The sequence below is a fragment of the Colossoma macropomum genome, unplaced genomic scaffold (genome assembly GCF_904425465.1).
Source record: "Colossoma macropomum unplaced genomic scaffold, Colossoma_macropomum, whole genome shotgun sequence".
Lineage (NCBI taxonomy): Eukaryota > Metazoa > Chordata > Actinopteri > Characiformes > Serrasalmidae > Colossoma > Colossoma macropomum.
The window spans coordinates 20,900,239-21,146,750 of record NW_023494807.1 but is presented as its reverse complement, the minus strand read 5'-3'; the positions used below and the strand labels follow the sequence as shown (position 1 = coordinate 21,146,750).

The 246,512-nt window shown below is 39.0% G+C and overlaps 8 protein-coding genes across 20 annotated transcripts in view; 6 read left to right on the top strand and 2 right to left on the bottom strand.

Moving 5' to 3' along the window:
- The window catches only part of onecut3b (one cut homeobox 3b), a 33,385-nt gene extending 11,909 nt beyond the window's left edge, over positions 1-21,476 (bottom strand). The window contains exons 1-2 of one of the 4 annotated variants that reach the window (XM_036556410.1): positions 20,976-21,476; positions 20,266-20,897 (exon numbers count right to left, since the gene is read on the bottom strand). In XM_036556410.1, the coding sequence (XP_036412303.1) occupies positions 20,266-20,897; positions 20,976-21,439 (1,096 nt within the window). In that variant the 5' untranslated portion in view covers positions 21,440-21,476. Of the gene's footprint in view, positions 1-20,265; positions 20,914-20,975 lie in introns of all 4 variants that reach the window. The other 3 variants (XM_036556408.1, XM_036556409.1, XM_036556411.1) reach the window with 3 other exon arrangements.
- Positions 21,477-50,506: 29,030 nt separating this feature from the next.
- On the top strand, positions 50,507-64,349 carry pias4b (protein inhibitor of activated STAT, 4b). Of its 2 annotated transcripts, none has more exons than XM_036556665.1 (11): positions 50,507-50,623; positions 51,582-51,942; positions 52,913-52,997; positions 53,285-53,326; positions 55,647-55,737; positions 55,878-56,009; positions 57,084-57,189; positions 57,518-57,591; positions 58,776-58,936; positions 60,570-60,703; positions 63,700-64,349. In XM_036556665.1, exons 1-11 carry the CDS (start codon positions 50,591-50,593, stop codon positions 63,777-63,779), a joined length of 1,299 nt encoding a protein of 432 aa, XP_036412558.1. In that variant the 5' UTR covers positions 50,507-50,590; the 3' UTR covers positions 63,780-64,349. The 2 variants fall into 2 exon arrangements, with proteins under 2 accessions (XP_036412558.1, XP_036412559.1); XM_036556666.1 differs by having other exon boundaries at positions 55,878-55,995; positions 57,130-57,189; positions 63,700-64,348.
- Positions 64,350-64,936: 587 nt separating this feature from the next.
- On the top strand, positions 64,937-71,013 carry map2k2b (mitogen-activated protein kinase kinase 2b). The gene is made up of 11 exons (XM_036556441.1): positions 64,937-66,077; positions 66,214-66,424; positions 67,076-67,222; positions 67,707-67,784; positions 67,896-67,947; positions 68,116-68,240; positions 68,566-68,779; positions 69,191-69,243; positions 69,369-69,430; positions 69,701-69,746; positions 70,758-71,013. Exons 1-11 carry the CDS (start codon positions 65,989-65,991, stop codon positions 70,866-70,868), a joined length of 1,188 nt encoding a protein of 395 aa, XP_036412334.1. The 5' UTR covers positions 64,937-65,988; the 3' UTR covers positions 70,869-71,013.
- Positions 71,014-90,298: 19,285 nt separating this feature from the next.
- Positions 90,299-129,340, top strand: tcf3a (transcription factor 3a). 5 transcript variants are annotated; one of them, XM_036555968.1, is made up of 19 exons: positions 90,299-90,607; positions 96,309-96,425; positions 97,298-97,370; positions 106,483-106,553; positions 108,015-108,090; positions 111,228-111,265; positions 111,577-111,694; positions 112,163-112,212; positions 115,029-115,128; positions 115,588-115,682; positions 116,520-116,673; positions 116,826-116,884; positions 117,460-117,538; positions 117,825-117,901; positions 118,385-118,679; positions 119,215-119,347; positions 120,160-120,395; positions 124,179-124,322; positions 125,381-129,340. In XM_036555968.1, exons 2-18 carry the CDS (start codon positions 96,351-96,353, stop codon positions 124,313-124,315), a joined length of 1,866 nt encoding a protein of 621 aa, XP_036411861.1. In that variant the 5' UTR covers positions 90,299-90,607; positions 96,309-96,350; the 3' UTR covers positions 124,316-124,322; positions 125,381-129,340. The 5 variants fall into 5 exon arrangements, with proteins under 5 accessions (XP_036411861.1, XP_036411860.1, XP_036411862.1 ...); XM_036555967.1 differs by having other exon boundaries at positions 90,299-90,827; positions 96,307-96,425; XM_036555969.1 differs by having other exon boundaries at positions 90,299-90,830; positions 118,388-118,679.
- Positions 129,341-131,918: 2,578 nt separating this feature from the next.
- Positions 131,919-136,324, top strand: LOC118797557 (cytochrome b-c1 complex subunit 10). The gene is made up of 3 exons (XM_036556923.1): positions 131,919-132,050; positions 133,937-134,073; positions 135,764-136,324. The coding sequence occupies exons 1-2, from the start codon at positions 132,001-132,003 to the stop codon at positions 134,055-134,057; spliced, it is 171 nt and encodes a 56-aa protein (XP_036412816.1). The 5' UTR covers positions 131,919-132,000; the 3' UTR covers positions 134,058-134,073; positions 135,764-136,324.
- A 1,397-nt stretch (positions 136,325-137,721) lies between these two features.
- Positions 137,722-150,601, top strand: mbd3a (methyl-CpG binding domain protein 3a). 4 transcript variants are annotated; one of them, XM_036556920.1, is made up of 7 exons: positions 137,722-137,862; positions 139,910-140,069; positions 141,524-141,661; positions 142,537-142,627; positions 143,299-143,491; positions 147,720-147,872; positions 149,483-150,601. In XM_036556920.1, the coding sequence occupies exons 1-6, from the start codon at positions 137,849-137,851 to the stop codon at positions 147,865-147,867; spliced, it is 744 nt and encodes a 247-aa protein (XP_036412813.1). In that variant the 5' UTR covers positions 137,722-137,848; the 3' UTR covers positions 147,868-147,872; positions 149,483-150,601. The 4 variants fall into 4 exon arrangements, with proteins under 4 accessions (XP_036412813.1, XP_036412812.1, XP_036412811.1 ...); XM_036556919.1 differs by having other exon boundaries at positions 137,722-137,958; positions 143,314-143,491; XM_036556918.1 differs by having other exon boundaries at positions 137,722-137,958.
- A 278-nt stretch (positions 150,602-150,879) lies between these two features.
- On the top strand, positions 150,880-159,933 carry LOC118797554 (RNA-binding protein MEX3B). 2 transcript variants are annotated; one of them, XM_036556916.1, is made up of 3 exons: positions 150,880-154,259; positions 154,842-155,416; positions 157,108-159,933. In XM_036556916.1, exons 2-3 carry the CDS (start codon positions 154,906-154,908, stop codon positions 158,487-158,489), a joined length of 1,893 nt encoding a protein of 630 aa, XP_036412809.1. In that variant the 5' UTR covers positions 150,880-154,259; positions 154,842-154,905; the 3' UTR covers positions 158,490-159,933. The 2 variants fall into 2 exon arrangements, with proteins under 2 accessions (XP_036412809.1, XP_036412810.1); XM_036556917.1 differs by having other exon boundaries at positions 153,920-153,974.
- Positions 159,934-167,556: 7,623 nt separating this feature from the next.
- Positions 167,557-242,620, bottom strand: LOC118796753 (protein unc-13 homolog A). Its single transcript, XM_036555854.1, has 42 exons — positions 242,307-242,620; positions 227,970-227,999; positions 227,775-227,874; positions 224,081-224,198; positions 220,566-220,689; positions 218,631-218,701; positions 217,759-217,813; positions 214,962-214,991; positions 213,195-213,402; positions 207,579-208,685; positions 206,051-206,153; positions 204,573-204,619; positions 200,378-200,456; positions 199,716-199,721; positions 199,519-199,593; positions 198,556-198,775; positions 197,245-197,472; positions 196,633-196,774; positions 194,880-195,049; positions 194,612-194,727; positions 193,074-193,237; positions 190,949-191,102; positions 190,567-190,635; positions 190,126-190,215; positions 189,845-189,979; positions 187,956-188,083; positions 187,687-187,772; positions 186,842-186,968; positions 185,932-186,028; positions 185,551-185,694; positions 183,921-183,998; positions 183,171-183,248; positions 180,912-181,000; positions 178,910-179,059; positions 177,738-177,861; positions 176,960-177,016; positions 176,195-176,275; positions 175,034-175,181; positions 173,904-173,960; positions 170,487-170,579; positions 170,210-170,369; positions 167,557-168,210 (listed from the first exon to the last, which is right to left on the bottom strand). The coding sequence occupies exons 1-42, from the start codon at positions 242,326-242,328 to the stop codon at positions 167,919-167,921; spliced, it is 5,652 nt and encodes a 1,883-aa protein (XP_036411747.1). The 5' UTR covers positions 242,329-242,620; the 3' UTR covers positions 167,557-167,918.
- Between the last annotated feature and the right edge of the window lie 3,892 nt (positions 242,621-246,512).

Sequence of the window (246,512 nt, the reverse complement as noted above, 5' to 3'; positions counted from 1 at the left end):
TGTGTATATATCCTTAAAAAACGGTTCTTTAAATGATCTTTAGGAAAGACTGTGGTTCTATATGGAACTGTGAACCCTTAATTAATCATTTGAATGAATAAATGGTTCTATGCTTGATTCAATGGGTCTTTTCTGTGATGGAACACCTGATTCATGGCTCTCTTAGCTAAGAGAGCTGAATATATTCTAACTATTAGCTTACATTAGAGCACCAGCTTGGCTGGACATATAGTAAGTGAACAAACCAACTGCACTGTCTTTTATATGTAAAGGGGGGGTTGTTATTAGTTAATTAATTAATTAATTTATAACTATGATTAATGATTAATAATATTAATAATAATAAGTCTTGTGCATTCAACACAAGTGTGTTAATTCAACATCAGTGCATGGTAAAAAGGTAACATAATTGTGTGTGTGTGTGCATAAATATATGTCATAAATATACATATACACACACACACTATGGTAGTATATATCTGTACTACTATTCACCATTGGTAGTATATACTATTTACACTATAATATTTACATATATGTACTTCTATATTCCCTGTCTGTGTCTTGGTCTACATGGATGTACTGTTCTTTGCTCTAAAACCAAATGATCTCCACTATTTTCACATTTTCACATTCATTTCACTGATCTGTCTATTCAGGGCAGTCTGTTCAATAATACTTCAGTACATTCAGCACTATGAACACCTTCCTTACTTCAGTCTGATGAAGCTGAGGTGACGAATGTATAGTGATGAATGCAGCACCTGTTAACATGAGTAGTTGCTATGGAATGTGGCCTCAACCACAGTGTAATTGGATATGAGCAAGTGTGGGAACATGCGGAGTGAGCCTGGCCTTTGGAGAATGGTGTAATAGAAGCTGAGCATTCCTATAGTTCAGGTCAGGGCCAGTTCCTCTGTGTCCACTACGTTTCCTAACTGGTCTCCAAAATCAATCGCTCAGTGGACAAACATCTGACAAGCCAGATCTATCCCTACCAGCTCAATTAAATGCCATTCATAGACAGATTGATTGATCTCAAAGCCGAGGAGTGAAGGATCTATAACAGATCTTATATTAATCCCACATTACAGTATTAGAGGCCTTTACGAGATCTTCTTTACGAGATCTTCCACAAGCAGTGTCTAGACTTTACAAAATTTCATGCGATTTCAAGGACTCCACTTACAGGAATTCCAATAACTGGTTTCTTAATGTTTAGGAACATCAGTATTTGTTGAATTAACCCATTAAATGCTATGGATTTGTACACAGGCCCACAAAACTACAACATATATTAGTTTCAAAGTAGTTACTTAATAATTCATAGCAGTCACTGAATAATAAGAATTAAGATTAAAAAGTGAACAATAAGCTTGCAGTTTGGGGGTGTTTTTAGGCATTCATAAACTTATGGTGCATGGTTTAAGACCCCAAGCACACATAGATAACTTTTCTCTTTTATTGTTTTTATACTGTATACAGCATTTGTTTTTACATTTTGTCTATTTAATAGAGCCAACCCATCACATTATCTCTAAATCTATGCCCTATCCTTAAAACTCTTATTCCTACATTCTTATATCTAACCATTACACTATGTGGCGTTCAGTGTGAATCTTTAAACTCAGAGATTTGACCAGCTGTTTTTGTTCACACTGTATTTATGTTTTTTCTGATCATTCTTGAAAATGACATCTTTAACTGCGTCATTTTCTAAATCTAAGCATTCTAACCTATTGTGAGCCAGAAGAATACAAGGTCTGATCCCATTGTCTACCAACAATTCAAGTATATATTTAGTTGTAGAAATATTTTTTAGCCTCTTCTTGTGCTATTGGCTTTGGTTCTTGCATTCAGAATCACATTTTTGTGAGGCAACATGCCCTGAGCCATTTTCACCTGTTTTTAGCTATTCATCATTGTTTCGAAATTGCTTGGCGTGGGTTTAATGTGCTCATTATTCTTTAGTTGTACATTAACACAAAGAGAGACTACACAAAGCACTCAGAGCTCTCAGACAATGAAGGCCAATCCAGGTAATAAAGCATCTCTGTCTGGCTCCATAAGTGAATTCAATATTCTGCTTATTGCAATACCATGATATATATATAATGGAACAAACATATAGTTGCTGTCATAAAAAAAAAATTACACTCCTGACAAAATAGGGGTGCCAAAAAGAGTTTTCTTAGCAAGGCTACAGAAGAATCGCATTCGGTTCCCTTTCAATACACATTCTTTACAGAACTATAGAGTGTGAAGAATCTTTTTAAATTTAATTAAATTTAATCTCAGAAGCAAAAGTGGTTCTCTATGGTATTGCACAAAGAACCTTTGTAGTTTAAGAATGTATGCCTCCAAAACAGTGACTTTACAGGAGAAATTAATTTTTTAGAAAATATTTCAGAGCAGATTACATGTAAGATAATCCACTTGCATAATGAAGGGGAAAACACTGGGGAAAAAACAGGATTTTCCAAATTGGAGTTCGAAAATGATTAAAAACTATAGAGAAAATGGGACTCCTAACAACCGTTCAAGACCTGATAGACCACCGTCAGATAAACAGAACTTTCATCTTTGAGCTCTCGCAGTCAGATCTGAAAAAATCCACAGGTATCTCTGTCCATCCATCCACTGTGAGACGACAACTCAACACTATGAGTCTGAAAGGATGTGTAACTGTCAAGAAGACCTCACTGAGAAAAGGAGACCACCCCAGAGTCCAGACTTCAACATCACTGAAGGTGTTAAAACATTCTCAAATCATGAGATGCAACTTCTTAGACTGAACTTTGGAGGTGTGAAAAATATTCCTACAGACATCTTTGGACAACTCATAACAATAAAAGAACCCATTTGGTGCTGCATAGAACCCTTTCCTTTTAATAAAGAACCCTTGATGAACTGTCTTTTTAAAGAATATAGTCCATTATAACTACACTTCACCTTGAGATCTAATTATTAAAAGCCTCAAAAAATCTTATTGTATTAAGGTATGAATCCATTTAACATATGGCTGAAATATCTTTTTTCATGAGTCATCCATTAAAGGTTATGAAAAATGTACATTATAATTGTGTCCAGCAATTTTCATTCAACCCTGTTACCTACACTGTAAAAAAGCAGAAAAAATGGGTGCCAGACAAAACCCATTAATTAACAGTAAAAATCTGTTTTCTCTGGTAAACTGAAAGCAGGTCCAAAGAAATGAACAGAAGCTGTAATAAAGAGGTTAAGGGTAGAGACCAAATATTGACAAAGCTGATTTTATATGTAGTTATTAAGGTTTCTATTTTTCCTGATGCTAAAAAAATGAATAACTTAATGGCTGTTTTGACTGAAAATTAAACAAATGAGGGATGGTCTCTGACTTTCACACAGTACTGGAGGATAATATAACAATAATAACAATTCATCAAGAATTGTTCACACAATGTAAAAGGAAGCTGGTGTTATAAATATAATATATATTTAAAATAAATGCAGCTGAACAATAATAAAGCTGAACAATAATGAAGTTACACGGTTTTGATATGACAGTGATTTATTCTTGTGTATTCATTAAGCCAGACTGTTTAATTTGGGCCTACAAGCTATTATATTTACCAGTATGTATTTGTCTGTGAACCTTTTGCCATCTTTCAAATGGAATCTGTTCTTTTGTCCGTGTCTGCGGGTGTGTGTGTGTGTGTGTTGTGGGGTGTGTGTATGTGTTGCAGAAACAGCTCTGTTGGTGGGAAAGTATTGTGAGAGGTGGGCCCTGCTTGGCTGACTGCTGCTGTTGGCTGTTCTGTGTGTGTGTTTGTGTGTGTGTGTGTGTGTGTGTGTGTCTGCTTGGCTAGCTGCTGCTGGTGGGAGCCCCAGAGATGGAGGGAGAGAGCAGGGGAAAGGAAATCAATACAGATTCAGCGCAAGTCAGATAAGCCTTAACAATGTATAGCACAGGCACACTCTATAACCCGATCACATACACACTCACACACTCGCACACATGCACACACGCCCACACACGTGCACTTTCACACTCGCACCGTAACACACATTCAGACACACGCTCTCTGTCTCACTTGCTTTCACACGTACATGGAAGCACATAAAGTGGGCCCCGTCTGACATACCTTCACACACTTAAGGCACTCACAACACGCTCACGTTCATTTGGCATGCGCAGTCACACGCACGTATACAAACGCATGTAACCCCCCCCTGACCCTACGCATTTTGCCTGAACACAAAGCGCACTCACATATGCACGCGCCTCTCTTCAACCTTCAAATATCAAATGATCACAACCTTGGATTGCATTGGAGTGTATTTTGCTGACAAGAACAAAATGATAATCAGTGGAGCATGTAAATGAGAAAGAGCAATGGCTGTGGCTGAGAAGTTGCCTCTGAAGGAAGGAGTCTAGAGGCTATTGTGGGTGATCTTGTGATTGGGGTGCCATTTGTGTCCCACTGATATTACATTTACAAATATGTATGTAAAGTAAAATTAAAATTGAGTTTTCTAAGATTATAGTCCATTATAACACTTTACCTTGAAATCTAATTATTAAAAGCCTCTAAAAATCTTATTGTACAAGGTGTGAATCAATTTAACATACGGCTGAAATAGCTTTTTTCATGAGTCATCCATTAAAGGTTCTGAAAAATGTACATTGTAATTGTGACCCACAACATGCATTCAACCCTGTTACCTAGAATGTAATAAAAAAAGGGTGCCAGACAAAGCCCGTTCATTAACAGTAAAAGTCAGCATTTTCTCAGAAGTGGTAAAAATCTGTATTCAATTTCTTTGAAATACAGCATTTTCATGTAATTCGACAGTTTTACTAGTTCAAGTAGTTATTTTGACATTTTCTGAGAATTATAATAATAATAATAATAATAATAATAATAATAATAGTAACAACTATTAAATGCAAAAGTCTGTGAAATAAAGGTGATTGTCTGTTTTTTGTGAATTTACACTCTATTTCTGTAAATTAACTGCAAAGTTAAAATACAGTGTATGTATGGTTTATTCACATGCATTTAACCTGTTTTGTGTTTAATGGGATTTTTTTTTCTTCAAAAAACAGGTTCTGACTACTATGTTTTACAGTACTTTGACTGTGAAAACACAGTGTATAAAATTTCTGGATAATTCCACAAGGCACATGTTCAACAGGAAATGAAAATCATCTAAAGATCATGAGGAGAAGAAAAATAAGATCATTCTTTATCTTCAAATGAAAGTGTGATATTGACTGGTAAGATCTTGAAAGTATAACTCTGTTACCCAAATTAAAGACTTAAAGTAAATTATTTATTTTAAAATTCATTAAATTGTCTTTAATGCCCTCAAATCAATAGCATGGACACTAATTAACCACATTTTGTGTATTTACTAACTCTATGCTAAAAACTGTTACTTTCAACTCCATTGTCCATTTAATTATTGTCAGCAAAGACACCTTGTAAAAATGAGATACTGTTTCTGAAATGGGTTAAACACATTTTGGAATGAAAAATTACAGAAAAAAGTTACATTTCCAAGACTTACAAGGGCTAAATGTAAAATGCACAACATGTGCAAAAAATTTTCTTCAGCTCTTATTGTCATTTTTTGACCCCTTTTCCCATTTTTCTCTGCAATCTTTGAGTTAAAGGCTATTTCAGTCAAAAATGCTAATGTTGCTGTACTCTGAATGGCCACCTATTAGGTTAGCATTATGCCAGTGACATCATGCTCATTGCTAACTGCAGTATATGTCCAAAAGTTAGCTGATACCTGCTCATCCAGAGTTTAAGAGTATTATCAGGGAGTTTGTCCTCCATTTACTGCAGTAACAATCCTGGCCTGAACATCCCTCTATGCTGAATGTTGTTTATGCCTCTTTATATCCTCACAAACTGTCAGTTGCTGCTGCTGGGTTGTTTTTTACTATCCAAATGCTATGTTGACCCCGTTGAGTCGTTGTGTTGGGTTATTTCCACAGAGCCAGTTAAACAGCTTCACATCAGGTAGCAGCTCAAAGTCACAGCTTTTTACCACTTACTCTTCAGTGGAACCAACAAAAATAGGTGTTTTATTTTGAGAAAACTATATTATAATCTGTTTTCTATTTATGATATGAGACTAATAGGATTATGTTAGCTAATGCTAGCACGCTATAATGATTGTTTCTACTGTCTTTCTAGATGTAGCCTAGCTGTAGCACTAGTCCATAACACCAGCATGTGTTATGGATTTGACCCAAATTGGGTTGTTTTTAAGCCCACCTTTATTTTCAGTGTAAGTTTCGTTTTATATCTACAGGGCATTTTCTTCTCTTTTTGAGCGTAGTATGTGAAAGCTATGTTTGGTAAATGTATATGGTACAAATGTGTCGCTGCTCATTTGCTCTGCCCATCCAATGTTTCTTCTGTATTAATAGTACGTTTGTTCTCCTTTGCTGCAGTAACAGCCTCTACTCCTCTGGGAAGCCTATACACTAGTTGTTGGACCATTGCTGTGAAGATTTGACTGAATTCAGACACAAAAGCATTAGTGAGGCCAGATACTGATGTTGGATGATTAGTTTAGGATCACAAACGTCACTCTAAATCATCACAACTGTACTGGACGTTACTCCATTTCAGCAAAGAACGCAGTTCCACTGCTCCACAGTCCAATACTGGGGGGCTTTATTCTCCTCTAGCTGACACTTGTCATTAGGCCTAGAGACCTTAGGCTTACTCAGAGTCAGATATGAAATGGTGCATTGTAGAGAGACTTCCCAACTTCCCAAACGAAGCTTTCTTTGGGCACTGTTCTTACTTTACAATGCCCTGCATGCACCTATCTAACCACTAACATACTAAAAAAAAAAGTTTCAGACCAAAACCTTATCACAAGACCACTGTAAAGCAATGTCTTCAGGCAGCATATTCATAAACATTTCATGCAGTAACTTTGTGTCTCTATCACTACCACTGTGAGCCATTCTGACTCTGTTTCTCTAGAACATAGCATTTCACATCAAACCACTCTGAATCACTTTGTATACACACTTAAAAAAGATAGTTCTTCAAGGGTTCTACATAGAACCATGAACACTCAAAGAACCCTTTGCATGATTGAAGGTGTTTTTTGCATCATGAAAAGGTTCTCCAGATTGATGAAGAATGTGTTTTGTATGGTTCTATATAGAACCTTTTTGAAAAGGGTTCTATATAGCACCAAAAAGGGTTCGGCTATTGCTACAGGTCTGACATTGTAACAATAGAACCTTTTTGGTGCTATATAGAACCATCTACAGCACATTCTCCACAGGTCTGAAGAACCATTTAACCATGCAAAGAACCCTTTAATCATGCAAAAGGTTCTTTGAGTCTTCGTGGTTCTATATAGAACCATTTTCTTAACTAAAGAACTCTTGAACAACCAACTTTTTTAATAGTGTACATCTTAACCATTCTATTAAGCTGAAATTTTAAGAATTGGGTGGAATTTCCCTTTGAAGTAACTGAATTCAGTCATTAGAAGGAGTATCTGGATATTTTTGGACATATAATGTAACAGTGAAGGAAATCATACAGTCACCAAGTAGCCTTACGCCAATGACATCATGCCAGTTGCTCGCAATTAGTTTCCATTCATCATACGCCACGTTAGCCTGTTTGGCTGAGCTATTCCTTTTAATGTGGTCTCTAAACATTCGCCGCACGTTTTTGCTTTGCTTACCGAGAAGCTGACTCGGTTACAACAGCCACAAACCCAAGCCCCCCTTCCCTACCCTCCCCTCTCCGCCTTCCCCCCTCGCGCTTATCAATTATTAACGGCAGAATCGATCATTTCAGCAGCTCGCCTCAATCCGCTGCTTTTCACAAAGTCAAATCTCTCCCACCCTCAATCAATCGCAGCTCGCCGCCGTCTGCTTTTATCTCGCATAACACACATTTTCTTCGTGTACGATTTGGCGGCTTTTTTCAGACTTTTTTCTTTGCTTTAAAGCGTATTTACATTCGTTTCCACAGTTTGGGGGAGATGAGAGCAGAAACCAAACCGTCTTTGGTATTCTTTTGAATTTTTGAAAAGCCCCTGTACGTGTGTGGTGGTCTGAATGTACAGTAGTCCTACGTCTTACTCTGGTTCTTCACTTGAAGCTATTTTAAAAGTGGGTCATCAGAGACTTTTTTTCTACTTTTGATGAATTTTCAACAAATGCAGCAATTCGCCTATGAGTTAGGCTGTTTAAAGCCGTCTGTTTCTATTTGCACCTGCGAGGTGATGAGGGTTTAAACCTTCACCAGTACATAGCCCAGCCTGCACTTACCCTAAAGCCCAAGACTGGAATCTGGATCTCAACTGGCCCAGCACTGATCCTGAGCTTATTAACAGAGACCACAGAATATGGGTTCTATGTTTACAGGGGGAATTCCATTATTTTTCAATTTTTTGCATACATTAATCACTGAGATCTAAACAAAGACATTCAGTATGGCTTGAAATGGTTCACACTGTTAGAAATAAAGGTTCTGCAGGTACATTTTTCATTCATCAAGGTACAAACAATGTAAATGTTCCCTCAAAGGTACAACAGTGGTTTTAAGGTCCAATTGTGAACCTTAAATATGTTTTTCCTAGTGGAAAAGTACATATATGTGCCTTTTCATAACCTAATCTTTTAAAACAGAATGATAAAATAAAAAGCCTGGAGATGAGACGGGGTGTGTGGAGTCAATACAACTTAGAAAATATAATTTCAATGGATTATGTTCCCTGACTAAAGGTACTAAGAAACTCGACTCAATCTTCTTTACAGTGGTGGTGAAAAGAACCAGGAACCACTGTTTACATGCAAAGATTTTCACCAATCTGATTGAATTCATTCTGATTATAGATTAAGATTGAGGTGTTTATACTGTGGCATTTGGCACTGGTTGAGCTCCCAATAGAGCTCGCAAGCGGGCATGCAATAAGAGAGGCCCACCTCCCTTATTAACTGACAGTAATTGTTGTTTATATTGTGTTTGTTTGGGATGCGTTTGTATGTATTCTATGCGTGGTGTTCTGTTGGAGCATATGGGTTTAGTTAAATTGGGTTGGGACTTGCGCACCTAAAAATGATGGTTCTTCAAGGGTTCTTTAGTAAAAAAGTAGCAAGAGGTTCTATAGTAGAAAATGGTTCTATATAGAACACAAAGAATCTTTTGCATGATTAAAGGGTTTTTTTCATCGTGAAAGGTTCTTCAGATTGTTTGAGAATGTGCTGTAGATAGTTTTATATAGAACCTTTTTGAAAAGGGTTCTATATTGCACCAAAAAGGATTCTTCTATTGTAACAAGCCTGACATTGTAACAACAGCAGAGCCCTTTTTGGTGCTATATAGAACCACCTACAGCACAATCTCCATCAATCTGAAGAACATTTCATGATGCAAAGAACCCTTTAATCATGGAAAGGGTTCTTTGAATGTTCGTGGTTCTATATAGGAACCTTGAAGAACTACTATTTTTAAGTGTGCACTACTGGAAGAAAGTACAGGGCTAGGAGTGACCTGCCCTCATTTTCAGTTATTCTGGGTATGCCTTATTCTGCTTGTTCTGAATAAAAAGCCTTTTTCTGAGCAGAACATGGCTTCCCTGACTCTTCCTCCCAGCAACGCCACAATCTGTTTACTCAGCAATCTGAAGAAAATCTCTCTTTACACACAAACTACAAGTATTCAGATCCAGAGTGCTGCCTAGTGTAGACCTTACCATGACAATAAGCATCATGTCTCCAGTCAGACTGAGACGAGCAGCAGTGTGTTACCAGAGTTTTCAGCTCGTTTTTAATTAATTGATTTGAATTAAATACCGTCATTCATTTGCTCAGATACTCATATTGCTTTACGGTCATCCATACTGCTATTTTTAAGTCTTTTAAAGTTTGAAGAACAAAAAACTCTCCTTTGCAGGACAGTTTCTAGCTCCCGCCATGTTGAACATTAAAACCTTCCATTTTGACACAAACACACATCCACAGAGTGTACTTATACTTTCTGATTGAGAATGTGATCAGATATAGGCGTTTACATGGCTATTCTTCAAATATTTCATGGATTATTTACAGGACCACCCTCCTTGTTCAGTCAGACTTACATATTTCTATACCTGTCTTCTGAGTTTTTTCATGATGTTTAAAGTGGTAGAAATGCAATAAACCCAATAAAACTTCTCTGTGGGTACTACATTGCCCTATAAGCCCTGCATGTACCTCTCCATCATGAATGTATTTTTAAAAATACATTTTAGGCCAAAATCTTTTCTCCAAACAATTGTAAAATAATGGCTTAATCTCAAATGGCTCCCTACTCCCTATGTAGTGCACTATGTAGGTCATGAAATAATGGCTTAATAGTGTATTATATGTCTAACAAAGCCATTTATATTCAGCCAATAAGCTGTACGACTTTTCGTGCACTACTGAGACGTAGAAGCTATATTTTCATGACTATTGCAGTGCATTGTATTGGGAGTAGGGAGCCATTTAAGACTCAGCATCAGTCTCAGACATCAGGCAACATATTTGAAACAATTTTGTGTAAAAACTTTCTGTGAAGTAGCTTTCAGAGGCTTTCAGATGTCTGGTTCCTATCAGACCGTCTGGTGTGAAAATTTCCAATTCTGTATGATTCTCTAGAATGGAGCATTACATATTAAACCAGTCAGAAATTTTAAAAATTGGGTGGAATTTCCAGTATAGTCTTATAGCACCAATATCATCGGGGGGCCTCTGTTGCAGGGCTGCCAGTTTTGGATATTTGTGATTGGGCTTCTAACTTAGAGCAAAGAACACTTAAAAATAAAAGTGCTTAAAAGCGACACCACACAAGAACCACTTTTAACTACTTAAGAAATGTTTTACTGGATAAAAAGAACTGTAAATAAGATGTGCAATTCTGAGGAACCTTTCAAGATCTTAAAGAGCCTATGTACAGATTCTCAATCAAAGTTTTTTTTTTTCTAGATCCATACATCTAAGCCAGGAACCATTTAGGAAGTGTTATTGTTAAGAATGTTCTTTTCAATTGTACTGCCTCTGCTGTGGCATTATGTCCATTTATATGTGCTTTGTTTATGTTATATATATTATATAAGTGTTTTCACATATTAGTGGACGTTAAACTTTCAGTGTTCTGAGTCAAATGTGGGTGAAACTGGAAACTGACAACACTGGTCACTCAGTATAATAGCTCTACAAATGCTAGACACTGGTCTCTCTACTGCTGTGGTCGAAGGCTGTATTGAGTCTCGCACATTTGCACTACTGTACATCCTCATGTCTGGCACACCTCACACCCTTCCACTCAAACACCAACGCATTTGCACACACGCATTAATGCCTCTCACACACACTGCAGCCTAGACGTCCAGGCTGAGCACACGATCAGCAAACTTCATCTCAGAACTGCCAACTACTATTGTTCACTGGACCTTTCATTCAGTCATTAGCTAGATATCTCTCTCTTTGACGATGTCAGCCATTTTGCACCAGCATCTGTGCTTCCAGTGACCACTGCAATACCAGAGGGATTGCGATTTTATTCTTCTTTTTGGGTGAATCTACCACGCCAACAAATCTTATTCAGTACAACTGTGGCAGTCGTAATGGATGGTGGGTCATCTTTTTGTGATGTGCTGTGGAGAGAGAAAAAGAGAGAGGGTGGGAGCGAGAAAGAGAGAGAAGAGAACAGAAGGGGGGGATGGGAGGCTATGTTATTGATCTCTCATACGTGCAAAGCCAGGCAAACATATGAGAATGACAAAGCCGCAGAAGCAGCAGAAGCAGTAGTAATGGTGCTGTGTGGCAATGCAGAAGCAGCCAGCGATTCTCACTCACTGCTGACTCTCACTTTCGCGTTCAACTTACATTTAATTATGAGATTTTCCCTGAGATGAGCAATTTGATGTGCTTGCTTCACTAGAGCCATTATCTTACCACTTGTTATTTGCAGAGAAATGGCAAATCCGCAAATATGGTCCAGAAATGTTTCACATTAAATTACAGTGTGGAAATTTATGCACATGCCGCATAAAGTCATATGTCTGCATGCCGTGTCTACTCCACATGCACATGGCCAACTGAGATAAAGGTCACTGCTTTCCTTCATTATGTGCAAGATTCTCCATGCTCTTTATGTAATTCATAAGACTTTCAATTCCTATGCATTTGTTTAACTGATTGAACTGAAGACTTATTATTCAGCCATTAATCGTAAGCCTTATTATCCAGCATGAATTATTCAGGAACCGTGAAACTAATATGTAAAATATACAGTTATGAGAGTGAGGAATGGAAGTCTGAACCCGCTGACAAGTCCTTAGAGTTTAAAGGAATACGCCACCATTTTTCAACCTAATATGCCACATCTGTATCATATAGTTGGACAATATTTTTGATGTGTTTCCATATACTTAGGAAAAAGAACAGAACCTTTCTTGTAGTAGAAGCCAATAGGCAGGTACTCCAGTACTCACTGAAGGGCATCTGTGACAATTGATCGTATGCTACAGATGAAGCAGGTGAAGATTAAGTTGAGTATTCCTTTAAGGGGTTAAATTGTCACGTATAATATTGATTATGATTATGACTGTCTATTTTAAGAATACTTATGTTTTGGCCTTTCTTGGTATAAGTGTTGAACTCTTGGTCTGACTGTTTCAAATCACAGGCTTCCTACACCATCCATTAAGCTAGAAGGATTACAAGCAGCTCTGATCAACAGCGAAACAGCTGTAAGACATAAAGAGCTCGTGTTGAGGCTTTTTAAATTAAATGCTACAAGCCACTTGACTTTGGTCTACGTTTGGTTCGCTCTTACAACCCTACTTGTTTTGCCCGTCTTGCTGTTATCTGGAGAGCACTTGCAATATCTCAGTTAAGCCTCTCTGAGCTGTGGCCTCTTCTGCAGAAGCTCTGGGCTTCACAAAAGAATTCTTTTGTCAGCCCACATTTCCTATCATTTCCTACTGCTCACATGGGCCCCCTTTAAATGAACACATCTTTAAAAAAAAATAAACATTGCTAATAATGAAGAACGCTTGAAGCTATTTGTTAGCCTAATGCAAAGACATTATGCTAACTGGTACCAAGCATTCATAGTCATATTTGTAAGCTTGTCATATGCAATTTACAGCCATTTGGATAGTATTACATTAATGCTTTGGATCCAATTTTGTTAAAAGAGTCAGTGACAAACTGTGACTATTAGTGCTAAGCCTTCAGTTCACGCCATAAATGCCAAAACCTGGTCAAAAATTAGGATTTCTGCTACAGCATCTGCGGGATTTCTAGTAGTATGTTAGCACAAGGCTAACAGCAATATACATTAACATTTGTTGGCCATTTTAGATATTTCTAGATAAGACATTTCATGTTTTATTTGAAGCTTATAACGGACATATTAACCTATATTTTACCTTGTATGTAGCAGTTTTACAATGACAATAAAGAGCCCTAGCATAGAACTGCTGCTGTTTTCCATTTCTAACATCTGATTGAAATGTATTGGTATAACTATTCACATTGAGTCATGTATCTAGGACTTCTAGAAGGCCTAGAGTGACGGTTTTGCCCACAAACTTGCAAATCACAACATATGTTAAATATGTTAGTGATTAATCTGACGATTTAGGCCTTCATTCCAGCTCCTGAAGTCCTACACAATAATAGAGCTTGCTTGGCTATACCTATCAATATACTACAGAGAAAAAAATCCTGATTGAACAGTGTTCTGTTAGGCATTTTAAGAACTTAACTCATTGCTTCTATCCAAAAACAAATAAGAATATTACTACAATACAACACTTGCAGAGCTGAAGTACAAAAAGTATGACAAATACATTAAATAAAAAGCACTACAAATTACAGATGTGTCTTTTTTTATTTCACAGGGATCATTATGCCCTCTGTAAAAGCCTAGAAGGCCTTGAGACTTCCCTCTGAAAAAAACACTTGATAATGTTGATATCTTTATATTATATTATATTCTTAATTATAGAATATAATTATTTAAAATAAGGTTTTCGCTCTTTTTTCACACTTATGTGATTGTAATTATATGCAGTTATACAGATTAAATCTTATTCATGAACATAGTTGCTATCAAACACTCTTTACCTCCTCTGCAGGTCACCTGAACACAGTACAATAAGAAGCAAATATACTCCACAACACTCACTAGAGCAATCATTACAATTTCTCTTCCAAATCGACTTAGATGATTATAAATCACTACTTGAGATCTGACCTCATAATATTTAAAACCAGTCCAAAGCAATGTACTAAGCCCTGTGCAAAACAAAGGTCGCCTAGCGACAGGACTGTCAGTTGATCAGCCAAGGTATTCGCTTCTGTTCTAGTCTAAATGGCTGATCGCTGTCATCCCCTTCATCTTGAGGGGATAGAGTGAAAACAACACTATAAGAAACCCACAGAGATTCTGTATGGGGTCTTAGCAAACAGGCTTTTACTATTTCACACTGTCACACTTCAGCCCATCGGACATGTGGCCTGGGGAGCACGGAGTCAAGCAAAAGGAGCCGTTCAAAGCATAAGCTTAGAACCAGCGTCTCAAGCACTGAAGGAAACAAGATGCATGGCATGGATGTGGTTCAATCTCATCAAACATATATGTATGTATAGGTGTATATTTATTATCTAGAGTGTCTTATTACAAGCAATGTGCTGAGATTTACTCATGTAAGTTAAGCCTTAAAATGGAATTCCACCAATTCTGCAACATTTCTCCATATCTCAAACAAAATCATTCAGAGAAGTTCATGTTGAATGCGCCTTTCTCAAGAAAGAAGAATTGTTCAGACGTCTGAAGTGTTTAGTGCCTCTAAATCCTGCCTCACATACAGTTATTATAGAAAATGGTTATGAGTGTGCTGCCTGATGTCTGAAACACTAGTTAAGGACTAAAACATATTTTTAAAAACAGTTCAAGGCAGCGAGGTACATGCAGGGCATTGTAAGACAAAATAGTCCCTAAAGAACTAAACCCAGCAAACCTCCTACTGTATTACAGTAACTCCTCTGTAAAATAATGCTTATTTGCACAACTGTACAGATGTTAATTTTTAAAAATGTTCACAGCATTCTGTAATATTCTGCATATAACAGCTGTTACAGTTTATGTCTACTCAGAGAAGAGATATTCATATCTGCATATGTACATTCACACATCACTTTGCATTATGATAAGCCCAAACACATTTACTTCTTTTACATTGGCTTTTTATTATTCTTTATTCTATTTATTGTATTTTTATTTGTTCCTTAGAGCAATATTTGTTAACAGTCTATATGCTTGCCTGGTCTGTTCAGTATGTGTCCAGTGACCAAAACAAATTCCTTGTATGTGTAACATACTTGGCAAAATAAAGTGATTCTGATTCTGAAGAAAAGTTTTTTGTTTTTTTTTAGATTCCCTATTTTATCATTATCACCATTACATATCGCTGTTGTCGGAAGGAAACCTCAAATCTCCAAAATGATGATAACTTTACAGGAGACGGAAAAGGCCTACTTTACTTTCAATGTAAGTCAATGAAACCAGACTGGATCGCATTGGTCATTTTGGATAGCAAATAACTTGACTATATTTGCATTGTAGACACTGCAACCCATGGTATCAACATTTTAAACAAAGTCTGAGTAATTGTTTCAGTAATTTTCTCTACAATGCACCGTTTCACATCAAACCATGCTTAATGACTACATCTACATCTCAACAAACTTGGTGGAATTTACCTTTAAGATCTGCTTTATTTAGTTACATAGGAAAACTGCAACAGACCAGGTCTCATTCTATAAATCCAGACAGTTCAAACCAAGACTACACTCATAAAAATAATTACAGTGTATCCTCTCTGGTTGTGTCACCTGTTGGTAGCCAATCAGTATGTGTTATGACAAACCCAAACACAGCATTTTTTCACATGAACAACTTTTTAAGATGCAGTGCAAAGACATAGTAGCGTTAGTACACAACTGTCTTTCACAATGTTTCTATGTTTTAATTGCCCAGAATTCATCGTTTCACTCATTAAGAGAGATCAAAAAACCCATTATAGTGAAAAATAAATATAACTATTTGTCATAGTGCACGATTGTTGCTCGGTGCTTAACCAGTACAATTCTTAACTAGTACGATTCTATGAAAAACCTTCAATGGTTTTCCCAATATGGGAAACCAATTAAAGGTTTTTCAAAGAATCATACATCCAAACCAAGAACTATTGAGAAAATGCTATTTTCAAGAGTATAATATTAACTTTTGCTATTTCTTATATCTTTTAATACTGAGAGAGAGGAGGGGAGAAAGAGAGAGAGAGAGAGAGACAGAAAGAGAGAGAGTGTCTTGACTGTGCTGAGAAGCAATTAATCACGGCTGCCGAGCTATCCATTAGGCATTCAAATGTGCACAGATTGGACGTGTGTCCACTTGCAGGTCACTAATGCAGCCCTCCCTAACCACGAGGCCTCTGCCTCCCTGTCTCAGGGGTCCAGGCAATGAGGAATCCATACTGTCTCCCAAAAGCAAAGAGAAAGAAACGTCAACGTGGCATTGATTGGGATCATAATAAATTTGATATGATAACCTGAACTGTATTAAAGGAAGTATTTTATGTAAACTCACCTCAGCGTCGACTACAATGGAGATCATGACAAAGTTTTTTTTAATTTCATACTGAAGCCCCAGATGAATGTAAGTGAATGTTATGAATAGGCCTGTGCCTGTGTGGATGGTTTGGTGGGTAGATACATAGGCTTAACATTCAACCTCCTATTAAGCTCACTGTACATATGGATTTTCAGTGGGGTTTCTTGGACTGTGACAGGACATCACCAGTGTATCCCCCTTAAGTCAGTGTCTTCTGTTGATAGCCAATCAGGACATATTTTGCTGAACCCAAACACATGATTTTTAAACATGACCAACAGTTTAAGATTCAGTGAAGCTTCTGGTTGAACACTGAGCAGCACTATGGCTTAAATAGTTATATTTGTCTTTCACTATTTCTATGCTTTTAATTGCTCAGAATTCATGATGAGATACTCGTATGCATAAATACTTCCCATATTGGGAAAACAATAAATATGCCCTCTTTAAATGAAATGTGCAAAAAGGGGTTCTTTGCAGAGATGCTATAGAGGAACCACTTTGTCCTAATGTAAACACTCTATTAAAGGTACAACTGAAAGTTTTTTACACTACATCAGAGCCAAGAATCAATTGGAAACCCTTACTTTAATGAGCACACATGGTTAGATTTACTTCTAACAAAAGAAGTAAGGGAAAAATAAAGCTTTGCAGTGACATTATATTGACCTCTGCTGACCAATGCCCTTTTTTTAGCTTATTTAAAAAAACAAACAAAAGCATAATTCACACTACAGTATTTACAGTGACACAGCACTGGACGTGGCACTAATGCTAGAAGAAATTGGCACTCAAATAATTACATTTTAAGATACAGATTTCTGTGTTTTTCATTCCAAACCAACCGATAGTCAATGAAAAGACGAATCCGAGGGCGCCATGCGGCCCCATGCAAATATCCCATTCGTCATACCTGAACGGAAGTGAGACAGTCGTGGTCTAATCAGAGCGCGTTAAAAAACAAAGCGAGCTCAATTAAAAGCAGGCGCAGCCGCGCGCTTATCTGCCTCCGCGCTTCCCAATCGAGTATTGATCCGCGCGCTCCATTTAAAAGGGACGCGGGGAACTGCGCTATCGATCAGCTGCAGGTCGCTGGAGAGAGAGGCTCGGGTGGGGGGCGCGGGGGGCGCGCATGGGCCCAAAACACACGAATCTGACCTTTTTTTTGCAGGGAAAAGCCCGACGGAGATCCCCCCATCTGCTGTGGGAGAGTGCGAGCCGGACACTCATCAAAGCGCTGACAGGAAATCGTTCTTTAAGTGTTTGATGACTGTCCGGTTTAGCTCTCATTCAGACCCTGTTTTTCTGGGTAAAAATCTAAAGGGCCCAGACCTTAACCGTGCGGAACTCCTTCATTAACATAGAGGGAACACATTATGGAGGCGCGTGTGAGGCATTTTTGAAACTGTAGTTACTATATGATTGTGTGCTTGGCATTATAGGACAGTGTGTTTGATATTTTTATCATTTCACTTAAACTGATTCACGAGATCTGATAATAAAATCGTATTTAAAATGGCCGGAGGACTCATAGTATTCCCAGTGTTCGTAGTGTTCACACTATTATTTTCATGAGAATTCAAATAGAATTGAAAAGTAATATATGGGATACTGTGTTAGGCATTATGGGATATGCACCTAATAGAACCTGAATGATATAATTAGGCTATTCTTTAATTCAATTTCCTTACATAAGTGACTTCTTTAATTAAACAAGCTTATATACAGTATTGCTCTTTTAGTAAGTACCAGCTCAAACTGAAATGCACAAAAATTTCACAGAAAGCACCCCCACCCCTCCCGCCACCCCTGCTGACCAATGCCTTTTTTACCTTATTTGAAAAAAACGACCATAATTTACACCAAAGTATTTAGAGTGACACAGCACTAAACACAACACTAATGCTTTAAGAAATTAGCAAAATAATTATATTTTGGGGATATTTAAAACCTTTGGAGCATTCACAGTGTTCATAGTGTTCACAGCATTATTTCAAAGGCTCGGAATTTCAAACAGAATTGATAGGTAATATATAGGACAATGTGTTAGGTATTATGGGATACTGTGTTAGGCATTATGGGACATGCAGCTCATATACAATGAATGGTATAATCAAGCTATTCTTTAATTCAGTTTCCGTAAAAAAGTGACTTTTGTAACTAAACAAGCCTATTTACAGTATTCCCTTTCGCTCCTTTAGTAAACACCAGCTCAAACTGATGCACAAGAATTTCATATAAACCCCCCAGCTGTCAAAAATGGTTCATTGGAGCGATGCAACAGCAGAACCAATTTGAATTCCCTAAAGAACCTTACAGTGAACCATTTCTGTAAATTAAAAAGAACCTTTCACATGTTTAAAAATCCTCCCGTAATGCCCACAAATGTTTTTCCCAGAACCGTACATCTAAGCCATAAACCAACAGTGTATTCTTTAGCATACAGATAAATTATTTTAAAAGATTTTAATGAGCAAGTCACTGAATCAGTGAGTCACATTATTTAAGCTCTATTTTTACACTTTAACACTACTCTTTGAGAAACAGTCCCTGTTTGGTTTTCAGTTTCTCTGTACTTTTGAGCCTTTCTCGAGAATGCCAATGTGAATGTAAAGCCCTGCTGTCCTCCACAAGCCTGCTCTGGATGGAGGGTGACAATAAGATTACTGTGATGTGGTGAACAGATATGCAGTAATGGCTGTGTGATAGGAGCCCATGATTTCAGTTAACACCTACTCAGTACAGTCAGCGGTCATGAAATAATTGTAGGGAGGATTCAGGTATTTTGGGACATCAGATCATGAGACAGTGCATTAGGTTTTACAGGACACACGTTACAGGCCTATATGCATAGTTCTATAATATGGATCTCCATGTTGTTGAACTATGTGGCCCATACTGATCCACAATCAGTAATCATTCATTTAGACTGGTACATAAGATGTGATACAACGTTTTGTATGAATGGCTTAATCAGAAAGGTAATGTGGGTATCAATTAATATAGGACAGTGTTTTAGGTGTGTTGGATGAGTCGACACAGTGAGGTGTGTTAAGTATTAGAGGAAAGTGTATTAGGTATTACGGGTTACATATAGGCCCTGAATGACAAAGCCATTTCCATTATTACATCTCCCCAATAAAATACTTTTGGAATGTAATGTGCCTATTTACAGTGTTCCCTTTTGTTTGTTCATTAGCCATCATTAACTGAAACTGGAATGAATAACAGTTAAGATGCATGCATGACTGTGTGTTATGGGGTATACTTAATATTTAATTTTACATTTACAGTATTAGCAAATACTTTGTGAAAATATATAATTCAGCTAGTACAAACAGTCAAGAGCTAAAAAGATACTCTTGAGCAAATACACTGCCAGAAACACAAGTTAGTGCTGATATTCAAAGATTTACAACACATTAAGATTTGTGTCTCCTTTGTATAAGCACGTTTATTTTATGTTTTCTATATGTGGTCAGCCAGATTACTTTTACTACCTGATGGCCCCAGATACCCGAATCTAGCACCCCTTAACAGATGTTAGGCTACTTTAGCTCTGGCAAAAACTCACCGGCCAGCCTGAGCGCGGACATCCTCTGGAACTCGGGCTCCTGCAGCCACTTCCACATCCTCCGGAAGGTCTCTCTGCCGGACTTGAGCTTACTCCAGGGCTTTGGGTTGCGCAGCAGGTCGGACAGGGTCCCCTGCGAGCGGCACAGGATCCGCTGCGCGAAGATGGCCTGCGGGATGCTGTAGCGCTTCAGCTCGGCCGTGATCCGCTGCGCCACCTCTTTCGTGTTGATCTCCTCCACTTGATTCCCTCCTCCTCCGCTTCCGCCGCCTCCGCTTTGGCTCACGCCGCCGACCGCGTGCCGCTCGCGCTCGGCCAACATGGCGGCGCTGGCGGCCTGTGCGTGCAGGTGCCCGTGCGGGTGCATGCCGTTGAGGTTGGAGAGGACGGCGTGCGCGTGCGCCACGCTGGCGCCGCCGCCGCCGCCTCCGCCGCCCAGGCTGCGCGCGAGGTGCTCCTCGCTGCGCGACAGCATGGCCGCGTGAGGCTCGAAACCGGTGGCGCTCGTGGGGCCGTAGGCGGCGGACAGCGCATTCTGCGAGCCGTGCAGCGCCCCCAGCCCGTTGGACAGCGGCGAAAGCGGCGCGCCCATGGCCGACACGTCCTTGGCGTAGTGGTGGCCGTACAGGTTGCTGACCAGGCCGCCCGCTGACGCTCCGCCGCCGCCAGTACCACCGGGACCGCCGCCTCCGCCAGGGCCGCCGCCGGGCCCGCCGGGGACGCCGCGCTCGTCGCGCATGAGCGTGAAGCTGCCGCTGACGTTGCCCGCGGCGAGGCGCTGGTGCGCGTGGTGTGGGTGCGCGTGGTGCGCGTGCGGGTGGTGCGGATGGTGCGGGTGAAACTTGTCCGACACGGTGGAGATGGGCGGCAGGTGCTGCAAGGGCGCGAGCGTCGTGTACGTGCTGGACAAGCCCATGCCCGGCTCGCACATGCTCATGGCAGCCGCGTGCAAGTGGCCGGTGAGCGCGGCGGCGTCGTTCCGGTACTCGCCGGCGCCCTCCAGGATGGACGCCATGCTCGAGACCATGGCCGAGCGCCCGTGCGACACGAGGCTGCGGTGGTGCGGCGGCGGCCCGGGCGAGGGGCGCGCGTGCGCCGCGTTCATCAGCTCGCCCGCTGCCTGCGCGTGCGAGACGCCGTGCATGTTGCTGAGGTTCTCCATGGTGAGCTCCATGGCGAGGAGAGAGATGCTGCCTTTCCGCCTCCCTCCCTGTCTCCCTCTTGCCTTCTGTCTCCCCCGCTCTCTCACTCTCCTACTCACTCTCCCCTCTCTCTCTTTCTCTCTCTCACTACAGCGCGAGCTCTCAAACCAAAGCAGCTGCCTTTGTTTTCTTTTTTCTCCTTCTTCTTCTGCTCAGCGGCAATCCATCGATCAGTCCAACATGATGCGTAAAAAACAACAACAAAAACAGAAAAAAGAAAAGGGAAAAAAGAAAAAGAAAACGCTCGCGCTCGCCACTCACTCGCCGGTGCCGGACAGTGAGCGCGTGCTTCTCGTTCGCTGCGCAGCAGCAGCAGCAACAACAACAACAACAGCACTAGCGCTTCTGCCGAGAGGCGCGAGCGCCGCCGCTTCCATGTCCGAGCGAGAGGGAGCGCGCGTGCGCGTCCGCTGTAGCGTTGGAAATAAGAAAAAAAAAGCGCGCGCTGTCCGCGGTGCTGAAGCGTGAAGCTTCTTTTCGCGCCCGTAAGTGAAATATCAAGGCGCGCGACCGCACCCCACCCCTCTCAACCTGGCCACACACAATGGGAGCATATCATATTAACATGAGTATCATATATATATATATATATATATATATATATATATATATATATATATACATATATACATGTATACATACACATATATGGCTGATTTGTATTTTTACATTACTTTCAGAAAGTTGCACTTATTATAGCAAAAAATGACCAGATTAGAATACAGTCAGCTTTGGGTGAACATCATGGGTTTGCATAAAATATTAAATATTAACACTGGTTCTGCAACTTGTCTTTTTAACATACTTATATCTATCTATCTATCTATCTATCTATATATATATATATAAACACATAAAACTGAAAACATGTATATGTGTATACACACACACACACACACACACACACATACAGATATCTGCTTATATAACATTCCATGTAAAATTAAAAACTCCATATATCATCTTTTTAAAACATACCCGTATAATTTCTATGTCATATTCATCCTTGGTCAGGCCTGTATCAAACTCATGTATGCCTATTCATTATATTTCATAATAGAATATCTGAGCACACCTGCTGTACGAAGGCCTGCTACGTTACTGGCAGCTCTAAGAGCTTACTTATCTCTATATGAATATCACAGCATTTGTGTATTAAGAAATATGCAGTGACTTGTGCTGTTCCAATCAGACTAGGAATTTTACTATTCCTTCTACAGCGCCGGTTACTTCCCATAGACCTGTTCAATAGGCTCTCACTGCTTTGCAACTCGTGGAGACACGTTTAGAATATTCAGACTTATTCTTATATGAATATAATAAAAATTATGCATAAAATATGACATTCTTTCATTGATTTGTGTTTTGCACTGTAATAAAACATTTGCATTTGTTCCCATAAACATGCTCCCTATAGCAGCATTAAAGGACACTAAGACTAGTTTGGATCACTCAGTTATCAGGTTATATGACAGCAATAATAGTTATGCATTAAAACAACATGAAACTTCTGATTAATCTGAAATGCATTAATTGAAATTTGTATTTCAGAAATTTAAGAAATGTATATTTACTTCTATATTGTATCTGAACACATACAATTCTTTATAAGAGTATTAAAACACAAAGATGTTTGTAGAGCACTCTCAGTTATGTTATGAAATGTACATTAAAACATTACACCGCTCCTGTGATTTGTGCTTTCCCTCTAATGTTTATAAATGTATAATTACTTCTACATCGCATCTGTAATTTCCACAGACCTGCTATTCAAAACAGACCCATATAACGGTCAGTCGAACAGCAGAGTTTCCCGTTGTTTACACTGTACTGATCTTTATTGGTGTATAATGTTTCATACCGGAATATCTATGCACGCGCTCGTGCGGAGTGCAGGCTCGCGCTCAGCTCTGAGAGTAAACTGCTGAAGGAGTCTAAGTGGTGTGAAAGCTTCGTGGCCTGTTGGCGCTGCTTTCGCTGCTCATTGATAAATCGGATCGATGTATTGACTGACACTGATTAATTATGTTTTTTGACCCCGGGGTGAGCCGGGATCGCGCAGGTCAGAAAGTTTGGAGCAGAAAGCGAGTAAGAACGCACAGCAGCACGGACAAGATTTGGGCAGCACGAGCCCGGCTCCGCAGCGCACGTGCAAGAGAGGTAAAACAGCAGTCTTCTAATATCCTTTACTGCATTACTGTACTAGAGTTCATTCGCATTTATAAATATGCGGTCAACTGTATTTATGTAAAATCACTGTAACTGAGCAGGAAGACAGCAGCGGCTCGCTGGAGGCCTCTGATTTATTCAGTCCATCATCTGAGGCCTGTTCATGCTTCTGTTTACAGGCTGGAAAACAGAGCGGATAATATCAATATATTTCATACTTAAAGCAACAAAAGAGAAGCATTTATGATTATTGTATGGTTTTATGATTAGTAGAATTATCGTTGTTGGCCGTGGTGCTCAAATACGACTGTAAGAGTGTTTATGCAATCTTGTAGAAAGCATTATTATTATTATTATTATTATTATTATTAGTAGTAGTAGTAGTAGTAGTAGTAATAATAATAATAATAATAATAATAATAATTGTGCCGTTGTTTTTGTTGCTGATGGTGGTGTTATTGATGGAGGTGCTTCCCAGCTTGCACTGTCAGATGATGGTGATTTTATTATTATTATTATTATTATTATTAGTAGTAGTAGTAGTAGTAGTAGTAGTATTAATAATAAAAAAAATTAAAATAATAATAATAATAATGTTGGAGGTATTACAATGTGGTGGTGTTATTGATTGGGATGGTGCCCAGCGTGCACTGACAGATTAAAGTAACATTATTTTTATTTTTATTTTTATTATTATTATTATTATTATTATTATTATTAGTGGTCTTACAGTGTTGTTGTTGTCGTTGTCGGTGGTGGTGGTGATATTATTGATGGTGCCCAGCTTGCACTGTCAGATGAAGGTATTATTATTATTATTATTATTATTATTATTATTATGAATGGTGTTCCAGTGGTGGTGTTGGTGTTGGTGAAGGTGCTCTAAGTGTCTGCAGAGGGCTGTGGGAGTGATGACTGTTCTCCTGTTCTGCTCTAATGTCTCTCTATCGATGAGCCTGTTTGGAGAATAAATCAGGGTGGATCTGCTCAGTCCGCGCGCAGCGGCTCCGGTACCGGCCACCGACCGCAACGGCTGATGGATGTTAGTGAGCGCGCCTCTTTAAGCCTCTAATTCTCTCTCACACACACACACAGTGTTCTGAGTGTGTCTGTGCTGTTATTTACATTTTATTCGGGTTTTATTCAGTTCAAGTTTAATTAAAAGTTTCCAAGTCCTAAATTAACTATTTAAAAACTGATGTACGGCTATAAAAATATTTCAGCGAATTTGTGAAACTCTTCCGCGCTCCTGCAGACTGCGGCTCCACACCGGACTGACTGTAAAAGCAGAGCTTAATGATTTTAACACTTGTATGAATTCAGATTTTAAATCATGTTTTTGTGTTTGCGCTGAGCTGATTCCCAATCAATAACTGGAAATGTCCTGCTAACCAGAAAAACTCGTGTTTTATTTTATGTACATTTTTATTTTATTTTAAAATTTGGTATTTCATTTTATTTTATTTACATTTCTATTTTATTTTATTTTTTATGTTATTTTATTTAAGTCCCTCTTCACCTTGGATGTCTAGCTGCCATTAACAGTTATAACTAAACCTTCACCAGCTGACAGAAGTTTTAGCCTTTAGCATTTCTCTCAGACTTAGCTTTTCTTTTTTTTATGACGTTGATTTTTGTGGATATTGTTTCGTGGATATTTTTCGCTCCGTTACAGCCGGACAGAAAGAATACATTTCTCAAAAAATATGTTTAATCACTATATCAGACATTAATGAGTGAGGCTGAGTTTAAATGTGCTTGTAAAGTGCATTTATCCTGCTGCACTGTAGCTTTTGCAGCTTGTATGTCGGTGAAAATGTAGTAAGGTTTTAATCATGGAAAATAACGGTGGTAATAATAAACATATACACATAATAATAGTAATAATATAATGACTTAATGCAGCACCACAATAATAATAATAATAATAATAATAATAATAATAATAATAATAATAATGATACGTTGCAGCATTACAGGTCTTTACAAAGAACTGCTTTATTATTTTATTATTAAATTTAATTATATATTTAAAAATTATTCCCGTTTTGTTGGAGCTGCTGACTGCAGAGTGCAGCTTCACCTGATGCGTAGCTCTTTTAAAGTGAAATGATGCTAATACTGCTCTGTCATTTCGCTCCTTTTTGTAATAAGACTGTTATAAGATTTTGTAAGATTTTGTTAATTATACGTTTGTAATATACGTGTTATAATTAAGGAATCCTGGTGGCTCTGAATGCGTCCGTACCGACTGAATCTCACGGCGATTTGTGATGAGGAGCAGCAGAGGATCCTCCTAAACTCCAAATCTAACACAACACTTTATTCCGGTCAAACTTCCTCTTTGGCCTTTCTGTTTGACGGAATTGGAATCAGGCCGCTGCATTGATGAATTATTGATTTATTGATTGGGCCTGAGAAGCAGAGCTGGAGCCTGGAGAAGAAACAGGCCGAGACTGAGCTTCAGAGTTCACCATCATCACTTCTAAACATTACATTGCAATCAGTTCAAACATTACATTCAATCTGTTATACTGTGTTCTTTACATTGTTAGCCTGATGTAATAAAACACAATGTAAAATAGTGTGGTATACTATGCTCTGTTACATTAGCCATTTTTTTTTTATTATTTTAGCCTATTTAGCCTATTATCTTATTAGAGATACCGTAATTATTATTACAGCATGTCTTAAGTTTTAATGTTTTTTAAATTCATTTATTTCTTCTTAAATTCTTGAATACTGTTGCCCTTCTTGTACCTCTTCTGTTACTGTCTATTATTATTACTGTTATTATTATAAGTAGTTTTGTTTATTATTACAAACCTATCAGCTTCACTTTTGCAAGTATATTAAAATTTGGTTAAAAAATTATGATTTGTTCTAACATAATTTTCTTCACGGCTCTGTAGGCTATGCAGAATTAAAGGCATAAAATGTGCGTAATAGTAAAATAAAATAAAGCTATTCTGTGTTACTGAGGAGCCTCACCGACACAAATCTCTCTTTTCACAATCTGTTTCCTTTTCCAGATTTTTTTTTCTCAAAACAACAAAGTTAAATGTTTCTATAATTTATTTTATACACGTTCAATCAATTCACTTGTTAAATGTTTTCATTAAAAAAGTTGTAACAATAAATTGTAAAAAGTGTGTTTGGGGGTCTTTGGCTGGGCTGCGCGTGACTATGAGATGGAGGAGAGCTGAGCTGGGTGATGAAGAGGAGCTCGTGCTGCTTCCATTCGATCGGAAATCAATCTCCGATGGAAACGGGCCGATCCATTAGAATAAGAAACAAAGGAGGGATCCATGAGCTCGAGCTCGAGCACATTAAACACGCCTCAGCCTCCTTAACTCATATTTAAAGGTCTTGTGGATGCAGGCCTCCTTTTAGACTCCAGCTCTCTTTTTCTGGCCTTGTGAGCTTATTTGGTTTATTTTATTTCATCACTCACAGTAACGTTACTTTAAAATGACAAACAGTACCTTTATTTTGAAATGACACACAGTAAGGTTACTTTTAAATGACAGTAACGCTACTTTTAAGATGGCACAGCAAAGTTACCTTTAAAATGACCCAGTAATGTATACCTTTAAAATGACACATAGTAACGTTACATTTAAATGATAGTAACCTTACCTTTAAATGACAGACAGTAACATTACCTTTAAAATGATACTCAGTAGCGTTATTTTTAAATGACAGGTAGTAATGTTACCTTGAAATAACAGACAGTAACGTTACCTTTAAAATGACAGACAGTAACGTTACCTTTAAATGACAGAGAGTAATTTTACATTTAAATGATAGACAGTAACATTACCTCTAAAATGACACACAGTAATTTTACCTTTAAACGACAGTAATGTTACCTTTAAAATGACACAGTAAGGTTACTTTTAAATGGTGCAGATCATCAAGGGACTAGCACAGTTTAGGCTTAAAGGTGACTTTAAATGCTTTTCAATAGGAACAAAATGCACAGATTTTTTAGAATTTGAAAAACAGTTCAGATCACAAACCATTTTATTTCTTGCATGTTTAGCTCTGTATGAATGAAAATTTAATATCTCAAAGTTTGTTGTAATCATGTTTCTCATGTTACTGTTAAGCATTTTGTTAATCTTGAATTGTACTTCTATCATAATACACTGAGATCAGAACTGCGTTGAATAACTTTGACATGCCATCTAAATGAATGGTAAACAACTTCACTCTAAAAAAATAGTAATAAACTATAAATTAATATACACTATTGGCGTCTTTCAGTTTGCTTTTGTCCAGAAGTGCTGATGTAACACATTTTATTCATGTGCAACTAACAGGCACATTGGGATGTAAATTCAGAGCATCATTTTTTTCACTGTTGTTATTAAATCATGAATAGAAGTATGGCACCTTTTCAAATACTATTGCATGACATAAGCCTAAAGGACTGTTAGTCTGTTTAACTCTTTCTGTGCTCATTTTGTGAAAAGATGATCAGGTGCTAAACTCCCAAAGGCTACATGTTAAACATATTTCTGTTCTGGCCCACTGTTAGTCTGACTTTTCAATGCTGTTCTATGATGACATGATTTTGCAGCTCATCATTACTTGTGAATGAATGTAACACTGTTATGGGATGTACTACAGTTAGCCTGTAGACTGTATGCTGAGGTGATGCTGTCCTTTATAGATTTGTAAATGTAGTTCCAAAATTAAATGAAATAAAATAAAAAAATGTTTTGGTTAAGATATTACATTTATTAGGAATTTTAGCACATACTTGTTGCAGTCAGCAATCTTGGGGGCCAAGCACTTTAAACTGAAATATGGATAACACCCCTGTGTGGTGATTAAGCAATGGCAACCTAAACTTTTTTGACTCTCTAATGAGCTTAATGTCCCCAGTATTACAACAGTTTTGGTTTCATTTGATCCACTTACCTTTTTTTTTTTTTCACTTTTTCCTTTAAATGGAGATTAAAGCCTCTGTAAATGTTTTCAGTTGAGTGTCACAATGAAGTGAAATAAAAAAATCTATAAATTAACAGGGTTTAATAGATTTGAAGTGAAACATGATTAAAACAAAATTATATTTTGTCATATACTACTTGCAATCAGCAACTACGGGGGCCAAGCACCTTAACCTGCAATATGGATCACTTCTAACACTGCGTGGTGATCAAGGAATGAACTTATAGAATGATTTAAACATGCCTCAAGTGTTAGAAAAACACATATCCTTATTTTTCACAGATTTGTTTATTATTCCCACTTTCCTTTATTATTTTTTTTCTTTTTCCTTTCAGTGGATGTTAAAACATCTAAGCTTGTACCTTTGAGTGCTGTAATGTAATGAAATAAACATGAAAACAAAAACTCTGTGATAGATATGAATTAAATTATGATTTTATTTTGCCATGTGTTTTGTCATATACCTCTTGCAATCAGCAATCATGGGGGCCAAGCACCATATCCTGGAATACAGATCACTTCTAACATCCTCATACTGTGAAAAAGAAATGAAAACATAAACTTTTCTAACATTTGGAATGATTCAATTGATTCAAGTGATTCAATGATTCATTGATATGCCTCCAATGTTAAAACACACATCCTTATTTCTATTAGATTTGGTTGATAATATCCAGTTTGACCAGTTTGACCCCTTTTTTCTTATTCCTTTTAATAGATGTGAAAGCCTCTTTATGTTGTCACATTTCAATGCTGCAAAATAACATAACATCAAAACAAATATTTTATATTTTAGTTTTTAAGGATCAGAATTAAAATATGAATTTTGCTTGTAGTTTATTATATACCTCTTGTGATCAGTAATGACAAGGTGCAGCACCTTATAGTGGAATATGGATCACTTCCAATATCACTATGTGTCAATAAAGGAGTGAAAATCTCAACTCTTGATTCAACTTGATTCAAACATGCCCCCAGTATTGACACACATTATTAAACCTTATGTTTCTCAGATTTGACTCTTAACATCCAGTTTGGTCCTTTTATTCCTTTATTGGAGGTTAAAGCCTCTGTTATTTTCTCCCTTGGAATGATGAAATAAAATACAAAAAAAAAAAACAGTGTTTTGATAGATCCAGTTTAAAATATAGGTTTTATTTTGACTCTCTTTTTTAATTATTATTTGGAAGTGTATCATACCTCTTGCAATCAGCAATCTGGAGGGCCAAGCACCCTAACCTGGAATATATTGATTAAGGAATGAAAACCTAAACTTCTTTTTTTAACTTTCAGAATGATCCTAAATACTCATCTGTGATAAATGCAAACTACATTGATCTTAGAATTTGTTCATAATATCTTGTATGATCGATTTATCGTTTTACGGATGTTCACATTCATGTAAACAGTCACTTTCCAGACTGGATTTATTTGCTTTTTTAGGCATGTGGCTGGACAAAGTGATGCTCTTAATATCATCTAGGGGTTCTAGTGTACTGTGCCTTCTTATGGTCCATGTCTATTCATTACTGCTATTGCATTAAATCCCACCATTGACTTCCATTAGACTGTACAGTAAGTAAGTCCTCTCTTGGGCTTAAACCCAGTGGCATTTGGAATTCAGCACAAGGTCTCACTTGGAATTTACATTAATGTGCAAATACCACAGGGCAGGAAACATGCTGGCAGGAGCATCTTATTGTTAAGAAAAAAAATAATAAAATAATAATACAACCAACTCTTTAAATCCACTGGAGCGCTGGTTGCTAAGAAACAGAGGGAGAGATGGATTGAGAAGGAATAGTCGATCAATTCTGGAGGGACATGTGCATGCGTGTGTGTGCGTGCGCCAGTGTGTGTTGCTGTTGTTGAGACTATGTTTGCTAAAAATGGTCCAGTCTGCATATTTGCGATAAGAAAAAAATGAATGTATTATAACATTATTGTAAGACTGTATGTGCTTCTGAATGTACATAATGAATGAAGCTCCACCTGCTCTATATTTATACATGATTACATTCTGCCTATTGTATAATTCATGCACAAATGCATTGTTATAATAAACCTACACATGCTGGATTATGCATTTTTGGCATAATACAGATACAAACACACACACAGACACAGACACACATCCAGTCACTCAAACACATGCTGCTTTATGCTTGTGCATATTGAGAATGAGTATTGATCCCCTCTGGCAGTCTGCTCCAGTCTTTCATAGCATGCTGCATCTGATCTCTATTCTTCACACACAACAGTAAGTGTTCTGGGCTACAGTAGCATTGAATGGCAAGCCTCACATGCTCTCTTTCTCTCTCTCTCTCTCTCTCTCTCTCTCTCTCTCTCACTTGCTCATTTTCTTTCTGTATGTCCCTTTTTGTCTGTTTCTGTTTTTGTCTGGATGTCTCTTTCTGGCTTTTGCTTTACTCTCTAGTCTGTACGAATGTCTCTCTCTCCCTCTCTCTCTTCCTGTCTCTGCATCTTTCTTTCTTTCTCAGCCTACCTTACATGCTTTCACACATTCAGTCACTGTTTCAGAGAGCACTGCTTTCCTTTCTTTGACCGGTGAGCAAGACAGAGAGTACATACAGTCATAAGCTGACACATCTTCTATAGAGAACAATAAATTTGACATATTGGAGAAAAACATAACATAAACTGTGACCTGTGCAAAGGTTATGGCATATTATATATCAAGATGCTAAACTTAGCAAATAAATAGTAATCATGAATTATGATTTGCAGAAGAATCCCATATTTAAGGTTGTTAACTGAAGAGGATGTTTTTTGACCTATTTTCACTTTAAAAGTCAACAATCTTTTACATACAACTGTATTTGTATTAAAACATACATCTCTGTGGAAACAAAGAACGAAATAAGCTCCACTTTTTGTTTGTCCCACTTTCCTCTCTTGTAAATATTTAGACAGCAAATGTATGATGTGGCTGTTCCACAGGTTCATGTAAGCAGTCACTGCCCCAAACAGCCCCAAAAGCTGCGCCATGTAAGCCAGATTTGCATTAGCTTGGCATATTAAAAAATCAACTACTAACAGCTGTAGATATGATCCTGTTAAAGACCAAAAATTTATTTTTTAAACTTCTCTTGAAGGTGTATTGATTGATTTTTGCACCAAATGTGTACCCAAAGTGCAATGTTTATATTTTTCCTTTAAAAAAAAAGTACTTCTTTAAAAAAGTGATTTGTGGGGCACTTTGTAGCAGCTTATTTTGATACTTCACAATAACTTCAACCTATCACCGTCCTGTATACTAAAATATGCTAACAAGAGGATTATGATGTGGTCACATGAAACTTAGAGCTAAACATGCCTGCACTAGCATAACATGATGAGTGAGATGTTTGGACTGTGTACTGGTTATTAAAGTCTATTTTTGTTTCTACTATGCTCCATCCCAGCTGCTCAAAGAGTTTAGTTAGTTAGGTATTTATTGTAATGTATTTTATTGCACTTATTGAAATGTATTGCACTGTGCTGTGTTTAATTCTGTTCCTTTTTCTCTAGGTATCAACATGGGCTTTTGTTTCTAGCAATAATTGAGCTCAGGACTGGCTTTCTCTCTAACCTATTTGTAACTAGCAAAGATACTTTCTCTAGGTAGACAAACACTTTTTGTAAGTTGCTCTGGATAAGAGTATCTGCCAAATGCTGTAAATGTAAATGTAAATGTTTAAATATAGAGGGCTGTATTCCTCATTCACCAAAGGTAAAATCACAGCCTGCAGAGTAATGGGAGAAGGGGTGGAGTGTTGAAACTGAGACGCATGGGAAGTTAATGAGTGTTAAATGTTAAGGTTAGTTTCTTGGGCATAATAATAATACAGAAAGATATTTAACTATAACCCAACATAGATTATTTTCTTATGGTTTCAATTATGACTTTAGGGGTACTTCAAAATCCAGAGGTGGGAGAGTTGAAACACTTTTTGTCTAAGACTCTAACTCAGTGGTTGTTTCAGACTTTTATTTACCAAATTTGGCTGCAACAAATAACAATAGCATAAAAATCTACTGCTACTACTCCCACAAAACAAGCAAGTTTGTGCCAAGCACAAAGAGTTCTATTGTTACAACATGCTCCACTATAGTTCTTTGGCCATTCTCCCTACATTAAGTGTGTCACAACTTGCCCCATACCAGTCAGACATGATATTGCTAGTTTTTTTGCATGTGTGTTTGAAACTACGAAATGTTTTATACATCAGATTAAACTAGAGAATCTGCTGATTTAGACCGCATCGGTTACAATATTAAACTTGCATTAATATGAGCACTAACCAAGCTATAATCCAGGTGAGAATTTAACTTTCTTACCTCAAAATTGGATTTAAAAAAGTCACTGTTTGACGCAAAGTCTTAGCTTTGTGTATCTCCGCTCAGGAGGGTGTTGGGTGTCCAAAGTAGTGATATCACCCCTATAGCTTTTTTCTGTTTGGTGAAAATGGGACTTTCAAGTCAAGTCAAAATTTATTTATGTAGTGCTTTTTACAACAGGCGTCATCATACAGCATCTTTATAGAAAAATCCGGGTCCAAGCCCCCATGAGTGTCGTCAATGGCGACAGTAGCAAGGAAAAACTTCCTAAGAGCAGGAGGAAGAAACCTTGAGGAACCAAGACTTAAAAAGGGGAACCCATCCTCCTCTGGTCGACACCAGACAGCAAACAATAACAGCAGAGAATGAGATTTGATAATTAGTATAACGTACGGAAAAAGGGGAAAAGAAGGAGTAGCGATGTCTATGTTTACAAAAATTGCAGCAGTATCATCAGGAGGGTCAGTAGTGTGCAGGCTGTTACAACTTTCCCCATTGTACAACACTCCCTGGTCTCCTGTATTCAAGTAAAAGTGAAATAATGCCCAAGTAACGTAACAGTAGCCTGGCAAAAAACAGCTTGAGTAACAAAGTATCAGATCAAAAACCAAAACAGCCAAAAAGGGCAGAGTTCCCAAAGACTGAAGTGGAACTTCTTATTATATCCAGTCTAGTCAGGTTCTTGGGCTTTATTCTTCTCCTTCATTAATTAAATGTAGCTAGTTACACTCTTAAAAATAAAGGTGCTAAAAAGGCTTCTTTAGATTTATACCATCAAGGACCAACCATTGGTTTTCAGTAGACCCTTTTAATTTGATGACTGACATAAACTTAAACATCTGATCTTTTTCCTTGTTAGTTCAAGTCTCTCATTATATTAAGGCCGATTCATCATACCATACTATTTAGAAGATGAAATTCTTGTTTTTCTAACTTTTGCCTGACTATAAAAATGCCCCCTAAGTTTTGATTACATCACTGTGCACCATTGGGCAGGGAAAAATATTAACCAAAAATATCATGTTTCACCTCCATTCCCACCACCCCTACCCATCATTGAGAGAAAATAGCTCAGAGATCCTCCCTGATAGTGCATTTTACTTATAAATACATCACTGCACGAAAGGAAAATGCGCTGATTTCTGATTTACGCTGCCTTTAAAAACTCATTTGGACACTTCTTCAGGGAACGAAAAGTTGTTCTTTAACGGCATTCCTCCAAAGAACCCTCTTTTGACTACTTTATTTTTGGGAGTGTATCAATCTCTGCTCAAAGTATGCAATCATAACCCCTCATTAACCCTTCTATGAAAAATTTCATTCAAATCCATCCTGTCCACCCCCAGCAAAGCCATCAGTGTCCACCACTTGTGGGCAAACACATCAGAGGGTTAGCTCAGATTAGTGTTTGTTCAAATGACCTCTGCAAGCCCTCACAACTCACTCTGTCCCCTCACTCTGGGCACCTGCCGGGGTCACCCAATGTCCAGCAAGGGCTTGGGGTTGATTTGATTTTGCCCGGTCGGTCAGTGCGTTTGCTCTTATCACGACCCTACAGAAACAAGCCGTACGCAATCAGGCACACAGTGCGATCACTGCTGGCATTCACAATGGGGATTAATTGATCCACTAATACCAGCAGATAAAACATTACTGACCTGCCTGTTGAGTAGGTTGGACCAATGGAGGGCCGCCTTCAAATAGAATCAGCCAATTGGAACAAAGGCAGAGCAAGATGGACAATGCAGCGGAGGCGGTCACTGTTTGTTGTTGGTGAGTTAATTAGAAATACATTGGTGAGGGTGCAGTGAAAGAGAATGGGGATTGTATTGAGCGTGCTCAATGGCCAGGTAAACAAAATGCTGTATGCATTCTTAAGGCATTCCGCAAACATTGGCCTATGCATCATCACGCAGTACCTGCGTTACACTTACATGCAGCACAAGACAATGTACTGCTAAACAAATATACTTGCAATGCACTAAAAAAGTGATGCAGTGAACTGACTTGATACAAACACGTACATCATTTCCATATTAATATACTGTAATGCAATACATGCACTATTGTAGTTGACCCTTGTTGGTTTCCACAGCTTCTGCTTGCTCTCAGGTTTAATGGAAGTAATTAACACAAGACTCCTTACAAGTTTTATCTTTTTCCTGATATTACAAACAAAACACAGGTGAGTAAAATAAGACTCAGTCAAACACTGTGTTGCTTCATTTCAAACAACTTCTCCGATTCTCAATAACACTGGCAGCAATGGAACAAATCAAAGCACATAGCACAATTGTGGGGAGGGGGTTCATAATGGGTCTTTACCATTGCTAAAATAAACAAATGCATATGCACAACACAGAACAATTGCATGAATTACATGGATCTTACATGCATACTAAATCAAAACAATTACTGCCAAAAGTAAACAAACCAAAATGCAAAACTGTGTCGATGTATTTTATTCAGGTGGAAATCATTTACATTCAGTAAATTCAGGGTATTTTGTTTTTCAGGACATTACAACATTCACCGTCCAGCCCCTTCATTAAGAACACCTCCTTGTTCCTACACTTGCTGTCCATTTTATTAGCTTTACTTAACATAGAGGTGCACTTTGTAGTCCTATAATTACAGAGTGTAGTCCATCTGTTTCTCTGCATACTTTGTTATCCCAAGATTAACCCATTTCATCAAAGGTCAGGACCCTTACAGGACCAGCACAGAGCAGGTGTTATTTGGGTGGTGGATCTTTCTCAGCACTGCAGTGACACTGATGTGGCGGTGGTGTTTTAGTGTGTGTTGTGCTGGTAAGAGGGGATCAGACACAGCATGTGAGTAAAATATATTACATCAATACAAAAACTATCAAAAGTAAACTAGCCTAAATAAAGCCTAAGTAAACTGAAAGACTATAATTATGTTAATGTAATATTGTATCAATGTGGAAATTATGCACACACTAGGCCTATGTTATGGAAAAAAATCCTCCCTTTTTTTTTCCAAAGCATATAATTCACTACTCAGTCCATACAGTCCATATATGGAAACTAATTTGCAAAAACAGGCTGTTTTTAATTCACTGTTTTTATGTCATGAGAACAAACACAATTACATATATCCAACTCTTTAGCTTACAGCAGTTTAATCCCACCCATTCATGCTGAAGTTATACGGAGTGTCTCAGCCTTGCTTTTTAAACTAGGCACTATACAGGCCAGCCAATCAGAACAGAGGTCGTATACATATATCTTAAATATTTCACAGTAACAAAATTCTCGGGAATAAATAAGGTTGGAAATCGATTGTGCATAGAATGAATTATAGTCCGTAAAACCATACAAATGTCAGAAACTGACTTCGGGGGGGTGAAAAATAAAAGAAAAATGTAGGACATGGGCCCCTTAACTATGCATTACTAGTACATTCAATGCATTGTTTTTTTAATGTAGCCCACAATATGTGCAGTGTAACAAAATGTACTTATAAACAAACACACTTGCAACAATTCTAGCTCACTGCATTATATCAACACGCAGGGTAATGCAATGCACTGCTAAACAAAGATGCTTGCAATGAATCTAGCACACGCACACTATATGCATAAGAAAATAAGAAAAGAGGCCATTCGTGTCAAGAAGAAGTGAAGTATCCTCTCCTTTTGGATTTAATGATGGCCTAGTTCTATCCCTCCTGCACCCGTATCTCCTCAAATCTCCACTCATAACCGGAAGAGAAATATGGCTGCCTCTTTTTTTTCCACAGGCATATTGATTTTGTGAGGGGGAACAAAGGAAGATGGAGAGGGCTAGAGATGCAGGGTGAGGAAAGCATGCCATTTAGTCTACAATGGCTGCTTCATAATGCAGATCTAGATTGTTTTTTTCCTATAGTCAAACAGTTAATTTCTTCAGGATTTGGAGGCATATTTGTGGTGTGTTTATTCTAAAATGCAAAAGTGGTACAGAATCACAGCTGGATTCATTACTTGTAGCGTGTGGAGAGGCGAATCTTCATCTTCCTGCTTAAAAATGTGCGCATGTGCGTGTGTGTTATTTTCTTACAGTATGAGAGTGAGAGTGTTGAGCTTGTGTGTAGGTGATTAGTCTGGTTGGCCAGCGATAGAGAGAGTTGATCAATATCATATTGATCGTAGCCGGGTAGAGTCAGGGGGATTGGAGGGGGAGGTAAGAGGGAGGGATGTGGGAAGAAGGATGGAGGGAGGGAGTGGGCTGCAGGTTGACTTTTAAAAATCCTTTACTCCACAGATGACAAATAATCTTTTGAATTAGAGGGAGCAGGAAAAAAACACGCTCATATTTCTGGCCAGTTCTGACAGACAGTGTTGAAACGGTCCGGTCCAGCAGTCGCTCCATGACGGGCCTTTATGGGCTGAGCATGGTGTGAAATAAACACGTACAATGGGTCTCTCTGCTTGGAGGCAGACGTTTTATTTTTCGATATCCACAAAAGGAAATAAGCGGTTGGCTCCTTTGTAGCCAGAGTGGCCAGACAGGCCGCATCGACATGGCGAAACCAACCATCAATCAGACATAATCCTCCCTTTTTTGAAGGAAAAGCCTGCCCAAACATGCTAATGTGGCTTGGGAATGAAAGCTACCCAGCCATTAGCAGATTCCCATTTGCATAATGCTAATTATTACTGTTCATTTTCATTTGTTGTTGCCAACATTAGCTTTTTTCGACTGAACTGTTTTTTCAACCCATTAAAAACAACAATCACTGTTCATACATTGGAAACACATTCTGTACGTCATCATGTACTGGCTTCAGTTCGCACCAATCAGAACTAGGCTTAAGAAATTTAAACATCATACTGAAACGGCTTGTTAATGCTGTAGCAGCTACCAGAAGAGTAGAAGCTGTTGTAGCTGCAAAGGGGGGACCAACTCCATACTAATGCCTATGGATTTGCAACCCTGTTTCCAAAAAAAGTTGGGACGCTGTGCAAAACGGGAATAAAAATAGAATGCAGTGATATGCAAATCAGGTAAACCCTATATTTAATTTAAAAAAGTACGAAGATGACATATGAAATGCTAAAACTAAGACATTTTATTGGTTTTTGAAAAATCTGTGCCTATTTTAAATTTGATGCTGGCAACACATTTCAAAAAGTTGAGACGAGGGCATGTTTACCACTTTATTGTATCACGCTCTGTAAGCGTTTGGGCTCTGAGGAGACTGATTGTTGCAGTTTTGAAAGTGAAATGTTTTCCCATTCTTTCTTGATATAGGATTTCAGCTGATCAACAGTTCAAAGTCTCCTCTGTCATGTTTTTCATTTCATATGTTTCAATGGGTGACAGGTCTGGACTGCAAGCAGGCCAGTTTAGCACCTGTACTCTTTTACTACAGAGCCATGCTGCTGTAATACATGCAGAATGTGGTTTGACATTGTCTCGCTGAGATAAGCAAGGCCTTCACTATAAAAAGACGTCATCTGGATGGCAGCATATGCTGCTCCAAACCTGTATATGTCATTCAGCAGTAATGTAATGTGTCACAGATGTGCAAGTCACCCATGCCATGTGTACTATTGCACCCCTATACCATCATGAATACTGGCTTTTAAATTATGCACTGATAACATGCCGGGTGGTCTTTTGCCCAAGGATGCAGTGTCCATGATTTCCAAAACAATTTCAAATTTTGATTCATCACCCCAAAGGACACTTTTAGGCTTCACCTCAGTCCATCTTAAATGCGCTTGGACCCAGAAAAGTCAGCAGTGTTTCTGGATCCTGTTTTTATTTGGTTTCTTCTTTGTAAACTTACATTTATGGATGCAGAGATAAACTGTGTTCACAGACAATGGTTTTTGGAAGTGTTCCTGAGCCCATGCAGTGATTTCCACTACAGAATCTACTCTGTTTTTAATGCAGTGTCGCCTGAGGGCCCAAAGATCACGGCCAGCCAATATTGGTTTTTGGCCTTGTCTGTTGCATAAAGCGATTTCTCCAGATTCTCGGAATCTTTTAACGATATTATGTAATGTAGATGATAAAATCCCAAAGCTCTTTGCTATTTTACATTGACAAACATTATTCTTGAATTGTTGCACTATTTGCCTGTGCAATCTTTCCACAAAGTGGAAATCTTTACTTCTGAGAGCCTCTCAACTTTTGAAACATTTTGCTGGCAAGTTCAAAATGGGCTTATATTTCTCAAAAAACGATAACATTTTTTAGGTTTGTCTTTGTACTATTTTCAATTAAATACAGGGTTAAATTATTTACACATCATTGCATTCTGTTTTTATTTACATTTTGCACAGCGTCCCAACTTTTTTGGAAACAGGGTTGTATTCTGATGCTACTACTGTACAATATCACAGATTTCAACTAAGCTGCAAAAAATAAAGAAATGTTAGATGTGACCAGAATGATGAAAAGGGCTGTAGATGATTCCAAAAAGACTGAGAAAGCTGTGTAACACAAAGAGTAATATATTATATAACAAAACTAACATCCAGAATGCCTCGCATTTGAAAGGTGGTCATCAAATCTCAGGCAGGTAACTTAGCAAAAAAATGCCAAACATAAATAATCACAGTATATTAACTTGTTAGTGTCCCCAAACAACTTAAATATTGAGAACAGAACATTTTGAAATGCTTCTGGTGTTTAGTTTATAGTATTTCAATCTATGCTGTATAAGTTATTCTATACCATATACTACACTGTGTATTATTAAATAAAATAACAGCAATGATTAATATGTGATTACAAATGTGAATGGTAGTGTATGAAGGGGCTATCACGTTCATACAAAAAATATTACTACGCAATATCCAGAGTGAACATATGAGTCAGATTTGTGTTCCCAGATTTTATTACATTACTACTTTAGCCTACATGACATTAAAGTAAAAGTGAAAAATGGTGTCAAAATGTCAATTCAGATTAACAGTTGTTATAGTAGTACAGTGTTAAAAATAAAGGTACTCTGTAGGTACATTTTTCGAGGTACAATGTAAATCAAAAGTACAACAGGTCAAATTGTGTGCCCTAAATATGTTACATATTTCTACCTTTTGATAACCTAATGTTTTAAAACAGAACAATACAATAAAAGCCTGGAGACGAGACAGGGTGTGTGGAGTCAATACAACTAAAAAAAACATTGATGGATTATGATACAATTATGTTCTCTGACTAAAGGTACTAAGATGTACCCCTGAGGGTACCACCCCAGTGACAAGAGGGGAACTGCCCTAGTGACATTTTCATACCTTTATTTCTGAGAGTGCAGTAGTTGTTTCAATTTGCTCTAATGGTTTAAATGATTCTGTGTAACCATCACTACCAACCTGTCCCAAAGTCAACATAGTTTAGAATTTTGTGTAAGAGCACATTTACATATTCACAAAATTAGCAAAAGAGCAAAAGCACATGTTTAGACCACAAGTGTATAGATGACATGCAGGCTCTGCATGTGCCGTACCTGGAGAAATTATGTTAGCATCACAATGCTTTTTTTTAATGAGCTAATCTGATCTATAGTGGCTCAATACAGAACTTCCTTCTGCAAGCCCACTAGTGGCCATCCCTACAACTCTGTAATCAGATTAACTAGGATCCTGCTGGCCCTCTATGTGTGAAATATAGTGACTCTGTGTTGAGCTGCTAGCAAGCAATGAGGGGTGAAAGGGGAGGGGTGAGAACCCCTTACTGTGAAAACAATTCACTCCACTCCACAAAGACAGCTGTACTGAGATAAAAAGGACAGCACAACTGCAGCTTTCTACATATCAAACAATCATGTACAACTGCCACAATAAAAAAAAACTGTATTTAAACTCAATAAAAGCACTTCTATAAACGTTGACTTGCTTGCTCACCTACAAAGACAAAAATCCAGTTTGCTCCCATTTTTAAATCTTACACATTTCCATTGAAATATATTTTATATTGTTATCAGCATTATTTAAAAAAAGCCACAGTGAAAAATTAGTTTTTGATTATGTTCTTCTCTGCCATGATGGTCAGACAGCTGTAAACAAACCTCTCCTATTTCCTCATACTGAAGAAGAATGCATTCATTGTCCATTGATTGTGGAGTTCTTGCACACTGTGTTCTTGCACGTTTGAGAAATGGAACTCTTGTTCACTTACCAAAAAGCACATGAACTCCCACAGAAGAACACAAAATGACAAGTGTGGACTTTGGGACAGGCCACAAATTTCAGTTCCAAACAAATCTCCAGGCTCAATAAGCAAAGGTGTGCATGTCTGGTTGCGAAGTACTTGCTCTTCCATTCTCTATGTTCTACAGACTCATTGCTGGTGCTCTTGAGCAAGACACTGCGAGTAATCAGAGTGTGCAGACAGTGCAGGCAATGGACGAGGGCTTTCTAAGCTGATTGAAGAGCCTCTCGTTGGCCAGAGAAGGCCAGAATGCCGAGAGGAAGCTCGCTTAACAATGGCGGGAAGCCTCATGAGGACTGCAGAGGCATTGTTAATATTATTGATCTATATCCTTGACTCGGGTGTGAAAACGTCTTCAGTTATGAGGCCAGTGTGTCTCGCTTCTATGTGTGGAATCTCTTGTCCTTGATTAGACACATGTGGAGGCTCTCCAATCTCAACTACAAAAGCTTCCAGCAAGGAGTGTTCTGGCTGTGGCATGCCTGTGGACATAAACGGCCTTTTTTTTTGGTTTGAATTGTTAAATGAGTGGGCACATTGTGTTGGCTGTGATTCATGCGGTGTGAATGGCTCAATAAGCAGAGTGTTGTGTTCAGCAAGAAGCGATCGAATCTTAGGCAGGTGTGCAAGTTCAATCTGAATATTCAAGTTACGTGTTATTAAAGTTTTAGAGCCTGTCTGGCAAGTATTTGGAATTGTACAAATCTATAGTTTCTCACCTCATTATTAGGAACATCAGCTCAGTCAGTAATCAGCAGTCAGTTTGATCCAAGGCTGCGTGCAACCCATTTGTCTTTTAAATAAATTTAAAAGGTACACAGTGATTTTAGGATGACAGATTAGGTGCAGGGACAAGAAGCTAACCTAATAAGTCATATTTTGAAGCTCTTCAGAAAAAAATAGAATAAAAAGCTTGAATGTACTGGCTCATTAGGAAATAATAAAGTTTTCCAAGTATATCTCCAAGAAATTAGTACAAAATCACAAAAAAGTTGCAGAAGAACCTTCAACTTAAAAAAGTTTGGTTTTAATGTTTTTTTAAGGTTTTTTCCTGCACTTCAGTTTTCAAAACAGTGTCGCTGTTAGTGCTGAGAATTAATCCAGTTTTAAAAGCAGAATTCTTTGCCATTCTTCCATTACGCAAGTCTTCAGCAGTGCAACCTTTTGGTCTTTAGCCCTCGCTGTTGTATTTTGTGCTACATATTGGCCACACTTTCAACAGGAGACAGGTCCGCACCGCAGGCAAACCAGTCTAGCACCTGCACTCTCTGATTAGGTTGCTGCAACACGGCCAGAATGTGGCTTGGTATTGTCATGTTGAAATAGGCATGGAGGTCCCTGAAAAATCATCTAGAAGGCAGCCTATGTTGCTCCAAAATGTGTTTAGCTTTAATGGTGCCTTCACAGATGCGCAGGTTAGCCGTACCATCGGCACTTATCCATCCCCATACCATGACAGACCCTGGCTTCTGAACTTCAGACTGGTAACAATGTGGATCATCCATTTCTGCTTTGGCCCTAAGAACATGACGTCCACAATTTCCATAAACAATCTGAAAGGTTGACTCATCAGACCACTATACACGTTTCCACTGTGCATCAGTCCATTTTAGATGAGCTCAACCATAGAGAAATCGGTTGCCTTTCTGGAAGTTGTTAACACATGGCTTCCGCTGTCTGTAGTACAGTCTTAGGCCCAATCCCATTTGACCCCTTGCCCCTACCACTTAGCCCCTACCCCTTTGTTTTGCGCATTCACGCCTAGGGGTAGGGTGTCCCGATTTTTGTTGAGATAGAGGGGTAGGGCAAAGTTTTAGGGCTACACTTGCCTAAACTTGCCTACAAAGCAGCGCTAGTAACCTGTTAAGTAATGTTCTTTTTGTTTTTAGAACCTGTTGCAGGCATCAATTTTAGAATAAGCTCATATTTACAAAAACAAGATAAGGTAAAACATTAAATATATTGTCTTTGTACTGTTAGTTAATTAGTTAGTTAGTTAGTTAGTTGTTTGTTATTTCACATAATGTCCCAACTTTTTTGGAATTAAGATTTGTAATGCCTGTTCCGGGGTGGTCCTCTCTTTACCCTGCCCATTAATGAACAGGGTAAAGAAAGACTAACAAATTATGAATAGAAAGGGACTACAGTCTGTAATTGTACACCTACAAAGTGCAACTTTATGGTAAGTGGACCTGATAAAATGAACAATAAGTGCAGACACACTATAGGTGTAACTAATAAACTGGCGAGAAAATGTACAAGAGTAAGACAGCATGGACAGGTATACTTCTTATAAACCTTTAATGAGTAGGAAGATTTCTTACTACATTTATTATTGCTGCCCAACAAAGGCCATATGCCAGGTTTCAAGGAATAACTATCAAAGCCTATGGAAACAGTATTGTTCAATATATCTTAAAATGATATAACTTTATGATTGTATGATCTTGTTTCCTCTTGTAAGCTCAAAAAGAATACTGCAGTATGAATACAGTGCAGAATACAAAATGATTCATTTCAAATGAAACAAAGCACAGAGGCTATGTGGTGTAACAACAACATGTGAGGGCTTTGGGTGTGGGGTGTCCAAGTATGTCACATCAAATTTTACAGTTTGCATTTCTAGTGACCATCCTGGCCATATGTCAGAGGTCAGAGGTCATAAGGAAGGGACCTCGGAGGACCCATCTCTCTGATCTCTCAGGCCCGATCCATATAGGCATTCAAGCACTTAGGGACAGTCATTGTGCTAAATGCACTAATGCTGGAGAAACGTTCTCCAATCTCATACTTTCATAGTTTTCGTGTTTAAAGGGGCATTCCAGCCTAAGACATCATTTAATATGTTATTTGTCATGTTATGCAGCATTCTGCAGGGCAGCACTGCACCCCTCTGCCTCACTTTTCACTGGTCTGACAGAATTCATGATTTTATACCATTTTAGTCTTTTCACCCATCAACATTCTCTCACTACAATATTCAGCATGCATTATGCAGATACACTATCACTGGGAATCCCAACAGTGCTCAACTGCTAGCTGCTGATCTAGAGGCTAATAAATCCATCTGTGGTACGAGCTAGCATTAATGATACAGCACTAACCTCAGCTGGTCTCTTTGTTCAAGGAATAATTCAGGCAGCTAGTAAAAAATATTCCAAACAGACTGTGTTTGGAGTACCCACCCCAAAGTACTTGTAGTCTTTCAAAATTTACTTTTGCCTTTAAGATGCATCAGCAGAAGTGGGGTTTCTTAGTCTTTATTCCAGAAAATCTTGCTTTAGTGAGGACTGCTGCAGTGCTGTGAGAGGCAAGTAGGCATGTTTACAATGCAGCAATGGTTAACTTTTATTCCTTTTAATTTTATTTTGAAAGCTAAATGTCCATAACTCACCTGGACCCAAAGGCAACGTTGGACACCTTGAAAACTCTTTAAAATAAAGGGGCAAAAGAGAACTAGTTTAGGTTCCCTAAAGGGCCTTTTTAAAGTTTAAAGAACCTGCACATAACGTAGGGTTTCTATGCTAACTAAAGGTTTTTCCTAGAACCATATGTCAAAGCCAAGAACCATTTAGGAAAGTTCCACATGGCAGAATGCAGATATATTGTTCTTCTCTCCTGCAATTTGAAGATTTGCAGACAGGACGGCAACATTTAAAAGTCTTTACCTGCTGGTCTTCACCTCTGTCCATCTGTCCAGATTTCATCTTCTCTCTTTTTTTTCCCTATAACTCCCTTTATCCTCCATTTTCACACACTCTCCTCAAAGCAGCAGATACCGGGGGACTCTGTAAAACAGTAAAGAGGCACTTTGTGAAATCAATTGCTTGGTGAGCCTGGAGGTGTGCTGGCGTGCTGACGAGAAGAGGCTGACCCTCTCACTTTTACCATTATTCCACCAAGTGGACCCAGGGACCTGGGGGGGTCAGAGGTCAGGGTGGAAGGGAAACATGGTTGAAGGTACATCGCTTGCGTAAAATTCTCCAAGAGGAACGTTACGTAAGGGCTCGCTATCGAGCCGGGTTGTCGTGTTTATGATCTGTCACACGCAGGAAATGGTTTATCAGTGTTGGAAAGGAAGCGTTTTAGTGAGAGGTCAAGAGGGTTCAAGGAGTATTAACCCGTATTTTAAATAACGGGGTACTTACCCATAAATCACACATGCTCAATATTTGCCAGTAAAACTTCACTGCCAAATCGGTATTTTTTAATTCTGCCGTGTGTGGAAGAAGTGCATCATAAAAGTGGTGAGAGTGTTTTGTAGTGCCCAGGCCCATTCATAATACATGAGTCGCCTTCATGTTGCCTTATACTGAAAAGGCTATGTCTGAAACTGTGCCCTTTTTACTTTATAGTGCACTGTCTGGTGAGTCTGCTGTTTTTCAGTAGTGTTTGAAAACATAGTGGACAATATTCAGTGCACTCTTACAATCCCATAATACACCACAATAAGTAGTGTACACTGTATGCTGTATACTGTACTTGCATATACCATACACTTCATATTGTATAGATATATACAGTAGATTTAATATTTTAAAACTATACACTGTAGACTGCATAATGTACCAGTATAAACTGTATAATGCATACTGTACCATACTGTAGGCTGCATAATGCACCAGTATATACTGCAAATACTGTACAAGTATATGCTGTAGATTGCAGAATGTACCAGTATATACTGTATACTGTACCAATACATACTGCAGACTGCATACTGTACCAGTATATACTGTTTACTGCATACTGCATCAGCATATACTGTGGACTGCATGCTGTACTAGTATTTATTGTATACTGTATGCGGTACTAGTATATACTGCATACTGAATAATCACCAATATGTACCGTAGACTCAATACTGAACCAGTATATACTGTACGCTGAATACAATGAGTATACACTGTATACTGCATACTGCACGAGTATATAATGAATACTGAATACTGTTACCAGTAAATACCATACACTGCATACAGTACCAGTATGTACTTTATACTGAATACTGTATAATTACGTACTGTATACGCCATACTAGACCAGTATATACTGTGTACAGCATACTGTACCAGTATATAGTGTATACTGCAAACTGTACCAGTATATACTGTTTACTATAAACTGAATAGCATATGCTATCAAGTATGTGGTAATTATTAACATGTAATGTGTACCAGAGGGACACACAACGTCCAGGTTTACATGCTTCTGAAATGACTGTGTTGCATTATAGGATAAAATATATAAGCTCTGGCTTTGAAGCAGAACATTTGGCCAGAGCAGTACATCCTCCAGGTATCTTTGATCTGCTGGAAAAACTCATGTTGGTCATACTGCATACTACTTACTACTTTTGGGCACAATCAGAGCCATCACTGTCATTTGTGATGAAATGTGGCAACTATCAACCCTTTGTACTATAACAGTACAGTATGAAGTGTACAAAACTGTTCACTGGAATCAAATTCTGTTCCCTATTACAGTGTTCTATGTAGTGCCCTTGCTTTTCCAGTGTGAGGAATAGGGACTAGAGGACTATTTCTTGAACACAGCATGTAAGAATGACCAAGAATTTACATCCCCATCAGCAGTTTCCATTCTTGTGGGTCACTGGCTCTCTTGGTTCAGTGCCGAGTTTACTACGAGGCAGTTTACCAAGGGTCCCTATTGTATGTTTCAGTGACTGAATCCTCTGCTGTTACAGTACTGAAAACTGGCCTGCTAGCTTGGGCTTCAAAAGCAAACAGTATTACTAACTACATCCTCCCCACCTTCGGTCACCATTTTTTATTATTCTGTTTAATCAGACCACAAGTCCTTCCCTTAGACACTTTTACTTCATTCACATTCCATCTGTTAGCATTCTTTCTTTAATTTCCCTCCCTCCTCTACTAATTTCTCCAAACACTTCTCCTTTCTTTGCCCTTGTCCTCCCCCACTCACCCCATCTCAGTGCTCTAACGCACGGCTGTCTCCATCAAGCCGCCGCCTTTAAATTAATATATTGATATTGACAAGCCATCTGCCACGGGGCATAAATTATTGGAAGGAAGAAGGCTTTGGTCACATGACTTTTAACATCCATGATGATATACACACCCCCTCAGGGATGGACAGTGTAGGTGCTATTTTGAAATGCATGGTGATTGGACCACTGGACATGCATTCTTTTGCAGCTGGACAGCCCATATTTGTAAACATAGGGGTTTATGTACCTTGTTATACTTCAACCAAAGGTACTAACATGGCTAATAATGAATGAAAGCTAATCACCATAAGTTATCATGATTTATTCATAGTGCTAATTTGTAATAACTAATTACTAGCTTTTAGACATTATTAAGCACATTAGCAGTTTTTTGGTCAATCTATTCCTTTAAACTTTATAAACAGAGTAATGTCGTAGTCTGCAACCCTTAAAATGTTCAACACCTTGAACTGCTTTCAATTAGATATAGTATGATACCTTTATGTATAGCTCTCCATGACAAAACATGAGTATGGTGATATTTTCGTCTGCGGAGTTTTCCGCAGTTTTGTTCTGCACATGTTTTCTGTAGAATGCACGCTTGGCAAATTTGTCAATGCTCTAATCATCTAGATGAGGCTCCAGCGAGTTAAGAAGATAGCCAATCAGTAGAGTGCCTTCTTTGCCCTCTAGTCAGTGCTGACCCCCTGACCCCTTTCTGCTGACCCTTGGGTCAAGGATCACATTCTAAGGTCAACAATCTCTGGCCACTGCACTGGACAGAGTCATCACCATGGATACGCCACTGCCCCAGGAGACAGCAGGAGTCATGGAAACGACCCTTGGAGGCACTGCTCTGCAGCGGATGGTTGGGTGAAGTTTCTGAAGAACTTCAGCACCCCCTGCTGGTGAGAAATTCAACTGTCCCCTTATAGAACAGGAGCATCTCAGGTGACAAAGCTGATGCTATCTGCTGTTGAATGATAGGTGGGGCTGAAGGATATGATCGAATGATGATGAATATCTGAGACAAAAATGAACAAACTGGAATACTATACCACATCTAGCCTGAAATACCTAGGGTTATACAATGATATCAGAATCAAATATTGAATAAAAATCATTGTATTGACAGTTTTTAATAGTATTATTTGAAATGTAGCACTGCTGGTTCTTTTTTCTTCGTTCCACCTGATCAGATGTCTGAAAAAACTAATATTGTGACATATTATGTATCGTTAAAATTGTATCACTATATTTTATTTCTGCCATATCTAGTGTAGCTTACAAAATGCCTTTAATGTCAATCAGCATTTATCAGGATTTCAGATCAGTTTCAGATATCAAACGTGAAGAACGCCTTTGGGTCAGCATAATTTGTCCGCAAAAGCTGGTCAGTCATGTTAGTAAAGCTGCAGTTGGGCACTGCAGGACAAGTAAATATCATATACAGAGCTTCATACACATAAACTTCACGAACAGAGCAATAAATGCAAGACTGCATATGACAGCACATAAAATGCACATTCATATTTGTGGTGTCTGTAAATAATGTAATTCAAGGGTGCCCAATCCTGGTCCTGGGCATCTACCACCCTGAAGAGTTCAGATCCCACACTCCTGGTTCTACTTTTCATATCCTCCATTTAGGCCTTCCTTACCTGGATCAGGTGTGTTAGATTGGGGTTGGAGCTAAACTCTGGAGGATGGCAGATCTTCAGGACCAAGATTGAGCACCCCTGATGTAATCAAAACTCAACTATTAGTTCTAAACAAATGCTTGTGAGGTTTGATCACAAAGAAATTGTTAACTACAAGTACTGACCTTATAAAAACTCACCTTTAGATTTTTTTTTGCCAAACAGTGGGAAATGAAACTATAAAAAAACAATTAAATTGCCTTCAGTCCTTCATCATCTCAGAAAATAGATCTGCTTCATAATGGTGAGTTATGCGCCCTCGTGTGGTTTGCAGGAGCGTCAGTTAGCCAGTTTTCCAATTTCCAGCAGATGTTTTAAACTTAATTTGAAAGACATCACAAACAGTAATACATATGAGGAAGTAACAAGAGCACAGTATATGGCATCTCAGCCTACATACAAACCCAAACTGTCAAAATGTCTATGATGAAGTTTAATCTGCTTCACATTGATGGCATTAAAGGGGAACTCCACTGATTTTTCAAAAATTCTGCCTAATTAATGTATACGATGTAGACAAAGTAATTCAGGATAGTTTGGTGCAAAATGCTTTATTCTACAGAAACTGAGTCAGTATTGTTTACAGTGGTGATGACAGGAACCAGACGTCTGAAGAGTTTAATGCCTCTCAAAGCTACAACACAGGAAGTTATAATGTGAAATGGTTATGAATACTCAGCCTGATGTCAGAGACATTGATTTACAATAGTGTTGTGATAAAGTTTTGGCCTAAAACGTATTTTAATCAATTTACTTTAATGAAGAAATTCATTAAGGGTGTTCTAAGGTAAAATAGTCCCCAAAGAAAACTCTTTTTTTCAGATTTACCATTATTTTACCATCATCAGCGTTACATATACAAAACTTAGAAGACTTGTGTATGTTGGTGGTTCTAGATATTAAATAAAATGGTTCTATTTGTGTTATAGAAATCGGGACCCCCTGGCTCCTATTACCACCACTGTAAACGAATCAGTCAGTAAGTAAATTTCTCTAGAAATGAACCATTTCACACCAAGCCAGTCTGAATGACACAGTTTACATCTCAGCCACTGAATTGTGCAGACATTTTGAATTCCCCTTTGATACGGAGACACCCTGCATGTTAAATGAGTTGAGTATCATTGGGTAACATTACTAAAGATTGCTAAATGTCTACTGCCAAATGTCATAAAATTATAGCTCAAATCTTTACACAAATTACCTGAAAAGGGACTCTACTGACTCTACTTTCGTGTTCTAAAATTACTTCACTCACAGAAATGGTTCCGTCGAAATGCTAACGTTGCTAACACATAACGAAAGCGTTATGTGAGTTCTTACCAACTGTTGATTACCTAGCTCCCATTACCCCACTCCCATTAGTCCGCCGCACAAAGAGTCGATTCTCCGACTCCAGGCATTTTGGAATGGAGAATCGACTCCCAAGCTTTGAACTCGATTCCCCACAGTGAAGTTCAATAACTGTGAAATGTGAACTATTTGTCTGCACAACCTGTCTGAAAACACTGCATTCTTCCATAGCCTGAAGGAGTTGATCTGATTTTTGGAATCGATAACGAAAACAAATTTGTGTGACTCTTGGAATTGACTCCGTCGATTTTCATCGGTTGGAATCATAATCGGAGTCGACTCTAAAATTTCTGTAATCGAACAGCTCAAAAGAAAAAAAAGACCTTTGTGTAACCTCTGATCACGTGACCTTGACACACCCTCATTGGTGCCCTGTGATCTTCGAGGCGCAAGTTTGGAAACTGTCATTAGCTGCTGAACTGATTTAATTTGTTTTGCACATTTTGGAGAAGTTAGTTTATGGTGATGTCGGTGGAATTGCTGGAAGCAACGGTAATTTTCGACTTACATGTTTTTTGTTGGGTGGGGGGTGATATTTTTGGATGAATGTACAGTCTGCATTGTGCTTTGGCAAGCGACTTTATTTCGGTCTTAGCTAGCTAGCTTAGTTAACCTATCATTCTGATCCACCTGTTAGCCTGTTAGCTCGACGTTATTGCCAGAAGAGAGAGTTGTTCTTAAATTTGACCCAAAGAGACTTACCTGCTAGTCACTTTAATATCAAAAACGCATTTTAAGTGCATCTTCATAGGTAAGGGTAAAAGTAATCCAACTTACACTCTTAAAAAGATGGTTCTTCAAGGGTTTTTTTAGTAACGGGAATGGGTCTATTTAGGACCATGATTTCTATTCAGAATCATTTAATGCTCAAACGGTTCTTTGCATGGTGAAGTGATTCTTCAAATTGATGGAGAATGTGTTGCATATGGTTCTAAATAGAAGCTATTTGAAAATGCAGCATATTTTTTTTTTCTGTTGTTACAAAGTCTGACATCATAACATTAGAAGAACCCTTTTTTGGTGCTATATGCAACCACTTTCAACACATTGCACATGTAGAACCATATATAACACATTCTCCCTCAATCTGAACCATTTAAGCATGGACTGGTTCTAAAAGCACTCTTGAAGAACCATATTTTTGGGGTGTGTGCCTGCCCTTTGGCAGTTAAAATTGTTGGGTAAAAAGAGTAAGAAGAGTTATAGCAGCATGTGTCATCTCAAGTTGCTACTTAGGAAACTTAAAGCCAAAAGCCATGACTGTTTTTTAGATGAAGAGGCATTGTGAGGGACTTTCCTGAGGTATACATGAGAAGGTATTATAAGGGACTTCCATTTTAACCTAGAAAAAGAGGGACTTCCCTGCTGATGGACCTTGTTTTCATGCTTAAGTTGTTCACCTAACTGAGAGAACACTGTTTTGTGAATATCCCTCCTCATACCTCTGCAGAATATGGTGGAGAGATTGCGGGTGGCCGAGCTGCGCTCTCTCCTCTCTTCTATGGGCAAGAACAGCAAGGGGCTGAAGAAAGAGTTGCTCCAGAGAGCCACAGAGCTCCTCCAGAAAGAGTGCGGGCCTGAGCTTCTCTCTGCCATCCGAGAGCTCTATGAACTCCGTCAGTCTGCTATTATCAACACGAGGCGTTCCCAGGCCTTCGCTGTCCCACCCGCCACTAAGGTCATTGCCATGCCTACAGCTGATTGCCTCAGCGAACCAAATGCTGTGATGGACAGCCTTGTTCCTGAGGTGCAGATGATCAAGCTCCCATTCTATCGTACACTGAAGACCATCGTTGCTCCAGTGCCATTAGGTAAGGCTGTTAAATGAAAATGACAGCACAGATTTTTTCAACATTTCTGCATACCTTAAATAGTTAAGATGTAAACACAGTTGTTCAGAGTTGTTTGACGTGAATTCATTAAGTCAGAATTGTTCACAGCAGGGGTGATGGGAACCAGACATCTGAAACATAATGCTTTTTATAAGTTACATCACAGGACGACGTGTATTTATTGAAATGAATGAAAGGCAGAGAGGTACATGCAGGGCATTGAAAGGCAAAATAGGCTTCAATAAAACATATTTTTTTGGAGTTACCACAATTTGATTATCAACATTACATGTAGGTTCACTGAATAGTAAATAAAATGGGTACATTTGTGTTGTTGACATCACAGCCTCGGGTTGCTGTCACCACCACTGTAAAGAAATCCAAGTCAGTAATTTTTCTGCAATGAACCATTTCACATCAAACCACTCCGTTACTTTATTTTACATCTCAGTGATGGAATTTTGTTGAAAATGTGGAAAACTACAAATAATTGGGTGGACTCTCTGTAGGACCCTAGCTGTGTTTGAAACATGTTTTTATGAGGATTGTTTGAATTTTGCTTCCTTTTACATATGTCACCTTAAATACTAGTTCATTCTAAGTGGTATTTTCTAAATGCATTATGGCTCCTAATAACCCAATTTGACTTCCCTGGCATCCTTGACAATTGTGATTCCCTGTATGTTTGGTGTTGGCAGTGCATGCTTTTTCTCTATAAATGTAACTATTTGTAAAACAGTTTTTTTCAGCAGTTATGTAGTCAATATTTTATGAACAGTTCAGTACATTCTTACACTGGTTATGGTGCCAAACTGAAATGCTGTGGGACAAAAATGTAGTTTTTGAGATTTAAGTAATAAACAAAACGATGTGCCGGTTATATTTCAGTGACATTACTCTGAGGTGCTTTCCTCATTTCTCTCTTGTTCTCTTTTGTGTTCTATTGCAGTGCCCAGTTGTGGTCTTAAACTACAGACCAGCTACATCACATTTTGCCTGACTTCAAGCCAGTGGGCTCAGATCAATAACTCTCAGTAAGTCAGCCTTTCCCTCAGACCAGGACACTTTCTAGTTTTGATGTGTAATATATGCTCTGACCTGTGAGCAGAAGCTCTACCTGTGAGAAAGGTGAGTATGAAAGGTTTGATAAGGTTCTCTGCAGCATCCAGCAGTACAGCAAGAAACTGTTGCACTGTTTTAGTGTTCAGAATACAAATGTATTTTAGCTGTTTTCTTTGAAGATGTTACAGTTATTAATGCTAATATTAAGTGTCCTAACGCCCAATCTCCTAATGATTCCCATTGCCTCTTCACTCTACAGAGAGCCCAATTCTGGACACAAGCCCATTCAAGTGGTACTCAGGTGAGGCTCCGCAGTAGAGCTAGATTATGCCTGCCAGGGCTTGGGGTGGTGACATCTATACTGTCTTACAAAGTCATCTCTAGTTAGGAATTTTGTATCTAACGAAATAAAACATGTTCTTTTTGATTCTTGAATATTTTTGTCAGTGGTGGCCTGCTCTGTTCTCATACATAGTGCATAATGCATACAGTGCCCTCTGCAAATATTGGCACCCTAGTAAATATGGGCAAAAAAATTCTTTATTGCTGATCCTATTGATCTTACATTCAAAATATCAAATATTCAAAAAATGTAACCTTTATTTGAAGTACAGTGATTGAAAAAAAAAAACCTCCGTCTTATCAGGAAATAAATATTTTTCTCAAATCTATATGTGCCACAATTATTGCCACTCCTTCATTTAATACTTTGTGCAGCCTCCCTTTGCAAAGATCAGCATCTTCTTCCTTAACGCTTAATGAGACTGGAGAATACATGGAAAAGTATCTGAGACCATTCCTCCATACCAAACCTCTCTAGATCCTACAGATTTTGAGATTCCATACTGTGGACTCTCCTTTCCAGTTCATCACACACCCTAATTCAGTGGATAGTGAACCATTTCCGCATTGATTTTGAGGCGTGCTTTGGATCATTGTCCTGCTGGAAGATCCAAACTATAGCCCAGTTTAAGCTTCGTGGCTGAGCAATCAGGTTTTGATTTTATTTCTGCTGGTACTTGATGGAGTTTGTGGTACGATGTATCTGAATAAATTGTTCAGGACCTTTGGAAGAAAAACACCCCACAACATCACAGATCCACCACCATACTTTACAGTGGGGATGGGGTACTTTTCTGCATGGCTATATTTGTGTCCATGCCAAACTCACATCTGGTGTTTGTTGCCAGAAACCTCTATTTTGATATCATCTGACCGACAAACACTCCCAATGAAAGTTCCTGTAATATCTGTAGGAGCTTGTTTGTTGGTCCTTGACAGCAGAGATTTTTTCAACTTGTGGTTATGTAGGTGGTAATTGATTGTGATTTGGGAGATGTTCTGACCCCAAGACCTAAGTAATGTCTGCAGTTCTGTGATTCTTGGAGATTCCTTGTCTATTTGAACCAGACTCCTCACTGTGCGTGGGGTCGGTATGGACATACGTCCTCTTCCCGGCAGATTCTTAACATTGCCAGATGTTTTAAACTTGTTAATTATTTACCTGATAATGTAAATAGGCATTTTCAACTGTTTAGCCTGTTTGGGCTGCGTTTCATCTCGTATATATTCCCCTGTAAATCAGCAAGTCATGGGCTGATCATTTAAGTGTTCCTAATTGCTCATGTGAATCTCTAAAACATAAAATGTGAATGAGAATGTACTTCAGTTAGACATCACTCTTAAGACTTTCTAGAGGTGCCAAGAATTGTGGAACTCATAGATTTAAGAATTTTTTAATCATTATACCTTAAATAAAGATTAAATTTTGCTAGTATTTTGAATGAAAGATCAAAATGATGTGTAATTAAGAATATTTTTTACACCTCTTTTTGCTCAAGATTACCATGAGTTCCAACATTTATGGAGGGTTGCTGTATGTATCAGACATACAGTCATATGCAAAGGTTTGGGTGTCCCTGGTCAAATGACATGTATTGTTGATTTTCTAAGGGAACATAAGTTAACACATCCTCTACCAAGAACACACTTCAACACATTTTAATGCACAAACACTGCTCAATTGAAAATACTATGGGGAAAAACTTATGGCACACTTCATGTTTTATTTTATTTTTTCAACATGTTAAATAGACATTGTGCATGGAAATCTGCAGAAAAATGACACATTTCAGTTTGTTTGCTGTAGAAAATCAACAAATCATGTAATTTAACAGGGGTATAAAATTTTTATGCAGTGCCCCGTTAGTGTGGAATAACATAAATACGGAAGTGCTAAAATACATCTTTTACCTTATAGTCTATGAAAAATATTTTAAAATAACCTGCTAGATGACGGTGTTTATTCATTATTATTTATATTTATTTATAATTATTATTTTTGTTCAGTCTTTATTTATTAATAATGTATGTCTTTATTTTTGTGTTATTAATTCTATGTATTTTATTTTAGACGTTTTATTTATATTTTAAACTTTGTATGGTTAAATGTTTTTGTTTTTTTTTTTAATGTATTAGAGGACCCCACTATAAATGAGACATAAATAAATGATTGATTGATTGTTTGATAATGCACTAACCCAGATTTATGTACAGTAATTGCCCATATTGATATTGGTCAGTGTGTACAATTTCACATGTTCATGTTGTGTGCATTTCAGAATTTGCTACACAGAAAGTATTGGAGTTGAAGATGATCAGTACCCACCAAAAATTTCTGTGTTAGTCAACGGCTCTGACTGTTTAATACAGGTGTCTCTTGTGTGCACACAGAAATATTTTCTCTCTGTATAATGTTTTTCTTGGATGCTCCTTTGTGATTTAATACAGAATTTGTAATACAGACCTAAGCTTGTATAAAAATATCTAATTGATATATATTTTTTTTCCAGTATCAGGTTCGCTATTCGTCCTTAAAAGAGGGGGTGGAACCTTCACGTCCCTGCTGTCCTATCAATCTCACACCATCATTGAAAAAGAATTCTGAGAACAGTGTTACTATAATTTGGGGTAACTATGGCAAGGTACACTGGTTCCTCTAATAACATTAGGTCAGTTACATAGAATGTATTTTCACTGTCATATCAAAACCTTGTAGCTCCACTACTTGAATCAGAAGCTGGTCTTTGCATTAAGTGAGCATTTTGTGAGGAATAGGCCAGTAGAAAAGGTCCAGAATTTCTTGGAATAAAATCTCTGCATTATAATAAGTTTTTAAGTATCCTCTGTCTTATTATTTATGTAATACAAGCTTACAGTTTTGGAGATATAAGGTTTTCTTATGACAGCAGCAATGTCACAACTGGACAATGTTCACACTAGGAGTGGGTAATATGGTAAAAATAAAATATCAAGACATTTTCAGGATACACAGTATGCATCATAATATTTAGGTTTTTAGAAAAGTTGGAGCAGAAAAAAGCCCCAGTAGTGCTACCATTTAAAAAAAAATAATAATAATAATAAATAAATAAATAAATAAAATACCACCAAAACTATGAATACAATGATTTTTATTCAGCGTTCTACATATGGCAGTCCTTTCAGTTAAACAGGAGTAGTTATGCTGTTTTTAATGAAACATACAGTCGATTAGTGTTCTTAAAATACTTGCAATAAGGTTGTATTCAAAAGTATGAACATCCCTGGTCAAATGACATGTTTAATAGATTTTCTAAGTGAAAATAAGTGCACATTTTAATTTATTTGTTTAGTTTAACATATGGGGGGAAAAAATGACTTTTGTACAGGCCACATTTTATTATTATTATTTTTTATTTTTTTTACCCAATATAAATTCAGCAAACTGTGCATTAAAAGGTGCAGAAGTGAGTTCCCTGTAGAGGATTTTTTTTTTTTACTTATTTTCTTTTAGAAAATTAACAAAGCATGTCATTTGACCAGTGATGGCTAAACGTTTGCATACCACTGTATCCATGATATACACAGAGAAAAGTGTATTGTGACATAATTTATGCCGATAACATCATATTGAACACTTCTAGTTCACACTGGACAAAAACTATTCTGAATTATAATGCCTTAAAGAAATAGCTAATGAATCTCTTTTTCACTTTTCTCTTTGTATGTGTGTGTAGCGCTACTCTGCAGCTGTATATTTGGTGAGAGTTTTCTCCTCAACAGAGTTACTGGAGCAGCTCCAGAACAGAGCAATGGCGAGTAAGGAACAGTGCAGACTGAAAAGTGAGTGCTTTTATTATTGAAAACTAACAAAATCCACAGTTGCAACTTGCTTATACTTATGCAACCACACCCCACTTTTTGGCATGGCCTAAGTACATCAAGATACACAATCCAAGTGTGTATTACATAGAGCTCCTGAATTGCACAACAATAGCAAAACTGCTGTGCACTCTGTATTGCTGATCAAATTCAAGCCATATGGCATATATGGTTCCATCCTTCACCGAATTCCAGTCAATTTAAGCAAATAGCTTCCAACACTTATATTTTGTCCATAGTTTAATGTTCATTTTGAAATATTTGTTGTATAAAAATCTCTTTTTTCCAGTTTGCGAGAAGCTGTGCTGCGATCCAGAGAATGAGATCGCCACCACAGGGCTGCAGGTGTCCCTCATGTGTCCGGTATCTGATCCAGAACTTATTCTTCTGTTGTGTTACCTTATAAATATGGGTTGAAGGCTTGTATTATTTTATTAAAAACTGTCATTAAAAAAATGTAAAAAAAATTTTCCAAAACAGTACCTTAACAGTAACAGTAACTACAAATTTTATTATGGAGGTGGGCTTCTCATCATTGTCTTGATCATTGCAGCATAACCCAACTGTGCTTGAGCTTCAGATCACAGATTGAGGACTGGACATTCTCCTGCAGGATTTTGTGGTAGACGGCAGAATTCCTGGTTCCTTTATTTAGGTTGCCCAGGCCTTAAAGCAGCAAAGCATCCCAACACAGTAATACTACCACCACCATGTTTGACTATTGGCATGGTGTTCTTATTGTGGAATGCTGTGTTAGTTTTATGCTAGATGTAACAGCTTCCAAAAAGTTCCACTTTCGACTCATCAGTCCACAGAACATTTTCAAAAGCTGAGAAAAGCGTTTATGTTCATCTTAGTAAGCAGTGGTTTTTACTCTGTAGCTTTTCCATGATTTCCATTTTTGCCCAGTGATGGAATTATGATTGCTGACTGTAACTGAGATGAATGAGGCCTGCAGTTCCTTAAATGTTTGTCTGGGTTCTCTTGTCTTCCTGGATGAGTTGTTGCTGTGTCTTGGGGGATTTTTGTAGGCCAGTCACTTCTCGAATGATTCACCACTGTTCTGAGTTTTCTCTATTTGGAAGAAATCGCTCTCACTGTGGTTTGCTGGAGTCCCCGAGCCTTAGAAATGGCTTTCTAACTCTTTCCAGATTGATATATTTGAATAACTTGCTTTCTCATCTCTTCTGTAATTGTGTAAAAAGTGTGCTGCTTGTAGCGGCTTTTAAGCCTACCTCACATTGCTGGAAAGGTTTTATTTAGGTGATGTTTAGATTCAACAAGGCTAGCAGTAATCAAGCCTTGGTGTCTAGTTTAATTGATTGATTCAATTAATTGGGGATGCAAAATGAAAAAAATTGAGTTACAAGGTTTTCTTACTACCTTAGTGTTAAGGTTTCTACTCAACTAAACTGAAGTAATAGTATAGTTTTCCTAGCGATGTTTTAAGATTGACAGAGCCATTAGAGAACTGTTTTAAGATTTTGAAAGGTTCTATATGTATGTGTTTGTGTTTATCTATCTATCTGTCTTGTCCGTCTCGAAAGCTGGCGAAAACTCGCATGTCTGTTCCCTGTCGAGCGCAACCGTGTGCCCACCTGCAGTGCTTTGACGCTGAATTCTACCTGCAGATGAATGAAAGAAAGCCTAGCTGGACCTGTCCTGTCTGCCATAAGCCTGCAGCCTTTGAAGCACTCCAGATCGATAGGTAACATCCTTTCTTTGTTGTGATGATCCACTATAAAGGCATTTGTTGTCATAGTGACAGCTTCATTTAAAGGGTCCATATCCTGCTTTTTTTCTTGCACTTTATTTTGTCCCCTTAAGTCCATTTATGACTTTTGTGAAGGCTGTTTTGGTACTATTCATTTAAGACTGATGTATATAAACAATCTCTGTTCTGATTGGCTGCTCTGCCTCATTCAAAAGCCAGTCCATACTAAAACACTTCACTGAATGGGTGGAGCTAAACTGCTGTGGATGGAACAGGTGGATATATGTAAAAATGCATTGGTTTTTGTTCACAGGAGCAATGAATTCAAAACATGCTGTTTTTAAACAGTCTGTTCAGTCCATATATAGACTGTATAGACTGGGGAATGGATGGTACAGTTTGAAACTTTAACACTGTTGCATACTACATCAAACTCTTCTAATTAAAAAAAAAAAGCGAGGAAAATTAGGATTTTCCGGGATGTGGGTAGACATTTTAGCCAGTGCAAGGTGTTTTTCTGCTCATACATGTCTTTTGGTAATTCACGTTTTTCTTTAGTTTTGTTTTGCCTCTAACTTTCATTATTGTCAGGCTCACTGTTCATCCATTGAAGAGAGAAAAAAAGCCTTCTCGTTGCTATTGCCCAATCAGTGCATTCAAGATTGCATTGTAAAAGCACTTTGTGTTATGCTGACAGCTCAGTTTAACCAGAAAAACAGATATTTTAACCAATTAAACATGCATTTCAGCTCACACATCCCTTTTGCATGACTACTGTAACAATTGTTCAGTGTGTATCTCTTGGATAGAAGTTTGAGGTACATTATTTAGCAATTTGGATACTAATTATATAATTTCTTAAAGCGCTCATTTCACAGAAAAACTCATTTTTCTTGCTTTTTTGGAATAGAAGATGTTGTATGTAAACATTGTTAAACGTAATATTCACGCCTCCAGACATACATACATTTCCTATATCAGGAAATCTAGCAGCAAAAACAGCCTGTCTTAAATTAATTGTTTTTGTGATGTCATGAAAAAACAATGCATGTACATATATTCTCTCATTCAGTGTACAGCAGTTTACCTCCACCCATTCACACTGAAGTTATAAGGATTGTTCCCACCCATACTGTTTTTTGAATGATGTGAAATATAGGGCAGCCCATCAGAAAAGATCTCATTTACATTTATCAGTCTTATAGGCACAGTAAGAAAACCAGCCTATCATAAAGCATAAAGAGAAGTTGGAAAACGGTCATGTAAAAATTAATTATGACTTTTTGGCACATGTGCAACCAAGATGTTATCAAATTTCAAGAAATCAACTTTTCTATGTCTGTGTATACATAATTACATAGTTATTTCGAAAGCACCACAAACTTGGTCTTAAATCAACACTATACTTGCACTAACGTGAAAAAATAGAAACAAAGAAGAAATGTATAGATGTATATTTTTAGATATTTGTATTATATTTTTCCCTTGATATCAACTGATGGCAATTGTGTGATTTTCTGTTCCAAAACAGTTACTTAATTTTTACATAACCATTTTCAACCTCTTTTTTTACCCTTATAATTAAACAGGCTGTTTTTGTTGCTGTGGATGGATGGATGTTTTGTAGTTTGCTGAGTAGCATCCTTCAGAGTACAGAAGAAGCTGTGAAGGAGATTGAGTACCTGTCTAATGGCTCCTGGAGAGCAGTGAGAGAGGAAAGAGAGAGCAGCAAAACTCCAGACCCCTCTCTGCTAAACCTAAGTAAGAACACTCGCTTCAAATATACACCATACACTATATTATAAACATACTATATACACTATATGGCCAAAAGTATTATACATAAGTGTATAAAGTCAAGCACCTAGCTATGCAATCTCCATAAACAAACATTGGCAGTTGAATGGGTTGTACTGAAGAGCTCAGTATCTTTAAATGTGGCACCGTCATAGGATGTCACCTTTGCCACAAGTCAATTTGTGAAATTTCTTCTCTGCTAGATCTACCCCGGTCAACTGTAAGTGCTATTATCATGAAATTTAAGCATCTAGGAGCAACAACTCAGCCACAAAATGATAGACCACACAAACTCACCTGTGCTAAAAAGTGTAGCGTGTAAAAAAATTGCTATCCTCTGTTGGTTCACTCACTACAGAGTTTCAAACTGCCTCTGAAATCAACATCAACACAAGAACTTGGAAGCTTCATGAAACTGGAGTAACTGCACACAAACCCAATGCTGGGCTCAGACTACACTATATTTTTGTCTATCACAATGGTCAATATGTCAGATTAGGCAATCATAGTGCCATAAATTTGTGCCATGTCTTGGTCGGGAGACTGGCAACACTACAAGTTTGACGCCAACTTAACATCATTTACATTCTTGTGCAAATGGAAAGAAAGAAAAAGTGATTGTGGACCTGTTCCTGGGTGTCACAAAGAGGATAGTATTCCCTGACTATCCTTTAAAGAGAACTTGAGATAACAGATGTGTTAACATATCAAGGACATTATGTAAATGTAGCAAGCTACCAGGTTCGCTATATGTAAACAGATGCTATAAACGCTATGTCTCGCCAGCGTTTATCTTTTTGGACACTGTCATGGTCCTCCCTCAAGGAAACGTCACACAGGCAGTGTTTCACCTGTGTTTGCAGTGTTTACATATGCACGCCAGACTCTGTCATCCTATTGGTTAATGTTAAGGTACGCATCGTAGGAGATGTTAAGCTAAGCAGAAAAATACAAAAAAATTTGGACACGCTAGACTCCTTGTTGAGGTGTCGTGGGGCGCCCCAGACTGTTCACCGTTCCCGACGCTGGAAGTTTGTTGGCTACAATACAACTGTGTCAAAAACGGGCTGGATTCATGTAGTCTGATCCCAGCATAAGATCACTATGCACAATGCATAGTTAAGGCCTCAGCATACTTCTTGCGAAACGAAATTCTCGAGGGTTGTGTGAAGCTGAAAGCGCTTTGTGGGCTTACAACGTCACACACTTTGTGCGGTTTCGTGGTGCCTGTTGCGGATGCTCCACGTCGCTAGGACATTTTATGATAAGTTTCATGACTGCTGGAAAACGAAACACAGTTGTAACTATGGTGAGGTTTGAGTTCAGAATTCTGCCACCATTTAAGGTGGAGCAGGGAAAAACTTGAAAAAATGAATAGAATGAATAGAAAGCAAACTTCAGCCTCATCCTCCTGTGAACCTAAATATAAGATAACCTATATGTTTTAGTCTTAGTACTAGTTAGTACTACTGAATAGTAGACTTAATATCTTACATTTAGGAAGTATTCATTTATTTAACAGATCTGCGTTTCACAGTGAAATATTAGCGTGTCTGCCAAAGCTGAAGCTCCTCAAAGTTGTCCATCTTTGTTTAATGGCACACCTCTTTTTTACCGACCAATCAAAGGCTTTGTCGCGTAGTGTCTTCGTCCATGTAGTTCGCCCAGCTGCCATTGGCGCGACACGGCGAACGAAACCTCCGCACAACGTCTGCAGTGGTTCGTTTTCTCCAGAGTTAGGTCATATTGTTCGCTGAAGCAAGACGAACGTCGTCTCCACAAGGAGTACGCTGAGGCCTTTAGAAACGTTCTCTCGAGTGATGAATCACTGTCTGGCAGTCTGATGGACGAATCTGGGTTTGATGGATGCAAAGAGAACGCTGCCTACCGGAATGTGTAGTTTGGCGGAGGAGGGATAATGGTCTGGGCCCCTTAGTTCCATTGAAGAGTAATGTTAATGCTACAGCATACAAATACATTTTAGACAATTAAATGCTTTTATATATTTTGCGGCAACAGTTTGAGGAAGACCCTTTCCTGTCCCACATGAGGTCCATAAAGGCATGGTTTGATGAGTTTGATGTAGAGAAATGCCAGTGACCTGCACAGAGCCCTGTGCCTGGTTGCATAAAACACTTTAAGTTGGATTTTCCTTTGGTATTACCCATAGGTATTTCCTAAGGTTATCTGTGTTGCACCAAAAGCCATAGGGTATTAATTAAGAGTTTCCTAAAGTGAAATCGTCATACACCCTTACATTTACCCTTAACGATTGACTTTCCCTTAAATAACCCCTTAGGCGTTAGATTTTTAACTGTCATTTCCCTTAGGATAGTTTAAGGTAAGGAAAACCCTCCCTGAAAGTTATCAGCCAGTATGAGAAGTTGAAGATATGCCTGTGTTTTTTAGGATTTTGAAGAGGAGAGAACACCTGTGTAAGTTCTTCATGATAGAGAGAATAAAAAATATTGAGAGCGCAGAGCTAAGTTAGCACATAGGAAGACAACCTAATTGCCATGCCATTCACTGGTATTTACACATGCAACCGAGCACAGACCTCAACTCTGCTGAACACCTTTGGGATGAATGGAAACGTTGATTGCGAGGCAGGCCTTCTGATCCACTACCCGTGCCTGACCCCACAAATGCTGTTTTGACTGAATGGACACAAACTCCCACAGTCACACTCTTAAATCTTGAGGAAAGTCTACCCAGACTGTTATAGTTAAGTGGGTGGGTAAACTCCATATAAATGCCCATAGTTGTGGAAAGAGATGTCCAACAAACTCATATAGGTGTGACGCTCAAGTGTCCACATACTTTTTGCCATTTTTATGTGCCAATTCCATGCGTTACAAAAATGTCCAGAGTAAAATTCAGAATGGATTTTTGATGTTATGTATTCATTATTTCATGTTCTTTTTTGCTGTATGTTGTTCTGCTAAACAATTTCTCTGTAGACAGTCATCCTGTGTTGCTAGAAGATGTTGTGGACTTAACACAGTGCTCATCTGATGATGATGATGATGATCAGCGGTGATGTTCTCCAAAAGAATGCATGTATGAACCGAGAGACTACACATCTCCAAAGGCATAGTGGGGCACTTAGCTGATGAATTGCAAATTCATTTTTTACTTCTTAAATTTTATTTTTTCTGCCAGTGTTACTGAGCGTCTTTTCTCATGTTGAATGTTGTTTGTGCCTCTTTATATGTACACAGACTGTCAGTTGCATATGATGGGAAGAATAAAGGTTTGTTTTATGTCTACTGGGCATTTATCAACATTTATTTCTTCTTTTGCCTCTTTTTCCATTCAGAATGTAAAAATCATATTTGGTAAATGTATATTGTAGCATGTATATATTTGCCACTTAGCAAAACATCATTTGACAGACTCTATCCTTGCACTTACTAAAACTCAAATTCATCTACACAGCATGTCTAAACATCTGTAGACATCTCAGCCGCTTTTTTCCTGAAATCAAGGGTATTAATAGGGAGTTTGTCTGTCTTTGTTGCAGTAACAGCCTCTACTCTTCTGGGAAGGCTTTGCACTAGGAACATTCCTGTGGGGATTTGGTTGCATTCAGCCACAAAAGCATTAGTGAGGTCAGATAATGATGTTGGATGGCAAACAAATGCCACCCCAACTTTTCCCAAAGGTATTGGATGGTGCTTTGTCACTCCAGAGAACATGGTTTCTCTGCTCCACAGCCCAATGAGGTTTTGGGGTGTGGGTTTTATATAGAACCATTTCATGCTTAAATATTTCTTCAGATTGATGAAGAATGTGTTGTATATGGTTCTATACAGAACCTTTTTGAGAACTAGTTCTATATCACAGGTTCTTCTACTATAATAAACTTGAGATCTTAGCAATTGAAGAACCCTTGGTGCTTCAAAACTATTTTCAAATAGGCTCTATAAAGAACCATATACAGCACACGCTCCATCAATCTAAAGAACCATGATTCAGATGTTCTGAATAGGATTTATGGTTGTAAATAGGACCATTGAGCTTACTAAAGAACCCTTGAGCCATCGTTTTGAGGTGTGTATGTCAGCAATAGCAGCACCTCAGATTAGCTAGATTCCCTCTTTAGGGGGTGTCTGGATATTTTTGGACATATGAGTCGGTTTCCCGGACAGAGGTTTAATCCAAAGGTCAGGAGGGCGTTATCTGTTCAGAATGCTGTGTAGTCCAGGGCAGGGCTTACTTCTTGTCCGACTCACCGTGTAGCAAGAACTGATATTGAAGTTCACCAACGTGCAAAAAGTTTCATAACGAAATCTCGAAAAAGTGACAGAAGTAAATATCGCGAGATCTAAGACTTCGCTTCCTAGACCGTGCCCAACCAGGAGTTGGCTAAGCTAACAACATAGCAAACTCAGCCGCTTTCCCACTTTGTTCAGGGACGCTACGTTCGTAGTAAGCGGCTGCTTTTGTGGGGAAGGAACTTGGAAATTAATATTTATTTGTTCCTGAAGTGCTGTCAAGGTCCAGGAGAGCTAGCTAACGTCTTTAGTAACTGTTCGCTAACTGATAAGAACTGCATGCGATTCATTGAGATACAGGTTGACGTTAGCTGATGGATAGATAGCCTCTTCAGGTGACGACGAGAAGCGCGGTTATTCGTTTTTATTCAGCTTTACAGTCCTTGTGTGTAACTTGGCAGAAGCTACAGTCTCTGTAAGTGAATTTTAAGTTAAAGAGTTGTAGGTTGGCGTTAGCTAGCTCCCATGCTGCTGTATTTTTCGGTTAGCCTTGGCTAACTGGGCTCTTTAGCTTGTTATGCTCATATTTAAGCTCGGAAATTGTAGGCCTCTTTCTTGACACTTGTTTCTTCTAATTACGTGCGAGCGTGTTGCATAGAGCATTACGTCCATTTTTGTGAACTGAGGTAACTAACTTAGAACAGCTAGCTAGCTAGCACACGAATTAACTAAGTAGTTAGCTTGCAGGAGCACCTGTTAACTCGAGCCGTACAGCCAGTTATTATCAGCTTGGGCTGCCTCAGATCAGCGAGAAATCGCTGCTGCATTCAGGAACAATAGCAAAGACTTCGGTTTTGAATTTTAACTCATTTTACTGTGTTTATGCTCTGAATGTTCAGTGGCCTGATGAGAATTTAGTGAGCTCCATGTCAGTGTCCAATCACAGTCTCTGCTCGTCAAGGCTACTTTATCTACTAATTTGCATGCCGGTTTAAAAAAAAAAAACTTCTTGTCCGGATAGTTAAGTTGAACATGGCCCCCAAAAAAAGACCAGGACCCATAGTCATAGGCGGCACTGGAGAAGCACAGACCACAGGCTCAAATATAGGTGCTGCATCAGAGTAAGTTCTCATCTAGTTATGTTTGATTAATAGTTGCATCTAATGGATGTGAATTGCTTTGGCTACTAAAAAAATCTTTGTTGAAGTGTTAATAGGTCTGGATTTCTGGCCTACAATTACTGTCTCTCCTTGTCAGAGCAAACCTAGAGGCTCTTCAGAAGAAACTAGAGGAACTTGACTTGGATGAGCAGCAGAAGAAGCGTCTGGAGGCCTTCCTCACGCAGAAAGCCAAAGTAGGAGAGTTAAAGGACGATGACTTTCAGCGCATCTGTGAGCTAGGAGCAGGAAATGGTGGTGTGGTTAATAAAGTCTGCCACAAGCCCTCTGGACTGATCATGGCCAGAAAGGTGAGCATTTTTAACACGCAACAGTACTATTTTGCTTGATTGAACATTTGGAAATATTGTGATGCTTCAAGTGTTTTCAAATATTGTGGTGATATTTTTGCCACATTGCCCACCTCTACTATTAAATCACATAGATGGTGTTACCGGCAGTTCACGTGACGTTTTTCCACTGGGCAGTGCAGTATGGTACTGTTGCTAACCTGTGATTGTGCATTTTATGGTCATTTCTATTGCCATCTGAATTGTACTACCCCTGCTGAATTTGTTTATCGTTCTTGCCTGGGTACTAAGCTTGAAATTGTGCAGACCACTGATTGGTCAAATGCAGTCATCACTTAAGCTGTCTTTCCTGGTTCTGTCGTGCGATGGAAAATGCGCAGGTACTCAACCAGGGTACAGGTAGTTCTGGGTTCAGATTCGTAACCGCACTGTACCGTATTGCACTGCCTGGTGGAAAAATTTCTACTCACAACACGAGTGACATTCAAATGTATTACTTCATGATCTTTATCTTAGTGTTTCTGGTATTGTTTTGATTCTCTTTACCTTTTTGTTCTGCTTATCACGGTCTGTGTTGTTGTACAGCTGAAAATAATAGAAACTTTACGATAGAAATGTTTTTTTAAGAAATGTTTTCTATCCTCCATTTAGCTGATTCATCTTGAGATCAAGCCAGCAATCAGGAACCAGATCATTAGAGAACTGCAAGTCCTGCATGAGTGTAACTCTCCCTATATAGTGGGCTTTTATGGAGCCTTCTACAGCGATGGAGAAATCAGTATCTGTATGGAGCACATGGTGAGCCCATAAGCTAGAATCTGTTAAACTATTCAGTTAAGATTTTGGGAGCGAGACAGTTCTACCATTCACTTGAAAGCACTTGAGTAAATCCACACCTTCCTGGCTTCCCTCACAATTAAGGGCCTGAATTTGATAGTACTGAACAAAAGCTAGTAAGAGCCTATCTATTTGTGCTAAGCCAGTGGAGCTGTTAGTAGTGTAAACCCCCTAAACAGCGTGTCTTTGAAAGTACTGCTAATATTCTCAAACTTGAGGAAACTTTGTGATCATGAGATAAGGAAGAATGCTGGATTGAATGCATTGTGTAAGAGCTTGCAAGATGAAGCTGCAGGGGTGCTATCTGTTCCATCGAGCAAGAACATAGAATGGTTTTGGCAGCACTTTCAGTTATGCCCACAGAGTGAGTGAGTCAGGGAATGTTTTGGATGGAGGGATGGAGATCGTGAGGCAAGAATTACAGATTATGTGTTTCTGGCCACAGGATGGAGGCTCCTTGGATCAGGTACTAAAAGAGGCTCGGAGAATTCCAGAAGAAATCCTGGGCAAAGTCAGTATAGCTGTAAGTATTTAGGGTATGGTATTGTAAATGTTTGGGTTTCGAATAACACATTTAGGCTTGTGTGCATGTGTGAGTAAAATTGATCTCTTACTGTCTCTTGTTATACTAAAGGTTTTAAGAGGTCTTGCTTACCTTCGAGAAAAGCACCAAATCATGCACAGAGGTAACAGGACATAATGTAAAACCTAAACAGAATATTCTTCTCTATTAAAACCAGCACACACTTCTTCACTGCAGAACATTTCCAGTCTCCCTCATTTTGTTATTATTTTCGTTACTGATGCTTCCATTCAGCATTTACCTGAAAATGTGCTTATTTTCACAACTGCAGATGTCAAACCTTCAAACATACTGGTGAATTCACGAGGGGAGATCAAGCTGTGTGATTTTGGAGTGAGTGGCCAGCTCATTGACTCCATGGCTAACTCTTTTGTAGGCACAAGGTCATATATGTCGGTAAGTCAGTCTTTTGCTCCCTTCTGTGCTGTTTGTGGCCACTAGAAACTTCTTGTTTAAGTTAATTGTTTACAGTTAATTGTAGGTCTGATGATAATAGGGTTGTGCATAAAATAATTTGAAAATAAAAATAATTTGTTAGACACAAAATGGCATGTACCCAGTAGTCAGTGCTAACATCACAGTTTGATTCTGCACCTCTAGTTTTAGGATTATCCATCAAATCTAGCTGTGAGCAAATAATAAAATAGTCAAATATTCTACCCCATCTCTGGATGGTATATAATAATCATGTGCAATGTCTGTGTTTGTTTCTCCTCCCAAGCCGGAGAGACTGCAGGGCACTCATTATTCAGTGCAGTCGGATGTGTGGAGTATGGGGCTGTCTCTGGTGGAGCTGTCAATTGGCCGCTACCCCATCCCTCCCCCCGATGCCAAGGAGCTGGAGGCCATTTTCGGGCGGTCGACGATGAACGTAGAGGAGGGAGGAACGCAGAGCACGTCACCACGACCTCGACCTCCAGGGAGACCTGTCAGCGGTACAGTGCACCTCATAGCTGAGGATAGCTTATGATTTTTTTTTCTTTTTCAACGAGTCATAGTAAAAGAGCTTTTATTTGGGAGTTCTGTATTTTAGAATCAGTACAGGCTGTTTTACTACTATTACTGCATTTCTAAAATGACCAGTTAATGTCAGCATTTGCTAACACAGTTTAATGCTGTTCGTTGAATGTGCATAAGATTTGACAAACTTCTAAAGTACACTAATATTAAAATAAAATGCTTTTTGGAAGCATTTAAAGGTCTCAATCTTAGATCTTAATCTTGGTGGTTTGATCAGTTGGCTAGCCACTTCTAATTTTTTCCGTTGGCATACCGTGCGTGTGTAGTTTCTTCACCATCAGCTAATTCTTTTAATGTTTTATGAAATGCATTTTTTGTTCCTGTAGGGCATGGACCAGCCATGGCTATATTTGAGTTGCTGGACTACATAGTCAATGAGGTGAGATTTGCTGAGCTTAGTCTTTGGTTCCTCATAAATGTACAACTGTTGAATTGTTTAGTTTTTTTTTAATCCTATATTTGTAAATATATTTAGTGTCTGTTTGTCGATCTTTCTGTTTATAGCCTCCACCAAAACTGCCTCATGGAGTCTTCACTTCAGACTTCCAGGACTTTGTGACCAAATGGTGAATATCATTTTTACTTGTTCATTTTAGCTGTGTGTGGTTGAATATATTTGCCAGAGCAGTGGTTCTCAGTGGTTCTGGACCTGACAGCCAGATATTTGCTCTAACTCCCTGGGGTCCCTGAAGACCAGTTTAAGAATCACTATGCTGGAGAAACCAATAAGAAACCATTTTGCTTAAGCATAGTGTTGTAGTTTTTTGACTAATGGTTTGAGGTACGAATTAAAGCATGTTTTTGAGCTTTTCTCAATGTCTGTCTGGTTTCTGTAGTCTCATCAAAAATCCTGCAGATAGGGCAGATCTGAAGATGCTGATGGTGAGTATTTTTGCCACTCTTTGCTGTATGTGTGGTTGCACTGGCAAAATGTAGATTATAAAATAGAGTTCTGGTAAAAATCTGAGGGATGTTTAAAAGCCATTGCAAAATACTGGATATACACGGCATTACATACTGTATTCATAAACATAACATATAAACACAAACGCATATAAACACACAAAGACAAACGCTTCAGATGTTTGGTTTCTACAGGGAGATTCACTCAAAAGAGGCCCCGAATATTCTGTTATAACTCTCACTAGGACGAAGCAATCTGAACAAAACAACATGCAATGTGCTCCTCAGTATATGGAGCTTTGAACAAGCCGGGATGCCCCTGCATCGGAGCGATGAGGTAGGCGCCGGTCAGCTGTTGCGACATTTAACCTCCGTTTGCAACTTCTGGGTGCTTACCCCCATACCCTTTCATGTGTCTGGCAGAAAACGGAGAGCACTTCCAGCATTGCATGTAATGCAATCGATTACACATACGTCAAGGTATGTAGCGTATTTATTGGTTCAGATTGCTTCATCCTAACAGGAGTTGCAACAGATTTTTTGGGGCCTCTTTTGAGTGAATCTCCCTCTGTGAACAAATCTGACTTGGTAAGTTGCTCTAACACAGAGCATTTAATTTCAAAACACTCTGTACGACTCTTCCATCTTCCATGCAAACATTTTGAAAAAGTGGTGGAATTGCCTTTTGATGCACCCTTCATAGAAAGTTGTTCATAGAAAACCACGCCATAGCCCATGTCTGACAAACTACATTTTTTTGGTAGAAGAAATATTGTCTTTGAGATTATTGCTAATACTAAAATTAAGTATTTTATCATATTGGGTATTTTGTCATATTTGGGTAGTTTTATCAAAACAATAAATCTCAACACCCCTTAAATCTCTTAAGTCAACAATGCACAGCCTCTGCTTTCATTTACGCTTAGACTGACCACTTTGACAAAGTGTTCTTCACATCAGTGGTGACAGATGTTTTACTTCTCTTCACAGAACCACACGTTTATTAAGCGCTCAGAGGTGGAAGAGGTGGACTTTGCAGGCTGGTTGTGTAAAACTATGGGCCTCAACCAACCCAGCACACCCACCCGGACAGCTGAATAACTGAATGAGAGAAACTCTTTCAATTTCCCCCTAAAACACACACATGCACAGATTCAATCTTTCTCTTTTCCTTCTCTCTCTTGTTTGTCACCCTGCCACATTTTTGCACACAGTTCTCATTTACAGAGTGATCTGTATATGCGCCCACATCCTGGATGCATACGCTGTCCCAGTGAAAGATAACTTAGCAGTTTTACACTGTATCCTGCTCATGCAAAAACATACAGAACTGCCACAAGTATATTTTCACATCTATGTTATATGCATGCAGACACACACACATTATTATCGATTTAAGGCCTCTCAGGTGAATCTTATATTAAATAAATAATTATATAGAGATATGCCTTTATCTGGGCCTAGGTCATGTGCTACAGTTAATATATATACAGTATAAGGATAAAATGTTCACCTCAGTCACTGTTGTATCAGGCAGTCATGATGATTTGAGTTGTTCTTTAGTCTTTTTTGCCATTGACATGAACCAGAAACGATTGTATGTGGCATTCAGCCTTTATCTCAAATAAAAAAAAAACTCTTGTGATTTGTAGGTTTTCTTTGTACTTTTCTATTGTGACTGGTTTTCCAATGTGGGATGAAGATAGGGCAAAGGCAATTTTGATAGCATAATAGTCTAATGTCACAGTTACTAGTTTGGTATACAGATTAGCCTTTGATGTAGCATTTTGCTCAGCACTTTGCATTCCAAAATTGTGTTCTAACATTGAGAGGAATTTTCATGAAGCATAGAAATAACAGCTAATAGCTAATGACAATAAACACATTTTAAAGAGCCTAAAAGAGTAACTCTAAAATGTCAAGTAAATTGCAAAGTTGGCCTGTTAAGCCCTGATTATATCATTAGTTTTACTTTGTGTAAACTGACAAAACATTGCCCAACTATGTGAGTACAGTTGATTAATTCATAGTTCAGTCAGGGTTGGAATGTTATGGAATGCATGTTCAAAATGCAGAAATTAAGTATCTGTGGTCTGTTACATTTTCAAAAAAAGTATTCAGAATATAGTTACCTTTTACATTGTACTTATTCATTAAATTCAAAAATACAATCAAGGAAACACCATCAATGATTGTTTATTAACTCATTTTAAATCAACGAATGGCATGTAGCAAACATATTCATTAGATGGGCTCTGAAGAGGAATTCATCAGATGCCTTCTTTACAAACACTGAAGTTCCTGCTAAAGTTTGAGCAGACTGATAAATCAATGTGACAAGCCAGTTATTTATCTCAGTGTTTTTAAGCTCTATTGAGGGATAATCTAACTGAAGAGTCTCCTCAGTCATAGCTCCCCACTTTATAGTCAAATTCACAAGATTTTGTTATTGGGATAAGGCAGATTGTTTGTGTAGGCATCCTTATAAATGGAAGGAGGCCATTATAGAACCATTGCTGACAGGATATTAATTGGGTGGTCAAGCATTCTCAGCACAGCATTGACACCGATATGGTAGTTGTTACTCATACAAGTGTTTCAGATGCATTGGTGTGGCTGGGATTTATGTCAGTACAAGGTAGTTGCAACTTACATTGCAATTGAACCTCCTTTAAGTTAGGTATTGTATCAGTCTCTATCAGGTAGCAAGGTCATTGTGTCAGGCATAGAACATTTCATGCACCTGAGCCTTCAGAAAGACATTAATATATTCCTTCTATTCCCTGTACTCTCATTTTATCAGCTCCATTTACCATATAGGAGCACTTTGTAGTTCTAAAATTACAGACCGCAGGCCATCTGTTCCTCTGCATGCCTTGGTAAATCTCTTTTACCTTGTTCTTCAATGGTCAGGACCACCACAGAGCAGGTATTATTTGGGTGGTGGATCATTCTCAGCACTGCAGTGACAGTGACATGGTGGTGTGTTAGTGTGTGTTGCGCTGGGACGAGTGGATGACAGCAGTGCTGCTGGAGTTTTTAAACACCTCAGTGCCACTGCTGGACGGAGAATAGTCTACCAACCAGAAATACCCAGCCAACAGCGTCCTGTGGGCAGCGCCCTGTGGCCACTGATGAAGGCCTAGATGATGACCAACATGAACTGTGCACCAACAGACGAGCTATTGTCTCTGATTCTAAGGGTTAAAGTGACTTGTCCATCTTCTCCCTGCCGAAGGTAAACGTATACCTTTGGACAATTGCAGTTCCAATATTCAGCCAGCAGGGGGCGAAAGCTACATCTGAGGTCGGCAGCAAAGCGTTTAATCCAAAGTGATTTTGAGGTTTTGATGTATTCAGAGATCTACTGTGGTCACTGAGGCCCTGGTCAGCTGTTCATGTGCTCTTATACTGGGCAGTTCTTAGGAACGTTTTGTGGTTAAACCAGGGTTGGTACTGATAGTCTATGAGTAGTAAACCAGGATCAGTCTTTGTGACAATAACATTGTTTGTGACTAACATTAACATAAACAAAGGAGGAATATGATCCTGGATTAGTAATCCTAGTCTAAATAACTTTGTACATTCCAGACTAGATTCTCCGTCAGTGAGCCATGATGTGTAATCTGATCACTGAGTTGTAGCTTGTTTTATATGATCACAGTTTCCATCTGAGAATGTTTTGTCTTAAAGCATTTTGTCTCAGTGATCTTCATGGGACATTTATTGTCTTCTTTTTCTTCCTGACATCACCGCGATTGCCGTTTACACTCTTCAAGGTGCTAAAAAGGGTTCTTTGGAGCCATACCATACATACCAAAAAAAAAAAGATGGTTCTTGAAGGTTTTTTTAGTAAAGAAAATGGTTCTATATAGAACCATGAACACTCAAAGACCCCTTTGCATGATTAAAGTGTTCTTTGCATGGTGAAATGGTTCTTCAGATTGAAGGGAAATGGGTTGTAAACGGTTCTATATAGCACCAAAAAGTGTTATTTCATTATGATGTCAATCTTGTAACAATCAAAGAACCCTTTTAATGCTATACAGAACGATTTTTAAAAAAGTTCTATATAGAACCACCTACAGCACATTCTCCATCAATCTGAAGAACCATTTCACGATGAAAGAACCCTTCAATCATGCAGAGTTCTTTGAGTGTTCATGGTTCTATATAGGACCATTTTCTTTACTGAAGGACCTTTGAAGAGCCATCTTTTTGGTGTATGTAGAAGAACCCCTTTTGGTTCCCTACAAAACCTTTCAATGAATGGCTCTTTAAGTAACTATTTGTAAATGAAATGTGTGAGAGGGAAGAACTTTTCAAATGTTTGAAGAGCCTTCACATAAAATAAAGATTCTGCACCCTTAGGTTCTTCAAGAGTTCTTTAGTAGAGGCAAAGGTTGTCTATAGAACATTGACTACTCAAAGAACCAATTGATTGTGTAAATGGTTCTTTGCATGGTTAAATAGATCTTAAAAGAAAGACCAGTTGTTTAAGGTTCTTTAAAGAACTTTTATTATGGTTCTATGTAGCACCAAAAGCACCATTACTGTTACAAGTCATAGAACCTTTTGTTGGTACTATTTGCTCCTTTGGCTAAAAGCATATACCAATTAAATGTTTTTTCCTAGAACAATACAAGACAAGAACCATTTAGGAACCTTTGTTTTTAAGAGTGCATATAATGTAAAAGCTTCATTATTGGCCTATCTATGCTCCTCCCACAAATATGTTCCTTCATAGCATTGTGAGGTTGGACAAGCTTTACAGAACATTGGCAAAAAATTCCATTCAGCTTAATGAATTTTTGTCGGAATGGGAATATTTAGAATGTGGTACTAAGTTTGAATGATTTTTTTTTTATATTGGTATGAAAGATCATAGCATAGTTTATATTAGTATGGTAACAAATTGTAACATAGTAAAGCTTGGTAGTGTAGCATTAAACACAAACCTTAACCTGTGCAATAAATGTAATTCCAACCTGAATTCTTTAGGTTACATGGAATTTTTGCCAAAATTCTGTAAAGCTTGTTCAACACAACAGTTGAAAGAAAGCATTTATCGTCCATTAAACGTTTCTCCAAGATTTGTACGCCCAAGCAAAGGATCATTTAAGAACTTATTTTAGAGAAGAAATCCACTGAATTCCCAAAGTTTGTTTATAATTCAATCGCTGAGATGTAAACATTCAGAGTCATTCAGAGTGGTTTGATGTGAAATGGTTCACTGTAGAGAAACCAACCTAGATAGTGCTACAGTGATGTTTTGGGATGGAGTTTTATATGTAATATTAATAATGTTGGTAAAATAGTGGTAAATCTGAAAAAAAAAATCTTTGGGAACTATTTTACCTTATAACACCCTGCATGTATCTGTCCTCCATAATGAACTTAAAAATCTAAATGTTTTCAGGTCAATACTATTGTAAAACTATGTCTCCATTTCATGTAATAGCTTTATGTGAGGTACCTTTTAGAGGCAATATAAAAGCATTTGGACATCTGGTTCCTATCACCACCACTGTGACCGATTCTGACTCGGTAAGTTTCTCTAGAACAGAGCATCTCACATCAAACCACTCTGACTGACTTTGTTTCTATCTTAACCATTTAATCATGCAAAAAAAAGTTAAGCCTCAATGGAATTCCCCTTTATGGACAGACCGCTGCAATGGCTTGAGCTGGGACCGCACTGTATTTTCTGATTGTCGGCAGCAGCCTTAATTAAACAAACAGCCCCCCCCCATCTCACACTGCCCCCCTTCTACAACAAACTGCTGTAGTCTGGGGCCATCATATGTCCCGTCTATAAAAGCTCATCCAATTTGATTCGTCCACGTAGTGGTGGTTGTAATAATGCAGTGTGGCTGGATTTCGGAAGGGATGCTGGGTATTTGCCCCGCGGCCATTTTCTCCGAGACAAACAAGACGAGGTCGCTTTAAGCCCTCTCTCCCCTCCACTGCGGCAGCAAAGTCTGCAGTCATTAATATGCAAAAATGCAAATGAGTGGGTAATTAAGAGCAGGAGTTCTACAGAGGCTCTTTGATTGCTAATGAATTCTAATCCGCAAGAAAGGGGGATGGGTTGATGAAAAAAGAATGAGGGAAAAGAGAGCATGGTGACAGAATGAACTCAATGCACTGTCTTTCTCTCTCTATAAAGATGGACCATCCTTCACTGTGGGTGCTGATAAATAGTTGATTTGTCCTCTACACTAGGACGGGGGGGAGAAAATGGTCAAGCTAGCGTGCTACAATATATAGGCCGCATTGAATAATGCAAAGTAGAACATAATCCACAAAACATGATGCTGGCTTCCACCATGATGGAGCAAATAAAAATGAATGAAACAGTTCAGCCTTTTTCAACTTGCATCATGCAATCAATTGCTATGAAAAACATTCTTTCAAGTTTTCCTATATTTAGTAAGGAATACAGAAAACACATTGACTCTACATACATTTATAAAAGAATCAGGCCATGTAGTCGTAAACCTTTCATGCAGTAACTTTCTGTGGGGTAGCTTTTAGAGGCACTAAAAGCACTTCAGACATCTGGTTCCTATTACCGCTATTGTCAAAAAATCTGACTCGGTAAGTTATAATGGAAGTCAATGGGCAGGTGCCTCTGAGAGCTCCACCAGCGCCACTGCGTTGGTAATGACTTGCCATAAATAGTAAAACTGGATCCAATCTTTGAAAGAATGAATGATGGAGATGACTGAAGAATTCCTGTTCTATGTTTAATTGCACAATTCAGCAACTTCCCATTGACTTATTTACTATCCAGAATGACCAGTGAATCTTCAAGTGTCTTGAAAGTTTTTATATGTAAAGTCGATAATGTTGGTAAAATAGTGGAAAATCTGAAAAAAAAGTTTTCTTTGAGGACTATTTTGTTTTACAACACACTGAACATATCTCTACACCATAATGAATTAAAATATATATTGTTGCCGTTGGAACAAAACGTCGTATCTTCATTTTTGTCGTTTTTTTTTAGTTGTTGACATCATTTGAAAGTGCCAGTTGCCTTTTACAATGTTTGTAAATTTCATGATAAATGGACCAAAGGAATTGGCCCAAAATTACTCAGAAAAAAAGTTCCATTGACTTAGATTAAAAGTAAAGTATGTTTTTTCCTTCTCCTGTAAAGTTACCATTTTGCAGATACAAGGTTTTGTTCTGACAACAGCGATATGTTTTAGGCCAAATCACTCAAAAATGATCTCAGACGTCAGGCCATGTTTTTGTATTTCATGTACTAACTTACTGTGAGGTAGCTTATAGAAGCACTAAAAGCACTTCAGACATCTGGTTCCCATCTCCACCACTGTGAAAATATTGAACTCTGTAAATTATAATAGAAGTCCAGCACCACTATATAAGTAACGAATTGGCACAGATATTCCCGTTGGAAAACTAGGTCACATCTCAGGAAGAACGAAAGACACAGATGACTCACATATTCATGAAAGTGTTCTACAAAATATGTACGGTTCACATAAATGTTTATTCTTAGAATCTGGCAATTTCCCATAGACTTCTATTATAAGTTTGTTTCGAATCAGCAGGTTTTCGGTTCTTTTCTGTTCTGAGAAATTATCTTTCATGATAATTGAATGTATGCCACATATGCAGCAGATAGAGATCACACTGAAAACTGCTTAAGTATTCCTTTAAGGTTAGTAGGGTGTATAGAGTGGGAGTGGCTGAGAGGCTTAATAAATATTTTCCCATAGGCTCTGGTGTGTGTTCTTTGGCACGAGTTGGCAGAAAGGAGCATGTTACTGTGAGTTGCCATCTGACCCCCATTGAGAATGAAAGCGAGAGAATGGGGTTAGGTGTCTTGGCAAGACTCAAACAATGGCAGCATATGTGTTGCGAAGCCCAAATGATGTCATATTGTCGTTTTGGCAAGCATTGACTTCTCAGTCACACACACACAGTGCTGTTATTGTTGTTCAGTGCTCCCCTGACACCCCCCCCCACCACACACACACCCATGTTCCTCTAATCATGAATCACACAACACGCATCTGCACGTTGCAGTTTTAACGCTAACATTATGGTCTGATGTTTATATTCACTACAATCATTCACTAAATCAAGCATAACTGAAGTGAAACCTGATATTTTAGCATAGAAAAATACTGCTATATTTCAAACGCTTTGAGAAATCCAGCACTACTTATGTGGCAGACCAGCAATTGCATTGCCTGCTTTCAGAGGAGGTAGCAGAAAACCCAGAGGAGAACGCTTAGGGCTTTCTAGGCCTTTAGAGAAGGCCTAATGATTTCTGGGGACTAAAAAACTAAAAATGTAATTTTATTACATTTTATCTAATTGTAGCATGCAAGTATTTAAACTCTGCAAATATTACAGTACTATTCTCATCATTGTTAAGTTTTCGATGGAAGCAAAAGGGTTAAATCCTTGAAATGCCCAGCAGAAAAGTGGCCAATCAGAATTTTTTTTAATAAGTGGAATCTAGGTAGATATAGCTAAGCGAGGTCTTGTATTGGTTAGACTTCAAGAGCTAAAGAGAAGTCCTAACGCATTAGATTAACCATCAGCATAATTATGAAGTAACAGTGGAATCAACCAGTCAATCTATTTCCAATAAGTGGGACCAATTTCTGGAGAAAAACGTCACTCTATGCCTTCTGGAAGTCCTATATACATCACTGACTGTGAATAGAAGAGGCAGCCTAATCAAGTGGTTGTCAGAAATGGAAAACAGCAGCAGCAGCTCTATACCAGGCTTCTTTATTAGAAGAGTCACTATGAAACTGCTAATAAATATGCTAATATGTCTGTCACAAGCTCCAAGTAAAACATGAAATGTCTTTTAAAAGCTTCAAATGTCCATGTTTAATCTAGAACTGCCAAAATTGTTCTGCAAAATATGTTTATGCAAATCACTGTTAGCGTTGTGCTAAAAAAACTACTAGAATCCCATAAGGACACTAGCGGAAGTTAGCATTATTGTAGAGGTGTTTTTTTCCTCACGTTTTCACAGAGTTTTGACATTTGTGGCTCAACTTAAAAGCCTAGCTCTAACAGTGACGGTTCGCCACTACTAAAGCCATAAACCATAAAAGTATTGTTAGTTCATCGAAATAATGACTCAAGAAGAAGTAAAAGTAGTCTAGTGAATAGCAACTTGAGTAGGAGTTTCCCCACAGAAAAAGCTTCCCTACTTCCCTACAGAACTGTAGCAGAGCTTCTTACTTCCAGTGTCTAGCATGGGTACTGAAGTTTGCTAGGCTCCATTCTTCTCTGTTGGGATCCTTTTGGTCTAAATTAAAATGCTAAAGCTTGAAAATAAAAAGTGTGAGTGATAGTAAAGCAGTCCAGCTGCTGAACCAACAGAACACAATGAAATCAAATGCAAAAAGAGAGTCGATGTGAATGGTTAAAGTGGGACTAAGGAAGGAATAGATTGGTTTCCTCACAAATACCCTTGAGCATGAAGTATTTTCATTTGAAAATAGGGGTGTCATGTCCATTCAAGGTGGCGGGCCAGTGTGTTTGATATCTGTATTTGTTTATATTTTTATTTTATTTTATTGCTATTATTTTTTATAATACATAGTTATGGTCAAACATTTTCTTCTAATTAGGCTATGTCGTATGTCACACCTCAAAAGTCACACACCCCTTTCCCCTGTGGTCTTGGTATCTTTCAAAAGTTGCAGAATGAAATACAGCTGATACAGATCCACACACAGCATCCTCTGTGCATCAGTGCTGATCGGGTGATGACAGGATTGTTGCTGAAGTGGTTAGTAGAGAATCATTCCCTTTTGTAAACGTGTAAAAATGAAATGCAATTAGTTACACACACTGAAGTGCATTTTAGAAATATTGGCATAGTTTGCTTAGCAAGATAATTGGCTGTGGCTAGTAAGTTACCAGATAAAGTTAGTAGCTATTCCTCAGTCTGCTTGTTTAGCCTTTAGTCTTGACTTGTGTCCTATTTAATGTTGGTAAAGGAGATCTGTGTGAATCTTATGGACAGTCTCATCTGTACTCATGTGGCTTTTTTCAATAGGAAAGCTAACTAGCTAGCTAAGTAAACTTCATAATCTGAAGCATTTTTGAGAAGTCACAGTGTTGAATACATAAACTTTTTGAATATAATTGCTTTGTCTGGTTTAAATGTGGCTCTCTTTTTTTGTTGTTGCTAGTTGTGTAGCCTTTAGCTTGCTAACTAGCAAGCTAGCAGAAAAAAGTAACAAACTTCACAGATAGGAAACGAGGGATGGCCCACATCTGGCCCACACTTACTTCTTTCATCTGGCCTGCATATTGCCATTGAATGATGGTGATGGCTTTGTCCAGATCCAGATCCCTTAACGTTACTATTCAATGTTCAAATCATTTTAAACCAAATTGAATTAGATTGCAAACAATGACATTTATTAGTGTTCCTATTATTGAGGCAGACTGTGTTAGACTACCTAATATTTTTTCAGTTAACAAAAATAAGTAACATAGGCCAATATACTGCCATACCTCTGCCAGAAATGGCCCAGATCTGTTTTAAGACATGGGCCAAATAAGCATGTTTTAATGTGGGCCACTTTTGGCTTGCGTGTATTTTGCTAGTACTGACAGTGGGCCAGCAGTGCCATATGTTTGCCAGAAGTGGCCCACATCTGCATACTACCTAAGTTGCGATGGCACTGGGGAATCCCCCAAGGGAAATGGTGAGGGCAACTTGACGAGGACAAAATAAAAACAGTTTTCAAATACAGGGTAGATTTGTTGTTGAGGATGTGCTCAATAATTCTAGTGCTAGCCCAGGTGTTTTATAATGTTGTTAATATTGTGAAAATTAAATAAAACGATGACTAAAACATTTAAATGCTGCTTATCACTGTATAGACTCATATTCTTGTTCACTGAAATGTTAAATGTTCAATCAGAGTGAGTTCTAATAAAGGAATTTGTTTGAAAGCAGCATGTACATTAACACAATTTCAGTTTTTTAGAACATTACACAGTAAATATATCAGAGGTATGGACATTACTTTTATTTTACGATTAAGGTAACATGAGAACATTTTCCATGGGAGTTATGGGAGATTAATATTTCAACAGGAGAATGAGGGAACACAGGGCCTGGGGATCATAGAGCCCTGGAATCATAGAGGTGTTTCCTAGAAATACCAATAGGAAACTAAATGCTAATGAACATGCTAATACTTTTTTGTTTGCTCCACTATTTTGGGGTTGTGTGGACCCACATCTTCATCAGATCCTTTCTAGTCCTTCTCATTCTCAAGTTCACATTCTTAAGAATGGTTTTTAATGCCCTTTGGGGGTTTAATTTCATTCTATTCAGTTAATTCAGCACCTGAACTGCTTTGTTGTCATTGACTCCTCTCTTTCTGTAGAGCTTGGGCATTATATTTTAGCAGTTTGTTCAACAGGATCCCAAAAATAGAAGAACAGAGCCTGGCAGACATCAGTTTCTATGCTAATATATGCTGCATGTACTAAAAGTTCCGTTCCCACTCAGTAACTGAGTTTTTGATACTCATACTTTTTCACTGCTAGCCAAGTTGTTTTTGCTAGGCTAACGTTACGTCTACTTCAGTCATTTCACTGAATTTACAATACACAAGTATGCCTTCAGGCTACTGTACCCACAATGGTAGTTGTTCAGTTTTTTTTCCCATCTCTGTCCATTAGAACAGTGACTGGTTTGCCTCTTGTCTTTATTTAATTCTTGCATATCTAATCTGGAGTGCGTTGAACCCGCTTTGCTTCACACATACTTCCTTTCCTTACCTGCACCGCTGCAACCGCAGCGCAGCACAGTAGCATGGTGCTCGGCTGCAGAGGTGTGTCTGTGTGTGTGTATGTGTGTGTGTGTGTTGAACAGGAAGTGTGTGCTGTGTGTACTGTAGCAGGAGCGTGGGCGTTCAGACAGGGCCTCCCCAAAAATATACTCGGTAACAGGGATCCCAGGGTAAAAACACGTCAGCTAATGGTGACCATTGCCCGCTTAACAGAAATATTAACTGACCAAAGCTATTTTTTCCATTCAATCGTATTCAGACGCCCATTGCAGCTATAATATAGAACATTTTGGTAATGCTAAAACGGACAGTAATTCCATTTGAGTTACATTGAGCAATACTGCATTGTTTTTTATTTGCACCAGTACTTGCTAGATACTTTTAATTAAATTCCCTGACATTAGAAAGCACGCAGTATGCTAACAACTGCACAGTGCACCGTTTGCAGCAATCATACAAACATTACAGGCTTTATCAGATGTATAACCACTATGTAGATAAATGTAGATAAACTTGTCTCCATACTACACTACCTAAAATGTTATCTGCACACTATAGCACAGGTCTCAGGAGGTAGGCAGGTGTCTAAATGCATGTTCCCCAAATTTCTGTGGCTGCAACAATTCAAACTGAACTGAGGCTAGACAGATTAGGTCTAGTCTTGGACAATATTGCAACAGTGCAATGATTTTGTGCTATCAGCAGTGTGAAATGATGTGGTGGTGCTTCATGTGTCCATGCCCTCACCCTCCCAACTTAGTAACAATATGTGAGGGGCGAAGATCTAGCTAGCGGGTAGGACTTGGACACGACTACATTGTTGAGAAAATGGGGACAAAATAATAAACAAATAAAAGTTATATTTAGTGTAGATTTAGGTCTAAACTGGGTCTGTGAAGCAGGTTGTTAATATCTTTACTTAATCTGATGATCTGTACAAAAAAGGGGTTTAAAAATTGTCTGCAATTGCATGAGCAGTGTCTGAATGCCAGTGTTGTCTGGTGTGCCTTCATACAGTTGATGTTTACAACAGGCAAGGCTTGTAATAAGCTTTTAACTGATTAGTTTATTACATTCAAATTTATTTTTTGCTTTGGTTCTTTGGCAGTGTGCATGGTGATAATGCTTATTTTACATTCTGCTGCTGTCTTTTACAGTCTGATGGACCTTTTTAAAAGCTTGTTTATCTTTTTTTCAGTAAAGTATACCAGAGTCTTTGAAAGGCTATGTATGCTTTGTTATGGTTTGGTTGATTCATTTTATTGTTTGTACTGTATGTTTAAAAATACATAAAATTATTTAATTAAACATCAGAATGATTGATCGGTTACTTGGCTCAGATAAGAGGTAAGTAGGGCGCCGTGTGGTAATATTGTACCCATGAGCTATATTCGTGCGGTTTACTGACCCCCAAAAAGAAGGACAGGGTGATGTGAAGTGATGAGTTAGCAAATGGTTTGCAAGTCTCAAAGGAAATGGTGCATGTGTGAGAGCGAGGGAAGAAAAACTTTGAAGCTGTGCATGTGGTGGGCTTCATGTGTACGTGTTTGTGTGTGCGAGTATGTTTGTTTTTGTATGTTTTCAGGACAAAAATGTCTTGGATCTGTAGCAAAAAGTCAGCATAAACAAAATAGTGCTGATTTTTAGGTGCTGTTTTTTTACAAAAGCTACATGGGCTAATCTATTTCTTTTTGGTTACTGATGTTAAGGTTAGGACTAGGTTTAGGGTGACATTTAGAACATTTTAATTACATATAAGTACTTACATACACATCTACATAGTTACACATATGTATAAAATGCATATGGAACATATTACATATAGGTGCATACATACATATATGATACATTTGGAACACATATATGACCTCCTGTCCTGACAAGGTATAAAAACAAAAATGTTTGTGTGTAGGTGTATATCCCCTCCTCATCTGGATGGCTTTTTATGAGAATTGTAAACCACGAGGCCACAACGCGCCTGCCAGTGTCTCGTCAGAGGGTGTAATTCGCTAGAAACAGGTGCAGAATCATCTCACGGCATTCAGCACGCACCTCTCAACCACATGTGAACCACCTTACTGATGGTGTCTAACAACAACTGCCCAGTAATCTCCCATGAATGTCAACACACTGATGGTTTTATATTACAAATTCATGCAAATAAGTTTGTGTGTTATATTTTTTATAGATTATAAGGCATTGTGACACAGAATATGTTAATGTAAGCTTAATGTTTGTGACATTACAATATAATCAGTTAAAGCTGCACTTTCTTTTTGCAAAAACTGAAAGAAGTAGCATTACAGTGAAGCCTGTGAAGCCTGTAATAATAATTTCAAAAGAAAGAGGTGATTGGAGCTTCTCGGACCACATCATACGTCTTTATGTATTAATGCTGCTTTCACAGACTCAAAAATCCAGCTCAATGTTTACATCTCAAATGCAAAATGAACATTACACTGATGAAGATAAGATGACAACAGTAGATAATTCACTTACATCCTGAGTTCTTATTGAATACTCTTTCAATGCACTCACAATCGTCAGATTCATCTGCTTAGGGAAGGAGCCTGAAGCACAACCAACATTACAAGATGTTCTTCCACATATCGCATGCAATCACAAATCCCCAAAACTTACATAGTGTAGCTTTAATCCATGTGATAAATGAAAGCTAATGTCTCTTAAAGTCATAAAGAGATAATTTGCTTAAAATGGATGGCAAAAATATATGACTACTGTGTCTAGTTTGTAAGTACACTTACAAAATTTAATGTAATGAGGACCAGTGTACAATTTTTTTGTTGATATTCACTTATATTAGAAAAACATCAAAGGGCATTCAGCACTGCTGCAGTACAGTAGAAAAAGCCATGTTCTTTCACTGCCTGTGTGTGTGTATGTGTGAGTGTGTGTGTGTGTGTGTGTGTGCTGATGAACATTCATGCCAGAAAATGCTTCACTCTTGGAACACATCCCTCTGTTTCCTCCAAAGACTCTGCTGTTTGGCTATTTATGGGTACTTGTGACCTGCTTTTGTTTATTGACTACAGAAGTCCAAAGAGACGAGAAAACATGATTTAAGAAATGTGATTTTGTTAAGTCATGCTACTATGATTACATTCTCCCAGGCATATGGCCTAAAAAGCATTAATTTATGCTCACGATAGTGAAATTTTCTTTTCATATTCCCACATATGCATTCATTAGTATCAAGTGCTTCAAGGTTGGACATGCTTTACAAAATGTTGGCAAAAATCCCATTAAACCTAAAGAGAAATTGAAGCGCACACTTTAGTTTTTGTTTAAATGTGGATATTTAGATTGCATATGTGGGCATCTGACCACGTGCCAGCTTGTTAGACATTCCAAAACCATGCACATTAATATGGAGTTGGCCCTTGTTTGCAGCTATAACAGCTTTCACTCTTCTGGTAAAGTGTTCTGCAAGATTTTAAGAGTGTGTCTCTGGGACTTTGTGCCCATTCAGTCGAAAGAGCATTTGTGAGGTCAGGCACGGATGTTGGACCAGAAAGCCTGGCTCACAATCGACATTCCAATTCATCCCAAAGGTGTTCAGCAGAGTTGAGGTCAGGGCTCTGCGCAGGCCACAGGAGTTCCTTCACACCAAACTCATCAAACCATGGACCCCAGTCCTAAAGGACCCTGCTTTGTGCACAGGGGCGCAGTCATAATAAAAAAGGAAAGAGCTTTCCTCAAAATGTTGCCACAAAGTTGGAAGCATATAATAGTCTAAAATGTATATATGCTCTATATTTATATGCTGTAGCATTAACATTACCCTTAACTAGAATGAAGGGACGTAGCCCAAACTAGCGATGCATCAATACCATTTTTTCAAACCGAGTAGGAGTACATATTTTTAATACCCGCTGATACTAATTACAATACCATATTGAGTAACTTAATTAGAACTAAATAGTTGTTAGTGTAAATGAGTGCAATGTGCCTTAAAATTAAATAACTGAAATCTAGTTGATTTTAAAGAAGTGCATTCACTACTATGCTGCATTATTACTTTGAATCGAATAACACTGCAGTACAGAACAGTGGGTTTTATTCCATGTCAGAAAGGTGCTTCTGTAGTCAAGTAAGTTTCATAGTTTTGATCATCATCAGTTTCTGTCAACAACAGTCTCTGGAGCACAGAGACAGCAGGAATCACATCTGAGGCTAATGCATCCAAGGAGCTCATGACTTCAACACAATATGTGAGCTCCTTGGATGCCTTAGCACAGTGACAGCAGGAATCACATCCAAGGCTAATGCATCTGAGGAGCTCACATTTTGTGTTGAAGTCTTTTGTTTGGCTGGTTGAGCCTTAGTTAAATGTCCTCGAAAGCCAGACATACACTGTGCGACTTCAGAAATATTGTTTTTTGGTGACTCACATTGTACATTTGAATAGACTGTTGTGTATGGACAAAAAATAGTCCATGCCATGTGAAATGCAGCCCCTAAAGACAACTCTGTCTATGAACAATTTCACATAAAGCTGTTTCATTCAAAATAACATGCTGCACATGTGAGTACTGAGCAGAAAGGCTGCAAAACTGAGCTGCAGCAGCTTTGCTAACACTGAGTACTGACACTAAATCCAGGTAGTGTAGTACACGGTAGGGCGATATAGTCTATTTACAGTCTATTTTGCAAAGACAGTTTTAAAAAATCACTGTATTAACATTTATACCACAATTCTGTTCAGTCAAGCAGGGAAAAAGTTGCAATGTACAGACTTTAGTTCCACAAATATCGCCTTTTTCGCGTATTTAAAAATGGAGGGAATATACCAAGGTGGAAAGCTATAAGTGACCAGTGGCTTTGTGTCCAACCACCATGGTGTTAGTTACACTTCTCTGTATGAGCAGACCCTCGTTCACTGCCAGCTTCAGTTGTTTGCTCATTAAAGTGGCAGTGTACTCAGCTTATGTCACATAGTTTTAGCTGGTATTGGTGCCTTTTCCTGAGGTCAAGTACGAGTAAATTAGTATGGTGTCAGGCCGATACTGGATACCAGTATCGTTAGCGATGCATCCCTAGCCCAAACCCTGAAAAACACCCCCAAACTATTATCCCTCCTCCACCAAACATTACTGTTGGCACTATGTGTTCCAGTAGGTAATGTTTTTCTAACATCCACCAAACCCAAATTTGTCCATTAGACTGCTAGATAGTAAAGCTTAATTAATCACTCCAGAGAACATGACACCATGCTTTACACCACTTTAGCTGATGCTTGGTATTATGCATAGTGATATTAGGCTTGTGGGCAGCTGTGTGGCCATAAGAACCCATTTCTGAAGCACAATTTTTGTGCTGATGTGCTTGATTTTATATACCTGATGGCAATGGGTGTGGCCAAAACATCTGAACACAATGTTTTGGAGGGTTGTCCACATACTTTTGGCCATTAGTTTATTTGCATGCATACAATATTAACATTATCATGGAAGCAAATTCATTCTTACTTCCAACCTGCTTAGTTTTGATTAGCTACAAGAACTTAAACCATCTTAATAGTGTAGTGTTTTACATTCATGTAGCTAAACTCCAGCCTAAAATTTGTTTGGTTAAATGGCATTTTTGCCAATGTTCTGTAAAGCTAGGCCTCAGTTTATATGAAAGAATGCATTTGTGGGCGGGGCATGAATAGGTCAGTTCCTTCAGCTGAGGTCATTTGAGTACTAGGCTGCCACTGAGCAATCTATAGACACAGATGCTATGGACTAGCCAAGTTCGCTAAAGTAGAGGTTAATGTATGGTGCCCTTGTGAGGCCTTGTTCATTATGCCTTCTGTGTTATTTGCCCTCATCTATTGTAATGTGCAGCCTGCCTCGTCTCTCGTGTGCGCTGGCCGTAAGGGGTGGTGGTTACCATGGTTTCGGCGGTCCTGGCGGATGCTTTCAGTTAGCTAATCCAGCCTGAACCTCTCCAACCCCTGCGCTGAATGCACTTCATGTCAGACACAGCTGCTCCTTCTTTCAGTTCCAAGCATTCATGAGGCAGCCAGAGACTTCACTACTCCACTAAGGACCAAGGGCTTAGGGCTTCGCTAGCTGAGTTAGAGTAAGCTCTGTCAAACGTGTTTGCATGACTGAATACTCTAACCCCAAAACATCCACAGATCCTGAACACGCAATTTCTTGGCAATCAGTACATGAATCAGAGGAATCTATTGATTCTTTCAGTATGTGTTGTTATGAATCAGGAACATGGAAAGTAGAAATGTTTCTGACTTGAAGAAAAGACCAACGTGGAACATTTTCTCAATTCTCTAGTACATCGTAATGTCACAAATCACTAAGCCTTCAGATGGCTATCATTTTTATCCTGTATACAAACATGTCCCATAGGCCTATTGCAGGTGCTGGTTTATGATGGCTAATCAATCACAAGAAAAACGACAGTAATGTGATGAAGGGAAAGGAAAAAATCACTTAAAGTCGTTTTGATTTCTTGTTAGTTTAACTGTGGAAAGCGAAGAAAAACTTCGGACATGGGTTAACAAAAAACAGAGAAGAGAAACTGAACTGTTTTAAAATAACAGAAAGTATCAGAATTGTATTTAAGCTAGTGTAACACTAGTTAGAAGTCTCAGAACATGCTCAAATAATCCTGTTGATTTTGGGTTCAAATGGTTCTCATCCTATTTTTACCCCCATTCTTTGTGTGTTGCTAATGGATTAGCACCATGCTAGTGCATTGTTGTGGCTAACTTCTTCCTTTCCCCACAGTCCACAACCCTGCTGCCATCTAAAGTTCTACTCAATCCTGACCTCCCATGTCTATCTGAGTCATAATCCAAGCAGACATGTTTGACTTTCTGGTTCTCGTTGTTCCTGAGTTTAAAAATGGCTGCCTCTTGAACGATCCCATGTTTATGTATTGAATGCTTTGCCAGTTTGTGGCTTTGTAATATCAGTAGAGCATCAGAAACGCAGTAAACATGCAACATATCGATTCTCAGAAATATTTACCTGTGTTAACCCATCAGTAGGTGTTGTTTCAATATGTCAGAGTTGTTTTTTCTCTTTCTTTCTTGTTTTCAAAGGAATCATTTGCTACGATAAACAAATTCAGGCCAGCACCTGAGGCTAAGTGATATTACAGAGATGAGTCATCAGGGTATATCCCATTTCTCTCGCCCATGTACCCCTAAAACCACAGTGACCTCATAAAACGTAGCTATGGGCTCTGCAAGCTCACACGGGCTTCTGTTTTCACTGCCAAACACCAAATGTTCATGCTTCCTCCTCTTTTTTGAGCTCACACAAAGTCCATTTACACCTCTCTGAAAAGCCATTTGCCCTGCTCTCCTCTCAGTAAGGTAGCAGCTCGTTCAATCTCAAATTAGCAAAGGTGTTGGCTCTTGGTATCTGTGATAGGCATAGGATGTGTTGGAAGTGTTTAACACCAAGTAGGCTTGGGAAGGATTTTATCAGTACAAAGCGGGAAAGTAAGAAGGAATTCTGTGGATGACTTTTAGTCTAGCATCAACAGATAAACAAAAGAAAGCTATAGGCTAACAACAGGGTCCTCACTGTTAGCTTTGCAGTAACATTTGGCAGTGCTCATATTAGCAATTAAGGTTGTTTGTGACTTCAAGCTAGATGAAGCTGACTGTCTTGTTTTGCAACTGCTAACATAGATGCATGAATGCACACAAGCAGTTTTGTATGAAACGTTACAAATGGTTGAAGTCTTTCCGCTTCGCTGGACCAAACCATTTTGTGAAACTCCATAGTGTTCCTGTTCCATCCACAAAGATCACTATGTAAAGCAGACAAAAACTAAAATGCAGTGTGCAAAATGTCACGTCCTACACAAATGATGTGTTGACGTTTTTGAAAATTGCAAAGAATGTGTTCTTTGTTTGTAACTTAGTACTCTACAAAATAGATAGGGATCATGCTATTACACATCACAATTGGGAATACTGAGAATACTTTGTTGTTTCAACCCGCTAGAAAAACCAGCATAGTCCAGCATAGCTGGTCACCACCAAAACCAGCATATGTTGTGTTTTGGATGCTAATCATTAGCAATGAAAGCTAATATGCTTATCGCCAGCACACTACCATTTGTTGTGTGTTGGATGCTGGTTTACTGGTCAACCAATATGACCATGCTGGGTGACTGGCTAAACCAACACCAGACCATCGTAAACCAGGTTAGAACAGCAAGGGAATTTTTTTTAGGAAATTTCTATAAGGAATTTCTTATTCCATAAAGCTGTAAAAATAAAGGCTGACAACATTTTTAGACTTTCTTTATTAGCCTCACAGACCTAAGAAAAGTTAGTCTAACAGACCCAAGTTCACAAAATAGAGTTTCTCAGTTTGCCAGACAACTAACATGAAGAAAGTTAAGGAATATTCATAATAGACAATCCTTACTTTTCAAGTTATTCAGCATAATACGAATTCCAGCTTAATGAAATAACTGACAGGATTTGAAGATTACGTGGTATGTTAAACAAAAAAATAAACAGTTTTCCATAGCGTCCTGTTGCCATTCTTTCAAAACCAGGGTAGGGTGTGCAAGGAAAAGAGGGTTTGTCTTCGGATTTTGGCGAATCCTATTGGTTCTTACGCTTGTCAATCAAATGCTGTGCGGTTCCCTATTGGCCAGTAGCGTCGGTTTATCGCTCTATCTCCCTGTATTTCAAGTCCACTCGCTGTTCGGTTTCTGTCGTGTCACTCCGCGCGTTGGCATAGTGCTCGGCGGTTTACAACAACAGCGAGCGACTGTCGCATTAAAGTTGAGCGTACGGTTGATTTTTTATGTGTTGCTGCTTGAAAAGTGCCGTGATCTGAAGTCATTTCGAAGCGACGACGTGAAACATCGCGTTTTTCATTTTGGGCGTTTGAAATTGGACACCGCTGTAACGTCCTCGTTTTTCTGCGGAGTAATACACTACTGGGGATGACAATGTGGAGGTGGCTAAAATGTCTACTCGGAAGATGAAACGGTCACAGTGATAGCAACCATAAGAAAACGGTAGGCTACAACTTGGCAGAGTTCAATTTTCATAGTTACTACGTCGTAATTATACTTCAGCGGGGCCCGTTAGACTTTTTAAGGATAAGGGAGGACGCGGAACTCAATTACTTCGCGATTTGCGGGACCTAAAACACGGAGGGGGGATTTGTCCCCCAACTTTATGTTTTTCTCTCTCCCGAAAACACTCCTGTTGGATGCCGAACACTCAAACCGACGAAAGGTAAACATATTTATGAACGTTTTCCTCTCCCAGGCCAAGACTTCTGTCCGCCTATGTTCAAATACGCTCTAATTGGTGAACTTTTGCAAAAATAAAAGAGCAAAACAAAAACTTCTGCAGTGGGTATCGCTAGCTAGCTAGCATAGCAACTTTTCTTCAAGCGGGTCCTAAGTTTTTTTTTTCCTTTTTTTGTCTGAGTGCGTTTGGGTTATGAGCTCCACTTGTGTGCATGGCCGTAGGAAACGACTTCTTTGTTCACTTTAAGCAGCGATGACAAGTGTGAAACGGTACTTTTAAGCTCTTTGTGAAACTGTCTATAAAGAGTTGTAGGTTTATAGTTTTATAGGCATTTAGGGCACTTTGAAGCGCATCTGAATTGCAATAATAACTTAAAACGCGGTATAATGCCAGGCGCGTGTTTTTTGTGGCAAGACTGGAAAGTCTATTAAAAAGTTCATTTAACGTCTCTGAATAGGTTGGAAACTATAATCAGGGTCGCATACTCAATGCAGACAAGAGCAGGGATTTTAACGCACTACATTTGTTTATTCCATTTTTCACAACAAACAGCATTTTGCCTTTTGCTCTCATCCTTTCAAGAATTCAGTCCATTCTGGCCTTTTATCATTTTTTTCCTATCTTTCACATGCTCGCTATTGTTCAGTATTCAGTATCATGACCCACTGCTGATGCTTAAGCTGCTTGTAAACTTTTCGAGGCCTGACTCCTTTTTTTCTTTGTGTTGTGAGGGGAGTTGAGGCCCACTCGGCTCACTTTTTTTACCGCTACCCTAATAATCCCAATGAACAGTTTCCTCACGTCCTCTCTTCCCCGTTAAACACATGGAATCTTATCTTTTTGAAGTCGATTTGGCCGCGATGGGACGAATAGATAATGAGTTTCCTCCAGAACAATCAATAAGTATTTATTTGCGTCGATCGACAGGCTGGAGAGTGGAGAAGAAGAAGAAGGGGTTGGGGGGTCTTATAGAGCAGCAATAGGGAGTGAAGCGTGTCTCTGTGGGGGCTGTTCATGAGGACTTGAGGTTGCTTTCTACGAGGATGAACAAATACAATAATAACTTTTCTAGCGGTTTGTCTGTGCCACTATATCGTGCCCCCCCCCTCCAGTTCACCCCCCCCCAATCTTTTAGGGGTGTAACCATACACAGTTTTAACTATGTGATGTCTGTTGTGGTCTTCGTACCACGATACGACATTTTTTTTTCATTTGTAAAGAAGTTAAAGCAGCTAGTGCTGGTGGGCGCTGGGATCGCAGTATTTTCGGAATATGACGGAATCAGGTGGTATTCAAGTTTACATTGATAAAGATAATGAATCCATGATTCCTGAATGCTGCTAAAAGAATGTCTTACAAACCTGACACAGCGTATTGTGATTGAATCTTTTTTGAGTTGTATTTATTAAATTTCTATGGAATTTAAAACGTCAAAACAGTCTTAAGAGTCAGATCTTGAATACCATGTGCGAGAAATAGAAATTTAAAAAGTATAAACAAACCTCTTGACAACAGGGATGCTGCTGTTTTATGGGAATTCTAGTATGGCTATAATGTTAATTATTAGATATGTCACTAAAACTGAAAAGCAGTATCATAATATGCCAGTATAACGCTGCTGTCGGGTCGTATCTCCAAAATGGTTACTTTACAGGAGAAGGTAAAAACATACTCTACTTTTAATGTAAGTCAGTGGAACCAGATGTCTTTGCAAGTCATTTTGGGTCATTTCTTTTGGTCCATTCATCATGAAATTTACAGACAATGTATAGGGCAACAGGTATTTTCAAATTATGTCAAAAAACTGAAAAACAAGGGTTTCTTCCGACAGCAGCAATAAACAATATGTCAGCCAGTACTAGACTTACTATTTTGCTCGAAGTCAAATTCCTGGAGCATGAGCCAAAACAGTTTTAACACATTTCATTTTTAACAAAGTTATTCTTTAGAAGGCAAGGAAATTAAATTTAAATGAATAGAAACAAATTGTTTCTTGGTTGTCTCATTCCTATTTTTGTCAGTATGATTACTGATATTGCAAATATTTTTATAGCATAACATCAAACTGTATTTCATTCACAGTACGTATTGTTTCACAGCCAGTGTGTTAACAAAATGAATATTAATAAGCGTATTGTGACACCTCCACCATCATCTTCAGAAGAGTGAACGTTTCTTACTAGGAGCACATGAGGAGAGTGTGGGATTATTCACAGCAACACTGTCCTTGTTTTTTTATGGTGGTAATTTTTTTGCTTTGCTGAGGATTTCTCCAGCCTTAAGCTTGCAGCCTTTGCGGTGTTGTTTCTCTGGAGCCTGTTTTAGCAAATGAAGGAACTGTCATAATACTTAAAGTTTTCCACAGTACTGTATAGCACTAATATAGTAACCCATGATATTTTCATCTTCATATAGTATTCCTGTAGTACTCTCTTATAATACTTCTTATGATCTATAATATTTGTGTAGTATCGTGTAGTAAACAACAGTGATTGCCTGTCTAAATTTACTGTAAAATGTTAACTTTTATAGCAGGCTGGACTAGATGTGGAGATTTGGTTAAAAATCCCAAATATTGAGAAATAGAACAGATTATTGATTTAACTTATTCTGTATTAAAAATCACAAAAAAGTTAAAAGCACTGCAGTCAGTCAGGCCAGCGGCATTGAAGTAAGGCCTCAGTGCCAGCCTTTAGAAACCTATATATTTGCTTATTCAGGCTGTGTCAGGGCAGCGTGGCCTGGCACAGAGAGGTGTTTGGTTCTGCATCTTTCTTGTGACTGTTTTTTAGTTCTGGAGCCTAACTGATGTCATTGATAAACATGGCCACCTGGCAATGCCTCTAGACCAGAAAAAAAAGCTATTAAGCGATTGTGTGTTGATGACAGTGGCCATTTAACCAATGGTATTTGGATTTGTAATACATCCACATAACCCACTGTAATTGGTATTATGCTGCCATTTGATGGAGTGGTCCCTCTTCTCAGTGGGTGCAGTGGTATTCACACAATTTAATCAAAAATCATTTTCAACAGAAGAGCACAAGAGATTTAGTCTCTTAGTCTGCCGAAGCTACATGTACCTGAACGTTTCTTTGCGCACGTTTATCCAAGGAAATGGATGTGGTCATTGTTTCCTTTCCTTACAGCGATGGTGATGGTGTGTTGACCTATAAGCTGTACGTTCTGTTACATTGCACTGTGTTTTTAATCTGTCAGTTTAGCGAGGGATGATGGCTAAACCGTCTCCCTCTATTAGTCAGGGAGCAGATTAACGTCTCTTACTGTCTGCGATTCTCTGGCCTTCAGTGCTTAAAGCTTTGGGTTTATTGTGTACGAGGATGAAGGATGCTTTGCTTTATGGAGTTGGGCAGGCTGTTGGTACAGTGTGAGGTTTGTATTTTACATTTGTCTTGTGATGTTTTTATATTTATTAGAATTAGCAGGGGTTTGACTGTTAATGGGCACATTGCTCATGTTTAAATGGTTATGTTGAGTGTATATTTGGATGTTTGGCTGCAAAACAACAGCATTTTGACATTGACATCAAAACCTTGTAACTTATTTTTTACATCTTTATTTATTCTAGTTGAAAACATCAGCCGTCCTTTACGTTTTGTGAACGCCGAATCGGCTTGTAGAAATGGTCCAAAAGAATTACAGTACAATCTTGTTGAACTAACATAAATTGAAGAACATTTTCCTCTCATATATGTTTACTGTTCTGAGATATAAGGTTTATTTTTCACAGCAACGATTTGTAGACAACCTAAAAGTCCATTCTATCACTAATACCATAGATATGGGATGGAGATCCAAAATTGTTGAGAAATAGAACGTAGTCAGCCTTCGTGAACTTGTATGTTTGCGTATTCGAGCTGTTTCAGGGTCAGCACAGCCTGTGTAGGCGTTTATCGTCCTTCTAGGTAGGAGCGCGTGTGTTTGTGTGGTCGGTTGTTATTGAATCCCCTGGACCGGAGACTCTCTGGTGGTGCCCCTATCTGGTTAACCAAGAGTTACGTGCTGTGATGTGGTGCATTGTGGGAAAGCCCAGTTTTAAAGCTCTTCTGTGATGTGGAATAGAATTTCTCTCAGATCACCTCACTACTCCTCTGCGTTACACACGCTGTGCCTGACCAGTTCGCATCAGCTGCCTCTGTTAGATGGGGTCTCTGTGGGTATCTTTATCAAATTCAAACTATATGGGAAGCAACTGGAAACTTTGATATGTTTGCATTGCTTTGGGATTTGTCTCATGTCAGATAATGTCCAGCTCCAGCAAATTCCCAGTATTTTATGGTAATTAATTGTTTGTTGAGCCATATATATATATGTAGAGTATTTAGATTAAATGGATTGATAACTTTGTGTTTTGAGTGTTTAAAGCTACAGCATTTCTTCTTTGTTCTGTTTATGTAACCATTTATTTTATATTTGAAGAAAGGACACAAAAGTATTTTTGTAATAAAAAGTATCTACTTTCGTGCAGCTGTTAACTCAGACCAGGTAGAACTGTTTGTTTATTTATTAGAGCCAGTGAGTATATGCGCCCTCCTTTGAAGAATAAGGGCATTTTACACTTGCACTGAAAGATGAAATAGTATAAATTGTATTTTTTTTTTTCCATATTTTTTCCCAATCCTTAGTCACCATTGTTTTCTTAATTTTGTTCCACTTACTCCCCTATGCTAGTCACTGCCAATTCCCATTCTTTTTGTTTTTTTGGTCTTTCCTATTACGAGAGAGCCACTGACATGGGAGTTTCAATGCAAGCTTGCACATCCTTTGTGGCACAAGAAGTCATGGCATCTTTTCTGACATGTTTGAATAAAGCTGCCCAGTTCTGTATACTAACAGATGCCCACAGTTAGCAAGGTGACAGGCAGAGAAGAACTACATGCTAGCGATAGAATGTGGCCTTTTTAGCCAGCATATTTATCTTAAGTAACACATGGAAGCAGAAAGTTTTGCCAAAATCACTTCTTTTCACAAGAGTAGACACATCACTAGACTGACTTCCCAGCAGATTTTTGACAACTGACTAATTGAACAAGCCTCATGTGACTACATTGCTTTGGATTACAAATTTAGTTTTGCTTGTAAGTGGGTGGTGGGAAGAAATCCAGACAAACACTATAACAGTCTCTGGTGCAGAGCAAAAGAAACAAAACTTTGCTAGTGAACAACACTACATAAAGCCTATTGTGATTGCTTTGATCGCTGTGATAAATTCCCTGTTTAGACTTCAGATAAGCAGCCTAGTCTATACATACAGAGTGTGATTTAAGATGAGATATAATCAAAAAACTAAATGTTGTGTGAATACTCATCAGAATCAGTGCTTATAATGTGTTGGAGCGCTTGATGCATATTGCACCGCATTGTGTATAGCCTTTTGGCATTCCATCAAAGGGTTATCTGCCATTGTTCTAACTCATTGCTCTGTCTTTCCTCCTGCAGGGTAGTACATTCTCTGAGTCTATGTGTGTGTACTAAGAAAGAATGAGTGATACCAGCATCAGAATGACCACAGCAGGAACAGACAAGGAACTTAGTGATCTCCTGGACTTCAGTGTGGTAAGTGTAGATTTATGCCATATGGTTTTGGTTAGAAAGGACAGCTGTCCATTCGCTAGAACTTGAATATAGTATTATAGCATGCAATCATAACTCCTCACCATTGTTAGAGGTGGACAGTATGATGATATTGTTTTTGGGATATATTACATCACCATATGCTTTACATCATGGATATACTGTTGGTCATAAAAAGACTGATGTATTAGATAAACTATGTAGTGGTTCTGATTTGCTGGTGCATTTTGTCCATTCCATCTTCTTTGCAAATTTCAGAGAAACTGAATATTCCAGGGATCAGGAAAATGTCTTCAAGCATAGAGATGCTATAGGGCTGGGCAATATGACAGTATATATAGTTATTGTGACCATTATGTCATGATACAATACAGTATGCTTTGCTGAGCATATTATGGATATCATCAGTACATGTCAGTACTTGTTGCATTATGATGAGCAAAATAAGCCCAGTTTAACTGGATTTAGTGCAACATGGTATGCAAAGTATTGAATAAAAAAATCATTGAGTTCAGATTTTTATAGTATATTTTTAAAATGTAGCTCTACAAATTCTTTTTTATTCCCTGTTCCAACTGATTTGATCTCTATCATGAAAATGTCTTGAAGTATCACAATATTACATTTTTACCATATCATTCACCTCTTTGATGTTACGTTTTTTTCCATATCGCCCACTCTTAACCAGAAAGTAGTTTCTTGATCTTTCTTGCCAGTGTCTTTGTGCTTTGTCCTTCATGGTAATTTGCACATATGATTTCCTGTGGTTTGATTTTTTTTTTTCCTTTGAATATTGCTTTTAGAGTATAAACCTGTATTTATGTTTGTTTAAGCTTGTCCTCTCTGTTTTGTAGATGTTTCCTCTTCCAATGTCGAACGGAAAGAACAGATCTGCTACTCTAGCCAGCACACCATTCGGAGGCTCAGGTAAGCCTCACTGCTCTAGACCCTTCTTCTCTGCTCTAGTTGAGAAGGTTTTGACCTTAATGGTAGTAATAATATCATAGTAATGATGGGGTTTATTTATATAGCGTTTTTCTCAAACTCAGGTTTGTGTTAGAAAGTCTATAAACAGAAAATGTGAGAGTCAAAATTAAGTAAAGGAAAAGCAAAAGCAGCAGAGGGAGACAATAACTGTCTGGTAAAAACACACACCAGACACCAGAATTTATACACAGAAAGAATCTGAATAGCACAGAGCGAAGAGGTGGGTTTTGAGTTGTGATTTATATGTTGAGATAGAGGCGAGATCATGGATGTCTCCCTGTAGTCTGAAAGCCCTTCTACAGGCTATGCTCTCCTCTCATTCATTTTCTCATCCTTTTTCTCTGGTGGCTTCAGCTGTTCCTTTTCCTTCACTGTCTGAGTTTGAAGGTGTGGGAGTGATTACGGGAAATGACAGAACAGACACCTCCTTCCATCCCCCACACACATCAACGAACATTAAAACAAATGCACAACCCAAACCCTTCTTTCTCACCCTTCACCATCCCCCCCTTTTAACTTTAGTTTTTTTTTTCTCTCTAACACCCCTTCTTTCGCCCGCTTCCTCTTCGGCGTGAATCTGCAATGTCTTTGTTAATTACTCTGTGATATTCAGCAGTAAGGAGCTTGTCTGTTCGGTAAGTAATCACCAGTTGTGCCTGTTATAAACAAGCAGTTCATTCGAGACGAGACTCCCCTCTGCTCTACAAAGGACACTGGCAGATATTAGCTTACAAGTCCCTGTTTGAAATAAGATAGTGTAAGAAGATGTGCTCCCGTTGAAACTGTGCACTTTTAAAAAGGTGACGGTTACTGTTATTGTCCAGAACGGCTGGCTTGTCCAGTGTGAAATGCACACACCTCCGCAGTCAGAAGTCAGAGGACAAAAGCGTTCTTCTGGAATTGTAAAGAGCAAGCTGATAGGAAGCACATGTGGTTAGCTCTACGGTTTCAGTATGAGCGTTCTTCATGCTACCGCAGCTTTTAGAGATTTCTTCACACAGGCATTGTAGCGTTGGTCACACCATAATATTAGGACTTATCATGGTGTGAGATAATATTGAAGTTTGCCTTAATGAAGTTAAGGAACCCTCAATCTCTGCTAACCTGACATAGCCTTGTTTGAATGGCATTGCTTTATTTTCTTCTGCTTCATTTAAAACTACACCAAAAGTAACCTTACGCGGTGTTGTAAACATTAAGATTGGCAGATTTGCAAAAAGGAATTGTTTTAATGGATTTTTAATTGTACTTTTAAAATGATCTGAAGCATCCAGACATACGTTAGTTAGGTAAGCTTTTGTTATCCATCAATACTGCTAAAGCTAAAAATCAGTTTTGTCGTGTTATTTCTATATCTGGATACAGATCGAGACGGAATACGGAATTTGGTTGACAATACTAGTATTCAATTCAAAATTCAGCGCTGAATGCTTACAGGTGTCTTTTTTGGATTGAAGGGGGTAAAGAGTTACACTTACAACTTTTAGGTACAGGTGACAATTGCAGCAATGTGCAAGGCAGCCTTGCTGAGTCTGCGTTTCAGATTGGCCGTGTTGAAGCGTGTGAAGGTTGCTGCCTTCCTCAAGCTTCAGCAACCACAAAACCACCATCTGTAAAGGTTTATGTTGACCTTTTCCCACCTGTGTCTGATATCGATGGCCTCAACTGAAGGTACAACCCCAGGCATCCTTCATATGAAACAGGAACAACAGAATATGGCAGTGGTAATCCACAAATAAAGGCCTTTTTGAAGAAACTATCACAATAGCTTGATTAAACTTGATTTCTCAGTTTAAAATGTTGCCAATCTGAAATCAAGACTGACCTTTTCATCTCATTAGTTCATGTTCATGGTCATTAAACACAATTCATCATACCTCTTAAAAGACTTCTATAATTTTCACTCTAAATCTAGTGACTTTTGCCACCTCTAAAACGTTTTCTGAGTTTTGATTATGTTATTGTGAACCAGCGGGTGGGGAAAAATGTATTTCGTCTTATTTTAACAATTTCCAAAATATTTAGTGTTGTTATGAATAAGCAAGGGAGGGTACATACATGCCTTATTAGAGTACCCAGTTATGCGAAGAGTTCGGATATCTGTATGTATCACCTCCCCCTTACAATTCCTCAACCCATGATTGATAGAAAACACTCAGATAGCTCAGAGGCTCTCACTGATACTGCTTTTCACTTGGAAACATGTTAATATATGGCAAGAAAATTGTTTCTGACTTCTGATTCACATTTACTTAAGTTTTTCCGTTCATGCGGTGATTAGTTGGCAGTTTGCATGAGGCAAGCGATGGAAGTATTTTGGGTTATGAAAGTACAGTAAATTATCTTTGAAAGAGCTATGCATTGTTCAGTTAAATACACCTTCATTGCATGGCCTTAAAAACTTTGATTACTTGATTGATCATCACGATAGTCAGTAGAATACTCAATTCCAAGTATAATCAATTGTTAGAGTCCTGAAGGAAACACAATGCCTTTTTTTTTCTTCACTAAGAGAGGTTTTCAGTTGTGCTTCTGTTGGGTTTTAACAGGTTAGTTTATGAAATTTTCTCGCATTCTCTTACAGCCCTCAGTGTCTGCATTGCTTTCTTTGCTCCCGCTGCTTTGGCTGTTCACGCTGTTCAACACCTTGCCACTGTCCTCTGGTGATAATGATTCAACTTGGCATGTTTAAAGCTACAGGACCGCGAGACTGTGGCCACATGCTGTCATTTAGCTCAGTCTCTGTGACATTAGCTGTGACGGGGTGTGTGGCATAGAATCTGTGACAGCTATTCGTTAGCTTCCTGTGATAACTCTCTCATGGTGGTTGATCTTGATTCCCTGAGGTGTTTCTGGCCAGCGAGTTTCATTTACTGAGTATGTGAAAGTGAGAATAACTGGGATATAAATATAACTGCAAAACTCTGCAGAAAGATACAGGAACACTGAGGGTGCATGAAGCAGAACTTTCCATTCTTGAAGGTGGCCTTGGGCTTCTGGCTGATAAAGTAAGAGCAGAAGTTACCATTTGTCCAGGTTAGAGCGGATTTCTGATTTCAGGGTATCCATCAGTCATTAAAAAAAAGCATTAAATCAGTTTTGTGAAAACTTCAAAGTCCCCATGAGGTATTAACTGTTTTCCTTTTTGCTTTAGTAATTTAACTGAAGTATTTATTGTAATTTGCAAGCAGTGTATATGTATAATAGCAGTTCATTTCGGTGAGCCATATAATTTTGATTGATTCGGATGAGAACAAATCAACACTTTTTAGTGCTGTAGACGTATAGACATAAAAGACGGACAAATAACAAATGTTGGCTAAAAATAATAGTTACTTAAGGGTTTTCTGAGATGTGGATTAAGCCTAGTCCTGGACTACACAGCATTTTAAATAGAGATTCTCCATTGAAAAGAAAATGAGGTCCAGAATTAGGCTTAAAGGGGAATTCCACCAATTCTTCAAATTTCTGCAAAATTAAGTGGTTAAAATGTAAACAGTTATTCAAAGTGGTTTGGTTTGAAATGCTCTATTCTAGGGAAACTTGCTGAGTCAGAATTGTTCACAGTGGCGGTGATAGGAACCAGATGTCTGCAGGCTTTGATGTTTCTGAAAGATACATCACAGCAAGTTATTAAATGAAATGGTTACGAATATACTTCCTGACGGGAAAGATACAATTTTGAGAAGATTTGGCCTAAAACGTACAGTAGATTTTAAAACTTTAACAGTGTTTATGTAACACAATATACTCTTTTATTTTATTTTCAATGATTTGGGCCTATTAATGGTGTAACATGACGCTAAGCAGCATTAAAATTGTTTTTAAAATTTAGTTGAATTTGTTGATAACTGGATGTCTGCTCCTTCAGTTCAGCTAGTTGTATTGGAGTTAACTGCAATTATATATAGAAAATATGATTTAAGAAATGGCAATGAAAGGAGTAATTTGCAGTCTAGCCATGTGTTTCCTGAACAGAGTATTGTTTTTGATTGTATTCATCAATGTCTAGATGCTGTGGGTTAATAGGTTTATCTTGTTGTGTTGGCTTGTGTGTGTGTGTGTGTCATGGGTTATGCTCAGAGCCTATGACTCATGGCTGACTAGACCCATTCCAGTGTTTTTCTCTGTAATTATAGCCCCATTCTCTTTAACAGGCTTAGTGTGTGCCCTCTTCTTTTTAGAGGGGTGTGTGTATGTGTGAATGTGCCCGTCCTGACTCACTCTCTGAGCTGTTCCATGTGCTCAGACACACACACGTGCACTTAGACTGTGAGTCTCACTTGTGCCTTCAGGGCAGAGAGCAGTTTGGGGTGAAGGCTTCATGACTGCCAGCTTGTGTCTCTATTGTCCTTAGTAATCAGTGCATCTGTACAAACAGGTAGCGTGCAAAAGCCAGCCGATCGCAGATCAGCTCTCCAGACTGTAATGACTCACCAGCTCGTAAAGAGAGAGAGATGATGGACGAAGGCTGGCAGATAGCGACGCATAGATGCTTCTTTTTCTCTCCCGATGCTGATATCCGTGTCTGTAATTTTCTCATACTGGTGCTTTTTAAAATTTAAACGGTCTTGATCATTGAAAAACAGTTTTACATTTATTTTCAAAAAGAGTTTTTGTGATGTCATAAAGTTGGGTTCACACTGAAGTTAGTTGGTAGGAGTATTTAAGCTCTGAGTGCCTTTAAATAAGGCACAGTACAGGAGAGCTGGTCAGTCATTTACCTTATGGTGTTCTGAAAGCCATAGTAACAAAAATAGCCTGTTTAAAGATACAAAGAGAGAATGGAACGTGGCCATGAAATGGTTTCTTCACCCATTTCTTCACCCTTGTTTACACTTTTATAACAACTGTGCCTAAGAAACAGTATCGGATGTGGATCAGTCACATCTGGCCAATATCCAGTCTATTTAATAAGGTCAGTATGGGTGCTTATGCTGATCCAGTATTTCAGATCAGTGTGTCACTACTGAGAGAACAGAAAGCACAGCTGAGTCTGGAGTATATAAAGTTGTGATTGTTGCCCTGCAGGTCTTTCTCATTTGACCGTGTGCTCATGCTGAAGTCTGAACGGATCAGCTGGTGTCATTAGACGGCTCTTGCCGCTAAAACGTGCACGTCGGCTTTTTTATTGGGTCTACAGAGCAAAGTTTTATTTATTCAGGTGCTGGGGGAATGTCTCGTAACTTCAGGGCGAAGCCTTACCCTGCAGACGTTTTCTCTAGAGTTGAGCAGGACTAGTTTTAAATGACTGCCACGCGATTTCTCTCCCTCTCTTTCATTAATCATCCAATCTGTTAATAAGAGTGAATATTCGGCATGCTTATGAATATGGATTAAAGCTATTTTTGAGTGTTTTTTTTTCATACACCCCCACATGTCATCACCCTCCTGTTGCCTCTCACATTCCACAGTATTCACTGAGCTTTTCTCTTTCTCATTCTCTCTCCCTTTCCCTTCTCCTTTTCTTTTTCTTTTTCTCTTTTTTCATTTCCCCTTCTTTCTATTTTTCTCTTGCTTTCTCTCTTCCTCCTTCTGTCCTCTCTTTCTTTCTATCTTTCTTTTTCTTTTTCTTTCCTGTTATCTTTTACTGTTCTTTACTGTCTGTCTTACCTCTCTTTTTCTTTCCTTTCTCTTATATCTCATTTCCCTTTCTTTTTCTTTGTTTCTCTCTCTCTCTCTCTTTCTTTCTTTCTTTCTTTCTTTCTTTTTCCGTTTCTATTTGTGTGTGTGTGTGTGTGTGTGTGTGTGTGTGTGTGTGTGTGTGTGTGTGTGTGTGAATATCTGTAAATAGCATATTTTCTGCACCCCAGTGTTTTAAACGTTCTTTAAATGACAGCATTCTGCTGGTGAAATGTTCCATGCTCGCAGGAAGTCCCTGTATTGTTGGAGCGCTTTAGGTAAATATACGGCCCTTAATGAGATTTCCAGGGCATTGTCTAAAGGCAGGTAGTCTGGCGTGGAGCAGCAGAATGCCCGTTAACACACTCAAATCATTCTTTCCTGTTTTTTCAGTCACGCTCTGTCAGTGATGTGTGTGTGCATTGACAGGGGAGTCAGCGATGGCTCTGGCCCAGCGCAGTCAGATAGCACCACAGTTCACAAGCTACAGACTTAAGATGTTCTGCACTTTGTCTCTTGATTGAATTTGCTGACACAAGCCCGCGTCTCTCCATTCCAAAACACCTCTGGAACGCTGCCGGGAGATCATGGTTGTCACGGCAATGGCAGCGGCCTCGTATTTCACTCAGGTTCTGCTCCGTCGCCGATGCTGTCATGATTTGCTCCCATCCCCTCCCTTCCCCCTCTTTTAATTAGACAACAAAACAAAAAATATGAATATTCATAAGCTGCAAGTTCATTAATATGCACACTTATGCAAATCAGCACACAATTAAGGCGCTTCTCTCCAGAGATGCTCGCCAGCGTTAAAGCACTGAGGGCTGGGGGGGGGTGCGTTCTGGAAATTTCTGCTCCATCAATCTTTAAAGTTCTCCTGCTCTGCATCCTAACCCAAATGTGTTTGCATTTTCAGAAGCATCAAAGCGCTTAATGTCTCACTGAACCTTCACGGGTTGCGTATTGTGCTTCTGTGCTTTTGAAATGAGGTTGCTTTTAAGTTGGGGTAGAACATCACATTCAGACTAGTCCGCACACTCTATGGATTAGATAGGATGACCATGCAATGTGCCCTAATTACTGTAGACATACAACTGAACAACTTCTGGTAATTTTGCAACAGGCCTGACACTGAAACAGACATGGAAGCAAACACAGAGATAGTGTGTGAGCTGAAGCTTAATGTTTGTCTAACAAAAGAACAGCTCACCAAGTTTGTGGTAATATATTCTCATCATTAGTTCGTCCCCAGAACTGTAGTTAATTTAGTAAGAAAGAAGAGAATAGCGAATGTCACGCAAACCTAAGGTCTGTGGTGTCTGTAGCCACTTGGCCTAGTCTAACGCATTTTGTCTGAGGCCATCTTTTTTTTGCCATTTTCGTCAATTTTTTCTAATTCTCTTATGTCTGATTCAAGCTACCACATGCTTCGAATTCCATCCTTTCTAACCATTTCGATCCTTTTGTTACTTAAGCAGCATCATTGGACAGCTGAACGCGCTTGGAGTAGAACTGCCAGCTTTGTGACATCAGCTAACAGACGCCTGGGTTGGCTTGCATCACGCTGTGTGATGGGGGAGGAAAGGGAGTGCCAATTCTCTAACCAACCAGAGAGAGTGAGGGCAGTCATGCTTTGTTGGGCTCTTGGCCACGGATTGCTGTGGCATCAGACCTGATCTCCTGATGATGGGGTCAACGCTTAGACGGTTGCGCCACTTGGGAACTTTATCTGAGATTCTTTGCATGCTATCCAATTGTACGAGAATCGAGACATGACAGTGCTTTTTTCCAAAACCCAAAGCTGTTTTTTCTGATGTCTGAAACCTGACGCTGTGGTCTGAGGATATCTTAAAAAGTACACCATAACAAACGTGGCTTTTTGTAAAGGTATGATATCTGCGTGCACACAGTGGTCAAGGGCACACATTGGTCATCCCAAGCCTCCCCACAGACATGTTCAACCAGTGCAGTTCAACAGCCATGTTTCATGAACAGTTGGTCTATGTTAGGCTCAGTAAATGTGGTATTAATGTATCACTCAACATTAACTGTTCAGTTACATTCAGGATTTGGAACACTAGTGTATTGTGGTAGTTTGCATTTAAATTAATCAATAAATTAACAATATTTTTATTTAAACCTGTGGTAAATGACTTCTTACCATCATTTGAGGGCTGTTAGCATCATAACTCTATTAACCATCAGCAGGCATAGGCCTAGGTCAGCACCAATAAAATAGTGTAGGGCTATACAGTATATTGTTGCTTAACTGTTACCGGTGTTCGCTGTATTGATATCACAGAAGTGTACCATATGCAGACTCGCTGAATGTTGTAATGTGCTGTGATCATCCTGACAAACCGCAGATGCTCTTTGGATGTTTAGAAGAATCAAGGCATGATTTGACAAATGTAAATAATTGTGTAAATGTAAACAACTTTTAATGTGTGAATTGGTACTTTAAACTTGCAGGACAAACGGTGGACAATACAATGATCACGTTGAACAGAGTTTACAGAGAAGTGAACAAATTGTAATGATGGAAGCTAAGCAAACAGAGAAAAGACGTTTCTTTTGTTTAGCTGTCGTGAAGAAGAATGCCAGCAAAGGGACACAAACACAGTGTCACAACGCATGCTGGAGAAGGACACTTGATTTGTGTGAAGCTCCTTTAACTCCTTAGCTTTTTCCCCAGTATCGCTCAGTCGTTCAGGCCTGCTATAAGGTAATTGTTATGGCCTGTTAGGAGTGATGTGATTAATGGGATCAGAGGGATCCAGTGGGTCTGAGTGTGGTATGTGCCTGCCACTGAGAGGAATGTGCTGATGGGTAGACAAATCACACACACATACACATGCTAACAGGCATCAGGTTCTAATGAGGTGATAGCTAAAGGCCTGGCATACTGCATGCTCCACTAGCGTCATCATATCCCCCTGTACTGGCTCTGTGAGCTGCTCCCCTTGATGATTCCACATTGCTTGAATGCTTTTTACTTAGTCACCGACGAAAACGAGAGGACTTCCCCTGGCCACCGTTTTCATTTCCCCTGTACCTCATTCAGCGTGGCAAACCGGCAAATTAAATTAATCCTTTTCAAAGGAGTGGATTATATGAAATCCCCTCTTAATGGTAGACTGCATAGGCTAACGTAAGAATAGCCAGAGGTGAGCTCAGTGTTTATGCTGCGTAAGCCTTGTGTATTTTTATTTTGTTCCAGTTTCAGAGCTTTTATTAATAGCTGACGGAATCTTCTGGAATGAGCCGCTAAGCTGCAGGCACTGGACTATGCCAACGTTTAAGAAAGAAAAAAGAAACAGTCTATTTGTAAACACTGCTAATGATAACTGGTTATACCCAGTACTAACTTGCTATAACAGATTAAATTGTAAAGCAGTAGTTATAAGCAGTGATATGTGTGTTTCTATTGCAGGTATGGATGATCGGAGTGGTTCAGGCACCTGGGGCTCAGGAGAACAGAACAGTTCGTCCTTCAGTTCACGGGTAAGAACAAACGTGGTCATTTTTGCTGAAACCAACACTGGCTGTTTTACACTTTAAATCATCTCCCTAATGTCTATCATTGTTACAGTCCATTAGGCAGCCAGACTGCCTTAGATACTGGCCAACTGAAGTATGACTGTTGAAACAGAGCTATCACTATTGATTATAGTCATCGAGTAATTTACTGATTTATTCATTTTAAAACAGGGCCAGCCATTAAGTATGGACGCAACTGAACAACAAAAAACCTATCCTTACAAAGATGCAAACATTGCTTGTAAATCAAAGTGTCCATTCTTGCTGTAAAAAAAATTATAACATGGATCACTACAGATAGAATGTTGAAGGTAAAGCCCTAAATAATAGCTCAGATCTCCCTTTGGCTTTTAAATCTTGACAAGGGAAACAAAATGAAAGCAAATAGACCAACAACCTCAAGAGACCAATACTGCACCTTTTATTGTACATGTGTATTACAGTTCCAGGAAGCTCTTTTAGCCATACTGTAAGGCTATCAAGCACGTGATCTAGACTCGTTTTCCTCACATTGCACACACTCAACATGGATCAGCCTATGCAGATTCCTACCTCACCCCTATATCATTAGGTCAGCAGACAGGAGAACAAAACATGTCAGCTGATTAGATTATAGATCAGAACAGACACTCTGTAAATATCTGTCTAGCAGTGCTCCTTTGATGCTCTGTAAATAAAGACTTAAGAAAGGCAGCCGTTTGATGCGGTAATTGTCATGCCACTTGACGTATTTCCTAAGACAGCCGGAGCATGTAGGTTAGCTTTAGTGGGTCAGTTGGTCATCTGGTCAACCTCAGAGATTAGACATGTAGTAACATTGATCCCTTCGTCTTATCTCTGTCTTATCTGATCCCTCGCATGTCACGCTGGATCAGATAGCATACATCTCCTGTCACTGCACAAACCGTATAATGGTGAACAGTGCAGCATACATTGTGATGGTTGCTGTCTGTTATGGTTAAACAATACTTCAGTTCCAGGCCCCTTGAAGGGATAGGTTTTGTGGAATTTCCACAGCCAAGACATGTTGGGTGTCTTTGCTACTTTAATTTTGTACTGGAGATAGGAAGCTAACATGGCTAATGGAGGCTCATGAACACGAATTAGCATCATGCTAATTGCATGCCTAAATCATTGCACGCTTGCCTTAAACCGTGTTGAGTTGTTAAGTAATCACAAGTAGACTTACTTTCGTGTTTTTTTGATACTGTTTTACATACTGTTGTCTATAATTATGTAAAACGGTATGGACAAATTTCAGGCTTTTGTTGGCTGCTTTTATTGTTTTAGCCATGTATTTTTGTCCAGTTTGATTTTTCTTACTTACTTACTTTATCTGTTGCTTTAAAAGTGAGTGCTAATTTCTTCCTATGAAGACTGCTGTATGTAATTTCACTGGTCATAAGCTTACAAATGTTTGTCTAGGCATTTGGAGATGGAGCTCACTACAGTGAACACGAAAACATGTCCCCCTCATCACTGTACAGCTCAGGGCTTGGAGGTATGCTTATATGTCATCAAATCCATTTTTGAAATGTACTTTTACTCTATTGCCTTTCTGTCATCAGCACTCAGTACTAACATGAAAATATCTCATGTTTAGGATTACATATGAAAATAAAAATGTATTTGTAGTCACTTAACTTCACAAATGTTCCACTTTGCTTCTTTTGATGTTTGAAATTCAAACACTGATATTTTTACAGTGGTGGTGATAGGATGGAGGGGTTGCAGTGTCTACACATACATTCATTGTATTACTATACAAAATGACCAGTAAATCTACACATATCTTTTACTTGTAATGTTGATGATGGTAAAATTGTGAAAAAAGGTTTCTTTGGGGACCATTTTCTGTAAAATGCCATTTGTGTACCTCTCCGCCATGCTCGACATGATATTGATAAAAATTTGTCATATTTTCCAAACGCCTTGCTGTAGCACGGTATCAGATGATGTTTAAGTTAGGATTAATAAAGTTAAATTATTAATTACTCATGCTAATACAGCTAATCTATGATAAGAGTGCCTCATAAAAAAACACAATGTTTTGATAGGACTTGTTTATTATAGAATGTTTATTTGAGTTATGTATTTTATTCATCAGTGCTGTGTGACACCGATACCAATATAATGATATAGATTATAAATTTGCAGCACTATCCCCAGAAGAGCTTATAGGGGTGTCCACGGTATGGATGGGGTCATGCAGGGATTTCCTCAGCAAAGCTTTGGCCGGTGGGGTGCTGTGGGGTGGGTGTTGGATGTTGGTTAGTGGGGTTAAGTCCACTGGAGCGCAGCCCCAACCCCCTGGAGCTTAACCAGGGGGGTGGCTGCCTTTTAGGAACAGCGGAAGGTGGGGGGCTTGCTTAATTAGCGCCAGAGCATTTATAATGGGGCAATTTGTTGTTCAGGCCCAAGTCTGAGGCCGTAAACAGTACACCTCATCCACTCTGCCAGCCCCACTGAGCCAGATGGAGGCTGGCCAAACGGGGAGAAGGAGAGTGAGCGAGAGAGAGAGAGAGAGCAGCCTTCCATCCGGCACCTTCTCACAATGAATAAATCACAAAAAACATTAGATGAATACTTAATAAATAAATAAAAAGGAAAAAGTAATCAGATCACACGCTACTGTTTCTTCAGGATTCTGTTTCTTTTGTTTTACAGTGCTGTATCATTGGCCTGTTAGCACTTTGATAAACATAAAGAGACAAGTGGAAGTGTTTACTGATGTTGTTTATTGATGTTTTAAATAAAAAAAAAAACATACATTCAGGTTCAACACTCTCCCCTTTTCAGCACCAAAGTTTTTTCCAGAAGCTCATCTTCTCCTTGGTCTTCACTCTGGTGTCCTTTGAGGCCTCCTTTCTCCTTTTCTCTTTGGCCTTCTTTTGCATTTTGAGCTCCTTTGCCTTCTTCTTCTGGATTTTCTTCCACTCTTGTCTTTCTTCTGTGCTCATGTTCTCACTTGGACTTAGGATCACGTGTTTCTGCAGCTCCTGCTTCAGCCTGTGTTTCTGAATGACCACCAGAGGAACCGCTGATAAGATCCTGTCCTTGCTCTCCTTAATCGCAGCTACCGGATCCCTCTTCATCTCCCGTTTACGCTACAGCTTCTCCATCTTCTGTTTCATCACAGCCTTGTACTTGATGTTCACCGCCAGATTTTTGGAGCGGAGCTCATCCGACATCTCCCAGATCTCCCACATCTTCTCCACCTTTTTCTTTTCTGCTTTCCACTTCTTTCTCGTCTTCTAAATCCCAAAAACATGAGCAAATGAGGCCAAATAATACTGACCTGTTGGTTCTGTGAAACTGCAAAAATAATGTTAGCCATCAAGCAGAAACCCCTTTTCATGCCTATCAACTCTTGATAAAGCTGAAGTCAGCTTCACTTTTCCAGCTTCTTTTTCAAATTTTCCCATTCCACCTTAAATGGTGAAGCAGTTACGTTCTGGCACCTCAGGCGAAATGTGGCTCATATATTTTATGTCACTTATCAGCTCTCAAGATTGGCAAAGTCAGAGAGACCTCGATCAATGGCCAATCACAGTTGGGCTGACAATCGGCCGATACTAATACATAGCTTATCAAGCCTCCCATCTCTAATGTAGACCTTTTAATAGAGAGCCGGAGAGTGTAGTGTATAGTGACTGCATGAGCTACTTTAGATGTCAGCCTTTATGCCATTATCTTATTTTAATAATTTATATTTACCAAATTTTTTTTTATTCAGTTTTTTCCACTCCTGTTCCCTTTTAAGCAGTTTGATTTTGCCAGTATTATGCTCATTGTTTGTTTGTTTGTTTGTTTTGTTTTTTTTTTGTTTGTTTTTTAAAAAAGCACTACTTTTACTGGTGCATTTGTCCATTTCAACTTGTTTTCAATAAGGGTTGATGGCTTAATGAAATACTAACAGTAAACACTGGAACATTATAAAAATACATAGAGTACATGAAGCTTCCAGACAGTACAAACATTTGGAGATTGTGAGAAAATCTGGTCTGATTAAAAAAACAAAAAAAAGCTCTTATGAAAAGCTCTTTAAAATAATAAGAATGCAGAATATGTTATAACCTAAATAGCTTCCCAAAACCAAGTACATAAACAAGTTAAAGATCACAAGGGACAGGCTTTAATTCAAGCTATGAAGTTCATTTACGCACATTTTGCTTGGTTGTACCTGTCAAGTCAGTCTGATTTCGACCAATCCCTTAAAGCTATGGGTGGAACGTATTTTGAATTGAATTTTTCAATTCATAAGCTTGTTATTGGCGAGAAAACAAGTCAAATACAGATTCTGTTTATTGGCAAAGTGATCAATATTGCATTCAATTATCTATTTTACAATGGTCAGAAAAACAAAATATCATGATGCCTTGGTACATCATGAAGTTCTCTTCAAATGCAGTGTTATATTTTTGCCTTTTCACTCACTCTTACGCCAGCGCGTCCCCCATTTCATGACATGACTTCATGTGTAGGCAGGACCAGGGAACCATTGAGCTAAAGTGATTGTGGATGTGCATTTGATCATTGTGTATCTTAGTACTTGTGGGTTTTACTAAGACTATCTCAATATGTTCAAAGAAGTGTGCAGTGTCTGTCAGTAATGTAAGGACATGATCTCTTTTGCAGGTAAATCTGAAAGAGGACCTTATCCCTTTGGCCCACAGGTAACGACTCCTTATGGATCTTTTGTCAGATTTTGAGTCCATTGCATGCAAATGTCCTGCTGTGTCACTTTAAAGAAATAGTTTGGCACAAAATCTCATCTACACAATTTTCAACTTGTATCATATTCAGTCAGCCAGGACAAGTTCTTGTGTTTATTTTTTTTGTTTTGTTTTGTTTTTGGCACTGGAGTGACAAAGCTAATGTAACTAACAATTAATGGAAGCATATATGGGGAATTATGCTCACTTTCTTTACACTTGAGGTGCTGCTAGTTTGGATTTTACTAACTTGCCTCTGTTTCCTTCCGCAGTTCCTACCAGGGGAAGTCCTGTCCAGTCCTGACGGTCTCTCTCCCTCTGGCCTCAAATCCACATCCACATTCTATAACTCGTACCCCAACCGCAGGAGACCCCCAGACACTGTTCTTGGTAAGCTGGATGGAAATAAGGGTAGGGCCCTTCACATGTAGGAGCCAGAAGCCGCTCCTCATTATAAAGCATTGCAGGACAATTGTAACGGCTAGAACAGATTTGATCAAACTCAGAATTAGGGCTGTATAATACAGTTGAATGCAAAAGCTTGGGGCGCCCGGTCACATTTTATATTTTATGTTTTTTCCTCCCAGTATGCTGAACTAAGCAGAAAATAGGAATTGCAGAAAATTTTGCGTGAAAATGCCGTATTTGCATGTATTCTCTCTAGAAGATGTGATTTTCACTTAAAAAATCAGAAAAGCATGTAATTTGACTTGGGTTGTTACACTTTTGCACATGATTGTATGTTGTTTATTGTTATTGTGATTTTGACCTTCACAGTAACAGTATCACAGAAGTCTGTTCAGCTAAAAATCAGCTTGTGATTGAGTTGTGTTTGTGTTTTCTTTTCCTCTCATTCAGCTAGTCAGCCGAAAAAGATCAGGAAAGTGCCCCCTGGACTCCCATCCTCGGTAAGTGCATTCATCCAGGCGTGTGTGTGTGTGTGTGTGTGTGTGTGTGTGTGTGACCTCGTTAGTAGATGGTAGCTCTTTCAGGGCACAGAGTCTGTGTCTGAGCCTGGATTAACACTGGCACATGCCATCAGACTATACCCCCCCACCCAGTACACATGGAAAAACAATTGAAAACATGAAGATGTACATGAGACATTCACCATGTGTTGCACAAATAAATCCAGACATGCACCCATGAATACAGTGTTTTTATCTGCAACCACATATTCCTATTTTTAGGGTTGTGCTTACCCATGCAGTATGCTGTTAAGCATTCATGCATGTTCCTTTTCGTCAAAATAATAAGCTCTCTCTCTCTCTCTCTCTTTCTCTCTCTCTTTCTCTTTCTCTCTCTCTCTCTTTCTCTTTCTCTCTCTCTCTTTCTCTTTCTCTCTCTTTCTCTTTCTCTCCCCCTCACACTCACACATGAATGCACAGTGTGGTATCTGGGCTCTAACCTGGCCTAGTAAATCCCAGCACAGACTGAGACTCTTCCTCTAATACCTGGCCTTTTAGACCTGCTCTGGGGAATTACGATTGCTGTGTGGCTTAGTCACCTTTTAAAGGACCAAAAATAGCTGAAGTTAAGTTTTACATGACCATTTTCCAACCTCTCTTTATCTTTTAGAATTAAACAGGCTGTTACCGTGCCTGTAAGACTGATAAATATAAGCGACCTCTGTTCTGATTGGATGACATCACTCTGGTTGTGATTGGATGGTATTGTCTCATTTAAAAAGCAGTTCAGGCTAAAAACTCCTTATAACCTCAATATGAATCAGCAGGGCTAAATTGCTATTAACAGAATTGGTGGATGTATGTAATTGCCATTGATTTTTGTGACCTGCCGAAAGCAGTGTATTATGGCCTGTACTGGATAGTATATTTTGAAACTTTTACACTGTTTATATACTACATTTAGATCTTTTGTTTAAAAAATAACTAGTACAGTTTGTTTTTCTGGTATCGGTATTAGTCACAACAGGGTGTTCATGAACTGTTATCATTTAACTGTGTTTGTTTCAGTTCATCAGCACTTATGAGAAAACGTTGTTCATGTTTTAAATATCAACTTGCCTATGGACAGTGAATTATTATATTTGCATCATGGGATAATTATGATTATAAGTGTGGACTGTGTACCTGTTAAACCAATGGCAATATGGCTAGTGCTTCATTGAATCTCAACCCTTTTTTCTTGAACTAAAAAAAGAAAACAGCCCACTAAAGCATGCTTTCCTTTGTGGTGTCCTCCACTCTCTTCATTCCATTTTTATTTTTGTCTTCTGTTCTGCTCCCTCCCTCTTTTACATGTATACTCTTCCTCTTCTCTGCTTCTCCTTCCAGTGTTCTCTGTCCCTCCCCCATCCCTCTCTCCCCCTCTCCTGTCTGTCCTCGCTCATTTTTACTTTCCCTCTCTCTCTTCCTTTCTGCACTCGTTTCTCTCCCTCCCTCTCTCCCAGCTGCCTGTGGTGTTGGCTGGCCTCCAGGAATGGGCAGATGGCTCTGTAATTGGGAATGCAGCTCTCTCTCTCTCGCTCTCTCTCCCTTTCTCTCTCTCTCTTTCTCTCTCTCCCCGTCCCTCCCTCTCTCTCGCGCTCTCTCGCTCTCTCTCTCTCTCTCTCTCTCTCTCTCTCTCTCCTCTCTCTCTCTCTCTCTCTCTCCCTCTCCCTCCCTCTCTCTCTCTCTCTCTCTCTCTCTCTCCCTGTCCCTCCCTCCCTCCCTCTCTCTCTCTCTCTCTCCCTGTCCCTCCCTCCCTCTCCCTCTCTACTTTTCTTCCTCCCATCTCCCTTCACATCATACTGTTTAATCAAATTACACAAATAACCCTCAAAGCCCTGGATCCTCAGTCTTTGGGCTTTATAGCTTGATTTCTTCATTTACACCAAAACCCCAGAGCTCGGAACCAATTAAATCAGACAGGATCTGTCGCTGTGCCAAGTAAATGGATTCATCTTGCTTTTCATCTATGAGTTTTAACCTTTTGTTGTGTTGATGATTTGCGGAGGTCATCTGTGTCTCAGTGGCTTCCTTGGCCATTCATGATTTAACTCTTATCTTATTTACACTGTTCTTTTCTGTATAGCACACTAAGGTCTTATTTTTTTTAGATGCGTGTGTATGAATGTTTCTATGTGAAGGAGTGTCTGTGGTAGCCCATGCAGCTATTTGGGATGTTACCCTTGGGACAGCATGTGTTCTGTATTCTCTGTTCTGTGGTGAATGTTTCCTGATTCAACACACATGCACAGCACTGTCTCATTACCACAATAACAGAACTATTTCACCATGACACAGAAATATATGCCTCATTTTAGTTATAGTTGTGTTTTTTTTTGTTTTGTTTTTTTTTCTTTGACATAACCAGGGGTGGGCAGTGAAACAATATTTATTGACATCTTGATAAGTTATGTCACATAAGGTCACAATATGCTTTTCTGAGCATTAATTGGATATTGTCAGTACTCAAAGAAAAATGACCAGATGCGTGTCTCATTACAAAGAGAGCTTAATCAGTCTATCTTAATTGGATTTAGTGCAGTATATAAAATGTTGAATAATAAGCATTTTATCTATTTCAACTGATCATACCTCAGAAAAACTGAGCTTTGTGATGTGTATTGTGTATCGTGAAAATGTATGATGTTATATTTTTGCGCTATTGCCCACATTTAACCTTGCACATGATCTGGATCTACAGGAATATTTGAACAGTAGTCTGAAATTCTGCTAACGGAAACCATATTTTCTGTGTTTCTTGACCCTGTGTACAGGTCTATCCAGCAGTTCCTGGTGAAGACTATAACCAGGAAAATGCAGATTACCCAGCCTCTAAAACTGGCAGCGTCTACCCTGGCCCTTTTTATCTGCAAGGTGCGTGAGCATTTTATTATTTTTTTTTCCACATAATGTTTCTTTATATATATATATATATATATATATATATATATATATATATATATATATATATATATATATATATATATATATATGTATATGTGTGTGTATGTATGTGTATGTATGTATGTATGTATGTGTGTGTATATATATATATAGCACACACATGCAGTTTTAAAAGCTATGCATGGTCCAACTTAATGTTTAGTGTTTTTATTCTAGCACATTTAATTGTCAAAGTACTCAGTTGAGTACTCAATTATTAATATAATAATTAGTTACAACCCTAGAGTCATTTATGTACCTTCTATAACCCTGACTTAAATGTGTGTTCCTAAAAGTTTTATTTATTTGGTGTAAGGTTGGTCTTTTTTTTCCTCATGTGTGAATTGTTTGTAGAAATGAAGACAATAAGACATTGTCCTATGTTCACAGAAGGTCTTCAAGACTGGGGTCAGCCTGGTTACCCATCTATGCCACACCTTGGTCAGTCAGCCCCCTTCGCTGCCATCAACCCTCCGGATCGCCTGGTAAATCCCAACTTTTTTGTTTAATCTGGTAGTACAGCACAACATCTAATTCACCTAGTTTTGTCTTTATCTCAAATGTAGTTAAGCCTCCAAGACATGTTCACTTCTTTGGTTTTGCTTGAAACTATAAGGCTAATGTAGCCAATATGTAATGGAGGTTTATACCCCATCAATTAGCATTATACAGACTGCATGCTGTAGACTTGTGGGGTTTTTGGCTTTGTATGACCACCTTGTCATGTAAAGCATATTGTATAGCTAAAATCAATAGTAACAGCAATTTTATAACTGACATTTGTCTTCACTTCTGTCCATTTTATAGATAAAGTTAGGGGTGTGAGTTTTTGAGCTGACAGCAAATCGAATCGATTTGATTCACGATTCAATGGTTTTTGATTTAGATTCAAAAACAGCTTTGTTAACTAAAATGATTGCATTCTATACACTAATGTGTTAGTGTAGCATTTGAAAATGTTTTTAATGATGCAGTGTAATTTTTTTCTTTTAGACTTGATGCAGTTGCTTTGAGAGTAGTTATTAAAGATGCATTAAGAAATCAAATCAATTGTTACACCACTAGTTATAGTACATTATTTATCTATGCAGTACTAAAGAAGCAAAATTTAGGCCTGTCCTGGATGATCAACTGTCTTTGGGGTATACAGGGGGTTGTGTAAATTTGACTTTTGGTTGAATTGTCCTAATAGTGGTCAAAACAGGGCCAGTATTGCATTAAGTATATGAGAAAAGGTACATCATCGACACCATTTATGTTGGTCACTATGTACAGTGTTTGGTAAGTAGCTGAGTTGTTTATTTTTATTTCCACTCTTCTAGAAGAGACAGCCCCTGCCTCTCTCCCCTCCAAGCTACCCTCACCACGGCAACGAGGTTAACGGGGGCAGCCTTCCGGGCAGCTTCCAGTCCTCATCCAGTGGCTACGGGGTCCCCAACCACACGCCACCCATCAATGGAGCAGACAGCATCATGGGTAAAAGGCTCCGCCCTGCCCTAGCCACAGACCATAGAGCGGTGGCACATATGCTCCTCGCTACACTCACTGGCCTGCTTGGCCTGGTTTGGTTTTGAAACATACTGTCACATATGTGTGTTTCTATATTGTATTTTCTCTTTCCCTCTCAGGCAATAGAGGCAACACGGCAGGAAGTTCAGGGGATGAGATTGGAAAAGCTCTCGCATCGGTGAGTCAAGGTCTTGTCAGCCATTTTTTCATCCAAAATTAACGTAGAACAACTCTTTTACCAAAGCTGCACTTAGTGATCTTTACGGATGGATGACATGGCAAAACAATACTTTGTCATTTTCACTATAATTAATATATTCTACAATATTGTTGTGTAGAAGACAAAATGCACCAGTGAAATAGCAATGCTGCATTTAAAAAAAAAGATATGATTTTATAACAGTAGAAAATCTAATCTAAAAATGGATTTTAAAAAATAATGGCTAATGGACTAATATCCAGTCAGCTACTTCTTGCTGTGCAGTTTATGCAGTTACTATCCACATGATGTTTTGTTGTTGGTGGTGATGGTTGTGGTGGTGGTACCTGCTTTCTGTAATTGGTCTAAATCTGTCTTTCTTATGATGCAAAGTTGTTCAGTGGTCTCTACGTGCTGACGATACCTATGATGTACATAAAAATGTATTTTCTTGTAATTTGCCACAATAACACTGAAATATTGTTGTATTGCCCATCTTCAGTGCCCGTAATGGAATGGCTATCTTTTAAAATTTGCTTTTGTTTTGTAATTAGATTTACCCTTCAGACAACAATGGAAGCAACTTCTCCTCCACTCCACCTACACCGGTGGGCTCTCCACAGAACATGGCAGGTATGAATGTATCTGTGTATGCAGGAGTGTGGGAGTGCATGTGAGAGATATGTAGTTGCTTGTTAAAAGCTCTATGGCGCCATCTGTTGTTGAAGAACTGTATTTACGTAATTTATTTCATTTGGCTTATCCAGAGGAAGCATAAATGTTAGTTAATTTATCTTTGTCTATGGTCACACAATCTGAAATACTAAGAGCTGCAGACTAAGATTCATGCTGCTGAGCTGTTTATTTAAATAATTCTTATGCTAAGAATGTTTTTTTTTCTTTGGTTCTCCCTTTGCAGCCTCTGCCTCCCAGTGGTCTAGAGGATCCACACAACCTACACCATCACCCAGCTTTGAGGGCGGACTACAAGCACTGGTATTGGGGTCTTTAAATAGTAATAAATGAGGGAAAAAAGTCAGGGTGCCACCATATGGGGTATTTAGTGTCTAATGAAGGCGCTCTATTGATAGGGGTTCAAAAAGATCCAAAAAATGAATTTGCATGGCATTCCTCTAGAAACTGAAATGTCATTTTTTCATGGCTTTAGATGAAAGGTGAAAAAAGCCTCTCCTACACCTTTCAGCATAGTTCATTGTAAGGCTAATGGGGTTTTTTGTCCAAAGTTGTGAAAGATTTTTTAAGTTCTATAAGGTTGCTACTAAAACTCTTTTTAATATTAATATTAATATAACCAATAATTGATTATTCACTTTATTAATGAGAGTTAAGAGTTTGTGGTTTGAGTTGTTTTTGTCTTCATACATTTTGCTTTTCTGTGTGCCTTTTGTTTGGGTGGCTCCAGTGAATTCTGCTTGTTGCCTGATGCTTTCTGAAGTTTTCTGTTGCTTCATTCCACAGCAGAACAAGATGGAAGACTGCCTGGGTGAAGCTCTCCACGTGTTAAGAAACCACGCAGTAGGGACCGGCCCAGGGTCAGGACTGGGGGCGGAAATGCATAGTCTACTTAGCGCAGCCGGAGGAGCCGCCGGCCTGAGCTCCCTCAGCCAGAGCTTCCCTCTCCATGGTCGGCTGTCTGGCATGATGCCTGAGCACCACGAGGAATCGGCAGGGCTTCCCCCCACCAGTGGCCTCCTGCATGGGCACCGCGCCCCCCCACAAGCCCCTGCCAGCTCCCAGCCTGAGGCCTTCACCAGTGAGTCACAAGCTCATGTAGTTCAACAGCAATTTGAAATACTAGCTGCAGTCAGTTTGCTGTTTAGGATGATGCCCAAAAAACCTTAACGCAATATAAATCCCCCTATCATTTATTTTATTACTGTATTGACAAGTAAATACATTTCATAGTGCTCATATATAAACCTTCGTAGTACTTTGAACCTTGAAAGCAATAGGCAAAGACGGTCTTAAAGCTATTATAGTGAATGGCTAATATTCTTCTCCCTCTCAGTCTAATGAGGAAAAGGTACACATCACCACCTAGTGTACAAAAGTAGCAATTGTAGTAAGTTCAGGCCTTTGCTGCTAAAACGAATTGAGGAACAGACTGGTATAATTATTTCATTGAAATAAATTAAATGTGTATTATTGATGCTGAAGAAATATATGATTTTAATAATAACTGTTCTGGGTTTATCGCAGAGGCCTAGTTTAGTGGTCCTTTTGTTGCAGTGCCTTGTGAAGTGTGTGGCTTTTCTAAAACCTCCTCTTTTGTTCCTTTTGTGTCTCAGGTTTGCCTGGAAGCCTCTCTCGCTCCTCTCTTTCCTCCAGCACGGACATCAAGAGGGAGGAGAAGGAGGATGATGAGAACTGCTCAGTCAGCGACAAGCTGGAGGATGATAAAGACAAGTTAAACCGGACAAGGTATCTATGCTCACTCAAGCTTTGACAGATCACACAACATTATTGTGTGCTTTTTTATGCCAAGGCATTGTGCAGGAGTTACACACTTGGAGCCTGCAGCTTGGGTTAATGGTCACTGGCTGTGAATTTGCGTGTTAGTGTGGTTTTGGGCACGAAAAGTGGGATAGTTAGGCTGTGATTATAACATTTAACATAAAGTGGGGAGTAGGCCTATTTTTTCCACTTTTTTGTTGTACTTTGTTAGACAAAACATTTGTATCACGTTATGCTGAGTGCAGGAAACTTAGCATGTTGTAATTATTGTATCATTACTGTCCGGAACCCTTACCATTTCTTCACTGTATGTGGAACTCAGCCCTGTTCTACACATAGCTTGTCTATCTCAGTCCAAAACAGTGTTACACTGCTTAGGAGTCACAGCCTGCAAAACAAGTCATAAGTCAAAATATTCTTTTCTTTTTTTTTCTTTTCTCTAATTCATTTTAATTGTATAGCACTTTTTACTGTGGTCATTGTCCCTAAGCAGCTTTACAGAAATGCAGGTCCAGACACATAATGAACAAGCTAAGAGTGGCTCTCCCTACAAGCATTAGGGAGAAACTAAGACAACCAAGGCATAATCTGCTTTTCGGAGGGTATGCATATAATCAAACATATACGTCCATAACTATGTGCACTTGCAGTCACTCGCAGCCCCCACTTCCGGCCTCGTCCTCAGTGCTCCTCACACTATATCCAGCGTACTTCCTTTGTTGTGACTGTAACCCCTCCCTTCTCACCCCTCCCTTCTGATCCCCCAATTTGCCCCCAAGTCTCCATTCTGATGAAGACGAGGATCTGCCAGTGGAGGTGAAGGTGGAGCGGGAGAAAGAGCGGCGTATGGCCAATAATGCCAGAGAGCGCCTTCGCGTGCGTGACATCAATGAGGCCTTCAAAGAGCTGGGCCGCATGTGCCAGCTGCACCTGAGCAATGAGAAACCGCAGACCAAGCTGCTCATCCTGCACCAGGCTGTTAGCGTAATTCTCAACCTGGAGCAGCAAGTGCGAGGTCAGTGGGCTCTGGACCTCGTGGGATGGGGGGAGCAAACTCACGATAGGTGGCACGCTGCCACGCATTTACACACGGTGGAGATGTGACTGTGGGGTGGGCTATCAGTCCTGCTTATAGTGGGGAAAAGTTGGCTTGTGAAATGACATTGCATTGAAGTAATAGTTTGCAAGTTTTCTTTTGCTCCCAAATGTAAGAGATCAGCCAAGACATGTTTGGTGTCCAAAGCTTCATGAGTTTTGCACTGGAGCTACGAAGCTACGAGAATGTAGTTAACTAGTAATTGAAGCTTATCGTCTACTAATTAGTGTTGGACATGCATCGTGCCTAAATCAGCAGACACCTGCATTAAACCACATGGAACTGTTAAGAAATTTTAAATAGACTTGCTTATGCAGTTTCTGACACTGCATGACGGTATTTTTAAAAACTGAAAACTTTTTCATACATATTGCTGCAGCAGCCTTTGTGCTACCTGAATTTTTCTGTAGTTTTGTTCATTTTTGTAGCTAACAGTATGTCATACACTGTCTGAAACCACATAAGCAAGCTTTTCTTTTCCCCTTAACACCTTGATGCGGTTTGAGGCAAGTGTGATGTAGGTATGCAGTTTGTGTAATGCTAATTGGTGGGGTGGGGAAGTACACAAGCCTGTTTTACCTTCTCTGAGTGGGGCTGGTAGCTGATTAGAATGGCATGGGGCTTTCTGCAGTATCTGTACATATGTGTATGTATGTATGTCTGCGCGTGCTGCATGGCCACATACCTGTCCTTTGCCTGTTTAGTTAATCCCCTGTCTGTTTTGTCCTCCACTCACTTCTTTCATTGCCAGTGCAGTCTTGTCCTGTCTCATCTGGTCATTTTCCTGCTCACCCACTCTGATTCTGTCATTGGTCAGCAAGATGCTACAGATGCTACAGTTTTCAAGTTTAGCACATTTGTTGTTGACTTCCGCAGGTTTCCCCTAATAGGTTGTCAGGAGCAGTGCCGGCTTCATATCGGAGTTTTGTGCTGATTGTATATGAAGCCATGTTATCAGTAATAATTGGACGAGCAGTACTGCTGCATGCAGAATTTAATAACAGTAAAATGGACCAGAATACCTATTTGAAATGCTGATTTTGCTTAATTCTCATTTCTGATGGACTTGTAATGGTTAGACCACACAATAGATGTCATTGTGTATTTACAGTGGTTGTACATCAATCCAAAAGCTAAACATTCTATTTTTACTTTATTGAAGACTTGGAAGGTTCTTTTCAGAAAATAACCCAACTCAAGGGGTAATCTTCTGTTATAGATGCCCTTTCTGCAAAACCTGTTAGATTATTGGGGAAAAAAAATAAAAAAAATTTCTGCTTTTACTACATATAGTCTAGTAAATAACCTCTTTTCAATGTTGGTGCTTTGAATATAACCCATTACAAATCTCACGTCTAAACTCCTCACTAAGCTGCAGGTTTTAGTACCTACTCTGTGACCTGTTCTCTATTGCTCTTTCCCTGCTGTATTCTAGCATGGCACTTAAGATGAATTGACCGTGCAGCATACAGGAGTTCATTTGTTAACAGCTGGTCCATTTTTGTTTGCTGCTTTCCACTCTCAGTTGGTTATATTAACTTGCTTTTGTAAATTTTCTGTTTGCAGCTTCTTTGTTTTTTTGCATGTTCAAATCTGCCATGGTTAACCATGCCCCTTTTTTCTTGCCAGGTCATCGTTCTTTTCTTTTCCCCCTCTAGTTATCCTTATCCGTGCCTCTGTCCTCACCCTTTTCCTTCCCCTCGCAGATGGCAGCAGTGGGCTCTGTCTCATCACTAATAAACGCATCTCTGTGTAGTGGGATGGGTTTCAGATGAGATGCCAGTCTCTATCCTCCTTAGCTTTCTCATTGGCAGTTTGTGGTTGTCCATACAGCACATGGCAGGCGGTGCATCGCTTCTATTCTCTTAAACCTTCTTTCTCTCTGTCTGTCTTTCTTTCTTTCACTCACCCATCCCTCTTTTCTCACCCCTCGCTTCTTGGCAGCCCCCACAGGCCCTCATTCCCCACTGGCCCCTCACAGAAAACAGATTGACTGCAAAATATTTACGGCGTTCAGTGAACTTTCAGTGCGTACGTAATATTCAGTATTTAAAGCGGATTGTCTCTTTGGGTGGTCGTGGACACCTTGAATGTTTGTACCACGGAAAGAAGAAAGAAGAAAGAAGAACTATTCCTTGAAGAAGAAAAAAAGCAGCAAAGGCTCAGTCATGTCAGCCACTCTTGTTTTCCTCTGGGCATCTCTTTTTCTCCACTCAATCCTTCACTCCACTCAGTCCCTCTTCTTCCAGCTTCAGGACTGGCACCTGAGACTGTGGAATTTTGGAGTTCTCTCTCCCAAACACAATTACTGTGAAGCTTCGCTATTGTCAAAAGAAAAGGGAAAGGGCTGTGTGCATTATGGAAGTGGGTTGTCTTAATTTTGTAATAGGGAATATCCAGTCTTAGCTTAACCTCAAAATGCACCTCAGTAGGTAAAACTATGTTCCCTAGTGGACAAGGAATATCCATAATGCGGCAGAACGTGATGACCGTCACAGAGTGACAGGCAAATCATGTAACCTTTAGTGTATGAAATCACTTATCCAAGTACACATTCTGTCCGCTATAAAATGCTCCTTGTTTTCATATGTAGATGATTTGACTATGATTTCACTGACTAGTTGACATAACTCTCATTTAAATAAAAACATATTATGTGGCACCCAGCAAAGTACACAAAGGCTTGACATTAGCTATGGCTGTGTCCTGCAAGTTCATTTAGCATTAGCATTCAGCAGCTTGCACAAAGGCTTGACATCAAATATGCCAAAATACTTGTCCTGTGAGTTTATTAAGCATTAACTGGTTAACCAGCAAGTTGATTGCTTAACGAGATCATTAATGCGCGCTCGGTTGCCTCTGGCAGCAGCATGTCGGAGGAGTGCTTGTCAGTGGAGGAGAAGGAGCAGCGGGACCGGGAGCGGCGCCTGGCCAACAATGCGCGGGAACGGGTGCGTGTGCGGGACATCAACGAGGCCTTCCGGGAGCTGGGCCGCATGTGCCAGCTGCACCTGAAAAGTGACAAGGCCCAGACCAAACTCGTCATCCTCCAGCAGGCTGTGCAGGTCATCCTGAGCCTGGAGAGGCAGGTCCGAGGTAGGGCTTCAACAGCCAGGATTGCCCCTTAAGCGGATTTCCCTACTGCCTGTGCTTGGAGAATGGGGTTGGGGTGGAAGGCCAGCTTCTTGATGGAAAGACGCTATATTCTTGGCTCCATAGTCATTGCTGCCATTGGAAGCTTCTCTGTTTGCCCTTGACTGAGCTTATCAAATCTCCTCTACCTGTCCTCTTTACCTCTGCCATTCTCAACCTGAGCTTTTTCTGCCTTAAAGGAATGACCTGATGATTCGTGTTGTCACAGCTAACAACATGGAAACTGGTGCTAGAATGGTGTTAGCATAATGTAATATGCATGATGCTAACTACTGCCTATTCGCTTTCATTTACTGTTAGCGTCATGAGCATTATTGAACTGAACTCTGTAGCTTCTCCCTCTTGTCCTCTAATAAACATCACATCCACCTCCTGCCATTCTGTGTTGCTGTGTGAAATCCTCCATGTAACTGCTTTTTCTTCTCTCCTTGTCTGCACTGTGCTTCAGTGTTGGTGCTGTCACTGCTGTAGTGTTAAGAGAAGTGTGAAGCACAAAATCAAGTCTGTAATCTCTGCTAACATGTCTCTCTCTGTCCCGGATCGCCACAGAGCGTAACCTGAACCCGAAGGCAGCGTGTCTAAAGAGACGGGAGGAGGAAAAGGTGACAGGTGTCGGGGGAGATCCTCAGATGCCTCTGGGAGGAGGCCACCCCGGGCTGGGTGGTGACGGGCACAGTCATATGTAATATTTATGTGAGTGCTGCATGGAAAATATAACCGTACATACACTACGGGCCAAAAGTGTGAATGAAAGTAGTGACTTTTTTCAGTGAAGGTTTCAGAAAAAAAATTTACAGATAATTCAATTTGCCAACAATCTACAGAACACAAAATGTTGTACTCTAACAAACACTATATGGCCAGAGGTATGTGGACACTTTTACATCGTATCCATTTTATTGGACACTCCAAAACCATGGAAATTATGAAGTTGCCTGCCCAAATGAACAGCAGAAACTCAGTCTCAAAATATATCATGTAGCCCTGGGGGCAGAGCTCAGATGCCTTGCACTTTTGGCTTCTTCTTCTTCTTCTGCTGCTTCTGCTTTTTCTTCTTCTTCTTCTTCTTCTTCTTTTATTTATTTTTTTTAGTTCTGTTAATAATAATAAAAGTTATTCTCATGCTAAAGGTTAGGTTGAATACATTGTGTTTTTGTGTGTTTTTGTAATACTATGATGATGTTTGGCATGTTTAATACTATGATGATGTTTGGCATGTTTGGTGCCCAGTGGCATAACTGTCTTAAGAGTTTGCCCTGCCATCAGGAAATTATGATTGTGAATCCTGGTGATGCCATAGCCAAAGAAAAAAGTGCTAAATTATCTGCAGTATTATTGGCTGGTAACGATAATAATGCCAACAATAATACAATCAGCAACTGTTTTGGTCAAGCCCTAGGAATTTAACACAACCAATTCACCTGACTCACCAGATACAAAACTTATTAAGAATGAATTAGTTGTATATTGTGTAAACATTTTGTCAAATCATATTATTATTATTATTATTGTTATTGTTATTGTTATTGTTGTTGTTGTTGTTGTTGTTGTTATTGTTATTATTAGTGTTGTTGTTGTTGTTGTTATTGTTGTTATTATTATTATTATTATTATTATTAAATCATATCCATTTTTATTGTTGTTTATTTATGTATTTAGAAAATTCAGGTTTATTTTTACAAAGTTACTGTTGCTTCCAGACATCCTCCACATGCCTTTTGTAATACTTTTTTCCTTTCCATTTTCCACAGATCCAGTCATAAAGAGTGCTTTCAGATGTGGCCTTAATCTTCTGTGTACTGTCTCAGTGTGCATACTCTCGCATCGTGACTGTGCATAAGAACCTTTTGAACAGAGATGACTCGTGCAAATACCACACAATTTGGTGAAAACTGACACACAACCGCACACATTAAACACACACATCATGGACCATTGAAGCATCCTGAAGAACACTGCTGAGAAAGAGAGACAGGAACTCTCAGAGCATAAAGAACAAGGGTATTTGCTTTATGCTCATTTTTGTCTTTTCCCTTCTTCTTCTTTTTTATGGGCACCTCTTGCTTACATTTCTGGGAGCAATGGTGTGTTTCACCAGGACTGATGTAATTCAGTCTAAAACTAGATGGCCATTCCCCACAAGACTCAACAGCTGTCATCTATGTTAATAAGGAGAAAAAAAACAAAACACACATCCTTCTTTGTCGAGTCAAAAAACATTGATCCACCAGCCTCTACTAGTTTCAACTAATATCAAGTATTTGCAGCAAAGACTGATATGGATGTCCAACTACATCATTAGAGGCCTGATGGTGGCCTCAAAAGAGGACAGTGTGCTACTACATAGCGCACACACACAAACTTTTTGAGCAGTCAAGGGCTCAAATGAGGGAACAGAATTGTTTTTTTTTTATTAAATACATGGACTCTCATTATTTTGTACCATGTCACGTCTCAGCAAGAGTAAAAGTGAAAAGAAAAGCTGGAGGTTATAAACCCCTCAATTCTGCTTGTGTTTATTGCATTAACGTTGAGCATCTGTGCTCGTATAAACTGTCTTGACTGGAAACCTTTCATAATCTGCCATGCCAGCCAAAGCATCAACACCAACTCTTTATTTGTGTTTATAGGACTAGCACATGTTAGCTAGCGATTGAGTTTGATCATTTTAAGAGAGGAACAAGCTGTCCTCTTGACTGCACGGAGCAACTGACACCTCTTCATCCAAGAACATCTTCAACCAAGGAACTTCTCAAGCTTCCACATGCTCCTGCAGCGACATAGCATTTCAATATTGTGTCTTTCTGCCCTGGATCCTTCTCCCTGCTGCTCTAAAGTCTGAGAGAAATGCCTTGGACATTTACTCTATCTATGCTTAAGCATTGTTTTTAGAAGCCTGAAATGAAATAGGACAAGTACAGTAAAAGACTAATTCTTTTTTTTCTTTCTTTTTTGTTTTTTTGGTCAGTGATACATTGCTTAACTCATGTCAGGGGTATTTGTGTGTTTTGTTGACTTGGATAGTGTCAACCATGAACTGCATCTGCTGCCACTTCTGGACAATATTTTTCTTTGAAATAGAGAAAGATAGATAATGGCTTATTTGAACAATTATGTCAGGTCTTCATGAGAAGATCCTCTTGTTGTTAAACTGTTGACTCTTTACATTTCGTTTCCCTTTTTTTATAAAGTTCTTTTAAATGTTATTTTTACTTTTTGATGTTTTAAAAAAATATGCGAAAAATCCTAGCATTCAAGGATGCCAGGAACAATTCTAATTGTTTCATATTGCAATTTTGATAAGGTGTTTTAATGAATGGGAATGGAATAGGATTTAGCCAACCATCGTATCTTGAGAAATGCCTGTTCATTCATTGTCATAAATTAATATTCCCTATTATCATTGCTCCCGTTGTCTAGAGGGATTGGGTCACTGCAATTATGCTTTTTTTTTTTTGTTTGTTTGTTTGTTTAATGTTTCATTGCCCTCAGAATCAAATAGTGATTATAGTATTGTGGTTGCACCACCATAATGAAACCTATTCATAAAAGCCATGTTGTCCATCAACTGAAAGGGAATACGATACTGATTCCTCATTTCAACAACCACTTTCAGCAGTGTTCTTCAGTCAGTTAAAAAAAAAATCTCTGCAAGGAGTGGTTCAGTGAAAAGTCAAATGTACACAATTTTCTGATTATCCCAGATGTAGTCAGTATGACAGGACATGTGGGGTCCAAATTTGTTCTTTGGTTTAGCACTGGAGCTGGAAGGCTAACATTCCTAATGTGACCAAGATCTTTGTGTAAAAACATCAAAATTTCTTTCAGCCTGCTCAAACTGCATCTAACATTGCAACTTATTGACAAGTTTGTCAATAAGTTGCAATCTTAATTTGACTTGGTCACACAGGCTTTTATTTATATATATATATATATATATATATATAAGTGTGTGTGTGTGTGTGAGAGAGAGAGAGAGAGAGAGAGACCAAAGATGTGACAACTCTAATCTAGCATCCACATGTCTGCATGATATGTGCACATAAAGTGGAGCGGAATTGGGCACAACCACAGAATAATATTATGTCAGTTGACTTCTGGTGATTGTTGTCGACGTTAGCCTCGTAGCTCCAGTGCTAAACTAAAAAAGCAAAATTGGGACACCAAATATTTCTTGGCTGTTTGAGTACCTCTGTGTTACATGGAAAATTATGTAAAAATTATTTTTCACCAAACCATTTGTTTAAAACTCGAAGATAAGGGTTGTAGTCGTTTGTGTTTAACAAAGAACTAAATAGTGACGGAGGAAACTTAGCGGGAGAGAGTTGAGGGTGGCCTTGTTCATTCTCCTGACTGACTGTCCGCACCCAACGGGGTCATGCGTGGGGAGTGATAACATACTAGTGCCTGCACATTTATTTTTCAGTTCAGTCCTGAAGTCAGGTTTTCATTCAAATGTCACATGTTTTTTGGTGGCTTTACTTGAGGATATTTTATAAATTCACATGAAGACAGGGGCATGGGAATTTTTAGTGTATCTTAAAATGAACTTTTGCTCTTGCGAGCAAATAAAAGTACTTTCTTTGTAAACGCGTTCCATGTTTAGTTTTTAATGTGCTCAGTGGTGCACAGTGCTGATTCCGATCAGTTATGAAGTATGTTTCCTGTGCTTTCAGTATCTGTATTTATCTTGATAACATGGCTCAGATACTTTAAAAGCATCAGCCACAAAGATGCATTCACCAGCATGTGTAACAGGCATGAAAGGCCTGAAACATTTTCTTTGGTAAAGAGCGATCTGTCATTTATGGTGTACAGGAGAAACTAAAATCACAATCATTGGCTTATTAAGCAAAAGTGATGATAAATGGAGTGATCTCTGGATTTATTACAGTGTTCAGTTCAGTATTTTCATTAGTCTGGAAGCCCACTCTGATATGGAATGATATTCTTGTTAATATGGAATATTATTAAGTGTTCCACAGGTTTGAATCGTAAATTTGTTGCTCCTGTGTTCTAAATTGAATCGAAAGCCGTAGTATGGTGCCTCAAATTGAGGCAGTTACTTTCTATGGACTGTATTGAAACAAAATTTATAATCTTTCATTGGTCTCTCATTCCTCTAAATTCACACCATTTCTATAGGAGTGGAAATATGAACATCTCTGAAGGAGTTAGAATTAGGGCCAGTTTCCTGACAGATTGAGCCTAGTTTAGGCTAAAAAATGCAGTCGAGAATCTCCACATGTGCAGTTTTGTCTAGAGGGTTATTCAAAGCTGGATTCACGGCTTTGCAATCGTGAAAATTCATTCAGTTCAAGGCAAACAAAAGGGGTTAAATTTGCCAAGTACCTTGCATAGAACCCTGATTACATTTCCTCATACATCCAGGATTGGGCTTCTTAAACTGACTCTGTGTAGAGTTCCTATTTGGGAAATCAAGTGCACAAAACTCATTACTTGGGTGTTAAAAGAGGTCCCTTTCAGTCTTTTTGGGGGTTTTTTTTTGACACGTTCATCTGCAGAATCTGCTGACTCAAGACATTGGGGAGGTTTTCTTTTGTCCCCAAAGTGCCTCCACTTTCCTATTTTTTATATAAAGTAGCTATTCAGAACTGTTATGTATATAACGTAGCAATAAATGTGCCATTTTAATAACAGAAGTATACCTTTTTTCAATGTCTGTCTTTTTTATTACTTATGTACCCAAATAAAGAAAAAACACACTGCAAGAGAGGCTTTACGTTGTTACTGAATGTCTCACTGTATTGATACTTAAACAGATGACAGATTGCTGTGATCTCACTCTATAAGAAGATTGTACATAAACGCATAGCTATACACATAAGCTTAGAATTGGCCATAGGGATAAGGGTCATTTTCATTATTTATCAAACATACAGTACTGTGCGTAAGTCAGAGACCACATTTAACAGAAAATTACACTGAATCCTCAACAGCTAAACAGAACATTTTTTCAGTATTTAATGTGTCCGTGCTTTGTCTTAATTACAGCTTACATTCTTTTCAGGAGATTGGCTTTCAGTTTTTCAAAGAAATCTGCAGAGATATTTTTCCACCCTTCCAAAGTTAAGTCTTAGAAGTTGTCTGCTACGTTTTCTGCTTTTCATGATCCAAGTAATCCCAAACACATTCAGTGATGTTGATGTCTGGACTCTGGAGCGGTCACTCCATTCTTAGAACATCAGCAGTTTCATTTTATGTGCAAATTTTGTCTTCTGTCTTCTTGTCCCTTCAGACTCAGCACTGAGTTCTTCTCACAGTGGAAGGATGGACAGAAACACCTGTGGATTTTCAGATCTGAAGTGGTGCCTGATTTTCTCCTCTGTCTCAAAGATGAAAGCTTTAATTACTGTTCATCACATGGGAACATTTGGTGGTCTACCAGGTCTTGCATGATATTCCCATTTCTCTGTATCAGAAATATCTTATGAAAAAAAAATAACTTGTACTTAATGGCTATTTTGACTGGAAATGAACCCCTTAAAATCTCAGGCCCACCACATACTAAAGCTTATTATTCAGTGCCTGGTTAAGCTATTCTTAGGCTATAGAAGTGTGTAATAAAACTTTGGGCCCGCAGGTGGCAATTTAAGGGGTCTCTGACTTTTGCACAATACTGTAGACAAACTTGGATTGTTCTTGGTATAAACACTGACTCAAACTGGTCTTGAGGCTTCAAATCCAGCATGTATAAATAATTGTAGCACTTTGCTACATATTGTATCATAAGGCATGCAAGATAAGATTAAAACATTCCAAAACTGCATAAGCCATGTATTTGTTCTTTGTTTTGGTTCTGGCACATGTACTGTGAGAAAGGCAGCGCTATTACAGGCCTCGTATAGTAACTTCAAACAAGGCCCTACTTTAAAAAGTGTCTAAAATAAAGTCCACCTTCCATGAGGGAGCCTTAATTCTGAAGTCCGATATGTCCTGGCACAGTATAACTATGGGGATTTAGGCCACAAAGACAGCATGGAAATTTTTTTATGGTGACATAGACAACACATTCAGATGCCATGTCCCACATGATTCTATGTAGAGAATAACTTGGTTTAATTTCTTTCATAAACCACAAAGGTAAGAAATGATTACCGCTGAAATATGTTGTGTGGATGCTCAGTCCTTGGTACAGTCTAAGCTTACTGTTGCAGTTTATGAAAGCTTAAATCAGGTTGGTCTCTACATTTAAAAAACATTTGGGAAATGGGATATGAATGTGCTGTCTGTGTTACCATAAAATAGCCCAGAGTTTCTTTGTTCCGTATTTGTTCTGATAATTAAAATTAATCTATGTAATTGATAAACCTCAGCTATTAATAAAGCTATCTTATGACCCCTGGGGACTTTAGTGTATGGAGCTTGGCAGGAACTTGAACAACGATTTAATTAGATTTAATTGACTATTCAGAATTAAAAATTATTTGCCAGTTCTGTTTCTTTATGATTAATTCAAAATATTATTCAAAATAATTTTACATTTATACACTATACATTTTTATTTTATTATATCTACTTTTCGGTGGCCTATAAAAGTATTTGGACACAAACCATTGGTAAACTTTAATGATGTTCTTGAGGTTTAATGATATTCTCATATGTATTTTCTTACAGTGGTGTCAGTGAGCATGTGTTCATTGATTGAATTATGAACTCAGCTGTGTTTAACGGCATTTTGGATGCAAACCTGCTGAAGTCTGCAAAGGAACTGCTCAAATGATAATCTGAAACCGCCTTCACTAGCTGCCTTCTGAAAGAATAATAGAAAGAATAAAAAGAAAATGACAGACAAATACTGTATTGTGTCTTATTGTATCGCGACTAGCGTGTTAGCTTGGGATTAAAATATCAGCTTCTAGGTAGAGCATCAGATCAGGACACTATATGAACATCACTTCATTAAGCAATCCAGTCATATAACATAGACAATGTAGACAATGCTCATTTCAGTTTTCCCAACCAGAATTAAAATAGCAGTGGTAACGCTAACAATTGAGACACTGTACAGCACAACCTTTGTTTTAGAAAATTGTACTTTAATAGTATTGTGTTGAAAAATTAAATGTTAATATTTAAGATATGGCATATTTAATATTAACATATTTTTATCCACACTTTATTCTAGTTATATTTTAAAAATCTAATTCTGAATTGTGTACTTTTTGGACCGACTTTGTTACAGTTTTATTTTACATTTTTATTTTATTTTACGTTACACTTTTATTTTGAAGTCTGTCGCTACTAATATTTCCTGTTGAGGTCGCGTGTATTTACTCGTCACCATCGCGCGCCATATTTCTTTTCCGACTTTCCTCTAACAGGTCGCGGTGAAGAGACTCGAACCAGAATGCTCTCCAAAATAGTAGGACAGAAATATGTCTCCATTGCAAGGGCGTGGTAAGGGTTTTTGTGATAACGGGTTCGGTATTTGTTTGGTTATAGGAGCGTTTTCCGTGAAGGGAGACGGTTTTGTCCTTGGTGACCTATCTATGCAGCTGCTTTGCACTTGCTAACTAGCTAGCTGGCCAGTGTGCTCGGGTCTTGTATCGGACTCTGCCGATTTCACTGCGGTTAACTGATCGTAAATTACTTTCCCTCACATTCGTGGGGAGAACATGCATTAAATGCAGTGCTGGTCCTGAGACTGTTTAAGCAATTTTATTGAAGCAGCGAATTGGGCATCGTAGATTGCCTTTAACAGCGAGTGTTGTTGGGTCTCTGTTATTGTCTGAATCAGTACGAAGTTTAAGCTTTTTATTAGCTAGAATTTTCCGTTCCACCTTAAACGGTGCTGCCGTTATATTTCCCCCAAAATATTTTACATTTTTACATTTATAATGGAACTAAAAATCGAATAACAAGCCGACTTCAGCCATGGGAAGTCTGCAAGGTCGCGCTCCAAAATAAAAACCTCTGTAGTTGTATGTTAAAAGGAAACAATCAGTTTCAGATTGTTGACGTACTTTAGGGCTATAACTGTTCATTCAGACGTCGATTCGGCGGTGTCTTGATTCAGTAGAGCCAGCGCTTAAAGTGATTTCTGACAATAGTGAGAAGCTGAAGAAGGGATTAAAATATTTCAGAAATAGAATTTGTTCTCTGTAATAATGCTAGCCACGATACAGCGATACAATACACTGGTCAGCCATTACATTGAAACAACCTACATTGTATGTGCGCTCTTTGTCCATTTTATCAGCTCCACTTACCATAGAGGAGCACTTTGTAGTTGTACAAGTGCAGACTGTAGTCCATCTGTTTCTTCATACTTTGTTAGTCCAATTTAACCCTTCTTCAGTGGTCAGAACCCCAACAAGACTGGCACAGAGCATGTATTTGGCTGGTGGATCAGTCTCAGCACTGCAGTGACACTGATGTGATGGTGTCACGCTGGTACGAGTGGATCAGACATAGCAATGCTGCTGTAGTTTTAAAACATTTCAGTGTCTGAGAATAGTCCACCAGCCAAAAATATCCAGCCAACGGCGTCTTGTGACCACCAGCACAAACTGTGCAGTGACAGAGGAGCTGCTGTCTCTGACTTTACATCTACAAGGTGGATCAACAAGGTAGGAGTGTCTAATAGAGTGGACAGTGAGTAGACTCCAGCAGCACGGCTGTGTCGGATCCACTCATACCAGCACACCACACACCACCACCTCAGTGTCACTGTAGTGCTGAGAATTATCCACCACCCAAATAATGCCTGCTCTGTGGTCGTCCTGTGAGGATCCTGACCATTGAAGAACAGGGTAAAAGGGGGCTAACAAAGTATGCAGAAAAACAGATGGACTACAGTCTAATTGTAGAACTACAAAGTGCACCCGAATGGTAAGTGGAGCTGATAAAATGGGCAATGAGTGTAGAAACAAGGAGGTGATTTTAATGCTCAGTGTTTGCTACAATATTGTTACTCTATAGCACTAACTTTTTTAGTTCTGTGGTTTATCAGCTGACCTGGTTAGTCTTTCACTAGGCAGAATTCGCCAGGAAAGCCTGACTCACTAAAGCCAAAAGTGAGGATTGTCCAAAAGGAATGTTTGTTTACCTTTTGTTCTGTTAAATAGGTTTGATTTTTGGCCTAAGTTGTCTGACTAACAGAGATCCTGCTTTGTGAAAGATTTTCTTGATCAGAGTGGCTGCCTCAAGACAGAATTTTTTTTTTTTTTTAAAAACCTGTTCAACTTTCACCTGTTAAGAGTGCATTATATTTCATTCAAGACATTAGATTTAAACTTCCATTCACTTGTATGTAACTCATTGATCACTTACCTGCCCTCTAGGGTTCCCACACTGACTTTATGGGGAGGAGTTGGAGGCATTGCACTCGTCCACTTCACAGACTGGAGACTGATCCTGGACTATGTGCCCTACATCAATGGAAAGTTCAAGAAGGATGACTAGATGTGTGAACTTCATGGTAAGTGTTTTGTGTTGCTTTATGCTAAATGAGCCAAATTGCATGTATCATGTTTTATTGCGAGGGCTCTTTTTTGTCCCACAGTACCCTGTGACTTTAGGTCTCACTTACAGACCATGTAGAGCGATAATAGGTCCTCTCATGGCTTCTCAGCCTCAGGAATAATCTGCCAGTAATTCCTACGTATACAATAAACTTTCACAACCTGAAGATGCCTTAGAATGTGTCTTGAGTGGGCATCCTCCCAATTTGGGCAATTGCAGCTTTGTTTTTATGACTTTTTGGTTAATGCCACCAATCAGGTTCACTTTACTCAATTCCAAGTCAAGTTAATGTCATCTTAAACCTCGGGGTGAGACCAGCTTTTTTATGACTGATAATTCACCCCATATTTAAGGTCAAGCGAAATCAGTTATTTGAATGGTCACTCACTCACTGCTGCAGAAAACAGTGTTTTTGAATCTACATCCACTGATTTGCATCCAATATATGCCATTCTGTGTTCTCAAATGTGACTTATTTTCTCTTGATCTCAGAATAGTTTTAATTAAAGGTACCTTTGTGCTTACAAAATATGATCGGAGCCTGCAGTCTGGCAGTCATAAAGCTGCAATAGAGTATAATGTCTTGGTAAACAAATGTTTACAAGCTGTGCTATACAATGAACTAATTTATCTCCCCATCTATAGCTTGGTTGAAAGTTTCAAATCATGCTCTTATGCATTGAGCCTGTTCTTAAATATGTAACTTTTGTCCTATTAGAGAAGCAGTGTGTAATATTTATCTGGCAGTGAAGCTGCAGATGGCAACCATCTAAATACCCCTCTCTTACCCCTACATTTCCAAGCGTGTAGTAGAACATACAGTGGACGTCAGGTTTTCTGCCATCTCCGGTCCAGATCCTTGTTTCTGCTTCTTTGACGATGAGCATTCGCCCTTCCTTGCATTTTCTACTGCTAAATAATAAGTATAATCCTCCATTTGTCAAAATTTGGATTCTCAAACTTCTCAAATTACAGTGTTATCCAGCACTAACGTAAAAACATGAAAGGCACTCTTTAGAGTCAATGTTTGGTTTGTTCGTTCTGGCTTACTGTAGAAACATGGTGACCCAACATGTTGGAAGACGACCCACTCTTGTGTAGGTATGGGGGGGCTCATCCTAAGATAAGGAAAACACAACAATTCGTAGTTACAGGCGACTATACACTAATGAAAACATGGTTTTGTGTACTATATTCAATTTCTGCTAATAGATCCCCCTAAATTACACACTGCTCCTTTAACAAATATAGTTGTGAGTTTTGCTATGTTGGAGCAAAAAGGAAATGCAGTTATGGAAGCGGTGAATGACTCATTCTGTTCTGTTCTTTAATGCAGGACAGATTCTACACTGATTTGTGTAACAGGTCCATGTGGTGATAACTGACCTTGGCTGCTAGTTCTCAACAAGAACCTGGCAAACATTGAAGTTGGTTAACATTAGAAACTCACAGTGGCAAGCAATTGTAAATTTGTGATGGATTTTCTTTTATTTAAGCCAAGGGATTCAATGATATAAGGAATTGTATAGTCACATAAATCTAATGTGATTGGGCCACAAATCGGTGTGTGTTCCAGTCTGTTATGTCCTGTGTGACCCAAGAATAAATGGAAGCTGACAGTAGTACTGCCTTTTTTCCCTCACTAGGTCTGACAGTTTGCTGAGATTGGATTGGATCAAGGTGAACATCCTAACTGGGAATAACTGAAGGGACATGGGCACAGCTCCACTGCATGACAGGGACTAATGAACCATCTTGTGTAATTTCTGTTTAACTGCTGATCAGTATATTTATTTTTTTGGAAAAAAAAAACAGTTATAAATGCAAAGCAAAGCTGGTTCTCGCCATACAGATGTACCTCTGCCATAACGGACAACTTTAACTATGAATTATTTTTAGCAACCCTGTATGGAACCTGCTGCATATTTATAATCTGACTACATAAGTCTGAATAAACTGAAAGCAAGACTTTAAATGCCAATAGAGTCCCTGAATAATCAAGCTTTGATTATTAACTGAACTGTGCTTCTGTCTGAAAGGACCCGGTTACATTGTCCTTATGTAAAACTCCTATTTGAAACCAATGGACTGTATAACAAGGCATTTGTTTTATTCTGGGTTTTTGTTTCTTTCTGTACTCCCCACCTCCTGTCTCCTACATGTGGGTTGACTGATGGTGCTTGTCAATAAAAAGAGCAAAACTTTTACTGCAGTTGTTAATCGTATGAAAAATAAATTGCTGAACATATAAGTATCATTACCAACATTGTCATATACTTACAAGTGTACTCAAAGCTTTTATATTGATTTTAGTATGCATTAAACAAAAAAGTTGGCAGAGCAGTCATAAGACAAAAGTCAGTTTAGTTACAGCAACAGTGCAACAATGCAGAGTAGTATATGTTCTAGTATCTCACAAACCATACCTAGACTCTTCACAATGTGTGATTCACAGTTCACAAAATGCTGTTGTTGTTAGTAAGTTCTAAGCTGTGTTATCCCATTCATTTTTTCCCAGAAAGAAAATGTGAAAGAAACCTTAATTCGGTGTCACTGAGTGTTCTTAAAAAGCAATTCTACTAGACACTAGAGCTGGGCAATATGACGGTATTTATTGTTATTATTTATTTTATTATTATTTATTGTTATGTAAGTTTTTCTATGAATATCAGGGATATCAGTACTTAAAAGCCACCTCCCATTTGCATGTATGATTAAAAAGCATAATTAGTCATGTTTTAGTGGATTTTGTTGAATGTTGAATACAAATAATAAGATTAATATTTTTTATCTTATTTTTAAAATGTGTCACAACTTTTTTCTAACTTATCAAATGTCAGAAAAAAATATCGTGACACATCGTGCATCATAAAACACTTGCTGAAGTATTGTGATATTACAACGCCCACGTCTACTAGATACCCCCTTCTAGGTTACTTGCAGGGGTGCGCGAAATTATGACACATAACGTTGATTGTTAAGACAGCTAGCCAGTAGTATTCATTTGAGAAAACATGCAGTTGATTCAGATTCATAAGTGCAAGAATCGATTCTTTGAGCCGACTTCGTAGTTGCTTACTCTATACTACAAGTCTGCTCGTGTTTGGGAAACATTTAATAACAAGAAATTGCATTTAAGCTTGGGCTTCACTTCATCCTAAAACAGATTCTTGGAAACTGAGCAGTCAAATTAAAGGGAAGCGTTTAGTATGGCTTTTTATGACCAGAGAAGAAGTATCGAGTAATGTTTCTCTTGTGCTAACTTGAAGACGTCCTGAAGAAGCAGTTCACTGTCCTCATGGCCCCGATTCTCTACTATTGTACTAAGCCGAATCAGGGAATCAAGAATCGACTCCCGGAATAAAGCGAGTCAAGTGCAATAGAGTCTCACAGAGTGGCATGTAGTAAAGAAAGCGGGTGGAGCCCTAATAATGAGCAAATGTTTATATCTTAGATATAGGCGTTAGAAGTTAATACTTCTAGCCTATAAAAAAGCGGTTCACTGATGGCGTGATTCTGTTTCAGTGAAGTGAACTGAAACACGAGTCGGTTAAACTGAACCGAGTCATAATTCAACGGTTCTTAAGAATCGACTCCTAGTATAAAGAGTGGATGGGGAGGTCATGAGGTGAGAAGAGCGGCGTGCGATAAAGAAGTGGGATAGAGGCTGCATCATATTCACATTTATTCATTTTCGGCGTAGTTCTGCGAGCCCTACTGCGGACAGAATCATGGAGAGGAAAAGGTGGGAGTGCTCGGCTCTCCCAAATGGTTGGAAAAGGGAAGAAGTGACCAGAAAGTCGGGCTTGTCCGCGGGGAAAAGCGATGTCTATTATTTTAGGTACTGCTGCTGGTTTAGCCAGGGGATAACGCTAGCTAAGCTAGCTGGATAACGTTGCTAATGTGGCTTACCCAGCACTACGATAAATCTATTGTAACAGTTACTTAGCTACTATTTAGTTTACGTTTAGACCACCTCTAAATAGCGAAAACGCGCTACTTCAGGCTCGCATCTCAAGTCTAACTCTGGTGAAGGAACATCGCTACAGACTGGTTGTTTAGCTAACTTAGGTTAGCTAGGTTAGCTGCCAAGCTACCCAGTGTTGTTAGCAGCGTTGCTAGCTAGGTAACTGTTAACTTGTTATTGTAGCCAGCTAGCTTTGTTTGGGGTCCAGTTTCGGCAGCTCTCTGGCTACTTTAACAGCTTTGATAGTTTAATGCACACTTACCCAGGTAGAAAGTTGTTTTTAAACTTTATTGGATTAACTTGGCTAGTTAGCCCGCTGTATTCATTTGCGATCAGATGTGCCAATTGAGTAGACAGATATTGGCTTGCACGAGGCAACAAGTCAAGTTGAGGCGAAGTGCTTTTTGAGAGTGCACTTACACGGCGTTTAGTAGCTGAAGAGGGGATTTCATTTTGCATGAACTCAACTCTAAAATAACTGCTCGTCCTGCACTGTAAACAAGTTAGTTGGCTTTAAAAATATTATGCAAATTTATTGCCGCGAAAAAAGAAGTAAAGTTACTTAACAGGTTCAAGCTTAAATAACGTCATATATAACGTTACAGTTGCTTGGTAAGTTTCAGTGATTCGCACTTCTGCAGCAAGTAAGGTTAACTCCAACAGCCCAATCATAGTATGTGGTTTCCACTGAGCTGGTAATACTCTACTTTTTGAAGTTTTGCTTACTCTTAAAATAGTTAGATTGACTTAACAGTCAAATTCTACTCTTGTGGTGTTAAGTATTGGCATCAATTAAAACAAGTCAGTTAAATTAAATGAACTCTTTTGTACAATAACAAATAAATGACTTGCATAAGACTAGAATCACTATTTTCTGAGGACTCTTAATAACTGTTAAATGTTTGCTGTTCTGTTAGCATTCATGGCTGTGGGCTGAACTGATAAACCACAAATGAGCTGATCTTAACTAAATTTACCTCAGTAACTAAGGGTTATAGAAGAGATAATAAGCATTGCTAGTGTTGTATTAGTAATTTTATCTAATCACTAAACCAAAATAATAATTATGTTTTACTGTGTCATTTTATCACGCCGTGGGTTGTAACAATACACATTTTCATGTTCAGTACGATTTTTGATTCTGAGGCGAAGATTAAATTTTCAATGTTTGTCCAAATAGTTACAGATTTAGATCTGCACGTTTTTAATTATGTACTACACAGATTTGTTGGGCTCAATAAAAGAGTTCTTGCAAAAACTGCTTTTATAAAACAGTAGAACTGAACCATAAACAATAGCAAAATAAATAATCAATCATTGAGGGTGGTTTCCACAAAAGATAGTGAATGACCAGAGGAGTGTGTAGGCTGTAGTTTAAAGTTTTGTTATACTGTTGTGAACAAATCTTTCAGATCTTTTGATGCTTGTTGAAATCATTGTACTTCTATCACCATTGTCTAGACACTCGGCTGTGTTGCTCTAAAAAAGTTACCAACACCACTTTGATTCTAACTGATGGATAAAATAATTCTGAACATCATCCACATCTTTCAGATTGTTTAGAGACTGCAGTTTGCATTTCATGGTTGCTCATTCAGGTCAGATTTAATAGTTTAATTGCAATTCATTTCCTTGTTGTCCTTAGGAAATGTGGATTCTCTGGTTTAATCTAACACAGAAAAAACAAAACCTAATATCGATACGTTATATTGGTATCTCATGTAAAACTTGGGAGGATTTCTGCTGATCTGGTTATTGTATTTGATTATTCTGGCATTTGTAACAGGGCTAATTTTTAACTTTCATCCTTATTTTGTATCCACAGTCCTACAGGAAAGAAATTTCGGAGTAAGCCACAACTGGCCCGTTACCTGGGCAACTCTATGGACCTGAGCTCCTTTGATTTTCGTACAGGAAAAATGATAATGAGCAAACTGAACAAGAACAGGCATCGTCTGCGCTATGACCACAGCGGTCAGACCAGGGTAGGTTGCAGACTTGTGAAAAAGTGTGAAGTTGCATAATTTCTAGATGCCATTTACTCTGGACATCCATCTATAGGAGAATCGGTTTAAGTGGATTTTCCTGTGAAATATAGAAATGTGACCATGCTTATCATAGGGGTTTCACAGTCCTGGTGACCCTACGCTATGCACATTTTTTGCGTTTTCTGTCATCTAGCAGGCCTGATTCAACTGTTTAATTAGTTAACAAGCTCTCTGACTGTTGGATCAGGTGTGTTGGAGTAGGGACACAAAAAAAGGACCGGTGTGGCTGCAGGTAGGAGTGGGTAATATGGCAAAAATATCGTTTTACAATACTTAAAGATATTTTCACAGTACACACTGTATATCATGATTTTGACTCCCAGACATGCACTAGTAGAGCCACATTTAAAAACAGCCATATAAAACTCTTGACACAGTGGTATTTATACATTTCACATAGTGCACTCCATTGAATCCAATTTAACAGAAATCATTGTATTTAAATTTCATTAAAAATAGAACAGTGTACCTAGAAAAGCATATTGTGTATCGTGATGATAAAATGTATCACAATAACAATGAAGTATTATCATTATCAGTTGCAGGTTTAAATACCAAACAAGCAGAAGGCTGTGGTTACACTTATTTAATCAGTTAATCCCAGTTTTCAAATGGCTAATCATATGTGCTTTGTTGAATTGCAAACCTGTATGTGGAAACGACTGGACATCAACATGAAATTCCCAGGATTGGGATTGGAATTTAGGATTTGAAACATACAACACACACAGATTTCGACACCCTTGATTAGGACTGATCAGGCAAAATATCTACTTGTGATTTTTCTGATCAGTATTTTTTTCTGTAAATTAAGCTTTTGTTTTTTTCCCTAAGAGCAAAATATCTCATTTTTTCACGCTTAAGATTTGATCACTGAAGGTAGTGTGCTACACTGCTGGTTCATAAGCTTAGCATTAATAGATTAAAATTCTCTCTTAAAATAATGCTGGAAATGCAGTTGTTGTTGGTGTTGCATAGAGTTACATTAAGTACTGAAGTCGTGTACTATAAAAGAAGTATAGATCATCTAAGAAAATTGTAACCCAGTAAACTATTGATCTCAGCAGTGTTTTTGCCAGTAGAAACATATGAGACAATGTACAAAAAAAAAATGAAACAGGAATTTCATTTCTATGTTTGCATGTGTGTTTATTTGTAAGTAGAATACAGTTAGAAGAATGCATATTTGGTTAGATAAACCTGGTATTGGATACTACATACTGAACTTTCTTTGAGAATATTGTTTGTTTGCTTTTTTTGTTTTGTTTTTTTTTGTTGTTTTTTTTTGCATTTATTTTATAAATGCTTACTACCCACTCATAGTTTTTATAATGTTGCACAGCACTTTCTGTGTACATTATCTATTTTATTTTTTTTTATTTGTTTTTAAGGGTAAGCCTGATCTGAACACCTCTCTACCAGTGCGACAGACAGCCTCTATCTTCAAACAGCCTGTTACCAAGGTCACAAACCATCCCAACAACAAAGTGAAGTCAGACCCTCAGAAGGCCGTGGATCAGCCGAGACAGGTAACCAAACAGCCTTTAGGTTCAACCGGGGTGGAATTTACTGTTTCACTGGGAACTAAACTGAGTCTGAAAGCTTTGGTTATAGTTTCACTGATGGTACCTTTAGCCATTCTGTAGTGGGGCTGGTGCACAAAACTGACTTTGTCAGCATCACATAAATCATATATTCTATGAGTCTGAATGCATGTTTGAATAAGAAATGCACTGCTGATTAGTAACTGCTCATATTAGGCCCTGTGCATACCTGGTATTAATATCTGTGTCAAATGATGTGATCGTGAGTGGGCAGCAAGACGTATAGTTGCTTAATGCTGGCATTTTCAGGTGTCTCAAATGCATCTCCGGTGATGACTTACGATAAGATAAGACTGGAGGAAGGGTACTGCCTACATTTACTTACTCTTAGGTTTATTATCAGACAGAAATATTCTATGAGTATTTATTCATGTAAATGTATGGACTGTAATGTTTAGATTGCATGGACTGCTGATGCAACTTAAACAAACAGGAGAGAAGATTAATAAAAAAGCTGTGCTGCTGTTTTTATCGCTGCAGTGATGATGCATTTGATTATGATGGTCCTTTGTTGTTTTAAGGGATGCACTGGGGTGCATTAGTGTTCAAACTACACATGTTCTGATCATCTCTAGATGTGGTTTGAGTGGTCAGATCAGAGTGCGATTTTGAGAGGCATTGTATCCCATTCACACCTGTACTTTTATGATTGGATTACTCCAGGTGCCAGGTTTTAATGGGGCCAGTTGTACTGGTTGCTACTATGCCTGATTATTGTTTGAGTTAATCTGTGTTTATAAGGTATGGACAATCTTCAAACCTGAGCAGTGGCATCTAATCTGTTGAATGTTTCTCCTCAGCTGTTCTGGGAGAAGAAGCTTAGTGGACTGAATGCGTATGATATAGCTGAAGAGTTAATGAAGACGATGGATCTTCCCAAAGGCCTACAAGGTGAGTAGCTGTGTGGAAAAGTGAAGGAAATCTGAATGCATACATCCAACATCTGATCAGGGATAAAACCAAGATTTCTTCAAGCACACATACATGCTACAGCTTAGAATGTTCATTTATATTGCTTGTGGGTAGTAAGACATTTTTCTTCTCTCGGCTGTGGGGTTTTATGTACCCAAAACCTGTCGTCATTCATTTTTATGTGGCCATTTTCCAGCCTAAAACATATTGTCTTTCAATCTATTTCTAACATCCAAAAAGTAAAAAGGAAAATTCTGTACACCATGATATGGATCATTTAAGCTGCATTGTTCCTCTAGTAGATGTCCAAACTTGTCCATATTGCTGCTGTTGGAACATAACCTTGTTTTTCAGTTTTTGACGATTTGAAAATGTCTGTTGCCCTTTACATTGTGTGTAAATTTCATGACGAATGGGCCAAAAGAAACAGCCCAGAATTACTTGGAAAAAGTGTGGTTCCATTGCCTTCCATTAGAGATTGGAGATACAAGGTTTTGTTCCGACAACAGCGATATGCTGCTTTCGCATTACTTTGCAATTTTCTGGTTGTAACACTGATAAATAACTATTTAAGAAAGAAATCAAATTAGGTGCTTTATAGTGACCTGAATTGTCTCATTTCTGTTTTTAAATTGTGTAATGTTTGAAAGTGTCCTCCACTGCAGGGGTTGGCCCAGGCTACACGGATAAAACTCTGCTGTCTGCCATTGCCAGTGCCCTGCACACCACCTCTGCCCCCATCACAGGCCAGCTATCTGCTGCAGTGGAGAAGAACCCTGGAGTTTGGCTCAACACCACACAGCCTCTCTGCAAGGCTTTTACAGTCACTGATGAGGACATCAGGTACATTAGCACAAAATAACACTACGTCTCCCAGTGTGAATCCTCCAAGAGTTCCATCTGTCTCCACTCACTACCCATTATTCATTCAAAGTTATTTATTATCTTATTTATCAGTTATAAGGAAACAAGTGTATGTGTAAGTGTGTCTGATTGAAGTATCCTGAATAGCATGTGGACCACGCTATGTCTGATTTATCAAATCAATGAAAGAGAAGCATTCATCAAGCTCATGAGCCATTGGTTGTCCTTTGATTGGTCACAGAATACTCTTTCATGCACAAGCTTAATGTACCCTGACTGCATTTCTGATCCTCAAGCATTTGTCTGTTTACACTTACTACCCAACTAAAAGACATATGAGCCAATTAAGGCCTCATTCGGAAAATTTCAATTAACATTTTGAAACAGTATTCAAACTTAATTACGTACCATTTTAGTGTAAAGCACTTCTAAAGCATTTCGTTTTTTAAAAAAATTGAGCATTTTTCAGGTTGTCAGATATTCCACTCAGACATACGTGCACTCTGCCTAGGCTTAGGGGGTGTAACAACACACAAAACACAACATCTGATTTGATATGGTATATTTTTCAATACAGCAAAAATAAGTAGTGCCCAAGTATGAGCCTTGTGTTCATATGTTAGTGTTAGTATGTAAATAATTTTGCATCATGCACACGGCCTAGGTCCACTAGGGTTGTAATGATACACATTTGCATGTTTAATATAATTTCAAATTCTGAGGTCAAGATTCAGTTTGATTATTTCATATTTTGTGTGCTAAATAGTTATATGATGCGCAAGTATGGATTTCCCATTATTTAGTTATTAGTTAACTCTTCATTAAGCATTAGCTATTACTTAGTAATTGATTAAGCACTTATCAATTAGTAATTAAGTACACTGTTAGTTGATAAGTTAGTTTGTCGTTAGTTTGTGGCTTACTTACTCGTTATCTGTGTGCTAATTGCTGCTTATTACATTGTTAATTAACTAATAAGTATTTTTCTTCATATAAAGAAGTAACGTGATAACTTACTAGCACCTATAACCTATGGCCGTTAATCATCAAAGTTACGTAAAAAAAGAACACGTTTTTTTGCCTTTTATAAGGTATGAACTGCTCTGCGTCTGATTCATAACAATTTTGTACGATGTGGAAACAAGTGGAGATTTGAGCATAAATGATAAATCAGCTTCAGTGCATGAAACCAGCCTACCAGCACCTCATTTACATATCATTTACATGAATCACACACTAATTCATGCAGATGTTTCAGTAGCCAGCCAATAAAACGGCAGTGTTTGGCATGAAAGCTAATGGCCGTGCTCATGGGTGGAGTTTGATGTCCAGCAGTGAGTGCACTCCTCCCCTGCTGACCAAACTTAATAGTATTAAAATGACAACAACTGGTAAAAATAAAATGTGAAATAAAACAAAATACTCTGTGTTGTTAACATAGTAGAGTGATTGTTTAGTGTAATTAATTCCCTAAAATAAACGCTGTATTATTGCAGTGTATGACAACAAAAGCACAGTGTAATGTGTCTTTAAATGGAACATGAAATAGTTGCAGCACTTGTTTATATCAATGTGCATGTAAAGTAAGTACATCCACTTTTGTACTGGACTGTCATGCACACAAATTAGTATTATTGAAATTTTCTATTGTTGTTCTTATTTTTGCAATTACAGATTATGTTGATAATAGTTTTGGTTAATTAGCCACATATCCAGCATTTATGCCCAAATTTACATGCACTCCTACCAGATATGAGTACAGATATGCCAAGATGAACGTGATGAATAACAAAACCGTCCATGAATTTGTGTACGCTCATCTTATGGTCAGATGTGACCATAAGCATCTTTAATGAGCAAGTTAATTAACAGATAATTAGCGGGATTAACACATAGGTGCTAGTAAGTTATCACGTTACTTCTTTATATGAAGAAAAATACTTATTAGTTAATTAACAATGTAATAAGCAGCAATTAGCACACAGATAACGAGTAAGTAAGCCACAAACTAACGACAAACTAACTTATCAACTAACAGTGTACTTAATTACTAATTGATAAGTGCTTAATCAATTACTAAGTAATAGCTAATGCTTAATGAAGAGTTAACTAATAACTAAATAATGGGAAACTAATAGTTGATTATTATATATTTAACGATTGATTAGCGACCCTTAATGTAAAGTGTTACCGATAACTAACTCTTAAATGGTTAAGTAGGCGGTGAACAGAAAACTCTGTCTACCAGTTTAGATGATTTGAACTTTAACATGCGAAACCTTTTGCGAGTTTGGCTCAAATAAATAAGTTCTCAAATACAGTTGTTTTCAGTGTCTGCCCAGCTGCCCTTGAACAAAATAAACCTCAAAGATCACAACCCCTAGAAATTAAAATCTATCATTTATAAAAAGCCCAGTCTTTTGAGCATGCATAACATAAGCCCCTCCCCGTTTCTGCCCAATTTACTCTGAAAGAAAGCACTCGGATGTCTAGTTTTTATCATTAACAGTCTCCATGAAAAGTGGTAATGAGAGAGATGAGAGGAGAGACAGTTTTAAACTGTTTAACTTGTTTGAAGTTTGTGTATGCCCATTATATTGTCAGATTTTACTGTGTGCAACTGATGATTTAAAGGCCCCAGATTGTACAAAACCTGGAGTATTTTACATTCACTCAACAGTATATGATGGTTATATTAAAGTCACATGGTCGATTTGCATTAGATGTGGCATCATTCTCTTGGCACCAAAGATTTCCTATAAAATAAATCCTTGAACACATTCTACTGTACAAGTACTTTAATGAAATTGAATTGAGCTTGGTATTTTGCCTCTTGCACACTGCTCAGTTTGTCATTGTCAATGTTTTACTCCTTCTTGTAGAGTATATGAACCACTGTGCCCATCTTGTCATGCTGTGGTAGGATGGGGTGTTGCAACACTCTGGCTTTGTTTGAAATAGCATACTACATATTGCACAAAGCCAAACTCCAGGTCAGTAGAGTGTGATATGCCCTTTTTTCAACGAGCCCTGGATCGCATTGATAGCCTTTTGGGAACCGGAGATACGAGACCCTGGAGACACTCACCCGCAGCGGAGATCCAGAGAGCCAGAGAAATTATCAGTGCCGTAACTTGGCAAAAATAAGAGTAACTGCTTCAAACTTTACAGGATTATAGGGCATTAAGCCCCTTCTCCAACAACACATGACTTTTTATTGTAGTCTTCGGGAAACTGGAGATAGCTATGTTCAGGATCCTTGAAGCACTGTCAGTCAAACTCTACAGACAGATGTGCCCTTTCCAGCGATTCCTGGATCACAATGCCAGCCTTCAGGAAACTAGAGATATGGACCCCAAAATAACCGGGTCCTCACCTGTTGTCTTCTCTAAGGCTCACACGTTGTTAGTGTGACGATCGCATGATCAGCGATTAGTTGACATCAAGCTTAAAGCATCATAAAGCTTGCTAAAACCTGGCCTAAAAAGCTGCTAGCATCATTTGCTAAGCAGTGATTGGAAGGCTGAGCAAATAGAATGGGTCTTGAGATGATTCTGATTGGCTCAGTCCTGGATGTTAGCAGTCTAGTCACACCCCTGCCCTGTAGTATGGCACATGGCTTTAACTGTATTTTATACTACTATGACGAGCCTCTGATGGGGCGGCGATGCCAGATGCCCATTCCGATGCCATAGCCTTTGCATCCTTACTGGCTCGTTGCCTTATTTTATCTAATTAGAAATCAGCTACCCCCCCTACGCACGTGCAATGGGTGGGAGAGGTGATGGCATATGTAAAGCTCGAAGTTAAAATACTCAACCAGGGGATCCACCCAAATGTTCCATAAGGTTTGGCAACCATTTTTAAACTACTTTAACTCTGAGTTTTCTGCTAGAGATACTGGTAAATAGAACAATGTATCTAGTCTTTAATTCATGGACAATCGCTGTTTTATTTTATTTTTTTATTTATTTATTTTTTTTCCTTCCTCTTTTTTTCTTTTGTATGTGTGTTTTGCGTAGGTGTGGTCTTGTTTATTGTGCAATCCTATGTGTTGCATGTTGTTTACATTCACAAAGTCAATAAAAATGCTTGAATATATACTACTATGACAAGTAGCATGCAGTACACGGTATGGACCCTGTGCTAGTGCAGTATGTAGTATAGCAGTATGCCATTTCTAATGCACCCTCTGTTTGTGCTACAGGAAGCAGGAAGACCTTGTGTACAGTGTGAGGAAGCGGCTGGAGGAGGCTCTAATGGCAGACATGTTAGCTCACGTAGAAGAGGCCACCCTTGATGCAGCGTCTCTGAAAGAGGAGGCCAGCTGCAAAGAAGAGACAGAGACTGTATAGCCATGGTAAGAGAAAAAAGTGCTTCTATAGATATTCAGAGGGATAACTTATTTCCAAAGTGTTTATTTCTTGTACTTACAAACTCTCATTTTACCCAATTGTTATTACTGCAAGAAACCTGCTGCTTGTGTTGTCCTTTCAAATATTATGTATATCAGCAAATTAATACAGCATTCATAATCAGATTTTAGTCAGCTATGAGAAACTGTTTATTAAAACAGTTAAACTCTTTATCCTGTTTATTAAAGTCAAACTGTCTATCTATCCACGCTTCATCCACAAAGGCATTGTTTTGTAGCAGCTGTTGTGAGGCAATGGTGTAACAATGTCAATACATTTTCGAAAAAAATGCATGGAAAAAGCCTATAGAAATGTAAAACTGTTTGTGATACAGCCCTCATTTACAGTATTTTGTGGAAGCCACTGTCAGTTAATTAATTGTTAATTTAGTTTCAATCTAAAAGCTTAGGTTTTGCATGTATTTTAATCAGTGATGCAGTGAAATGAAAATTTATGGCTGAAACCAAAAGCTAAGATCAGGACTCGAATCCGAAAACCCCTTTTGAATGAATTGTAAAGAAAAACACTTCAAAGTTAATGTAGAAAAATCGCTGTTTTTTTATGTAGTTAGTTCTTTCAATAGGACTTAATTGAGCAGACAATAAATGAAAACATTTGCAAAACTATTACAATATGTTGTACATTATGCGCCTGCAAAATCCGGTGTCTTCAGAATGGTTGGTCTTCCAAGGCAGTGTTTTTTTGTTTTTTTTTAATTAAATTTTGCCTTTTGCCATTTGTAAACTTTTATGTCATTTCAAAAACTAAGATTACAGATGGTGTCTGCATGCTGACTTTTCTTTTGACTTTTTTTATTTAATATTTTTAATATTTTAATATTTTTAAGGGAGAAGGTCTACATGAGTCAGGCAGTAACTATATTTATGCTTCGCAGCTAATGGCCAGTAAACCCGAAGAAGACGTGACATAAACATAATGTAAAACCCAAACTTCATGCTGTGTTTTAAAAACATTGGGTCACTTTACCTGAAAATGTAAATATACATCATCTAGAAGATAAAGAATATTTAAAGGCTTCATTTCATCAAGCATGTAGTTGGTTTCAGCGTCACTCCAAAAATATTATGTTGCTGTCTCGCAGGGTGCTTAAAGATCAGGGTGCTCTGATTAAAGAAATCAGAGTAATAGTATACATGCAGTCAAAAGTCCTGAGCTAAAATCCAGCTTTCTTTATTGGATTTCTTAATCGGATTTCTGGACCTTACTCCAATCTAAGAAATCGAAGTATCACCGTTTGAAATAATCAGATAACTGCAGAAATTTGATTATGATCGGATTATTAATTGTGTGTAAACACACCCATTGTGCATTTGTGACATGCTGACGTAATTTCAATTATGACAGGTGACCGGGAGTCCAAGAGACCACAGTGGCATGCTTCCACATGCATGCCAATTAAAAATCAGCTTTGCAACAGTTGCTACACTAGAATGCATTTGTGGACAGAGCCCATGGATTGGTCAGTTCAGTGTGTTGATTGTTCAAGTGTCATTCATTCCCGTGTCCGATGTATAACCTATTCCTCTGTGTTCAGTGATGCTGAAGGGAGTAGTGTGGACCACAGAATTCCCCTGCTGTGCGGATACAGACACACACCGTTAAAAAGGACCTGATAGCTCATGCTGTCCCTCGATGTAAAAGTAATATTTTTTTCTGTTGTTTTTCTATGTCTACTTTTTCAGTTTTTCAGTTTTTACAGTGCCCCTCTAAATTAACCGTGAAACTTAATGTTTTACGTTTGCAGTTCCTAGGAACAGTTTCTAATTTTCAACTTTGCTATAATTAATAGTATTTTTACTTTCATTTGCTGTGTATTTTAAGTGTTTGTGTCTTGCCATACTCCAATTGTACATGTGAGAATGGTGCTTTATGTTCTCACAGATACATAGTTTACCATTCGCTACAGGCAATACACACAGTTTTTAAAGGGCAGTTTTACAGGAGTTGAGTGTTGAGAGTGCTTCTCCAGACAACTCTAGATGGGGAGTACAAGCAACCCTGCTGTCTGTTCTCTACAGTCCCAAACTAATAATATTGTTAGAGTCGTTGTGGGAGTTACAGTCTTAAAGTCCTACTTACAGTCCTGTCTGCTACATCTGTATTGTACTTTTGATTATGTTGGACAATTTCACTGCATTTCACTGTACTTAAATAGCATAACGGAGAACCTGATGACTCAAAACTCACTTCTAATAGAAGCCACTGGACAGTTTCCGAATTGCGTAAAAGTGTTTTTGCGGGAAAAAAAATATTTGGGAAACACTGAAGGGGAGACATATATATACATACATACATACATACATACATACATACATACATACATACATACATATAACTACATAACTCAAATTTGAAACTACATCCACTGAAATGATGAGTTTTATAGGCTGAATGCAGTATCTGATTTTCATCACAGATGTGCAGTAAGAGCAACAGTGGCTACATGTTCCAATTACTATATACATTGTATCGTATACATGCAGTCAGTGGTTCCACCGCTGCGATTATAGCCTCTCGCTCTCGTTACAGTGGAGGCTCTCGAGGGGAGGTGTAGTTTTCCACATTACTGTTGCTTTTGTTAGTTTGCAGCTTATTGATTTGTCCATAGGTCACACATTAGCACTGTCTAATAGAGTCTGTTGAACATACTGAAGGTTTTGAACAAGAGGGCTACAATCATGGATTCCATCATAGCAACATACAGTGCACAAGCAGCTGGGCTTCACCCTGCACTACTGTGGATGGTTTGAAGAGTTAAACTAGGAAAATGCATTAACAGTGCTAAATATTTGTTATTAATTTGTTGCATTAACTTGCTGTTAACACTTCAACTTTGACAGCCCTATTTTTGCATAAACATGTATTTACAGAATTTGCCGACTGTCCAAAGCCTTCCATTATAAGTGTGTTTTGAGTCAGTGGGCTTTCTGTTTTAAGTACAGACAGTCTTGTCAAAACTACTCTCTGTTGTAATCGAGTGTACGCTAAAGGTTAGGCTGAAAATGGTGTTTTTCTTTAACAGTTCCAACCTTATTCTATTATTAATGTTGAATTTTCTACCGTTCAGTGAATTCTCAAAGAGCATGTGACAGTGAAACACTGAAATCCTTTAAAACAAAGGTGTTAATATTGGTGCTTACCTTTTTTTTCTGTACATTATGACTACAGGGGCATGATTGGCAGGTTTTTGTGTGGAGTCACAAGAATTTACAAATTGTAGAGAATTGTGAAATGAATGTTACATTGGTCATTTTGAAAGCCACAAAAAGCTGTCATCAAAATTTTTCTTTATTTAAAAGCTCTCAATGTCCAACAAGTGAAGAAAATTGATAGTCTAAATAGTTTGTAAATCTATTTTTAATCTTTGGATTGAAAATAATTATTTGTGCCCTCCCATACGCTTACATCTCTGATTATTCATTCTTCTAGTGAATCAGTGTCGAACACATTTTCCTAAAGGGTTTATTCTTTAGCTGTGTCTTTATCTAACGCAATATCATCGCCTTAAAATCAATAACGCTTTAACAAGGCAATCCTTAATCCAAACAGCAGATCTTTGGATTATAAAATAATGTTTTGGTGTATAAGCTCTTGTGCTTTCACATTCATGGTCAAGAAAACAGTGGTAAGCTCTTAAGCTATTAAAGGCCAGTTTAGACAGAGATTAAGTACTATGTCTTAGACTAATTACCTGTAGAGAGTCCCCATTGAAAATACCCTTTTAGTCTAGTGCTTGGCTTAATCTGTTGGAGAACTGGCCCATAAATGATACTCTAGAGAAGAGATTGTTGGCTGTTATAACATTTACTGAAAACACCTCATCTGGTGGTGCTAAATCTTTGGGGTCACTTTATTTTTTTCCTAAATAAATAAGGTGCTTTTTGAAGGGTGGGGTTTCTGTTTGCAGGTTGTGGTGTTACACAAGTTTAGAAGCTTTTTGTCTTGTTTGTGAGTTTAATGCCAGACCAGTGTAAATATATGCATTGGTAGAAGCTATTTGAGAAACAGCCAGGTTATACATTTACACTTTAAATGATCGACCACCAGAGGTTAAAAACACTGCTAATCAGTGCACCACTTTGTCAAAAATGTCAAAGGACTGTATGTTGACAATAGTGTCCACTTTGGTGCCCAAATGTATTAAGCTCAGTTAAGCGTGCTGAACTAGGAACGGTTTCATTTTGTCCATATCATTGTATTTGTCTGGATGTGAACAACAAAAACTGAACCCTGATCAAGTCTAACTAATGCAACTCAAAATGAAGGCACCCAGGTAGACTGTTCTGCAGGTTTTTCATGACACAACTTCACATTTTTAAATATATAGTATATATTTTTTACATTTGCTTTAGAAATATGGTTATTTTACAAATAATTTGATCTCAAAGCCAGCAAAAATATTGGATGAAGTTTTCTATTTTACTAAGACAGTTATTTGCCTGATTGTTTTCTCACATTTAATAAATGTAATCTATAGAGGCACAGGCTTTTTTGTACTTTATGCAGTTTGAGTGCTTGGATCTAATTTCTTTGAGAGAAGATTCCCTCAAAGTGGGCTTAATTTTATAAATTGATTAATAAAATTCCATCTTTGATCAAATGCTTCTGGGGTTTCTTGTGAATGCTTGCAAGTACGTAAGTCTGATATGGAAATATGGAGATTTGACTCAAGTGGAAGTGTATTGGGATGGAACCACCATCTCATTTCGCATCACAATAGTTTTCAAGGACAGTGCTAACTCAAGGACGCTTCACAATCACACTCGCCCCCCAGGGGCTATGCTGCATGCATGAGATTTACGGCTGTTGAGACAAAACCTTTTATGTATATACAAAAAGACAACTGTAACTTCTATAATGTACGATTTTTTTCCCTCAATTTTTCTGGAAACTATTGGAGACAATTTGGAGACAAAGTTTTATTCCTTCAGTGATTAAAATGTTTGGGCACCCCTGGTTAAAATTACATGTTGTGATGAAAAAAAGTTAACACATCCTCTACAGAGAACATACTACTGCACATTTTAATGCACAGTAACTGTGTATTTGCAGAATTTTGGGGGGGTGGGGGGAATAAAACATAAAACCCTGCAGAATTGAGCTACAACACTAAAATAACACACATCATCCAGGTACTGAAGGCTTTTAGAGGCATCTGAATATTAGAGGCAGGTGTGTTGGATCTGAACTTTCCAGGGTGGTAGATCTCCAGGACCAGGACTGAGCACCCCTGCTGTAGAGGATGTTAACTTATTTTGACTTAGAAAATCAATAAAACATAATTTGACCAGAAGTGTTCAACATTTTTGCATGGGACTGTATATGTAATCCAAAAATGTACCAGATGTCAAAATGAATAATGAAATATACCAGCTGACAAAATGAATGAAGTCTTGTTACGTTTTTTTTTTGTTTTATTTCTCCTGTGAAGTTACCATTTATATTTTTATATATAGGATTATAATTTATTAATTATAATTTAATGTATGGGGGGAAGTGCACTGTGTAACTGAGCTGGACAATAAAGCTTCTAATGTTCAGGGTTTATGAACTTAAAGGCGAGTTAGTCTAAGAAACTAACATACTGGGACAGTTCTCATTGTACAGCGCAGTATTGTATGGTTTGCCGTCATTTGGCATTAAAATGGTTGAAATATCTGCTGTGCTTTTCTGACAACTTCTGAATTGAGCGGCTGACGTAACAACCGCGAAGACTTTACACATAGCGATGCGAGATTTCCTTCAACATTTATGAGATAAAACGAAATTGCAGTTAACATCGCAAATGTCCAGAACATGTTGGTAAATAAAGTGCATTGTGTCCGGTTTGTCATAACCGGTGCGCGGGTACGCGCAGGCGCGCCACCGGCTCTCCGCGCGCCTATTGCGTGGCCTTTGAACCCATTGTTGTGTCGCGGGTGACGTCAGCGCCGTGTGCGCGAGAGACGGGCAGAGCGGCGAGCGTGCGCGTGGCGAGACAAAGACGGCGGAGCGGAGAAACGGGAGAGAGACGAGACACGGGCTCGGTGCGTGTCTGTTTTTGTTTTTGTGGGGCTCTGCGCGTATGGAAATGTGAAGAACTGTGCGAACGGATGCACTGAGCGATGTCATAGCGAGAAGATTATTTTTAAATTTAATTTATTTTTTTCCGCGAGCTGACGACTCCCGGTTTTTCTCCACTCCGTATGGTTTTTAAATCTTTTCTCCAACGCCCCCCAAAATTAGCAGGACTCCGCTAACCTTAGCCCGAACTGCTTCACATTTTTGTTCCTTGTCTGAATCAAAAGAAAGGAGGAAGAGGCTGCCCAGAGGTAAATCACATTTACCTGCTTAATTACGTCTTTTAGAAAATGTTATTATCGACTGTTGAACTTTGTTCGGCGTGGCTGCATGGCTGTGTAGTTAGCTGTGTAGATGTTCTCCACAAACAAAGGCGGCGACAACGTGACTTACCTTCCTCTGCTAGCTGGCTAACGTTAGTCTGCTAACAACAAAATACAATTTTCTCTGCTTGTAAATGTTCGTTTTTGGGCCGTAACCTTTCCCAAGTCGCGTTCTACTTCATCCTGTTAGTTGTTTTCGTAAATGTCAGGGCTCTGTTTGGTAATTTAACGCGGGTTAGAGTGAGAGCTGATTGTTAAAACATTGTACCAAGTATGCTAGCTAGCAAATTGTGATGCTATGTAGCCGCGTTAGCTGCTCGGCTAACAAAACTGGCAGGCGAGGAGAAAGAAACAATAAGGACAAAGCGGCGAGGCGAGAGAGGAGGGGAGCTTATGTGGTCTTCACACATGAACTAGACATTGGGACAGCTTGTATGCGACATTTCATTAGGATTTGTGCGGTTTATATTTCAGTTCGCCTGAATAATCCCCTTTTCCCCTTTTTTTTAGAGAACCGCTCCCGCCCCAAGAGCCACTCCAGAGTCTGATGGTCATCCACGGGGACTGAGTTACTATGCCTAGCCCCCTGTTCCACCCTGAGATTATGGATCACGACTTGGTAGTGAGCGGCCAGCAGAACGGGGTCACTCTGGCCAGGGAAACGGACCCGGAGTCCCGGGACGAGGACCACCAGGAAGCGCTCCGCTTCGCCCTGGACCAGCTGTCACTCATGGGGTTGGACAAAGTAGATCCGCTGGACGGAACAACGGGAACTACCGTGTCCGAGAACTGCAACGGTGGAGGAGGAGTAGGAGGAGGAGGAAGCGGTGGTAGTAGCGGAGGCTACGTCGACCTCCAGATGCTGGAGCACCCTGGCGGATCTCGCGAGTCACCCACCTCGTGCTCCCCGTCTCCGGAGTACTATGGCCCGGGCGGCTACCACATAGGCGGCCCGCACTCTCACTCTCACGCGGTACTTGGCGAACAGAGCTCGGTGCTGTGTAGCCGAAAGAGGAGCGTCAACATGACCGAGTGTGTGCCTGTCCCCAGCTCGGAGCACGTTGCAGAAATCGTAGGACGGCAAGGTAACGCTGATATTTACGCATGTTTACTTATCATTCATGTGCGTCAGTGTTTACAAAAGTAAACAACGGGGACGTGCCGACCAGTTTGTGAGCCTCTTAAAATTCTCTTTGTCTGTCTGGCAGAGCTGAGGGAAGTTATAGCTGCTTGGCTAGTTAGCTGTTCTCAGGTTGGTGCGCTGTGGCTGTGGAGGAGTAACCTTAACGTTAGCATGCTGCATGTTTTGCCCAGGAAGCAGCAGCTATTTGGCGGTACAAAACATCAGGAAAAAGATCTCTCAAGCGGGCCGATTGTCTGGTAGCCCTTCTTCAGCAGATGGAAGTAGCTTTGGAGGGGGAGGGGAGCTAAGGAGGGAGGAGGGGGGTCAGACAAAGCGGCAGATTGTCGGGTAGTCTGGACGTGTCTAGCAGTCTGCCCCAAACAAAAGAACCGTATCGACCGATGCCGTTGGGCCGGACCCAAGTCCACGTTCACGTACTAGACTTCTCACAGGGTTTATTTTTATGACCGTCAACATCCAAGAGTTTGTGTTTATCGCTTTATTTTTCACAATGGACCAGGAATGCGTGCGCAGAGCAGGGCCGAGCGCGCACCGGGACGGTCTGGGCGGTGTTTGCTGTCTCTGCGGCGCGATTGACGGAGTAGCCGCATTAAACACATTTTAAGCTTATTTTCGTGCTGTTTTATACGTTGCTGTCCGTACTGATGACAGACTGAAAGCGTTGTGGAGCAAAAATCATCTGAGCGCTGGTTATTGCATTGTTCTCTTTGTTTGAAAATGCCATGCTTTCTGCCTCCGACAATGACATCACGCACCACGCACACTATTGGCTGCGTGCAGGAAGCCGTCCGTATTTAAAGAAACAGTAGCACCCTGTTGGGTAACAGTGCTTGCATGCTAAATACTCGTTAGCATATACAGCAAGAACAATAAAAACGTGCTGTTTAACACTTTCACTTTGTAGTTTGTTCTTGAAAATGTATCCATATGTCCAAATATGTCGTTAAACAGTCCTTGGCCTGCTCTTGCAGTCCTCAAGACATACGTTTTGTTATGTAATTGACTAGCTTCCACGCGTTTTACACAGGGGCAGTATAGGACAAAGCCCTTATAGCAGACAGATGTTTTACTTGAACAGTTTTCTTGTGCTTTTAAGTGAAGTGTTTGCTCATAAGACCCTTTTATTCATTTATGGTTTTTCATGACCACATTTTCATATGCTTGTTGGATATTAAAGTAAACATGAGTGATGGAGCAGTCTTTTGATTTTGTGCTCTTGAAACTCTCATCCATTAGACACTCGCTGTTGGCAGTTTTATGGCACAACAATTTTTTGCTTTAGCTTTCCCTTGATTGTTTTATCTCCATTATTTTGTTTGTTTTAAGCTTTGCTTTTTCTTTTAATTTCCTTTTAATTTTTTTTCCCTTTATTATCTACCCTAAAATCCTTTTTTTCTAATTTGATTTTAGTATATCGTTTGCTTTAATTTTTTGTGAAGCACTTGTGAAATGCATTCATGTTTACGAAACTATACAGATAGTTCTCATTGCTTGTTTTTACTGGTTATTTTTGTTGAATATTGTTATTGTTGTTAGTGGTAGTCGTAGCAGTATTACAATTACTACTACTATTATAATTTGTAAGTTTATGCTATGATATGCTAAATGTCTGGAATTTATTTTTAATTGCAGGTTGTAAGATCAAAGCCCTGCGTGCAAAGACCAACACTTACATCAAGACACCCGTCCGAGGAGAAGACCCTGTATTCATTGTGACTGGCCGGCGTGAGGATGTCGAAATGGCCAAACGGGAGATAATCTCTGCCGCAGAGCACTTCTCCATGATCCGTGCTTCTCGCTGCAAAGCTGGTGCCGGAGGCAGCGGTGGGGGTTCCCTCCCCGGTCCCCCTCATCTGCCGGGCCAGACCACCATCCAAGTGCGCGTTCCTTACCGGGTGGTAGGCCTGGTGGTGGGGCCTAAAGGAGCTACAATCAAACGCATCCAGCAGCAGACGCACACGTACATTGTGACTCCGAGTCGGGAGAAGGACCCCGTTTTTGAGGTGACGGGGATGCCGGAGAACGTAGACAGAGCACGGGAAGAGATCGAGACGCACATCACTCTCCGCACGGGCGCGTTTGTGGACCTGCAGGGTGACAACGACTTCCATAGTAACGGCACCGACGTCAGCCTGGAGGGTCTGGGTTCACTGGGGCTTGGTGGTACTTTATGGTCCCGCAGCGGCGGCCATGGCCACACCACCCAACCTCCTCCACCTCCTCCTCCTCCGCCTCCTCTTCCTCTCTCCATGCACCACTCCACCCGTAAGCTGTCCTCTGCTTCATACCACAACGGCGGCCTGAGCTCCGACTCCTATCCAACCAGCCGCCGGCCCACTGAAAGCGGCAGTCCCACAAGCCCCTTCAGCACAGGCAGCGGTGGCGGAGGCTTCACTTTTGGCAGTGACTCTGCCCCCAGCTTGCCGGCCACAGCCTCAGACGACCTGAGCTTCGAATTCAGTGGATCCAACATCTGGGCACCCTTCATGAATGGTGGCAAGCAGCCACAAGCAGTCCGCCGCAACAGCAGCGGCTTGAGCGGGGGCAACATCACACCCCGCCTCTCGCCTACCCTGCCTGCTGACTCAGCCCTGGATCACCCACTGGCCCGCCGGGCGCAGAGTGACCCCCTCAGCACGCTTTCCTGGCTCCAGACTGGATCATCCTTCTCCGGAGGCAGCAGCAGCAGCGGCGGAAGCACTACTGGCTACTCCTCTTGTTCCGCCTCCTCCCTACCTGGGGGTTCCCCCACCGACTCTGAAGGCGGTGGCAGCGGAGTGGGTGTGGCCTCTGGCGTCCTGGGCCGGCTGAAAGCCAGTGGCCTGGCCGGCATGGTACCCGGCGGCAACAGGGACTGCTTCGTGTGCTTTGAAAGCGAGGTGACAGCGGCACTGGTGCCCTGCGGCCACAACCTGTTCTGCATGGACTGCGCTGGGCAGATATGCCAATCGCAAGAGCCTGAATGCCCCGTGTGCCACACCCCTGCCACGCAATGCATTCGTATCTTCTCTTAATGCCACGCAGTCAGACCGGATGAGGGTTGAGGGGGTTGCTGTCATTGAAAACTTATAGAACATCCAGCTGTCCTACTATTTAGAAAGTCTACAATAAAACTTGTAAGGAAAGAGGAGGACGTGTATCTGCAACCTGCCTACACTTAGGATTGACAGTAATAAGTACCATATTAAATATGACACTATTCTGATGTTGATTTATTATTATTAATATTAATAATAATAACTATGATAATGACAATATAATTTACTGACTCATGTACTTGTCCCAGGCTGTGGAATCAGCAGGTTGTGTGGGTTTATTTTTTTTTCGGGACTGAAATTTCATTGTGGACGAGGAGGATGGATACCAGTGTCTTATCTTTCTTTAGGCATTAATTTTATCTAACGCCGATGAGTCTGTCCATGTATTATACATTCCCCTCCCCCCCTTCATTTTTGCTTCTGAGCTCAGCCTGACCACAGGTTATTATTTTTTTGCTTGAGACTTTTTTCTACTTGCAGATATTTTTCGATTTAAGCTGCATAGGTCTGCACTTTTTTCTAATGGTTCATTTTGAAATTTTTTCAGAGGGACGGGAATGCGCTTTGTTTATAATCCCGCGTGTTTGCGTTTGCTGTTGAAGTGAGCGGCAACACTATGACAACGAGCCTGTAACGGTGAGCTTGGAAAAACGCAAGACTGTGGAGCCTGCATACCCGTCAGACCAAAATATTACAGAATTTTTTTTTTATGATTATCAATGAAGAATGAAACACTTAATATTTATTCAAGTTAAGAGTTGATATCCAACATAATGGTTAATGTTCAATATAAAGATAAGTAGGTAGGTAGAATAGTTAACGTTGCATAAGAAATATCCTTACAGTGCTGAGAGGTTGGTGTTCCGACTGTCTCTTGTCTTTTGTCTCTCTAGCCTTGCAACCTTAAAACACTCATACTCCAGTCCAGTGGAGGGCGCTGTTAACCCCTCTATGGCTAATTGTGAGCTCTGTGGCCTGTGTGTCTTCTAGCATAGGGCAGACCGGTCAAATACACTTCATTACCACAGACACTCTTGTATTTGCTACTACGATCAAAAAAGGTCAGATTTGTTAATTCTAGTTTTGTGCTCTGACTCAAGGGGGCGCCAAAACTAACATTTTAAAACACCACCACAGACATCGCTCAGTCTGGAGTCGCCTTTTAGTCCACAGAATACCTTATCTGTTACAATTTTTATTGTTCTTAGAGAGATTCTTTTAAACATTAGCTGTCCTGGTTGTTGCTGCAGAGTTGGACAGACGTAGCCTCTTCTCCACCAACCACGATGTTCATTGAATTTACTGAATTATAGGATAGATAGGTCTTTGTAACTTTGCAAGAATGTTTCTCCTTACTGTGGAGGTATGTGTGAGAGTGAGAGCGCGCGTGTGTGTGTGGAGGAGGAAGAAGAGGAGAAGGGTGGGACGTGTAATTTAGAGGACTGTTGTGGAGTCATCCCACTTTGTGCACTGCGACACATTGCAATGTTCTTTTTTTTTCTTTTCTTTAAATCTCCTGCTGGGGCCACAGTGGATCTATTGGGCCAAAATGGAGAAAAACGCCGGTCTTCCGCCCCTTCAGTTTGTGAGCTTATATGCTCTTGCTCTTACTTACTCTTTGAGGATGGACGCCCCATAGTTCAACCTGGCTATAGAGCAGTGCTGTCCTCCGCACTATTAGTATGGAGATCTCCTCCCATATGTTTCATCATTGCTGTCATATCAAAACCTCGTAACTAATATTGTTTCCGATTTTTCAGGTGCCGTTTACATTGTATGAGGTTTTAATGATGAATTGGCCAATACAAGTCATCCCTAATTACTGTCTCATCACGTCAAAGTTAAGAATTCTTTTCAGAAGAAACGACAGACCTTTCGCAGACACGAGGTTTTGCTCTGACAGTGACGATATATCACCTCTTAATGTATTTTTGTGCTCCGATGTACAGCTTTTGGTCCGATGAAATGGCGAATCAAGTCGGTAGCCCTTGGAAAAGTTCGGAATTATTTTTACGCGACAAGCCATGACATCATACCATTTTTAAAGGGCTTCCTGTGACTGCACTGCAATTCAGGTCTCATTCAGTTAACAATAACCAGGAAAAATTCCCAATCAGAACCTGGCAGCTATATCACCCAGGGCTTCCATACACTTTTTGTGCTGACATGTCCAAGAGCTGCAGCAGTAGGTTGTAGGCTTTTAGGGGTCGGAGCAGCTGCAATCTTCCTGGTATCCTGGCTTAGAACTGAACCAAGATAGAGACTTTAAAACTGCATTTAAAGGCTGAAGTTTAGGTCAGAGGCACCTTTTTTCAATTGTTTCTGGTTTTGCCAAGTTTGTATCTGTGTTGTCCAAGGACTTTCAAGACTAACTTGGAGTGTAGGAAGTTAAGCAAGCCTCATCAGTCTGGTCCATGTTTCTTAGTCTGTGTCTTTTGAGGACTGTGTTTTCGCTTCATTCACAGATGAGTATTGCTAAGTAATTAGGTTGTTCCGGTCAAGACCAGTTGACGGTGCCTTGGTGGTGCAGATCACTCCTGACGACTGGTCTGTTTTAGAAGCAGACACGTTATTCTGTGTTGGTTCCTGTTACCCCATTGCCTGTAGCTGAACTGTAACAGGGACAAATACTCAACCAGTTCTTTGGTGTTTTGTTTTCTGCTGTTACTTCAAATGCAGAACGATTTCAATAATGCGATGAGGATGAAAACTCTTAAAAGTATTTGTTCAGAGTCCGACATGGCGTCTGAACCCTCCTTGACAACTTTTTCTCTCTTTTTTTTTCCTTCTAAAACAAGTGAGTTCGTGAGTTCAAGTCTTGGGAATCTATCCGCTGAAGTTTTGGTGTTTTTAGTAAGATTAGTTTTAAGAAACGTGTTCAATACTGAAACCAAGAGTTCGTTTCTGGTTGTGTACAGTAGGAAAACGGATTAAAGGTACAAAATTAGCTCCGAGTCAGTAGCGTACTGTAAAGGTGCCTCCGATTCTGTGTTGTTTGTGTTCCGGGCACTTCTCAGAAACCTCAGAAATCAGCCTAGAGGATACAGCTTTCCTCCACAATCCGTCACTCCAAACCTGGACACACCGACAGCACAGAAACTTGGAGATGGAATTGTTTCAATCTGTAACTCCCCCCTCCCCCCATTCCCCTCCAAGGTTTAAAAACAGGGTTTACAGAAGTTGTTCTGAGGGGAGATGGATCTTGGGCACAGTCTTACATCGGAATGGCATCAACTGCCGTGTTCCCATGAATCACTTAGCCCTCTAACTCTGCTCTCCTTTATAGTTTTATTTTATTTTTATTTTTATTTTTATTTTTTTTGCTTTTTTTTGTATGCGGAACCAAAAGTCGTTTCAATAACAAGGTTTCAGACCTACCTGTAAATACCCTGAATTACAATCATTGGGATTTGTTTTCCAGAAGTACAAAACTGATAAGGTTAATGTAGTTTTTAAAAACATGTATCATTATTTGTAAGTTAACTATCTGCATGTCTTGAAGCCATCAGGCGTTAGCTAATAATTTTCTAAAGAAAAAAATCGACAAAAAAAACTTTTTACACATTTTATTTTTACAATTTATTTGCTTACCTTGACATAAATATCCCAGATTATAATGTGACCCTTTTATTACTGCAAATTTATCTTTATTTTCCATATTTCTGTTTCCTGTGTACAACATATAGGCAATTTATAACAAAAGGAGAAAATTATTGAAGAAATTTAAAATTGAAATATATTTTATTTGAAAGTTTATGGACCTTTTAGCCGTGAGTTGGAACAATTGTATACTCGTATGATTTGAACTGACTTGACGGTTATAAGAAATGTATCAAGAGTTTTATTTTTTATGCTTCTTTAATAAAATCTTGTTTTTTGTTTTCGTTTTTTACTGTAAAACAATAAACATCAGTGTCTTGGTGCTTTTCATTTGGTTTACAATAGGACAACACAAATGGTCGGTGCTTAAAAGCAAAATTGCTTTGGATTATAAACACAACATAGCTTTAATAGAAATGTTGCACTTAAGTAGGAAAAGGTGCTGTTACACGCTTCACTAATCTTTGAAACTAAGGTGCAGTAGCTTATACTGCCACTAGGGGGCATCAAAACATCAGTGAACTTGGTGTGTGAGTGAAAGGCTGCCGCTTTGCTTTCTCTGTCAAAAAAATGTTTGTGAACTGGTTGACATTTCCTGCACTTCAGAATTCTTGTTTTTACTCTAGAAGCTGGTGTAGATATTTACACAGCACAGTCAGTCTAATCTGGTGAAGTTTCATATTTCATTATAATAAAAGGTGGACAAAACGGCTTTAAGCTGTAGACATGTATGAATGCTGTAACAGACAGAAGTGCACTTGCCTTTTCTGCTTTACTTGTTGTTGGGATTTAATTATTTTTAAACACCGTCTAGTGGGAAATTTAGCTGGAATGTTCTTCAAAAGGAACAGTATTAACATTGTATGTAATCAATTGAAATAGGCACTATGTAAAACCTATCTAGATATGGAAGGAGTAAAAGATCATTAAGCTCATTAGACCAGATTTCCTTCTTCACATTTTTGTGCTTGCTTTACCAGGTTGTGCATTTTGGAAAGTGGTTAAGTCTTTTCCAAATGGCAGCCCTCTAATAAATTGCAGCTTATTCTTCCCTTCTGGACAAAACTTTCTTCTTTATGAGTCATTTTGGACCAGCTGTACTAACATATGTTGAATGCCTGATGTTGCCTGAAGTTGACTTATGTTGAAGGTTTGGTTTTAAAACTTTGTTTTATTGGTAAAACATACTGGTAATTAAAGTACAAGAAGATGTGAGTGAATGATCAGAAAAAAAGTTGCTGTTTGCTTTAGGGACAGGACAGCTACACATAAGGTCAGTTTCCCAACTTCTGAAAGGAGAAAAAAAGATGGTTCTTCAAGGGTTCTTTAGTGCCTTTCATAGTTTATTCTATTGTTCTGTTTTAAAAATAGTGGAACCCTTTTTGGTGCTTTATAGAACCATGTACAACACATTCTCCATCTATCTCAAGAACCATTTTGCCATGCAAAGAACCATTTAAGCATGAATGGTTCTGCATAGAACTCATGGTTCCAAATACAATCATTGACCCCTTTGATTCAGTAACAGTCTTTACTCTTCTACCAGTGAAGGCTTTGCACTAGATGTTGGAACATTGTAGTGAGGATGGTGCACCATAACTCCAGTGAACGCAGGTCCACTGCTACACACCCCAATGTTTTATACCCTTCTAGCCGATGCTTGGCATTGGGTGTGGTGACCTTGAGCTTATGTGCAGCTACTCCTGAGCATCCCATTCTATTGGCACTATCTGTGGACATTATACAAGCTGTGTGTGCAACTGAATGCTTGTCAGTAACAGGTGCACCTCAAAATAGCTGAATTCACTAATTAGAAGTACCTGAATATTTTTAGACATGAATAAAAAATTACACCGCTGAAAAAAGAAAGGTCTGGTTGCAACTGGCTGTTTTCATTAGTTTTTCTATCTATTGTACCTCTTGCTTGTGTGTCTGTATAAACAAGACCAGAGTCAGAGTGAGTGATCAGTTTTTTAATAGGAAGCAATGCTGCATTAATCTACCATCATCCTTATTAGAAACCATCGTAATGATTAAAAATAAAAATTATAAACATCCTCAGTATAAAAACATCCTTTCATGCTTATACACGCTACATTCATTTTTGGATACGTCAATGTATTCACAAGCTTTTTTACTGTTTTTTTTGAAAAATAAATACATTTGAAAATATCTCAAATAAAAACCAAAGGAAATATACAGATAAATCCGTCGACAGTTGGCAGGTTAACATCAAAAAAGACACGTGCTGGCACAATTAAAGTTCAGTTTCCCTTCATGCACTTGATTTCTATTCACAAAGTGGGCATCACGGCAACCGCGTCTGTGGGCATGCACGCATGCATATGGGTAATTTTCATGCCCATTTGTGCTTGAGCCAGTCTGTGAGTGTGTGCGCATGTGTGTGTGTTTCGAGGACGGATGATGTTCCTGTTAAGCATGTGGCATTATTTCATTATGTCCACCTTCTACCAAATAAAGGCCAGTGTGACGGACATTCAGAGCCGCATTGGATTTGGTTTCGAAAACACAAGCTCAGGATGATGAGCCCTACTTCTGTTCAGAACAATTAAAACACAAACATCATTGCTCATAATGTGGCCTTTAAGCTTCATCCATTGCAACTAGCTCATGAAACCCCTATTTGCTTTCCAACAGTAATTATATAAATATGTGCAAGCGCTTTTGTGCTGATTACTCACACTCTGCCTTGTAAACATTTTATATTCTATTCCAAGTAGACAAACAGCTAACCACTACAATGTAATTTAATTGCACTATGGTTTAGTAAAACAGCAAACTTTAATGGCTATGCATCCATGACTGGCTCTCATCCCTCATAAAACCACTTACAGTGTATCTATTTATCTATTAACTCTCTCAGTACTACATATATATCACTGTTATAACGAAACCTCACATCTCAGGTATTGTATCTTTACAGGAGAAGGAAAAAAACAATGTAGGTTAAAGTAGTGATTTTATTCTCATTACATTACAATTTTGGACCATTACTGACCATTATTGGTCAATTCCTCTGGAAATGCTCACACAATGTAAAGGCCAGCTGGTGTTTTCAAACTGCATAAAACAATGTAAAGGTTCTGAGGTTTTGATATGACAGTGATATGACATCATATATATCTCCCATACATCATAACCCTACATGAGGCCAAGCGGCCATTACACGTTTTTGTCAATTGTTCATTAAGTAAGTGAAAAGTAGGCCTCTTGAACGGCCACCTAATTTGAGGTTACATGCCAGAAACTAAATCTGCTTTGTACTTCCTCCTTCAGTAAATCCTACATATTTTATTGTATACTGAAGTACAATGGTGTAATTTCGTATGTGCCACTTAAACATGCCTCTGCACTCCCTGTATGACCTCTGACCAAGAGATCCAGAGAGTTGTGTCTTAGTCTCAGTTTTAAAGTATTGCTGTAGAATTCAAACAGATAAGACTACACCAGATTGCACAGAACTTACGGAAAGCACAATCCACAGCTGTGCCCATAAGCCAGTGATGCCAGACATGAACATAAGGACCAAAGCTTGTATTATTGTTAAGCTGACAGCCTCAGGCCTGAACACGACACAGACGGTGCTTTTATTTGGTGGAATCAGCTTGATCAGATCCAGCCATGTTGAAACACAATGGAGAAGCACTGTTACAAAGCTGTACTGCAAACCATTTAATTTTTGCTCGGTTATCTCATAGATGGTTATCACCTGTTCCTACCCACTCTGCCCCTCAAAGGCAAAGGACAGTAACTATGGCAACAGTGGGACAGTCATGTTATTGTCCAGTCAAATATATTACTGCAATGCATTTTTTTCAATATCCTTAAACACTTGCCCAATTATCTACAGCAGTGTTGGTTATCACCAGCTCCTACCCACCATTTAAAGCTCCCTTACTGTACATCTCCAGCCAATCTGGAAGCAGGCTCACGGGTCCTCCAGGACTTTTTGAACTTTTTTTTTTAAAGTTGAACTTAGAAAAGCTATGGGGCAGATGAAGGTGTTTGGATGAAACTGCCCTATTTTGCAGATGTCTACAGTTGGTCAGCACCACTATAGAAGGACAGAGAGAGTACCTAGGTCATCCTTCACACTCAGAAACCAGCAGGGCCACTAGTGATCTCTTGAACGTGAACTCAGTGTGATAGGAAGTGACTCTCTTGGCCAGCTGCACCATTTAGGAACCCCCAGATTCAGGTTTTGGGGTGAGTGCATGTGACCCATTGTCTGTTAGACAAGCTGTAGGGTCATGTTTGCAGAGGCACTCACTGGATTTCTTCATTGTTAAGAAACATGTCTGAGTCTCACAACTTCCAAAGGCAATTTGAGCATCTCTACTCATGTTTAAGTAATACACTCTTCCAAAACTCCCACTAACAAAGATCAGGTTAAATTGGGCTGGAACAATCCTGATGTTAAGGGCCAATCATGTTTCAGCTTTATCACAGGATGTCCTAGTCATGGGGCAAAGTTTGTAAAAGTTCTGTGCAAGTTTTGTGCACAAAATCACTTAAAATAAAATTAATAAATGCTGGTGAGTAAGTTCACCAATTTTTTAAATAATATATGCAGTGATCTTACGTGTACCTCAATGTCCAAGTGTATTTATTAGATATTTATTAGATCACGTGAAAAAGGAACTACCTAGTTAGCTAGCTAGCTGTTTGGCTTGGCATGTGCATAGTGCAGGCTAACCTGTGCCTTGATTAGCTAGCCAACTTCCAATTTCTGCAGCTTAGCTAGCTATCATAGCAGCAATATGTGAACTTTACTGAACTTAGAAAGTTGCAACACCTTCCAATTTCCAATTTAACCCATGAGAAACCTCAAATTTCTCTGACCAGTCAAGATCCATAATAGCACAAAGCTTAAGTGTTCTCTCATTTGTCACACCATCTTTTTTGGATGTCCAGCAGCGAACAGAACTAACACATATCACAATCAAAACAAACAAACAAAAGCCCTATAATGCACAGAGGCTGAGTGGCAGCTGAGGTGGGCACGTGGAGAGAGTCACAGTGTTAAAGTGGCTTGGCTTCATCATGCACAACATGGTAGAGGACAGGAGAGCGACAGAGTGCTTACTGAACCAGACAGACAGACAGACAGACAGACAGGGAATGGAGTTAAACTCCTTAAACATGCAAAGAAGGCAAAGTGCAAAGTATTCCAAACAATGCAAACAAATCAAGCCCCATTGTGGATTTTTACAGTTGGCTATAAAATGCTAGCGAGGTGCATGAGAGGAGGAAAAGAAAACTCAGATGAAAAGGGGACAGGGTTTTTTTTGGATTAGGGTACTTATGTACCTCTCAAGGCAGCGATGCAGTGTGTGTACGCAGGCGATGATAGTATGACATAGAGGGCTAACAGCTTCCAAAAGCCTTCAGCATGTTTACAAAAATGCTGAAAAATGCTGAAGTCTTTAGTAAATCTAGAGTGCAAAGACGAAGAAATTTGGAGGATATGGCTGTGTATCTATATGTATATGGTCATGTGTTAGCACGTCAGCTGAATTCCCTTTTTAAAAATAAAACAAGGCAAAGATGAAAGAGCTATACCTCTGTCATCATTATTTGCTTGAATCAGATTTCATTGCTTTAAGTTTTTGTACAGAGATTTATGTTATGCCACTATCAATTATATAGCAGAGGCGCAACAGTTTAGAGCTCTATATGGTCTGTACTGAAGTCTCTACTTACTGGACTGACCCCCACTGGTTTGGTTACTGTGTGCATGTCTATGTGCGTGTATATGTGTGTCTTTCCCTTCCATTTTCGCTTCTAGCTGCCTCGTCCCTCCTCGGCCGAGCGCTGATCGGATTTGAGCTTGACGAACTCCTTGGCCACCTCGTCATTGTTGCGCTGGGAGAGGATGCGCAGCACCGTCAGGCCCGTCTCGTCCATATGTACCCGTTTGCCCAGCGGCAGCCAGTAGGCCCCACTGCCCCGTGCCACCACATCCTTCAGCTGCAGCACAGCCATGCCCACTGTGCGGTCCTCCCGGGCAAAGCAGTAGTCCTTCACACACACATGCAGCTCATAGCCCTCGGGGCCCAGCTCACTGCCCAGAACACTGCACAGAGAGGCACAGACAAGGAGAGAGGGTAGAGAAGAACGTTTAGAACCCGTTTCTTAGACAAGGATTAAACTTAGTCTAAGAAGACTGAGGAGGAAGAGGTAGCTTGTAGAGGATCACAGGCCACCATATGCTCACCTCAAAAATCTCAACCAAGCATTGCACATATCAGGGGCTTATGCCCCAATAACTGCATTTTTTAAGATGATGAAATTTGATTTGTTTGTGAGTACTGTCACTGTATTATGGCCAATCAAACTCGGTACACTCTCAGCCTTGGTCCGCCTTATTTTTTAGCCCTCCAATCACTGTTACCTACCACTGCCTCAAGCTTTCAATTGTTCACCTGCACAGCAGTGGTCAAAAGATGCAGCCGGGGGATCTGTAAAAGTGGGACCCTGTCGCTGATAGAATACTGTGTGTCCTTTTCTACCCATCCAAAGCTAAACACAAATAAAAAAGGTTGTTATCAGTGGTCGTGAATTTAGTACTTACAGTGCTCTTATACTACAAAACCTAAAATGGGCTGCGTCAAAATGTCAAGGCAAATGTCTACTTCAATGCATTGAGTCATTCCAGGTAAGACATAGATGGTCCATAGACATTTGTCATGTGTGCCTTGGCAGTATGCTATAGCCTAAGATGATTAGGTTTATTTTTTTTAAGTTTGCTGTGTTTTTCCTCATCTTTGTATATCTCAGCTGTCTGATGTTAACTTAGTTATGTTTTCTTCATTGGGCAAAAGTTGTGCTTGAGGTAAGTGTTGTTGGTTAGTAAAGTATTAGTTGTGTTTATGTGAATTCAGCATTCTGGTTGATGGGTACACAGTCTCGTTATGTTTTTTTATCACCATAGGGCAGAAGCATTAGAATAGGTAGGGTGATGACTGCACAGCTGTCAGGAATAGGCTATAGCCTGATATTATGACACTGCGGGACACAGCATGCTTGGAAATTGTATCTACCCAGTTGGCCTATCCACTTTGTCACAGGCCTGCCCAAACATATATATATTTTGCCTACGCCACTGGTGCATATCTGTAGAGCTGTGTGTTTAGTCAATGCTGACTGGCTATCTGGTGGTGCTGGGGGTGGGACAAGACCCAAACAGTACTCAGCCTAAACCAGAACTAGCTCAAAATGGAGCAGTTCAAGAATGGGTCGGCAAGAGCGGCTTGAGGTTACAAACTTCAAAATGTTACAAAAATAGTTAGGTTAGTATTAATTCTTGGAGAGACACAAGAAAAACTCACAACTCTCGTCTTAATTTTTTGTACACTCTAGCTTGAACACTGCCCTCTGGTGCATGCATTCATATTAAACTCAACATACACTGATGTTACAGTATAATTTAGCCTTTAGACTAAAATAGTGTTTTCCAATTAAAAACACTAGCTAGTCAAGATTTAAGCTTAACCTGGTTCTGAGAAACCAGCCCCTAAGAACAAAATACCAGCTGTGGTGTTCTAAAATAGGCTGAAGTATTCTTTTAAAGGAATTGTTCCTCACAGAAACAAATTTATACCGTTTACCCGTCAGTTACTGTCCGAAGTTTGCTTCTTTTTTTGGCATTGGAGCTACAAGTATAAGTAATGGAAACTTATACCTCACCAATTAGCATCATGCAAAGTGCCTAAATCATCAAACACTTTCCTCAAACCATGTCAAGTTGTTAAGTAATCAACCAGACTTGCTTAAATAGTTTCTGATACTGTATGACAAACTAGTATCTATAAAAATTATTTTAAAAAAGGTAAAACAGTGGTTGCAGTTAGAAAGCCTGATTTTGTCCATATTTTAGTTCACATTAATAAACTTGCATTAGTTGTTAGCAAAATAAGCCTCATAGCTAAAGAAGTGAACTTCAGACACCAAACATGTCTTGATCCACATTTGAGGTTATGGGAAACGTATGCAAATTGCATTTCTTTTTGCAAAACTATTCTTTTACTTAAAACATGAGCTACTGAGTACTGTATAGATGAGGACAGACTTACAATTGAAAGGACTCGCCAAACTTAGGAGACCAGCTGTTGTTCTTAGACTTGGTGGCAAACTTCCGCTTCTTGTCACTGAGGTGAGGCCCAATGATGTACACTTCCACGAAGGGGCGGAATATGCCCTGGGTCTGCCAGCGCAGGTCATTGGCTGCCACCACTGTTAAAAGTGAAAAAATATCAACAAAACCAGTGAAATCTACAAAGAAAAGATGGAGAAAGTAGAAAAGATGTAGAGAAAACAGATGGAGAAGGATGATGAGAGAGAGATTTATACCTTTAACGTTGATTTTGTGTCCTCCTGTGTTGGGGTCACCAAGGATCTCCACAGTCATGGACGCCTCTCCCACAGCATCATCCACACTCGAGGCTGCAATACAAGGTCAGAGGTAAGGAAAAAACATCAGTTTTCACATTCGTCAGTATCAGATATGCCAGTGCTTAGAAATTCCTTTGAATTAAATGCAGTATATATGCTGTATCTTGGTACATTTTCCCTTTGTCTATGCATTGCCACGTCTCATACTTTCCTGCCATGCAGCTCGTGCATGACCTTGTGTAATTCCACAAGCTCTCATTTGCATTTGTACAATGGGAGAGAAATAACAAGGGAAAACACTCAAAAAACCTTCTGAGAATTGCAACCTGCATGCCATCAATGAACTAAAGTCTTCAGCTGATGAGACAATGCATGCCAAGTTGAAGCTCTGTACTTTCACAGTAAAGCATTTTATTGGCCACAGTCCTCTGTTAGTAGCTACGTTTTCCTTTGACTTTCTGCGCAAACTGCACGCAATGAGAATTTATGCATTATATGAAATGAAATGAAAGTGCATAATGAAATGTTGGCATTTTTTTTCTAGCTTTCATCAAACTGACTTTTAGCGAGAAAACATTTTATAATGTAAATGTCATTTCCTGCAAAAACAGCTGGATTTCCATCTCTAATTTCATGTATGTCGCAACCTACTGAAAAGGACATTTTGTTCTAATTTTTATTTTATTATTATTATTTTTTAGATCAGAACCATTATGTGAGAGATCACATTTCTCTGCCGTATAGAGCTGTTTGAACACTTTCCATTTAGAGAGGCTGTAGCCTTTTCTGGACATCTCTCTCTGTAAGAGCCCTGTGGTAGCACTCCATCTAAAGACACTCTCCTCCTGAACTCTACCTATCCACAGTGCTGTTTGTGGTTGTTTTAAGCGGCATGCGAGGGAAATCTGGCACATGACACTAAATTAATGCATAAATGCATTATTTTTCCCAAGAAAAAAGTTTCTTTTGTAGAAATTTTGCAACATTTCACTTATCAACAAACAATTTATTCACTAAAGTCAAACAGAAAAGTTTTACTCAAGATAATTACTGAAAATTTCGATAGTTTCCATAGACATTTTCTCTCTTTTTTTTTACATAATTCACACCACATTCAGCAGGGTTTTAGCTGTTCCAAACCAGATTCACGTTTAAGAAAGATGTAGAACAGACTTAGGTTTTCAAAAGGACAAATTGTACTATTTGTAAACAATTACATTCACAAAGATTTTGCCAGCGAAAGTGAATGAAAGAGGTCATTTTTACAGCGAAACATGACAAAATGCATTACAGATTCTACACTGAATCACCTGTGTTTTGCATTGTGTTTTGTGAAATGCTATTGAAATATGACTGTATATCTGTCATCAGTCTTTTTGGCCTTGTGGCCTCACATGTGGTGCAGTGATAAATATATCTACACCTATCCCATAATGACAAAAAAACACCAGGAAGAGCCCACCACTCTTAACTCCTGAAAGATCTTTTTAGGAGTGGTCAACCTATGTTACTCCCCACCAGATGGTGCTGCTGTGCTAATGACCTCTGTGCATTTTTTCAGAAGCCCTGCCATTTTCTGGCCAACAGATATAGAACTTGCTGAAGATGATGTTTTACACAATTTCAGGGAATCCTTTTCGTTCCCTCAAGCAAAAATAGCACTGTTTCTCTCCTGATGCACAAAACTGCACTTGGCAGCAATACTGAGACTTCTACCCAAAAGTCCATCTGCTGATTAAACTGCTCAATGAATTAGATAATTGCTATTAACTAATTCACTGAATAAAAGCACAGCAGTAAAACAGTGACACAAAAGCTGAGTGCTGGCAGTGAGCACACACACCACACACACACACAACACACACACCACACACACACACAAACACTATAAAAGGATCAGCATAGTCTTCTACATTAATGGCATAGAAGAATGAGCAGGCAGGCTGTATGCCAGGCTAAATGCCAGTCTGTGCCCTCATCCGCTCCAACGCCACCATTACAGCTCATTCAATCAAATACATGCTCAGATATCGCTCTGTGATGTGAGAACAATAGAAAGACAAATGGAGAGAGAGGGAGACACTACATTTCACATTTTACACAAGACACTTTCTACTGTTTAGATTGTCTGCACTCTTTAATCTCTTCATCTGCTGCTAAAGACTGAGGTTACACAGTTTACACTGATCACAGTTTACACTGACTGATTACCATTGATCAGTGTATCCAAAATAGAATTACTGCTGTTAATGACCATTTTTTTTGTTTTACTGTTTATTGTCCTATACTTAGGACAGTAGGGCTGAAAGATTTGGGCAAGACACCTATTTGTGATTTTTCTGACCAATATTGCAATTTAAATAATGATTATTTTCTATAACTTAAGCTGCAAGCCTGGCTTTTTGGCCAAAAAGACCAGAATATCCACTTTTTGAGGCTTAAATGCTGAACATACTGCCAGTTAATTGTGGTTGTATTGTCACAACACACGGGCATTGCTTTTGATTGGTCAAACTCAAATATTATTTGGTTGTTATGTTAAATCTTCTCACTTTAAACTGCTAAGACAACACTGCAGGCTATAAAAAACTGCAGCTCTTGCAATATAAAAACTGCACTCTTTCATACTGTGATTTCCATATAACGACAATCAGTCTTTCAGCCCTATGCTGTAATGTATCTACAGACCAAAATCATTCCTCACTAAACTTTGGCTGTGTGTGAAAATAAAGCTTGACTTGACTTAACCTGAAGCATATGCACAGAGATGTAAAAATGCACATATGCATTTAATAATTCTAAATTAATTAAAATAATTCTAAATTAATTGAAATAATAACATAAAATCTCAGTGGAATTTGAGATTTGATGATTCACTGAATTGTTTCCTACAGTAGTGCAAGCAAACTGGATTGTGCAGTGAAATATGTGGACATTTCTGGTCAGAATGTAAAATTCCGCACAAAAGCTCAGTGTATTGTATTCAACAGCTGTGCAATACATCTTCCTGTGACTTTTGTGTATCTTGGTGATGATGGACTGAACCGTTTCCTGAAGAACCATTTCCAATCGATTGTGTGGTCAGAGATTTACACCCGTACAGATGAATAACGTTGTTTTTACAGAGCTGTTCTGCGGTGGGACATGTGCTCAGTTCTGCCCTCTGTCCTGTACGCTGGCACCTCCGCTGCAGCAGCTGCGCTGGTGGGAGGCAGGCCACTGAGCTAGACCCAATTAACATAATTACCTAACATGCATACACAAATATGCAAACACCTCGTTTGCATACATGAATGTGAATGAGGTCTTTGTTTAAGTGCAGTCATGCTCATGCAGGGAGCAGCCCTGTGTGCCCAGAGCCTTTTAGACACGTACCCTTCTCTGGGTACACATCCTCACTGGGGGTAAACCTCACCCCTTTACCTCCATGGACTAGCAGAGAGACAAAGTGAGAGAAAGAAAGGAGGATGAAAGAGAAGACGAGAGAGAGAGAGAGAGAGAGAGAGAGAGAGAGGATAAGTACTAAGAGAAACATTAGTAATGTCTGGACACAAAAAACACAAACAGCACACAGAGTTTGAAGTGGACAAACAGCAGTAGCCTAGTGAGCTAGAGAGAGAGAGACAAAGGAGAACAGAAGGCCGAGTGAGAGAGCGCAAGAGAGAAAGAAAGAGAGGATAGGAAGCGAGAAGTGGGATTTCCGTTCAAATGTTTTGCAAATTTTAAGTAAGCGATTTTCAGAAAGTCGGTAAAAGAAAATACAAATTAATCCGAGTTTTTATCTACTACTGTTTTGTGAAAATTCCTGAAGATGACATCCTGTGATGTGAGGTGTGAGCCAAGCGTCTAGCTCAATGTGTGTGGCATATACAGTGGAGGGATTCACACCTTTATTAGCTCTCTGCAGTTTTGGCAGCCCTCTGTTAGCTCTAAATAGGACACAGAGTGCAGCAGGTAGTGGGCCTTATAACGACCGTTGATGTCACTGTCCCACTTCACTGTCACCCACCGAACCCCTGCGAACGCCATTGGGGCAAACAGTTCTGACACGTAATGCCAAATATGTGATTATGGTTCCCGCTACATCATCACTTATTCTCAAAATCTGTTTCCATCAAATTTTTTCACATTTCTGCTTAAAACATAAACCAGCTATACCACCTCATCCAAGTGTAAAAACTTATTTTGCGATATTGAGGCTTTTCTTTATAACTTTTCCATATAGTTTTATGCACATTTTCAAAATGTAGTTAAAAAGATGCATGGAAAACTCTTTAAATAAAAGGAGAGAGAGAGAAAGAGGGAGAGGGGAAAGAGAAAGAGGAAGAGAAAGGGAGCGAGATAAGGATAAAATTAAAAAGGAAAGAGAGAGACAGAGTGAGGGTGAGAGAGGGGAAGAGGGAGAAAGAGATGGGTAGAGTAGATAGACCTAGAGATAAAAGAGATAAGGAGAGTGCACAAACGCAGGATACTGAGCAGATAGAGGGGTGTGGACGTTGACGTACCCTGAGTGTGCTGTGACTGGACGAATTTCCTGATGAGTTTGTCTGTGGCCTGTGTGTAGAGTGAGAGAGCGTAGCGCAGAGACTGCAGGTCTGGGCTTTTCTCCAAAAACGTCTTCTTCAGACCCACCCCGCCAGCGTGGAAGTATTGCTGTTACACACACAGACATAGACGTCTCCAGTGCCTTATCTCAGAATGAATTCACAAACATTATCCAGGGCTGTATGTAAACTTTTTCAGTAGGTAGCACTGGTGCTAAAAAAGTTGTAGGTGTTGTAGCATTCATTCAAATATTGTAGCACTATCATCATACTTCTAAACAGAGTTTATCCCAGTAAGTGGTACAATTCAGCATTTGATAAAAAACCAGAGAAGGAATGGAAATGTTTATATTATTTTGAGAAATGTACAGATAATTAATTGTCTCCACAACATACAGGTTCCCCACACGGGGCGCTATTACAGCTGCATTAGCTTTTGCATGCGTCACTGAAAATGAGGAAACCCAACAGCAGCAGGATCTCACGAATGCACCCATGTTTGCACTCTCACATCGATAAGCAAGGTAGTTTACTAGTGCAGGACCTGCGTTGCTCAACATTATTTAACATGTGATTTGTAATTTAATCAGTGAATTTTTTAAAAAAGGATATAGTCAAAAGATAGCAAAGGCTGTACTTGCACCAGAGGGTACAAGTACAAATCCAAAGACGTCTTTGAGCTGACTTTGTTTTTTCAACAGGCAAATGGTTAAATCCTTGATCATTGCTCACAATACATATGATATTACAGCCCCTGAACAAGTTTTGGGCTTTTTATGTGCACTTCATGTGGCATTAATTTCTGCTTACCGTTATTAACATTTAAATACCTTTGAAGTACCTGATGGACTACAACTACCATAAACACTGGAACTTAACCTCCTTCAGAGTTTAAGACATATTTTCACCATAAATGCATGCACACACAGGGTGCATGTGCAACTGTCATTGTTTTTGTGTTTGCAACGGATTCACTTCTCAGACGCTATTGCATTATACAGCCCTGCTATCATTCGAGCACAGTTTCAGTGCTCAGTGTAGAATAAATTGTGATGTGAGCATGAATGTTGTGATGTGAGCATGAATGTATGATTGTGTGTGAAGAGAGCTGTGTGTGTTCACCTTTATGGTATCCAGTGCCAGCTCAATGACGGCACACTGTTTGGGGGTGAGTGCCTTGGCCTCCTCTCGCACCATGTGCTCCTAAATGCCAAACAGAAAACAAGTCAGTATAAGATTTCATTTACATAATTCCAAATATTTTATAATAAAATGTACATTTAATACACATTCGTTATTAATTAATGTGATTGAACTGCAGTGATTTTGGAGAAATGATTAAATACATTTCTTAGCCACAATAATATTCTTGGGTTAAAAAAATCTTGGTGTATTGTTTTATTGTCTGTATTCCATTATTTTGCAAAATGTTTTTCTCAAAATGTTTTCTCATGTTCAGTGTATACGACTCATATCAACATAATTGAATCGAACTGCAGTTTCGAGATGCACTGAAGGTGAAACATGTATACCCTACTAATTATAGGCTATGCTTTGCTGGATTTTTATTAAGGATGCATGATATTTCAAACCAATATTTGATGACGTATTTATTGTACTCGAAGAGCAGAATATTCAGACAATGCTGAAATATCTGCATTTGCTTTATTTTACTGCATCTATAACCCTGCAGGAATAAGTGTTATATAGATATGCTAATCCTGGTAGATTTAGTCCCAATGTCTATATTTTATACATACTGATGTATTGCTGTCAGCACCGGCAGATATATACAGGACAAATATTGAATATTGGCATCAGCCCACAATTTCCATATTGGTGCATCCCTGATGTTTATTATTTGGGTATATGACTTAGCATGTTTACCTTCAGCTTGGAGAGCTGGCCCAACTCTTTAGCAGCATTAAAGATGAGCTGCGTGCCCTGAAAACAGAGGATTTTGTTGTGACACACAGAATCAGCTATTAAAAATGCTGGTCAGAGGAATGATAATGAAAAAGTGTTCAGCTTATGAAGATCATAATGCATGCACACAGACACTCAAAAGGAACTCCATGAGCAATGCAGCTTCAAACGCATACACACTCAAACTCATACAGCCCACTCTCTCTCCTCCCACAGAGCTTGACCTAACACTAACTCTAGACTGCATTAGATCAGAAACCCATCTCCTCTTGTAACGTTTAAAGACAGGAAGCAGCGAGAGCTTTTTTCCGCCCTCTCTGCCCACTGTATCATATTTGTGCTCCCATTCTTGTAATGGTGCAATTCGATCTCTCAGCTGCCAGAGCTTTTTACCAGAAGAGATCACGTGGGGTCGGCCTGCTGGTGGACGCTCAGGATTACAGCTGCTTGGGCAGCAGGTTTTCAGTCTCCATATTTGGGGAGTCTTCCTGTGTGCATGTATGTGTAGGTGTATCACAGAAGGAGTGAAATTAGAGAGCTGAGTTTTTTCTGTATTGTTCTGTATCTGCTAAAGGCCCACTAAGACCTTGCTGAGGGGCTGGATCATGCTGACCTACAGCACCTGCTAATCCATCATCAAACATTACATACACAAGGGAGCTCTGGTACATCAAGATGTCATTTAATAATAAAACACAAATGTGTGTGTTTGTGTGTGTGTTAGGAGAGCAGCCCTCACCGTTTGGTCCGTAAGTTGGGGAAGAACGATGGTTTTCTCCATGGTGTTCATAACCAGCTTCCACAGCTCTTTGAGGACACGCTTCAGAACTGTCTTCTCACAGATTTTAGCAAACAATGTCAGACTGAGAGAGAGAGAGAGAGAGAGAGAGAGAGAGAGAGAGAGAGAGGCAGAGAGGTAAATAAAGAGGGGGAGAGAGTGAATACACGTCCTGCATTCAATTTGAGCCTAACTGCACTCACAAACTACTTAACATAAGCACTTACAGTTTGACAGAAACAAACAGGGTGAACTATTTCTTAAATTGGTATTGGAATTCTACAGATCTGGATTGTTTGGATATATGGATTGTAATTTTTATGCACTATTTGACTTTAATTACTTAATTACATAATTTGTTACTTATGCAATGAATTACATCTACATTCTGTATCAACAAGTTTGAGTTTACCATTCCATTTTATTAATTAATTTTTGCCTTAATGCCAAAAGGTATAGAGCCCTGCTGGTGACATCCCATAAATAAAAATAATGCGTGGCCACGCCTTATTAACGCGTGGAAACGAGATCCTAATGCGTGGCAATGACTTAGTAAGGCGTGGAAATGAGATAATTAACTTGTGGCCATGACTTAGTAAGGCAAGTGAAGATCATACCTTAGGGTCTCGTTCCCATGCCTTACTAAGTCATGGCCACGCATTAGGATCTTGTTCTCATGTCTTACTAAGTCATGGCCACGCATTAGGATCTCGTTCTCACACCTTACTAAGTCGTGGCCATGCATTAGGATCTCATTACCATGCCTTAATAAGTTGTGGCCATGCATTAGGATCTTGTTCCCACACCTTACTAAGTTGTGGCCACGCATTATTTTTATTTATACAGACGTAACAAATGCTAAAGATCATCATTACTTTTTCATCACACTAAAATCATAACAAAATATTTCCTGTTCTACTTGTAGAACAAGCAAATGTGGTATTCATAGGAAGGATCTGCATTTTTGACAAAATGTCTCTGCTTGTTTCAATTAGCTACGATGTAGGAATAATTATTAGAATGAATAATCAAAATGTAAATAGCCGTATCAAGATATACGCACCGGGAGGAACCTAGAACGGTTAAAGTCTGTAGACTTGATCACTAGTTTATGTGGGTGTGTACTTTCTCACTTGCTATCAAGGAAGTCCATGATGGGCTGCAGGACGTTGTCGGCATCCTGTGTGAGGCTGCCGTTGCCGTTAGCAGGAACGTTGGCCCCCTTTACCTGGCTCAGGATATCCCCCATCTGCCTTACACTCACTTCAATGTGGGGCTGGAAACTATAGCACACACACACACGGTCACACTGACTTACCCGCTATGGCAAGAGGTCTTACAGCTAACTGAAGTGCTCTGGATGTGTGAGGTCGAGGATGTGGGTACCAACTGATGTGTATAATCGGGTAATTCTAGACTGACTAACTTCTCATTGCATGAAACAAACATGGATGATTCTGTATGGAAAAGATTTTTATTAGTAAACAAAGATGTATTTTCATTAAAGTAATAGTTTCACAAAAGATCAAACAATTTTTTTCCTTATCCCAATTTCTGTTCAGCCAAGACATGTTTGGTGTCTGAAGTTTGGTGTCTGATGTGCTTCTATAATTTTGCACAGGAGCTTTGAGGCTAATGTAGCTAAAAAGTAATGAAGGCTTATACGTCACTAATTTGCACTGTACAAACAGCATTCCTAAATCATCACACATTTACTGGACAAAACTATGTAACAGCAGTAGCAGCCACCCTGAAGCTTTAATTTTGGGTGTACATTTGTCCATTTTTATAGATGGTATGTCATACAGTGTCAGAAGCCATGTAAGCAAGTCTAATTGAGATTATTTCACTATTCAGTGTGGCCTGAGTATATAGTCTGAACAATGCTGTTTGATAGGGTATAACGTTCCATAACTTGTTAGCTATATTCGACTGAATCTCCACTGCAAACCTAAAGAAGCAAACACCAAAAACACCAAAGATGTCTTGGGTGATCAACTACATTTACCATTTGATTTTTTGCTGATCTACTGCTTTAATTACTCTTAGGGTTTCAAACTGTCCAGGACCACCAAACCAAACATTCACTGCATGGTTTAGTGCTTTGCTGGTCTGTCACCACTGATATAGAAGTGCTTTTTATTTAGTTGATGAGCTGACTACAGCATACAAAGAACTGCTTAGTACATCAATGTAGGGCTGACATTATTATTTATATCAGTAAATGTAATTTACTAGTAAATATAGTGTGATTTTTTTCAATAAAGAAAAGCACACTTAACAGAGCAACAAGTCAACAACAAGACAGTTTCTTACTGTTAAATGGGCCCTCATTTTTTTCAGTCAAGTAATTGTGACAGTCCTATATGAATCACATTTGTTAAAACTAAGTGTCTCTTAAGCCATGCCTACAATAAACGATTTAAAGCCCAATTTTAACCAGGATTTGCACCTTCTGACAAATGTTCACAATTGGAAACAAATCTCAGTTAGAAGTGACTGACAGTATGGATGATCTGGTAACGACTCAATCTTTAGACTTCTGATCTAGCTCCAGAGTAATCAGAGACCGTCCGATATTTTCAAACATTTGATTTTTACGACTCGAAACATTTACAAGTCCTGTAGTGTGAGATAGCCAGTGACGTAGGTGAATTCATGCAGCAAACCACAGAGACAGAGGAGCTGCTTGCAGAACACACACAAATAAGAGCTACTATAATGTTTTCAATGTATGGACCCAGATGTCAGGTCTCTCTCTTTACGGTTTAAAGTCAGCTGCCAGTTTGTAGGAAATATTTCTCCAGCTCTCACTGTGGTATCTGCCTTTCTCAACCACATATTCATCCCAGTTTGTGCTTTTGCTTTTGCTTCTTGTGTGTGCATAAAAGCACAAACAGGTCTGGTTCCAGCTTTGTTTGTGTCACGTAATAACGTTGTGGGTTTGGGGTTTTGAGACTCTTTTGTAGCTAAACTGCTTTATGTGTGCGATACCCTCATCTTGCCAACAAAACAACAAACCATCAGGAAATTCTGCTAAAGACTGATGTTAAGTGGGTGATGCTGTCTATTTTCGAAATTTGTTAAGAATCTAACAGTTGTGAAGTCTACTCTCAGCTTTATAGCAGGACCCACCTGACTGCAAAGATCCTGCTGAGGTCATCCATCACGTTATTGAGCTTGACCTGCAGCTCCTTCAGGAAGTCACTGGCCTCCACGTTCAGCTGTGAAAAAGGCACACACAGATGGCATCACGGCCACTGCCAAAATGGCATTGAAATGCAAAGCACATCACTCTCAGGAAGCAACAGCACATTAGCAACGGTAAAGCTCTTCAGCATGTCAGCCACAGATTCCCGTCAGTGTACTAAATATTCAGGCTTTGCTGACTTTCCAGGAATTCGAACGAGAAATGTCCAGTTAGCCAAGAGAGGTTAAAACAGATGAAGTACCATGCATTTGTTTGCTCTCCACTGAATGAATAATTGCCCAGTATACATTCACGATATCAATAAGTTACAGGTTATTCTGAGAGTGCTTTTGAATATTCATTATTTGTCTAAGTGCATGTGCATGTGTCATCCATCAAATGCAGTTCATTATTCAGTAAACATTTTAAGCATGCAGAGAACAGATTCTCAGGAGAAGATTATGATATCAGTCATAAACGGTGTAATACACTGTAAATGTTTTGATATGCTGTGAAATTAATGTACTGTCCCATGGAGGGGCCTGATAGGCATTAAATGGTGTGTCATGCAGTAATTACTATGCGGCAAGTGTCAGTGGGTAACAGGTGGACCAGAGGCTTCGCTGCGGAGGAGGGAATGACTAAGAGGTTTTGGAAGAGGCAGACTGAGTGGGAGTTTTACTGTAGGGTGACTCAGGAAAGAGGGCAGGATGGATAGATGAGAGAGAGAGACTGGTAAATGACAGAAAGATTTAAGTGCTCAACAGGGAGCTGGAGTGATGGCGTATTATGGAGGGGAGTGAAAGATAAATCAACACCTAGCACAGGAGTGCACCAGTGGAGCTGAGATGTGAACCTTCTATAGAAACAGCTTCTCTTGCAAAAAAAGAAATGAGGATTACTAAGAAAACATTTAAACATTCCTGATTTTTTCAAACTAAACTGTATCTGCTGCATCTGTAGGGTACAATAAACTACCATGAGCAATAGGTTCAACATGTTTTCCTGGCCTTAGAACAGAACAGAAAAGCTATACACTTAAAACATATTTGTAATAGAAGTTTTGGGGCAGTTGCCGAATTCTATCTCTAAACAATTATGCGACTTCAATCCAAATTCTTCAGTCAAAGAAATATGTAAATTAAGCTGTAAATCAGTTTAAATTGTTATTTCAGAGATGGGACTCGTATTCCAGAAGGAAAAAATTTGTGAGAATTTGTTACCAACGTAATGCCATGGGCAGAATTTTATATAAAAAAAACATCATTTTGGCTTAATCTATGTCTGTGTTTATTATATTTCCATCGTTTTTTTTTTCATTCAAACTTCACTGGATGTTTAATTTAACACGCCATTTTAACATCATGCAAATATTTTTAATATTTTACACTATGTTCCCTGGGACTTCAAAACTTTACACTAGAGCAACCATAAGCACACACTTAAAAAGATGGTTCTTCAAGGGTTCTTGAACCTTTTTAAAGATGGTTCTACATAACACCCAAAAGGGTTCTTTTATTGTTATGATGCCAAGCTTGTAACAATGGAAGAAACCATTTGGGTGCTATCTAGAAAGCTTTTCAAAAAGTTTCTATATAGAACCGTCTATAGCACATTCATGCACATTTTCCATCAATCTGAAGAAAATCTTCATGATGCACAGGGTTCTTTGAGTGTTCATGGTTCTATACAGAACCATTTTCTTTACTAAAGAACCCTTGAAGAACCATCCTTTTTAAAAGTATAGTATTCACTCACCCCTTAATTGATTCAGGATCTACCATGGGTGAAAAATAAATAACCATAACTATTTTCAACGAAATAATTAATTTTAGTTGATATATGTCTGTAAAATGGAGGTAAAAAAAATGCCACTGTATAAGCAGAATTTACAACCGTTAGAAGCTGTCGCTGTGGTTGGACACCCTGTTAGGAGATCCAGTGCACACTGGTCATTTGTCACATTAGCCAATCAGCAGTGCAGGAAAATGCTGGTTCAGGACGCCGGAGAAAACGCCCTTGGCCAATCGAGTGGCCGTTGCTAGGTAAGGTTAACATTTTCTCCAGTGAAAAGTGAATGTTGATGAGGACTGGGAATCTCAGTTTAGTGCTACATGAGGATTCGAGATTTCACATGTGGGTTACATAAGAATTGTTCTACATGAGAACTACATGAGGTTTTGGAACACTGTACATGCACTCACATCTTTGCCTCCCATGGCCTCAAACATCTTCTCCAACTGCACCCTCAGCTGCTGGATGTTATTAATGATGATGCAAGGCTGATTAAGAGAAAACAGAGGATGTTAATGATTAAACTCACTTATTAAAACATAATTAAAACATACACACAAGCACACTCCAATCCTGAGACACACCGAGGAACACAAAATCACTATTCACCTCAAGCAGTAAATTCATGCTGTGTCCTGCTGAAATTTCTCAGAGTACTTAAACACACACTGATAAGACCATATTCCCAGCAGCCTATGCACCACAGTGGGCTGGAAATCAATTAGAGTTTCACTTAGCTGTGTGAGCTGAACACGATATGTGTGTGTGTGTGTGTGTGTGTGTGTGTGTGTGTGTCTGTCTACTGGGGCCAATTCCTCTCAGACTGTGCAAACTGCATTCAGCTAATTACTCCATCCCCATTCAATTAAACACACAGATACCTTTTCCAGACTAATCAAAGTAACATCCTAAAAACCTCTTTCACCACTACACTGAGCATATACACACATAACTGCACTTTTTTCATGTTTCACTGCTTTCCTGTCTTCAAAGTAGAGTAAGAAGAGAAGAACAGAGAAAAAAGTATGACAAAGCACACACATATACACACACACACACACATACACACACACTCACACACATACACACACACACACACATACACACACACACACACATACACACACACTCACGCATGCAAACACACAAAACCCACATACCACTTTCTCCTTATTACAGTGGCTGGGGAAGTCCTTGGCAATGATATCAGCATAAGACAGAAGTACAGTTCCAATAGTCTGAAAGGGGAGAGAGAACGAGAGTAAGAGATATGTTAAAGGAGAATTCGACTGGTTTCTCAAAATCCCTGTATAATTTAATGATTGAGATGTAAACAAATTCATTCCAATTGGTTTTGTTTCGAAATTCTGAATTGTAGGGAAATTCAGATTTCTTTAAAGTGATGATGATAGGAATCAGGGCTTGTGATGTCCACAACTCAAAAAATAGCCATTTTATTTACTATCCAAGGTGACCAGTGAACCTGCACGTGTCATCTGTTACAGTTTTAATATGTAATGCTGACATTGGTAAAATATTGGTAAAACTGAAAAAAACATTTTATTGGGTGCTATTTTGCCTAACAACTAATGAATGAATGCATTTATAAATGTAGGTTTTAAAGTTATTTTCTCAAAATTAACATAAAACAATGTTTCAGGCTTCAGGCAACATATAACTTTTGTGAGTTAGCTTTTAGAGCCATTAAACCCATCAGACATAAGGTTCCTATCACCACCACTGTGAACAATTCCACAACTCCAAAACAGAGCATTTTCCGTCAAACCACTCTGAATGACTGTTTACATCTTAACAATTGAATTATTGAGAAATTTTGAAAAATCGGTGGAATTCTCCTTTTAAGTGTAAAATTCAGTAAAATTCAGTGCAATTCATCAACTAATTAAAATGTAGGTAACTTTGGTTTCCTTAGGCAAGCAGTGAAGTAGAAAGAAGGTCTGAAATTTTGAACCAGACCTGAATATAGACTGATAATATTGTGCCCCAGTCTAACTACAGAAACACCGCCTAATTTTGTACCCAAACTCAACTGTAGCCTTACAGTATTCTGTCCTAAACTGAGTGTAGCCCAACAAAATTCTTTTAGAGTATGATTTGAGGCCAGCGAAAATCTACTACTATTCTAAGTTCACTCAAAACTACTGACCATGATGTTTAACAGCATGATATGCATGTGGAAACAGAAATTAGGTTAAAATGCTGGAGTGGTACTTTCCTTTCTGTTTACACCCAACTATATCCTGGACAAATTCTGTCTGAATAGGATTGTAGACCGACAAAATTCTGTCCAAATATGACTGTAAGCCAGTACAATTCTGTTCCAAATTGCCCGCAGCCTGATAAAATTTGGTCTAAACCTGACTGTAGCCCAATAAAATTCTGTCCAAATATGACTGTAGGCCAACACAATTTGCCTGACCCACATGTAGCCTGATAAAACTTGGTGTGAACCCGACTGTAGCCCAACAAAATTGTGCCTGACCCCGACTGTAGACAGACAAATTTCCTGTCCTGACGTAACTGTAGTCTAACAAATTCAGTCTAAACCTGGCTATGTCCTGACAAAATTCTGTGTACCTGCTATTTACACTTTCACACATGCTAGCCTCATGAGTGACTCTAATGTGTCAGATTAAAAATTGTATAAAATAAATATAGAGAGGAAGAACAAAGCAGGGAGAAAAAAGAAAACAGCAGGTGGGGACCAATCAGGTTAAAACTAAATTTATGCTGTGGCTCACTGCTGTATAAGGAAGCATAAGGCAGCACCTTTGCAAATCTCTTCATGTAATTGCCGACAATTTGAGGGTCAGGGCACTCCAACTTCCGAATAATTTCAAAGCTCTGATTGAGCTGAGAGAAAACATCCACCACAGAGCAGGAAAACAGGGCATGCTCTGACGTCTGCTGGAACTGTAGAGAGAGAGAGAGAGAGAGAGAGAGTGAGAGAGAGAGAGAGAGAGAGAGAGAGAGAGAGAGAGAGAGAGAAGGAGCATGTTTATATGCGAAGAAACATTGAGTAGAATGATCTAGAGCAGGACACTTTAAAGGAATCATAAAACTGCTTGGATCAATATCAAAGTAATGAAAATCACATCATACATAAATATAAACAATAAACAGTTAAATAAACAGAGGTGTGATATTTACCCCATCCTTTGCATCCCTCACCAGGGCACCATGCAGGAAGTCCTTAGATACTTCTTCATTTTCATCCAACCAGAGAATCACAAAAGGCTCAAACCACCTATTAGGGACGGTGAAGTGTCAATAAGTGATATTATTATTATTGTAACTACTGCAACCATGGTCAAGTACTAGGTCATGTCAAATACTAGCCTGTAAAAATGCTTCAAACATGATCACCATTCTCACTCTCAGTGTTATGTGTATGTACACAGAATGTATGGTAAAATATATGAAGCAATAATGGCTACTGTCAACAATCTAAATCATCATAAATAAGCTTTTTAAGATATTAAATATGTATAACGGTAACTTTATTTAAATAGTCCACTTCAGATGCTTTGTAGATACGTAATTTACTTTCAAGTTACATTCAACTAAATATCTACTAAATTGACCATACTTTTGCATGTTAAATTGGACATTGCAAGTTATTTCCATATTGAACAGCCCTATTTAATAACTGTGTTCATAGAAGTACATGGGACTATGATTTGTAGTACTTTCTGTAGATATTATATTCTAGTTGGGCTAGTGTATCTAGTGTATGCGAATATGTGAGGAGTTTTGTGTTGATGTCTTGGCACTGTTTTTATGTGCAAATATGTGTAGTGTTTGTAAGTATGTGTCTAATTTACTAAATGTGAGTGTCACTAACTAATGAAAAAACTATCTAACCATCCATCCATCCATCCATCCATCCAACCTACTAAAAACTAACAATCAAACTAACAAACAAACAAACTAACATACATACATCCATCAACAAGATTCACTGTACTTCCTCCTGTAGGGTTCTCTATTCTAACAAGGTTCTCTATTCTAGTACTTCAGGAGGCTGTAGAGTATTTCAGGAGGATTTGACAGTACTTACGCAGGGTACTCTGGCACACGGTCTTTGAAGCAGGGCAGCTCCTTGCAGTACTCATTATATAGCCACTTGACTTTGAAGTGAAGGTTCATGTAATCTGCACTCTTGCACAGCCGGTGCTTCTCGTGCTCTAAAAGATACCATAGACAAAATCAGTCTATCAGGACAGATCTCACTTAATGCTCAGGAAAAGCATAGCGATAAAGAGAGCACAGATGGAAAGGAATCAGCTCAGGCAGCAGCACACTCTGAAATGCATCTCTACCAGCAGGAGTGAAAGGCTTATAACTGATTTGGCCATAAAGTATGTTCTATGCCTTATATATTTCACAACTCATTAGTCTGTTAAAATAAGAGAGGGAATATTCTACTGTAAGATTTAGAATGTCACCTTATAAAAAAGAGAAAAATAATGTTTACTGGCCATTTTATCAGGTACACCTACTATACAGGTGCACTTTGTAAGTATAGAATTACTGAGTCTAGCCCATCTGTTACTGCACAGTTTGTGAACCACTCATTATTTGGTACATCAATGGAAACGGGACCACAACTGGACTACCACTGACCAGATATTATTTGGGTGTTGGACAGCAGTGATATCAACAAGTTGGTATGTTGGAATGGCACAAGTGTATCAGGCACAGCAGCATTGCTGGGCTTTTGACACATTATGTACTACCGGCTACTTTTTTAGAAACAACAACCTTGTTGATTCTCTTTGTTGATGTACAGTTAGAGGCTATAGTTCATTATTTTCCACGCATAATCTGCGTCAGTCATCCTCATCCTCAGTGCATACTGTAGATGTAAATAAAGTCTATAGCAGTGACTACAGCGGTCCTCACCTTCCATGGCATACTTCATGTCCTGAGCGAACATGTTCCACATTACCTCAGCACTAATCTTCCCCACATTCAGCTCCTGAGGGAACCTGTACACAAAGGAGTTATGGGTAGTGTAGTCTGTTTTCTCAAAAACAAAACAACAAATACAAATAGCTGCTGCATGTGCCCTATCAAGTCCAATATTAAGGATTTAGTGATCAACACAAAAAAATTTAAATCAATTACAACACATATTTTACACAAACTGCTGATTATACACAAACACTTACTGGTTGAGACAAGGCGTGTAGGAGTTTTTGTCCTCTTCTATAATGGAAACAATAAGGGTAATGAGTTTGGACCAGAAGTCTAGGTTTTTGATGCTGGGGCCCTGCTCCTCTGGAGGGACACTCTTAGACTGGAAACACACACACACACACACACACACAGTGTGAACATCTGTTACAGCTCAGGTAATACATTTTCTAAAAACTCCAGAGACATCTTTCATCTTGCTATTAAGTTTTAGCATTTTGCCTTCTTAGGTAGAAGGAGCTGAGGAAGAGAAGAGAAGAAAAACGAAAATGAGAAGAGAAAAAGAAAATGAGAAGAGAAAATGAGAAAATGAGAAGAGAAAATGAGAAAATGAGAAGACAAGAGAAAAAGAGAAAATGAGAAGAGATCAAAAGAAGAGGAGCAGAGAAGAGAAAGCAAGACAAGAGAAGAGAAGAGAAGAGAAGAGAAGAGAAGAGAAGAGAAGAAAAAGGGAAGAAAAAAGAAAATGAGGAAAGAAGAGAAAAAGAAAATGAGAAGAGAAGAGAAAAAAATGAGAAAACAAGAGAAAAAGAGAAAATGAGAAGAGATCAAAAGAAGAGGAGCAAAGAAGAGAAAGAGAAGAGAAAAAGAGAAAATGAGAAGAGAAAAAGAGAAAATGAAAAGAAAAGAGAAGATATGAAATGAAAGAGGAGCAGAGACGAGAAAGCAAGAGAAGAGAAGAGAAGAGAAAGAAAATGAGAAGAGAAAAAGAGAAAATGAAAAGAAAAGAGAAAAAGATAAGAGAAGAAATGGAAAGAGGAGTAGACAAGAGAAAGCAAGACGAGAGAAGAGAAGAGAAGAGAAAAGAAGAGAAAATGAGAAGAGAAGAGAAAATGAGAAGAGAAGAGAAGAGAAGAGAAGAGAAGAGAAGACTGACACATTGCAGCTGTTCTTAACTGCCATGCCACCTCCGCCATGATCAATATTTTATTTTCTTTAAAAAAAATGTCCATCAGTGCTCCCTGTTCTCTGCCTTCTGCTGCTGAATAAAAAAAGTCGCCTGCGGTGGAATCACCATGACAACTTGAGCATGAAACTGGTGAAAAACTGCTGTGTAACCTGGAGGGGAGGTGAACAGCTCGACTCATGAGACTCTAAAACTCTGCATCAAACACCTGCACACTCCTGAATCAGCATGAAAACCAATCAACTCTGGAGCAATTTAACAACATTTCTGCCACTCACACCTGCACAAACACGTGCCTGCATTAAACAACTCTCAGCTACTGCTGCTAAATATGCTCAGCAGGAGGAGAGGAAATCAGTCCCTGCATTAAATTACTCTGTTATTACTATACAATAACTCTCAACTATAACAGTTAAATAATTCTCTGCATCAAATAATTATTGACTATTACTATAAACAGCTCTGCATTAAATAAGTCAACAATTCAAATTTATTATATAAGCAACAAAGCAAGACAAGAGAACAACAGAGACTAAGCACTCCTGCTCAACTATTAATATCTCATAAGCTAATGACATGCCCCAGAAAGCTTTGAACACTAGCAAATAAAATGTAACACATAAATAAACATACATTCAGAAAATATTTAGACTAATGACTCAGAAAGTTTAGAAAATGTTTCCTTAATAGTACAAGGTACATACAAGGAACTCATACTTTCAGTTATTTTTGGCTCAAATGGGAATTTAACTGATTTTTTTCTAAAGTTCTGCCTAAATAAATGGTTGAAATGTAAAGAAAAAGTAATTGAGAGTGGTCTGATGTGAAATGCTCCATTTTAGAGAAACTTCAGAGTCAGGTTTGTTAAATAAATGGTCTCACTCAGCAACTCTGAGCAGTCATCCTTAATGGGTATTACACACACATACACACGTAAACATTGTCTCACACACTAACCGGGTCGGTCTGATATTCTCGGCTGTAGAGCTCATGGCAGTTGTTGAAGATGTACTCATACGTGGAGTTCAGACAGGCCTTCACACAATCTTTAACCACCTGACTCGCACGAGGAGGACTCTGCAGCTCCTGGACCTGCACACACAAACACACAGAGGTTAAGACATACATTAGCAGATGCTAAGTTAGGAATGTTCATTGCTTGCCTTATGAAGTTACCCAGAGAACAATTTTAGGGCTCAAATATCTGTACTTATGTGTGTGTTCACTATAATACAAACCTTCATCCTGAAGAAGGTGATGCTGGTGAGAAGATCCACAGTAGACTTCAGATCCTGCAGCCTCTCAGGACTACTGGCAGGGAAATTATTCTGCAATGCACACACACACACAAACAGAAGAAAGCATCCTTAGTATCAAATGAAGAGTAGCTATGGTATCCTAGATGGTTGCTAAGGTGTTAATAGCCTGTTGCAATGTTATCCCAGGTGGTTGCTAGGGTGTTGCTAGATGATTGCTATTTTATCCCAGGAAGGTGCTCAGGTCTTTGGAGGCGGTTGCCATGGTGTCTTATGTGGTTGCTAGCGTGTAGTTAAGCAGGTCATGTTATTCCAGGTGGTTGTAGAGTTTTGCTATGTGGCTGCTATGTTATTGAAGATGGATGCTAGGATGTTGTTAGGTGACTGCTATGGTATCTCTGGTGGTGTGTATTGAATCTGTACCCTGTACATGGAGAGGTCAATCCTTAGGGAGTTGTGCAGTTGATCCAGGAGCTTCACAAACCTCTCTTTCTGCAGGACACACCAACATACAATAAGAACAAGCTAACAAACACCCCCGATAATGAAACTGAACCTTTATGCACTGTATATAGTAGAATTTAAAGCATGAATTAATGTATAATATACCAAATAAAAAAGTGATTCCTATATGGTTTACCCAGATGTAAACACTTCAAAATTAAACTTGATTGTGTTCTGCAATTTAACACCATAGTCATTATAGTCATTTAAATCCAACATGCTGAAGTACAGAGTCACATTATTTGATGAGTTACATGAGTTATAAAGTTTACTTTGTTATAATGATATAAGAATAATGTACCCCAAAGTTGGATGCAGCGAAACGGTCAGAGGCGGACACGTTGTTGGACGACTGGGTGGTGTGAGCATAGTAAGCGTTGATGTTGGCCAGGAGGGTGCTCATGACGGCCGGAACGCCAGGACACATGTACTTCGATGACAAACATGCAAAGTGCCTGCAAACATGTACAGAGCACTCTGGCTGAGCTTTTTAATAAAAACGTCAGATGTGATCCAGCAGTACAGTTGAAGTCATAAGTTTACAAACATCTTAGCTACATTCATTCAAACATTTCACAATTTCTGACATTTAATCCCAGTACACATTCCTTCTATTAGATCAGTGAGGATCGCTACTATATTTTAAGAATGTGAAATGTCAAAGTAATACTAGAGACAATTTATTTCAGCTTTTATTTCTTTCACATTCCCAGTAGCTCAGACGTTTACATACACGTGGTAAGTATTTGGTAGAATTGCCTTTAAAATGTTTAACTTGGGTGATTTTGGCCCATTCCTCCTGATAGTCCTAGTTTAACTGAGTCAGGTTTGTAGGCCTCCTTGCTCGCACATGCTGTTTCAGTTCTGCAAATAAATTTTCTATGGGATTGAGGTCAGTGTTTTCTGATGGCAACTCCATTACTTTCACTTTGTTGTCCTTAAGCCATTTTGCCACAACTTTGGAAGTATGCTTTGGATCATTGTCCATTTAGAAGACCCATTTGCGCCCAAGCTTTAACTTCCTCGCTGATGTCTTGGGATGTTGCTTTCTGCACATAATTTTCCTTCTAATAATGCCATCTATTTTGTGAAGTGCACCAGTCCCTCCTGCCACAAAGCACCCCCACAACTTGATGCTGCCACCCTCAAGCTTCACAGGTGGGATGGTGCTCTTTGGCTTCCCCTTTTTCCACCATACATGAAGTCATTAGAGCCAAACAGTTCCAGTTTTGTTTCATGAGACCAGAGGACATTTCTCCAAATAGTAAGATGTTTGTCCCCATGTGCAGTTGCAAACTGTAACCTGTTTTGTTTTTTTTATGACCGTTTTGGAGCAGTTGCTTCTTTCTTGCTGAGGGCTTTCAGATCATGTCAGTATAAGGCACATTTTATTGTTGATATAGATACTTTTGTACCTCCAGCATCCTCAACAGGTTGTTTGTTGTTGTTCTTGGACTGATTTGTATTTTTCGCACTAAAGTACATTCATCTTCCTTCCTGAACCGTGTGATGACTGCGTGGTCTCATGGTGTTTAAACTTGAATATTATCATTTGAACAGATGAACGTGGTACCTTCTGGTGCTTGGAAATTGCTCCCAAGGATGTACCAGACTTGTGGAGGTCCACAATTCTTTTTCTAATATCTTGGCTGATTTCTTTTGATCTTCCAATGATGTCAAGCAAAGAGGCAAGTAGGCCTTGAAGGTAGGCCTTAAAATACTGCCACAGATACACCTCCAATTAACTCAAAAGATGTCAATTAGCACAGTCAACCTGGTGTATGTAAACTTCTGACCCACTAAAATTTCACATTTCACACTGAATTATAAGTGAAATGATCTGTTTGTAAACATTTGTTGGAAAAATTACTTGTGTATAAAGTAGACACCCTAAACAACTTGCTAAAACCATAGTTTGTTGACATGGAATCTGTGAAGGGATTAAATATGAGTTTTAATGACTTAAGTGTATGTAAACTTATGACTTCAACTGTACTTCCTGTACTGGCAACAAAAAAGGCACTAGATAAATTAAACATATTATTATTATTATTATTATTATTATTATTATTATTATTTAAAAGATTCTAAAACCTTAGTATAGTTTCAGAAATATTTATTTTAAAAAACTTCTGGTGCAACTTGCAAGACAAAATAAGGCCTGATAAATGTATCCATGCATGAAGCTATCCTCTCTGTTCACTGCAATGTTTTATGGGAAACAACTACCTTATTACTACCCCATTAGAGTTGTTCAAACAATTTTTTTTTCATAAACCACTGTATACTGAAAAGTAAGGAAAGAAGGAAGAAGGAAACAAAAGAGATATCTGTAGTTTGATTACATGATCAGGAAAACATTGTTCCCGCCCCCCCCCCACTCATTAATTTGTTTCATTCTTTTTACATCTCCCTCAATTGCTTACGTCATGGCCTGGTAGATGGACTCCACTCCGTATCTCATGGCAAACTCATCCACAATCTCCTGTGCCGTCTCCTCGAAGTAAACCTTCCAGGCATCGTCTCCTTTAGCATCTGGAATCTTCACCACACCGCCATTCTGCTCTTCAGTGGTGTAGTGGAACAGGTGCTGGAGACACCAACACTGCCAATAAGACCCTCAAGAAACCCGCCATCAACACTAGGACAGATTTAAAGTGATACTTTGGAGAAAAATCTAATTCTCCCTTACCCCAAATAGTCAACCATTCAAGACATGTTTGCACCTTTAGCTTTCCACTGAAGTGACGATGTAGCTAACAAGTAATGGAAGCTTACACCCCACAAATCAGCACTGTGCAAATTGTATGCCCAAATTATCACAAACTTGCCTCAAACCACGCTGCTGTTAAGAAATCTCAAACAGATTTGGACCAGATTTATAAAACTTGGCGGTTGCAGTTAAAAGTGCGGCAAAGTAAATAAGTCCTATTTATAAAGTCACTATGGTGGTGATTAGCGCACTGGTGTCTTTTTAATGCTACAGTATTTTACCTGTGTCAAAATCCACATGAAAGTTAGGTCATATATATTAAAGACCCACACCAAGTGAATCTCTGACTGACTGCCAAAATGGATAATATGAAAGAAACAAAAACAAACAAAGAAAACCAGAATTCTTAGACACAAAGCTACAGATTTTGAGGGGCGAAGTGCTGGCAAAGTGTTTTTTCACCATCAAAAATTAGATTGATTTTCTGAAACTCTAATTTGTTTAAGTTGTTGTCTAAGTTTTAACCTTTATTTCTTATTTTTCTTGTTCTAAGGAATTAAGTTTATACATGTGAAAATTAAATTCCACTAATATAAATGGAATTTAGTTTTTACATTGAAGAAGTGAATTTTTACTAGCATATATGTCATTTTCACATATGTAAATTGAATTTCATTGTAAAATCTTGCAGGTAATTCATTTTGAATATGTAATTGGAATCTCAACATGTCAAATGATTTTTAACGTATTTGGATTACAACCTAAAACTACTTTCCACACACAAGAGGGGAATTTGCGAAACACTGAGTTGCCATTTAAACCTGCCAATTTGAGATTCTCCTCTGTACTCCTACAACAGCAGTTAGAAGGTTTGCTATGCTGCTCCATCCAAACAGATCAAAGCATATCTTTTAAACATGTTGCTTAATCAGCTGACTGTGTGTATGTGTGATTTGATGACTACTTGCGCGCGTGACCAAACGTGGAAATACTGTAGAAAATATCATTTAAACCACAACGGCTTCTTACCAGGGAAAATTACCACCAGTGGTTCTAATGTTATTTTTTGTGCTTCTATTACTTAATAATGAATTTAGCTGTTTTGACTACATTTTGGGATAAGGGGAAAATTGTGTTCAATATTTTTGAATGGAAATCAGACTCTGATAGTGCTAAACCAGTCTTTGTAAATAGTGCAATGTTAGCAGAACGCTTCGCTGGCTGACTCATAGAGTGTGACCTTTAGCTGACCTCATGCAGGCAGGTGTACTGGACGTGGTACGGAGCCACAGTCTCCTCTCCTTTGATCTCCACGCTGATACGCATCCGGATGGCTCCAGATACAGCCGACTTATCAGTGCGCTTGTCTTTGTGGAGAAAGGGAGAGAGAAAAGGAGAGAAAGAAAGACAGGTCATCACTTAATTCAACCTCTTTCTATTCTTAGATCCCCCTTTCTAGTCTTCATCTGCATAATTAAACTCACACACACATACATTCATACACGCATGCACTGCTCACCAAGGTTGTACCACACATCCATCTCTCCGCTGAGAGTTCGGACCTCGATGATTGTCTGGCCGAGGAAGTCATCAGACTCTCGTTTGAACCTCTGCTTCACGCGGGACTTAATGTCATCATCCTCATCCCACACTCTGACCTTTATACGATCTGATGAGTTATGGCACTCACTGACGGAATAGAGACAAGTTTAGCATCAGATTACACATCTATATGATTGATATCTATTTTATAACACTGTTCATTGCGCTAAACTAAGCACTTTAAAGGTATCAATAAAAACTTTAACCCATAGAAGTCTCAGGTACCTCCAGCATCAGCAAAGTAATTCATAATTTTATATTATTGAATTATTTCTCACTCATCGCTCGTGTATACAAGTGGAAAAATCCTGTCGGATGTGCAGATTCTAACTTTTCAGTTGATATCACAGTTGTATTAAAGACAGGCTATTTTATTCTGACTTGAATTTGACAAAAAAAAATTGCCATTGTTTATCAAACCAACAGTTTCAACACTCAAATCTGCTGATTACTATTTTTATTAAGTGTCATGAAATTGTGGGTAGTGTTTCTTCAGAATATCTTGTCTTCTGTTTGGGCCTTCGGGCTTCTGAATGGCTGGTTTATGATTCCGCTGAGATAGTCGCCCTTTTCCTCTTTTACCTTTGACTTTTTCAAGCATAATGGTCTTATCCAATGATTTGGTTCTTATCAGAACCAAAAATAAGATGGGCTTTGAGTGAGAGGTGTGGCTTGATTTGGTTGGGGGATTCATTCATTTGCTTTCTCTGCTGTCCAAGGTACTCTTAAAAGTCTTTGCCAACACCAAAAAACAACGGTCTTGCTTCTTTATTATCTAGCCTTCACATCCATAAAGAACCACAGAGAAGACCACAGTTCTGATCTTTGTTTGTAGAGATCTTTTCAAGCTCCTTCATCCCTGTTCACAGTTTGGCCGAGCGCCAAACTGTGTCATATTTCTTGAGTGTAGGATCCTCTGAGTAGGCAAAAGCTGTTCATTTCCAAAACCATTTCCACGTGTTCTCCATTAATGTAAATCAATCATAAATGTCATCACGTAACTAATGATGTAATTTTCAGTGTAATTACCTGTAATTAGTATAGCAACATAATAAGAACTCTAGACCTGTTAAAGACTGTTTCTAATTATCTTTGTGCACTGATAACGATACATGGACAGCAGTCATTGCTGCTGTAGACTGACAGCTGGACTCACTCTCTCACTTCATTGTCACTGTCATTGTCTAGTCTCTACTGTCCTGTGATATTGTTTAACAGTGGTCACCAATCCTCTTAGAGATCTACTTTCATGCAGAGTTTAATTTTATACCTAATAAGCTGCCACACCGCCATACTTAACATTAATGCAGCCAATCGGGGACTTGGGAAGAGGTTCATTAGCTGAAGCAGGTCTGGCAGATTGTGTTTGTAGCTAGACTCTGCAGTGGGGTAGATCTCTATGACTAGGGCTGGTGACCACTGTTGTATTGTATAGTTCACATTACAGTGTTTTGTATAACTTATTATCTGTATTGTCTGCTTGTACTGTTGTTGCTGAGTTAAATGCAGCACTGTGTCCTAGAGAAACTACTTTTTGCTCATTTTGTTCATAAAATATATATGGAATGACCATAAAACTGACTTTAAATACTGAACCTAAATGGCTATTCCTAATGACACAGGCAGTGCTAAGTGAGCTATGAGGCATACAAATGAAGGCAAGTGCTCACAAGTGGAAACTCTCATCCCAGATGGGGTTCAGGTTGCCGTAGATGGTCTTGGTCCTCTTCTTGGTCTTTCCCACCTGTACTGTCACATAGGGGTCACTGGAGCCAGTTTTATCCTTTGCCTGTAGCCCTTGGGCACAGACCACTGAGGGAGAGGCACACACACACACATATTCCTTTCAATCTTCAATTAATTCACTCTGGTCTATGAATTTACATGGCAAATACAAAAAATAAAATCACCTTCACTGGTTTCTACTCTTTATGCTGTATATTTAATACATAACTAGGAGTAATAAAAAGGGTCACATATAATCTGAAAAGTAATCAGACAACTGGCTGCTTAGTTGTGTCTTGATCTGTGGGTCATAGTGGATGACCAGAAAATTCAATCTTGCAGAAAAACTCATCAACAGATCAAGATTGTTTCACTGTGCCAAGTACTTGCCAAGACAGACTGCAGCACACATAAACAGACCTGATGCTGAAAACCCAATCTATTTATCCTCCACTAATGCTGTAATTTAATCTAAAGCCATAGGACTCGTAGAGTGTTCATAAATAGGCTTTTATGACAATATCTCTGTTCTAATAAGTTCAATCAGAAACACGAACCCGTGATGCTGATCTTGGCTGACCATTTGGAGGTTCCATCAAGCACGCTCTGCTTGATCTGCTTCATCTGAGTGGCGTGGGTCGCCTTGACCACACCAAACACTTCCTGGATTTGCTCAAAGATCTCTGGTTTGTTGCGCTCACGGATCTTCATACGGTCCTTCAGGACCATGATGATATTCTGAGTGCGATCCTCTGCACCGTGCTTAGAACTCTTCTCAGCAGCTCCTGAAACGCAGATAACAGAAGTCCAGAACATCTGGTGGGCTTAACTGAACTAGGGCAAGTAAACTTAAACCATACTGGGCCAGATTTACAGTTTTGTACATTCAAATTTAGTCACGTGGCCAATTACTGAATAGCAATCAACTCTTATCTTCTGTACCAGGAAAACCTCTGTGATTGATCTGTAGTCCACAAATATTAGTAAATTAGATCCAAACTAATGTATCTCAAAACTGATTTCAATAATCAGTTCAGGAAAAAGCAGGTTTCGACTCAAAGTTTGGCCTTTCATAAATATATTTTTAATTGTATTCATAATTGTATTAATTGTCGTTCAAAAGAAAACCTTGTATTAAAGTCCATTGGCAACAAAATCTGTCTGTTATACTTTTCTTTTGTTATACCGTTATCTTCTTTAAAAATATATCTTGTGAATTAACCATAAAAATAAATTAAATGACTATGCAAAGTTACATTAAAGGATTAAAGGGAAGTTCCACCAATTTTTTCAAAATTCCTGCGTATGTTGTTGGTTTGATGTGAAATTGACCTAAAATGTATTAAATGAATGAAAAGTAGCATTCAAAGAAGACATTATTGTTTCAAATTTACCATTGTCAACATTATATATAAAACTCAGAAAAACACATTTAGGTTTGCTGATTGTTTTACAAAGTAAATAAAATGGCTGTATTTGCATTGCAGGAATTGTGATCCCTGGCTCCAACACCACCACTGTAAAGAAAATCTTAGTCAGTAAAAATCTCTACAATTAATCATTACACATCAAAACACTCTGAATGACTTTGTTTATCTCTGTGACTGAACTATGAAGAACTCTTGAAAAATCAGTGGAATTCCCCTTGAAAATAAAAAAAAAAACATTCTTGAAATTGTCCTATAAAGTTACCATTTTGGAGACACATGTTCCTTTTATGACAGCGACAATGTGAGAGTACACAATGTGGCTAGTGATGACACTGCAGCTGTCAAGACTAGAAGGCAGTGTTAATTTAGAGGAAAACCAATTAAGAGGATCATTAAATTTGTCATCACAATACAGTTCTATAAACTCTAATGTCTCACTCTGTAGGCAGTCAGCGTTGAGCAGGTCCTGGCACTTCTCGTGGCATTTGACCCCGCATTCTGTGCAGCGCATGCCCTGCCGGGCAATGCCCCACAGCAGCCCCTCACACTCATAGCAGTAGGTGGGGGTGGTGGCTGTCCACACCTCAAAGTTATGCGGTGTGGTACAGGAGATGGGGTAGATCAGAGCCTGTAGTGTCTTTTTATACACATGACTTTTCTGCAGAAGTGGAAGAGGAGACAGGAAACAGAAGGGTGAGGTGCATTATGGGATGTTGAGTTTTTTGTTTTGTTTTTTTTTTACAATCAGAGGAATCTATGTAAGATGTTAGTGGGTGCAGGAGAATATGTGTGAGTGGTTTGCTGAATCAATTTAGACTGTCTCTCTGGAACCACACAAGTACTTATGATTGTGTTTTACAGTACATTTGGGAGGTTCTACATCTTAATTGGGAGAGATATGTGAGTATGTAAGTAGTACTGACCACAAAAATAAAAAATTAGGGATCTTCAAACTGCGTCTTAAATAAAGTGACTACTACAAAGAAGTCATGGCTTGGGTGTATAGCTCAAAAAGCAGCTCAACATGGTAAACGTATCCATGCATTTGAGCATAAGGTCTGGCAAATAAAGAAAACTGATATCTCAGCTTTGAAATTTTAACTTTGTAGCTTGCTTAGCCCCTTGTTTTGATTTGAGTCATCGGTTATACTTTTGCCATGTCGAGCAGTATTGGTCACTAAATGTAAAGGCTTTATTTTGTTCTATCTGATGTCTTTGCACTGTGTGTATGTGTAAATATGCATAGTGTGTGTGATTACATATCTATTTATTATATTTCTACTGTTGCAGCCAAATTTTCCCAGAGGAAAAATGGTACTAAACAATCAATACAATATAGCTCTCTATTTCTGTTACTCATGCACACACACACATACCCACATACACACACACATCACTCACCAGTTCTTCATTGTTGAGTGTGCTACATGCCATAGCAGACGTGATTCCGGCCTTGCGAGAGTTCTGCACCAAAGACTGCATTCAGAAAAATGGAGAGAAAAAAATTAACAAATATAACAAGTGACAGTATTAAATGAAAGTAATACAGATCTATATTCAGATCTATACATCTATGATACCTCAGGAAAAATGCTTACCATAGCCTGGAGGAAGAGACAGCAAAGGACAAGAAGACAAAACAATGTTATATTCTAAAAAACCTCAACAAATTGACAACATTATTTAATGTGAGGACTTACAGAATACACCAAGATTATAACCAAAATTGCATGTTAAACAATCTTTAAGACCAAATCAGGAAGGATATGTGTTTACATGTCTCTGGCTCAGCAGTATGAGTGTGTTGAAGCCAATGTGTTATATGCGTATGTTTCGTGTGTGCGTGTAATGTAGCTCTGTGAACTGCTCAGATCCTCTGGCCCAGAGAGTCAGTAAGGCCTGTGTTTAACCTCATCATGTCTGCAAGAGATTGACACTCACTTCATTTTTATGAGTTGGTGCAGTAATCTACATTGTGAACATAGAGACTAACAAAGACAATCAAATTGTACTGAAAGTGTATGCAAAGTACCACTCTTTACATCATTTAGATAATATTTTGCTTATTTTAGAGTTTATTTTGTTTCCTTTTAACTTTCCATTTCTGATTTTACTTTATTATACACAAAATGTCCAGTTACAGAATGTGCTAATAATGATTTCAATGAATGGTTATGTGACAAGAATTGTGAACTTGTTTAACTTGACCTTGTTTTAGATAAAGAAATTGGAGGATGGAAATGGAGTAATGGTCACTCACCAGGTCCCGGACCAATGGGATAGCTTTCCTCTTGCGCAGGTCAGGCATGCTGTCTATGCTGTACAGAGCTCCTCCCATCCTGCCGGAAAAGAGGACATTCAACAAACCTGAGCACAGAATTAGGTCCAGGGGAGAAAGTGTGGGCAAATTAGATCAATCCTGTCTGATTGCAAAGAATGTTTAGTTTCTCCATAGGCTTTTAATCAAACTTACCTTCTGATGAAAAACATTTTCCAAACGATATTTCAGTCTCTATTTCATTGTCTCATTACAGTCTTTTTCCAGTGATTGTTTGTTTGTGGGGGCATTTAAAGCATCCAAAACAAATCAGTCTATTTTTTACCTCCTGGCTTTCACATTAGTGCTCATGCACAAGCGTGAAACAGTACACCTCGTCTGTTTCATTGGCGTTACTATCAGGGAGGCAGAGGGGCCAGTCACACCGGGGCCCCTCCAGTCGGACTGCCCATCAGGATTACTCTGAGATTTTCCAGCCAGTAGTGTGACCTGTCAGTTGGACCGTCCAGGCCTGCTGCACTAAAGTTGAACTAAACTAGCGCACAACACAGTAACATCCATTAATATGTCAATAAACTCTTCCCCAACCCCTCTGGCCCTGATCTCTCACATGTAACATTAACATGTCGGGTGGAGTGGAATGCCTTGAGAGCATCAACTCTGAGACATAACAACTGAACAAACATGCAAATTTCATGTTATTTTCTTGTTAACTGGGAGTCATTTTTACATGGGGGGCCCATTCATTTTTTTTTTGCAAAGGTGCTCATAAAATCCTAGTTATGCCGCTGGTCTGTTTTCATGATCACCGAGCTGAAGATAGTGCTGTCAGCCAATAAGCATTGCTGACATGTCATTTCTCTGCTTTTCTAACGTCATTAGTCACGTAAAACTTCATTCAAGTTGGCTCCAATTTTGGAACAGGAAGACCATAAAGCAAAAATAGCAGGGTCCCAGACATGTACTTCAGGGTGCGCATGCAGCACAGAGCAAATGTCTTATAAATGAATAGTCGCTAATGCTAATGACTCTCTCCAGGTCTTATTATACCTCTAGGTTACATCAGATCTAAATTTGCTCAAGAACACTGAAATATTCATTCACTCTTCCATTGGTCTTGAAATGACACTTTCCTAGTCACGAACAGCCACATATGCAAAAGGGAGTGGACGATGGGACAATTACCAGTTTTAATGACACAGCTGTATGCAAAAGGTTGGACACCCCAGCCAAATTAGATATTTTGTTGATTTTCGAAGTGAAAAATCGGCAGTAAACTATTTAAAAATATATCATTGCTATACAAACATTAATGCACACTTACCTTATATTTGCTATCTGCCAAAGGGGTGTTACTAAGCATTGACTTTTCAATATTATTATAGTTTTCTATTTTTTTAAATAATCAAATATAAGGTACGTGTGCATTAATGTTTTGCAGATTTTTAAAATAGTTTATAGTTGCTACACAAGGTATTTTTGCTGGTTTTCACTTCAAAAATCAACAAAATGCATCATTTGGCCAGGGGTTACCAAACTTTTGCATACAATTTTATATCACGGTACAAAACCCAGAGGAAATTATTCCATTTCAAATTTTAATAGCTCTGATAAGTGTGTACAATTACTGTCCTTCAAAAAATCATGGTGGAAGAAAATAGTCTGCTGCTACAGTCTCCCTACAATGCAGATGCCAGGACAACGCAAGTACAACATGTAATGAGTGCTTGGTAACTTGCTTCTATGGCAGAAGGAGGTGACAGCACTTGTTTCACCCATCTAAGAGGACAACACATTCCACATTTAATCAATACATAATTGGTGATTCAAATATTTATTTGTTTATTGATTGATTTATTGATTGTTCTATAGACATACATTAGACCCAGTAAAAAGTATATCAAAATCATAACTGTAGTGAAACAATGTTTTTTAAACATTTCCAGTATATTTTACCAATAATGTCATAATATAAACATACAATAATCTGGGTCGCTGATATCATGACAGGAAATTTTCTATTACAAAATGCCAAATCCTTTTCTGAAAATGATAGCTGGGCCTCCTTGTTCAATAAAACCAGGCCCAAACTTAAACACTGGGTTGAACGTCGGTTGTTCTAAACCAGAACGTGTTTCCTGAGTTTGACTAAGTCTGACTATATCTCAATTGGTTCATGCTGTTCTACCTTAAGTCCTAATAATAGAACACTGCTGTAAACTTCAAAGAGCTTACTGCAGTATATTAGGAAATAGCTCCCTATTGCTGAGGAAAACATCTCCCTCAGTCTATCTGTGCTGTAATTAATGTAATTAATTATGTACATATTATTTTCTGTGTGTGTGTGTGTGTGTGTGTATGAAATCTTACACCTGAACAAATGGGTGAGTGTGAACTGTAAGTGCTTTTCTCAGCAAAATCTCCCAGCATGCTCATTAAATTCAGAGCTAAAGAAGCTGCCTGGTAGAGAAGAGCAAATGAGCTAGAAAACTATACACTCACCGTTCTTCTCAAACCTGGCTCAAATTGGCTGAATGTCAAACTGACATTTCATTATTTGTAAGGGAAAACCTAGCATTAGATGATTGTCTGAGGATGTTCTTTTCAGACAGTCATTACCGACAGGGGCAAAGCTTTTTTTCTTTTGGCTTTGTACTCCATACCACTGGAATTGTAATAAAACAATGACGTTGACGTACATATTTTCACTTTAATTAAAGTGAATGTATGTCAATATCAAATGAACTGTGTAAGGATGATAGCTCATTCTATCTACCTTTTAGGGAACCAAATGTAACCAGACAATAAAAGGCTGTTTGTTTCTTGGCCGGAATATGTGTCTTTGCATCGTTAGTTTACGCATAAGAAAGAGTTCTAAAAAGTTCTAAACCAGGGGTCGGCAACCCAAATGTTAAGAAGAGCCATTTTCTCCCTTCAACAAAAATCAAACCAAATTGAGAGCCTCAACATTTTATGTCAATTTTAACAACTTGGCTGTAAATATCTCTCAGTATATACTAATGTACTAGAATAAGCTAAAAAATATAAACGAAAATGCAGACATACTGTGCTCTGCTTTAAGCCTTAGCTTGGCTATAGCTGCTTTTCTCGCATCTGCGGCAGGCACCATTTCCGCAAAAGTAGAATAGTTTTTTGTAAATTTCCCTCTTTTCGAGGCTGAAGTTAGCTTCTCATTTACCAGCTTCTCGTTCGAATTTTCCCGTTCCATCGTAAATTGTACCTAAGGCGCCAGAATGTAACTGTGGCACCATTTAAGGTGGAATGGGACAATTCAAACAAGGAGCTGACTTGAGCTTCATCATTTTTTTGTGTTTGACAGTTTCTCGCTGCAAATTAATGTATCAGGAAAAGCAGCAGGAGGGATTATAAATGCAAATAAATCTATCTATTCGTCTCTAAATTATCAATGTCCGTCTTAAATCTTTCTCTTTGCCTTTTTGTTAGCTACTAGCTAGGCGAGGCTGCTGTCTGCGTTGCTAGTGACCAGCAGTCTGCATGCCAACCTTCAGGGTTAAAGGGTCAATTAGCAGATATAGGCTACATTAACTCCAGAGTTTACCACCATTTAGTTTTAAATGTGTTGGAATGATCAGCAGAGCTTTATTTTACTGCAAAGAAGGATTATTCTGCTGTGGAGCCACAACAGGGCAGTAGTTGCCGACCCCTGGTCTAGGGGATGATTCTTAATTTGGCATCTGGAAGCTGTTGCTTTTGTCTCTCAGTATGAAAATCAATAAAGTGTCAACGCAAGCAAAGCAGGCCAACATAAAGCTGAAAAAAACAGAAAAAACCAAAAGCAAAAGTGTGTACACGCTGCAGCCGGATATGACCCAAAACACACTGTTACATGAATTACGGAGTTTTTAGGGCCAACAATGGAAATTGTACAATTGGCAAAATACGTAGCGTTTGAGTTTAGGCAGATTATGTTAACAAGATTAGCAAAAAATTAGATTATCTTAATTCATCCAATTAATTTTGGTCCCCCAGAATCCTTACCCTAAGCCAATATACTGGAATATGGAGCCAAAACAACAACAGAGTTTCACTGTACAATTACTTATGAACCCCACTGTGTACTATTAAATGACTGCTCCTTTTTCTGCTTCTCAACAGCATTCAGAGTGAGTGCTTGACTTTGACCACAGTGACTTACCCTCCCTTTCCAAACCACAGAGACTGAGAGTCTGTTTCTCCCCGTGCCTGAGAGAGAAAGAAAGAGAGAGACACAGAGAGAGAGAGAAAGAGTGAGAGAGTGAGAGAAAGAGAGTCTTCAGTGAACAAGTCTTCAAAGAGCACTTCACAAGCCCTGATTAGCTCAGTCCTAAAAGACAAAACACGTGTTTGCAGTACTCATTGAGGATATTTTGATCAAATCACAATAATGAGCGAGCTTCAAACACTCTTATTCACAGCGATGCTCTTCATTTGACCTTCAGTGATGCCCACAACCACCTGTGTTCAACAGCAGAAAGAATGAACATGACTGATACGATGCTAGTGGGTCTTCATATAGTGCGATTCTAAAAAATGACACTGGGAATTCCATAAAATTCCATGAATAATTAAAAAATAAAACTCAGCATTCATAAATAAGGTTTCAAACAAATTACGTTGTGTTAAGAAATTCTGCACAGGCAATCCAAGAAACAGCGATTAGAATTCTGAGACACGTTTAACCATAATTTCTCAGACATCATTTCATTACTGTAAAATATTACGATTGGTAATAAAAAATCTGCTCCCTCATTTTCAGCTGTGTGAATGAATTCTCCTGGCACAGAATCATGTGATGAATTCCAGCTGTGAGTGATTTAGCACCTAGCAGAGATGCTTGATCAGGCGAAAGCACTTAAGTCTACCCGTGCATTATTTGCACAACATGCCAACAACCTTTCCATAAATTGACTAATGCATTTAGTTTAACTGGCCTGAATGACCAGAAAAGCAAGCAATAACGGCATAAGCGTACAGTGCTGCACTGCACTTCAGCTCAAAGAAGAAATATTTGCAGCAGCTGATGTTAACATTAGCTCTTGTCTGCACAAAAAGGCACAAGAAAAAACAAACACACAATGTTCACACGACCAACGCAGACCCACCTGACTCTCGTCCAAGCATGGCCCATCTGAGTGAACATGCAAATCGCGATAGCAATGAAAAGAGACTGGAGAGAAAACAAAAATGGTGGGATACACACAGACAAACGAGAAAACAACCAAAAATAACAGAGAAAACAAAAGAAGAAGCAGTGTGATAAAATTGCAAATCAAGCATGGCAGCTGTTATCTGCTGTGGTTAGAATATCAGCAAGACAAAGCTTCAGCATCAAAACAAGTCAGCAAATGCGTGTATGTAAACTCAAACTCATAAGCAAACTGCGTGTCCGGGGCCAGCATTTCAGAACTAAAAAAAATAAACAACCTGAGGAAAGCAGGGTTGTGAATTGTGATGACTGTTGTTTTGAATCGCATCCCAAATGACTGATGTTTCAGCTATTCAACTATTCAGAAATCATCCAATGCTACATATAGTATGCATCACTTTAGCAAAGCACATACACCTCTGATTTCACACAGATTCTAGGTTCAGCATTGACAACCACTCTTCAGTCTGGACCTTTTAGAAACCTACCTCTTGCAGTTGCTGCCGGACCTTGTTGAAAAGCCGTAGCCAGTTTTCCTTGGCTCGTACTGCTGGGTCCACAGGCTCCTTCACCTCCTCAACCACTGGCTCTCTACACAGAGATAAATGGAATACATACATACACACTATGGTCAAACCGATATATAGTTTGGCAGATAAGTAGTCTGATATTAAGACTACTGATTTATTGGTATCAGTGGAAAAGCACCAATCCATTCATTTGTGAGGTGCTTTTGTTAAGTAGAACAGACAATTTACTTTAAATTGGCTCTTGTCTGAGATCAACATTCGTTTAAAGTTTTAAGATTTTAGGGAGTTTTAGGATTGTATGAAATTTACTATAGATTATAAGTGGCTTGTTTTTATACATTTCCAGTCAAATGACCATTAAGTACAAGTTATTCATTTCTCAGCCTTAAATATTACAACAATTAAACACAATAATTGTGTTTAATTGTTGTAATATTTTTGTAATTTTTTTAGAGACTTGCTTCTAGTTTTTCAAATAAATCTGAGGTATTTTTCCACATGTCCAAAGGTCAGTTTTAGAAGTCCCAGACACAATGAACTGGGGTGGGCTTTTTGTTTGATTTGCAATTGTTTTGTCTTTTTTGTCTATTTCTTTTTCTCAGTAAGGGCTTCTTTACAGCTACACATCCTTTCAGACCCATAGCATTGCGTTGTCTTCTCACAGTGGAAGGATGGACAGAAACACCTGTGGACTACTTCAGATCTGAAGCAAGAGTGGAGCTTAATTTTCTCCTCTCTCACAAAGATAAAATTTTTAAGTATTGTTGATCCTGTGCTGGTTTGGTGGCCTACCAGGTCTTGAATGGTTGTCAGAACTCCCATTTACTCTATATCTTTTAATAGATTTTTGAACCCCAGTTTTGGAAACCCTTTTCTCTGCTAGGCAAGACTTTCCTCTTGTTTATACAAGTAGATTATCTTCTCTCTAATCTCCCTAGAAATATCTCTTGAAAAATAAATAATTTATATCTAATGGCCATTTAAAGTGGAAATTAAATAAAAGGTGGCCTTGATACACACAAGCTTCTTGCTTTCCCATATTAAATGTTCATTCAAAATCTTTAAACACATCAAAAAGATTTGCTATGTTTACTAATGCATGATGTAGGCTGCCTTTGCTGCATAATGTAGGCCTGTGTAAATTTGTGAACATCATTCCTTTACCTGAACATTTAGCTTCCTATAAAATTCAGTTTCACAACAAAACTAAATCCATCCAGATCAGTCAAAGAGGGTTTGGGTTGGACGCAAAGGAAAGCAGATCTCTGTGACGAGCGATGATAACCACTGGTATGAACCACAGGTTGTCAATCTCCTTGCATATTATAAGCATTAACCATAGTATTATATTATCATTCAGTTTTTCTTTTCCTGACCTACTGAAATTGACCTATTGGCAGGTACACCAGGAAACTCATATGGAACCGAATAGTCCTGATCGAAAAAATGTGCTCACTTTCAATTTCCACATTTAAATTAGCATTACCTCTCTGGTTCAGGCACTTGCTCCTTCTCTTCTAGTGTTGGTGAGGGAGGGATGCTTTCCTTCTCCATCTCCTCCAAAGGAGGCTCTTCTACAGGTATCTCTTCATCCTTCAGATAGGGTTGTTCTGGTACTGGTGGCTCCTCAATGATCTCCTCTGTTGGGGTAGGCAGCTTGGCTGTGGGAACTGGGGGTTGAGAGGCAGTCACTGCAGCTTGGGGTTGAGTTGGAGATTCTTGGGGCTTGGCTGAAGCTGGAGGTGTTTGGTGAGTACCAGGGGCAGAAGCCTGGACTGCCGGAGCTTGGTGTTGGGGGGCTACAGATTGGGGTTGTGGCTGTGATTGGTGGGTTTGGGTTGCAGGTGCAGGAGGTTGTGGGGGTGTAGAGCCGCCCAACCCAAACACTGCAGTCAAAGGCTTGGCCATGGCAAAGAAAGACTGGACAGATGGGATGGGGCCTGAAGAGGACTGCTGATGCTGGAGTTGGGGGTTCTGCCTAGGAGGCTGCTGGGACAGGGGCTTGGCTGGTGCCTGGTTGGGTGGTTGTGGTTGCACTTGAGCTTGAATGGTTTGATTGGCGGGTTGGCTAGAAACTTGTTTGGACGGTTGAGTTGGAACTTGACTGGGTGGTTGGCTAGCATTCTGTCCCTGCGGTGGTGGCTGTTGGTGCAGAGATGCCTGCTTCTCCAGTGGTGGCCTGGTGGTGGATGGCACACCCAGTGTTGGGGCAGTGCTGGTTGGGGTCGGGGTGTATGGAGGCTCCTGGTCTTCACTGAGAACTTCATCCACAGGGTACAAGTCTTCATCTTCATAGTTGAAGTCATCCTCTTCACCCTCATAAAGGTCAGCCTCTTCAGCATACGGGTCTCCATCCTCCTCTTCATACAGGGCACCCTCCTCGCCACCATCCTTGCTGTAGCCGCCCTCGTCGCTGTAGGCGCCTGGTGTTTCATCTGGGTCCCAGTCGGGAGAGCCTTTACTGTAGGAGACGGAGGAGTGGCAGGAGTGGTAGGAGTCATTTTCATCATACAGCTCCCGCTCACCATATTCCTCACTCAACTGGGAGCTGCAGCGGCTTAACTCAGCAGAAGATGCATAGCTTCCTGTTGGACTGAGTGATGGAGAGAGAGAGAGAGAGGGAGAGGGAGAGAGAGAGAGAGAGAGAAACAGACAGATATATCATGTATTGTTATACTTAGAAATGGCAGATAAAAATATGAAAAAGAAACTTACGTAATTGTAAATAAGAATGTTCAACATAAAAAAGTTATTTTAGTCTTTTAATCTACTCCATCACATTTATTTTGATATGTAAAGAACATGATCTAACAAAAATTCAAAGATTTTTATTTTAAAAACTACCCTTTAAAGCAAGCATATCACTGCGGTCGAGACAAAACCTTCTGTCTTCATTTTCTTCGTTTTTCAGTTTTTGACATAATTTGAAAATGCCTGTTGCCCTTTACATAGTATATACATTTCATGAAGAACGGTCAAAAGAAATGGCCCAAAATTACTTGGAAAAAAAGCCTGGTTCCATTGACTTACATTAAAAGTAAAGAAGGTTTATTCTTTTTCCTCAGATTGTTGTCAGAGATATGAGGTTTTGTTCTGAAAACAGCCATATGAATAGTAATATATACATTTTAGTCACCTTCTCCTGTTACTCTGACATAAAAAAATCAATAGTAAGCATTTGTGCACAATAGTAAGCATGTGCGTACGCTCGCTCACAAACTATTGCAATATATTCGACAATAAAGGCAGAATGGAGCTTCTTTTTCATAGTCATAGAAAACATGGTAGCAAACAGAAAGCTTCAGCTCCACACGCTGATCCATTTTACAATAACAAATTACTCTGGTGGTAGATTTGAACAAGTTATAGTGGATATTGCCAAAGTCTCTGAATGTATTGGCAATAATGTTGTCCTTGCATTGGTGGTTCAGGGGTAGAATTCTTGCCTGCCATGCAGGAGACATGCCTTGTAACCGGAGGGTTGCCAGTTTGATTCCCTGAGCTGACAGGACATGACTGAAGTGCCCTTGAGCGAGGCACCTAACCCCCAACTGTTCCCCAGATACCATGGATAGGGCTGCCTGTTGCTTTGGGCAAGTGTGCTAACTGCCCTCTAATGCGTGTTGGTGTTTCACTTCATGGATGGATTAAATGTGGCAGTCAAATTCATCTGTGTGCAAGCACAGTTGGTCAATGGTTCTAAATTCTAATGCGTTAAGTACGATACTTATTTAATAATATAAGTACCACTTTTTAAAAATATGAATACTTCATTAACTTTTGGTAGTTGTAGTCAGTGCACTCCTAGCTCTCTGAAACAAGTGGAGCAATCCTCTCTAAAGTCAATGTCACAACAATGTTCATAATTAGAAGAGGTGATAATTATTGGTGTGCGCACAGTCCTGTTTTGCAGAAACAAAAAACAATCTTTGCCTTTCGTCTTTTGATGAAATTAATGACTAAACCGTTCTGTATGAATAGTTCTGTCGATACAGAATGTAAACTGAATGTAAATGTAATTCATTACATAACCTCCTATGTAAGTAAAAAGGCTACTAATGGTTACTAATTTTAAAGTGTGCTTCATTAATTCTTACAGCATTTTCTCAGTATTAAATACACCTATTAAATTGACAGTGTTGTTAAATTAGTGTTTTAGATTCCTACCAGTGACGTGAGCCGTCACCTGAGTCAATGTCAGCAGTTGAAGGTGACAGTATATGTTGATGTATATGAAAAAATGAAGTACATAAACACAAAGAAAGAAAGAGAGAGAAAGAAAGGGAGAAAGATTGAATGAGGGGGTGATGCTATATTTGATATAGCCAAACAGAAAACAAACGCAGTAGGGAGAGTGAACCATCCATCAAAAAGATGGAGCATCTTTAGCAGCCGTGGGATGACTAAAGTGGGAAAATGTCAAGAACAACAAGGTTGACTCATCAAACAAGCCCACACGCGCACACACACACCTCAATCTCTGTTTGCCCTCACTCTGCTACCGGCTATTTATGCATCACCATGACATGGAGGACACCTCCGGAGTCTTCTGCCTGGGAAAGCACAGGTCATTTCCAGTGTGCCAAGGCTTTTATATCTTATTGGACTGAAGCACCTATTAAGGATTCTTCCTGTATTTTTAAACATAACAGCAGTCTTTTCCAGGAAATGCACTGAAAGCATGGGGCAAAGTGCTATTCTGTAGGCGGACAATTTCAAAAGGGTAGGCTTTTAGAGAAGCTATTCAACAATGCATTACACCATCATCATAACAAACTCCTTCTAACTTGTTTATTTAAACACAATAATGGCATTTAGAGGAGCTTTCTCTTGAAAGAAAACAAAAGAGAAAGGAAGAGCATAGATAGTATCACGGAAATAAACTAAGAGAAGAGAAAAGAAAAAAGCGAAAGAGGAGCGAACAGAACGGATGTAACGGAAAGAGAAGATAGGAGAAAGAGGCAGAAGAGGAACGATGTGAAAAGAAGAGAAGAGAACGGAGGAGAAGGGAAGAGAAAGGAGAAAGGAAGAGAATAGATGGTAAAAGAGGCAGTAAAAGGGGAGAAAAAATAGGAAAAAAGGAAAAGATAAGAGGAGAAAAAGATAAGTGAAAGAGGAGAGAAGAGAAGAGAAAACAAAAGAAGAAATGAGAACAGATGTTAAGGAAAGAGAAGAGAACAGAACAGATGCCAAGAGAAGAGAAGAGAAGAGAAGAGAAGAGAAGAGAAGAGAAGAGAAGAGAATGGATGGATGGATGGATGGATGGATGGATGGATGGATGGATGGATGGATGGAAGGAAATAGAAGAGAGAGAGAGAGGGAGAAGAAAACAGAATAGATGCCAAGAGAAGAGAACGTGAAGAGAAGATAAGATAAGATAAGACAAAAGAAGAGGAGAGAAGAGAACAGATGCCAAAACAAGAGAACGAAAAGTGACTGAATGTGAAGAGAAGAGAAGAGAAGAGAAGAGAAGAGAAGAGAAGAGAAGAGAAGAGAAGAGAAGAGAAGAGAAGGGCCTGAGCGAGGACAAAGAGAGAAAAAAAAGTATCCCTGAAAAAAGAGAAGACTCACAGATCAGACATGATGAATGAGCCTATTAAAATACCAGGAAGAGAAAGAGAAAACTCACTCACGCACACACACACACACACACACACACACACACACACACACACACACACAACAATCTGACCCATATGCAGTCACAGAAACACACACTCTTGCATAGGCTATTCACCCCACCCCACCCCCCTCACACACACAGCCACATACACACCTGCACAGTTGCTGACAGACACGCACTATTGACCACTGGACTGGTTACTGAATAATGCATGAAGTAGCAGAGGATTAAAAAAAAACAAAACAAAAACAGCTTTAACATGAAACATAGCATAAGGCAAGAGAGCACTGCACTAGAGATATGCACAGATACTCGAGCACTTGGTTACCAGTTCCAGTTGCCAGTATTTGAGTACTGAAACCACTATTCAGGTTCACTCATAAAGTTTTAGCTCCTTTGAATTTACTTGATTCAAATGTGTACATTGGTTCCACATGAATGAATATATTACATTGACACAATTACTGCTGTTCATTTTACTTACTTTTGGCAAGAACTATGCTGATTTAATGTATTTTATTAAAGTAGAACTGACGTACACATTTGAATCAAGTAAATTCATAGCAACACGTTTGAGAAAAGCTAGGAGTGGTACACAGGCACTGTTATGCTTCGCCAGCTGCCGTGTGCAGTATTATATGGCAATCCTGAATCCTGAATTACTGAAATCCTATCCTGAAGGGCCAAAACACTGCACACTTTAATGCTCCCTGTTTTCCCACACACTCATTTCAAATCTAATTACGCCTTCAGGAGTTCAATCAGGTGTGTCAGAACTGCATAAACATTTGATTGTGTTGTACTATATCTCTTCTATCATACATTTGAGGCCTACTGTTAAATCTTAGCAGTGCAGAGTTATCATGTTCTATATTAGATTTACATTATATAATTCTATAATAATTACACAGTTAGTTGCTTAATGAAATACATTTACATTCTGTATTGACTTTGATGAATTTACATTCTGTATTGACTTTGATGAATTTACATTTTGTATTGACTTTGATGAATTTGACATTTACATTCTGTATTGACTTTGATGAAAAGAACGGCAACAAAATATATATATTTTTTTCCCACAACGCAAGTCTGTAAGCATTACAGTAAGTTTCCATAATGAAACTTAGAATATAAATGAAATACATCTACATTCTGTATTGAAGGGTGTGTTTTGATGAAAGGAACGGCAACAATATATAAAGTCTGTAAGCGTTACAGTCAGTTTCCATTAAATTCAATATTTCCTTCTCTACTTACAAACACAAAGATGGTATCAATCAATACTCTAGAATGTGCACTTTTGATAGAGATTCTCTGTTTGCTTTAATGAGCTCAGAGTGAGATATAAGTAATATATAATTGCAACTTCCTTTTGTTATTGATGTCAATGAATGTGACTTCTAAACCTTAATGATTCAGAAAAACTCTATCAAAACTAATGATTTCTCACAAGCAGATGCGCTTGCACAAACACACCTGATTGCTCTGTGGTGGTCGTAGTCGATGTCGCAGCTGTTGCTGGAGCGGGAGTAGTTGGTGCGGGTGGTGCGCTGCTGGTTCATGGGGTACTGGTGGACTGAGGCATTGGGCTGCGAGGTGGTGTAGAATGGAGGAGGGATGCTGTTACTGGTCTCACTGCGATAATCGCTGTCCCGGTCATCCACTGCACTGTCCGGATCTTCATCTACAGGCAGACAGAAGCTATCAGCAAGGGATTAACCCATTAAAATCCCAGGATTATTACATACCTCATTACAGGCTTATTATTCAGTAACTACATAGACGTCAGTGCAAACTGACTGAGCTATTCTTCAGTTATAGAAGTGTGTAGTAGAACTGTGAGCCCATCGGTGGGGCCTGGCTATTTAAGGGGATAAAGAAACATTCTAGCATTTTTCAACCTGATCTCTGTCTGTCACAACTGTATTACACTGTCAGATACCATGAATATTTTTAATGAATTTCCATTTATTTGTAGGTGCTTCAGCATCTGCCCTTTGGCTTTTATGTGTTTTTGAATCAACAGGTTTTCTGTTCTTTTCTGACAAATTATCCCCTGTGGGAATCTATTGTATGATTGCAAACTGACAAAGACAAAAATGATCACTTATGATTATGTTATGTGAAATGGACAGATTCTATCCACCAAAATAAAGTTTGAGATTATGGTAAGAACTAAATCCTGCAGGAGTGCAGCATTTAAGGACGATGAAAATGAAGACAGTGACTCATAGATGAAGAGCAGAGCACGGGACTGCTTTCAGCACAGCTCCAGCACGAGCTAAACTCTTTATTAGCATTATGCAGCAGAGAGCAAGGCCAAGGAAAGGCGAGAGGGCGGTGTGACAAATCACCCGACAGGCCAACTGGGCACCCGCCAGCAATCCCATCTGCTGATCCGCACAGCAGGAAGTGAGCGTGTGAGGGTATCACAGTAAGAGTCTGATCCATAAACACTCTTTTTGTGAGCCACTTTTTGTCTGTTGAAAGGCTGTCACAGTAAAGCAAGCGGAAGCTTGTTGTCACCCCGTCTATAATTAGGGGGCACTTGGCATTTGCAAATGAGAAGAAAATAAGTAAAGAAGTTTGCCTAAAAACACACACACACATATATATATATATATATATATATATATATATATACTCTGACTTAGGACCTCAGAAGGTTAATATAAAAGGTGGTATAAAACAAAAAAGCATATTTACTCTCTGCCAAGCTTAAAGATAATTATTCTAAATGTTTGTTGAAAAAGATTTTCTTTTTAATTTCTGGAATTAATTAGGTTACATTTCTGACGCTATGTGTCCATTTATCAACAGTAAATGTGATTATGAGCTCATTAGAAAAAATATATATATAAAAAAAAGCCCATTACATTTTCTCATAAAAGTCTCATTTTCTTGTACAAAACAACACTGGAATATCTGCTGTCAGCAATATTATCACCAAAAGGCTGCCATATGGAAGCAAGCACTCTAACAAACCACAAGCCCATATCAGATGTTTCTGATGAATAATCTGTGAGTCTTCTGATGAATTACAGGCATCCATGTGGTCCAACAAAGGATCATATGTCCTGCCAGAAATAAAGCTGCAATCTTCTACCAAGTTAAATGGATGCATCCAGGATTAAACAAAGCGTTCTATGATAATGCATTTATAATAGATATAATAATCATATTACAATAGTTTGTCCATATCGTGCAGGTGTGTCTTCAAAATGACAGTAACAAACAACTCACTCGGTTGATCTCCCCATAGATTCCAGTTACCTGTAAAAGAGCAAAGGGCATAGAAGTCTAGTGTAAGAAAGGGGAAGAGGAACTGGACAGTAGTAGTAAGCAAACCCCTGCATTCACTGTGCACAATTTAGCACCTGTGTCAGCGATTATAAGGGGGTGTCTGGATACTTGACATATAGTTTACCTCTCAAAAGGAAAGAGGCAAAGATGAACACCAGGAACATTGACTTAGTAAAGAAGGCTAAGTGCACTTTTACTAAGACTTGACAAGCTTGAACAAAGGGCCTATATCAAGAAAAGTACTTTGAGGAAGTATATAAACATTTGAAACAAGTTTTAAAATGTACCATACATTTTAAACACAGTCCATACAGTCAATGTATAGAAACTAATCTGCCCATTTTTAATTAATCTTTTTGGTGGTGTCATAAGAACCAACATATTGACATACAGTACTGAGCAAAAGTCTTAGGCATGTAAGCACATTGTTTAAAACCATTTATCTTGTCAGTATGTGTGCTTGTAAAACACATATCATAAACACAAATAAACATAAATACAGGACTTGTTTTTAAATCTTGTGAGCTAGTTTGAAAAGCAAAGTTTGGTTCTAGATGTCTTCTCCAAACCTCGAGCCATTGCATGGAAATGTTCAATTCCATCGCCAGCACATCTGATTTAGCTTAATAAAGTACTGATAAGCTAAGCCACTTACAAAGAATTTCTACTTACTGTATTAATGTTATTCGTATTTATTTTAATAATAGTGTTTCAAGCAAATAAATTACTGACCAGAGAAATAACTATTTAAATACAACTTTCTCAGGTGCCTAAAACTATATACGATTTATCCACCTATTCAGCTTACTGCAGTTTAGCTCCACCCATTCATGCTGAGGTTATACGAGGTGTTTCAGCCCAGACTGCTTTGAACAAAGCACCACACAATGCAGCCAATCAGAACAAAGCTATATGTTATTCTGCAGGAGGAAAAAAATAGAACACAAGAAAAATTTTGGAGATGGGCTCTTTAAAATGGGCACTGCACACTGCTCTTATCTGCTCTTAGATAAAAGCACCTTTTATCTGAAAGTTTTAGTGTGTGCTGCCCCAAGCCTGAATGACTTTGAGAAATGACGTCCAGTGTGAAGTCACTGTTATGTCACCACTACTCTGGACTCTGGCCAGCAATGTCTCCTTTACTTAGCTAAGGGCAGAATGGGTGAAGTCAGACTTTAAGACTCTTCCCGGAAGGCAGACCATTGCCCCGGCGATGCCTCACTGGCCTATGAGTAACACAAAGGGTCTGGCAGCTAGCCAGTGACAAAGCCCACTGTCTGCCTCAGCTAATGAAAAAGCTCCTGCTGTCTGCCTCAGCCAATGAAAAGCTCCTGCTGTTTGCCTCAGCCAATGAAAAGCTCCTGCTGTTTGCCTCAGCCAATGAAAAGCTCCTGCTGTTTGCCTCAGCCAATGAAAAGCTCCTGCTGTTTGCCTCAGCCAATGAAAAGCTCCTGCTGTTTGCCTGAGCCAATGAAAAGCTCCTGCTGTTTGCCTCAGCCAATGAAAAGCTCCTGCTGTGTGCCACAGCCAATGAGAAATTCCTGCTGTATGCCAAAGCCAAAGAAAAGCTCACTGGGACCAATGATAGCACTGCTTGGGGAGTGTATGTGAATGTGTATGTGTGGTTATGGAAAAGTTACACACTCATAAAGACTCCCAGTCATTCACTGAGCTCACTGAGGTACCTGCCAGACAGTCATTCATATTCCTCCTTCACACACTGCTCTATCGTCAAACAATGACTAACCAACTACAATCTACGATGACTGTAGTGCACAGAAAGCACAGATGAACAGTGAGCATAACTCTTTAACAGCTCTGCCCTCAATCTCATTTGTAACTCTTCAAGGAGAACACAGAAAGACTTCATGTTCTAAATGTTTTTGGCTCATATTCCCTGAAGTCAACTTTTAACATTCGTGCTGCTTTTTGTACCAAAAACAGACTTAATTCATTTTTACATGGCCATTTCGCAACTAACCTTAAAGTTATACAGGCTGTTTTTGCTCCTGTACATTTACAATGTAAACCACTCTTCGGACCGGCTACCCTGTATTATGCCTTGTTCAAAAACAGTAAATGGCCAAATGTACAAAACAAAAATCTATTACATTTGAACTGAAATCTTCAGGGATGTTGGATCAGTTGGAAGGCTGCAATGATACATTTGCTTCCCAACAATAAGGAAACAGTACAACGTTTAATTGTTTATTCCACATCTTCCACTACAAAAACTCTGCTATAGACTGTCTGCAGAAACAACACTCCGTATCACCTCAGCATGAATGGGCAGGGCTGAAATGCTGCAAGCTCAGTCGGTGGTGTTCATGGTGATAACACAACCATGATGAATTCAAAATGAGCAGGTTTTGTGGCCTAGATTCCATATATGGACTGTGTAGACTGAGGAGTGAGTACCACAGTTTGCAACTCTAACCATGTTTACATTTACATAAACAAATCTAGGATTTTTTTCCAAGATATATGTCTTTTAGGCCCCAGCTCAGATGAGCCCATTATACTGCACAAACACTTCCATAAGGCTGGTGGAGACTGCACAAGACACGGTTGGAGTGAGGTTATATAATGTCCTAACTCAGAACCTCTAAAAAATCCTGTTGAGGATTGTGAATGCAATTGAGGTTTTATGGACATATGATACTACAGACAGGAAACCACATGTTAACTCTATGTTAAGCCTTTGATGTTGTAATGTAGATGTAAAAAAGTAACTCACAGCACTGTGTCCCAGGAACAGGTAGAGGCCTCTCCTGCTCCTCCTGATATGAGTACTGTGACAGAAACAGTTGGTGATTAATTTGTCCAAAAATCCCTCCATAAATCTCTCTATAAATGAATCCCTTAAATCTTACAGGCCTGTACTTGGCCAATATTTCAGTTCCTCACTCTCTTCAATGCATAACTTGCATATTAAGCACTACTCAAGATGGATTAATTTTACAAGAGCAGGTTATGTAATGTAATTTGTAAGTGATTTGACTTGCATATTCACATGGAAGAAAATGTGTGTAAGTTCTACAAATTATCACAGATAGCTGGCACTGAAAGATGATAGCCTGGATGTCCACATCACAGACTCCACATTCAATAACAATAACAACATGCCACACGGCTGTATCTATTAGCCTTTTTTTAGTTTTGTTATTTCATTAGCATGATGTGGATTGGAACAGGACTGCAGGATCTCTGAGTTCAGCCAATTACAGGAGGCCATTCATTCCACAGTTATCACTGTCAGACTGTAAAAAGCACATACACTGCATGTTCATAATGGAAACATGGATCTTGGTGGTACATGGTGGTATTCATTTCATCAGGTATGACAAATTCAGCTGAAATAGTGACCAAATATTACTTACTTCATTACTTCATTATCACTAGCTTTAGTGACGTTTTTGCTACAGTACAAATAGAAAGGGTCTTTTACTGTTATGGGGCCACAACACATAAGGAAGTACAATAGTATCTTAAAGGCAAATTTCAGACATGGAGCCAATTTCATGGTGCTTGGCTTCAGTGCAGAGGGGGAATAATGAAGAGTAGAGAGAAACAAGTGCGAGAGGAATCACCCTATCAGCCTGGACTTACATCCTGGTCCCTCATGGCATTCAGCTGTTCCAGTTTCTTAGCCCAGTATCGAGCTTCCTCCTCAGGGATATCTGTGACAAACGCCACAAACACACACTGTTCAGCTAGACAGCAAATACACACATATATACTCATACACTCCTCAAACACTCTCATAGTCATACATTATATTTTTATAATAATTTATAATCATATAACCATATAATTGTAATATAATCACATAAGTATATAATATACGCCGATCAGCAATCCTTCTTTATACTCTCATTGTCCACTTACAATATAGGTGCACTTCGTAGTTTTGCTATTACAGATTGTAGTACATCTGTTTCTATGCATGTTTTGTTGGCCCTTCTTTTACCCTGTTCTTCAATGGTCACCACAGAGCAGGTATTATTTGGGTGGTGGATCATTCTCAGTGACATGGTGGTGGTGTGTTGGTTTGTGTTGTGCTTGTACGAGTGGATCAGACACAGTAGTGCTGCTGGAGTTTTAAACACCTCAGTGCCACTGCTGGACTGAGAATAGTCCACCATCCAAGAATATCCAGCCAACAGTGTTCTGTGGGCAGCATCCTGTGAGCAGAAGAACTAGAGGATGACCAACACAAACTGTGCAGCAACAGGTGAGCCACTGTCTACTGTTACATCTACAAGCTAGACCAACAAGAAAGGAATGTCGGCACACAAGATTTTTTCTGAGGCATCTTTACTCTTTTTACACGCTGTTTACACGGAAAGGGATGCAGTTTGTTGTGCTCTCAGACAAGGTGCCACCAATGACTGGCATGAAGTTATGATGTATTCAACTAAACCAGCTATTTATATCTTATTAACATTTTCAATATAATAACCATAGTTGTTCTACAGGCCTTTACTGATCAAATTTAATTCAGGGTACATTTTTTTGTGGCTTACAAAAGACAAAGCTTCCAAATATTAAACAGAGAACTGAATATCAATGTAACGAACAAACACTTGAGTATTCAAATAAGTTGGGCCAGCCCAAAAACACACAGAGGTTCACTTGTGCATGCGAATACACACAGGCACTGGCAGATACAAACAAACAAACGCCCACGTAAACACTATGCTTGTTTATGAAAAGAGGAATATGGCTTTTCACCTGCTGTGACCTTATGTTAGTACTGTTTTTTTTTCGCCAAGTAACAATAGGTCACTGCTGTAGACAGAACGGATGAGCTTCCGAGTAAACGGATATAGCAGTGTGCTGTGCTTGGCGTTTGAGAAAGTAGGTCTACCTCTTCCTGCAGAATCTCACCACTCACCCAGGTTGTGTATTTCCAATGACCCATTGCTCCAGGACAGATTTTTGTCATTTTGAGGGTGTCCTGTTTTCTGTTGTGTGCTTTGGAGCCTTTCAAAAGTGCTGCTTCAGTGCTATTCAAGTCAAAAAAACTCAGGGCTATTGCAGTCCACATCAAGTTTGTGACACCATATTAAAGGATTGAAGTTGCATATTCTGTCCATCAAAAGTTTGGGGACACCTTGACATTCCGAAGTAAAGCTTTTTAATGAAAAAATGTTAATATATATATATAGTTCTTGGTATGAAGAGTTGCTTTTGCTGAATTAATTATTTAACAGTTTTTTTTTCCAAACTACTGTTAAAAACACATAAAGAAAATCTTTTAGCCAAAACGTGGTTTGACTGAAAGGTTTAAGTGCTGTTGAGTGCTGACATCACAACAAGGGAATAAAATGTGTGTGCTTTGGCATTATTTCCTGGGCTAAACCTCTGTCAAATGGCCCTTCAGTCTTGAAGCTTTTGCAAAGAAAAATGGCAAGATCTGAACAGGTTTCTAATTAATGTCACAAGCTCATTAAACATAGTGTAAAGCTAGGTGTAGTCAAACGCATACTATTGATGTGAATGAGTTTATATGGTTAGGCTTGCAATTATGAACAGTCTTACCCAGTGGCAGTTCGAAGCGTGTGTCAAGTAGCACCCGGTGGAATGTTGGGTCTTTGGTGCCGCAGATTTCATTATCCGCCATGATCACCTGTGAGTCCAGTGTCAACCACTCCCCTGGACCCTCCTGTAACAACATACACAAAACCATGTTAGACTTCCTTGCTACTCTTGATAACAACTGGCCCACCTTTGGCCCCAGTTCATCACTCATAACTACATAAGTTACACATTAAATAATATTTGAGATTAATTTTACTAGGTGATGTTTGGTAATGTAATTTGATTTATACGGGATAAAAAATCTTTGTCATTTCTCCAGATTATCACAGATAGCCCAGACTGAAAAGTCTGGATGTGCACATTAGTGTTACATGACAAGTGCCACACTCAATAACAATAACAACACACCGCACAGCAATAATTATTAAACATTTTGTTATTCCATTAGCACGAGATGAACTGAAACAGGACTACTATTACTGGGAAAGCCCAGAGTTCAGCCAATTAAAGAAGAGCATGCACTGCACAATTATTAGTGTCAAACTGTAAAAACTATATACTGCAGATTCATACTGGATTCAAATCACAGATCATCTTGCTAATTACTAAAATACAGTTGGCTTTCCTCTCCTGGACCTTCCAATTACAGCACACACAAAACCATGTTACAGTCTGTCACAGTCTCTGAGGCCTGCCATTAGAAAACTATAAGTATTTTCACATTTGATCCCTCTTTACTGGATAGTCCAATATAGATTAACTCTATACAGCTCTAATTAACAACAATCTATTGAAACTGATTACCAACAATGCTAAATTAAATGCAGGATTACAATTAAAGTTAGAGTCCGGGTTATGTTAAAGTTTTGAGTTGAGGTTAACACTAGTGTTAGAGTTGGTGACAGTTTAGGGTTAGGAATAAGTTAAGGTGTAGTTAAGATTTTAAAAGGTATTTAGTTCATGTAGATTGAAGACCAACATTCACAAAATATCTGCTTTGGTCCATTCAAGTTCTGGCTTACATTTTTTGGGCCTTTCTTCTCTGTCACTCAGTAAAAAACACTGTTAGAACGCTTCAGTCTGGATATAGAGAACCGGTCTGAATAAAACATCAAGTAAATATAATAAATACATATGTACAAACAGGGAAATTCTATAGCGATTCTACACCACCTATTGGTTTTTAAGGACCAGTGGAGGACATATTTCATAGTGATTTGAATTTGATGAAAAGTTATTGTTGTGTGTACTGTCTTCTTTTGTGGAAAGATAATTGTCCTTTACATTCTTGTCATTAAAACTGAGGAAAAGTGCAGACTCAAATCCAAAACAGAATGTAAACAGAATGTAAGTGTAATTCATTATGTAATGTAAATGGAACGTATATCAAAATGTCAATTCTAAGGGTTAAAATAAAAGAAATAAATACACTAAACACACTACATGCCCATTCATTCATAAAATAGCCACAAAAATACAATTACTCTAGCTGGAATTTCTCCAAACGAAAACTTGGGCAACACCCAAATATTACCCTCCACTGTCACTAATGCTGTAACCCCATCATACTTCAACAGTTTTCACTCTTGTCCCTTGTTTCAGATCAGAGAGACGCATAAACATGTTTATAGAATCAGAGGGCAAAACACTCATTCATAATTGAGGGCAGGTGATACATCATTCATACAAAGTTATGAAAGCAAGGGAAAAAGCCTTGGGGTCATTTATAAAACACGACTTAAGAGCTGCAAACTGGTGACCACTCAGCAAAAGGTTTGCCTGAACAGAGCCCAGAGTTTGCTTACATAACTGTCTCTCAGCAGCTGCTGCTGTGTATGTGTCTACAGCTGAGTCTATTGAAAATGGTCAAGATTTCAAAATTTTAAGCAAATTTCCAAAAAGTTGTAAAAGAAAATGCTAATTAATCAGTGTTTCCATCTACTATGGCTGTGCACAAATACCTGATGTGACATGCTTGTGACGTATGGCAAAAAAGTCTTGCTCACTGTGTGTTGCATATACAGTGGAGGGATTCTAACATTTATTAGCTCTCATTAGCTCTTCCGCCCACTCCCACAGAATATCGGAATCATTTGTCCCGCTCCCGCCTGCAACTGAAACATTTTGGCCCACTCACCCGCGCAGTTCCGTCAAGGTGAAGTGACATTCAAAATTTGACACAGCCTATTCACAAATACACTATTCTCTACTGAAATAACATGGTAGTTATGCTCATCTGGCCTATTGTGAAGTAACTTCACCAAACGTCATTTATTCCCAGTAAACACAAAGCATGAATTAAAGCACAGAAAGGTTATTTTTGGTGTTTTGCTCGGCAGCTGTGGCCATTGGACTGAAGGCTCCACCAGTTCTGTAAGATACAAGAATTTGCATGTTGTTCACATGATCAGTTGCTTTGCCACTTTTTAGAATGACTTCATTCATCTTAACTGTTTCACTGTTATTGTTATGATTTAGTGATTGTTCTACTTTATTTAGGCTACCCACCCGCTCCTGCGCACAACACTGAAAATTAGTCCTGCACCACAAGATATTGTGGTGGGATATCCTGTGGGAGTGCAGACCTCTAGTTTGAGGTAAGTATGTATTAACTTAGGCAAGCAGTTTGCACAGCACTAACTGGGCTGAGCTTCTTTTACTGGTTAGCTACATTAGCCTTGTAACGTCACTGCAAAACTAAAAATGGGTAAAAATGGATAAAAATTTCTGCAAATTCTAACATCTTGTTATTAATTTTCAACAACGAAGGCCACAAGAGGCACGAAGGTGGGACACAAGTCCCACACTCTGCCGCCCAGGCCCTGCCTCCTGTTCCACAGCTAGGCCGCTGGACTGCACCTCTTATTCGATCTGGGCAGCCAAGCTGGGGAGTGGGGCCAGTGAGGGGGAGGTGGAGCACTGAACTCTCTGTCCCTCTTGGCTCAAGCGCTCATGCTGCCCTTAATGAGAGCCAACTGATGCTGATCTGGGGACGGCAGCGTCAGTGCCTTTACAAAGAGCTGAGAGGGAACAGAGGAGGAGAGAGTCCAGCAGCAGAAAAGACTGAGGAGCTAAAAAGCTTGGTTTTGAGAAAAGGACTGAAAAGTCTAGTTTTGAAGCCATCGAAAAGTGTCCAGCTTTGGTTTTGAGTTGTTTTTGTTTGTCTGTCTTGAGAATAAAGTTAAAATGGCTGCTGCAACCTTCAACCCTGCTTCCAGCGTCCTTCCTGTGCCCCGGGTAGCACATGGTGTGCTACAATCTGATATATTAGGTCTGCCCATAACCATACAGTCTGAGCTCAATAGGATCTATAAAGAAATGACCGACAAATATACATTATAAGTCAAAAGTGTGGACACACTGAATATGTATATTTCATAACAATGTCCCCCAGTAACAGTGTTGATGTCTATTAGTCTAAAATATGGAAGAGTAGTGTATGGGAGTGTATTTTAACTCTAGAGAACAGTGTGAGTGTACGGAGGCAGTAGCATGGGCACTAGACACACCCCCACCTCATTTGATTGGCGAATGCTCCGCAAGGGGATCCAGACGGTGCCCACCATGGTGTCCCAGATTAGACCTTTATTCCACACCTCCACAGTCAGGCCCAGGTCCAGCCTGTTTATCTCACTGGAGAGAGAGAGAGAGAGAGAGAGAGAGAGAGAGAGAGAAATAACTTTTGTTGTTTGGATAGATTTTTTGCTGCTCAATAACACTAAGTAAAAGAGTGAAACAACAAACCCAGCTTCGCTGTTTAATGAGAAATTAACATTTGGAGGTTTCTCCAGCTCGATAATATTGCAGCCAGCATGCGCTGAGGATTTTACATATTTCTTTTATGTAATTATATTAAGTTATATAGCAAAATGGTAACGCTGAAGAATACAACAACACAATGAAAGCTCTTATTAAGGAGAGAGAGAGGTAGAAACAGAGAAAAGAGCAGACAGAATGATAACATCAGGCAGAGTGAGACAGAGACAGATTACAAAGGGACGAATGGAAAAAACTTTAGATGTGTCACTTGGTATTGAAAAGAGATGACAAACAAGGACAGGATGTAGCATAAACATTGGCACTATGTCCAAAAGTATCCAGACATCCCTTAGTGAATTCAGCTACTTCAAGGTCCACCCATTATTGACAAAGGTGTTCAACTGCTTGTATAATCTCTATAGGACAGCATTGGCAGTAGAACAGCATGCAAACTGCATGATGCTAAGTAGTGGGGTTGGCCTTTAGAAGCAAACTGTGCCATCAAACATGTCTTGTATGATCAACTGCATTTGGGTAGTTGAATGACAAAAAGCTGTATAACAGAAAATGAAATAAGAATAAGATTAATATCCAGAACGCTGTGAAATATTGAATAAAATATTAGGGTATTACTGTGCCAAGGGCTGAATTCTCTGAATTTGACATGATGGCATGAAGGGCGTACAGCCTTGTTACATAACAGCTGCGGTGCAACACCACTGAAATCCCAGGACTCTGAACCATGAGTGTGTACCTCACACACACACACACACACACACACTCAGCTCATTCTACTCAGCTGGAGTACTGATAAGCAAATAAAGGAGAAAGAGAAGGGGGACTGCCAAGAGAAAGAGGGAGAGACAGGATGGAGAGGATGAGAGAGAGAGCAGAATACATGAATGAATGGCTGACAAAGCAGGGAAGAAAGAGAAAAAGAAAGAAGCAGGTGGAGAGTATGAGAGAGAGCGAAGCATGACTGAGTGAGTGAATGAGTAAATGGGTGAGAGGAGGAGAAAGGAGCGAGGGAGGGAGAGGTGAAAGTGTGAGCGAGAGAGCGAGTAAAGTTGAAGATAATGCATGAGTGTGAATGAAAGAGAGCAGGAGAGGGGGAAGCTGTGGGTGGAGGAGCTGAGTCACTTTCTGTATGTGAAATATATAAAAACTCAGTAAGTCATCTCTACTGACCTGATACATTAAAAGTTTGCAATCACTGTGTGTATAACATGTTTCTAATATGACACTCTTCAAAGCTTCACAGGTTTCAAATACATTTTACATGTGTTTAGAAAGATGCATGGAGCTATAGATGATTCCATAATACTTGAGAAAACATCACAATAACATCAAGAGGTAAATTTACGTTTAAAAAGCCAATTTACTACACTGTTTGTATTTTTGTGCAATGCACAAAAAGAGGAATGTATGATTATTAGTTATACAGGCCCTTTAACTCCCAGAATGTCTTCTATTTGTAGAGTGGTGATCAAAACTCAAGGTAGCTAACGTGACAAGAAGCAGACAAGAAAATAAATAGATAATTACAGCATCTACATTATTAATAACATCATAACCTTCTCATTCCCAAAACATAATATTGTATAAAAGACATTAAAATACCTTTTATTGTCTAGTACATATATTTTAGACCAGTGGTCTCCATCTCTGGTCCTGGAGAGCTGCTTTCCTGCAGAGTTTAGTCCCAACCTGTATCCAATACACTACACCGCCCCTTACTTAACTCTAATACATCTGATCCAGCCAATCAGGGACTTGGGAAGAGGTTGATTCGCTGGAGCAGGTATGGTTGGAACTAGGATCTGCAGGAAGGCAGCTCTACAGGACCAGGGTTGGAGACGACTGCTCTACACTGTATACACTGTTACTGAACAAAATAACAGCAATCATTAATATGACAAGTGATTCCAAACTTCTGAATGATAATATATGCCAGTTTTAGTGTAAAGCTATTTGTAGTGTACTCAGCACTTAAGAAAGCGAGAATAGCATTCATGAAGTTAATTTACAATGTCAGCATATATTCTGGACATCTGGACATCTACCATGTGTGTGTGAATGTAGGGCCTGGAAAAGTCACAGTGTGGAGTGGGTGCTAGTGAGAGTGTCTGAGTTAGCCAGTGTGGACAAGACAGTTAGAATGTAATGAAGACAAATTAAAGCTCAAACTCAAGTTGAGATGGACAAGAAGGGAAGAGAGCAAAGGGCACAGAGGACAAAGAGACTGAGGGAAGACAGGAAGAGGGAGGGAAGAGAGAGAAAAGAAGATGATTGAAGGAGAAGAGAGGAGATATTGAGGAGAGAGTGGTGTGACAGATGAGAGACAAAATGAGGTAGAAGAGAGAGAACGAGGGCAGACAGAGATAAAGAGAGAGAAAGACAGAGAACATGAATGGGCTGAGTAGCCTATACACCCCTGAGGAACTCATGTCTGTACTTTACTTTTCACTCTTATTATCCTTTTTGTTTGTTTGGATAGAAATGTTCATTTTCCACATTAACTACGTTACAGCTCATTGGTTTGACTGTAATGTAACTAACAAAATTTATTCATGTTAACAAAGATTATTAAATTAACGGAGAGCGAAAAACAACAAACACAGCTTTGAAGTACAGCTTTGATGTTTAACGAGGAATTAGCATTAAGAGGTTTATCCGGCTTGATAACACTGCCGTCAGCGAGAACATATTTCTTTTATGGAATTACATTAAATTGCAATATGACAAAGCAAACACAGCAAGAGAGGGGGAGAGGGAGAGAGAGGGCAAGAGCAAGACAGAGAGAGGAAGGGAAAAAACAGAGATAAAGAGAGTCAGAGAAAGAGAAGAGAGAAAGGGTTGCCAGAGCTAAAGAAAGGGAAGAGATCGAGAGGGAGAAAAGAGGAAACAGCAGTTGAGAAAAAGAGAGGGGGTGAAAGAGAAAAAGAATAGTCAGAGAAATCGAGAGAAAGAGAGAAACTGGAGAAAAGAATGAGAGAAAGAGAGAGGGTTGCAGAAAGACAAAGAAAGGGAAGAGAAAGGTGGAAAAGGGGGAAGAAAGCAACAGAGAGAAGGAGAGAGAGATAGAAGGATAGAGAGAGAAAAAGAACAGACAAAAAAGAAAGAAAGAGGCAGACAGAAAGAGAGAAAAAGGGTAAGAGTGATAAAGGGAGAAAGAGAGAGGGAGAGGAATGCAGAAAGAGAAAGGGAAGCAGAAAAAGAAAGAAAGCAAAAAAGAAGAAAAGAGATAGAAAGAGAAAAAGAGTGAGTCAGATGGAAAGAGAGAGGTAGACAGAGAGAGAGAAAAAGGGAAAGAGAGCAAGAAGGACAGAGCCATAGAAAGAGAGGGAGAGAAAGCAATAGAGAGGGCTAGAAAGATACAGAAGGAAAAACAGAAAGGGGAGAGGGAAAGAGGAAAGAGGGAGAGAAACAGAGATAGAGAGATATACTCACAACATGAAATCCTGCTCCCAGCTGGGCTGGTTGCCCCGCACTGCGATTGTCGTGCTTTTAACATTCTGCACCTTCAGACTCACATATGTGTTGAACTTCTCTGCAGGAGAGAGTAACAACAGGAGGTCACAAACACATACACAGTGTGGAATGACTGTAAAAGGAATGGTGGTGGAGGTTTTTCATCAGTCTCACCTTGGGGTCCGTCAAGCTTGGCTTTCTTCACTGCAGAAAAAAAGAAAAAGACGGAAAACAAAAGTGTTATACTCTTCAGTCTCTTCATGCTCATGCTTAACCTTTAAATGTATGGTTTATTGACAGTAATAAAACAAAGCTTGTTAGATTTTGATTTTAAAGTCAGAATTTACTGTGGCAGGGATAGAAACCAGACATCCAAAGCCTCTAAAGCTACCTCACATTAAGTTATTAAACAAAACTGTTACATATACATTGCCTGATATACATGATGCATTGTTTTATTATTTTGACTAAAAGTACAAAAACTAAAACGTTTTGGCCTAAAACATATAAAAAATACATTCATGGTGGTAACTTACACGAAGAGTGTTGTAAGAAAAAATAGTAGCTTATTATTTCAGATTTAACACTATTTTACCACTATCAGCATTACATATAAAAAATCAGAAGACACATGTAGGTACACTGGTAGTTTGGACAGTAGATTAAAAGACTATATTTGCATTGTATATATCAACAGCCCTGGTTCTTAACACCACCACTGCAAAGAAATCCTTCAGTATGTTTTTCTATAATGCACCATTTCACACCAAACTACTCTCAATCGTAATGACTGAATTGTGGTGAAATGTAAAAAAATGTTTTTGTTTACAAATGCAGAGTGGTGTTAAATTGTGTCCCTAATACTTAAACCAATTACATTACAGTTTGGGTGTTTAGGAGACCTCTCTGGTGGAAATGTACATTTGAGAAGAACATTCTGTAATGACCCCTTCCCCCCCAGGGGATGAATTTGATGATTGGGAGCGAGTTGGAAGAGTATTCAAAGAGAACTCAGTCAAAACTTGGTGAAGGGTGTGTCTACCAAGTATGTGAGTGAATTATCTACTATTGTCATCATATCCTCATCAGTACAATGTTGATTTTGGATTTGAGACCTAAACATCGAGCTGGATCTTCTTTTTGTGCCTATGTGCGTTATGCAGCTCTGACTTTTAAATTATGATTTTAGGCTTCACAGGGCTACACGCAGCAGTGCACACACACCATATTTGTCCTCCTGACTCAAAAATGCTACTTAATTTTAAAATAAAAACTTAGACAGTGCAGTTTAGTTCATCTAATGTATACATCACATAATGTATACATCACAGAGACACAGTTATACAGAAAACAGAGAGCCATGTCTTCAGAGAAATCATATAGGAACTGGAAGTTTAACTTGTCCTTGATCACTTCTCATCTTTAAATCCCTGTGGCCAGAGAGAGTGCTGGACACGAGCAGGACAGAGTAGCGTGTTCTAGTGACAGTGTCAGGAAAAGCTCAGAAAATTCAGAGCATTCTGCAAGTGGAAGAGGAAAAAGCATTCCTAACATCCTAACTATGACTTCATTCTAACTATGCCATTTTGGACCACTTCTATTGGTTCACTCATCATGATTTTTCCTCACAATGTAAATGGCAGACGGTGTTTTCAAATTGTGCAACAAAGAAAATGAATAAAAACTGATGGAGATAAGAGGGCTTAATATGACAGCACCAATATGAAATGTAATATATCATATGAATAATGTGGACTCCCTTCCTAATTACTACGTTCAAACATTTCATCCACAACCATTGCTAAAAGGTATATAAAATCAAGGACATACCCCTTGCAATCTCCATAGACAAACACTGGCAGAATGGGTTGTACTGAAGAACTCGTGTGACGTTTTGTGAAATTTCTGGCAACAACAGCTCAGCTACAAAGCAGTAGACCATGCAAACTCACAGTGCGAGTGCCATGTAACATGTAAAATCACCTATCCTCTGTCGCATCACTCACTACAGAGTCCTAAACTGCCTCTGGAATCAACAACAGCATAAACTGGGCATCAGAAGCTTCATGAAATGGGAGTAGCTGTAGACAAGACTAAAATCTGTGCAATGCCAAGCGTCAGCTGGAGTGGTGTAAAGCATACCGCCACTGGACTTTGGAGCACTGAAAACATGTTCACTGGAGTGATGAATCGCGCTTCACTATCTGGCACTCTGATGGACAAGTGTAGGTTTGGCAGATGCCAAGAGAACACTACCCACTGGAATGCGTAGTGTCAACAGTAAAGTTTGGTGGAGGAAGTATAATGGCCTGTGGCTGTTTTTCAAAGTTTGGGCTCAGCTCTTTAGTTCCAGTGAAGGGTAATGTTCATGCTACAGCACACAAAGACATTTTAGACATTTATATGCCTCCAACTGTGTGGCAACAGTTTGGTGAAGGCCCTTTCCTGCTCCAGCATGACTTCACCGCGGTGCACAAAGCAGGATCCATAAAGACATGGTTTGACGAGTTTGGTGTGAAGGAACTCCAGTGGGGGGGGTGGCGGGCAACTCCATATTAATGCCAATGGTTTAGAATGTGATGTCCAACAGGCTCACGTAGATGTGACGGTCACGTGTCCACATACTTTTGGCCATGTAGTGTATATGAGGAGCATATAGCACAAAAAAAACATGATTAGAAAGCTTGAAGTGTACTGGAAGAGTACAGGGTATGCACCTCTCTCTCTCTCTCTCTCTCTCTCTCTCTGTCTTTCTGCGGTACTTCATAAGGGCAAAGTTATTACGTCAGTTTCTATGCATTATTGATGCCCGCTGCTGCCCCTGCCACGTAGCATAGAGGACATTAATATTCATATCAAACACTCCTTGCTCTCGTCCTGTAATCCTTTTCTCCAAACGCCTCTGCTTTCCTCCCTCCCTCTCTCTCTCCCTCCCTTCTCCCCTCTCCTCTTTTCTTCTCTTTCTATGCCTCTCCTCCTTTCCTCCCTGGGGCAGCCACTAAAAACAAAAAGGAAAGATGTGTAAAAGCCCCGACTCAGCTAAAACAGAGAGAGAGTGGGGAGAGAGAAAGCAAGAAGGCAAGAAAGCAAGAAAGAAAGAAAGAAAGAAAGAAAGAAGGAGAGAAAGAAAAAAGAAATATTCAGAAAGAGTGAGACAAAAGACAAAGAGAAAGTGGAAGAGATAGTAAGAAAAACAGATTGAGAAATAGAGATACAAAGAAAGAGAGAGAAAGGAGGGATAGAGAAAGAGTGAATGAGAGAGAGTAAAATAGAGTAAAGGGACACAAAGAGACAGAGAAAGGAAGAAAGAGATGCAGAAAGAGAAAGAAAGAAATTCAGAATGAATGAGAGAAGGAGAGAAGCGGGAGAGAAAGTAAGAAAAAGAGACTGCGAGAGAGAGAGAGGTACAGAATGAGAGAGAGAGAAAGGAGACATAGAGAAAAGACATGTACAGAGAAAGTTAGAAAGTGAAATGAAGAAAAAGAGATACAGAGGGAAAGAGATACAGAGGGAGAGAGAGAGAGTGAAAGAAAGAAAGAAAGTGAAAGATATGCATTGCGCTGCGTATTCACAGCACTCAGCTGCCAACAAAGCGCTTTTTAAAAGGACAGAGCTGAACTGTGTTCAGAGCAGCAAGCAGTAAGCCTCGGGATTAGTTTCAGAGAAGCAGAGTAAGCCCAGGAGAGCAGTTGTAGCAGCAGCACTGACAACTAGCACTGCAGAAAAACCAAGAAACGCACTGGCCTACAAGAGCCATCAAAATCAGCAGGATATTCCACTGTAGATTTTATGCTACTGAATCGAAACAGATGAACTTTAAAGGGGTGGTTTTCACACTTTATCCTTAACCCACCAAGAAATATGTGACGTTCAAAGTTACAGTAGAAGTGTTTGTTTTAAAAATGGACAAAACTACAAGAAACACTCAAAAAGCCTGAATCTTGTCCATATTTATAGATAACCATATGTCACACATATGTTTTGCCCTACGTACATTTTCCTCTGAATATCACAGGATCCTCAAGGTTCACAAGGTTATTAAGTAGTTAAGCTACATGCAAACTAACACTGCTGCACACTGAATTGACATCATAAGTCCAGCAACCTCTCCAAAATACCCCACACAAACCAGCAAACTTTGTGAAATGTGGTGGTTAAGTTGCTTTAGCAGCAGAAGCCTACAGTTTGAGTAGCTGGTATTTGTATTTAACAGTGTTTAAGTTTAATAGTAGATTTTCATGCCTCATTTCAACATGCACTAGAGTTAGCTTTTGTAGCATGTATGCAGCATTATTCGTATTTCGACTGCTAAATGACCTCTTAATTCAGAGAATCCAGGGTGATTCAGAGGAAAAATGCACACAGGACAAAACATATTGGCTTTAGAACATTTTTGCAGGCATGACGCTGACCATAAAATAATACACAACTTCAGCTTTATACTGGCATAAGCTCATAAGCTCAGCTTCAGTGCAACATTAAAGAAGCAGAAACTTCAAATCAGCAAATCTCCTTGCTGATCGACTGCATTTAGGGTAAGGGGGAAATTGTGTATATTTGATGTTTTGCTGAACTATTTAAAATCAGATAAATGGATGGCATGTTAACAAAGACGCGAGGCAAAATGTTAAAGGTTTAGCATTTCCTATACACAAAACTATACCTAACACCTAACTGCTTTACATAAACACAAAGAAAACACAGTAAGCTACAATGTTACAGACAAAGGCAAAATTAATTAAATAACAGCACAATTACAAACACTGGAATACAAAGCAAAAAGGACCAAACGTTCCTGCCTCTTTATCATTATGTACGGTCAGTATAGCGCCATACTAGAATCCCAGAGCACCAGCTGCCTCGGGTAATAAGCAGACTCAGCGTGGAGTGGCTAGTCTGAAAGCCCATCTCTCATTTCCCCTCCACACACTCTCCCGTTAGCCCCCCACCACTGCTTTCAGCTCCAGCCATCTGATCAGGCTCATATCCCCAGCCACATAAAGCCAACATCCAGCCCTCGCCGCTCTAATTCGGAGCCGTTCGGGTCCCTCCCGTTCTAATTAAGGCCGTCTCCGGGGAGCTGGGGGTGACACTGGGGAACTGTGGCCTTTCTGATGAGCCCCAGTGAAGCAGCATGGTGTTCTGTCGTTTAGTGCCGTCATCTCTCCTAATGGCTCCCTCAACAGCAGTAGTCCCTCTTCTCATTTCCTCTCATTTCTTCCACCTGTCACACTCTCCACATGCCTACACTTTATGTGTTTTATGATTGGGTTATGCTGTGTATGTGTGTGCATGTGTGTGTATGTGTTGGGGGTAGAGAGAGCTATATATAGAAGGTCACATATGTATACATGTATATATTTATATATGTATGTATATGTACATATGTATGTGTATCTCTCTCTCTCTCTCTCTCTCTCTCACACACACACACACACACACACACACACACAATGATATAGGAGGAGGGATTATTGTGATCATGAATTAAATGTGATTATTTTCTATAAATTAAGCTTTGAGCATTGGTTTTTAATTTGTCAAGGACACCAGCATGTCTTTTTTTCAAGCTTGAGGTTTGAAGACTGAATGTAATGTGCCAAAGTGCTAATTCATAAGATCTGCATTATTAGATCAAAATTCCCCTATTAAAACTGAAAATCCTGAATATCAAAGGTTATAATTCTAATTGCAGCTCTTGCCATTTGAAAATTGCACTCAATTTGTAATTTCAATAAAAAAGAACATAATGTTTTTCAGCCCTAAATAAATCTCTCCTGAAACAGCACTTACTCACACTGTGAGGTGAGATGTTAGCTGTGTATTTCTTCCTGTGGGGTAGTAGTGTTTGAGTAGTTTGAGCATGATAGTCTACTTTTAGATGTTCATGTTATGTGAGATGCTGAGATCAATTAAAAATGGCTCATTTTAAAGCTTAGTAGTTTTTAAAGATGAAATATTGCATCAGTATCAGCTAAAACTGGTATCAGTATTGGAAAAGAAAAAGTGGTATTGTGCAATCTGTAATCAGATACTGAAATGAATATCCAGAAGTGGTGATCAAACCTTGAGGCAGATAACTTCATATAAAAATTACTGTAACTAGATAAGTGAAGTGTATTCATTCACATAATAACCTTTTATTGTTCTTTTTATATAATATATGTTTAATTCCACATTCATGTGCTGTCATTCAAAGGTTCGAAAATCACTTGTCATATGAATAATTCTTGCCATTTTACATTACTGTACATAAAAATATAAAAATTCTTAATATGAGACGTGATTCCAAAGTTTTGAATGGTGGTGTCTGAAAAAACGTTTCTATCATTTTCTTGCACATTGAGGATGAACTGTATGTGTAAGAATACTTTTATCACTTTTCTGCACTTTAAGGATGAATACTGTATAACATTGTGTGCGTATGTGACTCTCTTGCTGTATTTCATAGATTCCCCTCTCTCTTTATTGCACTAAGCTTCTTCTATCTTGGGTGGCCATATGAATATTTCATAGTCAGAAAGGCAGCAGATCTCGCTCTGGCCTTTTGGCAGGACGCCTCCGAGAGAAACAGCTGAGGCACCAGAACGTGGCTGTAACAGGCCTTTAAAGCCACAATAAGGGATTTGTAAAGATGTTGTCATCTATCAGTTTTATGGTAAGTGTGCAGTGATAACCCTGTTTTTTAGCCTTATTTACAAATCACAATATGCCATGCCACTGTTTTGATGAAACAGACAAGTTTTTGACTGTTTTGATGGTAAATGATAATAAAAACATACAGGATCAAGAGCCTTATTTTTTATACCACTGAGCGTTGGATCTTGCATTTAGACTTTAGGGAGTGTAACATATCCCCAGTGACTTTCAAGAGCTTTCAAGAGGTTTATAAAGCCAGTTTAGCAGCTTTTTTGTTCTAAAAGCCTTTAATGTGGCTTTAAGGCGTCAAACAAAAATTCATTAAACATGACAAGCTCCAAAAGACACTAATACAGACCATGAGCTACTTTTTTGCCCTCTGCTATGGCCACTATAGTAAAAACTACAATGAGATATTTCTTTAAGCTATTTATTTCATAAGAGCTAGCTGGCCAGAAATAGCCAGCCCTCTAGCTATTTAGCAAGATATCTAACTAGCTAGCTAACTAGCCAGATAGATACATCTAAAAAATAGAACGAGAGTAAAATGAAAAGAGAGAAAAGCTGAGAAACAAGTGTGAAGCTTGGAATTACGTAATTTTTTTAACCTCGTTTGAGCTACAAAGTGGGAAAAAACATGGACACCTCCATTAAAGTAGCGAGTATTGCTAGCTAACATTAGTATTGAATGATAATCACAATGTATTAACTCTCTCAAAGCAGCAAACCTTGTCGCTTAAATCTAGTTGCTAAAATCTATAACATTGTCAATGTTATAGATTTAAGCACCTACTCTGTCTCTGTGTTGACTGGGTTAAAGCAGTGGTTGCCAAACTTCCTCCTGGAGATCTACTTTCCTGCAGGTTTTGGTGCCAGTCTGCATCTAACATGGTGCCCCCTACACACCTACACATTCAATCAAAGATTTCTAAAGAAGTTAATGAGCTGGAGAGGCAGATTTTGGTTTGAACTCCAGTCTACAGGAAGGCAAGATTACCAGCACCATAGATGGTAACCACTGGTTTAAAGCAAATCTCATTTAAAAGTAGAGAAGCTGAACTTGAAGTTCAGAACACCACCCTGACATTCCTAGTAGGAATTCCCAGTTAATTGTTTTCTTTGATTTTTCCAAGTTGGAGGCTGGAAATTCTGAGTTGCAAGCTCTAGTCAAACACAGCATTATTCTCACTCTGGCTGTACCAAACATGATAGCATGCTATTTCCAGTGATTCCTGCTTCCGATTTCAACTTCATTAATTCTACCAACTTAATTTTTGCACTTATACAATGGACTGGTCTGCTGCAAGGAAGCAATATATGGCGCCAAAGACATGACACCAAGATTGTGTTTTTTGCAGCCATTGCAGCTTGAAAGATTGGTTAAAACATCTCCCGTAAAGTGACTAAAAATAGAATGCCCAGTTGATTCTGTCTTCCAATCTGCGCAGCCCACTGAAAAACTGATGACACAGTCCAGGTGTAGCAGCCAATCTGTGCTAACAGACCAAAACTATTTTAAGCCACCTAAAACTCCGCCGCCTGCTTTGCAGCTGAGAAGAGTCAATGCAAAATATATAGCAGAAACACCAGACTGATCCAATGCAGTGGATTTCAGCCCGAGATCGAACTCTGGGAGGAAAGAGCACCTTAGTGGCTTTGGGTTTCAGTCAGAGTGGTTAAAAACAGCCCTGCTGCAATATATCAATACACGTCAGAGATCAATGAAAAAGAAATTGGACTGCAGAACACAGGAAACAGGCTCTTAATAATAGCACCAACTCATAAATCACTGCCAATATAAATAATTCAGGCCAGGAACTGCCGCCTACAAACAATACGTCGTAATCAATGACCCTGAGATTTCATTTACAGGGTAGAGGGTGGAGGGGAACGACAAGCTAACCCCCCAAAACCAAACTGGGTTAGAGACTCAAAGCCAAGCTAGAACACATCAATGTCTTCTGAGTCTGAATGTATTTTTTGCAAGGGCTTCACAGTATGTAGTCTGTTAGCCGCAATATTGGCCTTTGCAATATTGATAGCACAGAAGGCTGCATTATGCAAATGAGGCATCAAACCAATCACATGCTTTGAGCATCCTGCCCAATCACAGTTCCAGATTTGAGTTTTAACAGGTGTTTTGATGAAGAAAGTATTCATTGGATCCAACAATAGTAAATTAAAAAAGAACTCTAACCCATCTTTCACTATGTTACATTAATTATTCACTTTATACGCATTTTAATATATTGCAATGTGTATTGCAATACTAGTATTTTTCCATAGAGTGCAGCCCTATTTTCTATCCGATTGTTTGGGATTACTGATAGGGTAAATTTTAACTCAACTCTTCTCATCTGAACACCACACATTTTAAAACTGTGAAAAATGTTTAACTCCCTCAAATTTCATTACATCGGTTAAGATGTAAACAAAGTCATTCTGAGTGGTTTAATGTGAAATAAATGTTCTAGAGAAAATTGCCAAGTTATAATTCAGAACAGAGGTGATAGGGACCAGAAGTCTGACGCATTCAGTGACTCTAGAAGCTACATAACAGGAAGCTATTATATGAAATGGTTATGAATACACAGCCTGATGTCTGAGACACTGTTTTATGAAACACATTTAGGTTCACTTGTTGTTCTGGATAGCAAATAAAAAGGCTATATTTGAGTTGTAGACATCGAAACATCTGTTACTTATCACCTCTACTCTAAAGAAATCCAAATTGGCAAGTTTCTCTATGATGCTATGCACAAGTTTCATTCACATCAAATCACCCTAAATGATGTTTACATCTCAAAAATTGAATTAAAGTTCCATGAATTCCCCTTTAATATCCTCAATCAATAAAATCAATTACAGATCAAATCACTTATTTCATGATGAGAATGGCTTGAAAAAACTCCTTGCATCTATGCATGTTAGAGATGAACTGATTGGGGTCAATATTGTTTTTTGTCAATAATACTAATCATATGTTTACTCGTATATCTGCTGATGAAAAATATATGTTAGAACTCTTAGTACATCCAATCCTGATAGCTACATGTGTGCAGTTTTAACCAAAAACTGAAAACATTCCAAGATAATTTGGTTGCTTCAGTTGTACCATTTGGTTGCTTAGTCTTCTCAGATTGATTTGATCAGATTGACTCATATTGTTTTAATAATTCCTTAGTGCAAAGGCAAAATCACCAACAATGTTTTCAACATTTGCACTTGCCTTCCACATAGGAATGCTCCGATTATACTGAAGCCGCCTAAGCTAGGCATGTAAGCCCTTACTTTATTACATAAATCCGGATAGACTCCCACAAGCTGTATGTGAGAGGAGGATGTTATAGGACTTGCAACACAAAAGAAAATACAAAAGGATTACATCACCATAAACACAGAGAGAGAGAGAGAGAGAGAGAGAGAGAGAGAGAGAGAGAGAGAGAGAGAGAGGCATACATTATGTAACACAACCATATAATTAAATCCTCTGTTGAGGTGAGAAATGGATGAAAGTGTGTAGGTGACAGTTGTCTCTGTTATGTCACATGTATATAAACACCAAGTACACAATGCACATGAACACTTCTGTAGCATACAGCAATGTGTAAAGTGTTTACAATTAAAATTAAACTAGAACTGCTGAAAAATTACAGGGTGCTTCCTCAGACTTTTCAAAATTTCTGCTTAATTCAATTCTTGAGGTGTAACCAAAGTCATTCAGAGTAGCTTGATGTGAAGTGGTTCACTGTAGAGGAACTTACAGGCTTGGAGTTCTTTACAGTGGAGTTCTCCTACATTGGTGATAGGAACCAGGGGTCACAATGTCTACAATGCAAATGCACTGGTCCAAATATAGTTTCAATCTCCAAAACAACATTATCTGTATTCACAAACCACTTTAGGAGCAGTAGCTAATCTAGAATCAGTGTGCCTCATTCCCCCACTGTTTTTAAGAACCATTTTAAGAGGTAATTTCTTCTTAAACCCACTTATTTGGGATTTGTTCTTAGATAAGAACAGAATCTACACACACTCAAGAGCAAGGTGATAACAGTTCTGTGGTTTAAGAACATGTTATGAATCTGACGTAGACTTTTTCTTAGGACCTTTCTCAAGAACACATTTAAGACCAAACATAGGAAGATACTGGAGAATGAGGCCCAGTATTTGTAACAATAATCATCATAAATATAGAGGAATCTGATCCAAGAGTTTTGCTCATAGTCGTAGCACACAGTGAGTCATACTGTCTCCTAAACCACATCAGCAAGTCTGCACGACCTTAATAAAGACCTGGATGCTGTTTGAGCAGATTGAGAGAAGTTCTGGGGATGTTTTTTTTCACAGAAACGATTTGGGCTATTTGGGTGACTATTGAGCTCCACAGTTTGTTAGCAATGTTAGCCTTGTAGCTGCAGTTTTAAAATAAAGAAGCAAAATCTGGACTCTAAACATGTCTTGGCCGATTGACTACATCCATGGCAAGTGGAAAATTGGGTAGATTTTTGGCTGAATTATTCCTGCTTCAGAGGCCTGGTTCCTATCGCCAGTGCTTTGAATTCTAACTTGGTAAGTCTCTCTAGAATGCTGCATTTCACATCAAACTATTCTGAATGACTTTGTTTACATCTTGACAACTGAATTTTGCAATTGTTGGGGTGGAGCCACCAAAACAAGCTGCAGCTTGAAATTTTCAAAATGTACAAATTACAATTATATGGCTTTGTTGTTCAAAAACTATATCATAACACAACATTATTTGCATAAACCTATTTGCGATAAGGATTCCACATGTTAATGGTAACTGGGCATGTTATAGCTAATCTTGACTTGCTAACATTCAGTGAGGTAAGTGGTGGTAATTTGCCATTTAAATTTAGTGTATTTAGTGTTATAGACAATACTACACTACAAAAATCCAGGCACTAGATAGTTTAGTGAATAGTGTCAGAGTGTATAGTGCCCGATTTCAGTCACAGGGAAGTGTTCTTCTTTAAAGCATATGCTATCAGTTGATATCTCACTTTCTTGAATGAGAAGCATTATACTGATATAATTTAACATCCATCCAGACTTCTGGTCACCTTAGACGTAAACTAGCGCAGCTAGGTTTACTGTAACAGCTCCGGAAACCCTGCTGAGAGCAGTAAAATATGGCATCGACCATATCGCCGCCTTCCATATTACTCATTCATTCATTATTCACTCTAAGCAGAGCAGCTCTTTGGCTGTGACCTTACTCATGGACCTTGTTTTAACTCCTCCCCCTCCTCTCGCTCTCTCTCTCTCTCTCTCTCTCTCACTCTCATTCACTTTCTCCCTCTCTCACTGATTTACTGGTCAGGAAGCTGAGAGCCAGCAGAGCGGAGATAAATTTCTCAAAGAGAGATGGGATCTCAAACCAAAGCTGTCAGAATCCCCCTGTACAAGGCAGAAGAGACCACGAAGACAGTGCTCGTAGTATGTCTAGTGGATCAGTGTCTGAAAGCTTTCATCTAGCCCCTGCTATCTTACAGATGCAGCACTCAAAGGGAGTGAACACATTCATCTATTTTTGGCCTGTACAGAAAGAGAGGTTTAACGTGATACGAACAATAATGTGTCTTCCCTTCATTTCAAGAGCGTTGCATAAGCCATAAGGCCATGTACCATAAAGCATATGATGTAAAGAGAAGGTCAAGGGCGTCTGAGGCTGTGTGAGAAATCAATGTTTCCGCCAGTCTCTCATGCAGGGATTACAAATAGTAGCCTACAGACAACAGAAACTAAAAAAGAACATTTTTCACGGAACGTAAACAAAAACAGGAGCAAGATTGAGGGGAACGTTTAAGCTTTAGCTTAAGGTTAATAACGCTACTTTGTTCCTGTTCATTTTCATAGAATGAGGGATTAGAAACTAATCATTTGTAATTCTGATTCATTCTGAACTAAAATACTGCAATAATCCACAAAAAAGGTTAATATGTAGCACACTGTACATATAATACACACCTAGATGGTTCTTCAAGGGTTTTAGTAAAGGCAATGGTTCAATTTAGAACCAGGAGTTCTATATAGAACGATGTCATGCTTAAATGATGAAATGATTTAATGAAGAATATAAGATATAGTGTGTAGTCCTATATAGAACCTTTTTGAAAAAGGTTGTACAGCACCAAAAAGGGTTCTGCTACTGTTTCAAGCTTGACATCGTAACAAGAGAGCAATCATTTTGGTTCTCTTTACTAAACAACCCTTAAAGAACCATCTTTTTAAGAGTGTTGTCCTCTAAAAACGCTAACACCACCAAATCAGTCACTGTTGCATTTATTTTTAAAAAAGTTTAACCGGAACTAAATAGCTGGCTAACGTTATCAGCCAGTTAACCTCATTTCAAACTGAAGTTTTCGCTCTGGACGTTGAAAGTGATTTTATCCCTGTTTTCTACGACGTTTTGTAAGAAATGCTGTTGTTTGTTGTTTCAGTTCCGTTTCTAATCCTGATTTTCTAGCCTCTCGCGCGCGGCTGACGGCTCTTCTCCTGACTACGAGGACCGCGCGCAGCTGCTTCATTTCAGCGCGAGAGAGGCACGTCACTCTGAGGCAGAGCGCGAGCTCACGCGCGCGTACACCCACAGGATTCCCTCACGTCCGAGAAGAGACAAAGCAGCTCTCTCTCTCTCTTCTGTTCTCTCCTATCCTCTCTCCTTTACCCTCTGCCCTCTTCCTGCTCTTCCCTTTCTTCTCTTTTCTCTCCCTCTTTCTTTCCCCTCGCTTTCCTTTCTCCTCTCTTCTTTCCTGTTTTCCCTCTCTTTACTCCCACTGCCCTGCTCCCCCCGCTCATTCCCACATCATTATAAAGCTCTGAACGCTGCGGCAAACTCATACGGTCTCCCTTTAAACCGGGCACACTGAGAGAGAACACAGACAAATGGGTTTACAGGTGAGACTCATCAAACTGCAGACTGCGGAGTCAGGTGCAGAGTGGAACACTGGAATATTGTCATATCAGCACAACCGCTTCATAAATCAGTTTCAGTCAGAAAAATGCAGAAACACAATCAGGCAGAATATATTCAGCCAAACAAGAAGAAGAACAGGAAGCTTAGCACTTCAGAAAAGAGACAGTTGCAATTGATACACATTACTACGACCCCACCATATATTAAAGCATATCACCATATCACTGTAGTATATACTATACTGTATAGCATATAGTACAGTATACATACTACACATACGTATACATACTGTTAGTATACTATACAGTACACTGCATAATAGTATCTATCTATCTATCTATCTATCTATCTATCTATCTATCTATACACTCAGTATATACTGTATATATGATGCATATATATAATGCATTCAGTATATGTGTGTGTGTGTGTGTGTACTGAATGCAGTGTAATATTATATAGTATACTGATAGTATGTATATATATATATATATATATATATATATATATATATATAGCATATTAAAGTATCTTCAGCAAGAGTCTATCTATCTATCTATCTATCTATATAGACATAGTCTATAATGTATACTGCACTCAGTATATATTATAGATATGTACTGAATGCAGTGTAATACTACATAGTATACTGACAGCACGTATAACATGGCATATTATATACCGTATTATATGTACTATATATTGTATTATCAATTGTACTATATAATGTAACTATATATACAGCTGCTCCATCAAGGGTCCCACAAAACCTTTATCAAAAACAACTAAAACCTTTTCCTAAATCATACAGTGACCCCAATTAAAGCCCTGCTGAACTCTGGCAGGACAACAGCACATAATAAACAGATCTACAAACATGACTAAGTCACACAGAGGTGTATCAGAGTGGCGCTGATGTGTCCACTTACCCCCCACACACAGCAGGGACATGGCTGTGAGCAGCTCGGAGCTCGGTCCTCTCTCCTCTCCCGCTGCTCCGCACGGGCTGCAGGGATCCGCGCGCGCCCACGCTCACCACACACTCATGACACAACCCAGACACGCGCACATACACACACACTCACACACTCTCTCTCTCTCTCTCTCTCTCGCTCGCTCTTTCTCTCTTACACACACTTCTACGCACACACACGTCAGCTGCAACCTGCTCTCCAGCGGTGCTCGTGCTCTCTGTAAGCAGCCTCTCAGTTCTCCGCTTACTAGCGCACAGCCATCTTGTTTCAGCACCGGACAGCTCGGGCCGTGACGTCACGGGGTTTCTCCCACAGCCCACGCTGGCACGCGTCCCCGCACGCACCCACGCACCAACGCACGCGCAGATCCGCAGGATCGCAGTGCAGAAAAGTTACAGAACATGTGGAGAGGGGGCTCGTGCTACCAGAGGAACAGGATCTAATAAAAAAAGCTCATATATAATTAATGTTTATTACATTATGGATCGTTAGTATAATCATGTTAATATGATCACATTGCATTATAACCTCATTAATACAGTCATTCACATGAGCTCACATAATTAATTACTGATTTGGATCTAAACAAAAACACATAATTAATGATCGAATGGATCATTAATACAACCACATTAACCCATTAATGCCCACATCTGAAGCTTTAAATGTTTTCTGATCTTACCTGAACATTAATATGAAGAAATAGATCAAAGAAAAATAAATGCGAGTCTCTATTAATTCATGTAGCACATTAATGTCAGTCTTTTTGGTCACGTGGGACACCTGATTTTTAACAAAACAACAAAGTCCTTACATGGCATTTTACCTCAACATACTAAATTAAGTTGTCAGAAATTAATGGGTTAACATAGTCACCTCAGTACAAACGCATTAATATATCATTAACACAAACACGTTAATAAAATCGCCTTGCATTAAAATATTAATAGAGCTTAATGAATATAATCATTAATACCACATGTAATTACTATCCGAGCTGAATCTACGCGAGTAATGATTTTGCAGATAACAGGTCTGTACAGTGAAAACGCCTCGTGATCTTTAAGTCAGGTAACACAAGGACAGATTACATCAGACGCTGACAGCATCAGGGATCCTGAGATTTGCACTGATTACGCGAAGGTCCTATTTGGTCATTCCAACAACAATGAAATGCTTTTAGTTTTGTTGTGAAATAAATAAAGGGGAAAGGTCCCACATGGTGAAGCGTGGCCGAGAGGCCGCTCGCCTTCAGCACTGAACACGCGCAGCTGCAGTGTCTGGAGTGATGCAGTGCGCATGTTCCGCTTCTGTCCGGCAGGTGTCAGCAAAATTGTCCTGACCAAACACTGTTTAGCAATTCACCAGAGCCAAAACATGACTGCAAATGTACATATGTTGAGAATTTGAAAATTGTCCTCTTGCCCCTACTTACTGATAATAATAATAATAATAATAATAATAATAATAATAATAATGTTAATAAAATACTACAAAGACAACATATCAAATGTTGAAACTGAGAAATTGTATTGTTTTTTGAAAAATATATGCCCATTTTGAATTTGATGCCAAGAACACGTTTAAAAAAAACATTCACCTCTTCTTTTAACAACACTCTGTAAGCGTTTGGGAACTGAGGAGACCAACTGCTGTAGTTTTGAAAGTGAAATGTTTTCCTATTGTTGTTTGATATAGTATTTCAACTGCTCAACAGTTCGGAGTCTCCTTTGTCGTATTTTTTGCTTCATAATGTGCCAAATGTTATCAGTGGGTGACAGGTCTAGACTGCAGGCAGGTCAGTTTAGCGTCTGGACTCTTTTAATACAGAGCCATGCTGTTGTAATACATGCAGAATGTCTGAAAAAGACGTCATCTAGATTGCATCATATGTTGCCAAAACATGTATATATTGTTCAGCATTAATGGTGCCTTAACAGATGTGCATGTCACCCAAGCCATGTGCACTAATGCACCCCTACACCATCATGGATACTATTTTAGAGTTTTAACTTGCATTTGTACATGCCGTGATGAACTGTTTTCATAGACAGTGGTTTTCAGAAGTGTTTCTGAGCCCATGCAGTGATTTCCATTAGAGAATCATATCTGGTTTTAATGCAGTGGGGGCCCAAAGATCACAGCCAGCAAATACTGGTTTTTGGCCTTGTCACTTGTATTTCTCTGGATTCTCTGAATCTTTTAATGTTATTATGTACCACAGATGATGAAAAGCAAAAGTTCTTTGCTATTTTATGTTGTGAAATGTTATTCTTGAACTGTTGCACTATTTAATTGTGCAGTTATCCTGAGGGGTGAACACATCCTCATCTTTACTTCTGAAAGACTCAGCCTCTCTGGCATGCTTTTCTATACCAAATCATGTTACTGACCTGTTGCCAATTAACCACCAGGTGTTTTTTTAGCATTACACAAATTTACCAGCCTTTTGTTGCCCCCGTCCCAAATTTTTCGGAACATGTTGTTGGCATTAAATTCAAAATGGGCATATATTTTTCAAAAAACAATAAAATTTCTCAGTTTCAACATCTGTTACATTGTCTTTGTACTATTTTCAATGAAATATAGGGTTCAAATGATTCGCACGTTTTGTTTTTATTTACATTTGTCACAGCATCCCAATTTTTTTGGAAATAGGGTTGTACATAAAGTGCCTAAAAATAAAAGGAAGTATGTTTATTTGGTTTATATACTGTGATGAAGCATCATTCCCATGTAAATAAGAGAACCACATATCAATTCCTTGGAAAATTTTTATATGCTTGTGCCATATACCTTTAAGGGGTAACTGTCATAGATGTTTTCCATTGTGTTCTTAAACAAGCCACTGCCTTATTAGTTTCATTTCCTTGGAATGCTGCTTCATAACAAAACAAATGTGTGTTACTTTAGTTTAAGGTCTCTTATGTCAACACAATGTCAATTACTAGCATAAAGTGTTTCTATATGTGCAAATATCGCTTTAATAAGTAAGTTATTCAATGCTTATGCATGTGTTATATAGTTTGTAGGTTGCCTTTGAATAAAGTGTAACAATTTATTTAAAGGGGATATTTTCACAATAATTTAATGGTTAAGATGTAAACAAAGTCAGCCAGAGTGTTTTGGTGTTAATGTTCCAAGCCAGAATTGTTCACAGTGGTGATGGGAACCAGACAACTGATGAGCGTAATGCCTCTAAAAACTTCCCCCACAAAAAGTTATTACATAAAATGTTTGAATACACTGCCTGATGCCTGTGATACCGTTTTACAGCAGTTCTGAGATAAGATTTTGGCCTAAAACATCTATTTCTACATCCATTCATGACAGAGAGGTATATGTTGTAAGGCAAAACAGTACCCATAGAAAACCACTATTTTACCATTATTTACCATTATTACCATTATCAACATTTTACATTATATTGACAAAAGTATTGGGACACAGCTCTTAATTATTGAATTCAGGTGATTCATTCAGCCCCATTGCCACAGGTGTATAAAATCAAGCACCTAGCCATGCAGTCTGCCTTTACAAACATTTGTGAAAAAATGGGTCGTTCTAAAGAGGTCACTGAATTCAAGCATGGTACTGTAATAGGCTGCCACCGTTACAGGCCAGTTTGCGAAATTTCGTCCTTTTACCTGTTACCTGCCTGACTGCATTGTGATAACTGTAAAGTTCGGTGGAGGAGGGATAATGCTATGGGGTTGTTTTTCAGGGGTTGGTCTAGGCCAAGAGTTCCAGAGTAGGGAAATCTTAATGCTTCAGCATACCAAGACATTTTGAACAATTGTCTGCTTCCAGCTTTGTGGGAACAGTTTGGGGAAGGCCCTTTTCTGTTCCAGCATGACTGAGCCCCAGTGCACCATGCAACATCCATAAAAGCATGGATGGAAGAACTTGACTGGCCCGCACAGAGCCCTGACCTCAACACCATCGAACACGTTTGGGATGAACTAGAATGGAGATTGCAAGCCAAAATCTTGTAGAAAGCCTTTCCAGAAGACTGGAAGCTGTTATAGCTGCAAAGGGGGGACCAATTCCATATTAATGCCTATGGATTTAGAATGGGACATCATAAAGGCTCCTGTAGGTGTAACATGTAAGTGCCTAATACTTTTGTCCATATAGTGTATATAAAAACTCAGAAGACTG

What these genes read in the sequence shown, in the direction of transcription:
- pias4b (XM_036556665.1), top strand. Translation starts at nt 50,591, where the DNA reads ATGGTGATGTCGGTGGAATTGCTGGAAGCAACG. An exon ending in CGTTGCTCCAGTGCCATTAG is followed by an intron (nt 51,943 to 52,912) that starts GTAAGGCTGTTA and finishes GTTCTATTGCAG; the next exon opens with TGCCCAGTTGTGGTCTTAAA. An exon ending in GCTCAGATCAATAACTCTCA is followed by an intron (nt 52,998 to 53,284) that starts GTAAGTCAGCCT and finishes TTCACTCTACAG; the next exon opens with AGAGCCCAATTCTGGACACA.
- map2k2b (XM_036556441.1), top strand. Translation starts at nt 65,989, where the DNA reads ATGGCCCCCAAAAAAAGACCAGGACCCATAGTCATAGGCGGCACTGGA. An exon ending in TGGACTACATAGTCAATGAG is followed by an intron (nt 69,244 to 69,368) that starts GTGAGATTTGCT and finishes TTCTGTTTATAG; the next exon opens with CCTCCACCAAAACTGCCTCA. An exon ending in CAGATCTGAAGATGCTGATG is followed by an intron (nt 69,747 to 70,757) that starts GTGAGTATTTTT and finishes TTCTCTTCACAG; the next exon opens with AACCACACGTTTATTAAGCG.
- tcf3a (XM_036555968.1), top strand. Translation starts at nt 96,351, where the DNA reads ATGAGTGATACCAGCATCAGAATGACCACAGCAGGAACAGACAAGGAA. An exon ending in GTACAGCTCAGGGCTTGGAG is followed by an intron (nt 108,091 to 111,227) that starts GTATGCTTATAT and finishes TCTCTTTTGCAG; the next exon opens with GTAAATCTGAAAGAGGACCT. An exon ending in ACCCCCAGACACTGTTCTTG is followed by an intron (nt 111,695 to 112,162) that starts GTAAGCTGGATG and finishes CCTCTCATTCAG; the next exon opens with CTAGTCAGCCGAAAAAGATC.
- LOC118797557 (XM_036556923.1), top strand. Translation starts at nt 132,001, where the DNA reads ATGCTCTCCAAAATAGTAGGACAGAAATATGTCTCCATTGCAAGGGCG. An exon ending in GTCTCCATTGCAAGGGCGTG is followed by an intron (nt 132,051 to 133,936) that starts GTAAGGGTTTTT and finishes CCTGCCCTCTAG; the next exon opens with GGTTCCCACACTGACTTTAT.
- mbd3a (XM_036556918.1), top strand. Translation starts at nt 137,849, where the DNA reads ATGGAGAGGAAAAGGTGGGAGTGCTCGGCTCTCCCAAATGGTTGGAAA. An exon ending in AGCGATGTCTATTATTTTAG is followed by an intron (nt 137,959 to 139,909) that starts GTACTGCTGCTG and finishes TTGTATCCACAG; the next exon opens with TCCTACAGGAAAGAAATTTC. An exon ending in GTCACTGATGAGGACATCAG is followed by an intron (nt 143,492 to 147,719) that starts GTACATTAGCAC and finishes TTTGTGCTACAG; the next exon opens with GAAGCAGGAAGACCTTGTGT.
- LOC118797554 (XM_036556916.1), top strand. Translation starts at nt 154,906, where the DNA reads ATGCCTAGCCCCCTGTTCCACCCTGAGATTATGGATCACGACTTGGTA. An exon ending in AGAAATCGTAGGACGGCAAG is followed by an intron (nt 155,417 to 157,107) that starts GTAACGCTGATA and finishes TTTTAATTGCAG; the next exon opens with GTTGTAAGATCAAAGCCCTG.
- LOC118796753 (XM_036555854.1), bottom strand. Translation starts at nt 242,328, where the DNA reads ATGTCCCTGCTGTGTGTGGGGG. An exon ending in GGATGTGTGGTACAACCTTG is followed by an intron (nt 194,728 to 194,879) that starts GTGAGCAGTGCA and finishes TTCTCCACAAAG; the next exon opens with ACAAGCGCACTGATAAGTCG. An exon ending in CCCAACTTACGGACCAAACG is followed by an intron (nt 177,017 to 177,737) that starts GTGAGGGCTGCT and finishes CTCTGTTTTCAG; the next exon opens with GGCACGCAGCTCATCTTTAA.